At 42.4% G+C, this 284639-nt stretch overlaps 18 protein-coding genes across 22 annotated transcripts in view; 7 read left to right on the top strand and 11 right to left on the bottom strand.

Moving 5' to 3' along the window:
- Positions 1-11178, bottom strand: part of LOC139345159 (uncharacterized) — a 12022-nt gene extending 844 nt beyond the window's left edge. Inside the window, exons 1-4 of the mRNA XM_070983679.1 lie at positions 11103-11178; positions 2956-3071; positions 1280-1315; positions 1-964 (exon numbers count right to left, since the gene is read on the bottom strand). The exon at positions 1-964 is cut by the window's left edge and continues 844 nt beyond it. Coding sequence (XP_070839780.1) covers positions 103-964; positions 1280-1315; positions 2956-3071 — 1014 coding nt within the window. The 5' untranslated portion in view covers positions 11103-11178 and the 3' untranslated portion in view covers positions 1-102. The remainder of the gene's footprint in view (positions 965-1279; positions 1316-2955; positions 3072-11102) is intronic.
- A 47363-nt stretch (positions 11179-58541) lies between these two features.
- Positions 58542-106982, bottom strand: usp34 (ubiquitin specific peptidase 34). 3 transcript variants are annotated; one of them, XM_070976241.1, is made up of 78 exons: positions 106654-106982; positions 100130-100220; positions 97195-97747; positions 96257-96307; positions 93666-93815; positions 93120-93187; positions 90485-90677; positions 89251-89312; positions 89041-89122; positions 88727-88819; positions 87990-88115; positions 87722-87851; positions 87175-87305; positions 86023-86741; positions 85585-85799; positions 85324-85442; positions 84782-84909; positions 84327-84416; positions 84017-84112; positions 83726-83808; positions 82465-82619; positions 81530-81643; positions 81206-81305; positions 80842-81004; positions 80624-80750; positions 79994-80144; positions 79762-79862; positions 79397-79612; positions 79147-79272; positions 78612-78734; positions 78234-78317; positions 77913-77999; positions 77522-77722; positions 77352-77434; positions 77224-77264; positions 76889-77013; positions 76119-76271; positions 75637-75741; positions 74773-74867; positions 74293-74597; positions 73481-73644; positions 73239-73304; positions 72890-73036; positions 72252-72308; positions 71733-71810; positions 71105-71199; positions 70828-71000; positions 70506-70656; positions 70302-70380; positions 70167-70220; positions 69972-70067; positions 69815-69879; positions 69634-69709; positions 69343-69390; positions 69187-69252; positions 68973-69053; positions 68711-68796; positions 68075-68243; positions 67831-67905; positions 67456-67607; positions 67214-67367; positions 66952-66996; positions 66630-66734; positions 66085-66232; positions 65600-65904; positions 64613-64942; positions 64245-64402; positions 64001-64079; positions 63730-63856; positions 63507-63614; positions 63108-63212; positions 62325-62449; positions 61662-61785; positions 61434-61513; positions 61115-61255; positions 60551-60691; positions 60273-60429; positions 58542-60140 (listed from the first exon to the last, which is right to left on the bottom strand). In XM_070976241.1, exons 1-78 carry the CDS (start codon positions 106694-106696, stop codon positions 59392-59394), a joined length of 11037 nt encoding a protein of 3678 aa, XP_070832342.1. In that variant the 5' UTR covers positions 106697-106982; the 3' UTR covers positions 58542-59391. The 3 variants fall into 3 exon arrangements, with proteins under 3 accessions (XP_070832342.1, XP_070832351.1, XP_070832359.1); XM_070976250.1 differs by having other exon boundaries at positions 60551-60685; XM_070976258.1 differs by having other exon boundaries at positions 74773-74828.
- A 1018-nt stretch (positions 106983-108000) lies between these two features.
- Positions 108001-123327, bottom strand: xpo1a (exportin 1 (CRM1 homolog, yeast) a). The gene is made up of 25 exons (XM_070985240.1): positions 122674-123327; positions 121884-122016; positions 121547-121648; positions 120833-120905; positions 120654-120715; positions 120518-120562; positions 120242-120423; positions 119554-119602; positions 119336-119455; positions 118163-118291; positions 116237-116395; positions 114979-115161; positions 114615-114753; positions 113833-114014; positions 113409-113565; positions 113046-113209; positions 112688-112822; positions 112363-112546; positions 111745-111851; positions 111289-111483; positions 111007-111175; positions 110714-110848; positions 110297-110456; positions 109658-109754; positions 108001-108887 (listed from the first exon to the last, which is right to left on the bottom strand). Exons 2-25 carry the CDS (start codon positions 122007-122009, stop codon positions 108741-108743), a joined length of 3201 nt encoding a protein of 1066 aa, XP_070841341.1. The 5' UTR covers positions 122010-122016; positions 122674-123327; the 3' UTR covers positions 108001-108740.
- A 609-nt stretch (positions 123328-123936) lies between these two features.
- Positions 123937-131258, bottom strand: fam161a (FAM161 centrosomal protein A). The gene is made up of 7 exons (XM_070983572.1): positions 131063-131258; positions 129437-129693; positions 127197-128417; positions 126706-126873; positions 126521-126620; positions 124970-125109; positions 123937-124455 (listed from the first exon to the last, which is right to left on the bottom strand). Exons 1-7 carry the CDS (start codon positions 131216-131218, stop codon positions 124167-124169), a joined length of 2331 nt encoding a protein of 776 aa, XP_070839673.1. The 5' UTR covers positions 131219-131258; the 3' UTR covers positions 123937-124166.
- An 807-nt stretch (positions 131259-132065) lies between these two features.
- On the bottom strand, positions 132066-137314 carry cct4 (chaperonin containing TCP1, subunit 4 (delta)). Its single transcript, XM_070985549.1, has 13 exons — positions 137023-137314; positions 136376-136428; positions 136191-136280; positions 135880-135988; positions 135178-135442; positions 134838-134970; positions 134545-134684; positions 134344-134440; positions 133885-133995; positions 133530-133660; positions 132902-133136; positions 132384-132497; positions 132066-132232 (listed from the first exon to the last, which is right to left on the bottom strand). Exons 1-13 carry the CDS (start codon positions 137138-137140, stop codon positions 132218-132220), a joined length of 1611 nt encoding a protein of 536 aa, XP_070841650.1. The 5' UTR covers positions 137141-137314; the 3' UTR covers positions 132066-132217.
- Positions 137315-137539: 225 nt separating this feature from the next.
- Positions 137540-144655, top strand: pus10 (pseudouridine synthase 10). Its single transcript, XM_070990806.1, has 18 exons — positions 137540-137651; positions 138327-138461; positions 138600-138935; positions 139029-139115; positions 139277-139311; positions 139409-139523; positions 139792-139853; positions 139968-140013; positions 140659-140723; positions 140805-140890; positions 140967-141092; positions 141172-141228; positions 141333-141409; positions 142234-142289; positions 142412-142529; positions 142801-142943; positions 143300-143399; positions 143646-144655. The coding sequence occupies exons 2-18, from the start codon at positions 138336-138338 to the stop codon at positions 143682-143684; spliced, it is 1674 nt and encodes a 557-aa protein (XP_070846907.1). The 5' UTR covers positions 137540-137651; positions 138327-138335; the 3' UTR covers positions 143685-144655.
- Positions 144656-145189: 534 nt separating this feature from the next.
- akt3b (v-akt murine thymoma viral oncogene homolog 3b) lies at positions 145190-168937 on the bottom strand. Its single transcript, XM_070990818.1, has 14 exons — positions 168609-168937; positions 163085-163599; positions 157067-157192; positions 156862-156973; positions 155602-155746; positions 155344-155475; positions 154938-155003; positions 154630-154698; positions 153315-153437; positions 153099-153227; positions 152222-152436; positions 150797-150884; positions 149257-149359; positions 145190-148827 (listed from the first exon to the last, which is right to left on the bottom strand). The coding sequence occupies exons 2-14, from the start codon at positions 163128-163130 to the stop codon at positions 148742-148744; spliced, it is 1440 nt and encodes a 479-aa protein (XP_070846919.1). The 5' UTR covers positions 163131-163599; positions 168609-168937; the 3' UTR covers positions 145190-148741.
- Positions 168938-178235: 9298 nt separating this feature from the next.
- LOC139345968 (uncharacterized) lies at positions 178236-183817 on the top strand. Of its 2 annotated transcripts, none has more exons than XM_070984863.1 (5): positions 178236-178286; positions 180207-180377; positions 182366-182818; positions 182921-182981; positions 183376-183817. In XM_070984863.1, the coding sequence occupies exons 2-5, from the start codon at positions 180218-180220 to the stop codon at positions 183440-183442; spliced, it is 741 nt and encodes a 246-aa protein (XP_070840964.1). In that variant the 5' UTR covers positions 178236-178286; positions 180207-180217; the 3' UTR covers positions 183443-183817. The 2 variants fall into 2 exon arrangements, with proteins under 2 accessions (XP_070840964.1, XP_070840973.1); XM_070984872.1 differs by lacking the exon at positions 178236-178286 and adding an exon at positions 179503-179613.
- Positions 183818-184727: 910 nt separating this feature from the next.
- LOC139347022 (uncharacterized) lies at positions 184728-187153 on the top strand. The gene is made up of 5 exons (XM_070986444.1): positions 184728-185109; positions 186137-186481; positions 186679-186742; positions 186851-186895; positions 187084-187153. Exons 1-5 carry the CDS (start codon positions 184944-184946, stop codon positions 187151-187153), a joined length of 690 nt encoding a protein of 229 aa, XP_070842545.1. The 5' UTR covers positions 184728-184943.
- Positions 187154-188535: 1382 nt separating this feature from the next.
- Positions 188536-192328, bottom strand: LOC139346931 (small integral membrane protein 28). Of its 2 annotated transcripts, none has more exons than XM_070986311.1 (2): positions 192115-192328; positions 188536-189396 (listed from the first exon to the last, which is right to left on the bottom strand). In XM_070986311.1, exons 1-2 carry the CDS (start codon positions 192211-192213, stop codon positions 188974-188976), a joined length of 522 nt encoding a protein of 173 aa, XP_070842412.1. In that variant the 5' UTR covers positions 192214-192328; the 3' UTR covers positions 188536-188973. The 2 variants fall into 2 exon arrangements, with proteins under 2 accessions (XP_070842412.1, XP_070842420.1); XM_070986319.1 differs by lacking the exon at positions 192115-192328 and adding an exon at positions 191650-191813.
- Positions 192329-198598: 6270 nt separating this feature from the next.
- On the top strand, positions 198599-204881 carry ifngr1 (interferon gamma receptor 1). Its single transcript, XM_070984839.1, has 7 exons — positions 198599-198778; positions 201756-201873; positions 202220-202401; positions 202488-202630; positions 203495-203666; positions 204238-204362; positions 204453-204881. Exons 1-7 carry the CDS (start codon positions 198715-198717, stop codon positions 204864-204866), a joined length of 1218 nt encoding a protein of 405 aa, XP_070840940.1. The 5' UTR covers positions 198599-198714; the 3' UTR covers positions 204867-204881.
- A 1577-nt stretch (positions 204882-206458) lies between these two features.
- ltv1 (LTV1 ribosome biogenesis factor) lies at positions 206459-213421 on the bottom strand. Its single transcript, XM_070991299.1, has 11 exons — positions 213238-213421; positions 212219-212350; positions 211870-212073; positions 211584-211671; positions 211036-211168; positions 210582-210822; positions 209881-210008; positions 209580-209719; positions 208385-208437; positions 207687-207887; positions 206459-207260 (listed from the first exon to the last, which is right to left on the bottom strand). The coding sequence occupies exons 1-11, from the start codon at positions 213238-213240 to the stop codon at positions 207150-207152; spliced, it is 1434 nt and encodes a 477-aa protein (XP_070847400.1). The 5' UTR covers positions 213241-213421; the 3' UTR covers positions 206459-207149.
- A 1963-nt stretch (positions 213422-215384) lies between these two features.
- Positions 215385-223819, bottom strand: capn9 (calpain 9). Its single transcript, XM_070977713.1, has 20 exons — positions 223543-223819; positions 222443-222512; positions 222228-222346; positions 221595-221728; positions 220929-221097; positions 220682-220765; positions 220291-220376; positions 219832-219909; positions 218878-219038; positions 218588-218745; positions 217911-218119; positions 217670-217706; positions 217511-217591; positions 217086-217143; positions 216883-216947; positions 216636-216704; positions 216123-216201; positions 215875-215991; positions 215720-215778; positions 215385-215481 (listed from the first exon to the last, which is right to left on the bottom strand). The coding sequence occupies exons 1-20, from the start codon at positions 223747-223749 to the stop codon at positions 215455-215457; spliced, it is 2067 nt and encodes a 688-aa protein (XP_070833814.1). The 5' UTR covers positions 223750-223819; the 3' UTR covers positions 215385-215454.
- A 1393-nt stretch (positions 223820-225212) lies between these two features.
- On the bottom strand, positions 225213-231549 carry taf5l (TAF5-like RNA polymerase II, p300/CBP-associated factor (PCAF)-associated factor). Its single transcript, XM_070977726.1, has 5 exons — positions 231359-231549; positions 230688-230829; positions 230400-230504; positions 229323-230083; positions 225213-228080 (listed from the first exon to the last, which is right to left on the bottom strand). The coding sequence occupies exons 2-5, from the start codon at positions 230824-230826 to the stop codon at positions 227283-227285; spliced, it is 1803 nt and encodes a 600-aa protein (XP_070833827.1). The 5' UTR covers positions 230827-230829; positions 231359-231549; the 3' UTR covers positions 225213-227282.
- A 429-nt stretch (positions 231550-231978) lies between these two features.
- Positions 231979-246540, top strand: nup133 (nucleoporin 133). Its single transcript, XM_070990795.1, has 25 exons — positions 231979-232233; positions 232606-232721; positions 232942-233045; positions 233196-233429; positions 233543-233713; positions 234047-234202; positions 234352-234422; positions 234974-235121; positions 235246-235396; positions 235647-235801; positions 236005-236096; positions 236350-236513; positions 236629-236723; positions 237350-237574; positions 237655-237777; positions 237926-238025; positions 238497-238760; positions 239261-239394; positions 239927-240085; positions 241075-241210; positions 241334-241452; positions 241879-241959; positions 242065-242129; positions 242282-242370; positions 242770-246540. The coding sequence occupies exons 1-25, from the start codon at positions 232106-232108 to the stop codon at positions 242925-242927; spliced, it is 3438 nt and encodes a 1145-aa protein (XP_070846896.1). The 5' UTR covers positions 231979-232105; the 3' UTR covers positions 242928-246540.
- A 182-nt stretch (positions 246541-246722) lies between these two features.
- acta1a (actin alpha 1, skeletal muscle a) lies at positions 246723-251388 on the top strand. Its single transcript, XM_070972572.1, has 7 exons — positions 246723-247038; positions 248636-248775; positions 249098-249422; positions 249717-249878; positions 250042-250233; positions 250379-250560; positions 250923-251388. Exons 2-7 carry the CDS (start codon positions 248647-248649, stop codon positions 251064-251066), a joined length of 1134 nt encoding a protein of 377 aa, XP_070828673.1. The 5' UTR covers positions 246723-247038; positions 248636-248646; the 3' UTR covers positions 251067-251388.
- A 2548-nt stretch (positions 251389-253936) lies between these two features.
- ccsapa (centriole, cilia and spindle-associated protein a) lies at positions 253937-261990 on the top strand. Its single transcript, XM_070987343.1, has 4 exons — positions 253937-254069; positions 255825-256211; positions 257510-257850; positions 258225-261990. Exons 2-4 carry the CDS (start codon positions 255860-255862, stop codon positions 258402-258404), a joined length of 873 nt encoding a protein of 290 aa, XP_070843444.1. The 5' UTR covers positions 253937-254069; positions 255825-255859; the 3' UTR covers positions 258405-261990.
- A 334-nt stretch (positions 261991-262324) lies between these two features.
- On the bottom strand, positions 262325-267399 carry cdc6 (cell division cycle 6 homolog (S. cerevisiae)). The gene is made up of 12 exons (XM_070987331.1): positions 267269-267399; positions 266264-266534; positions 265807-266070; positions 265416-265615; positions 265163-265311; positions 264794-264900; positions 264425-264564; positions 264232-264332; positions 264004-264071; positions 263731-263909; positions 263239-263379; positions 262325-262712 (listed from the first exon to the last, which is right to left on the bottom strand). Exons 2-12 carry the CDS (start codon positions 266520-266522, stop codon positions 262620-262622), a joined length of 1701 nt encoding a protein of 566 aa, XP_070843432.1. The 5' UTR covers positions 266523-266534; positions 267269-267399; the 3' UTR covers positions 262325-262619.
- Between the last annotated feature and the right edge of the window lie 17240 nt (positions 267400-284639).

Below are 284639 nucleotides of genomic sequence, written 5' to 3'. Positions count from 1 at the left end.
GATATTGTTGCTTTGTTCGCCTTTGTCACCCTGACCGCTTTGTGAGGAGGGAACACCGTCACCTTGATTTGTACTTCTCTTTTTTTTGCCCTTGCCGTTCCTTCACCTTCTCTGGCCTCCTCCACTGCCATTGCCACCCTGACCTCCTTGAGTATTGCTATCAACATTTGTGGAAACCCCTGTGCTTTGATTGATATTAGTGCTTTGTTTGCCTTTGTCACCCTGACCACTTTGTGAGGGGGAATCACTTCTGCCTTGTGGAGAGGAGGGTTGCAAATCGTCTGAAAAACAATATCGGGCAACTTGATTACCAATAGAGCAGCTTGTGCACTGGACTTCATCTTGTCCATCACAACGGAATATGTTGCTCAGACCAACTGATCCAAGGGAACCCTTGTATGTCCCAAGCCGCTCAAGGGATCCACGTAGGTTCTGCTCAGGTATGGCTTTACTTCCACGGGGTTTGAACACTTTGGAAAACACAACAGCATAGTTTTTCCATTTCAGAATCTGATTTATGCTTTTGAGAATGCTCCAGCGACTTAATTCGTTTGTACATCTCTGATCACACGGGGAAGACTGAACGTAGAAAAGCAAGAAGTCGTTTGTGTTTAGATTGTTCACCAAAGTGTTGAAGTGCTGCAGGGTACGGTACTCTGCATGATCAGCTCTACCCTCACTAACTTTTTCAGGGCACTGTTCCTTAACATCCCGCCATGTCATAGACCTTTGACCACATGCCCTCAGAACGTTAGGCCATGTCACTCGTCCATTAGGACACTGATCCACAACATTGGGCCATCTTAGAACTGTGGCTGCAACCACCCTCGTTCCAGTGTACACGTTACACTTTAGAATCTCATCCCTCACGATGTCACCATTGTCAGTCACTTTACTGATATCGTACTTTTGGCTTTCACTGTTGTACGGGATACTGACTGCCAAACTGAACATCGGGTATCTTCTGTCAAAAGAAACAGACACACAAATGTAAACCAAGTTAGAGGGACCAAACCAAACTGTAGACTTCAGTATAGTGTGTGCTTACAACTGTTACTTTCACTGTCTTTGAACATCAGATAGACGTAACTGAAAGTTAAAGTTTGCCCTGAACTAGATGTTTTTTGGGGTTTTTTTGATATTGTGAAATAAGAACTGAGCATTTGGAAAATCATTGAAGGCATACATTTGTTCTGTCAGTCTTTTCTCTCTGATATAAAGCACACTGTAAGTATTGTTAAGTGCTATATGAGTAACGTTTAATCATTTACTTACTGACCTTTGACCACTGTTGCCAATGTAGCTTGGTGTGTATCTGCCATAGGAAACAGATAAAAAAAGTTACTGATATGTTTTTTATCAATTCATACAGAACATAAGTTCAGAAAGTTTGATGGATGGAAAGATACACTGATCATAGAATTGTCAAAAACATCCTGAATATTAGAGACAGTCAATGCACAAGTCCACTGTATTATGTTATAAGTGTATCAGTATAGATTAGTTGTACAAGCACAATTCAGTTTTCTCAGCGCACAAATTTGAGATTCTTCAGACTGCCAGTGATGTTTTTGAAATTATAAATGGCTTTACAAAGGCAGTTTGTCCACTGATTTAAATGTTGTATTACCATAAGCAGAATGTGTATGTGTATGTGTATGTACACAATCAAATCAATTTTAACGGCATCATTATTTTTATCGCAAGATTAACTTTTCTTTGTGACCGAGTGAACTTGTAGCTTTTTATAAGCTATGGCCACTGCTAGTAACATAAGAAAAACTACACAATCCGGTTGTAAACCGGAAACAACACAATATACGCCCCACACACGTGTTTGGTCTTGCCTGCTCGCTAGCTGTAATAGAGTAGGCTACCGGTTTGTGTGGATGTCAAACACGAAATGCTGAATTGGATGCGAACAAGATTCTGAATGGAAAGTTTAGTTTCAAAAAGTTGCCAGATGGGTTGACTGACAAGACCAAAGTTTTCTGTGTGTATTGTTGGTGTGAACTGAGTTATCACCGCAGCACATCCAGTCTGAAATACCACCTGATGGCCAAACACACGGCGAACGCGAATTCTCCGCCGCCTCCTTGTCAAAACCAGGCGACAATGGATGGCTTTCTACAGAGGCATATGGATGCTGTTATGTTCAAAGGAAACTTAAGAAAGGAAAGTTTAAGCCATGGTTTAACTGCACTATAGCCTGAGTCCTAGTTTACAATGATGTGCACTTTGTAACTTTATTTTGGATCACCCTGTTTTGATCCCTTAGAAAGGGCTGTTGAAGGGGCTTTTTGGTAACCAAGTATTTATTTTTTTTGTCATCTGTTTATTGACAGTGTTAAAATGTGTGAGATTTTGCTTCAAATGAATGACTGCTCAAAGTGAGAATGTTAGTGTGAAATATAACACGACACGTTGCTGTTTTCAATTAACAAACATTTACACAAAGCAAGCCTATCCACATTTCCATGTTGATAAGAGTATTAAAATTATCATTCAAGGGACATTTAGAATAGATAAAAATGTGTGATGAATTTGCGATTAATGGCGAGTTAACTATGACATTCATGAGATTAAACGCGATTAAATATTTACAGCATATACAGCACTTGTATATATATATATATACACACACACACACACACACACACACATATATACATATATACATATACACACACACACACACACACACACACACACACACACACACACACACATATATACACATATATATATATACACACACACACACACACACACACACACACACACACACACACACACACATATATGTATATATGTGTGTGTGTGTGTGTGTGTGTATATATATATATTTGTTATGTTTTATTTGTTAAGAGGAAAGTGAGAATGGTCAGTCTGTTCAGTATGCATTGTGAGAATGATAAGTAGAATTAGATTATATTCTAGAGAAAGTCAACCCACCTGTTCAATATCTCACTGACAATTTTTGCAAGGTGGTTCTGGTTCACACCAGCCAAACTGTTTCCCACAGACAGCAACAGGACCAGTGTTATGGCCATCCAGCACAGGCCAGCCATCTGAATGTTTTTAATAAACAGCATCGTCATGGAGGATAAAACCCAGCAATAATGATGGTAACAAGCCTACATTAAAGTCTCAAAAGAAATCTTCAGCAGGTTGTTATTAAGCACAAGCTTCACCACCTCATTCCACATGATGCATGTACCCTCATCACACTTTAGATGAAACATTAAAGATGTGTCACAAAAACCTAACCAAAAGTTAGAGTTCTTTTGGAGAGTTTGGTGAGGCTACAGTAATGTGGAAAAATCTGCCCAATCTTTTGCTGATGTTTGAAATGGCTTTTCAAGCGACCTAGCAGGCACATATATCTCAATAATGTCAGAAAAGGGAAGGCCGGGGCAAAGGCATTCAGTGACAAAGAGGTAACCAACAAACCAAAAACATATCAGTTCCACGCATTCAAATATCTATTTTTGCGCATAAAACCAATAGAGGCGTACTACTATTATTTCAACATAAACGTATTTTAAAAGATCTACATACATACTCAGTACAAAATAAACAAATAAAATAATGTTGTCTACAGTGTTGCTGAATTATGCACTGTTTCAGCTTGACCTCCATTTCATTTTCAATCAATGAAAGTAAGGTTTTGTGCGCAGTTGCGCAGGTCCACACGGCCTGAAAGACCTCAGTGTCCAGGACAAACGGGGGGAATTCCGGTCACATATTGTCTGATTATGGACACTATTCTTCCATGTTTTTGCGCCCAATGGAGACAACAGTTTTGAAGTTTTTCCCGTACTGAGCGGCAGCCACAAAACGCGTTGCAACGTAATCCCTCTGGACATTTGCGCACCGTCGTCCACTAAGTGTTTGTTTTTGCCACTGACTGGTTGTTATAATAAGTGTCTGACGACATTATGGAAATGATCCCTACAAAGATGTCTTCTTGTTAAAGGTTAAGATCCCTTTTGTTCAAACGGAAACAGCAGTTTTATCGCTCTCGCAAAAGTCACCAGACTCCATTCACAAAACAGTGACTTAATCATCGTTTGGGTGAAGTTAATTCTTTCCCAAAGTTAGTTTGTGTGTCAGACACTCTTGACTGATCGCCAAGAGGAATGTTTCATTATGCTGACTATGAATTTCTATCACTGGACAAATAATTACTTACTTAAGTACTTTTGCACAATAAATCTGATTAATGCTGTATTTCCTACAAATCAAAGTAATTTCCCCTATGACCAGCTGATTAATGAAGAATTGTTTCATGATCAAAATGTTTTTATACTAAAAAAATATACTCATTTTCTATAATAAACGACTAATGTGATGAAGAAGCCCAAGAAATCGACACACTGAATTTAGCCTGGAGACATGTTTGCTGATGCCAAAAGATGACTCATGACCACGCTGGGGAATGAAGGGAAATTCAAGGTGCCGTTATCCTGTAATTGCCACTTGCAGCCACCTTGATCTCGGTTCAGCTGAAGCTCCATATTATCTCTCTAATGTTTCTTAATCGCCTTTTCTTCAACTGAAAAGCTTTTGCAATATTTGTAAGATGTCAAGACAAATTACGCATTTCAGTAGTCCACAGTGGAAAGAAAATATGTAAGAAAGTCAGTGCTTGGAAAATATTTTGGTAATGAGAACAATACTGAAATCAGCGAGTACTGAATTGTAAAATCAAGACATGGAAACTAAATCTTCGTTACAACGCCGTCGTTTCACCGGCCTGCGTTTATTTTTCTCTCTTTTGTATTTTAAGTTATGAAATGGAGTAGATTCAGCCAGCTGAAAGTCTTTTACCTTCTTCAGGATTTCTTCTCAGTGTTAGGCGCTGTTGCAGTAAATGTAGTCAGAAGAAGTGACATTTGAGGGGAGCCTGACCATGGCCAAACCCTGAGTGGCACCGTGCCCTTATTTGAACATGTCTCTAAGAAATGATGCAGACAAAAAAACGGAGGAAAAACTTTCTGCAGTTTCATTTAGGAAGCTGAGCATAGATCGTATCATTTGTGTTGTCATGTACTCATGATTGGTAACCTTTGGCGAGACTTAAGCAAAAAATACTTTAAATAATTGGGCAAATGTTGCATTTTGTTACTTTTGATATGTACTTTTCGTTCGTATCAATAAATGACTTCAGACTCGATGTTTGTACACCCACCGGTTTCCAGCAGCAACACAAAATTCACTGAAGTGGCTCTGTGTGTGTGTGTGTGTGTGTGTGTGTGTGTGTGTGTGTGTGTGTGTGTGTGTGTGTGTGTGTGTGTGTGTGTGTGTGTGTATGTGTGTGTGTGTGTGTGTGTGTGTGTGTGTGTGTGTATACCATAGATTGTCTCTGGAGACATACTGGTGAAAAACCGCATGTACTGATTCTCTGAAGTAATCAAACATCTCTGACCTGAGTAGACTTGACAGTAAATATTAAGAAAAGCCTTAAACAACAGAAATTCCAATTTATTAATATATTTATTTTGTTTTAGTTTTTATTTATTTAGTTGTTTGTTTGTTTGTTTGTTTGTTTTCATTTTAATTAAATGTGGGAGGAAACTGGAGCACCCAGAGTAAACCCACACAGCACACCTGGCCAGTGCATAGAAAAGTGCGATCAATGAGCCACCATGCTGTCCTGTATAAAGTATTATGGGAGATGCACTTGCTGCTGGACTGAGAGCTGTCACCTCCTGGGACTTCCACTGGTTTTCTGTCAAGGTGTAAAGGGAATAAGCGCAATTCCCATAATGTAAAACTATTTCAGAGTAGAAGTCGTATGCCCTGTTTTTCCCCAGTGCCATGGTTTGAGGTTAGAAACTAATTTCTTCCACCCTTTGCGCTCCTTTTGCTTTATCTTGCCCCCAGTGAGGGTGATGTTCTCATTCCCTGTGCTTAACTTGAAGCTGACCTTTCGGTGATTCTCATCCTCACAGCATAAGAGCTTTTCTTCTAGCTCTCGTACCTTCAGGGAAAGCATTTTCTCCCTCTCACAGGCCTTCACCTCCTGCTGGATGCAGAGATCGCGTAGTTGTTTCACCTTCTTGTTTAGGGCCTGATTTTTAAAAAAAAGTTCTTCCTTAATTGCCTCCTTTTCCGCTTTTTCTGCCTTTAACTTCTCAAGCATATCAGTAAATCTCGAGGATTTTCCTTCGCAGCACAGTTTCAGATCTTCTATCTCTTCAACGAGGGTCTTCCTGTCCTTCCCCCAGGCTTGGTGTTTATTGTCCTCATCATGCTCTTTTTGCAGCGTCACTTGAGGCTCATCTATTTCCTGGCCAAGAACTGTCTCCCTTTCAGAGAACTTCAGCTTCTGCTGCGTGCACAAATCCATTTTGTTTTGGAGATTGATGTTGAGCTGCTGAAGTATATTTTGCAGGCGTTCTTTTTCTGTCTTCTCTGCCATGCACTTTGCAGACATAAGCTTATAACGCATTTTAAGTTGCTGCACCTCATTGCTCAAGACCTCGTTGTGACTCTCCAGCGATTCAAGTTTGAGCTTAAGCGTTTCCAGGCCGTTTGAACCCTCAGTTTGGAGCTTCTGTGCATCATGTTGCACAAGTGAGTCAGGCTCCTGAATTCTATCATCTTGCTGTATCACAGTGACTTTCTCTGCACTCCCAGCATCTTTGCAGCTCATTTGAAGTTGTTTTGTTTGACTAAATAAGCCCACGTTCTCCCTCCGCATGGCTTCGAGTCTCAGCTCAAATGAATCTGCACGCTCGGTACGCTCTCTCCGGAGAAGCTCTGTGAGGTCCCGGATTTCTTTGCGGAGGATCTTTTCTTTCTTTGTGTTCCTTAGCTGCTCCTCGACATGCAGACTGATTTGTTTTTGAAGCAGCAATTCAAGTTGCCGCATTTCTCTTTGCAGACCCTCGTGTCCAGGCCCTTTTGCTGCCTTCTCTGCCTTACACTCCTCACTGAGGATCCTATTGCTCATTTCCAGGGCCTGGAGTGTTTTAGTCATTCTCTCCATTTCTTCACAATGGGCACTCTCTCTCTTAGCGGCCCACAGCTGCTCTGTGACTCGCAAGTCTTTTTCCCTTTGGAGCAGATTGGAAAGCTCACAAATTGTTTGCTGTGAATCACACATACCTGTCATCTTACCTCAACTTAAGTTCTTGTACGTAATTGTATTCATCGTCCGGGGTGGTGATTTCGGCTGTTGTATAAACAAATGCCTTTCGCTTTTGTTTGTCCAATACTGTCAATACTGTGCTTGTCTTCCAAAATCAAATGTAGTTCTGAGAACCTGGCAGGTCAAATTAACATAATGTTCCTATGGAATGTGTGATGTCATTTCCTGAAAATGGCTTTGATCTGTGAATGATGTTCTGCCTATCATGATCAATCAATAGAACAGCTAATGGAGGGCTGTTTTTTTTTTTTTTTTTTTTTTTAAACCTTTGTTGTACAGCACACAAACATACATGTACTTCTATCCTTGTGAGGACCCTCAGTGACATAATGCATTCCCCAGCCTTTTACCCTAAGAACCCTAAGTTTTGTTTCTGCCCCTTCAGGGCTTGAAGCATAATAATAATAATAATAATAATAATAATAATAATAATAATAATAATAATAATAATAATAATAATAATGACATCTTTGTACCACTCAGTGTTTCTTTGTCTTTATAAAATGCTAAACATCAGTCAAAATATATATTTTTGTGCAATGAAAGAAAAGATGAAGAGTACTCAATATCTACTAGAGCTGCAATGATTTGTCGATTGATTGAATTTTGATGATTCAGCTTCTCAAATGGTCTTCAGCATAAAGAAGACATTTGTTGATTTTGTCTTGTAATGGCGGACATTCCAAGGGGCATTTTCACTTTTTCTGATGCTTTATAAACCAAAGATTCATCAATTAATTGAGAAAGTAATTGGCAGATTAATTGTTCAGCAAAATAGTCATTAGTTGAAGCCCTGTCACTCCTCATTTATTTACAACATTATATACAAAAGCCAAACCGAAATTATTAAATGCAGAATGGAGGGAGGAAAATGAAAAACTAAACTGAATGAACTGTATCTATATTTTATGGTGATTCTGGTTAATAATGATAGTTCTTAGTCAATATGGTGAACATCATCACCTCTTGAACAAAGTGGCCTGTGATGTGTGACAGTGTTGATATGGAAATACATTTTACAAACTTCAGAGGCTCAGACGCTCATTTGGACTGTGCAATGTAAAGCTGGGATTTAACCAAATGCTCAGAGTGGCACCATGTGTTTTTCTACAAATTCAAAAGCATTTAATTTCACTCCTAAAAAATGAAAGAGGGATAAAGTGACTATAAAGGCTTTATTACAGTGTGAGTTACGCTGACTCTGAAGCAGGCTTACATTTGTCCACAAACTTAAATCTGACAGAGAAAGTTAAGAATGGTCTTCACAGTTCAGTTCAGATGAAATGGAAAAAGTTTTTAGAAACTTGTTCATCAGTCAAAGTGAAAGTCTAAGAAAGTATTGATTTTGGTTATGTATTTGGTTGTTTTACAATGTGGGTTTAGATGAGAGTTGTATCTATATAAAGAGGTGCTTGAGAAATATGCGAGATTTCTGTACCAGATGTTATATTTTTACATTTTTCTTAGCTTGTTTTATTGTTTCATTTTCGCCGTGCTAGCAGTGCAGATCTGTCTCAACAACAGACTGGAAAGAAATTTTGGCCTGACATCGCTGATGTCTGTCCAATGTTTTGCTTTAGGATTAAATACCTTTAAAAGTAATCACAGTACAGTTAGCATATTGAAATGCTGACTTAAGCATTAACCTCAAAGTACTGCTGTGACTAAATGCAAGCATTGCTGTGGCTGTGCGTTCTTAGGCAAAGTAAAAAGAGTCTGTCCCAGTTTAGGTGAATTTTTTCTCAGATTGTTAGATCTGTTTCACCTGAATCACAGCTGTCCTTTAATACCCTCTGCAACCCCTTCTTCTGCCCCTGCGACCTCCTCTACATCAGCCACCTCCTCAGCATTGCCCCCCTCATCTTCATCTGCTTATTTCTTTGCATTTTCCCCCTCTGCCTTGTCATCCTCGACTATAATCAGGACCTATTTGTGATGGGGAGACCATTTCACCTGTACTAGAATTATCATTTTCATTACCATTATGAATAGCACTTTGTGAGGAGGAGAAACCTTTGCTAGCAGTACAATGAACATCTCCATAACCGTAATCAAGATCATATTTTGAAGGAGACATCGTCGCCATCATAGTGCCTTTTTTGTTTCTGCGAACCTGACCTCTGCCCACTCCCCCTCCTCTTCCCCTGCCACCCTACCTTCATTGCCTTATAGAGGTCATGTGAATAAAGTAGAGGGCCAGTTTTTGTATTTGTATCTGAAACACAAGCATGTGGGACTTTGCGATTAGGACTGGAGCAGCTGATGCACTGCATCACACCGTTTTGTCTGTCACAGCGGAATATGTTGCCTAGACCAATACTAAACCCGAGACACTGAAGGGCTGCGCTCCGTTCTTCCTCAGTATTGGGGCTACCTGTGCAGGGCTTGAATATTTTAGAAAACACAAAAGCATAACTATTCCATTTCCTAATGTCATTTATCCTTTGGAGGATGTTCTCAGGATGTTTGCTGTTTGTGCATTTTTCAACACATGGGGAGGCATAAACATAGAAAAGCAACAAATCATGATCATTCTTATTACGACTGTTGTACAAGTGGTCCAAGTAGCCAGCAACTCGTGACTCAGCATGATCAGCTCCTTTGTCCCGTTTCAGAACTCTGGCTGCCACCACCCTCCTGCCGACATACACTTCATCTTTGTTGAGCGTCTCCATCACGTTTTTAGCAGGATCGCTTTGAAAGACTTGCTCAAGGATATCTTCAATTTTCTGGTTCTGGTCGTCTGGGACCCTCACAGCCAGACTGAACATGCTGTTTGCTCTGTACCTGACAAAGAAAAAACATAAACAACATCACACCACATATAGATCTTTTGGCACAGAGGACAATACACTGTAGGTCATTTGCTATATGGCTGCGTGAGGCAGTAATGTTTGTTGACCACTAAGTGGCACCCTTACACTAACTGTAAGGGCGTACACTGTACACATTTTTCTCTGTACTGGACTCTGTGCTTCTGAAGTTTCCTCCATGTCAAATGACAGTTTATCTTAATTTCTTAAACAAACAAAGATACATACATGTTTGACTTTCTTTGTGGGGAGCACTGGTTTAGAAACATTTCTTGATTGCTGATCGCACAACTAAAAGGTAAAAGGTAGCAAAATTCTTTCAGTAAATGATTTAGACGTAAACTCACTTGCTAAAGATGCCATTTACAATGTTTGCAAGCCTTGTCTTTTCCACACCAGCCAAACTGTTTTCAGTAGACAGACAGAAGATTAGCATCACAGCCATCAGGCAAAGGCCAGCCATCTGCACACAGATCAAGTTTAAACAGACAGTTTCATCATTAAAGACAATCAAAAACAGGGAGAATAATGATAATGAGCAATTATAGAACGGAACAGTTGCAGTCATTTCATTGATGCAGCACCTTAAAGTGCTGAGAACCTAGGCAATAGTTGTCAAGGACAAAATTTCCCAAATTTTTCCTACAGAAATAGCTCTCTGGCTGTGTCAACATATTTCTGTAATGCAGAATTGTTAAGGTTTTACAAAGCCATTTCCACCAAAAATACACTCAAAATGGATTTTTTTTTCATCATTATACTAAGTGTTTTGAGTAAACTTACTTTGGCACTTTTCCAGTGTGAACACACTACATACTCAAAACCTGCCTAGAGTTAGTCTCCAGCATGGACTTGGTTCATTAACTGGACTGATAAACACCCAAACTTCCACTGTGGTTGAGTGTACATCGATAAAGCAAAGATCTCTAGATAATGAGTTTCGCAAACACAGCCACTTACAGCTTCCATGGGGCTTAATGTGGCTTTTTTTTTTTTTGGAAGGAGAGATGAGTCTCCTTTAAAGGCTGAATAATTGCATAAGTTGAGTAATAACTAGCTCTGAGGCTTGTTGCTACCCTCCTCTTTAGAATGATCCTAAATACAGCAGGTGGAAGCAAAATATGTTTTACCTTGTTTGTTGGAGAAAGGTGTCGGATGGATGCTGCCCTCTGCTTCTGTTTTCTTCTCAGTATTGGGAGTGGAGGTGCAGCTGCAGGGAATATAATCAGAGGGAAGGGTGTTTTCTTAGAGGCTGACCATGACCAGCCCTCAGAGTAGCATCATGACCTTATTTGAACATATTTTTCAAAAATTAGGAAGACGGAAGAAGAGTGAATTCTTTTGTCTTTGAAACGTGTCTTAGATTTTACATCCAGACCAAATGAGCACTCGATGATTTTCACATTTGAATGCATCTAACATCTGTGGCTTAGCTCTTAATTAGCCTGGGAATAGCCCCATTTTAGGCTAAACAGTAAATACATTTCACCAAATGAACTGATGCATAAACATCTGCATCTACAAATATATATGCCTTAAAGGAGACACTTATCATGTGTAAGATACTGTTATTGTCATATTCCCACAAAGGCACACTGAATACTGCGGATTAGATATTAATGATCAAAACTGAATGTCACGCCAGGGAGCAAAGAAACCTCAGACAGCCCTGATAGTCACACTCCTTCCACCATTGCCTTACATAGTTGGTTGTGGCTAACAAGTTACATGCAAGTGTTGCATGCTTACATAATCTGCATCTGACAGGATGCATAAGCATTCATTTACAGGCTGGCTGCTGCCAGCTCCAGGGAAAAAATATCTGTAGGAATCAAAATGTCCATTTAGCCACTTTAGCTCCACGTTCTTCACAAGCTCATCCCTAACTGTGTCTGTCTGCTGTTTGGTGCTGAGCAGATAGTTTGCAGTGGGGTTATCAGAGTGTGTTTGCTCAAAACAGCCACCTGCTGCTGGACACTGAACGCTGAGAGTGAACCATAAAGAAAATGTGGCATAAAACCAAAACTATGAGCTAGAACAGATTCAACTCCACAGTGCTGCAGAGTTGGTTATGATGCTGCAGAATAAAGCAACAGACAGTAATGATAACATCATTTCTTTGTACTTTAATGTAGTTTTTGCCTTCTGTCATATACATTGTCACTTTATTTTAGACTTCTTGCATTGTTTACTGTTTGTTATATCCTCAGAACCTAAACTCAAAAAGTCCTCTGGAGAAGTTGTACTTTGTTTATGTTTCAGATGATCAAACCAAATGTGCTTGTTCATTCAGACTTGCAGATTTAAGATGAAGAAATACAGAAGGAAGGGCAGGCCAGGTTACGCCTTCCTACACTTCTGCTGTGAGGTAAATAAAGAGGAAGGTCAGCATGAATATTTCACAGTTTTACATGTTGTAATTAATAGTGCAAAGGACAATCATCAGCAGGACTGTGTATCACACATCTCCAAAGCATCTTGTGCAAGCATGATTCCAAAAAAAACTTGGATTGATGTGTAAAACATAAATAAAACAGAATGTGACAACTCGCTCATCTTTTTTGGACATATATTCAACTGGAAACACCACAAATGCAATATATTTCATGCTTTACCTCCTCAGCTTCATTGAGTTTTGTAAATATATGCTTATTCTGAGACCCCGTTTACACTTAGGGAAAACACATATGTTTTCATGCGGTTTGGCCTCTCGTTTACACGTAAACAGAGTTTTTTCACGGAAAACGATCATTTTCAAAAACTCCGGCCAAAGTGGAGATTTCTGAAAACGCCGGCTATTTGTCGGCGTGTAAACTGGGTTAAACAACGTTTTGGGTTCCGAAACATCACAACATGCGACTGAATACTTAACGTCATGTGAGCAACCTGTGTTTACACTCGCGCCCATAGGTTTAGCATAGTTATGATGCGCTCGACGGCGTATTTATCCGGGTTCATGTAAACGACAACATTTTAACGATGTTATGTGCACGATGCTATTTTGAAAACGGAGGGGCCAAAATATCCGTTTTCCAAAATATGATAATAAACAAAATAATAATAAACATGTTTCAAACAAGTTGGGGCAGGAGCAACAACAGACTGGGAAAGAGGTGGAATGCTCCAAAAACACCTGTTTGGAACATTCCACAGGTAAACAGGTTGATTGGTAACAGGTGATAGCATCATGATTGGGTATGAAAGGGGTGTCCTCATGTAGTTTTCTATGAAACAAACCACTACATTTTGAAACCTAGATTTAAGACCTATTCTTCCTTGCTTTTGTTGGTGCATAGCTGTGCTTGATCACTGGAACTGGCAGGACTGAGTACTGTGTTACCTGTGTCTCAGACCCACTCCTACCTTTAAGTACACAATTTTCCACCGCTGGTTGCCCAATGACCTGATTTTTCTGTTCTGCAACAATGGTGATCTAGTTTGGTCTAATAATGAAATATCATACAACAACAACAACAACAACAACAACAACACCAGCAACAGGGGCAGCATACTCCCCATGTCCCTGCAGATCAATGTTACTTAAATCCCAGCAGTCCCCAGCAGGGGGCAGGGACCATGCAACTTGGCCACCAGCAGAGCAGCTGATACAGTGTGTCCAGTCAGGTGATTATCACGTCACACCTTTAAGTAATATTGTTCTAAATATTTCAGTCAAATGTACATCATGTAGTTGCACAAGGGCTCCTGTTTTTTCATTTTTATCCAGCCTATACTTGAGGAAAAAGAACATAAATAAACAACAGGTTTTACTCTACAGTTCTTTGGATATTTAATTCGTTTGCTGCTGCTAACCGTTGCCCTCAGAGAGCTCGTGTTTGATCTTTTTGTAATATAATCAGTGATATATCCTCATCCTGAAATGCAGATTGAGCATGGAGGTTTTGGTGGAAATACAGAAAGAGGGGATGAGTCAGCTGTTGGTCAGTAGATGAGAAGAGGAAGAAATGTTTAGAAGGTAACATAAACACTAAGCTTTCAAATATGTCAGCTATTTGTAAAAAATGTTTTCCAGCAACTCTTACTGGCAGCCCATCAGTCTGACGGTTTTGTTTCACTGTTTTCTGAAAATTTGGGAGAGAAATGGACAACTGACAGTAAATTGTAATGAGAATTCTTCTTATTCATCTTCTTTTTTCAATTATAGCATTCACTGCCTTAAAGCCAAATTAATAACAATGTCATATGATTAGGTGTGTGCATGTGCCACAAGACACTACGTACACACCTAATCATATCACCTGCTGAGCACAGGGTCAGGGGCCCAAGGGTCAGGGGACCACAGGGCTTTACTTCCAAAATGTCACCGAAAGAGACTCAAAACAACTAGAAAAAGATGCAAAATGGCCACAAAGAGACACACAAAATGACAACAAGTAGATGAAAAATGGACACAAAGAGACAGAAGATGAAAGAAATGCTTTGTTGGCTGTGGCTACGAAAAAACTGCTCATCTTGCTTTGTGATAAGTGCCCCAGTTTACTTTTACACTGGTTCCTTTTTATTGTATTGTGTTGTGTTAGCTCAGCCTTAGTCACAGTCACAGTACAGCAGTTAGTTTGATTGATTGTAGCCCCCACCCAGCAGTGCATCCAGTCACTACAGAGGGAAAACACAATATAAACCACATTAAGAGGAAAAAGTGTTAAAATTCTCTTCTGCACTTTTCTTCAGCAGCAGATCATGATCGTCATGATCAATAACTGCCTTTAGCCCAACCTTGACTGACATGATTCATTCATGCTGATTCAGGCTAAATGAAAATCAGACTTGGTCCTGTTTTTTCATGCAGCATTTTACAACCAGCCATAAAACACGATTGCTGGGAAGTGAGGCTGAGGTGACCTGTGGGGACTTATTTAAGCCCGGGATTCAATGATCAGCTCAGTGTCGATTTTCAAGTTTTGGGATCACACACCCGAGCCGAAATGGACACCGGTGGTTTGAGTCGGCCTTGTTTACTTCTCCTTGTCTCCGTTTGCGTGAGCGTCGTTTCTGGGAGTTCTGTAGGTGAGTGGAGCCAGAATGGATGGAGGTCAGGAATAGTCAAATGTGGTTTGATTTAAAACTGTGAACTGCAGGAAACATGAGGCTGATTATTTTCTATCTGTGTTGAACACCCAGGATTTTAATGACATTATACTTGCGTTTACACCAGTTATGACACTTTTTTTCTTTTTTGTGTCCAAATCTGTTATCAATCCTCAAAAAAATCAAACAGAAATGAATAACAAGATATAATATGTCAAACGTTGGGTCAGGATTTCTGTGGAAACCTGTTTTTCAAGTGAAATGACGTTCTGATCTGTAGCCAGTGCAGTGGGTATCAGGCTGTGCCGCCATAAATCTCTTGGTAGTCCTAACATCCACCCAAGCAACAGGCAGATACTGTGTCGCACAACACAGCTGTATTGTACAAAATCAAGTGATTGCCGAGAAAGTTGGTGCTGATATTCATGCTCGCACTCAGGATGACTTATAATAATGTTGATGATCCTCTTGACTTTTCATCAAGTGCCATGTGAGAATTAGCACTAAGCATCAAAAACATCCTCACAGAGTCATTAGCCTGTGAGTGAGAAAGTTTGTGTTTGTGTACAGTAATTTGAGTGAACTCAATCTGTCTGTTCTCTATTAACTTGCATTTTTTCTGTTCTTTAAGGTACTTCAACTATAGACTGTACTAGTTTTAATGAAAAATATGTTGGAGCAGTGCATGAAGGATATACAGGTGAGTTAGACATGATATTCATTTTAAATTTGCACATTGCAAAATGAGATTAAAGTCATCCAGCAAAATCTGAGAATAGAAAGTTATTTTTTTTAATCTTATCAAGTATCTTTTAATTATGTCAAAAATACGGCAACTAATACCAGAGCCAGATCACATTGGGCAGAGCAAAGTGTCATGATTTATGAGGTTACATCAGAGTACTTTTTTATTACCGACCTTTTGAGCATTTCTTTTCGATATGCAGTATTTCTTGCCTCATGCACAAGTTCACAATCAGTAATTTCTGAGAAACTGAAGAAGAACCAGTGAAGAAAAAAATATCTGCTGATATTGCTGCTGTGTGTCCTTGAAACGATAGATACTACATTTATCTCTTTTTTCTCACAATGATCCCATGATGCTGCAGGGGATGTGGAGGTGGTGCACGGGATCAAAGCTGGACACAACGTAGAGCTTGTGCCCTTTGTCTTCCCCAACCACCTGGAGTTCCTGGAGCTGAACTTCACGCTTGGAGAGACGGTGGCCATTATTCGCACCAAGAAACCGCTGGACGCTGACGCACTGACATCAGTGAGTTTAGGCAACCCCGTGTCCTGGAAATTCAGTTTATGTTCTGCTAATTTGCAACAGCAAATGCATTTCGCTACCTGGAGAAAACATTAATAAATGTATCTGTCAAATCACAAAATATTAATACTAAACATACCTACAAAAAACTGTCTGACAAACAGTATCCTCTCCTGACTATTAAAGTATGAAGAAGATTTTTTTCTGTTCATGCTTAGGTGTTTGTTCAGATTGTGGTCTTGGTTAAATATTGATAGTCAATACTGATTGTAAGACCAGATGTGCCACTTTATGAATATTTAACTGAACCCAAACTTCCCTCAGGATTAATGAAAGGGCTTTTCTTGAGGTTTGAAGTCTATCTTAAAACAACTCACATTGGTTTGTTTTTGGTTGCTGTAATTATTCCTCCTGTCCACCATAAAGAGATCCCTTCCCTAAAGAGATTTTAGAGCAGACTTTTTGCTGAGCTACAGCGAAGGGACAATAAAACAGAGGGAATTTTTCAGTGTAGTTCACTTTAATTTCAAGTAACACATCTTCATGTTCAGTTTTGAGCTGTGTCCTGTAAGTCGCCTCTACAGACCTAAAATCTGCTGTGTTCGTGTCCTACAGAGTGACCGCACCTTGTATTACGCTATCATGTGTGATGGCGACATTAAGGTGAGTAAAATGTAGAAGCTGCAGTATTCAATGCCATTAAAGAACAAAATATTTCAAGTTATGCTTTTACCTTTGCAGTACACCAACAGCCGGACACTGAGAGTCTATGACATCAATGACAACCACCCCATATTTCCCCAGGAGCTCTATGAGAAAACAATCTCTGAGGTAAGTCACTGAAATCTATTAGAAAGGGACTGTAGACCTCCTGTATGACACATTTCTATTGATACCTCAGTATGTTCAGCTGATGGTCTGAGCCACAGTGACAGGAAGAGATTAATCAGAAACAAATTAATTGACGTTAACCCAACCAAGAAGTCAAATCCAGTTGGCTAATAGTGTTAGCCAAATGTATTAATGTGAAGATGATCAATGAAAACACAAACTGTAAAGCAAAGGGAAGTCCATCCATTGGTTTTAGTTTCTTATGGTGTGTAAAGACTAAAATTAACTGATGAGTTAGTTGAAAACGCTGCCACCAGCTGGTTTCCAGCTCACCATTTTACCACGTGTAAGTCATTCAGCCTTTTCTTCTTTCAGGCAACAGATGTGGGCAACGAAGTTCTTCGAGTGGTAGCTGTGGATCATGACAGCAACCCAGCAAACCACCTGCTGACATACTCCATTGTAATAAGATGCATCCATTTTTGAAAAGCTATAATGGCTGTTTCCATTTACACTTTTTAAGTTTTTAAATAATGTTTGTAGTGCACATACATTCATGTTGCTTGTCACTGCACAGTGGAAGCTGAGAGTGTACGTAGTGGTTCATTTTGAGTTTTTTTAAGTCAGGCTTACAGATATTTTCTCTTACAACAGTGTGAAAATGAGCTTCTTGTACAAGCCAGTCAGATTTTGCTCGGGTATCTGTTATCCTATCTGTCAAGACAGTCCAATTGAAGAGAGCACATGCAAATGTACAAAACAAGCAAGTAAAGGGAACATATAGACAGCATATCAACAACAATGCTACAGATCGCTGAAGCCACTCTGGGCTTCAAAGAGTGTTATGATGAGTAACAGCGTTCTGAATGGAAACATGATGGTCATTTTCTTTCATAAGGAACCCCCTTCAGATGACTTTGCGGTGACCAACTCAGGGGCTTTTCTTTTGACGAAACGCTTGAACTACAATGTTGTCCAAACTTACAATTTCTCCTTGACAGCCAAAGTAAGTGAAAACCCACCACATCCACTCATACAGAAGTCTGTAGAGTCCAACAAAACAGAAATAACTAGTGCTTGTAAAACAGTGAAGGATATGCACACCTGATTGATCTGTATCACCTGTGTCGTTGTTCACTACAGGATAACGGGGGCTTAAATGACACGGTCACTGTGGTGATTCACGTGGAGGACTATGACAACTACAACCCCCATTTCAGCCACAGCGTGTACCATGCCTTCATTCCAGAGAATAATGTGAGTCTCTGAAATCAAATACAACCTTTGTCTTGACTTTCTTACGCATCTGCATTTTTAACATCTACACAGTCATTCAAAGGTGTTGTGGTTTTGGTGTAATTCTTAAGATAAGTAAGATTTTTGGTAGTTTAGTGAGTATCTCTGCTCATGAAATACTTTATGATAATTTCCGGTAGAAGTGCTGCTGTTGAATTTGATCTTAAGAATTTTAATGTTAACCCCTTCTGTATTATATATTTCAGAAAGGGTCTTTCCGGGCCATTGAGCCAGTGGCCATAAGGGCTCAGGATGGAGACACTGGGATCAACATGTCTTTACTGTACAGCATCACTTCAGGTAAACAACAAGAAATTAAAGCTCCAAATTCAGCTCAGACCTTTCAGGTAAAACACTAAAATATGTGGAAAAACATTCAATACCAAACATTGTCTTTTTTTAGTGTCTCCAGCCAAGTATACGGAAAACTTCAACATTAACCGCACCAGTGGAGAGCTGACTCTGAAGTCGCCTATTGACAGAGAGGAGATGAAAGGCAATGTGATCTCTGTCTTCATTCAGGTACTGACATTTTAAGACACAAGTCTGGTCACACAGAAGTAGTTGCTAGGTAACTTACCACCTAATATTCTCTCTCTGCAGGCGGCTCAGTTGGACAACATCTTGAAGACGGCCGATTCTGTTGTGTTTGTCACTGTTGAGGATGTGAATGATAACGTTCCAGAGTTCGACCAGTCCAACTACTCTGTACGACTTCTGGAAAATTCTCCTGTTGATGCTGTTGTGTTGAAAGCCATCGTCAGTGACCCAGACGAGGTAGGCTTCACTTAAAACCACACTCAGAAATTAAGTAATGATTATTAAGTAATCTCTTCCATGATCCTCTTTCTCAGGGAGGATTTGTGGGAAATTTGCGGATCCTTCCAGAATCTGCTCCTTTCTATATCGGCGCTGATGGGACGGTCAGAGTGAAGAACTCCACAGCTCTGGACAGAGAGACCACTGACATCTTCACATTTCAGGTAGTCTCACTTTTGGATTAAACATGAGTCCCAAGCTTTTTGGTTCTTACTGGAGATTTAAAAAAAAATATTTAAAAACAAGTCACGGATATGAAGTTTCATTTAAAAAAAAAACAGGGTGTTTGTTGGGGACTATTTTCAGCAGTGAATTAATCCACACGTGGTGTTCTATCTCCTCCTTGAACTGCCACCTTATCGTGGTGGAGGAGTTTGAGTACCCGAATGATCCTAGAGGCTATGTTGTCCGGGGCTTAATGCCCCTGGTAGGGTCTCCCAAGGCAAACAGGTTCTAGGTGACGGGTCAGACTAAGAGCAGTTCAAGAAGCCCCTGAAAGAAATTAAAGCAAGGAAGCGTACGTCGCCCGGATTGGCGTCACCAGGGCCCCGCCCTGGAGCCAGGCCTGGGGTTGGGGGTCGCAGGCGAGCGCCTGGTGGCTGGGTCTTTGCCCACGGGACCCGGCCGGGCACAGCCCGAAGGAGCGACGTGGGCCCGCCTTCCCGTAGGCCCACCACCCGCAGGAAGGATCAGAAGGGGCCGGTGCTATGTGGAATGGGTAGCAGTCGTGGGCGGGGGCCCCGACGACCCAAACCCTGGACAACGACTCTGGCTATGGGGACATGGAATGTCACCTCACTGTGGGGGAAAGAGCCTGAGCTAGTGCGGGAGGTTGAGCGGTACCGGCTAGAGATAGTCGGGCTCACCTCCATGCACAGTCTGGGCTCTGGAACCCAACTCCTTGAGAGAGGCTGGACTCTCTTCTACTCTGGAGTTGCCCGCGGTGAGAGGTGGCGAGCTGGTGTGGGCTTGCTTATAGCCCCCCAGCTCAGCCGCCATGTGTTGGAGTTCTCCCCGCTGAGCGAGAGGGTCGCCTCCCTGCGCCTTCGGGTTGGGGATAGGTCTCTCACTATTGTTTCGGCCTACGGGCCGAACAGTAGCGTAGAGTACCCGGCCTTCTTGGAGTCCCTGGGAGGGGTACTGGAAAGTGCTCCAACCGGGGACTCCATTGTTCTGCTGGGAGACTTCAATGCTCACGTGGGCAGCGACAGTGACACCTGGAGGGGAGTGATTGGGAGGAACGGCCTCCCCGATCTGAACCCGAGTGGTGTTCTGTTATTGGATTTCTGTGCTAGTCACAGTTTGTCCATAACGAACACCATGTTCAAGCATAAGGGTGTCCATCAGTGCACGTGGCACCAGGACACCCTAGGCCGGAGGTCAAGGATCGACTTTGTAGTCGTATCATCTGACCTTCGGCGGTATGTCTTGGACACTCGGGTAAAGAGAGGGGCTGAGCTGTCAACTGATCACCACCTGGTGGTGAGTTGGATTCGCTGGCAGGGGAAGAAGCGGGACAGACTTGGCAGACCCAAACGTACCGTGAGGGTCTGTTGGGAACGTCTGGCGGAACCCGCTGTCAGGGAAGTTTTCAACTCCCACCTCCGGGAGAGCTTCAACCAGATCCCGAGGGAGGTTGAAGACATTGAGTCCGAATGGACCATGTTCTCCACTTCCATTGTTGATGCAGCCGTCCATAGCTGTGGCCGTAAAGTCGGCGGTGCCTGTCGTGGCGGCAACCCCCGAACCCGGTGGTGGACACCGGAAGTAAGGGATGCCGTCAAGCTGAAGAAGGAGTCCTATCGGGCCTGGTTGGCTCATAGGACTCCTGAGGCAGCTGATGGGTACCGGCGGACCAAGCGTGCGGCAGCTCAGGCGGTTGTAGAAGCAAAAACTCGGGTCTGGGAGGAGTTCGGGGAGGCCATGGAGGAGGACTACCGGTCGGCCTCGAGGAAATTCTGGCAAACCGTTCGGCGCCTCAGGAGGGGGAAGCAGCTTTCTGTCAACACTGTTTACAGTGGAGGTGGGGAGCTGTTGACCTCGACTGGGGATATTGTCGGGTGGTGGAAGGAATACTTCGAGGATCTCCTCAATCCCTCTGTCATGTCTTCCGTAGAGGAAGCAGAGACTGGGGACTTGGAGGTCGATTCATTCATCACCGGGGCTGAAGTCACTGAGGCAGTTCGCAAGCTCCTCGGTGGCAAAGCGCCGGGGGTGGATGAGATTCGCCCTGAGTACCTCAAGTCTCTGGATGTTGTAGGACTGTCTTGGTTGACACGCCTCTGCAGCATCGCGTGGCAGACGGGGACAGTGCCTCTGGACTGGCAGACTGGGGTGGTGGTCCCTCTTTTTAAAAAGGGGGACCGGAGGGTGTGTTCCAACTATCGGGGGATCACACTCCTCAGCCTCCCTGGTAAAGTCTATTCCAGGGTACTGGAGAGGAGAATCCGGCCGATAGTCGAACCCCGGATTCAAGAGGAACAATGCGGTTTTCGTCCTGGCCGTGGAACACTGGACCAGCTCTATACCCTCCACAGGGTGCTTGAGGGTTCATGGGAGTTTGCCCAACCAGTCCACATGTGCTTCGTGGACTTGGAGAAGGCATTCGACCGTGTCCCTCGCGTCATTCTGTGGGAGGTGCTCCAGGAGTATGGGGTTGGAGGCCCTCTGTTGAGGGCTGTACAGTCCCTGTACAACCGGAGCAGGAGCTTGGTCCGCATTGCCGGCAGTAAGTCGGACCTGTTCCCGGTGCATGTTGGACTCCGGCAGGGCTGCCCTTTGTCACCGGTTCTGTTCATCATTTTTATGGACAGGATTTCTAGGCGCAGCCAGGGGCCGGAGGGGGTTTGGTTCGGGGGCCAGCAGATTTCGTCTCTGCTTTTCGCGGATGATGTTGTCTTGTTGGCTACCTCGAGCCAGGACCTTCAGCATGCGCTGGGGCGGTTCACAGCCGAGTGTGAAGCAGCTGGGATGAGAGTTAGCACCTCCAAGTCCGAGGCCATGGTTCTCGACCAGAAAAAGGTGGCTTGCTCCCTTCAGGTTGGGGGAGAGTTCCTGCCTCAAGTGGAGGAGTTTAAGTATCTTGGGATCCTGTTCACGAGTGAGGGAAGGATGGAACGTGAGATTGACAGGCGGATCGGTGCAGCGGCTGCAGTAATGCGGTCGCTGTATAGGTCTGTCGTGGTAAAGAAGGAGCTGAGCCGAAAGGCGAAGCTCTCGATTTACCGGTCAATCTACGTTCCTACCCTCACCTATGGTCATGAACTTTGGGTCATGACCGAAAGAACGAGGTCCCGGATACAAGCGGCTGAAATGAGTTTCCTCCGCAGGGTGGCGGGGCGCTCCCTTAGAGATAGGGTGAGGAGCTCTGTCACCCAGGAGGAGCTCAGAGTAGAGTCGCTGCTCCTCCGCATCGAGAGGAGTCAGCTGAGGTGGCTCGGGCATCTCTATCGGATGCCCCCTGGACGCCTCCCTAGGGAGGTGTTCCAGGCATGTCCCACCGGGAGGAGGCCCCGGGGAAGACCCAGGACACGCTGGGGTGACTACGTCACTCGGCTGGCCTGGGAACGCCTCGGGATCCCCCCGGAAGAGTTGGAGGAAGTGTCCGGGGAGAGGGAAGTCTGGGCGTCCCTGCTCAGACTGCTCCCCCCGCAACCCGGCCCCGGATAAGCGGAAGACAATGGATGGATGGATGGTGGTGTTCTATAGAGAGTATTTGTGGCAGCAGGATGGTGTATGTGGGAGTGAGTCAAAATAAACTGAGATGCTGTTCTTTTGCTAATTCAAAGATTGAAGCAAAGGAGACAAATTCACCCAACCATGTTGCTGTGGCGCAAGTCAGTGTAAATATTCTGGATGAGAATGACAACAGTCCTGTGTTCACCAGTGACAAGTACAGTGGAAGCATAACGCTTGGAAATCAAAAAGAGGGAATGCTGCTGGTCCAGGTGAGTGATTAAAACAATTCTGTTGAATATTTCTCAAGCCTGTACTGAGTCTGAATACTATGGCAATATATTCCTGATGTACAGTATGTCATCAACTTTGTCACCACATTCATGATATGATTCTGATTGAAATAGATTTATGTGAAAAGGGAATATCCCCTCACATCACACTTGGAATGACACTTGAAAATTCGTTCATCTTGTATTATTTTGACAAAACCCTCTTTAATTACGTTTAATAATTGTCATTGTTTACAGTAGAAATTTAGTGTTCAAAGTTCAATTTCAGGTCCATTTGTCTTTTTTTCCATTTGCAATACATTAGGTGGAGATGCAGCTGCCCTCCACAAATCTATGTGTAACTGACCTGAACCCTGAGTTTTACAGCTTAATCAACTTAATGACTCGTGTTGTTATGAAACGCTCCAGGTCATGTCCTTGCGGAAGGCTGGGCTGATTATTGCATAAAATCCGACCTTTGTCTCACTCTTTAATTATGTTACATCATTATTATAGTTATTGCACTGATTTTGTTTTTTCTGTTGTAATGCTATGTTAGTTTCATATGACATTTTGGGAAGTGCAATTAAGATGAAAATTTATATATTTTAACTCAAAGGTTGAGGCAATAGATCCAGACCTTGGCGCAAATGGGGTGATCAAATACTCTATTGACTTTGGGAACGATGACGGCTACTTCTCAATTGAAGAAAACACTGGAGAGATCAAGCAGGTTAAAACCATTCCCCTGGTGCATAACCAGTTTTTGAACTTCCTTCTCTACGTATCAGCCAGTGATGGTACGTCTGAACAGTATTTCTCTTAGTATCCAGCACTACCTACAGCTTGCCAGAAACTCAGTAATCACTTATCCTGATTCTGATGATTCAGCCTAAGAAGAGCCAATCAGCACTAAATCCCATCTTTTCCAGCCACAAGAATGATTAATTAGCATGTGTTAGCATTAATTCAGTCCAACAGTTTCTATCAATTTCTTTCAAATTAGGCTCTGTCTGTATCTTGGAGAAAAATATTTTTCTTAAATTGCTCTCTGTGTGCTGAAACTTTCAGTGACTCGAACACTTCACGTTTGGCAGTATCATATTCTTTGTGATCATAAAATTGTTATCACACCCCACCACACCTCGTTCCACATCTCATCACATATCAGTGATCTCAGAAACACACCTTTATTAGCTCCAGTTTGTTTCCAAAGTTGCCAAATGCCCTTTACATATCAATTTGTTAGCTGTGGGTGTCTGAAACACTGGACTACAGAGGGCCCAGGACTATCTTAGCTAACTATAATTTTCATTATTCAGGCTTCACATAAACCCAAGATTAACATCTTGTGAACACTCAGTGAGGCATTTTTTGTGATTTGATAGGAAGTTCAAGTTGTGGACACAGTTTCATGCAGCATCCATACATATTTTAAAACTAATATCTGCAATTGTGTCCATAGACATAAAATCCCTGAGCTAAGAAAACTCTAAAAAAAACATTCATCATTCTCCGTATTAAAAGTCATTATGATGTTCTTCTCCACCTCTTGTCTAGGGGGCATCAAATCCCGCTCATCCTCAGCAAAGGTGAACATTCATGCTGGGGGTACAGCAATTCCACAGTTTTTACAAAAAGTCTACAAAGGCACCATAGAAGAAGAACAGGATCCAGGGGCTGTGATTCTTACGGTGGGTTTCTCAGGCAGTTGGTAAGAACAGTCATGTCCATATCAAAATGTCAGATGTATTTATCAACAACAAGTGATCCAACATCAATGTCACTCAAAGCCACCTTGCATCATAATATGTTAGTAATAAAATCAAAACCACAAAGTAACAAGACGCCAGTAATGAAACATTAAAGAGTGAATAAATGAAACAATAAACAACAAACCACCAGCAATAAAACATCAGCACAGTTAATAAAAGAAACAATAAACAACAAACCACCAGTAATAAAACATCAGCACAGCTGATAATAGTTCACATAACAAACATCAAAGTCCCAGTAATAAACCATCAGCACAGCTGATAATAGTTCACATAACAAACATCAAAGTCCCAGTGATAAACCATCAGCACAGTTGATCAAACATAGAATAAATACCACATCACTCATGATAAAAAATAAGTACTATTAAGAGGAAGACATGCAATAAGCAAACTTGTTTTTACACCCTGCTCCTCATCCTTATTTCTTCAGGTTGACTTCAGTCCAAAAACTGCTGAGATCCCTGTGGTTCTTCAAGTTGATACAGAATCTGACAAGTTCAGCATCTCATCCAGTGGTGAATTAACCACTAATGTGAAATTTGACTGCGATGAAGGCCCACACAAATACTCTGTGAAGATCTCCATCTCTGACGGGTTCAACAACAGTGGCCATACAACTGTGGAGGTTGAAGTCACTGACATCAATGATAACAATCCTATTTTTAACTCCATCCCGATCGCATCAGTCCCAGAGAATGCAGAGGTAGGAACCAGTGTTACTGCTGTTGTAGCAACAGACAGAGACAGTGGCTACAACAAGGAGGTCAGATACTGGTTGAGTGGAGGAGAGGGGAGGTTCGCTGTTGATCCTGTGTCTGGCCTGGTGAGTGTAACTGGTGCACTTGATAGGGAGACCAAGGCAGAGTACAACCTGCAGGTAGTGGCTGAAGATCGGGGTCGTCCAGCCAGGTTGAGCACAGCCTCCCTGCTGGTCAAAGTATCTGACGTCAACGATAACGTCCCTGAGTTCTCAGACGCTGAGTATCGGGTTGATCCCCTAGAGACAACGTCAGTGGGTGCACACTTGCTCACCTTATCAGCTGTGGACCCAGATGAAGGTGTGAATGGGAATGTTACTTACAGTATTGTACAGCAACATCCCCGATCAGACACTCCTGTTTTTGAGTTGGACTCTTCCAATGGGGCTCTGCGGCTGGCTCAGCCTCTGGACTACAGCAAGGTGAAGTTGTACAGGCTGACTGTGCAGGCCTCTGATGGAGGGAGTCCCTCTCTGGTAAGGAACTGCAGTGTGGTGGTGAGGGTGAAGGACGTGAACAACAACCCACCGGAGTTTAGTCAGGAAAGTTACGACGCGGCCATCCCTGAGAACCTGGCCAGCGGTGTGTCCATCCTGACCCTGGAAGTCACTGACAGGGATGAGGTGAGTTCAATCACCTGATTCTAAGCTGGACAGTTTCCTTTGTTGTTCTACGAGATCAGATTCTTTGTGTGTAGCTGTTTCCTTTTTAACACTTCATTCACTTTTCCCCACCATAACAAATATTGTATAACTTTGAAGAACACATTTGTAATATTTTGAAACTTTTGTTTTGACATGCAGTCATTTTCTTACCTGCCTTTGGTGCATTATTACATGGCCTGGTGAGCGAGACCCAAACAGAACAGTGAGACTGTGCAGTAGTCTTGGGTAATTACCCACTCCAGCTCCGATCAGCAGTGCCAGAAACATGACACATGGGTGGACGCACTAATTTTCACCCGTTTTTCAGTGTGATGCTATGCCATGTGTTGAAGCTCCGATTGTTGGCCCGTATATAACCAAGAAACTAGGTTGGTTTGAGAAAGAAACTGAAGTAAAAGGTATAAAAAACTAAATGTCATATTGTCACTGGCCTCCCTGCTGCTTTCTACTTTTTCCTGTTCAAAAAAAGCCAACTCATCGACTAGCAATGGGAAAGGAGTCAATTGCCTTTCAATAACAGGTTTACCCACATAAGAGTGGTTTAACTGAAGTTATGGCCTTGACTAAAACTACATGGTAACCTTTAATACAAGCAAGTTACGTCATGATGATAAGTATGTAGTTAAATGAACTCAAATGTAATGCTGCTCTGAATCACAGTCATGAAGTCATCAATTTATTTAACCTCAGAGATTAAAAAGTATTGCACCTCCAATTTGTTTGATAATGTCAAGACTTGTATCAGATTAAAACACGGACCAGATAAGATTTGATGTTGCTCTGACAGTTTGTACCTTGGAACCACTGCTTTATAATCATAATAATTTACTCACTTATTTCTGATATCAAACTTTATACTGTTTTCGTCCCTGCTGTTTCAATGCTGATGATTAGCTCTGTCCATGAGGTCAGTAGAGACACTTAACACAATCTTATCTTATTCCTCAGGGTGCATTCTCCAATGGTTATTTCGTGTACACCAGCGATACCTTTGACATTAACAAACAAGGTGTGGTCTCACTGAGGAAGAATGTCGCCTTGGACAGAGAGACAATTGACAACTATGTGCTCGAGGTAAAAAGATTATTTTGTACAACATGAAGACATTTCCTGTCTCCTGTTTTTTCCCTGTTTCAATGAAAAAGTGAACATACATCCAGATCTCAGGGAGTGCAGCTCTGCAAAAAACACAAGAGCACATCTTCAAAGGGACCAGACAGAAGAAAACATTGTCTGATACATTTACACTCGTTTGGATATTGACCCCGGCTTATACTCTGTGAAGCTGAGGTCATGTTGTTCTCTGTGTCTGTGTTCAGGTGGTGGCGGTGGATCAGGCCACTGATGGCCTGAGAGCCACAGCTCAGCTCAACATCACCGTCCTGGACTACAACGACAATACCCCACAGTTCCCAGCTATCCCGGACACCATACAGATCTCTGAGAACGACTACTCGGAGAACAGTCCAGGAAAGGTTGTCACCATCACGCCCACAGATGCCGACCTCGGCCCCAACGGAGAGGTCACCCTCTCCCTCCTCTCCCCTCACCCACACTTCACATTCACAGAGGTGAGGCCAACAGAGAGGAAGTGCGAACAGTTTTCAGCCTGTGCTGTGTCAGTGCTCGGGCCTCTGAGATCGTGTGTTGTGTTGCAGGATGGGACATTGCTGGCTGTTGGTTCTCTGGATCGGGAGAGGAAGGAAACATATGACCTGGTCATGAAGGCCTCAGACAAAGGCAGCCCACAGAGAGAGGTGACGCTCACTGACACCTGAACTTTATTAGGCTTAACTGTTGCAGGTAACAGATAAGTGACAAAGTAATGTTTTAATAACATAAACACCAGATTTGATTATGCATTAACCTGAAAAAACACTGTGGAAATGATTCATAAGAAGAAGTAGATTATATGCATGTAAACCATCCATATTCAGCAATAACAAGGTTAGTAAGCTTGTAACTAGATATAATAAAATAATCCAACCTGAACCTCCTTTCTGACACCTGTGCACCAGAACTTCACCACCATCAGAGTGAGCCTCATCGACGTCAATGACAACAGACCCGAGTTCAGCTCCAGCAGCTACTTCAGCACCATCATGCTGAAAGACGCAGAGCCGGGGAAACTGCTGCTGACGCTGTCCGCCACTGACCGAGACGCCGGGGACAACGCGCTCGTCACCTACAGGTCAGCTCAGCAGCTGACACAGCCTGCATCCACCTTATAGTTCAGACTGTGTTTGAAAACGTCTTGGCTCTACATCCTGCACAAATTCTTCCTTTTTTAAGTGTTTCTGCTCACGAACAGGCACCATTCATTAGGCTGAAATGAACGAGTTTGTTGAATCTGACCTGGAACAATCGCTCAAACAAACGTCAAAGAAAAAAGAGGTTTAGAATAAAAATACAAAAATGTTCGGAGATGTGACTCGTCGTTTTTTGTAGTTTTTGAAATGTCAAAACATATTAGGAGATTAAGAGATAAGACTTGTTCTGTTCCAGTTGATTGTGTGAGCATATTTGTGTTATATCCTAGCTTGTGTTATATTACAATGTTTGTTTGCTCTCTGCTCTTGCAGTTTCTGTGAAGGAAGTTCTCAATATTTGGCCTTAGACAGTAAGACTGGCACAGTGACCTTGACCTCGGACTTTGCTAATGTCGTAGAGGACACCATATTGCAGCTGACAGCCATGGCTACAGACCACGGTCAACCTCCTCTGAACTCCACAGGTCAGTAAGGTCTGCTGTTTGGTTTCACTTCTAATGTTCTGTATTCAAAATGTTCCTTAAAGGTCCAGTGTGAAGAATTAAGGGGGCTCTACTGACAGGCATGGAGTGTGTTTCCATTAGAGTAATTACCTGAAAATAAGGATTGTGGTTTTTGCTACCTTAGAATGAGCTCTTTATATCTACAGAGGGAGCAGGTCCTCTTCCATGTTGTACTGCCATGTTTCTACTGTAGCAATGCGCAACCAATTGATCTTGCTAATCTTTGGGGTGTTGTGGGGCATCCCAGACGCCGCTCGACAGGTCGTTTAGCATGTTGCACTACATGACTACAAACGCCCAATTGTCATTCACAATCAGCCACAACGCTGGTAATTGGTCAACCACGACAAAATCTTCTCAAAAATGCTGAGAATCGCGTAGTCTGATCCCTGCATTGCGGTATAAAGCTGCAGTTCACTGGGGCTGGTTGCTCGTGTGTGTGTGTGTGTGTGTGTGTGTGTGTGTGTGTGTGTGTGTGTGTGTGTGTGTGTGTGTGTGTGTGTGTGTGTGTGTGTGTGTCCTACAGCCCGTGTGGTGGTCGAGCTGAGGGCTGTCCGGGGCGTGGCCTTCCTGAGCTCCTTCTACACCTTCAGCATACCTGAGAACAAGAAGGAGGGTACGATGGTGGGAAAGGTCACAGCCTCCTCAGAAAATAACCTTTACAACGTCACCTACAAACTGAAAACACACACTGAACAGTTCTCCATTGGCGCCGACGGAGCCATTCAGACCAGAACGCAGCTGGACAAAGAGGAGCAGGACTGGTACCTGCTGGACGTGGAGGCAATGGACACAAGGATACCCCCAACGTCAGCTACTGCAGTGGTACATTTTAGAGATAGCTCTGTCACACATAAAATTTATCTAAAAGTTACAGTGCATATAAAACAAGACAATGACATTACAATACATATAAAACAATAGAGATGCCCAAAGATGCATGTCAAAGATTGAGGCCAAGGACAAAAAAACTTTCTATGAAAAAGCACCTTCCTCTTAAGGACTTAGTTCATGGATAGGTTTTTAAAGCAGCTCGTCATCCAGCCAGAAAAAGGGTATTTGTTTGTCAGTTTTCTAGAGAACAACATGTGTTTTGTTTTTTCTGGGTTTAACAGTAATTCAGATTTTGCAGTACAGTACAAAAATCAGAAGGCAAACTGTAAACCACCTGGTCCACAGAGGATGCTGCTGTATTTAAAATGGCATCGTTTTTTAACTATTCACGTAACTCAGTTGGAAAAACAGTTCATGAAAGTGGTCCAAGATTTTCATCTGTTCTTCTACAAAACTTGCATTTACAGCTTTTTCCTATAGAAATGTTTATGAGCTGAATGCTTCAGGTAATATTGATCACTGAAGAAAAAGAAGCAACTTGAAAAGATTTACTTCATTTTATTAACAGAAAGAAACAAAACTCTTAAGCAGCATCATGACCCAGATCCTTATCAAAAGAGGCAGTGACAATAGCGGTTACTCTTTTTGAAAGAGACCAATCATGCAATCAAAGTGTGCCAGGAAGTTTTATGTGACAATGTGTGTGTGTGACAAATCATCACCATGTGAAAAGTCCTAACATTTTGTGGTGGGATCATATATTAGTTTTTTCCATCCCTTTCTCGACTGATTGGGTTATCCTCATTACACAATGTTGACCTCATTCTGCAGCCACTTTTACAAAAGACTGGCATTGAATGAGATTTTCTTCCCTTAAACAGTATGTAGAAGATTTTTTTTTAACTTTGGCTCTTTATACTAGTTCATTTTCAAGTCTGACTGTGGAGTCTGAACTGATTCACAGAAATTCTCTGCAGCATTTTGACCTGCAATATGTTTTCTCTCTCTCAGGTCATGGTTCAGGTGGAGGACGTGAATGAGCCTCCAGAGTTTCTCAATGATGAGTATGAAGTTTCCTTGCACAGCATTGCCCCGTATAAAACCCCCGTCGTCCAAGTCCAGGTAAACACGCCCAGCTGCTGCCAGTTTCCATTTGTGGGAAAATACTTTCCTCATTTCAAAAAACTGTAATAAAACAGCCGTGTTACATAAGTACAGAGGCATCTTTTAGCTCCTCTGTGGCGTGTAATGGCACTGCTACTGTAACAGTGATAAACAGTAGTGCTGTATTTTGAACTTAAGCACAGAGGAGTGGTGCGATTAATGTGTCACTGAGCAGAGACAATGTTATCTGAACAATCACTGCAACATTTACACTTTCCGTGGCATAAATCCTGACAGACAGCAGGTCAAAGGTTTGAGACTGAACAACAACTGGAGCAGAAACATCCAGAATAAATGTATGTTACTGTAAGACTTGATGTATAAACCCAATCAAAATGGATCAATGTCACTGAGGTGTTTCTGCGGTATGTGGTTGCTGTCCTGTTTCCAGGATGTTGCCAAATGCTGCTTACTGCAGGTTTTCAGACAGATAATGGCAGATAATTAGTGGTTGCCTGGCACCTCCAGCCTGTGTGATTAGGGTGTAAAGGAGGTTGTGAGGACGCACAGTGTGTTTTTAGCAGGAAGTAGTTCTGTGGCTCTACTAATACAAGGAGTCTGTCTCAATCAATTGACCATGAAATGCTTTAATTAATTAACTTGAAATTAGTATTTTTGCACAAGGTGGAAAGTTTGAAAATCTAGATTTACACATCACAAAGTGAGCAGATGCAGTACACACACTATTACAGTATGTTGCCATCAAACAAGGTAACACTTATATCTTTAGATGTAAAACAAAGGTGTTCAGAAATCTGAAACTGTGCAGCTGTGATTAATTCGTGGTTAAGTTTCCACTGAACAGAGACCATTGTGAACAGAACTTTTGCACTTGTCTGTTGTTTTCTGACACAGTTTTCATCTTTTATTAACATTATGACCACCACCGTCCCTCCCCACAGGCTTTAGACCCTGATGTCGGTCATCAGAGTAAGCTGGTCTACACTCTACTTAGCGGCCGTCCTTATTTTGACGTGGAGCCGTCCACAGGTCTGGTGTACGTGGTGTCAGCAGTGGATCTGTCTCCACCTCTGCTGGAAACAGAGGTGGAGTTGGAGGTGAAGGCCACAGATCCAAAAGGACTTTCTGCTAAAACCACAGTGGAGGTGAGTGTGGAGGACTGGGTGAAGTAGTTCACAGTGGGCATTTTTAGAAAGGGAAGCAAAAACATCCAGTGGAGTCTAAAATCAGGCAGGATGTCAAGAATAAAAAATGGTTTATTACTGATCACTTCATTGCTGATGTTGCTCTTTCATCAGTCTCAAAAATTTCACACATTAATGTAAATTCAACAAAAAAACTCTTTTCTTCAGTTTTTCATGAAGAATTTGAGCCACACGTTAAAACCATTAAATCTGATACGAGGTTAGAAAAGATTATTGCAGAGAGGAGGTTGATTTTCTTTGGATGCCCTTCACAAAATAAAGGTGTCAGCTCTCATGGTGCTGAAATAAAAATGAAAAAAAAAAAAAAAAAGAACCTCCACTGCTCCCACGAAAAAAAAATCAGACTTCACCCTGGATTAATAACTCTTAATCATTCTCTGAGGAAGCCATAAAAATGATGTAAGTAACTTGTTTGCTCAGCACACCCTGACGCTTTGATGTTCTCTGTGAATGTGATTCAGTAAAGATTAGACATCTGTACTCACCACAAAGCACTCTTCTGCCCCCAGGTGGAGATCCGGGGAGACGCGAGCAGCAGCAATGTGGTGGTCATAGTCATCAACCGGCCTGCGTACACTGTAGAGAAGAAAGTCCAACCACTGGAGAAGTGAGACCAGTTTTAGCTGCTGATTTTGAGACTTATTCTTTCTGCTTCATGTTGTTCTAATTATTTGTTGCTCTCAGGTCGTTAGGTCGAGTTCTAAAGTGGGATGTGGGCATCCTTGAGGTGTCCAGCGCGAATCGTGAAGACTCCAGAGCGCCAAAGACTTCAGCTTCATTCAGCTTCGTCTGTGTGAATAAGAAGAGGGCCATACCCTCTGAAACGGTCATAGCGTAAGTTAAAATTTTAATGTGCAGATTTTTACATACAAGCTACGACAAAGCAGCCTGAGCCAGACTGATTCATACATGAGCAGTCTGACATCTACAGTCCTTCTTTGCATAACTGAAAAGCAAAATTTAAGTAAAGTCAAAGATAAAAAAAAAAAAAAAAAAAAAAATCTATCATCAAACAAGCACACACACGTTTAAAGGTCGACGGTCTGACCAGCCTGAACTCTTGTATCTGATCCTTCAGGAGACTTGAGAGTAAATCAGACGAGGTGCAGAAGGCGCTCGGCCGATTGTTTGGGAAGGATCTTCAGTATCACGTAGGCACCAATCAGGAACGGTCCTGCCGCGCCTCAAACCACCCATGCTGTGATCATGAGTCTGACCATCGTGATGATGCTGAATGTGCCGATGTTACCTGCTGTCCTGATCATCAGGTGAGACCGGAGCCTGTGAACGTGCAGCGGTTTGAACTCTCAACAGCTTCAGACATAGGCAGCTGTTTGCTGTCGAGTTCAGATGAAGTTAAAGCATGTCAGTGTTGTGTTTACTGCTGGTTACTGTTTCACTGCAGTGCTCCAGTTTTAATTTGAGTGAAGCTTTCTAATTAACTTAAGTCATAACAAAAGAGTCTCAGACATGTAGACTATTTTAAAGTGTCAGCACATGAATCCTCTCAGGATTTCTGGTCAGAAAGTGTCTCTCAAGCTTCAGCAAGTCTCCATGTGTTTGACCCTCTCAGGAGCTTGAGGACAAAGACACGTCCGACAAAGAGAGATCTGACGTGGACGGACATGACAAAGGTTCCACGTAAGTCCTCTAAACCAGCCTGCGTGTTAAAATGTCCTCACAGTTCTTCACCTGAAGCCTGATTTTGATTATGTTTCAGGGACGAGTCCCACGATTCTGAAACATCTGAACAGGTAAAATTTTAGAAATCACTCAGTTTTCATTCAAAGCATTAAAGTGAAATGTTTAAGTTGAACTCTGCTGCATTAACAAATGATTGGTGTTACAGGGACGGATGGAGTCTCCAGAGAAAGCCACAGGTCAAATAACAGAGGAGGGAGAGAAGAAAGACGGACAGTAACCAGAGTGACAGTTCATCAAGATAATGTTGACATTCTTCTCTCTGATCTGAACACAGCAGCTTTCAGTCGGACTGTGTGGAGTCTGCAGAGCACTGCAATGATTACAGACTTTTACGCTGTCTCATTGTATCCGGTTAATCTATTTAAGTCTGGAGGAACAAGCTTTGTGCTTCCCAAATCACTTAGTTCTTCCAGCAATCTGTTCACTTCTAAGATTTCAGACACGAGTGATTTTCTAAACCCTCTAAATTCTCATGATGATGCTGATTTATTTATTAAAGTATTTAAGTATTTTTTTGAAAACATTTTACACATCTGTCATAAATTCTAGATTCCAAAAAAGTACAACACAGTAATAATAATAATAATAATAATAATAATAATGTAAAAACTGTGCAAAGATTATTATCAGCCAATAGATCGGCTGCCGATCACAAGGTGGAAATTGTGAATGTTGAAGCAGGAAACAAAGAAAGTGTGAGCTGGATTCTGATTAACACACGTTAGTGAATTGGATTGAAAGCAGAAGAAGGCAGTGAGATGCTGGTGAAAGCTCTGGGAAAGGTTAATAAATGCTTCTCATCAAATTTGGGTAATATAGGTGAAGTTAAAACTGTTTTAATCATTTCAGCTCATGTTCAGCCTGAGAGACAGAATGAGACAAAACGTTAAAAATGGCACTTCATTCTAGAAAACTCAGTTTTATTTTCAGTGAAGTGCTCCTGCTGTGCTTCAGAGCCTGATTTGATTGGAAATTACTAACATTACATTGTAATTTACTGGCTAATTTGTTTGTGAAATGAGCTCAGGTTAAGCTAAATGAATTGATATTTCATGTTTAGAATTGAACAGAAATCGAAAGTTCATTTGTCACTTAACTCAGTTTTATTTTTTTCAGACGAAGCTTTTTTTTGTTCTTCTCATTGATGCACTTTATTTGCAAATATTGCTAATGCAGCCCTGCATTAAACTGCTCCACTAAACCACAGTAAACTCCATTAAACATGCTTTTCTGTGTTCAGATCAGTCTGTAACAGCATTCTACTGAATTGTAATGAAAATAAATGTACATTCTGCTTCCAGTAAGGAGCGACCGGCTCTCAAAGTCAGTCCATTGATAAGTTTGTCCTGAAGTCAGAGGGTTTGAACTCAAGTGGCCATAAGAGCTTTTCGTGTCCAAAGTCATGTTGTGGAAGATGGATTATAGAAAGTAAATCAAACAGTTGTATCATTTAGAGATTGTTTGATTTCCTTTTATTTATTTTAATATTATGTATATTTAGTTCTTAAGCTGCTTTAGATGTTAAAATGATGCTGACTTTCTTATAGTTTAAGTATTTCTAATAGCTTGTAAGCACAAACTTTGTGTAGGAGCCAAATATGCTGTTGAAATTAGCAGAACTTGTTATTTCCTGTGAGCACGCTGGGTGTCGCTGTGCGGGTATGTTTGGGTTATGTGTACAGGTGGGAAGAAGAAGAAGAAGAAGAAGAAGAAGAAGAAGAAGAAGAAGAAGAAGAAGAAGAAGAAGAAGAAGAAGAAGAAGAAGAAGAAGAAGAAGAAGAAAAGACGAAAAAAAAAAAAAAAATCATATTGTGAGACCGGACATTCCATAGACATAATGTACGTAGACGCCTCATTGACTGACGCTTCCTATTGGAACAGACGTTCAGCGCGGCCGCCATCTTGGATGGGCTCCCCCAGTGCATTTATTTCTACAAAGGAAGGTGTATGTCCAACTACAATAATCATAACTTTTTACCCGATTTTCACACGGTTTGGTTTGTTACAAATGGCAGAGATGTAGTTATGACACAGGACGCTGTCACACATTAAAAACACGTGCTTGATGCTGAAATACTTTGTTAAAGAGCAGAATACAGACATATGGTATGGCATATGAATAAATGTATAAATTAATTAATTTTATATTTTATATTTTAATAAAGAAACATTTTGATTGTTCATTTGAATTTATTTTACTCTCTCTCTCTCTCTCTCTCTCTCACTCACTCACTCACTCTCACACACACACACACACACACACACACACACAAAATCATGACCCTTCAGTACACACCAATAACACAAGAATTTCTTCATTTTTGTTTTTGCACGCTGAGTATTTTTAATGTAAAGTTAGGCAAAGGCACATGCACGCGTGCGCGCACACACAACACGCACACAAAAACCAGACATCTCACATAACCTGTTGACATGCCTATTAAACTTTGAGTAAGTTTTTTTACTCAGTTGTGTTGGAATAAAACTTCACCAAAACAAACTGTCGAAACGAGGAAGGTTTTTGGGGGGGCCAACTCATCATGTGTGTCGGCCCACAGTCCACTGCTGCTTTCAAACACACACACGTACACAAACACACACACCTTCTGGCCTGACATGTCTAAATTTAAACAACTGTTCACAGCTTTAGGATGACAAAGATTCCACAATAGCCTGAACTGAAACTGCTGATGTTTGTGATATACTCTGATTTTAACACACACACACACACACACACACACACATACATACATACATACATACATACATACATACATACATACATACAAAGCTCCCATATATACCTGCTCCTTTTTTTTTTTTTTTTTTTTTTAAGGCCTGGAAAAGTAAGCTTTAAATTTCCAGGTCATTCCAGCGTCTTACACTACCCTGTTAAGCTTGCAACTGGGGCTGCGAAGCTAAATAAAATAAAATAAAATAAAATAAAATAAATAACTAAAATAGGGGCATAGTTCCTCTCTTTACGTTGACTTTGGTTGGCTCTGGTGCTAGCGGAGACCCACCCAATATGGCGGCGATGCTGGATTACGCTCGCGTCTACGTATATGTGGTGGAGTATCGTTTTCTCTTAACAATATTTATCTATTAACTGTTAATCCATTAGTGTGATTTGTTCGTTAAATGGCCATTTATATTGGCTGATACTGCTGTATATTAAATAAATGATCGTTCATCCGACTTTAAAAAAATCAACATCCTAAACAATCAATCAAACCACAATAGTCTAATAGTAATCATCTGATTACTGACGCTGTGCAGCCAAGGATGTGCCTCTTCCCACTCACGTCTGTACTTTTGCAAGCGTTTTCGCTGTTGAGGACGTGCTGGAGTATCGGGTGTAGTGGACATTTTTAAAAGGCGCGGGTGTTGTGAGCAGCGCCGGTGTGTGATGTCTGTCTCTAGGCAACCGTGACAGCAACACACACAGACAGCGAGGCACAGACACACGACCGGGGTCCTGCGTGGATCCCCTCACGACAATTTTGCTGGCCTTAGTATTTCCTGTGTTTTATTTTGTTCATTATTGTTAGATTTAGTGTTGATATGTGTGTGTGTGTGTGTGTGTGTGTGTGTGTGTGTGTGTGTGTGTGTGTGTGTGTGTGTGTGTGTGTGTGTGTGTGTGTGTGACAGACATGTGTATTGGACATTTGTGAAAATACGGAACAAATCGCGTCCCAACATTTAATTGTCAATTAAAGGACGATTCCGTATTTTACGGGACGGGTGGCAACCCTACCTATAATTGAGCTTGAACAGCCAATTATGTGGAGAGATTGCTGCCCCATACAAAATAAAACAAATATAGAACAGAAATATGTCAGCTAAGACGCTACATTAATGATCCGTTAATGTCAAGAAGCACCCAACAAGCCATAGCTTCGATGAGCCATAGACGAACTGAGTTCGATTCACCTGATCTAATAAGCAATTGATGAAGCACTGAAAAAATACCTTAAAAACCTTTTCATGGTCAATTTTTTTAAGCCGAATTACTCAGCAGAGCATACTGATTACTTTCCCAGATCGAAAACGCGCGGACCGACGCAGATTTTGGAGAAAAAGTGAGATAACTTTAAATTTGTGGATTTTTGACTGGGGTTCGGCGAGCCCCGCAGCGTCCCGTTTGAGTCCTCACTTCGGGACGAAAGCGACTGCCACACTGTCAAAAACAGTTATATTTCTCCGTAGATTTTACAAATAGATCAAACTATCGCTGAGTTTTAGGCATGTTATTCAAATGTGCACTTTTTGCATAGTGAGTCTTACCTGGCCAGTTTCATGCAAACGATGTCCTCGTGCGCCTGAGGTGAACGGCAGAGTCCCGTGATCTTGCTGGGCAGGTGGAGGTCTGCTATCCTGCACGTTCATATACAGCCAGATTGACTGTCCATGTACATGTGTGAAAGAAGATTCATCGACCGGTATCGAGGAACACTTTTAAGTCAAATTTCAGGTTTCTGCGTGAGCTCAGAGCGGGACACAGTGGAACTACACTGTTAAAAGGGATTTGGGCTTTTAGTCAGAAGGACTATTGCTGTCATGCTGAGAGAACTCTACCCATTACAACAAAGTAAGAAGAGTTCAAACAACTTCAACTTGAAAAAAGCGCGGAGACTCCTTAAAAACCCATGATAATCCATTCAGTTAACTTCAGAAAATACATGGTGGGCATTTCAACCAACACGCATGCGCCCGCAATGTGACGTCACGCGCAGTGTTGAACTTTAAATCGAGCCGACCGCCATCTTTTTACCTCGGAGCCGAGCCGTCCAGTAAGTACGTTTAAAATTATTTTAGCTTAGTTAGTTCATCTGTTGGTAATGTGTATTGGTCGTCTAATGTCTCTCCATCTCAAATGATCCGTCAAGATATTTAACCTGTGATGAATATTTCATGTTCGTTCTTTTTCGGAAATACTTTAGCATGTAGCGCTAGCTAGCTAGCGCCGCCAGAGTGAAACAGCAAGTTAATGTAGGGTTGAGCCTCATATTCGACTGTAACAAGTATTCGGCACCGACAGTTTACTCTTATAGCAATGAAACAGTGCGAGACTTGTCTTTATTATTACGGAAAAATGTGTCAACTGTGGGAATATTATACCTGGATCAACCCGCTAATATACGTGACGTTGCGACTTGTACAAGAGGCTTTGCTCGCACTCAAACAACCTGGCACAGGATTGACAAGGCAGCGAAATAACAGAGCAACTTATGTTCCACCAGGAAGAGGAGTGGAGAAACACTGACCACTGCCGTAGTGTATGGATATTTTTTATGTAGAGTTAGATGCTGTATAAACACGTAGTTATAGGTGATTGTTTTCAGGTGTGCCGTTACACTCTGTATCCATGGCAACGCGTGCAGTGGGGGTGAACGGCCACACAGCCCATCGGCTGCGTGTGGGTTTTTTGGCCAGTGGGAAAAGAGCCCTATGCCGTTTGAAAGCGGGTCGACCGAGTTTAAATACAATAAAAAAAACGTGTCAGCCGCTTCCACAATGAAATAAGCGGGTCGATGCGGGTTTTTTAATGCTAGTCGACCCGCTAGAGATCGGCATATAGCTCCTTTCCTATTGACCAACAAAACCCGGGTCTGATCTCCATCTGGCAGCTGCCACCATAGACATAATGTACGTAGACGCCTCATTGACTGACGCTTCCTATTCGCTCCGTGCACAATATGGCGACCGTTGACCTTCGAACTTGAGTGTGCGGGGCAGTACTTCCGGTGCGCGTCCGACAGCAAGAGACAACAGCAACCGAGAACCAGAGAAAAAGTTTTTCACAATGAGTGTTTTTAGGATTAAGGAGAGGCGATGTGCATTTCAGAGGGTGAGAACCTCCGCACTTCATTGGCCTGGAAAAGTAAGCTTTAAAATTCCAGGTCATTCCAGTGTCTTACACTACCCTGTTAAGCTTGCAACTGGGGCTGGGAAGCTAAATAAAATAAAATAAATAAATAAAATAGGGGCATAGTTGCTCTCTTTACGTTGACTTTGTGTGGCTCTGGTGCTAGCGTAGACCCACCCAATATGGCTGCGATGCTGGATTATGCTCCAGCACATAATGAGGCGTCTACATATATTATGTCTATGGCTGCCACCGCTGTGCGTTGCCATGGATACAAAATGTAACGGTACACACATCACTCATGAGAAGCTCTTTTCTCGCTGTCTTGTCAGTGCTGTGCCATGTGGCTTCTGTTTTTACAATGTAATCACTTACCATTCAGATGAGTGACATGGCCACTTTATAGTGTGTCCACTTTATAATAAAGTCGTGTTTATTTCATGTTAGGATACATTAAAATTTGGAAGCTTTAAATTGTGAACTGTGCAATTTTTCAGAGATTTGTGGCGATGCACAGTATTTTGCAAATCTAAAAATACACATACACAATAAGGAAACTGAACTTAGTGTGTTTTGTGCTGATAATGGTTGTATTTCTTTCTTTCTTTCTTTCTTTCTTTCTTTCTTTCTTTCTTTCTTTCTTTCTTTCTTTCTTTCTTCTGTACAGGTTTACTTCACTTCAGTGTAGGCTGTGCTGTTTGGGGCAACTGCCCCTCAATGAGGTGGTCCTGCAAGTGTTTCTCCTCGCCGAACCAACGCACACTAATTGTCCATTATATGTCCACCTTGTTTTCATTTTCTGACTTATTTCTATTGCTCTGTTTGGAGGAACACTAATCCATGTGATGTTATAGAGAAATTGTCAAGAGAGTGGACATTTCAGTGATGTTTGAATGTTTTCATTTTCAACATTTTGAGCAAGTTTCTCAGATACATTTTTTTGTTTGTTTTTATGAATCTTTGCAATTTGGGGGGGAGAGGAGGATGACAGCCAAGCTGTCTTCCATGACAGACAATGACTCCCACCCACTCCAACACACACTCACTGCACTGAGGAGCTCCATCAGTGATAGGATGCTACATCCAAAGTGTGTGAAGGAGCGGTATTGCAGGTCATTCCTTCCTGCAGCTGGCAGACTACACAACAAGAACTGCTGAAAGTAATTTTTTGATAATTTATCTGTAAATCATCTGTAAATTACCTGTGCAATAATCTGGGCAAAAACTGGTGCAATAATCTGTGCATTTATCTGTAAATCATTTGTAAATGATCTGTACAATAATCTGGGCAATAGCTGGTGCAATAATCTGTGCAATTCATCCTGAACCTAACAGTCCGCAAATACAATTTATAATTTGATAATGCTTATTTTTATATAATGCTTATTTTTATCACACTCTTTTGTATATACTTGATGTTTTTTACCTAATTCTATCTTTTACTGGTGCTGCTGTACATTGGAATTTCCCCTTGCGGGACAAATAAAGGTATACTGAATTGAATTTACTGCAGCAACTCTGAACATTCACTCAGAAAGGACTCTGTTGAACTTGGAGAGTTATTGTTTTTCCCCAAAGGATGGGTGCTCTTCTTTTTATGTATTATATTATTATTATTATTATTTATGTGTGGGACAGTGTAATTTCAGTTTGTGAGCAAAAGTGTGTTAGAGGGTGTAAGGGCTATTTTTTTAACATGTCCCAAGGAAGGTCTTTTTTGATGTCTTGACATCCATTGACACTTACTTTGAAGCAAAGCTGCTTGAAGTTGGACTTGTTGGGGGTTAAATAAAGGTCCTTATTGAATTGTCTGTTCAGCTATTTTTTCTTGGGTTAATATTTAGTTTGTCTAATTCTCATGGAGATTCTTTGTAGATATTATTTTGCTTAAAATTTTGAAATCTAGTAATTTCTGTAAACTCAAGTAACTTGGCAATAAAGCATGAGAAAAAATAATAATGTTGCCCTAACTTGATAAAATAAGTTCAACCAACATCTTTTTTTAGTTCTCTTAAGTAATGTTTTCCAGTCCACATTACTTGATACAGAAAGTTGAGTCAACAAATTGCAAGTTATAGCAATTATGTATTCCATGTTGAGCCAACTTGATTCACAGTTGTAGGAACTTGATAAAATAAATTCAACCAACATCTCAAAGTTATCTCAAATAATATGTTACGGGTCCCAGGATGTGGAACCACAATAACAAAGTAAAATTCTGTAAAATACAGAAAGGAGTGAGCAGCAATGAAGGCACAGAGCACTCAGTTCTTTGTCCAGATTGCGTCTGTGTTCAAATTCAAGATTCACATATAATAAACATAGCAACATTCCTTTTTTTTCTCTGAATATCAGTCTCTGTTTCAGTCTCTGCAATAACTGGTTTCAGGTAAGTGCCATAAACATCCATAAATCAAATATCTCAAACATCTCACATGACACATTTACTCTCACATTTACACACCATCACTTATGTATAAGTGCACAGAACTACTATAACAATATAGTGCAAAATAACAGTAATATTCCACTGTACTTCAAACAAGCAAACTCTTATCTGCTATGATTTTGGACATATGTATATATGCACTTAATTACCACACTGATAGACTCACAGAGAAATATAACCCATGCTAACTGTAAAATACTTTAAGGAAATATCCAAGCATAACGTTAGCTTTAACTCTGAAACATGTCACACTCTTATTCAATAAACTACTTAACCAAATACTGCCTTTTCCTGTCATCCACGGCATATATGTGTGCGGGAACCCATATAATGCAAATAGTATACTGTCGGCTGGTCTGCAAGACAACACTGAGGGCAAACATATCCCAAAATGTCCGCGAAACGGCATATCGCCGGAGACAATAGCGGTACAATGTAGTGTTTTTTAAAGTTCATAGAAACACTTAAAAGAATATCCCAACTCCTTTACAACACTTCCAAATGTATCATAAGACTTCAAAGAGTTGAAATTGTTAACTTATACCAGCTACTGACCTGTAAAATACATAAAGGAGTGAGCAGCAATGAAGGTACAGGGCACTCAGTTCTTTGACCAGACTGTCTGAGGTGTGGGCGGAAGGTCACACCTGAGACCACCCAGGGCGCAACAGCTCTCGTGACAAAGGTTCCACCTGAGACTGCTCACACTCCATGTATGTTTTTCACAATATATATGAAAATAAAAATAACGTGAATGTCATTTAACTTATTAGGGATAATATTAAACCCTACACAAGAATGCTACATTTTTTTTAGCTTACTAAATTAAATAAAACCAAAAGTGTTCACCTAATTTTTGGGTGTACCACAAATATTTTTAAGTTCAACTTACTTGATACAGGAAGTTGAGTCAACAGACTGTATGTTGCATGAACTCATGTTTTGAAGTGTAAAAAACTTGACACTATAAGTTGACTCAAATTAACTCAGTCAAAGCAACAAGATGACTTGACAGAGTTAAGTTTTGTTTGTTTTTTTTTTTTGTTTTTTTTACAGTGCATGCTTCCCGTGAAATTATTTTCTCCGCATTTATCCCATCCTCGGTCTGTCGATCCTCCGCGGCAGACCAGGATCGGTGGGCTGCCAGCTGCCAGCCGCCAGCGGACGCCGGCGCCCGGGGACCACTTCTCCTTCGGTGCTTCGGTTCTCCTTCCTTTGGTGATCTTCTTGCATGTTTTTAGTGGGAGTTATTTAAGGAGGAAACCTTAGGTTCATGCAAACTCCACACAGAACATGCAAACTCCACACAGAAAGGCCCCCTTTTTTCCTCGAGCAGCAGGCACCGAAGGCGCGGTGGAGGACACGCCACCAGCGCCCACAGCGAGATTCCGGGGGCCTTCAAGCTGTGAGGCGACAAGTGCGACCACTTGTGCAACCGTGCTACCCTACAAATAAGTGTCTGACATTATTATGGAAAGAATCCAGACAGAGATACTTCTTTGTTGATGAGTAAGATTTGTTTTGCTTAAGCAGAAACAGCTGTTGTAGCGCTGTCGCCAAAGCCACCAGACTCCATTCAAAAAAACAGTCATTTTAGCATTTTTAAAAAAACTTCTTCAAATGCATCAAAAACAAAATAAAACTCGACAAAAACCTTCTTGGATCGCCTTTTTAATGTTTCGGCAACAATTACTAACTCTGGATTGGTTGAAATAAACTTTCAATTCATGGAATGGGGAGAGGAGCGAGAGCGCTGGCTGACGTCAGAGAAGCAGCGGGGGAAACAGCACATTGAGTCGGAATGTTTAATATTTTTACACTTAGACTGACACTACTACGTAGACATAAACATGTCGGACTTGGTTAAAAATAAATAAATAAATAGTAGTAACTTACAGCACTGTGGAAACTCTGATTTTGTGGCTCCTGTCCATCATGAAGTTGTTTCAGCAGGCACCAAAACAATGCTGCTTTTTTCCCCAACAATCCACTATTCATTTACATATTCGAATGTATGGATTTTTCAACAATTTGAATATAAATTAGAATTTAGGATATTAATTGACAGCCCTACGGCTGATTTTGATGATCCCCTAGTTTTTTGTCTGGCGCCATAAGATGATTTGTAATAACTTTTATTAGCCCTTTTTATTTAGTGCCATCATCTGGTCAAAAACTTGATATATGGTGCATGTCCATATATCTCAGAAAAATATCCCCATCAGCTTTGACTTATGTTAACTGCTAAGTAGCAAGTGTTGGCACACTAACATGTTGACCATTATGCATACTATTAACATCACACTTGCTAAACATTAGCACATTAGCGTTGCCACTGTGAACATGTTAGCATGCACACTTTAGCATTTAGCTAGTGCTACTGTGCCCAAGTACAGCCTCAAAAATGTGTTAGAAGGGCTGTACACTCATGTTAGAATATAAACTGTATAATGTGTCATATACTTCAGTTATCAACAACAATGCAGCTACCAATGTTTTACGGCCTTTTCGAGTCTTAGCCTCATTAAATTATTTCTGTTATTTATTTTTATTGTTAGATAGCTCTTTTTAGGATGCCAGGTTGTTTCAAGGCTGAAATCTTACGTATCATTAATGAATTTATTAATTCATCAAAACCAAACCACCACCTGGTTGTCACCACCTGGTTGCCAGCCTCCTCATTTCTAGTCACACCAGTTTGTGTTGTTATTGACTCGAGTACCACACACATCAATACAGTATGTTCCAGCAGAGCGCTTACCTGTGTGGGGAAGTTGGATGAGGCGTGGAGATATGAAAAGAGGAATGGTAACTGTAGATTTATGGGTGGCTGTGCACTGTTCTCAAATATTTTCTATACTTTTAGTCAGGTTTTCCTGTTATTCGCCTGAATTCAAAGGAATTAAAGCTGAAGAAGTTACAAAATAGAAGAATTGGGTGGTGATGTCATTTGATAGATATGAAATTCTTAAGTACTTCAGTATTTTGAGGTTATGCGTCTTTACAGGGGCTTTATTAGCACTTAAAAATCTCCTTAATCTCACAGGTACATCTCATTTTTTGGCTGCAGACCAAGCTTTGATGCCTCATTACGGTAAAGCTTTAAGGGAGAGGCGATTTCCTCAGGATACAGTTGCTTATCATTATATTAAATGAGGACTACACAGATGCTGTGGGGAGGAAGAGGAAAGAACTGATGCCAGATCTGAGAGCTGTGAGAGAGAGGGGGACATTGCCTATCTACGGCACGACAAGCTGATTGTTCATCCTCGCAGCAGTACTCCTAAATAGCCAAGAGCTGCAAGCCTAGCAGGTATGGGTAATCTCACACACTTTTAATGACAACAAACACAACCCAAACCCATTCTGGAAATAATAATGTAACACAAAGGATTACTGAATGTGAGGATCTAGAGCCAAACCTGTTTCAATATACTGAGCATCATCCACAGGACATAGAAAATGACATTGATCCAGAAAACAACTTTTTCCATAACATCAAGAACAACTGCTACTATTACACTGAAGAACAATTCAACAACATTATAAAATCGGGAAACAAAATATCAATAATCCATTTGAACAGTAGGAGCCTGTATGCCAGTTTTGAAAACATAAAATACATCTTAAGCCAGATCAAACAGCCTTTCAGCATTATTGCTGTATCAGAAACCTGGATGAACCGTGAACAGGTTATTGACTTTGAACTGGATGGATATGAATTGGTCTATGTAAACAGAAAAAACAAGAATGGTGGTGGTGTTGCTTTGTTTGTGGACAGGAAATTTAATTTCAAGGTCGATGAAAAGCTGTCAGTAGTAGTGGATAATCTTCTTCAATGTGTTACTATAGAAATTGTACTGGAGAGAAAGAAAAATATCATTGTGAGCTGTATATACAGAACACCAGGTTCAAATATAGACTTGTTCAGGGACTGGATGGAGGAAAATTTCTCAAGAGTAAGTCAGAAAGTCATGTTTATCTGTGGTGACTTTAACATCGACTTAATAAACCAAAATAAACACAAAATGACAGAAGAATTTATCAATACTCTATACAGCTTAAGCCTATATCCAAAATCACCAGACCCAGTCGCATTACCTCTCATAGTGTCTCACTTATTGATAATATCTTCACTAATCAAATAGACAATGACACAGTGAGTAGACTGTTAGTTTGTGATATCAGTGACCACTTGCCTGTTTTTACAACTTACAGCAATAGCCACATAAACAACCAACAGGATAACAAACTACAATATAGAAGGGTTAAGACAGAAGAGTCTATGGTTAAATTAAGTAATGATTTGCTAGCACAAGACTGGGAACGAATATATAAAGAAAAAGACAGCAACAAAGCATACGACAAATTCTTGAAAATGTTTTGTGTACTTTATGATAAAAATTGTCCAATTAAACAATACAGAAAAAAACAAAATCATAAAGATAATCAGTGGATCACAAAGGGAATTCAAAACGCTTGTAAAAAGAAAAACATATTATATCGAGAATTTTTAAAACATCGAACAACAGAAGCTGAAAACAAATATAAAAAATATAAAAATAAGTTAACTAACATAATGAGAATACGTAAAAAGGAATATTATAATGAAATATTAGAAAATAACAAAAACAATATTCAAGGTATTTGGAATATTTTGAACAGTATAATAAGAAATGGCTCTAGACAGACTAATTACCCTGAATATTTTATTGATAATGATTTAAATATTGATAATATGGAGGAGGTGGTTAATAAGTTCAATCACTTCTTTGTAAGTGTTGGACCAAAATTGGTGGAAAAAATCCCCAATCCACAAATGACTGGAAGCATCAATGAGGAGGTCATAGAAAGGAATTCTTCTTCTATGTTCCTCAGAGCAGTAGAAGAAAAAGAAATTATAGAAATTGTTAATAAATGTAAAAACAAGTTGTCATCTGACTGTCATGATATAGATATGAAAACAGTAAAAAGGGTTATTGCTGGGATTTCTAAACCACTCACTCATATCTTCAATTTATCATTCCAAACTGGGCAATTTCCTCATAAAATGAAACTAGCAAAAGTAACACCGCTGTACAAAACCAGGGATCGTCACCACTTTACAGATTACAGGCCAGTTTCTCTTCTTCCTCAATTCTCAAAAATACTAGAAAAACTTTTTTACAACAGATTGGACAGTTTTATAGAAAAACACAACTCACTCAGCAACAGTCAATATGGATTCAGATCAAACCATTCAACATCGCTTGCTTTAACAGAACTCATAGAAACTATCACAGATTCCATAGATAAAAAACAATATGCAGCAGGAGTATTCGTTGACCTAAAAAAGGCATTTGACACAATTGACCACGATAGATTGATTAATAAATTGGAGCAATATGGGATTAGGGGGGTTCCCTTGAATTGGGTGAGAAGTTATTTGAGAAACAGGCAGGAATATGTAAAGATGGGAGACTGCTCGTCAGAATGTCTGGATATTGCATGTGGTGTCCCCCAGTTGTCAGTGTTGGGACCAAAACTCTTTGTCCTATATATTAATGACATGTGTAATGTGTCTAGTTTAGCTAAATGTATTTTATTTGCAGATGACACAAATATTTTTTGTTCTGGTGAGAGTTTGCAGCAACTTTTGGATGTCATCACTTCAGAGTTAAGGAAAATCAAAAAATGGTTTGACAAGAATAAACTTTCACTAAATCTGAACAAAACAAAAATCATGTTATTTGGAAATTGTAAAATACATGATCAAATACAGGTACAAATAGATGGTGTAAACATTGAAAGAGTACATCAAAATAAATTCCTGGGAGTGATAATAGATGACAAAATTTGCTGGAAACCTCACATCAAACATATTAAATCTAAACTGTCTGGCAGCATTTCAGTTCTGGTTAAAGCAAAGCATGTCCTAGGTCATAAATCACTCTATATGCTGTACAATTCACTGATTCTTCCTTATTTAGAGTACTGTATAGAGACATGGAGAAATACATACAAAACTGCACTTCAGCCACTTTTCATACTACAAAAAAGAGCAATGAGAATTATTCACAGGGTTGATTATGGGGCACACACCAATGACTTATTCTGGAAGTCTAAAACTCTAAAACTGTTTGATTTGGTGGAGCATAAAACAGCCCAAGTTTTATATAAAATAAATCTGCTACCAAGAAATATTCAGAGAATGTTTCATGAAAGAGAGCAAGGTTATGATTTAAGAGAGAAATCAAATCTAAAGGTTGGCAGAGCTCGCACAACAAAGAAAAGTTTCTGTATCATCATTTGTGGAGGAAAACTGTGGAATAATTTGAGCACTGAAATCAAAAACATTTCGAGTATAATTCTGTTTAAAAAGAGACATAAAGAAATGATTCTCCAGAGGTACATTGAATAATTTATACAAGGTGTTTGCTTGCTATTTGAATTAAAATGTGGCAGGAAATGATACATAGTGTAATGAAGGAATGAAATAAATATTCCTTTTGTTTTTATGCTATGAAATTAATTAGAACATATTAATAGTTAAGATTATAGGGGTAGGATTAGATAAGTTTATACTTCTTCCTACTCCTTTTCGCTCATGTAAACTATGTTGCTTACGAGATGTTACTGTTTTGTGTACACATTTTTTACTGTGCACTTATTTCCTTATGATTATTATTATTTATATAGGTACTGTGTATGTATATGTATGTATGTATGTATGTATACATGTGTGCTTTATTTATTTTATTATTTTTTTTTTTTGTACATTGTTTACGTGATCGAAATAAATAAGTTAAAAAAAAAAGAAGTTATCATTTCCTGAGTGTTTGGAGTTTACATATGCTGCATGCTTTTCACAGGCTGTGTGGATGCACAGGATTTCGCGGAGCCATTTTACAGCCCTTTGTTTTCTGTTCGCAGTCTGTGAACATCAGAGGGTGTTGGCTAGGAACACACTAGAGACAAGGTGATTAAAAATGTCTATACCCTATTTTTAGGATGTATGCATGTATGGTAAAATATCATCGATTTCCAATCAGTCAAATCTAATTGTTCCGCTCACAGTTCAGAAGCTAGCGGCATGGCATTCTTTCGTCTTTACCACCCAGGCCATATGATGTGAATTAGCCATTAAGCAAATGTTAGCAATGCTAGTATGTTAAACTAAGATGGAGAACATGGTAAACATTACACATGCTGAACATCAGGATGTTAACATTGTCATAGTAAGCATGTTATCATGCTAATGTTAGCATTTAGCTCAAAGCCTAAAATACCACCTCACAGAGCTGCGAGCACGCCTGTGGACTCTCAGTTGTGTTTCTGTTTCTGTTGGCCCTGTAGATACTGCTTGCTTATCCGGCTCTTTTTACTTTTTTCACTTCTACTGTTTGTTTTACTTCCCTTCAGCGACTGATATCAGCAGCAACAAACAAACCGGGACACATTTAGACAGTTTATGTTTCAAAGTTTCATTTGGTTCTTATCAGGAAGTGATAATCTGCGTGCTTACCTGTGTGCGACCTTCTTGCTGTGAGGCACGCGCACTACCTGCTGCGCCACCTTGCAGCCCAATATTTGTAAATATCACAGAAAAAAATAAAATAATTGTGTTGTCACTGAAAAGTAGTTCAAAAGTTTACTTATACTGTAAATAAGAAATGGAATAGATAATGTAATGTTTTAAGATTTTAATTTAGAACACAATATTTTTAATTAACAATTTAAATCTAACACAGAACGTAATCAAACAGAATTTAAAAAAAACAAAAAAAAACATCAGCACCTGTCAATCATTTTTTGTCAATCCCATTTTCTGCAGGATTGTTCTAAACATGAGTGAAGCATGACAAAAGGTAAACACACAAAATATTAAACATTCCGACTCAAAGTGCTGTTTCCCCCGCTGCTTCTCTGACGTCAGCCAGCTCTCTCGCCCCTCTCCCCATTCCATGAATTGAAATTTATTTCAACCAATCCAGAGTTAGTAATTGTTGCCGAAACATTAAAAAGGTGATCCAAGAAGGTTTTTGTCGAGTTTTATTTTGTTTTTGATGCATTTGAAGAAGTTTTTAAAAAAATGCTAAAATGACTGTTTTTTTGAATGGAGTCTGGTGGCTTTGGCGACAGCGCTACAACAGCTGTTTCTGCTTAAGCTAAACAGATCTTACTCATCAACAAAGAAGTATCTCTGTATGGATTCTTTCCATAATAATGTCAGACACTTATTTGTAGGGTAGCACGGTTGCACAAGTGGTCACACTTGTCGCCTCACAGCTAGAAGGCCCCCGGAATCTCGCTGTGGGCGCTGGTGGCGTGTCCTCCACCGCGCCTTCGGTGCCTGCTGCTTGAGGAATAAAGGGGGCCTTTCTGCGTGGAGTTTGCATGGACCTAAGGTTTCCTCCTTAAATAACTCCCACTAAAAACATGCAGGAAGATCACCAAAGGAAGGAGAACCGAAGCACCGAAGGAGAACTGGTCCCCGGGCGCAGGCGTCGGCTGGCGGCTGGCAGCTGGCAGCCCACCGCTCCTGGTCTGCCGCGGAGGATCGACAGACCGAGGATGGGATAAATGCGGAGAAAATAATTTCACGGGAAGCATGCACTGTAAAAAAAACAAAAAAAAAAAACAAACAAAACTTAACTCTGTCAAGTCATCTTGTTGCTTTGACTGAGTTAATTTGAGTCAACTTATAGTGTCAAGTTTTTTAAACTTCAAAACATGAGTTCATGCAACATACAGTCTGTTGACTCAACTTCCTGTATCAAGTAAGTTGAACTTAAAAATATTATTTGAGATAACTTCAAGAGATGTTGGTTGAATTTATTTTATCAAGTTCCTACAACTGTGGATCAAGTTGGCTCAACATGGAATACATAATTGATACAACTTGCGATTTGTTGTCTCAACTTTCTGTATCAAGTAATGTGGACTGGAAAACATTACTTAAGAGAACTAAAAAAGATGTCGGTTGAACTTATTTTATCAAGTTAGGGCAACATTATTATTTTTTCTCATGCTTTATTGCCAAGTTACTTGAGTTTACAGAAATTGCTAGATTTCAAAATTTTAAGCAAAATAATATCTACAAAGAATCTCCATGAGAATTAGACAAAGTAAATATTAACACAAGAAAAAATAGCTGAACAGACAATTCAATAAGGACCTTTATTTAACCCCCAACAAGTCCAACTTCAAGCAGCTTTGCTTCAAAATAAGTGTCAATGGATGTCAAGACATCAAAAAAGACCTTCCTTGGGACATGTTAAAAAAATAGCCCTTATCCCCTCAAACACACTTTTGCTCACAAACTGAAATTACACTGTCCCACACATAAATAATAATAATAATAATAATAATACATAAAAAGAAGTGCACCCATCCTTTGGGGAAAAACAATAACTCTACAAGTTCAACAGAGTCCTTTCTGAGTGAATGTTCAGAGTTGCTGTAGTAAATTCAATTCAGTATACCTTTATTTGTCCCGCAAGGGAAAATTCCAATGTACAGCAGCACCAGTAAAAGATAGAATTAGGTAAAAAACAGCAAGTGTATACAAAAGAGTGTAATAAAAATAAGCATTATATAAAAATAAGCATTATCAAATTATAAATTGTATTTGCGGACTGTTAGGTACAGGATGAATTGCACAGATTATTGCGCCAGCTATTGCCCAGATTATTGTACAGATCATTTACAAATGATTTACAGATAAATGCACAGATTATTGCACCAGTTTTTGCCCAGATTATTGCACAGGTAATTTACAAATAAATTATCAAAAAATTACTTTCAGCAGTTCTTGATGTGTAGTCTGACAGCTGCAGGAAGGAATGACCTGTGATACCGCTCCTTCACACACTTTGGATGTAGCATCCTATCACTGATGGAGCTCCTCAGTGCAGTGAGTGTGTGTTGGAGTGGGTGGGAGTCATTGTCTGTCATGGAGGACAGCTTGGCTGTCATCCTCCTCTCCCCCCCAAATTGCAAAGATTCATAAAAACAAACAAAAAAATGTATCTGAGAAACTTGCTCAAAATGTTGAAAATGAAAACATTCAAACATCACTGAAATGTCCACTCTCTTGACAATTTCTCTATAACATCACATGGATTAGTGTTCCTCCAAACAGAGCAATAGAAAAAAGTCAGAAAATGAAAACAAGGTGGACATATAATGGGCAATTAGTGTGCGTTGGTTCGGCGAGGAGAAACACTTGCAGGACCACCTCATTGAGGGGCAGTTGCCCAAAACAGCACAGCCTACACTGAAGTGAAGTAACCCTGTACAGAAAAAAGAAAGAAAGAAAGAAAGAAAGAAAGAAAGAAAGAAAGAAAGAAAGAAAGAAAGAAAGAAAGATATACAACCATTATCAGCACAAAATGTGTGTATGTGTATTTTTAGATGTGCAAAATACTGTGCATCACCACAAATCTTTGAAAAATTGCACAGTTCACAATTTAAAGCTTCCAGAATTTAATGTATCCTAACATGAAATAAACACGACTGGACACACTTGGCCATGTCACTCATCTGAATGGTAAGTGATTACATTGTAAAAACAGAAGCCACATGGCACAGCACTGACAAGACAGCGAGAAAAAAGAGCTTCTCATGAGTGATGTGTGTACCGTTACATTTTGTATCCATGGCAACGCACAGTGGTGGCAGCCATGGACATAATATACGTAGACGCCTCATTACATGAGAGCAACTATGCCCCTATTTTATCTATTTATTTTATTTTATTTAGCTTCCCAGCCCCAGTTGCAGGCTTAACAGGGTAGTGTAAGATGCTGGAATGACCTGGAATTTTAAAGCTTACTTTTCCAGGCCTTAAAAAAAAATTAAAGAAGGAAAAAAATGTACTGACCAGGTATATATGGGAGCTTTGTATGTATGTATGTGAATGTGGTAAAATCAGTGTATATCACAAACATCAGCAGCTTCAGTTCAGGCTATTGTGGAATCTTTGTCATCCTAAAGCTGTGAACAGTTGTTTAAATTTAGACATGTCAGGCCAGAAGGTGTGTGTGTTTGTGTACGTGTGTGTATTTGAAAACAGCAGTGGACTGTGTGCCGACACATGATGTGTTGGCTAAAAAGAAAAAAACCTTTCTCGTTTTGACAGTTTGTTTTGGTGAAGTTTTATTCCAACACAACTGAGTAAAAAAACTTACTCAAAGTTTAATACGCATGTCAACAGGTTATGTGAGATGTCTGGTTTGTGTGTGTGTGTGTGTGTGTGTGTGTGTGTGTGTGTGTAGTGTGTGCACACGCGTGCATGTGCCTAACTTTACATTAAATATACTCAGTGCACAAAAACAAAAATAAAGAAATTCTTGTGTTATTGGTGTGTACAGAAGGGTCATGATTTTGTGTGTGTGAGTGAGAGAGAGAAATAAATTCAAATGAACAATCAAACTGTTTCTTTATTAAAATATAAAATTTATTAATTTATACATTTATTCATATGCCATACCATATGTCTGTATTCTGCTCTTTAACAAAGTATTTCAGCATCAAGCACGTGTTTTTAATGTGTGACAGCATCCTGTGTCATAACTACATCTCTGCCATTTGTAACAAACCAAACCGTGTGAAAATCGGGTAAAAAGTTATGATTATTGTAGTTGGACATACACCTTCCTCCGTAGAAATAAATGCACTGAGGGCATGGGAGAGCCATCCAAGCTGGCGGCCGCGCTGAACGTCAGTTCCAATAGGAAGCGTCAGTCAATGAGGCGTCTACGTACATTATGTCTATGGGGGCAGCTGCCAGCTGGAGATCAGACCCGGGTTTTTTTGGTCATTAGGAAAGGAGCTATATGCCGATCGTTAGCGGGTCGACTACCATTAAAAAACCCGCATCGACCCGCTTATTTCATTGGGGAAGCGGTGGGCCGTTCACGACCACTGCTGCGCGTTGCCATGGATACAGAGTGTAACGGCACACCTGAAAACAATCACCTATTACTACGTGTTTATACAGCACCTAACGCTATATAAAAAATATCCATACACTACGGCGGTGGTCAGTGTTTTTCCAGTCCTCTTCCTGGTGGAACATATGTTGCTCTGTTATTTCGCTGCCTTGTCAATCCGGTGCCAGGTTGTTTGAGTGCGAGCAAAGCCTCTTGTACAAGTCGCAACGTCACGTATATTAGCGGGTTGATCCAGGTATAATATTCCCACAGTTGACACATTTTTCCGTAATAATAAAGACAAGTCTCGCACTGTTTCACTCCTATAAGAGTACACTGTCGGTGCCGAATACTTGTTACAGTCGAATATGTGGCTCAACCCTACATTAACTTGCTGTTTCACTCTGGCGGCGCTAGCTAGCTAGCGCTACATGCTAAAGTATTTCCGAAAAAGAACGAACATGAAATATTCATCACAGGTTTAATATCTTGACGGATCATTTGAGATGGGGAGACATTAGACGACCAATACACATTACCAACAGATGAACTAACTAAATAATTTTAGAAAAATTTTAAATGTACTTACTGGACGGCTCGGCTCCGCGGTAAAAAGATGGCGGTCGGCTCGGATTTAAAGTTCAACATTGCGGGCGCATGCGTGTTGGTTGAAATGCCCACGACGTATTTTCTGAAGTTAACTGAATGGATTATCATGGGTTTTTAATGAGTTTCCGCGCTTTTTTCAAATTTAAGTTGTTTGAACTCTTCTTACTTTGTTGTAATGGGCCGAGTTCTCTCAGCTTGACAGCAATAGTCCTTCTGACTAAAAGCCCAAATCCCTTTTAACAGTGTAGTTCCACTGTGTCCCGCTCTGAGCTCACGCAGAAACCTGAAATTTGACCTAAAAGTGTTCCTCGATACCGGTCGGTGAATCTTCTTTCACACATGTACACGGACAGTCAATCTGGTTGTATGTGAACGTGCAGGATAGCAGACCTCCACCTGCCCAGCAAGATCACGGGACTCTGCCGTTCACCTCAGGCGCACGAGGACATCGTTTGCATGAAACTGGCCAGGTAAGACTCACTATGCAAAAAGTGCACATTTGAATAACATGCCTAAAACTCAGCGATAGTTTGATCTATTTGTAAAATCTACGGAGAAATATAACTGTTTTTGACAGTGTGGCAGTCGCTTCCGTCCCGAAGTGAGGACTCTAACGGGACGCTGCGGGGCTCGCCGAACCGCAGTCAAAAATCCACAAATTTAAAGTTATCTCGCTTTTTCTCCAAAATCTGCGTCGGTCCGCGTGTTTTCGATCTGGGAGAGTAATCAGTATGCTCTGCTGAGTAATTCGGCTTAAAAAAATTGACCATGAAAAGGTTTTTAAGGTGTTTTTTCAGTGCTTCATCAGTTGCTTATTAGATCAGGTGAATCGAACTCCGTTCGTCTATGGCTCATCGAAGCTATGGCTTGTTGGGTGCTTCCTGACATTAACGGATCATTAATGTCGCGTCTTAGCTGACATATTTCTGTTCTATATTTGTTTTATTTTGTATGGGGCAGCAATCTCTCCACATAATTGGCTGTTCAAGCTCAATTATAGGTAGGGTTGCCACCCGTCCCGTAAAACACGGAATCGTCCTTTAATTGACAATTAAACGTTGCGTCCCGTATTGAACTAATACGGGACGCGATTTGTTCCGTATTTTCACAAATGTCCAATGCACATGTTTGTCACACACACATCATCCCGCCATCATCACATCATCTAAATAATAATCAAAATTGTCGTGAGGGGATCCACGCAGGACCCCGGTCGTGCGTCTGTGTCCCAATTCAGGGGCTGCATCCTTTCGTAGGACCTTTCCTACGCGGCCCACGGAGGACCCGACCCACGGAAGACGCGGAGGCTCCTCCGTCGGCCGCATCAACCATCGGTAAATGGGACCATACGTAGACGCCTCATTGACTGACGCTTCCTATCGGAGCTGACGTTCAGCGCGGCCGCCATCTTGGATGGGTCTCCCATGCGCCCCCAGTGCATTTATCTCTACGGAGGAAAGTGAATGTCCAGCTACCATAATCATCACAACTCCTCTAATTTTTACCCGATTTTCACACGGTTTGGTTTGTTACAAACGTCAGAGATGTAGTTATGATACAGGACGCTGTCACACATTAAAATGCTTCCATGCTGAAATACTTTGTCTTTGTTAAAGAGCATAATACAGACATATGGTATGGCATATGAATAAATGTATTAATGAATTAATTTTAGATTGTAATAAAGAAACAGTTTGATTGTTCATTTGATTTCTCTCTCTCTCACTCACACACACACACACGCACACACACACACACACACACACACACACACACACACACACACACACACACACACACACACAAAATCATGACCCTTCTGTACACACCAACAACACAAGAATTTCTTCATTTCTGTTTTTGTGCGCTGAGTTTATTTAATGTAAAGTTAAGCACACAACACACGCACAAAAAGCAGACATCTCGCATAACCTGTTGACATGCGTATTAAACAAACTGTCGAAACGAGGAAGGTTTTTTCTTTTTGGCCAACTCATCATGTGTGTCGGCCCACAGTCCACTGCTGCTTTCAAACACACACACACACACACACACACACACACACACACACACACACACACACACCTTCTGGCCTGACGTGTCTAAATTTAAACAACTGTTCACAGCTTTAGGATGACAAAGATTCCATAATAGCCTGGACTGAAACTGCTGATGTTTGTGATATACTCTGATTTTAACACATACATACATACAAAGCTCCCATATATACCTGGTCAGTACATTTTTTCCTTCTTTCTTTTTTTTTTTTAAGGCCTGGAAAAGTAAGCTTTAAAATTCCAGGTCATTCCAGCGTCTTACACTACCCTGTTAAGCTTGCAACTGGGGCTGGGAAGCTGAATAAAATAAAATAAATAAACAAAATAGGGGCATTGTTGCTCTCTTTACGTTGACTTCGGTTGGCTCTGGTGCTAGCAGAGACCCACCCAATATGGCGGCGACGCTGGATTACGCTCCAGCACGTAATGAGGCGTCTACGTATATTATGTCTGTGGGACATTCGGTCACTTTTTGGCCCTCCTTCAGCATCTGGATCAAACAGACACACATAAGTTTAGGTCCGTGGTGATAACAAAGGTCTGTCTCTGTGAAACTCGGTGCTTCTTGTAACCAAATAATCAAAGTGTTTGCAGTTTATAGTCTAATCAGGCCTGATAGACAATACGGTTGTTTCTGATGTTTATGTGTTTAAAGTCCTTGTAGGTCATTAATTGGAAACTCGACAATTCAACATGACTTACAGATGAGTTGTATATAAAATAAAGAAATAATCCTGATGACTTATTTCACCTGCTAGATTGTGACCAATCAAATCCCTTTTACCGGTTTTAAATATCTTTAAAACAGATGACAAGCAGTTTTGATGACCACGCCGTGGTCGCACAAACTGAGATGTTGCATATCAAACCTGCTCACAGTTTTTGCGCTTCCGCGTGATTTACGTGCAGAGATTTGTGCGGATGTTTTGCCAGGTCTAAAATCATGTCCGAGAAGTTTACAAATGCGTTTTAACTCGGACCACAGCAACTCTGGCACGCAGAGGTGTGGGACATAAACCCAATGCACTGGTTAAAGTGGGTACTTAAATGCACGGTGCAGATGCTTGCTGATAAACTGGACAGGACATTCGGTGTTAAGTTTATTTTTAAAGGATGATAAAACTTGATGGAATTGACTGGGGAAGCGATACAGTTGCATGCAGTGGAGGCGGGGACAGGAGTACCTGCTGTCGCTCCAGAAGAAAAGGGGTTTGGTTCCCTGGATGGAGCCCTGCTGGTCACTCCAGGTCTCAGTTTGTGATTCAGGGTGATCAGCTCTCTCTCTCGCTCTCTGCTTTATTCCTATTTATTTCATTTTGCTTCATGTTGTCATCTCTACTTCCTCTGTGTTCATGTTTTTGGCCTTTCTCTCATTTTATCTGCCTGATCTAGTTTTATTGTTTCTTTTCTAAAGCACTTTGTAACAAAGTTTATTATTCATCACACTTACTGTTTGAAGACTTGTGATCCATTTAGCTTCCTGTACCTCTGCTGCAGATGTGAACTGATGCTAATGTGAACATCTGCAGCTCACAGGCTGAAAACATTGACAACTATTTCTTTGGAATGAAAGAAAAAAAACCTCACAGCTTCACATGGGCTTCAGTTCATAATTCTTCATATTAAAACTGTTTTATTAATTTATTCTCTATTAAAATAAAATCAGAAGAAAATCAGAACACAGCAGAAGAAGCAAAAATAAACAATAGATTATGGAATGTGCTTAACTAAAGAAAATAAAAGCTCCAGCTGGTCCAACATGGGGGCTTTATTTCAACCACAGTCAAATAAAGCACCGCTTTTAATATATTCATATATATATAAAGATATTTATATATATATTTATATAGTTTTCATATACACCTTCAGGCAATGACTAGAGAGGATTCTTTACAGAATCAAGTTTCTTGTGGTTCTCTTAATTTACAGGTAAACTTAGTTTCTGGATAATTAAACCACAGAAAAAGTCAAGGCAACTTTCTTTTGCCTCGTTCATAAAGTACAAAACTGGCACAGAGGACGACCATTTTTATACACAGTAAAAATGCAATAAAATTAAATTACATACAGAGGAGACAAAAGTTCTGTAAACCTTTCCCCGTTACAGCAAATAAAATCACTTTCCAAAACAAATTCAAATCAGTATAAAACACACAACAAAAGAAAAACTTTTTTTGCCCTTTGAAAAAAATGTGCTGTAGCTTGTACAACTTCTTCTGTTTCTCTTCTTTATTAGTCAAACGAGGGGTCAGCTGTGCGTGGAGTCGGTGTTGACGGAGCGAAACGACACGGCGGAGCCACTGAAGCTGGAGAAACCCACCGACTGAACATCAGCAGAAGGCAACGAACAGCAGCACAAACAGCAGAGGATGAAAACAAACAAACAGGAAAACGTCTTTTCCTCTGAACAGAAGGGAGAGAGAAAAAAAAGGTTAAAGATCTCATGGCGGCGGTGAGTTGATGATGTCATGAAGAAGGCGGGCCTTTAACGGACAGTTTGGTAACTATGGCGATGGTGGCTTCCACCGTCCTGTACAGCATGTCCAGCATGTCAGGTGGGGGGCCAGTGCTCGGGAACACCTGTGAGGAGGGGGCGTGGCTGCTGCAGCCCTCAGGCCCCTCCCCCACCAACCCAAGGGCTGATGGGAAGGCAGCGTCTTCTGAGAGAGGCGGGGCCGAGCCACTGCTGGTCTTAGAGCCCGCCTCTTTCTCTTCCTTCACTTCCTCTGATGTGACAGACATCCCCTCACCCCTCCTCCCCTCCCGCTGCTCCGCCTCCTCCTCACCTGCTGCCATGTGTCGTGGTGGCTCAGGCTCCTCCCCCTGCACAAACCCCTCCCCTGCTTCCTGCAGCAGAGAGGAGGAGGAGGAGAATGAGGAGGAGGATGATGAAGAGGCCTCCATCTTCTCCTCTTTAGGGGAGGAGTCCAGATTCCCAGAGGAGGTGGGGGCGGGGTCAGGAGAGGGCGGGTCCTGCTCAGTTCCCGGGTCGATCAGCGAGGAGGAGTCCCGTGTCTCCGTGTCCGAGGTGCTGGTGGGCGTCAACGCCTCCTGTTGGTCGGGCTTCGTCTCACTGCAGGGCGGGAGGGCCGAGGAGGACGAGGAGGAGGAAGAGGAGGTGGAGGCCACGCAGAGCGGCGCCACTGCATCACCGGCTCTGTCGTCATCACTGCTTACCCTCCGCCGCTTCACCGGGGTCGCTCCTTCATCCTCAGCTGACACACACAGATAAACGCACACACATTATCATCACCTTGCTCGACTTCGGCGTCACGATCTCCAAATCTGGATGTGACGACTAAAGAGTGTGTCTGAGTGAGTGTGAGTGTCTTTTGTGTGTGTTGTACCTTTGGCCTTGTGGTCCTTGGCCTCGAGCTCCAGAGCGCTGCGCTGCTGGACACAAACACGACAGCGACCCAGCAGCTCCTGCAGGGCGGGGCAGAGGGCGGGGTCGACGGCCTGAGGAGGCTGGACGGACAGCAGCAACACCAGCGCCCTCAGGTCCTGACAGAGAGAAGGAGACACGGACAGCAATGAGAACGACTGGAAAAGGAGAGTTTTCAGAAACTGATTGTGTGTGTGTGTGTGTGTGTGTTTGTGTGTGTGTGTGTGTGTGTTTTCGTACAGCATTGAGCAGGCCACTGGTCTTGCTGAGCTCCAGGCGGTGAGCTGCTAGTTCAGGCTGCAGGCTGCTCTGTTCATTCAGCAGGTTCGTCACCAGAACACCAATCAGGTTGGAGCAGCTGGGACCGGACAGCACCTGGACCTCCACACAGACACACACACACATTTGCTATGGTGCCATCATCTAGATAATTGTTTCAACAGATACAAACTGGACGACTGCTCCCTTCCTTTAACAAATCTACCCATGAAGTCTTTAATGTGGACAATTTTTAGACGATTTGGCAAAGGCTTGGTGTGTTTTCATTCCTGAAAAGACAGTTTTCCCCAAAAGAAATGATGAAGCAAAGAGGAAAACAGATTTTGTAAATTCACCACACAATATAAGACATCCACCAGTTGCGCCCGCTATTCTTTGACGGTGAGCTGTCGTCTGGAGGATTCCAGCCGTCGCTGGGAGAGCACCAGCGACGGCCATCTTATACTTTGTGGGAGAGCTGCCCCCACAAAGTATAAGATGGAGAAAAAAGATGCCGTAAGAAAGTTCCGGTGCAGTTTTTTGTACCTTGTGCAGGAAGCAGGTGAGGAAGGAATAAGCCACGTTGTTGTTGAGAAACGTCCTCTCATCCATCAGGATGCACTTGATGTACTCGCTGAAGGCCGGATCCTCACACAGCAGCTTCACACAGGTTTTAGCAAGAACAGACTGAAAGAGCAGCGGCAGCAAAAACAACTCGATCAATTCACTGATACTGTCTTTGCAAACGGGAGCTGAGTGAGCGAGTGAGGGTAAAAACAGGGCCAGATACTTCACATGTAAATCTTCCTGCAGCTTTAATCGTTTGTCTTGTGTTGAAGCATCCAAAGTTTAAAATGTGACAAACCTGCGACTGACAGAGCTCCGTCCACAGTTTGGGGAAGAGAGCGAGGTGAAGAGGAAGTCCTTCATACGCTATCAACACACCTGAGAGAGAGTTTGTTGATGTGTCATTCCATGTGCATATATGCAGACATGTTTTTATCAATGGTATATTGTGAATACAGACACACACACACACACACACACACAAACACACACACACACACACACACACACACACACACACACGTACTGAGTTTGACGAGTGTGTCGGTGAATTTCTCGCAGTTGATGGCGACGCGACACAGCAGGTGGATGAACTGGTGGTAGGACAGGAAGTAATCCAGCAGCATCCGGTCGTACACCTCGTCTTTACCCTGAGACACAAACACACACGCACGCACACACACACGCACGCACACACACACGCACGCATGCACACACGCACGCACGCACGCACGCACACACACACGCACCCACGCACACACACACACACACACACACACACACACACACACACACACACACATTGAGCTCCTGCAGGTTTTATAGAGCAAAGCGACGATTGTTTTAAAACAGTTTTTAGTTAGAGGAGGGAAGCCTGCATTGAACAATTATTGGCCGATTATTTTCTTGATTATTATCTGATTAATAAAATGTCAGAAAAGAGTGGAAAATGTCCAAAGTGACACTCAAAAGCTTCATTTCATCCAAACAAAAAATACTTAGTTTATGATGATAGAAGACAGAGAAAAAGCAGAAAATCCTCTCACTGAACAAACTGGAAATGTCACATTTTTGGCACATTTTCCCAAAAAATCCTAAAAATAGTTCACTTTAACGGGGCTTCTCGATTTAATCACAAGTTAAAAAACAGCGTATGGTCACGTGACAGAGGTGTTACAGGTGAACGTACCTTGCTGCTCTCCACCATAGAGGGCAGCAGGCACATGTTGAGCTCCGGTCTCGGGGGTCGGATGTTGTTCTTGGCTCCCATCATCTTGATGTTCTCTCTGCAGGGCAGGTAGGGACCGAACGACACTGTGGACAGAAACACAATCACTGAAACTGCCCTTAATACTAGACATTGATTAATAAAATAAATCTTAATAAATGATCTGTGAGCTTTAAGTCTTTAAATTAAACACAAGATTTTTCAGAACTTTAAAAGCAATTATCTGAAATTATCAACAGCCCTGATCTATGATGAATATTAAAGATCTTACACACATCAGATCAAACTGCATATCATTTATACTGTGCATTGTTACAATTAGTCTTTCAATGAAGATGTTAATTTAAAACACTGTTCCTTAAGGTTTTTATCTTCTGTATGCTGCACTTGAACTCTTATACATATTAACTTAACCTGTAATCAAGTGTTGTTAATGAAAATGGACAATAATCTCCTGGAGGTGGCAGACTTAGCTCACACTAATTAGCTGAAATTAGGTCAGAAAGAAACGGGGGTATCATGGGGTGTAACTTTTTGGAACAGTTCATGCCATTATTCATGACTGTATGTCATCGCAGCAGAATCTATATTAGTTACACTTCCCTGTATTTTCAGTGCATGGCTGCATCCCCAGTATCCGTGACAAAGCATCCTCCATGTGCTTTGTCAAGTTGTTTGAAAGTGCATTCTACAATAAGATGAGGAATAAGCTTTATTTTTGACTAAAAGGAGGCAGGGACTCACTGGGGATGTTGCTGTGGTGGTAGGTGCAGTGGTTGTGCTGCAGGAAGGGGACCAGAGTGTGCAGGAAGTCATGAGGACTCAGCAGAACGAGTTCCTTCAGCACATCTGCAGGAACCAGAACAAAGAACACAGAACATTACAGACCATCTGCCTTCATCACAGTCTGAAAAAAATCAGCTGTTTTCTCTGAGTCAGAGGAGAAGAGACAGAAAAACACACAACAGGAGAGTCATCTCTGTTAACATCACACTTATCTATAAAGAGACCTGATGACACTGATTGTTGGTGTCATTCTGTACTTGCTTCCAATCAGTCAGAAAGTAAAAAAAATCTGTAAATACTTGAGTTGATTTAAAAAAATAAACATTAAACGTGTGTGTGTGTGTGTGTGTGTGTTACCCAGGCAGGCATTGCGGAGCTCAGGCGGGCTGTAGGAGTTCAGGAGTGTGAGCAGCTTGTGGGCGAAGTCGATCCTCTCCTGCCACTGGATCAGAGCCTGCTTCACATCTGGATGAGAACACACAGAAACATCTGCTCAGAACAGACACGCCTCTCCTCACATGTTGATCTTCTGTTGTCTCAGTGTAACTTGTCACATTTCTTCCTCTTCTGGCGGCCTGACCTTTGCGCTGCAGGTACGGCCGAGTGGCTTTGAGGACAGACAGGAAGATGGAGAGCAGCTCCACCAGGTCTCCAGTGACGTGACACGCCGTCGCCTCGTGGTACATCATGTGCAGAGTGTTGAAGGACTGCAGAGGACAGACGGACAGAGACCGCCAATTAGTTAGAACAACTGTACAAATTTATGCTGAGTTGAGACTGAGAGCAACCAGTTTCTAATTACACTGATGTTTCAAAGTAAAACTGATGTAAAGAGGAGATCCCGATCGTACTTCAGTCATGAGGATGAGTCCTCTGTTGAAGACCACCAGCAGTCGGTCCTCGTCGTTCTCCAGCAGAACCCTGAAGGCACTGAGAGGAACAACACAACCAGGTGTTAGATAGTATCAGCACCTGAGGACAAACACTGCGACAAAACTCAGCCTCTAAAGCTGAAATTTAGAAGCTTTATTGTGTGTGTGTGTGTGTGTGTGTGTGTGTGTGTGTGTGTGTGTGTGTGTGTGTGCATATGCGGACCTGATGAGCGTGGTCCAGCAGGAGCGACCGTCCAGGCAGCGCAGGTAGCAGCTGATGGTGGTTTTCTTGAACTGTTTGATGTCCTCCAGTTCTTCTTCTCTCATGTCTGCTCGCTGCGCCACAAACAGCTGCATCAGGTTGAACAGCTCCTCCACCGCCTGCAGGGGGCAGCACAAACACACACACAAAGCAATCTAACATGCATCACCAACAATTAAAAATCTGGACCGCTGCGCAGGAAATACAGCAGAGTAAAACTAACAGAAAGAACCAATCAAAACAGGAAGCATCATCGCTTCCATTCTTCCAGCTTTGACATAAAGAGACATTTCTGCTGAAGCTGATCTGAGCACAGACTCTCCACCCACCCCGGGGTACTGGCTGGCGTGTGGCGTCAGGTTCTTGAAGGCCCACTGGATGTTCTGGTGCGAGGCGAGCTGGCGGGTGAAGGCGGGAGACTGCTCGCAGCACATGCGCAGGATGCCGTAATAGGCGGGCAGCATGCCGCGGTTGAACAGCACCACCTCCTGGTCGTCGTGGTCGGCCAGGATGTAGTTGAAAGCGATGTTCTTGGTCACCACGGGGTTCTGCACCACCAGCCGGACGTTCTCCGGACAGTCCACGCACATGTTGTACCAGAAGGAGAGCAGCGCCTGCTTGTTGTGGTTGGTGGCGATGGCTGGCTCGGACAGTTTGGGCTGAAGACAGAAAACAACGTGACTAAAGCTCCGTGACTGGAGCACATGTTCATGTAGAGCTGCAACCAACATATTTCATATTGTTACAACTGTGTTTTACTATATTGTCATTCATCTCTTTACATGTCAGCATCTACTTATGGGTTAGGCTGAGTTACAGTTGTTCAGAAATACATTAATAAACTCTTAAAAGTGTGGTTTGATATCTGCTTGTTATAATGTGTTACACACATCTTATTAAATGTTTATGTACTTCTTCTAAAGGCACTGCAGCTGCAGTATTTTTACAATATGGTTGTACTCAAAACTGCCGATACGGATATTTTGGAATTTTGGAAGTTGACAAGTTGACACACACTGACACACACACCTCTCCTTTTGACCAGTCTCGTCTCAACAAACAAATACATTAGTGGTGAAACCACTAAGGTTTTGCTACAGATGGTGACGCAGTATCCCCAAACACTAACCCTAACCCTACCCAGCTGCAGAGGAAATATTTCAGCTTAAGGAATTGAGTTTAATTGATGCTGGGTGGGAAGATTCAGCAGCAAAGACAATATGTTGAGGAAAATAATCAAAGAAAAAGAAAATAACACACTTAAGAAGCATCGTCCTGATATGAAAAACGATGCAAAGCTAAGTGAATAAATGTACCTGGAAGAGGTTCCACAGGTCCATGAAGTATCCAGAGAACATGAGTTTCTCAGTCTTGGAGATGAGGCAGTAGGTCATGAAGCTGAAGTACTGAACCAGCTTGGTGGTGCCGTGAACGCTGGCGTCCACGTACAGCTTGGCGCGTCCCAGCAGCCCCAGCAGCAGGTTGTAGACCTGGTGGAGTACCACAGTGGTGTCGGGCGAAAGCGGCAGCTCCCGGGTCGGCAGGTGGAGGGAGCGCGTGGAGCGAAACATCTGGCGGAAGGAGTTGCTGGGGATGAGGGAGACGAGGAGGTACGCCGCCGCTGGAGGGAGGAGAGAAGGCTGCTGTTAGGATAAGGAAGAAACTGCAGCTGACAGTTAATCTAAACTTTGGGATGTAAATATCAATTTATCTTGTCTTATCTAAGATGTGGTTGTTGTTTTTTTCTAATTTTTTTGTTAAATGTCCTTTAAATGTTTTTGCAGAATATGGAGGCTCTCACATGTGCGGACTCTGGGGTAGTTGTGGGCCAGCAGAAAGCGCTCCACCCAGTTCTCCATGTTTTGGAGGACCCAGCTGTGGGCCAGTTTGTTCCTGGGAGTCTGGACAGCCAGCCAATCCAGACACTGAGACGGGTTGTACTCGATCACCTGTCAGGAAGAACACAAACATATATAAAGACAGAACAAAACAAAGACACTGAGGCTCGTCTGCGTGAGCTGAAGTCTAGACTTTTTTATGCACTCTGGAATAATCTACCAGATGTTTAAATATCACATTCACGAGATCTTTCATGATCATCTAAGAGTTAAAAGTAAGCGGAAAAGTAATGTCTCATCTGAACATTTATCTGTGTCTTTGTCAATTTATTTGCTACTTTTTTGTAGCCTTTTTCTGGAAATCACCCTAAAAATAAATCAAAGTGGAGATAACACTTTCATTTTAAATATGGTGCCACATTAAAAAACATAGAAAAAAAATCTAAAAAAAATGTTGTGAATATGATCCATAAATTGGATTTCTGCTTTGATGACACGAGTATTTTACCTCCCAGATCCTCTGGAGGATGTAGGAGGCGAAGGAGGGCATCCCCGGGGGTCCGCCTGCAAACTCCATCAACATCGTCAGCAGCTTGAAGAAAGGATTGGCAGCCTGGTGGAGTGAGAAAAGAAAACTGTTGATGACGCGCACACAGCTACTTGCTTCTTATAGACTCATATATTAAATCATCCAGCCTACGACTGCACCAGTAGTAACAGAACAAGTTCAAAACTGCATGAGGTGAAGGTTCAATGGTGCTGTGTTTTCAGTATTTTATGTTTTTTATGAAGCTGCTTTGATTAAAAAGTCTCATCTCCGTTCTGCTTACCTCAGGAGTCAGCTTAGCAATGGAGGTGAAGAGCATTGACACGATCTGTCAGGAGAGAATTATGCATTCAGTATTAGATAAATCACTTTTATCGCTGGCTGCAAATACTGCTGTTTGTCTTAGAGCCAATTCAAAGACCCCAGAAGTGACAAGAGCAACATATCAGCTGTAATATGACAGTAACAGGACAGCAGCCCCTTACTGAAACACTTAAACTCTTAACTCGTTTTCTCTGTGTGTGTGTGTGTGTGTGTAAACATACATGCTCAGCCAGGCGGTTGTTATATCGACAGAGGCTGAAGATGAGGTTGCAGGTCTGTCTGATGTTGATGCCATCTCTGATGTGCTGGAAGAGGAAGGGGAAGCCTTTCCCTCCGGTCAGCGCTGCCATGTCGCTCTGGGACAGAGTCAGATGTCTGCAGGCCAGAAAGAGACAAAGACTTGTGTGAATCTTCAAACTCCTGCATTAAACACAACATGCATTCATCAGATCCTGTATCACACCTCTCAGACCGAGACTGCTCCACCAGCAGAGCGATGAGGGCGATCATCTTCTCCAGAGCTGCAGGACGATACTTCTCCTCCGCCAGAGACAGGATGTCCTCCTCCTCATCCTCCTCCTCTCCCTCCTCCTCTGACAGCACCTCCACCTGAGGCTGAGGGAGGACACTCTTCATTTACTCTGTTTCTTCTTATAGTTACGATACTTACATGTCATTAAATACCATTGATCTATCAGAGCAGTACAGGCTCAATTATCACATGTAACGACAAGTAGAGCCAGTGAATAAAAGAAGTGAAATTCAGACCTCATAGAAAACACTGTAGTAAATAAACAAAGTGAGCTGTCAAACATAAAGCATCAGAGTGTGAACTTACATTCTCAGGGCCTTTGGTTCCCATGTAGAAATGCACCATGATGGAAATGGCTTGTAGTGACAATAAGAACTGACTCTGCAGACACACGACGAACAAGATTAACAATAACTGCTTAAAAATCACATTAAATACAGAATTTTTTTAATTAAAACAAGCAGAAAAGAAGAAAAAGAAAGAAAGAGCTTTTGGGGTAATTCACCCTTCAGACTAACAGATTAAAGCCAGGGTTAAAGTTCAGACTGACCTCCTCCTCTCCCATCTTGGCAAACTCGTAGAGAAAGGCAAAGTACTCGGTCAGGTGTTTGCTGTGGGGCTTGACGCCGTGCTCCATGATGGACAGGAGGGTCTTAACGAAGCGAGTGACACAGGATCGGCTGCCGATGTCCTCAACCGGACCGTCCATGTCATCAGAGCTGAAACACGGGGAAAGAACACAACACAGGCTTCTTCAGTTTTAGGTTTTTGCTCAGCTGCTGATGCAGTCCGACACAGTTTAACGATAAACTGCCGCCTTGAATGCATTCTGTACTCTGTCAGCTTTGTGTGTCTGCCAGTGATGTGGAGCCACAAATCTTTCTCAGAGTCCAGAGTGACACTGAGTGACACGAGGCTCCTCTTTGGATCTCTTTTGCCATCTGATACTGCAAACACAACACTGTCTGTCTGTGCTGCGCACCTCTAATGGCACAACTGAACCGACTTTGCATTCATCACTGAAATCGATGATTGAAGGGAGGGAAAGTCAAACAAGAATGTCTAATTATTCACTGAGCACAAAGAACCAGAAGTTAAAATCTAAATACAGAGCAGCTTCAGGATTAAGAACAAAAATAACAGTAGAACATTGAACTGCTACTCCGACCAATCAGGTGTGACGTACCCGTCCTCCATGCCGGGCTGCAGGTAGAGGTGAGCGTGAACTGGACGCAACCTCTGGATGACGTGAATACACAATCTCTGGAACATCTGGAAGACAGAGGCAGCATGTTTGTGAGATGAGACAATATGAAGATTGAACTTTAATCACTTTAATCATAAAAAGTTAATCATTAAATGCCTGAGAGGAAAATCTACGTCACAGGGTGGAGGACTGAAAAATGGAAACCAGGTCACAGTGAAGTTACATCAGATAAACAACTCACTTGTCTGACAATCTGGTTGGGGCACTTTATGAGGATCTGCATTGGCCACCAGTTGTCGTCAGCCATTCGATCCAAAAACCACTGAAACAGGAAAACAAAAACAAGAGTTTCAATACTGCATCCAACAGAAACACCATGTGGTCCATATGAGATGTACCAGAACAACAAAGGGCTGCAGCACTGAGGTGAAATAACTGCGAGGCTGTGATCTGACCTCGCAGGCAGCCTGACTGTTGTTGAACTGTTTGGTCAGGAGTTCAATCCACTGCAGCATGGTGGGCTGGAGGTGAGAGAGCAGGAAGGACACACATCAGTCAGACACTGAGTAACCAGAAACGAAATGTCCTGCAATAAGCTGAGTGAGCAGTACCTTCTCCTTGGAGTGAATGAAAGTCTCCAGGACAAACGAGGTGCTGAGCTGCAGAGAAAAGAACATTTACAGTAAAGAAATGAACTTTCATGTCTTTCAGGGGATCTTTGAATGTCTAAAAAAGGATTTCATGCACATCATGAGGAGATTTTTTTATTGCTAAAGAAGCATCTTTGGTTTTCTTCAATACTATAACCAAGTTTAATTGTCAAATTTAAACTTTATTTCCCCTCAATCTACTTTCAGTGTTGTAAAGATAACTAAAAATGCTTGAACGTTTCTATTTCTCACCTTAGCAGTCATGAGGGAGACGGCTTTCGGGTCTGGTAGCGTGCTAGGGATGCTGCTGCAGAGCTGCCACATGAAACTGAAAAAACAAACAAACAATCGTGGGAGGTGAGGAGTGATTATAAAGATCAGGTTTCATCAGTTCACTCAGTCAAAATAACTAAGTAATAGACTTGATACCCACCCAAAGTAGGTGTGTTCAAATATATTTTTATCCTGGAGGAACTGCATGTTGTCGTGCCAAATCCACTGAAAGAGACACAGACATGCAGATTTAAGATTTAATCATAAATATAAATGTATTTAGATCATTTAAACATGAAAAAGTAGAGCAACAGTACCTCCAGCAGATCAGGAGAGACATCAAAACTAAAGTCCTTCCCGTTCTCCTCCTCCAGCTCCACTCTCTTATAGAAGAGCATGTAGGCACTGTGTGTCTGCAAGTTCAATCAATGCTTCATTATTACCCTCTGGACCACATGTGGTGATGAAAAACTGAACCAGACAAAGAACAAACAGCCTGCAAATCATTTTACCTTCTCAAAAGAGAAATCCATGAACTTGTCTGTGACGGAGTCGTACGTTTTTGTCTGAAAGACAAACCTAAAGTCAGCGAGGTGCAGAGAGACAGATGAATTCGTGTGTTATTTTCATGTGACTGCAGCTCGTACCGTCATTTCTCCACCGAAGCACTCGGAGGCCAGCTGGGCCGAGTCGAAGGATTTCACCTCTGCATCGTTGAACAGGTACCTGCAAGAAGTGCAAGCCTTGTTTTTAAATCCAGCTAAACGTGTGAGCAACCTGGATCTGGCTTCTGGGTAATAAAGTCCATAACACTCATAATCATTTCCACTTAAACCTGCTTCTGCGCTCACCACTTGTTGTTCTTGTAGGCATGTGGGTTGACGATGTCCCTAATGAAGCTGTAGTAATGGCCGCCGTCTGCTGTGCCCGTGTGGACTGTGACTCCGATGAGGTCATACTCGTAGCTCTCTGTGACTTTTGCCTCGCCCTCTTCCCGAAAACCTGCAGCACAGACACAAACACCGCTTTGACATCAAATGATATGTACATCAGGAATTTCCTTAAAATGTTCCAGTGTATCTTCCCTCATGACGTAACTACAACGCACACTTTCAGTAACTATTTGTTCTCTAATATTTCCCGTTCTCAGTGTTTTGCGGTGTTCATACGGACCCTCTTTGCGCTCTCCTTTGCCCATGAGGAAGTCCTCGGTGTAGGGCGTCATGTCGAGGCGCAGCGGGAAGGAGAAGTGGGTGTTGACCTTTTCTTTCATCATCGTCACCATGTTGAAGGTGTATCTCATAGTGTTGAAACTCAGGATCCGTGGCAGCTTTTTGAAACAGGCTCTGTGAGAGGAGAGATGAAGGACGGAGGGAGATTAATTGGACGTGAACATGAGTCCAACTCCCGTTCGAGGGTTTCAGGATTGTTTGTTAAGATTTATTCTGACCTTTTCTCTGCGCGGACCTTCTTGCCACACTGGGAGCAGGTGTACATGTTGTCGCCCTCCAGAGTGTCCTTGATGGTCACCTCATCCAGAGATTCCTGAGCAAAGACAACAGCAGCAGAGAGGGAGACAGCAGAATGTACTTAACTATTAAATTAAAGTACTCATACAGCAGTAAAATGTTCCCTGTCAGTGTTTTACTCTGATATCTGATGTTAATATTACTGCTGCATTAATGTGTATGTTGCATTTTACTGCTGTAGATGTTCAAGGCTGAGCTCATCTGAACTTCCGCTGTCGGTGAGTTTGATCTGCAGCAATGCATCACATTCTATAAGATCAACATATGTTTGCGGCTGTCCAGTGAGAACCGCGTATCTCTAAAAAGTTTCATGAGCTCAGAAATACAGCCTGTTTTGTGACGATGCATTTCCAGCTAATCCAAGAGGCTTTTAAAGAGTTTATTTAGCTGAAGAAGGAGGAGAATTTTCTCCACACATAAAGGCTTTAATCACAAACAATCAACATCAATACATCTGGAGGAGATACATGGTTTGCCTGTGATGTAGTGGGTCAGAACTGTAAAGCTGTTCCACCACTGGCTGCTGCTGCTGTGTGTGTGTAAACTCACGTAGATGTTCTTCATATCTGCCACTTGACATCTGACGGTGTAAAACTCCTCTGCAGTCTGACTGACGTGGTCACAGTCCTGCAGGACAGACGGAAGCACAAAGCGTCAGTCAAACTGTCAGGAACTGAATTTTAAAACTCACCACTAGATCATCTTTATACCTCTTGAATTAAACTGCTATTCTTTAACCTCTGCACTGCATTCTCAAGAGATGAAGTACTTCATGTTTAGTGTGCAATCAAGCTTTTAAAAGAACATTATTATTTATGACCCTAAATTCAAGTATCAGAAATACTTTAAATGTGTAAATAAAATAAAGCAATGATGAAATTCTCTATATAAAAAGGAAAATGCACAAAATAATTAAATCATAATTCACGTAACACTGAAGAGAGAGGTGTACTTAAAACTTCTTAGTGGTCCTCAGGGTGTTCAGGATCAAAATAAACCAAATCTTTAGTTGTTTGAGTTCAATATTCCTCATTTCAGATCAAATTCATCAAAACTTGTCAAACTCACCAGAGAAACCACATTGTTGGTGATGACGCCTCCAAACAGAGTCTTCACTGTGTTTTTCTGTGAGACACAAAAATAAGACACATTCGTTAATACGCTTGGTTCACATTTATATTCAAACAGCGCTGTTAAACATGAGGAACAAACTGTCTTTTTATTACGTTGGTTTGTTCTCTGTAAAGATCTGCTGACTCTTGTCTTCTTTGCATTATGTGCTTTTATTACTTTAAGTTTAATATGAGGGTTTCTGAAGTTTTTTAAGACTCCAGTCATTATTGGGCAATTCCATAAAGAAGAAAAGTTGTTGTTGTTGTCATATGTGTGTGAGACTAATGACCGGTTAATTAGGGACAGCCTGAAGCTGATTTTTGGGTCAGCGGTTAAGGCCAGACTTACATTAGTTGTGTGTCTCTCTGTGTAGTCGAACTGAGAACGATTATGAACACAAATTTTCCAAATGTTTGCTAAATTGTTCAAGTTATAAATTAAAACTTTCCAACTTGTTGGAAACCATTCGTACATAAATAGTGGAAACTGGCTGGACAGAAATAACATTTCCTCTGAAACAGAACAATAAGCTTGTGTCTGTCAGTGAGGAGCTGTTATTGACTTGACTCGTGTCAATAACAGCGTGTGTTTACCAGCTCCTGGGACATCTCCTCGATCTTGGTGATGAGGTCTGTGAAGAACTCGGTCATGTCCTTCTGCTCCCCAGTGTTGAGAGGCTGTTTGTCCATAGTGTAGGTTTTACAGAACGGCCGAGGGTTGTACGCTTTCCTCTCACTCTCCTGGAGAGACAAAGTGTGGGACAGAGGAGGAGGAAAAGACACGTTTAGATGAGATTAGTCCTCAAACTGTCTGCAGACAAAAAAATGTTTGACATCAAGCTGCACAAATCTACAAGATGATGAAAAACCATCACCTCTGTTCTCTGTGGCGTTATGATCAAAATGCAAAGGAGAGGACGATGAGTATAATTGTAACACTCACCATCAGATATGTGAACATCTTCTGCAGTTCCAGTAGTGTAGTCTTGTGTTTGATATCCTCAGCATACTGCGCGCGCGCACACACACACACACACACACACACACACACACACACACACACACACACACACACACACACACACACACACACACACACACACACACTCGGTAAGAATCTACTCTCTTGTTTTGAAACTGTGCTACTCCTGTGCTTTGCCCTCAGTCTGTCTTGCAGGTTCTGACCTTGGCAGTGAAGACGGCCTGGCGGGCCTCAGGGATCATGTAGAGCTGCTGGATGGTGGAGGCCAGGTAACAGGTTGCTCCCAGGTTAGTCAGACCCACAAAGCGGCACTCGGCCCGAACATCATCGTGGGGCCAGTAGTCCCACTTGTACGGAGCATGAGAGGCTAAAGAAGAATGATGGATGTATTTAATGGTTTTTTTGGTACCTGTTACATACATACACATACAGCCATTTTTAGCTCACAGCTGTAAGCTTAAGGCATTTACTGTAAGGGCTGTCCCAGTCTCTCCAGCATTAATCCAGCAGAGGGACAATGCCTCACAGAAAGAGACTGGAGTCACTGTAGCAAAGCTCAAATTGAGTCAGATCATCGTCCCAGAGGACTTCTGACACAGAGTGTAGCTTGCAGATCAGTTTCCAACAAGAACAAGCAAGTGAATATCAGACCCGCATTCATCAGGTGGACAGAAAGACCACGGCAAATAAATGATAATGTGACTTTGTGTCTTTATGTGCAAACATTAAATGTTTTATCAGCAGGTGTTACGGTGTGTCAGTCAGCTTGTTTTTATGCCACCTAGTGGCCAAAATCAATCAAGGATTTTCTTCATTGAACTGAGGTGATTATCAGTAATATTATGCAGTATTTCCAGCCTTTATAACGCAAAGGTCTGGATAATGTTTTGACATTTCATTTAAATAAGAAAACATAAAAATTTGTTCAAAAAGAAATTGCTTGAATCATCTCACTTGAACTTTGTGAACTTTGACCTACATGCACACAAAACAGTGAAGCAGCCAGCGTCCTCACCCTGCAAGTGCTGTGACATGACCCAGTTGTGGAGCAGCCGGTAGTTCTCCACTGAGCCCTTCACCGTCTCCACCAGCAGGTCGTAGGCGGCGGCCCGGGCAGCGTGGGACTTGCATTTGGGCTGAGCGCGGTCTGCCAGGCTGGGCAGGAGGAAGAGGAGGTTGTGGACGTCTCGGAGGAACTCCTGACCCTCACGGGAGAACTTGAAAGGAGGCTTGTGTTTGAGGACGCTGGTGGCGAGACGCAGGAGGCCGGTCAGCCCGTCGTCCTCGATCGTCCCGTCCTGCTGGTCCAGGATCTCACGGCTGGAGGAGAGAAGAGCACTGAGGTTATGGCGGGTCAGTGTTAAACTTCCACACTGAACAACACGTTCTCCAGTTCATCAGAAGTGAGCTCATTTCTTATAGCGCTCCTTATATCAGACCCTGTTACAATTCACTGTGTATAAAATTCTTGTATTAAGTGATTTGACCGTCCGACCTCCTGATGCAGTCGGCGAGGTGTCGGGCGAGGGCGTCCAGGTCCAGCAGGGTGGTCTGCATCGAGCCGGCCAGCGACAGAGAGGGAGAGACCTTCTGTGAGTTCAAACAGACCAATACTAGCAACAGTTCAATAAAACATCACAAAACAATACTACCAACTGGGGCTGCAACGGTGTAAGTCCCTTGTACGCCATGATATATCACACAACGTACATGTTGTTATCTACAGTATTGAATTCTATTACTGTTATGAAAATGCATATAATAAAATGGTTTTCATACCATAAAAATCTCTTATCATTGCAACCGACAGTTTATCAACTGAATCTACAACCCAGATTCCTAAAAAGTTGTGATTGTGTAAAACATACATAAAACAGAAAGTGATCATTTGCTAATCTTTTTCGACATACACTCAACTAAAACAGTACAAAGACCATTTATTTAATGTTTGACCTCATCAGCTTCATTGATTTTTGTAAATATCTGCTTATTCTGCATTTGATGAGGCAACATGTTTCATTCAAGTTGGGACAGGAGCAAGTGAAGACTGGGAAAGTAGTGGAATGCTCCAAAAACACCTGGTAAACAGGTTCATTGGTAACAGGTGATCGTATCATGACTGCGTTTGAAAGGGGCCTCCTGGAAAGGCTCAGTTGTTCACAAGCAAGGATGGAGTGAGGTTCACCACTTTGTGAACACATGACTGTATAAAGGATATTAGTTTGTTTGGAAAATATCAAATTATTTTTTATTTACGTTATTGAAGTTTTACAGAGTCCAGACTTTTTTTTGGAACCGGGGTCGTTTCAGCAGCTTACAGATCGATATGATCGTCAGAGCTGTGGTGTAGGGTTCCCACCTGGCTGGCGTCTTTAACGTGGATGTTGTCAATGAGTTTGCAGAGCAGCCAGAAGTATTCCTTACAGCCCGTCCTCAACAGAGGCTCCTCTTCATAGTCCTCCACCTGCAAGTACACGTTACCATGAAATTCCCTAGTTGAAAGCAATTTTATCACATTCTACATTCAGCAGCATCGTAATAAATTCAACACAAATCATTAACGATTACTTTGAATAAAAAAACATTGTCTTTTCAGAGAACTCTGACAGGGGGTCTGTATTGTACTGTATTCAGAACGTGTCCCAGTCTCTCGAGCATTAATCCAATCAGAGGGAAAATGTCTGACAGAAACAAACTGGTTTCGCTGTAGCAAAGCTCAAATGGAGTCAGATCATTGCCCCTGAGGACTACTGACACAGAGTGTAGCTTGCACATGAGTTTTCCGTGCACATGTTCTTCCTTCTGTGGGGTTCAGCTTGAGTGTCTGTGTGTGAGACCCACCCTCAGGGGTTTGAGGGCCTGTGCATCAGGCAGGAACTTGAGGAGCGTGGAGGCAGCGAGCAGCAGGAAGGATCTGTTGATGGACTCTCCTCCCTCCAAACCTGAGAGCGAGAGCTTGTAGAGGCCGTTACACGCCTCGTGTCTCACAGCCGGCTGCAAACAACAACAACAACACATCAGAAAACAAACCGATGAAACATTTTAGTTAACTTCTACAATCGACTCCTTAAATCAGAACAACTGTTGTGAAGTCCACTCGTAACTAGTGGTTTCAAAAGGAGAGATTTTTCCTTCAATTACTGTCACTTAACTTTCCCTGTGCTCTTCTTCTGTGGTGTATATGCAAGCTAAGATCACGTGAAAGTACAGTTAAATGTCAGCTGAGCCTTCAATTAAACATTTTGCTTATTTGCTCTCTTGTGATACCACTCCTGATAAGATCGATACCACTCTCATATCTGTCTGATCTCCATGAAACTGAAGCCAGCAGCTGGTTAGCTTAGCTTAGCTTAAAGACTGGAAACAGCTAGCTACCCTGGCTCTGTCCAAAGCCACAGAAACCTACCTACCAGCACCTATGAACCTCCTTAATGCGCATGCTACATCTCATTTTTTTAACAAGATATAATCTCAACTTGTATTTTTGCTCAGATAAAACAAATGAGATGTAACATGTTACACCTATGAGCACTTTAGAGGTGCTCATAGGTGATTTTGGTTACTTCGCCTGTCAATGTGTGTGGGACCTGAAGATGTTTGGACTGGCTCACCTCGGGTACCAGCAGCGTAAGTTTCTTCAGCCAGTCGTGAAGGTGGTCGCTGTCGGCCAGACTGGACTTCACTGTGGAGGAGCAGTGAGCCCAGCTCACCAGCAGCCACATGGAGTAGTGAGTCACTTATGGAAAAAAAAAAACAGAAAACGTCACCTTCATGTCCTGACAAACATAACAGCTTGGGTAGTTTTCTTTTCTGCATTATGTCTGTTTTTGTTGTTTTTATTGACTTCTGAGGCAGGTTCTTCCTTAGATTAAAAGATATTGAGAGAATTGAAATACGCATCATGAATGCCAAATGTTAATAAGCATCGTTTTTAATAAGTTCTCACCTTCGTGTCGAGACCTGTGGTCAGACTGAGCTTTAAGAACTCTGTTGAATGAGAAGACAGCATGTAAATCATACTTGATATATTTTAAATACCAGAAGAACATGTTTTGTACCGCTGTGGTTTATCACCTGTGTGCGAGGTTGTCGTAGGTGTAGGCCACATTGATCAAACGCTGGATGAGGTTGGTACCCTGTACGAGGCTGAGGAACACCTGGAAACCAACAGACAGATAATAAGTCCCAAACTGCTGCTGCTTCAACAATCAGCAGTTTGTTCTTCCAGCTGGCGGAACATTTACCTCCGTCAGCCGAGGGATGTGCAGGCCTTTCCCGTGCTCTACCGTGGACTTGCGGGACTTCCCCGGCCAAGCCCGTTTGCGTTGGCTGTCGGCGAGACCAGACCAGGAGAAGACGTCGTGGTAGGCCAGGTCCAGGTCTGCGGGGTCCACCGCAAACTGGCAGATCAACTTGAGCAAGCAGGCCAGGCAGTCCAGCAGCCACTGCAGAGGAGACAGGTGGAGAACAAAATGAAAACCAGACACACAAAGATCCCAGAAGTGGCACTGAGGCGACACAACATGCACTTTTGTTGAGAAACAGGCAAATCAAACCATTTGTTACATTTACACTCAGATTATGAAACCGTGTCCCCACTGGAAAATTCACTCAAAGGGATCTAGTCTCTCTCACCACTGTCCAGGACTCTTGGTCTTTGGGCTCCAGGATGCCTGAGTTGAAGATCTCCAGGAGCAGCTGCAGACCTCCAGATGAAACAAACTGGAGCACAGAAAGAAAAAGACTCTCACTAAAACTGTTTGAATTTACTGTTGGTGTTTTTACTTCTTTGAAACTATCCATAAAGACACTGCCATGTTGTTGTGGGCTGTTGTGTCTTGTGCTCTTATGTACGTCTTTAACAACTGCTTAAATTTATAGGGAGTGTGTTTTGCTGTGTGAAAAACAGATGGATGTAATTTTCAGTCACAGACAATGTGATGTGCTGTGCTGTACCTTGCAGCTCCACGTGTTCTTGCTGTTTTCTATTTGATCCTCACTGGAGTCATCAGAGTCGGGATACAGATCACTGTAGCTGCCCTGGAAACACACACGCGCACACGTATACACAAGTCTAAGAAAACAGTCCATGTTTTGTTATGTCTAAGTGACAAATGATTATTAGACTACCAACATTTAATATATATCACTGATGAATCAGTGCTAATGACTGACTTGCTGAAAGCCTTTAATTTGAACTGTGTGCATGATGCTGTTCATGTACATAAAACAGATAAGTATGATTAAAGGGTCCTTATAAGAGACAATAATCTTTGTCTTTACTGCTTATTCTGTATGTGGACAGAACTCTTTAAAAATCAGTGTTTTTCTCACAGTGGACTCTCGGTGGATGCGTCTGTTGGGTTTGCCCAGAGCCTCGATGATCTCCAGAGCGTACAGCAGCTTGTGGGGACTCTTAATCCTCAGTAGCTCCTTCCAGCAAAGACCCTCCCCATTCTACACACACACACACACACACACACACACACACACACACACACACACACACACACACACACACACACACACACACACACACACACACACACACACACACACACACACACACACACACACACACACACACACACACACACACACACACACACAATCAAAAACAAGTTCAGTTACTCAGTGCTGGACAGAAAAACCACAGAACAATTTGTGGCTACAGTGTCCCTTTCCTCCTCCTGTAGGTTTAGACATTGATCTCTTGTGTTTCCTCTTTTCTGTATAAGATTATTGAATGTTAGTGCAAAATGTGAACTCTAGAAATTAAATCTGTCTCTTCGATTCTGAGGGACTGAGACCAGAATTTGTTCTTTTCTTATTCAACCATGAAGCCATCTAAGTTGTTTGAGTGGCTCACCGTGTCGTCGGAGATGTTCTGGAAGGCCTGCAGCATCTTGGGACATGTAGGAAGCAGCATCAGCAGTTCCCAAACCCGACGAGACAGATTCTCTGCATGGAGGTGAAGCTCCTCACACCGCATACTCTGCATGGACACAGACACACACACACACTTTATTTTGAAGCTCACATATTTCCATCCTGTTAAAAAAAAATGCTCTGCGTGTCAGAATACTTCCAGTGTGACATGCTGAGGCAGAGACACCCACCTCAGGGTTTTCGTGGACCTTCTCGGTGTTGGGGCTTGGCGGTTTGAAGCAGGCCAGCATCTCCAGCAGGTCGAACAGCGTGGTGAGGTGTGGCTCCTGGAGGAGCAGCAGCATGGGGATGTGCTCCTTCTGTGGAGGAGGCAGACAGGAGGCTGGCAGCTGGATGCCCTCCCCCTTCCTCTCCCTCCGCGGAGCTCCCAGAGACACAAACACCATCTGGGATCAAACAGACAATTGTGATAATTCATCTGTGTTGTACATTTCAAATGAAAGTACACGTACAACAAATTTGCAGACTTTTGGATGGACTAAAAGGAAAACTCAAACATGAAACATCTTCATCGGGAAAGAAACTGGACAATCACCTGCATGTCTTTGAAGCCCAGCTCATGCAGGGTCTTCTCATCGTAGTCTGTGGTCAGCTCGTGGCCAGAGGAGATCATCCTGACTGGTCCCATCAAACCACCTGCAGGAGACAAGACAGACTTCACACATGAGCTCACAAACAAGGACAATCTACTGACAGCGAGACAGCTGTTAAAGTGAACCAGTGATGTTTGTTTGTAAGTAAACAATAACGGGGAGGATCTGTGGGACCTGGAAAGTCTCCTGGCTGCCGTCCGCTCTGGCCGAACTCCTGCAGCTGAGCCTGCTGGTTCATCTGCTCCTTCTGCAGGTTCTCGTACCAGTGGGTCACCTCAGCTCGCAGGTCTGCTACCTGGTCGCTGGGGTACATCTCGATGGTCATCTGCAAAAAAAACCATTGTATAAATGAATCAACTCGTTTCAATTTCAATCAACTTTGGCTTGAAAGATTCACTTCTAATGAAAACACAGAGCTAGACTGATATTCTGCATTGACACTGTTTGAAGCCACAACGTGCTGAATTTGAAAGTTCTACATATAGTGGAAATAAGTTTTCATGGGACTCTGATGTACCAGAGTAATTTAAAAGATGAAATAATGACAAAAAAAGACTTAAATCACACACCCGTGACATAATTTCATAACTTGACGCTTTCTGAACTGCAGTCAAATATTTTCATCACATACAAACATGGAAGCTGACATTATTATAAGCATCGACATACCGTATAATTCTACTTCTTATGCAAGACCGATCTCGAAACCTCCTCATCTTAGCTTTGTGACAAGTCAGATGTAGCTGTACACTGTTTCTGAGTGGAGATTGGTGGTTTGTCGTGTCAAATGCGAATATCTGTCACCTTATCTGGAAGGCCGGCGGGCTGACAGACGATCCTGAGCGGCAGAGACTGTTTGTCACTCAGAGCCTTCAGGTGGCTGCTGATTCCCGTCCCCTCGATCTGCCACTGCCGCAGGTGGTACGCGAACCTGACAGGGACAAGAAACAATGTGTCGTTGATTGTTGTGTTTATACACAGTCAGTATCTTAATTAACGCTGTACATACTGACTGCATGTACCTGCGTCGAAAGGCCTCCAGGTGTGTTTTGAGCATGAGCAGGCCCCTCTCGATGCTGGTCAGGCTGGAGTGGGCGTCCTTTTCCAGGTTGGCTGAGGCCATCAGCAGACTCTCCATACACTTCCTGATAAACTCCTGCTCCTTCTCCAGGCCTGTCTTACCAGCTGGAGGAGTCAACATACATAAGACAAGATGCAGGAGAAAAACTGAAATTTAAAAAGGTCCACTGTCACACAGTAAAACTTAATCTTACTACACTCTGACATAAAAAGTAGTTTCTACGTTCAAGATATAAAACATTAAAATCCAAAGGTGAGTTTGGACAGGCACTTAATATATGACGTCAGTGATGGACGTGAACTAACCGTTGATGTAGTAGGAGTTGATGTACTGGATTGCAGCTCGGCTGATATCAGCAGACTGAGCTCTCAGGGCGATCCCCCACAGTTGGTCCATCCCACACAACTGCAGACAAACAGACACACAGACAGAGACAGGCAGGTCGGTGAGTCAACGGTCTGTCGACTGCGCTTTAACTGGCTAACATGTCAGCTAAGCTCTTGAGATTGTCTTTTTTCTACAGAAACAAATCTCAAGTTCTGAAAGGTCTGTAAGTTACATCATACACATATTTCCTTCTTAAATACTATTTCGAATTTGAAGGAATGAAGCTGAGAGGAGTTTGTTACCTCACAGCTGGAGGCGTTGTCCAGTGCGCTAGTGGCGAGGCGAGCTAAGTTACAGAGGTGTTGAAAGAGATTGAGGCCTGTCATGCTGATGGTCTCTGGCTTCAGCTGGGGCATCTGGAGACACGTTAATGCACACAAACACACTAACATCAACACTCACTCCACTGCAGCTGAGTTTAAAACATCCAGTGGGATAAATACATGACACAAACAGTTGAATATATTCTGCTGTAAACTGCTTCATATGTTAATTGGGTCATTTATCACTGCTCTCATTGTTATCTGACTTCATCTTGGATGAATTTGCTGGATTGCTGGATTAGATGACAGCTCTTTTTCTGACTTTCAGTTTGTCTAACACACCACTCACTGGGCTCTCACTAGCCTTTGTTTCTTTGAAGAAAAACATGGTTGCTATTCTGGAAATTCTGTCAAATTCCGTCTCAATTATCCCTCGACACATGCTGGGAGAGGTCCCAGTCTGACAGAGATGAACAGTTTTGGTTGGTTGGAGAGACTACCCACCAAAATCATTTCTAAATTCGCCTGAGGAAAGAAGTGAGTCATGCAGTTGCTAAATCATGATTCAGTTGTGTTCATCATGTTTTATTAACCTCTAGAGGCGGCAGTCATCACACAGTTCTCTGTTTGGTCCAACATTTACCCAAACACAATCGATCAATGCTCAGCAGAAGTTTTCCGGACAAACATCTCAGAGCAAAATGTTTGAGAGTCACTGAGTATGTTTACATACAATCTAGAAACCAGGTTTTGAGCCTTATCCTGGTTTTGACCTTAATCAAGAACCTTCATGTCCTTGTTTGCATGATTCTGATGTGCATCATTTCTGAAGTCTGACATTTTTTGCAAACCTCTAAGTCTTCTACATTGTAGAGTGTTTGTGTGCTCCCTCCTTGTCCCATCCTTGTCCCTACCTTCTCCAGGAACAGATGTTTGTAGGTCTCCATTCCCATAGCATGCTGGTCCTTGCTGCGGACCTGATTGAGGAACCAGTGCAGCGCGTCGTCGTAGCACTCAGCGTCCTCCACCAGGCAGTGCCACAGGATGTCCACCTGTTCCAAACTCAACCCTGAGAGACAGAAAAACACACACAATTACACACAGGAGCTCAATCAAATGTAAAGACAGACTCCACCCAAACACAAATACAAATACAGACTGTGAAAAACATGTCTGTCCATCTTTTTCTCTCATTTCTTTTCTTAGCATCCCTCAAGCTTAAATCAACAAACCGCTGCAGCTGCTCCCAACCTGAGGATGTGACTCCAAAGTGGGTCCCCAAGATACAATTAAACAGTATTGATGACTAAAAGAAAGACAGAAAAATCTTTCAAGTCCTTTTTTTTTTTTTAAAAAAAAGGAAGAAGGATACAAAAAAACAAGAACAACAAGGACAAAAAGAGATGGAGATGAATCAGACAAAAGAGAAAGGCAGAAAAATGCTGGTTTTCTTTAAGTGTCAGCAGCTATGAGAGGCCTTTAGCTTTCAGCCAAGGTGACAACACATCATGCTGCACAGTCACACATGTTCACTTCCAACTTTCAAGGAGAATCTATATCAAATTCCCAGATTCCTCTGATCTGGACTGAATCCTGCCGTTCTATTCACCACCTGACTTTTGGTTTCTCGCAGTCAGTGTTATAACACTTAAATGACGGCTGCGGGTGATCAAACTGCGACTAAATCTGGTAAAATACTAGAAGCAGGTCATATTTTCTCCTCATCAGTGTTGCGTCATTCTCCCTCGCACACTCACGGACAGACAGCAGCAGCATTGTTCTCGGTGGGGCAGCTCAGGTTGCATAATGAGGTCTATTTTAGCATCGTTCCCCAAAGACTGGCAAAGAAAACCGAACAGTCATTCAGAGTTCATTTCCAAACTCTCCGTCTCTCCGTCTCTGCCTCTCTTTGGAAAATGCACCCATGCTGACAGTGCCAAGCAACACAATTGTACCACGTCCACTTTAAACTGTTGATTCATATTTTTCAAGGCAAAAAACTATTTTGAGTCATCAGTGTGATTTTCATTTAATTTAATCTTCATTTTGACAGCAACATTAGTGGATTATCAAGCGAAATAACATCATTTTTTTAATAGAGTTTTCAAAGATGGACAATTGTGTGCTTAAATTGTCTATAAACCCTTTTCAAATCCAGAATCAGCTGAATCTTACTGAAGTGGTCTGGAGAGCCCAGTGTGGAGAAGACACAGGTGAGGAACTGCAGACGGACCTGGACCTCTGCACTGTGGCTGTACCTGCAACCACATATCAGAGGAGATGATGACAGTTTCTGAACAGAGAAAACACACGATTGTACTGAAATCCAGAATGTTTGAGTTTAGGTTCAACTTACTTTATGTTCAACAGTGATTTATTTTTTTGTAAAGACATCAGCAGCTCTGTTTAGCACTTTGTGGTGAACCACAACTGTGTGAGACCGAGGTGAAGGGCCGACAGACTTACAGTGCAAACTTGTGCCGGTGTTCACGGACTTCCTGGATGTAGTGCTGCAGGTTGTCAAAGAACAGCTTCATCATGTGCAGTTCCTTCTCGGCCCACCTGACAGAACCGGCAAGCACAATCAGTGCAATGCTCATGAATCTTAAGACCAGTGGAAGTTTGATACGAATGCAGGAAAAACTGTAACAGAAGTTCTAAGAAAATACTGAAGACACAGCTTGAAGTACACCTGACCTTCAGCACATTAATCTGAACTAAGGGCATATGGTTGGTAAGAGCTGCAATGATATTTAAAATATGAAACATTACTTACATGGTGATCCAGTGAGTGTCATAGCTGGAGCCAAACTGCTGAAAAGTGCCAAAAAGTTTGGGTAGTAGACGCAAGGAAACCACAACAGACCTGAGGGTAGATGAAAAGGGTCAAAAACGAGGACAAAAGGAAAAGTTATTTGGAAATATTATTGTGCTGCTCAGCAGTTTTTTTGCTCTGTTTCACTTAGGTTTTGCAGACTGGGTCATAAAAGATGTTATTTATGCTTTTTTGACTGTAAAGCCAGAACAGCAGACACAGGAATGATCCTCTTCCAACATGTTCAACACCATGAAATATTTTCCAGGTTACAAACCGACACAGTGCTCAGACATTCAATCTATGAATGTTTCAAAAAAATCTATTATTTTAACAGTTTGCTTGTGGAAATGATTAAATCCAGTGGAAACCTGACACACAGTCAGGCCAATGGTCTGGCGGGGGGTCACTCTTACCTGTGGTGGGCTAAGTTGTCAAGGCAACCCTCGATGAAGCGCATTCGGATCTGTCTGTCAGTGAACCAACAGACGAGCGAGCACAACAGCTTTTCTGCTTCATTAATCAGACCTTCAGACAGATGAATCTAAAAACACACAGAGTCAAAATGAGATCACACTGAGTCAGACTGGATGTTTCAGCATTTCTGGCCTTGACTTGTGCTTTTTCACCTCTAATGGACTGAACAGTTCCTTATCAAGGCCTGCTTCTATTCAAGTATTAGTTTGGTGCTTTTATTTTTCTCAGCTGCTGGTGCTTCCAGTTTTTGATCATGAATCTTCTAATGAGAACACTTATTATCACCTCTGGTCATCAGAGACGAAGAAACTAAGACTCTTAATATTAAAACTGTTTGGTAACGTATCAAAGGTTTTCATCTCAGTTTATTAAAGGAAGGAAACTGTGCAGACTACAGGAAGTCACTGCAGCCTGTTGTTTGTGGCTTGCTAAAGCATCATCTATCAACACGTGAAGTTGGAGAGCTGGTTTGAAGTCATACCGCGTCCTCGTCCTGCACCAGGTCCCACAGCAGAGTGTTGCCCTTCTTACAAACGTTGTCCAGGTTGATGTCAGTCACAGCGTGGCTGCTGGAGTACTGGTGCTTATGGACGGCCGGCCCTGCAGAGATTAGAGAGCTCACAACATTAGCTTCTCTGGTTCTTGGTGATTTAACACAAAAACTAAGAGAAAAAACAAGCTGTTGTTTTAGTCAAAATAATCAGATTATTCCAAACTTTTCAAGGCCTTGAGCTCGATTCACCTTGAACCAGATGCTCATGGTAGATGGAGGCCAGGTTGGGAAGGTGCTGCTGGAGGTGGGAGCTGAGCTCAGCGTGAGAGTTGATCTGGACCAGCTCCTCCTCACAGCCCGACTCCTCGCCATCAAAGTCGGCCATGTTCTTCTCCGACTTTGCGCTGACCTGGGAGCTGCTGCAGCTCACGTCGTCAGCACTCAGCATGTCCTCCACCATGGGACTGAGGGAGGGTTTTATAAAGGAGACAGAGGAGCAGATCCATTAAAGATCAATCAGACTGTATTTTCTTGATAGACATAAACCTTCTATTAAACCTTGCATTGATCATTATTTGCAGAGAGCACTGCAGCCTCTAACTGCCTCTGGGTGAGGCTTCAGTCTGTTTCCTTGTCGGTGAAAACACGAACCGAGTTGGTGACAAAGCTGCAGAACGACGGCCTTACCCTTCGTGATGGTGGTGGTGGTGATGGTGATGGTGGTGGTGCTGGGGGCCAATGAAGCGCCGGCAGTTAAAGAGTTCACTGCCCATGGCCTCTCCCAGGAAGTCGCCGGGCCTTGGCAGGCACGGAGGCTCCTGAGGCCCCTGTACCAACTGTGAGGGGCCGATGTCTGACGGCTGCTGCTGAGGCTCCGTCCCATCGGGCCGAGCGGACGAAGAGGCAGAACAGGCGTCCAACATCCTCATCCGGCCCTCCAATGATGTTGACGCCGCTGTAACCATGACAGCAGAAGTCTCTGGGTTGAAGGGGAGAACCTTGGGCTTGGCGCCAGCGCCAGAGCCGCTGGGCCCCGCCCCCTGGCTCGGCCCCTCGCCGAGTGCCTCCCCCGCTTTCCTCTTCCTCGACTCCGTCTGCTCCCTGGGCTCTTTCTGCTGCCCACCCTCAGCAGCCGACCGGTTCCCTTCATCTTCATCCTCTTCATCGTCATCATCGTCCTCCTCATCGTCTTCCTCTTCATCATCCTCCTCCTCCTCCTTTAAGGCTTCACTGTCCGCCATGTCATCAGAGTGCATCTCACTGCCAGGGCTCCCGGCTGATTGGCTGGCTCGGCTGGAGGCGGCTTCGTTGCTGGAGGCCTCGCTGCGGCCGCTGCTGCTGCCCGGCCCGCTGCTGCCCTCCTCCACACTGTTGGCTGTCTCATCAGAGCTGCCCTGCATCGACTCCTGAGGAAACAACAGAGACCCAATCAGGACTCATCGTTTCATATGTCTGCAACGTTCCCTAAAATGTAAATATTCTAGCTGTCCTGTACATCACCCCGTACACATGTCCACCCCAAATTCAGTCTGACATATTTGGTGTCTTCAGAAACTCCCACTGTTTAAATCTCACATGCTCAAAACATTTAAAGTTTCATATATGCAGCTCAAATGTTTCAAGTTCCATCAGCAGCTGTGCAAGAGAAAGTGACTCTGCATCTGCTGAATTAATGACATGAAAATTAACCAAAACAAAGACAACAAAAAAGTGTAGAGCGTAGGATCCAGTATGTATGTATGTACGTGTGTGTGTGTGTGTGTGTGTGTGTGTGTGTGTGTGTGTGTGTGTGTGTGTGTGTGTGTGTGTGTGTGTGTGTGTGTGTGTGTGTGTGTGTACCTCAGTGTCAGACAGTCTCTGCTGGCTCCTCTTGCTGCCAGTCATCATCTGGTCGTCCATCTCCATGTCGCTGCCTCCACTGTGTTGAGTGTCACTGTTGTCACTGCTGTCGGGACTGGCAGCTGGTGAACCTGAGACCAGACAAGACGACAGACTGAGAATCAGAAACCAGACTGAAAACTTCCTGTGAGACAGACATTGAAAGCTGCCACATAAACATTCACAGTTGACTCCCACAGTGGTTTAGATGCTGGCGGAGGAAGGATGCAAACAGTCTGAGGAGCCTACATTGTCTTATTTCACTGCCACTGTCAGACTTCAATCTAAAACAAAACCAAGGTGCAGTGGTGGAAAGTCACAACATTAAGTACATTTAAGTACGATAAAGAAACTTTACTTGGGTATTTCCATCAATAATTATAATACAATAATATATATTAGTCTAGTACATTTGGTGCTTTACTGTACGTATATTTCCATGCTCAAACTTTTTAATTTAAATTCAAACGAGTTAATTTGCTGGAGCCGTACATGAATCCAGACTGACCTTTCTTGTTGCCCATGGGGATGTTAGTGTTGAGCAGTGAGGCGAAGGAGCTCTGTTTGGAGAGCTGGGCTTTGGCTGCCAGGGCGTTGTTCCACAGAGCCTTGATCAGCATGGAGGCCAGGTACAATGTCTGAGGAGGGAGACGCATGAGTGGTTATCATAGAAACCCAACACCTTAAAATTCAACAGTCTGGTGAAGATTGCAAAGTCATTTTTGAGAGGCTGAGGCTGTGTGTGTGCGCGTGTGTGTGTGTGTGTGTGTGTGTACCTGCTCGGTGTGTGCGCTGGGGTGCAGGCCTGACACCAGGTTGAGGACGTGGCGGAGAGGCACTGGGTCCAGGTTTTTGATGAGTGAAGGGAAAAGGTCGTGGATGTAACGGCTGCAGTGTTTCAACTAAAACACCAAACAAAGAGCAGAGCAGAGCTAAGGATTTCATATTTGACTGACACACCAATGCTTTTGTACTTAAATATGGTCTGTATACAATATTTTGATTTTAAACTATTCAACATATAAGTACATTATTATGATTAAGTCAGTTCTATATTTCTATATTCTTTTTATTCTCCACTAATTAACAGTCCTAACATCTGCATAGTTTGCCGAAAGTTACAAATCCACCCCTTCTCACTAGTGAATACCTAAGAATGTGTTTCCACTTTCACTCTGATGGAGGACTGCATTGTTTGTTCTGATCAACAAGCTGATTCTATATAAACAAAGAAGCTATTTCAATTGAGAAGGCAAGTGTTAATATTTAGTGTAGACATCTACAACTGAAGCTGGAAAAGTTTCCCCCCCTCACACACATATATAGACACGTTCCAAACTAATAATAACTGTTAAAAAGTCAAAATATTAGAACTCCAAATAGACCAAGCCAGTCAGCATATAGTATGTGGTTGATAACCATGAAATAACTGCTATAATAATAGCTGTTCCACAGAGTAACAAACACATTCATGGTGTGGAATACAGTCAGGTGTAACTCGGTGCTTTCTTACCTGAGCTGCAGCCCAAATACAGTCCACATGCTGCGTGCTGAGTCGGCCCTCAGCAGCCAAGAAGTTCAGGATCACTTGGCACTGTTTAATGATCTGGAAAACACACAGACACACACACAAAATCAGCAGTGCTTGGAGAAAGTAACTGACCTCCACTCTCCAGTGTTGTGCTGTTTAAGTAAAAACACTTGCAGGTTTGAGAGAATGCATTGCATTTTAACACAATAAAACAAAAAATGTGTTGGATTTAGTTGAAAAAGGCAACGTTTGTGGACATTTGCGGTCAGTTCACGTCACTGTATCAAAGCTCTCACCTCAATGTGCAAATTTGGTCCAAATATGTGCTCCACCACGTTGTTGTGGATCAGCCAGTCAGCTAGTTCTTTTGCTATGGACCTGGAGGGACACAACAGAACCAGGATGAGGCGTTAAGAGACATCCAGTGAAGTCGCACGCAGGTTAACAGGAGCTCGACTTAATGGGCTCCTTTGCGCGCAGGCATTCGATGCTTTGAACTAACTTACGTTTCCGTGTCGGACACCAGTGACTCATTGTTGCAGACGTCATTGAAGGTGTGGAGTTGGTTCTGAGGAAACACAGATACACTTATTCCATGATGAGTGAAGAAACGGTGCATCATACATCTTTGTACAAGGTTATTTCCCATCAGTGCCATGCTATAACCTTCAAATTAAAAGAAAGCTGTTGGCTGACAAACGGCCTCTTGGCTGTAATTATCACTGTTTCCAGGGAAATACAGACAGAGCCAAGCTTCAAATTGTGTCTGGGGTCTTTGTTGGCCTCTATAAACTAAAACCAATTGATTAAATGAAGCACCAGCCTTTGCTGGATGAAGGTCCTATTTTTTCCATCAGGTCCACAGTCATCATATGGTGTTAACACACTTTTTAACATTAAAATTGTTGACTTCAGGATACATATTCAGATTGAATATTAATCAACAGTAGGTTTATTTATATTAGCGCTCTAACTACACTACAACTAATAAAACACAAAATATTAGTATTTTACAATATAAGATAACTGGACACACTGGAGGTTTTATAGTACAGTCACTTATTATCCGCTGGGGGGAATAAAATATTCCTCAATACTATTCATTCATATAAGCTAACATGCTAATTGCTAAACATCACATGCTCAGCATTTGAATTTTCTAATTCAAAAACTGTACACAGAAATGCTAAGCAGCTATGGCTTAAAGTGTTATATACTGAATGTTAGCGTTAACGTACCAGCTGGTAATAACTGTCATGTTCGAGTGCTGGCTGTATGCGGATGCTAAATGTTACAAGCTATAATGCTAACACACTAACTGTGAGTGTATTAACATGCAAAATGTTACACTGTAAAGATCCCAACATTGGCATGTAGCATGCCGTACATACTGTAGTTCATATACATCTCAAAGCATAGCTGCATCTTATTACAGCAACAACAACGTGGAGTTGAGCCCAACAAGCTGAGTCCTTCTATCTTTACAATACTTACTTTTTTAAGTTTAATTTAAACTCCCAAGACTACAAAGTCTTGATGAATGCAAAGTCAGTGCTGATGGTGAGAGAAAGAAGGACAGAAACAGATCTGTCTGGATGCAGAACCAGAATAAATCTTAGAAGTCTCTCATAGGACGGCTGTTTGGTGCTACTGTGGCGAGCTTCATGTAAACCCCCTAAAAATTAACCTAACTGAAGCGATGGTGTGAGTGTTTCCAGCCACGTTTGGAGTGTGACTCACTGTGATTTGGCTGAGTCCTGCCAGCCTCATGGTGAGCGTGGGGGACATGAAGTATTTGAAGGCGAGGTCCAGGCTCTCCTTGTCGAAGCACAGCGCGCTGTCCAGCGGCTCCTTCACCGTGCTCCACATCAGGTCGGCCATGTTGCGCGCTGCACTCTGCCGCAGCTCCTGGTCTGACAGCTTACAGAGATACCTGCAGACAGCGTCCAGCATTTAATGAGTTTTTAATGACAAAAGAATTGACCACTACTATTCTCAATGCTCATGTCTGGACTGGAAGAAGCCCTTTGTTAAAGTCAGATTCAGAACTTTAATTTAATCCAAAATGACAACATCTCTGTGGGAATGTGTTCATTGCTAATTATTTAAAAAACACAGAATGACATTTAGTTTTTGATTTGTGACCATTTCAGCATGACATGATTCTCAAATCCTTTGTTTTCACTACATCCACTTCGGCAGGAACACCCCCACCTTCCTCAGATCTCCAAAATTGACCACCAGCACCTCTGACAGGAAAACATCCACCAGAAGGAATCTGAGCAGCTGGTGTGCAGCACTGACCTCGCCTTCAGTTGATCTTATTTGTATCTCTATTTTGTTCTACTGTTTTTTCTACTTCTCCTTTTTTTATTTTGTTGCTGTAGCAGGTGAATTTCCCCATCTTGGGAGAAATAAAGTCTTAGTTGATCATGTAAAGATACATCACAACTGCATAACAAAGAGGACTGCTGAATTCAGCTGAAATATCAATTCAAAGGACGTCATCTGTGACAGCAGCGAGCTCGAAATTTTCTTTTTCAATCTCAGTTTCACATTTTTGTCGATGAATCCAACTTGTGAAACACCTGAAAGACTCTGTTAGTCCGCCTGAGAATCATTTTCAATTGCAGTCCTTTCCCAGGCCTGTGTAGGCGTACTTCGAGACATCTGATCAGCAGAGTGCTGCTGACTCATCCAGTCGTCAGTCCAAGCTGGGGTAGCTGGCTTTGTGGTTTCCACAAAGCTGGCACTGACTGCTTGCTCGGATTTGTACTTATCCTTTAATCAGACCATTTCTGATTTGAATTATAACTTCGGTCATTTTGTTCATTCACATTTCATTTGACCACACTTAACTAAATCATTCAGCTTCAAAGTTTGCATGGCCTATCAGGGTTTGAGTGAGGTTCACAGCCCTCTCACGGTCTAGTCTTACAGGTCCAGTGTGGAGGATTTACTGGCATCTAGCAGTGAGGCTGCACTGCAACATATCATTTATCATTAGCATAACATTTTGTGTTTTACGTCTTCTTATACAGCTTTACTCCGCTATGAATCCACATTGATATCCCTGATCCCTAATCCTATTACTTCAAGTGCCTGTACTCGTGCTTTTTGTCGCGCATCATACGCCGCTGGTGTGTACTGCCCTTTCGTTTCCTGTCAGGCCGATGGATGACGAAGAATCTTCTCCTCAGTGGAGATAAAACCGAAGCTAATCTAAGATCTTAAGAGACAAAGGCTGTTCCTGGATGATGCTGAAAAGCTGAGAAGGTGAGCTACATGGATATTTTGAGGGAACTGGGTGTTTTAATGAAATCAGGGAATGACCCTTTAATCGCTTTTATGACAGTCATCATTTTGTTCAGATGTGAGCCTCTGCTCAGAGAGACAGAAGGGTCGGCGAGGCAGCAGAGCCTCAGCCTGCCTGTGTCACGTGACCAGGCCTGCGAGCGCTCTGCCTCCTCTAGGGTCATGTGAGGAGAGGTTCACCAGAGGCCTGGCAACTGTTGCCATGGTGACGGAAGCTCTTCCTAGCAACACATGTGTGGTACTTTGGTATTTGGGGGAGAAGGCACGAATGAGCGATGTGCACTGACTGACTGAGTGAGAGAGACGGAGAGGGAAAGAGCCGCAGACTAAATCAGCCACGTCTGGCTCCATCACTTCAGCGCCAGAGAGACACACCTGGACGCTGTAGCTAACGCGGTTTTCTAAAGCATTTAAGGGTGCAATGAGTAAGATCTTAACATTTGACCACACAGAATAACACAGGCGAGGGTTGTTGGTTAATGTAGATCTTTGGTTTGCTCTGATTTGAATCAAACAGTCAACACCAATCCTCTGCAGGAGCTACATTTCTTCCCGTCTGACTCAAGCAGAGGAGCTGTGGGCCGCTGTGCTGACAGGGAAGCAAGGTGTTCAACAAAATGGCAGCTACTCAGTCATACACAAACAACAGACAGGCCTGCAGCAGAGTGCAGGCGCTCAGAGTTAAACTGGAAAACTTTTCTCCTTGGGGCCAATGACAGCAGAGGCTTCTGAATTCAATTTACTTTACCAACAAGCATCAGCAGGAAAGGTTCCTCTGCAAATCTGAATACAGACAGGCACATGGGAGATAAATATCCTACGATCCCACTGATAATTATATGGAATTTTATTGGGTAGTTCAAGAGATGAAATGACTGATGTCCAAAACGTAGCTACATTTTAGCTACGTTTGGGAAATGTTTTCCCACAGTAAACAAACTCATCAGGAACAAATGAAACTCACCAGCGCATGGCTGTGGAACATTTCCTACTTTATTCCCTTATAAAAGCAAACTGTAGCCTCTGTTCACACTGACACATCTGTTTGGAGTAAACTCACCGTATTACATAGGTGCGGAACGGTATGATGTGCTGCATGACCGCAGGAATGTGCAACCATATTCGGATCTGTGGGCAGGACCAAAAACATAACATCAAACTCACGTCAGCACACAAAAACACAGCAGATTACCATAGTCTGCAGATTATCAGGCACGCCAAGCTAAAAATATTGCAGTCTCATATGTTGTCAGTCCTGTTTTTATCAATGAGGATAGATTAAATATTAGAAACAGTGCGTCAGTATAAAGCAATATAATTCAACAGCACAACAGTTTCAAAACTGAAAATTATAACTGGGATTTTTTACAGGGTTGTTCTACTAGACTATATTAGGTTTGGCAAGGTGTATCTATTAAACTGGCAAAAGCATCACCTTCGCTTCAAATCAACCTCATAACTGGCTTTCCCAGTCTTTCTTTTATCTACGAATTCCTGACTTTAGAATGTTACTCTGAGCTGACATTTAGGGATAAATCTTGTGAAGAACGAGGCTTTTAAAATGACAGTCAGCAAGCAGCATTTGGATTCGGGTTAGTGGACTCACGTTGGAGACGATGGTGATGAAGGCGTGGGCGATGGGGAAGGGGAGGCTCTCCGGAGTGCCCGACTCGAAGCACTCCTTCATGAGGGAGAGACCGTGCTTCCCACAGAACAGACAGACGTAACGCAGCAGATGCAGAGGCACCTCCACGTCCTGGTTGATGAGGAGAGAAACATCAGATACGTCTCATAAAGAGCCTGTGTACACCTGGTGTTAAAATCTGTATCCTAACACATCAACCAGATAAAGAAAACTTGTGCGCTGTAATTAGAATTTGATCAGATCTGCCTGAACACATGTGGAGGTAGTCTGGTTCACACTGTGTTCAGATCTTAGGTCGGTGTAAACATACAATGTGCTGACATCTGTACACAATATAACACTGATACAGATATCAGATATAAGAGCAAGTGAGAAGGCTGAAGAGACACGCCTCGAATTGCTGATCAGGCGTCTGTTATGTTCCATGAAAGACGCGTTATACAACAGAACTGTGTGAAAAAGAAAGACATACTGGACTTAAATACATTCACACTTTAACAATGCGAGTGTGTTGGAAAGTGTGGTACAGAGCCAGTTTGGGTGCACTTAACAACATTATCAATTTTGACCAATACTCTAAAACACAAAGTGAAATGAGTGTATCTTAATTGGTATAAATCAATGTAAATGAGTTAGCACAGTTACAGTCGTCCAGCTCAATAGCTGTATCCCGCTTTTCACACAGCCTGTTCAAACATCCACCTTGAGCCAAAGGAAAACTTTATTACAATGAGAAGTCAAAAGCCACCGAGCTTGCAGATTATCTGGGGACACATTGTGGCCCTCTGAGGGACGGTGGATTCATCTGCAGGAAACCAAACCATATCCAATAAACACCCAGCACGGATCTTTTTCTATTTCCTCCAGTATACAAGCCCGAACCCATAACTACAAATTACAATACACACACGGCTCGTTTTACGCAGTTTAGAAGTACTACATTCCTTTCCACAACACTGTTATTAAATTGATTCCAATCTCTTAAGATTTTCATCTCAGAACACAAAGAGCAGCGTCAGGAGCTCAGACCAATGAAAGCCTGTTACCATGGACTTCATGATGCTCAGCACACTGTAATAATGTGGGCGTCGATTTGACAAAACAAGCAAAGAGGGCAGGAAATGTAGACAATACTTAGCTAAACAGAGAATTGTGCTCAATTCAAAAAGCTCAACACAGACTGACATGAAGCGAAACTATGATCCCAGGCCTTTCTGATGGAAACTTTCTGCCTCCGGGAGTCATAACTGAACACATTAGCAGCTACAACAAAGTCAGTGGCTGCCTTTGTTACTAACAGCAATCCACAAGTGACTGGCGCATCTTTTGCTTTTTATTTGTGAGCCTACACGGTTACATTTGTACTGATCTAAAGTTCATTCACACCTAAATTAAAATGCTGTCTTTCCTTTCACAGTAACATATGGAAAGAACAGAACAGCGTTCTGTCTTTTTTGTGAATCTATGTCCCATTTTAAAGGATTTTCCATCCTATTTAGTCCATTGCTATCAAAAACAAAAGCAGTCCACGAGACAGAACAAATTCAAGCTGGTCCACCCAACACAGAGCAGATCATGGCAACATGAAACCTAACATCAGACAACGTTTATATTTGGATGCTCGGCCGCCTGGGTATCAGGTTTCTGATCTGAGCTCAGGAGACCGTACAACACTGGAGCAGAAAATACTAAAGTTTGAGTCAATAATGTGAAGGTTTACAACTATACAGTCACATAATTCTTCTCACTTTTCTTACTAAGTCAAAACCATTATCATGTAAAAAATCTTTGATAGCAAAATCGTCACTGAATGCAAAACAAACAAATAAGAAAATCTAATTAAATACCCTTAAATCTAAAAATTTACACATGAATTGTAAACACTTCTGTCCAGGTGACAAAATCACGGCTGAATGCAAGAAATGTTAGTCAAATCACAGGAGGTGACTCAGTGAAAAGTGGAGTTACAGGAAGTGAACTAACACTTGGGCGATTGTCCTCCCCGTCCAGGCTGTCCGGTGATTCAGGCTGCTCTCATTCTGTGCCTTTACAAACCTAAGATTCATTTCCACACCATGTGCACTGTGACCTCAGACAGCAGCCAGACAAGATGCGACCAATAAACTTCTTCAGCAGTCACGTGATGCTGTTTGGTCCCTGATGTCCTTGTCTTTTAAAGCAATTCCCATCATGCCTCAGGCCAACATGTAGTTTTCATCATCATCCCTCCTCCCCCTGTTCCTGCTCTGGATGCGGCACAGCTGTCGGGCTTGTTCGTGCAACTTCCCAATAAAAGAGTTTCAGGACAGAATAAATGACAGAAGTCGAACTACACGAGATCAAGAGGACGGTAACTAATCTCACTTTTTCAGCATTTAGCAGACAACGGTTCTCAGAGCGGCCTACACAGAGCTGGGCTTCAGGAGCTCTTCAAAGCAGCGATATAATTGGTGTGAACTGGCCTAAAGGGATAATTTCCTGCTGCAGGTGTCAAGTGATTGACAGGAAGCAGAGTGTAACTGAATGCAATGAGGATCAGGTAGATTGCTTACGTTCATGTCGCAGAAGGAGCCGAGGATGTTGCTTTCGTGAGCAGATATGTCCTAGAGGAAGGAAACAGAAATGCCAGAGTTTTAGAGAGCACGCACAACAAGACCACCAATACATCCTACACTGGCATGATAACAAGACTTGTTTTAATGCTGAGTTCTGTTGGGTTAATGAATTTGTATTCAAAGGATGTTAAAAGGCGCTTGAACTGAGAAAAATGTGTTTTGGTATTGTTTGGCAGAAAAGCTACAATCCATCAGTGAATTTTTGTTTTGATGAGGAGCACAGTGTTATGATAAAAAAGCACATGTGAGTGTGAAGAAACAGTCTGATCTGGACTAGATTCAGACTGATTAATACATGTCTTCTCCAGCTGGTACTGATAATAAGTTGTTGTTGTTTTTTAAATCAGATAATCCACTGGCAGAATTGATTTTCTTAATGAGATGTGGATGAGAAATCTGTTGATCAAATCCAGAGCAAGAGCGACCTTAGCCTAGCTTAGCATGAAGAGCATAAGCAGGGGGACACAGCTAGCCTGGGCTGCTTCAAAGTTAAAGAACATGACCAGTGACACCTCTAAAGTTCACTGATTATTAACACAACATATCTCATTCGTTTAATCTGTAGACAAACACAAATGTAAAACATGAAGTTGTAGTTTATGACGAATCACATGTTTTCAGGTGACCAACAGCTGTCACTGCACCTGGCTGCTGTGTATGATCATGTAAAAACTGGTAACAATGTGGTTGAGATAATTAAGAGAGAGTCTTGATTACACAGTTTGTCCACCACAGAGCACCATATGTTCATTCAAAAACGTTTGTTTGATTTTACATATAGACGCCAGTATCAGACTGATAAATCGAGCATGTGTCAGGCTGATCTCTGTGGGCGTGGTGGTGTGGTAGGTGTGTGCTGGGGGACTTGTCCTCACCTCTATGGTGGGGTGTGTGTTGTGTTTGTAGGCTGTGTAGAGGGGGAACTGGATTTGGAAGATCTTAGCAGCGCACAGCAGCAGTTTCTCCCTCTCCTCTGTGCTCCAGGAGCTGAACGGGTCCTGGCTGCTGCCATTTGCTCCGACTCCACCATCACCACCCCCAGACCCGCTGCCGCTCTCCCCAGGCCCGAGTGCTTCCATTTGGGCTTCACGTGGTTGGCTGGCCACCTGACCCTGGGTCTGGGTCTTATTCTGGTTCAAATCGGGGGCGTCCGCATCCTCTTCAGCAGAGTCTCTCTCCACATTCACTGGTTCATCCTCCCCAGGTGAGGACGGCTGGGGGAGGGGCCCAGGTGCAGACTCGCCCCCGCTCCATTCAGTCCCCACCCCCTCTGTCCCAGATACGCCTGCTTTATGGGTGTGATCCTGGACGCAGCAGAGGCGGTCTCTCAGGCTGCTGATCTGAGCGATGACCAGGTTGATGAGGGCGTAGACCAGCTGATTGAAGACCTCCAGGTGCTTGTACTCCTTGAAGCAGCAGAGACATTGTCTGGAGACACAAAGCAGGAGTAACACAAAGCGTTAAAGAAGCAATCAACATGTCTACAGCTTCATTCTCAGTCACTTCAGCATCTCGCTGAGTGGTATTGTAATTATGGGGTCACAAATAATGAACTGCCTGCAGCATTTCTATTAAACACTGATGCTGTTTGTGACATTTTTGTTATCTTGCAAAGCATTACAGCGGTTTAAAGGACTCACTGAACGCCTCACATGTAAATTACTCAAATAACAGTAAAATGTGTCTCTGAAGGTTTGAGTGAGTCAAGTGCTGGAAAAGAGTGCAGTCTGTGCAGACAGACCACTATGATGTGGATGTTCTCTGCAGATTTATTTGCCTTAAACCACGCTGACCATGTGATGCCTATGCTACATAAATCAATTAATAAATAACACAAAAAAAACATTTTGAGGATTATTATTGAGGTGAAAGGTGGTTGAGTTCAGGCAGGTGGTTCGAAATGGTTTTCTGAGATTTGACTTTGTAAATACACACATATCGTGCAACTACTTATACTCCTCCTGACATCCAAATGTGAACTGTCCGCAATAATAAAACTTGTTTGAAGCTTTACGCTTCATGAGAAAAAGCATCAAAACTAACTGAAGTCTGCACTTGCAGAGTTCATATCACAGACGAGTGGACTACTGGCCTTGGTGGAGGCTTATTTCCTGGACCACATACATAAAAAAGCAGTTTTAATAGTGGACACATTATGACGTGAACGTTTGTCATGTCAATCACAGGAAAGTGACACTGTTGTATTTGTGTTGCTGCAATTAATTAGGCATGTACAGCAGGTGGCATCTATCTATGATGTCTCTCTTTGTTAAAAAGGTGTCGTACTAATCAATAGATCTGCTTTAACCATAAGGCCACATTGAGTTTAAGACATACTCACATAGAGATTACGGATCCAATTTCTGATTATTTACAGAAGCGATTAATCAAACAATTATTTCTTCGAGTGTGCTGCCTGTTCCCAGGGCCCAAGGTGTTGACTCTCAAAAAGCAGTTTAAAACCCAAAGGAGCTCAGCTGATATCAGGTGACACTAAGCTGCACGTCCTCATCCTAGAGATGACAGAGCTATATATGTTTAGCATTTTTATTTGATACATTATTTCAAATGGTGAATGTTAAAATGCTTGACATGTAAGATGATGATATGTCAACATAAAGAAGTTTAGTAAATAAGTTTGACACAGTTTATGTCTCCATTTGAGTTGGTCACATCCTGAAGAGAAACCGCAGATGTTTTTCTCAGTGTACCTCTTACCCGTCACTTAAGTCAAAGTACAGGACGGTCACCAGCAATTTCCTCTTACTTTCAACAAAGATGGAAGCATTACACACCTACAAACAAAGCACAGCAGGCCCGAGGAGGGACTGCTTCTTGGTAACATTTAAACAAATGAGTCAGCAGATTCTGAATGTTTGGGTCAGCAACTTGGAGTCTCCTTCACACACCAAACATAAAAACATTCCAGCTAGATGAATAAAAACAGACCGAAAACAAACACCAAGCTAAATGAGAGTCAAACCTTCATGTAAGAGCAGATTAGAGCCAACAAAAACTAAATGAATCTATTTTCTGGAATATCTATTTATCAAAGTTGAAGGCTTGCAGAAGACAAAAGCTCCTTTGAAGCATCGCTAAGCTTAAGAATCAGTGATTTAATGCCTTGCTCAAAGGCTGATATTGTACCATTAAGATGTTTTCACATCAAAATTCATTTTCATGAGTCATAAATTAGCTTTCCTCGGCATAATCTCTCATAAAGTGAAGCAGATGTCAGAAAGTCAGATTCTGGTCTTAACTCAGTATATTTGCTGAGGGGGGGCACAATGACTCATTAATTTCCGCTGACCGGATTATCTCGGCGGGTAAGAAGCCAGCGTGACTGGAGTTTGTCCTTATTTCCAGAATTTCTTCACATTACTTTCCAGATGTTTTTTCAGCTTGTCTAAATGAATTTGCAGTTTTCTCCCTTTTCTGATGTTTTTAAAATACACATTTCCTCTCGCCTAGACTGAGCTGAAGAAGGGAAAGAGCAGCAGACACCAGCTGCTCGTCTGTGTGATTTGGCTGTTCAACACTTCCTGCAGCTCTTTCACTGAAACGGCATTTCTGTTGTGACACTGGGTTCAAATTTGGTCAAAATCTACACTTTTTCCTCCATTTTTCTCAGCAGATCAGCATTTCATAAATGAAGTGGGGAAGCACAGAGCTGCAGGTGTTTAACAGTTTGGAATAAACACAAAGGATCAAGCAAAGTGGCGTCATAAGTTGCTTTTCTTCGAGCCTCGTTAAGTAAAAGTAAACTTTATCGGCTGACTCATAGCACATTTCAGGGGAAGCAGCGCTGACCTCTGTGTCCAGGAGCTGATGTAGCCCAGCACTCGCAGGGCATGTTCCTTCTTCAGCTGGAAGCCTCCTTCACTGCTGTCTGCATCCGATACTGAAGAGAACAAGAGCAAAAAGCTGTTAGAGAACAGCAAGAAACATCTCAGGAAGCTGACTGAAAATGTTCTGTCACAAAAACCACGACGGTATCCATGTCACAAATCTTTAATAACCAAATTTGAGAGATCATTTCCAAAAAATACTTATGACAAAGCGGTACTTCAATGGTTCAACACGGTCTGAGGACTCACAAGAGAGACATTCAAAAACAGGAATGGAAACTTCAAGAACCTTGAATATTGGATCCTACATTTCCCATAATACAGCCTGCTAAATGTGCAACCCTTTCAAACTTGCCCCAAGTTTGTAACACAGGCTTTCTACTCTACGCTTTGTAGAGACACTCAAGCAGGGATAAGTAGTGACTCACAGGCCACCAAGCCCATGAATTTGGTGGCCAGAGCACATTTTTGGTGGCCCAAATGTAAGCTTCTTATCAGCCTTCCTCCCCTCTGACACTTCAATAAACTGAAAGACATTAACAGGGTGAGCAATTGAAAACTCATGTTCTTTATGTACATATACTCTCTGACAGTCTCTTACTTCAGTCTACCCTGAAGGGAAGTCACTTGAGTTATTTTCTCAGACTTGATAAAGCTCCTGCAGAAGCACATTTCCACAGGCTGAGCAGCTCTTGCAGTGACAGCTGACCTTTCTGTGTAAAACTGGTAGACTTGTCCTTTGAGGTGTTAGCATATCTTGGAGATTGTGTGGCCACGCAACTTCCCATATTTTCTGGTCATGTGAAAAGATCTTCCATATCTTTAACATTGCACCTTGGACTAATAACTGCAGACTCTGTACTAGTTTAACTACATTCTTGGCAGTGTTGCTGTTTTCTGACTTACTTTTCAGTAGCTTCGTTCTTTTTTTGCATGAGCACAACAGTAGCGTCTATATGAGCTACATTTACACCTGCTTTTTGTGACATGTTTTGTTGTTGTTTGTCTGCAGTGAGAGCAGAGAGCACAGCTTACTGCTCAATAAACAACTGAACTTAACATTTTTCATGCCAGTCTATTAGACAGACAGCTTTATTGATCTGCACTTGAAGTTGGTTCAGTGTAAAAGATGCAGCTTTAATGTAATAAACTACTCTTGCCAAGTATTGTTACTCTCCTAGTTTGACAAACATCCTGCAGCTCTAAAATTCGACTAGTTTCTTGCAAAAAAGCGACTAAAACCAGTTAAAGAAAAGGAACAACGCGGACACAAATTCAGCAGAAATGCATGTCCTACTTGTTTGCCATGCTTTGTTGACATTCTTTCACTCTCTATTGGAAAATGTAAAATTGAGAAGATAAAAAGTGATGAAAGAAGAAGAGGAAACACCAGTGGATATTTCTCCAACAGATATTTACTCTCAAATATTGATACAGATGATCAGATGAGCTCGGATTTGGAGGCTGCCGAGTACAAAGACTTTAAATATTGGCACCAGAATTCAACAGCTTCAGTCTAAAGTTACAGTTATTGTATTGGCCTTCAAAAGATCCATATCAGTCACACCCAGTTCAGAGGAATCAAGTGTCTCCACTGAATCGCTGACCTGAATTTGGCAGCAAAGACAGACAGAACACAAAAAACAGCAACAATAGCACCCAATCAACCATCTTGGCCGTGCAAGTAAGAACTTTTCCTCGCTGAAACTGAACCAAAACCCTTTCAGCTCTACGAGCGAACAGAAGCTCCTCTGAGGCTTCAGAACCGGGGCGGACTTCCACACGGGTGTTCTGGGACATTGGCCCTGCAGACCGGTCGTTTCACTGCTTTGATGATGTTGTCTGGGAACAGGCACACGGGAGCCAACATTAAACCCAGTTTATGGCTGTAGCGCACTGTGGATATAAATACAAAGAGGAGGAGGACACCTGCACCGTGTGATCACACTCCTCAGCTCAGCAGTGACTGTAACGTTCAGCCAGACTGGAGGCGTTTAAACAGAAACATTACAGCTGTGACACTATAATAAGTGCAGTTCAACTAAACGTGTTTTTGAGAGCCAACAGCAGTTAACTGTATATTGAGATGATGATTATTTGATTTTGTGGACTGAAGGGTGCTGTCGAAGCAGCAAGATGCACTGAGAGGGTCTGAAGAGGTGAAAACTTGTCGTATAAAGAACATTATTGTCAGACCAACACATTTTGACTTGTGTAATCATTGGGGACTGGACTGGAGTCACTTTATTTTTTTTTGTATTCCAAAAATAAGGAACACACTTCAAGTCAAATGAGCTGCAAAACATATTTTCACTTTCTGGCAGAAATTTTAAAGTTCTGTAATTAAAGTCATATTTTCTGCAATAAGACAAAAGCATGATGTGAAACAACAATCAGTGTTTTTCTACATGATGAACCAGATATTTCCACTTTCTTGTACCAAGCTCTATTCTGTAAATGTGCTTGTGACAAATATTTCATGTTTGTACCTTAATGTTGTTCATTTCAGGGTTAAAAGGCCTCTGAAATAACATGTATACAGTTACACTAAAAACGTCATTTCAACTGTAGAACCAAACACCCAGTGGATACAGGACAGCCTGTCGAACCTAAGGAATAGTTTCAAATGTCCAATTTAGTCAATTATCATAGCAAATTCTCTGTGAAAAGTCAAGTTTTACTGTGGATACAGAGGAATAAAGTCAGAAACAGAAACATATTCCACATCACTGGAAATGAAGTTTGAGGCAGTAGGAGTGGAGTTTTGATGTCTCGTGTAAAAGCCTGCAGGTATTTACTGAGGAGGTGAGTACTGAGCCTCTGATAAGTGTGCACACTCACACACATTACATATATAAATATACAGCATGTAACACACGACCACCACCTGTTCTTTCCCTATTGTGAAATGTCAAAGTAACTTCAGTTCAAAAAAAGGTCTATTATTTATTAACTGGAACTCTGACACCGACTCTTCGATATTTGAGTTGCATCGTCCAGCATATTTTTTAGCAACTAAACTCACTTATGGTAATGTTTTAGTTTGTGTGTGGTTTAAGACTTTTTAAACAGGAGGAGAAAGGCTAAATTCATATGATGCACTATTGTGACATAGAATAAAGATATGACAGGACTCAGGCCAGATCTAAAGATTATTTACAGATTCATCTCTCAATCGTCAATTTATAAAATGTCAGAAAATACTATCAAATATTCTATCATAATTTCTCAGAGGCCATGGTGACATCTTCGAATCGTTTTTGTCTGACAAACAGTCCTAAACCAAAAGATATTGGATTTCCACACATGAAACAGAAAAGAAGCAAATCCTTGTATTTTTGGAAACCACGTGGATCAGGCCTGTGTTAGGAAACACTGCCTGAACACAGCTCCCTGTTGTAAAAGGGGATTCTGTCTCTTACATACACACAAACACATGCTGCTGCACCAAATCTAAGGTCACAGGTCCCCTCCAGACAGAACACATGGACCTGCCAGTCTTGTAGACAGAGCTGTCACAGCTGACAGCACCATGCTGTGGAGCCCCCATCCCAGCACCACTTTGTATCAGTGAAGCTGTAAAAGCCCCACAGGCCTCATCCTGGCCCAAAAATACAACCAGGTCTCAGTGGGTTTCACCAATTTCACTGCTGAACCGCTGAGAAAGCACATCAACAGCAGATTTCCTGGCTTGTAATCTGAGTCAGAATCAAGCCACACTACAGCGAGGTCAAGCTGTGTGTGAGGTGGTTGCTGCTTGGTGCTATGCAGTTTACCATCAAGACTACTACAGCAGGTGAAAAAGAAAAGCTACTATCTGACTTTTACCATGCAACACACTCAATGTGACGAACGCTAGACAACTAGACAACCTCGCCTGGAGTTTCTCAAAAATATACACATATTCACGCACACATCAATGTCAGAAAACAGTCCTTTGGTCACTGCAATGTGTTGTTTTCTCCACACACTGTCCTGTCCTATACACACCAAACATTTGGATGCATTTGGACACAAATTTGACTCTGAACCTGTGTGGCCCACTGTCTCATAAACAGCTTTGTGACAGACAGCCAAACATCGAATAACAGAAGGTGGATTATTTCTATAAACTACACCTGACAACTTCAACCTTCACAGACCTGGAGTGAACTCCAGCAGGCAATTCAACAGAGACAAAAGCTATTTTTGCAGTGTAATCGCTGTAAAACAGATTAACTGTTTATTCAAAACACACTATACTGCCAAAGATTGGTGGACATTAGTTGGTTTGGGGTTCCCCTCAGTTCCAATAAGAGGAAATCTTAATGCTACAGCATACAATGATATTTTCGACAATCGTGTTCTTTGTGTAAACAGTTTGTCGCTTTCCTGCTTCGACATGACAATGCCCCTGTGCACAAAGCCAGGTCCATACAGAAATGGCTTTCCCAGTTTGGTGTGGAAGAACTTGACTGGTCTCCACAGAAGCTTGACCTCAACCTCATTAACACCTTTGGGATGAACTGGGATGGCAACTTCTAGCCAAACCAACATCAGTGGGCGTTTTCATTTTTAACCTATTCAGTCCATGGCTGCTCTGCTTCAGTGAGCAGCAGCTTCTATTAAGAATGGAAAATTAATGACGCTAACCTTTAAACGTCATTAACGTCTCTCTCCCTAACAAGAGAGAGACAAAAAGAGAAGCAGCCAAACAGAAAGGGTGCACGTGTTGGGCAAAGCAGGCTTATTTGGGTTTTAATGTAATACTATGTTATTGTATGATTTCGCAATTGATTTGTATTTAACTACACTGCAAGCTGGAGTCGCTGCTAACAATGACGACCAGGTGTGGAATCTGACTACAGTTTCATATGAAAAGGTCCAACGCAGGCGTAACACATGTCAGTAGAACCATGTGTGCATCTCTTGTATGAAAGGGTTATAATGCTCTTGAGGCCCAGTGGGAGCCAAAGATTTGAAATCTTGTGGAAAGTTGTCTCAGAAAACAGGAGGCTGTTGTAACAGGAGAATAATGCCCATTGTTTCCAAATGACACGTTCAGCCTTCACATGTCTGTGATGTTTGGATGTCCACATACTGGACAAAAACAGGTGGCCAAAACTCAATCACAATTCCACTTAAATATTTGTATACACTCACTTCCAACGTGTTTATCTTCTAACTAACAACGTATCAAGCTTGTCAAAAAACCTTGATTTCTCGGTGTGTTTCTCAGTGTGTAGCATGGGCTCACTCATTCAGTCAGGTGCAAGATTGAGTAAGTGGATTCCTACAGAGCCTGCAGGAGGAAGTTTCACTTCACACACGCAAGTTCGTGACACACAATAGGCTGGCCATACACCGGGAAACAGAAAATAAATCGCTAATCACCGCATAGTAACAGCTTTAATAACGGTGACAGTAACACACACAAAAAAAGCTTTGTTCGGTGTCATACAGACAGTCCTGAAGTGTAGCAAGGCCTGGTTAGCACACCTCGGACGAACAGCTAACTTCAAGCTATAAAGGCAAGCTTATATTTACGTTTGCTGGCTTAAGTTGACGTTAGCCCTGCGTGTGAAACGGGACTTAGTGGCAAGATTATAAATAATTGTACCACCAAAACGTGCAAGGATTAAGGCTAGTATGCATAAGACATCGGACGGAAAGTGTACACAAGCTACCTAGGATTAACGATGTGCTATGTGCCAAAATATGCGCCTCGTTGCAGCCATTAATTTTCTGGGCTAGCTTAGTTGCCGCTAGCTTCGTCTAGGTTACCATTTTAACGGAGTCGACAAAACACATAACAAAGTTACATCATTATCTTTTTGTCAGCAATATTAACAGTGAGCGTATTATTGACAGTTAGCAGGCCGATTTAAACTGTGAACGTGACCATCAGCCGAACAATGGGAGACAGTGTAGTGGACAGCTAGCAGACTGACCTGACAAACACATCAAACAAAGTCAGGCTGCTCGCTAGCTAAACTAGCTAACTTAGCTAACTTCCAAATCCGTGCAAGCTGCGTTTTAACAACAGCGGCATCCTTCAAAATCGCTTGTGCGCACCGTGTTCAACTGTTTTAACGTATTTCAAGTCATGGCTGTAATGTCACATGCAAAACTGATCGAGGTTATTAAATTTAGAGGCGATTTAGGAGCTAGCTTGTGCGAGTTCTGTGAGGAATGTTTGACAGACAGGCCCAAAACTGACTGCCAATTTGGAAGGGAAAATGGCATTTGCATTCATATCAAAGCGACACAGTCTGACACGAAGACATAACTGTCACCGACTGCAGAATATGCAGAAACAATGTCATTACTTCCACTGTCCTACTGTTGCAAAGTCCGGATGGAAAAGCGGGCGAATCAAGAAAACACAAAGTTATATATAGCTAGCCTCTTAGCTAACATGCTCCCATCAAGCTTCAGTGGACAGCGATGCTAACATCATGCAGGTTCAGCATCGTCTGAGGTAAATAAAATGATTTGTTTACTTACTTTCATTTAAAACCTCCACCAGCTCGGCGCAGTTTTCACACATTGTTCATGAAGAGGAAAACTGAGTGCACCTACTCAAACCATTGCACTGGAAACTGTTGTTGGCTGGCAGTTGGTTGTTTTTGGGGTAAAAAAAGGCCCAGTGGAGGGAGTGATTGGTGAAGGTTATTCCACTAAATGAAACCAGGGGAAACAAAAAGGTGTAGAACGTGATTTGCATCCAAGCGTAGCTGATGTACACCAAAAGTTAAGAGGCACTGGAAGGTAGAAATCGAGTCAGTCTCCAATCTGAGCGTTACTTGAGAGAGCAGACACAGCAGCCATGTTGAAAAAGGAGGGGGGGGCGATACACTGTGTAGATAGTTCGGGATTTTTCGTCCTGTCTCCTACACCCGTTCGTCTTTCTTCGGTACTCTCGCGATATCTTCACGATGAAGTAATGTTTACAACCTACGATGTCAAGGACAACTGCAGTGAAAATAATCTAGTGGTGAAATTAAATAAATCAATGCAAAACACGAATGAAATCTTAATGCTAAAAACTAAATGTCAATACAAAAATTTCATTTGATTTTTTTTTTGTTGTTTGATTTCCATTTTCATTTTCGCTGGCTTCTGTTTTGCTTCTAATTCCGTTCAAATCTTAGAAAATTAAACATGGTCACGTGTATCAGCTATACATGTAACACAATGTGAAAACATGACAACTAGAAAATAATGCTGTGTACTTACTCAAGAGGAAAACTTAAATATTTTGCTTATGTCTGTTTACATTTCCCAATGTAAAAAATCCTTTATTGAACTTACTGAGCAGTTCAATTGCTCATTATCCAAATACAGCATTTTATGTCACAGGGACAGCTGACTTTAAAACATTGTCTAAACAGCCAGATGTTGTAACTTTCTCATGACCTATAATGTAGTTTTTGTTCATGTGTAGGCTTGAAAACTTCACTTGCCAATATGGAGTTTCTCTCCCTGGAACCAAACCTGGTATAGACTTAACATGCTACAAACTTCAGACCCATTCAATGTGACAACTGGCAACTCCATGTTTCTTTCAGTCTTGATTTAAAGACCAGAACATGACACAGAAAAGGAACTTGTTTGGCCAGTGTCTGTTAATGCTCATCATTCCAGTGTCTATCCCCTGAATCAGATTCAAAGAACTTTTTACAGTAGATGTTTTGTCTGTTAGCACAGGTTGAATAATAACATTAATGATGACAATTACAGTAATACAATGCAACAATTAATGATGTTATGTTAGTTATACCTATGTTTTTGTTGTGGCTTTCCATAACCTTCAGGGCTTTGGGTAAAAAAGCAGTGTCACACAGACTTTTTTGTAAAAATAGCCAACTTTATATTGTCAGAGTACTAAGACAGCTTTACAAACAGGATGATATGCACACAGCCTTCCTTATCATCCAAACGCAGAGCGGTCCAACCAAAGATCCGACTCAATCAGAGAGCCAGAATTAAAAAAACAAAACACACACTGACAAACCAAAAAAAGACACCAAAGGAAGCAAGGAAGTACATGTCTACCCCTTGAGCATCACATTCGTCCTGCACCATGCACATGGCACTTCTGAAACCAGAGCAATCCATCAACTAACCATTGCAAGTGTTTCAACATTATATATTACATATTAACAAATAGGAGAGGAGGTGACTTGAGGGGGTGAAAAGGGATTAAAAATAACCTTGAACTCTTTCATTTTCATGCAGGTACAAAAGAACCACATGGCCAAACATAAAGCTTTAATGAGCAAAGAATTAACAAAAGATGGCATGTTACACAAAAAAAATCTTTGTATAAAATAGAGTTGTGAGGGAAAAAAAGAATGAAGGGTTGAGGGGGGTCAGGGGAGCTATTCTCATTTACATATTGACATTGATTTGGTCGACGTACAACCGAGTGCTGGGGTCCTTCCTCTGGCCCCTCATTCTTTTCAAACACACACACACACACACACACACTCACACACAAACACACTTGAAAAGAAAACAATTTATCAACAGAAAGCATCCTTGCTCTCTCTTGACCTGTCCCCCTCCAGAGCTGTTTTGTACATGCTGCTTCAGTCGCACATCTCCTCCGGCAGCTCGTGAGGGTTGAGGATGCCGGGCACTGACATCTGGAGCTTGTGTTTCTCCTCCTGGGCTTGGCGCAGAGCCGTCTCTCTCTCCTCCAGGAACAGGTCCGTCGTGTCCTCGCCAGCAAACTCCTGCAGGACCACACAAGAAGGAGGCTGAGCGGCGCTCACAACAGGCTACAGGCTTTACATTCAAGCTGGCCAAACTGCCATTTTCCCACAGAGGGAGAACTGTGCAGCGCAAACTTTCCAGAGTCTCTTCACTCAGAAGTTGAAATAATCTAAGTTATGATGCAGGCTGTACCCTTAAAATGCTTCCAATCAGATTAGACTATATTGCATGTGATGCATGTGTTGATTGCCTTTTTGCTTTTCATTTACTAGTGTGGTTTATTACAACTCTATCTCACAATATTCAGTGTATAAAACGTTATACCTCCTTTCATATACTGTCTAAATTCTCTGGCTCCACTTAAAAGTGACTATCAGTATAATCAGCTGCTACAGCATTTCTAAATGAGTGTCTGAGGCTTCACTGACAACCCAAAAAAAAAAAAAAAAAAAAAAAAAAAAAAATCACTTTACGCTGCCAATTTTCCAAAAACAAGTTTAACCTTGAGTGAGCTTCATTAGGCTTGAAATTCATCAACATGCCTGTTTTAACTAATCACTGATGTAAAATAAATGAGTAATATGATTGATCACACCAGACTGCCTCCTCTTGCTGCAACGCTCTGAAAGGCTCGATACAATAGCATAGTAATGGCTTCACTGTGAACGAGAGACTGCAGAATCTTGTTTCTGGATGATGTGGAAACATTACAAACAAACTTCCTGATCAATTACATGTTCCCCGGTCTGTTTCCTGGTGCAGGTGTTAACTGTTTCCTCTGGACACTCACCTTGATCTGCACAAGGAAGTCCCTCAGGTGCTCTTTGAAGGCAGGGATGTCCTGATTCAGGCTGAACAGACCCGTTACAAACACCTTCACCTGGGCACTGAAGACAAGACATTCAATTGGCTGTTAGTCTGAACACCACATCATCCAAAATAACAACTATAACGACAGCCCTGAAACAAATATGACCTTTTTATAAACTTCTTTCCTCTCATCCAGTATACTGCTATTTCACAATTCAACGCTAGTGACTCACTGCTGGATTTCAGGACTACAAACCCTCAGGGTTGTGTGTGATCGCAGCTGCATCCTTTGCTCAAAATGTGCTTTAAGGCATTAAGTGCATTCTGGTCTACTACAGCTGCTGTGGTTGTGTTGAAAATATCTCAGTCATTTAATTTTCTCTTTAATCCCCATGTGTTTGTGCAAAACCTTTTCCACGAAAAAGCACCAAATAGCAAAATTAACCACACACACACACACACACACACACACACACACACACACACACACACACACACACACACACACACACACACACACACACACACACACACACACACACACACACACACACACACACACACACACAGCTCCTGTAATCCCACCATAGTTCACCTGGAGAGGGTGAAGCCTACTTACTCTTGCAGATGGGGGAAGGCTGTCTTCAGCAGGTTGGCGATGTACTCCTGGACGTGTGCCTGGTTGTTGGCCGGACTTGCGGCGCTCAGAGCAACACTGACCTTCCCCTCCTCCACCAGGTTGAACATGTAGGCCAAGATGGTGGCGTGCATGGTCAGACCTGTAGACAGCAAGCAGGCAGGCAAGGGGGCTCATCAGTTTTTGTCACTTTGCCTTAACTTGACTATTTATGTGTTAAAATTAGGCGTTTCACAGCCGTTTAAACTTCTGACATTTGAGAAGACAATAAATTCTATTTTATATAATACATTTTAAGATGAGAGCAAATGTGTGCAAACATAAAAAGTAAAATATTTGAGTGGAACTTTTACTTTCATTTCAACCCAGGTGCCAGCTGACAACACGTCGGTTCCTTACCTGCAGTGTGAGAGGTATCAGTGACCACAGAGAAGATGTGCTGCAGGATGTCACAGAAGTACGTCTGGTAGAAGCTCTGTGCTGCTGCCTCCTCTCCAGACACGTTCTGCAGGAGAGTGTACAGGATCTGTAGACCTGCAGGAGACGAGGAGACGCCCATTAGACCAACAGAAAAATGAAGATGGCATCAGATGTCCGTGATGTAATTCTGTGTTTCAACTAAGATTTCAGATTCAGATTCTTCAAAATCTCTCTTGTCAAACAGGCTGAGATGAGTAGACGCCACTTCAGACCTGTGTCGGCCACATTCCTCATCGTGTGTTTGAAGGCCCAAATGATGGAGTCTAGGATCAGTTTGAACTGAGCCGGGGCGATCGACAGGAAAGCTGGGAAGCACTGGGAGGTGGCGGCTTGAAGGAGGTAGAAGAAATGGGTTCTGTGTTCTGGGAATTCTTCAAAATCCTGATAACATAGGAGCAAAACAAAGAGGAGTTAAAGTCTGTAACTTCGTAACTGTATTCATATTTTCATTGTTTTCTTCTGGTACCAGGTATGATGCAATGACTCAGACAGACCTTGTTGATCATGTTCAAAGTGCACTCGAAGACCGCATCAAAGATCTTGGGGATTTCTCCTGTGATGTGGACTCCCAGCTTGTTGACAATGGTTGCCATGGTGCTGAGGACCTCAGGCTCCCGGGCAGCCGGGACATTCCTCTGGTAGTCGATGAGCACTGCCTCCAGCAGGGGGGGCACAAAGTTCTCTGCCACCTGGAACACAGAACAACAGGAGAACATGTTAAAAGACCCACCAGCATAATTCTCATGACGGTACCGTTAACTATTTTTAATCAGAACAAGTAGACATGGAGCCCAAAGAAAACAACCATTACATTACAAAAGTCCAAAATCATATCACTGCTGAATTAATTAGAGAGGAGGCTTTATGTAAAATACTGCTGAAAATAAAATTTATTATAAACACAGATGTAAATTTATTGTAAACACATTCAAAAACAAATGCTGACTCACCATCTGAGGATCATTGGAGCGACTGACCCAGCCTGAGATCAGCTTCAATGTCTCTCTCTTTACTGTCCTCATACTCCTGATCAGGGGCTGTTTGGTCACCATCTCACCTGTAAACATGATGAAAGACATGTATTTAAACCTGCATTACTGATTTTTTGAGAAAGAGTGAAACTGCAAGAGCAAGAGCCCTAAATGGCTAAAGACCTCTGTTATAGAGACATAATATGCACACTGAAGTATCAAACTCTGTGCAACTATCAAAAGACATTGACATCGGCAACAGAACACAGACACTAGTGTTTTAATTAGTAGAATGAAATATTTCTCAGCTCTACCACAGAAATATTGTTTAGTGAGCTGGAAAAGAGCACTTTCTTAAATATGCTCACAAAAGATGTGGGTCTCCAGAGATTTTATGGTGATTTAACTATGGTGACACAACAGTGACACAAACCTAGTTCTGTTTTCAGTCATGTGAATCATAAACACACAATTTGTTTTCCACTGCTGTTAGACCCAAGAGGGGTCTCTTAAATCATGTTTTCATATAGAAAAGGACTGGCATCTTGCATTTACTACCCCAACCCTAAAAACACACACGCACACACAGGAACTAACCATTGGTCTGGACAGCCGAGGAGATGTTTTCACTCAGGCACTTGTAGACGTTGAGCATGTCCAGGTAGATTCGCCCCAGCTGGACAACAAAGGGATGACCAACAGCTTTACAGGCTCTGACATTCGTCTTTAGGATGCTGCCCAGCTGACGCACTGTCTCTGCATCCTTCAGGATGTCCACATTCTGCAGCAGAGAGTCAAAATTTAACATAAGCAGCAAATTTCAACAAAAGTAGGCCACAGTAGGTTGCATTAAATGAATTGTCTGAAGGCATTAAGGCAACATCGGTGAACTATAATCAATCAGTCCTCCTGCTGCCCTCACCTTGGTGGCCTGCTGGATGATGCTGTCCCACACTTGGTTAGGTAGCAGCATGTACTTCTCTATCAGAAGCTCCTGAACTGCCTGGTCTGTCTGAGCTCCAATCATGTAGCCAACAGCCTCATAAAATGTATGAACCTACAGAGACGAGGGATACAGCTCATCTGCCTCAGACCATCACACAGCACTATCAATGTATGTTTGGCACACATAGAAACAAGAAATAAAGAAATGCAACATACAGGATGTCATTTGGAAAAAGTCTAACAAATAATGGCATTACAATAAATAAATAAAAATGAATGACATCAAAACTCAAAGTTGTGTCAATGCTGACAGGAAGTCTAGAGACAGGACTGACCTGCTGTGGCTGCAGGTCACAGATGATGGTGTTGATGTTGTTGAGGATCTCGTCGATGAAGGGCATCACCTCGCCCACCTGCACCTGGACAAAATGACGGCGGCACTTCTGGGCAATCTTGATGAAGGTGTCACATGCCATGTCCTGCACACCATCGTGTGTCTCTGTGTCACAAAGAGGAAGATGAATCCCAAAGAAACAAGTAACAGTTGCACTTTCAGTAAATGTCCAATTCTGAATATTCAGGTTTGTGTCAGGTTTCTTGTTTTGGCTGTAAACATCACAGTTTGTAACCTCATTTAATCTTTCAGAAAAGATGTGTTTAAGGCTTTAAACAGAAGTAGTACTTTTCTAGTTTCTCACCGTGCATGAACTCAAACAGCTTGTTGACGACAGTCTTGAGGAACTTCCAGTGGGCTCGGAGGAAGCGAGGATACTGGCCCACAATATACATGATGTTGGATGCTATGATGGCCTTGTTGTCCTTCCCTCTCTTCTGCTCACACAAGCCTAGCAGGTCCTGAGCGCATAAAACACACAATCAGTTAACGTTGGTCACAGTTGGGCACACACCAGAGCTGCTGTGTCAACAACTGGTCGGGTCTCGAGATACAAAGACGCAATTAGTATTAATTACACTGGACTCTGAAGTTAGCTGAATAAATGCTTTTGTCACAGCCATGTTGCCAGACACAGCAAGTCTCCGCCCACAGCTAGACTAACCAATTTCTGCTCATAGAGGGATGATGCCGGATGCTGATCTAATATAAAATCCTCTGTGTCCCACCTTGATGACAGTCACCAGGAACCTCTTCTCGTCCTCCTCATGCATCGCCCCGCTGATGGAGCCGATGGCCCAGCAGAGCATGTTCAGGTTCCTCCACGACCACTCAGTGCCATTCACCTGGTTGTGAAGCTTCTCTGTCATGATGCGTTCAGTGTCAGCGTAGTCCAGATGGGTCAGATACACTGCAAACACAGAGTGAGACGGATGAGTCTGTGGTGTGGGTCTGTGGTGGGTGGGTGTGTGTGTGTGCGTGTGTGTGCGTGCGCTGTGCTATGTTGACGTGATTCTAAGTTCTTGGTTGCCATTAATCAGCAGTGTAATAAATATGAATCCCTCCCTTTAGCTCATTGGTAGCAGTTTCCTTCTCATACAGGGTAAAAATAATTACGACCCAACATTAGGTGTTACTCTCAAACTAAAGTAGTCTGACACCAGACAATTTAATTGGTTTCTAAGCAGCTGAGCTCAAATTCAATAGACATCCCTGACCAAAACAAATTCACAGTAAACAGCCCTCAGCCAGGTTACTGAATTGAATGGAACAGAATGTAAACACGTGTGGCAGATGTGTATGAGTTAATATAGGACAGAGGAAACCAGAGTACCAAAGACAACAAGGAACAGACCTCAAATAAATAAAAAATACAGTACCTGGAAAACTAAAAAAGAAATACTTAACACTTTACATTCCAAAAACTGACATTTTTGATTAATGTGCTCACTTAAATGTGTATCTTGAAACACAACCATGTATTTATCACCACAAGCATGCTTTAACTTACCAAGAGTCTCTCTCATGTTCTTGTAAAGGTTAATGGCATCTGTGTCCTTCATGAACTCTCTGACCACCTCGCCCTGGTCGTTCTCCACCACCAGCACCTCCTCTGGTTTGGCCATGCGACTCACCATCAGCAAACGCACCTACAAGAAGAAGAGGAGGAAGATGAGGAGGAGGAATGAGTTGAATGTGAGTCTGTGACAGCCTCTGAGAGAGCCAACTAACCAACCTTCCTAATTTCTAAACTGACAGACATTTTCAATTATTTTTAAATGTTTAAAATGCATTGTAATGCAAGTATTTTGATGAATAATCCCTATTAGGACAATTAGTTATTTTAATACTGATCAAAATAATCAGTCCCCTACCTGGGAGAGCACAGGCAGGTAGAGGTGTCTGCGAGGCGGGACGTCAGACAGCAGCGGCGTGCTGGAGGTGGAGAAGGGACTCTCCCTGTAGAGCTCTGCTGCTAGGTGGTTCCAGTACTCCAGGCAGATCTTAAAGATCTCCGTCTCCTCCACCTCTGACACCAGTAGCATGTAGTGTAGGGCCTGAGGGTGGGCAAAGGGTAGTGAGGTCACATGACAGCACCAACGGTCACCAGCTTATAGCACACGTTACATCACATGTTAGGACATGAAACAACGTAAAATCACAGATGGTTGTTGGGGTCTTTATTTCTCCTGCAGTGGCAGCAACACCTAGTTTGAACTTTCACACCAGTACAAAATATCAGCTAAATTTCTGGGTTACACACATAAATGACTATGCTACTGTGAACTAATGGAATGAGACAGAAGCTTGGTTTATTTCTAAACTGACTTATTGTCAGGTACCATCTTTGTAAAGTACAGACTTAGATTATTCAGTTTAGGTTTATTATTTATGGAGTTCACTGTATTTTATTACTTTCCCACCCTATGGAGAACTGTTGTGTTTCATATTAAATACACAAGTGAATGAGCAGAGATTGTGATTGGTTCGCTCTGCCCAGTTTGTCTTCACGAACATGGGGCTGATTAAAAGTGGCTTTATGAAATAAACATTTTCTATTTTTTAATATGGTTATTTAAAAATGTCTTATTTACTTTGAACAATAGCCATCTGTAGTGTCCTCATGCTTTTTTGTGACTTTTGTGATCTCTCTGTGCTTCTCTGTGTCTACCTACAGCAAAATACCAACTTAACAGTCTTTTCTTGAATAAAATGCCACACAGACTCTTGCTGCCGTTTTCTCTTGCTGTCAACATCTCAGTGTGCTCCTGAAACAATAATTAAGTACTTATACAAGTGGACAAACAGTCACAGGAAAGGTGGTCCTTCCCACTGTAATTGGTCCCAAATGTATGTCATTGCAAAGGTGTAATCACGAAACCACATACAAGGAAAAACAGGAGAGGGGCAGGAAACACAGTCCTGGATATGAAGGGGGGTTTCTTTCTAACAACTCTGAAGCAGAGGCGGAAATGACTAAAAGCCACCAGCTGAGAGTTGTAGGTTTGTTTACTCAACCAGACCTCAACAATCAAGTTCACCTTTCTCATGTCAAACAGAATTCCATTTGATCAGTGAAAATGTCCTCTCTGTGATGAAACTCATTTAACAGGAAGGGATTCGCCCTCTTACCTCCATGAGTGTCTCCCTCAGGTTGGGTCTCTTCTCGATGAGCTGCCCGTGTTCTTTGAGGAAGGTGCAGAGGAACAGGCTGAGATTCTGGATGAAGTTCTGCTCGTCGTCCTTCCCGTTGGCGTAGGCCAGTCTGATGTTAGTGTTCAAAGGCAGCATCTGACCAGATGACAGAACAAGACTTCACAAACTGGCCTTTATTTATTTATACAAATGTTGTTTTGTCCCAATTGTTTTACCATAATTGCATCCATAGTGTGTTTTATTTGAGGAAGCTGCATTTACTGTAAATAGGTTTAGTCATAAAGCAATGTGCCATGAGACCTCCCAAGATACCATTTCATCTAAAACTACAACCCCAATTCCCAAAAGTTGGGACTCTGTAAAGCATAAATAAAGCAGAATATGATCATTTGCAAAAACTTCATCATCTGGCCGGTAACATCTGTTATCAGGGAACATCGCTTTTTAGGGCTGACAGACTCACTCAGACCTCTAGAGAAAACATTTTCTATCATCTGTCAGCATCATTTCACTCTTCCACTGTCCCAATGATGACATCTGCAGGCAGGCAGAGCTGTTAACATCCTCCTGGTAAAGCGTGTGTGTGTGTGTGTGTGTGTGTGTGTGTGTGTGTGTGTGTGTGTGTACATGCTGATGGTAAATACACTACGACCATTTAGAGTAAATCAAGATTATATGATATGACAGGTGATCCTGATCAAATTCAAGGCTTCAGGATAGTTAAAAAGTTTGATGATTCACATTTAAACAAGTTATGGTTACTGATACCTGATCTGTAAACTGATCAATAACACAACACACTAAACAGAGTCTGAAGACATTTACAGTTGGTGCCAAATCTGAATTTTTGCTGTGTCACCGCTTGGCTTTGAAACAGCCTCTTGAGTTTTCTTTGTTTTTTTCTTGATTGTATCACTTTACATTCTGGAGATATTTCTGGCTCATCTTTTATTCCCTCTTTCTCACTTTCCCTGTAAAGCACTCTGTAGCTTATGTTTTAAGATGCGCTAATAAAGTCTGCTGCTTGGTAAAGAAGGATGCGTCAGTCAACAAAATTACATGAGCATTAAATGATACTCTAGAAAACATCAGTTAATGTTACCGACTCATAGAGAGTGACTGTTATGTCTTTTTATTTAACCTTTATTTTACCAAGCAAGACATTAAGAACAATTTGTCATTTACACTGACGCCCTGGCTTCTTTGTGTTGCTCATCAGATGTAAACTCTTGGTAGGTGTGTTGAGGGTGTCAGCAACCACACCTGTGTCAGCTAACTCTATAAACACTTTCCCTCTGTGCCTGAGGGAGTTCAATGGGACCAAAACCTTGCTGTGAATCTATCAATCTCTGAACACATATAAACACACAAAATTAAAAAACACTATGCCTTCTGTTTTTGGAATATCCCCCTGCAGCTTTCAACTGCGATGTCCTATCAGAACTGTTGAAATCACACTTTCACTCCACCTACAGATGTGTTATTTGTGTCCATTTGTAATAATAGTGAACACAAAACTGCTTACACCACTGACAATGTAGTGTGTGTGTGTGTGTGTCTGTGTGTGTTTGCATGCACAAGCACTAACAGGCTGATGGCAAGTCAGAGATTGTGTTGCATGCAGACTGAATGTACTGGATTTGTGTGTGTGTTAGAGTGAGAGAGATTGGAAATTATGTGACAAGAGGAGGTTCGCACAAAGTGTGTTTTTGTGTATGTAATAACAGAGTGGGCCCATGTAAGTGTGCTTGTGCGTAATCATGCAGAGTGCAATTAACTTGAGCACCACTTAGAGTGATTGTGATTTTGTGTGTGTGTGTGTGTGTGTGTGTGTGTGTGTGTGTGTGTGTGTGTGTGTGTGTGTGTGTGTGTGTGTGTGTGTGTGTGTGTGTGTGTGTGTACCTGTTTGAGCTGGCACATGGTGAGGGTAAACAGGTTGACAAACTGCTCCTCGTACTGGTTGACGCTCACTCCGGCGATCTCCGTCAAACATTTCAGCGTCACGTTACGAAACATGGGCACGTTCAAGAACTGAAACACACATAAACAATTTATTAAAATAAAAGTCAGGTCAGTGCTGAACTGCCACTTTAACTGTCCCATCTGTATTTTAAGCATTATTTTTCTAAGAAAAATGGCACATTCAGTGTTTACATCCATCAAGGCACTTATTTTCAGGCCTGGCTGAAAACTAGTCACAAAACTGGTCAGATGTGTGACAAAATGCAGAATAAGGTAGGGTTGGAACTACAGATCTTTTTGATTAATGTGTTTTTGTTTTGCTTTTTACTGATTAACGGCTTAATGGCCATGTCTATTTCTCTGAGTTCAGGGTGACGCATACAAAATGCTCAGCTTGTCAACGCCCAAAGATAATTAGTTCACAATGACATAAAACAGAGAGAAGAAGTAAGTCCTTACATTTCGGCTTAATAAATGACAAACATTTACTCTGTTATCAAAAATCATTTTCTATCAATCAGCTCATTGAATAGTAAAATTTTCAACCAACATTTGTGGACTGTTGGTACATTCAATGCTCTGAAAACTGTCCCTTTCCGGTACTCCATGCTTTACAGACACGTGCAGTAATGTGTGTGAAAGCTCCCTGGTCAAGTTGCAGAGGCAACCAGATGTAAACCAATGGTAAGCACTTAACAGTACTGTTTCTCTGTTTGTTACGCTCCTGGAGGATAAAGCAGTGCAAGAGCACCTTTGTCAGAGGACATTCTCACTGGAGGTGATCGCACAAACAAAACATACTTCTCTGAAAAATCGGTACAGAACGACAGTTTGGTTTGTTAAGGATCAAAGCAGTTTCATAATGTTCAAAATATTCTAAAGAGTTTCATCATCTCATGTTTCAATGGTCGGGCACTCACTTGTGTCAGAGATGCTCTCAATGGTCAGCAGTGAGCATAAGTAAACTTTGCACTGCAGCACAGAAGTTTCTTCTTCTGGCAAACTTCAATCACCATTTCATGGACAATAAAAATGATTTGACTCTGTTTCAGCTGATTTTATAAATGTTTCACATAAAGTTTTGATTCACTGAATGAATCCTAGCTGGCTTACCTTGTACACCAGAGTGCTGATGAGCTTGGTCTCGAAGATGTAACCTAATGGAATCCAATTCAGGAAGCGAAGGAGAGTCTCCAGCGTGGCATGAACTAGCGGGGCATTCTGGGAGTTTTCCTACACAAAGAGGTACATATGATAAAAGATTGTGGTATCTGTTAAAAATCAGAGGCAGATGCTGAGAGCTGTTTGGTCTGAAGTCAACCTTGTCTTACCATCACAAACTGGCACAGCTGGAATATTTGGGAGAACTCATTGCACATGCTGAAAGACAAAAGAGTAGAGATCATGAGCGAAGGTGATATGTTTTAAGCTGACAGACACAGAACCTGATCTTAACCCCAAATTTTTTGCCCCAAACCAATTTGACCAAATTTCCCCTCAGATCAGCTTCCATTACACGCTCAGTTTGAGGGTGTCATGTCATCTGATGAACTGAAGTGATCAACAATCTGGCTGTCAGACAGTTTCTGGTGCGAGAAACTGAGTCTGCCATTTGCTTGGAGCAGTTCCACAATTCAATTTCCCCAACTCTTATAAACTGTAGGGAGCTTGTTTTAATACTATTGAAGTAATTTCTGCATGATGTTATTAAAACTATTGCCCTGACTGAGACTGATTGATTTGGAAACATGTCCACTAAATGGCACATACTCATTTACTGCATTTTAAGTACTTCAACCACATGGATGAACACAAAAAAGGCAATCTAGATAACACATAAAATGTATGAGAAAGAATTCTGAACTTTTTCTAGATTTTTTTTTCAGTATTTCAGTTCCCAAATTGGTGGATTTCCATTTTCTATTTTTCTGCAGAAGTGGAGGCACAGATGATTAACATGCCACAAACAAAATGTAGCAACAACTCTTCACTTTATACAAGTCACAGTTAATCATTTACCTGTCTTTCAGGTGCTTGGCCTTCACCTGGGTCATCTGGCCACTGGAGAAGTCAAAAACCTCCTCGCTGAGCAGTTTGAGGATGATCATGTTGTTCTGACAGAGGCTCTCACTGGTCCGGCTCGCACCCACAATATCACTGATGAAGGTGGGCCAGTGTTTGGGCCATTCCTGCTTCAGGATCTACACCAGCCCAGAGAGGAAGAGCTCTGTGAGCCACCAGGCTAATGACATCATGACAACCATTGTTGTGTTAAACAATCGAATCCTTATTTACCTGTACGAGGATCATGTTAAGTTTTGAAATGTAAACTCCCTCTTTCTGCAAATCAATATCAAGAGTGACATCATCAGTATTGAGCAGCACAAAGTTCATTTATGAAGTGCCACATCTTACATTAATGTAACTTCACCTCCATGTTTGCAGGATCAGAAGAGGTCTTGATGATCAATCCAACAACATACTTTTTGATGCCTGAAAATGCAGCCAAGAGCTTTTAATGGAAAATGCAAAGAGCAGTTTCCTGACAAACAAAATATCTCAGACAGAAAGCACTTTTCTAATCGGTTTATTTAACGTCATTAAACTGACCTTCACACTGATTTCTAGGGAGAATCTTCCAGCGTGTTTTGATGACGGTCTCCAGAATCTGCAGTGCATAATACTAAGAGAAAAATTGAGACATTTTAGAGCTCTGAAAGACACAGAAATGTTCTTCTCATCAAGAGCCAATTAACAACAAAGTGCCAACTACAATATAGTATTTGTACTGTTGTGCCTCCCTGGTCATGTCATACACTTACAGCTCTGTGCAGTCCAAAATTTATGACCCACCGACTGTAGCCATGAACCATACACACCAAGAACATGTACAAGCACGTTCATGCATACAGATATTAGATGTAGTATCAACAGAACTATGTGTACCATCAGCGTCAGTTTTTGGACTATTTCTAACTCAAAAACTTGGAGAAAATCAACATTTTGACAGCACTGACCACTGATGATCATATCATCACAACAACAAATGCCTCACACCAAACATTCAGCAAAAATGGAAAAACTAATAATTCTGCAGATAACCACAGATTTAAACACAGTACACTTCCATTAGCTAGAGAAAATCCAATAAGTACAGTGGAGATAAGGCAGAGTGAATGCTCAAACCTCACTGCCCTGAAAGCCTTGGCCTGATGTGGATAAACTGACAAACATCAGCTCACATTATTACACTGGCCCCGAGACTGTCAACAAGCAGCTGATGCAAGTTCATAGCTTTTCTCTGTTAAAAGATCAGGTACGTACTTTAGTTTTCATGTTCTGAGAGAACTCCAGGATTGTGTCGACCCTAGTCCAGGCGTCTGGATGGTCCTTCAGGTTGGTGAGAACTTCCTGGGCAACTCGTTGCTGCAAGAGAGCAACACAGCAAACCTTTAATTGGCCATGAATCTTTAGGTTTTAATAATCACAGGTATATTTCCCCTATGTGAATATGTGGATAAAGTAATTTTTATCATTGAAGATATACATGTTTGCCCAATGAGATTTATAATCAAATATCACAGATTTTTGTACTGATTACGCGTGGATCCCAACAAGACACTTAAAGTGGAAGCCCTCAATGGAAAGGAGGAGTCCTCACCTGGGATCCAATGTCGTGGTACATCGAGTTGACAACATTGTCCAACAGGTTGATGTCCAGTTTCTGACTGAAGTCCAGCAGCTGTCTGGCTGGGTGATCGGACAACATCGTCATTTCTGCTGGCATAGAGCTTCTGGGGGGAGGACAAACTATTTAAACGTCAAGCACAACAGCAACTGGCACACTAGTGAAACATACAAAATCTACAGATCAAGTTTACAACGACTACAGTTTGAGTTCGAGTAGAACTTACATATTTTACTAATATTCTAAATACTATACAACAAACTATGGATATCCAACATGGCATTTAATAGGTGCATTTGGAAATGTGTTCCAATACACGTGGATGAATTTAAATATTACAAGCATGGCGAGTTCTTCATTCACGTTTTTCAGCAATCAGCCTGAAACAAGTTATTCTTGTTCAGCTAAAATGTGTCAAGGCAGCCCTCTAAAGCTTCAGTCAGCCCTCGTGGTCCAATTATGACATCCATTGACACTAACCCCATGTAAAGCGTGGAATAACGCCCCCACCTGGCTAACTCGGTGCGTGGAGCAGCAAACACCACAACCCGAATGATAGACCCGTTTTACGACTGTTAAGAGCAAATAAATGAAAATAGTGGGAAACAGACCGAGGAGTAACCAGTCCCCCGGTTATAATGCGCCATGCCATGTTTGCTTAACCGTTAAATAACCCCCACCCCAAAACACATCACTTTTTAAACTGACGGATGCTAACGTTAGCCCACGATGGGTGAGTTACTGTTGATCGGGCTTAACTTACCTGGTGTGTCCTGTCCGCTCGTCGAAAACACCTACTGGTTAGCTGATATAACTTGAAGTTGAAGACCAGAATATTAATCTTCTCAGTGCGATGAAAGCAATTGTGCTATGTTATCTCATGGCACACGTTTACACTGCTCCTAACATTCGATAGCCAAAAGCTAATGTTAGCTTGCTTGGATGACACTAACTGCACTAATTTCAAAATACGTTCCGATGAATACTTATCGAGTCTTGGCGATGTACTGAGATCTTTCCGCAGTTTACAACAAACTACTGTTTCCTGTCTTCAAACAGTCTCAAACATATCTTTCATTTGCTATCAATAACTACAGCCGACTCCCACCAGGCTAATAGCAACTTAGCGTGCTAATGGAAAAGTCAATGATGATTCAAGTCTGCTAGCTAATGTAAGCTAAGCTAACAACACAGATTCACGGAGTCAGGTAGAGCGGTATTCCGGGTCATAATCACGAAGTGAAAGAGTCTCGTTTTTATTTCTGATTCTATTCGCACACACTGTTAGAAAGCAGAGATGTTTTAATGCGTGCAAGTGTGCTCTTCCTCTAAGCTCATGCTTCCAACCACGGACCGGTTGAAACCGGTTGAGACCGGGATATTCATTCTCGGTGTTTCGGCCCGCCGCGCGCCGCGTAAAATTTGGACTATGTATCCGCCCATTCAGTAGCTGAGTGGTTGTTGTGGTGCAGTCGTCATGCCTTGTCATAGGATGGGTGGGGCTGTCAATCTGACTCAACCTCCCTCCCTCTGTGTTTGCTCCAGTTTGACCTCTGGTAAGGGGCAACATGAATATCAACCCATAGGCCTTAAACAATAATAAATTACTTAAATTCATTACAAAATCAAGTTGTCATTTTTGAATAAGTGGTTTTATTGTTGATGGTCCAGTCTGACATAAACAAGGTTATGATGACTAAAAAACAAAAACAATGAAAAAGTATTTCATGTAGCAATAAATATTAGTCCATTTCTGTGAGGTCATATACGTCATTTGATAGCTCACCCAGTTTATTTCACCCAAAACGCTATCCAATAAAAGCAACAATTGTGCCCTCAAAAATTCCAACATTGGAGCCAAAAAAAAGTCTTCATCATATGTGTGGTATTTTGGGCGATATCCCACAATTCGATGCTTCACATTTGACAGATGTGTAAATTAAAATAAATAAATAAAAATGTCCAAAACCTCACTTAACTGCTCACTATGGAGTTAACTAATGAGTGTTTATTAAGTAGCAATAATAAATGGGGGAACAATAAGTGAGTGATATCAGACACAATCAACCTGATCACTTCAGATTAAAGTTATACAATTTTCCTTTGGTGCACAGTATGTAAAATAAAACACATCTTCTTATTCTAGGACTAGGATGCCTCTTCTTCTGTGTTCCACTCAATTGATGTGCTCAGTTTTCTCCATCAGAGTTTTTGGCACAGCAATGGTGCAGCCATATACTATGACATTTGATGACATCACTCGCCTGCTTCCTGCTGTCTAGTGTCAGCCTCATGCTCGCTGTCACCTGAGTAATTTTCATGATCATCAGAGTAGTGGTAACTTTCATCTGAACTGTGTTTATCATCTCCATGATAATCCTGATCTGAGCGATGACCGCTGGCGTCGTCTCCATCATGGTGGTTTAATGAAGCCTCATCACTCCCTCCACCTTTTTCATCTGGATCTACTTCCATGTCTTCATCATCCAGGAAGACCTGCCTGTAGTGAACAGGTTCATATCCCATGTCTGGCTCCTCTTGGTCACTAACACACAGAAGAACACAATCAGCCTCTGATTAGATTCAGTTGCAGCATTAGGCCTTAAATATCGGCTGTACTCTTATTCATAGTAATCAGACAAACAACTTTTTATACATAGCTCTTCTCAGATTAGTGTAAAACATGTGTTACAGACATCCAACAAATCAATAAACAAAAGAATTTGCCAGTAATTAACAAAAACTCATTAAATAAAGATGTGAGCAACCCACTCCAATTTGTCTAATTATCCAAATGTGCTCACTTCTATAAATCAGCATATTTAACTAAACATTTAAACCACCTTTTGTATGTATATAATTGGAAGGGTTTTGACCTGACATTCATTGCTGGCTTTACATTAAATTGTCACCTTATTTTTGACATTTCGTTGATCTTTCCCACACATTTCATCTGTATCACACCTCTAGTACTCTTTGCTTAAAGCTGCTGAGACTGGCTGGCTCAGTGCAGTTATGAATAATGCGTAGTTTGCACTACAATGACGTCACACTTTCACCTCTGTTTGCTGTCGCTGGACGGAGAGGCTTTGCATGCAGATCGTGATTCGGCCACCTTGCTGCTGATAAAGTCCTCAGTCAGATCACATCCACGCAGCGCTTCTGTGTAGCGCTTTTCTGCAGCCCGTTTGGCATTCCTCTGTTTTCAAAGCAGGTCAAGAAAATTAGTGGCAAACAAAGGTGGCAATCAAACCCAAAATAACACAGTCAGACACTCCTACATTGTTGGATTTCATCAGTCTGTGATATTCATGCATCCCAACACTTACAGTAATGAAATGCTGCACTCTGAGGTTTTAGCCCATTAATGTTTAACCCTCAAACTGACCCAGTTCAGTTAGCGGGTTCCAGAATTACCTGAATTCAAAACCATCTTTGTCCCAGTTACACTACGTTCAGATTCATTTGCTTATTTATTTGGGATGTAGAAACTAGTATTTGTTTGTCTTCTGTAATTGATTTCACTCTGTGTCACTGTCAGTAAAAACAGTCAGAAAGAAACCCTCTAGCCTGAGTGACTGACTCCACAGCCTGTCGTTTAACAACTCAGATGAAGTTGGTGGAAATAACAAAATATTTTACCTAACAGTATCTCATTTTCACTTAGGCTGAAAAAGCCACCCAGCTACTACATCAGCACCAAATTATGCACACATTTTTTCTTTTCTGTTACCTCTTTATCTTTACCCAAATCTCATTTGAAAACCAATTGTTTATGAATTTGTAACTGTAATTATTATTTGTTATTGACATACCATTTTAAATTTTTTGCTTTAACTAGTTATATTGTTTGTTTTCTCATCTCTGTTCAGTCTATGTCTTGTATTTGCTATTTCAAACATATTATGCAGCTTTTTATGTGTTAAGCACTCCGCAGTGATGTTATTTATGCAGTCAGAACGTCCTTATTCGCCCCTGAAACACCAGCAGTCTGGGCTTCTTCATGTTTTATGCAGGAACATCGTGTAACCTTTAGTTTGGGGTTAATTGATTGGCTAATCAATTCAGCTGTCTCCATCTAAATGTTGTACCACATTAAGGCTTGTAGATACATTTGGTAGAGAGGCTGTTTGTGAAGGAATGCAATCAGCTGTAATTAAACTGTGTTTGTGTCTTTAATTAGGGAATGTGTTCATACAGAAATCTGGTTTGGATGTTAGAACATCCTAAAACACAATCTGAGTAATCTATCTTGTATTATTCTATTTGGTCTTTTTTGTTTGTTTTTTATTTCTTTTTTGGTGCTGTGTGTTTTTGACAATTTTGCTTTTGTCTCTATTTTGGGAAACTGTTGTCTGTTGTTTCATGTGCTGTTTATTTTCTGATCTTTATGCTCAGCTCATACAGCATGTTTTGGTCTTATGATATTTTCTCTTTTTTTTTTGTTGTGTTAATGAGGACCCCTGGAAGACTAGCCCTCACTTTGTGGAAGCTGATGGAGATACATTAAAGAATAAGGAATATGGGTGTCAGCAGGCTTGTCATGTGGGTGATGACAAGTGTGCTGTTCATCACGTGTTGTTTGATTCAAGGCTCGGGCTGATGTTTACCTGTGCAACCTGCTCCAACAGCAGTGGCCTCCCCTTCACCCTCTGCTGCATCTCTTTCATCTCCTGTTGGTACTCCTTCCGGCGCTGAATCTCTTGTTTCCTGCAGAGAACGTAGAGTTATGGATTGTTTCCTTCCATTCAACGACAGTTCAGCTCATGCTGTAGTCCTGCTGTTTTGAGGTTACCTGAATTCTTTGAGTTTGGACAGGTGTGTCTGTGAGAGAGCCAGGTGGGGGTCGTTGGCCTGGGCGCGTTTCAACACCACCTTCTGCAGCTTCTTCTCCCTCTGCTTCTGCCTGTCCTTCCACCGTTCCTCCTCCTCCTCAGCCTTCTTCCTCTGCTCCAGCACCTTTCTACTCAAGAAGACAATCTGGTCACAGATGCAGGAAGGTTTGGATGGGGGAGGGGCTTTTTGGGAGCGCAGGGGCAGACATTTGAGGATATAGGTGTAGCAATCAGCTATGGGGTATAAAAATTGTTTTGGGAGGTGGGTGTGGGGTTGTTAGCACACTGCAGGGATGTTGGGAAAAGGAGTTCCACAAAAATTCAGCATTTGGGGATTTCAAACACAGAAGGAAACAGGCGATGTCTCGATGCCTAAACAGGACATCTGAGTTCTGAGGCTGCCTCTACGTCAACTAAAATGGTGGAAGCCTTTGGAGTCCTGAAATGGTACCTCACGGCCTCATGGCGCCTTTTGGTGGCATCTGTGACTTTGGTTGGGAGGAGCTCCAAACTCCCAGAGAGGGATGAACAGAGACTAGAGTTCGGCGTCTGAGACTGCCTTGGGCTGATGTACGGCCAGCGCAGCATCCGAGGGCTGCTCTGCTCCTTCTCGATGTCGGCCATGATGCGTTCACGGTGCGAAGAGATGTGCGATGTCCTTAATTCAAAGGGTTCGCATACAGTCGTGGGCTTCACCTCTTTTTGTTTCTCCAGGTGTTTCTGGAAGCGCTGGTAACTGGCGTTGAAGTCGGGCACCTCTTTGTTAATCTGGGGGGTGTGGGAGAAGTCGTCCGCTCTGGCTTCAGCAGCCCCGTCTTTAGTCTTCTTGCGTTCGCTGAGTCGTCGTGCGAGCATGCTGGGAGGCACTGAAGCACTGTGGAGCATCTCCTGAGCTCTCATCTGTATCTTGATAGACCGATACAGCTGCTCCTCTTTCATTTGCTCCCCTGATGCTGCTGCATACACTGCCTTGGGCACAGGCTTGGCCTTGAAGGGTTTGACTTTCTCCTGATCGGACAGTTGTTGGTGACGCAGCTGTTTCTGCTCCTTCTTCAGCCGCTCCCTCTCCAGGAAGCTGAAGGGCTTCTGGATGGTTCGAAGTCGCTGATCTTCTCGATTTTTCATTCTTCGCTGTCGTTCCTCGTTCTGCTCCTGCAGCTCTTCATAAAGCGGGAGGTGAACATGAGCTGGTACAGGGCTGGCACGGAACTTCCTCTGACACTCTGTCAGTTCTTCAAGCTGCCGTCTCAGATCTGCGTTCTCCAGTTCGATCTCTGAACGCGTCTTTATGCCACGCTTCTGCCTCTCAGCCTCACGCAGCATCATCTGGAAAGGTTTCGGGACGGTCACTCTGTGTTTCCAGTGCTCCTGCTCTCCATCTTTATGCCCCTGCCTCTTCTTTCCTTTTCCCTTTCGTCTCCTCTGGTCTCCTGACAGGCTGCGCAGCGAGGAGGACGACAGGCGGCGATTGTGAGGGGACAGCTTAAAGTCCCGCCACATGTTCTTGATGTGTTCTTTAGGAGAAAAAAGTAGGCCTTTCTCCACATCGTTACTGGCAGCTTCATCTCCATCCGAAAAGTCTGACTGTCCAGAGCCTCTCCTGAGTTCAACAGCAGAGTGTGACTTCCTCAAACGGCGTGATGCCACTGGGCTACTGTTTGACCACGGTAGTCTAACAAAAAAAGAAATCACAGTTAATATGACGAAGCACCAAATATTAAAGAAATAACTACCATAAATCAAACTCACCATATCAAAATGAAGTAAACAGATCATTCTGAAAAAAAAAATGAAGGAAAAAAGGTGCTATCTTTAATAAATTAACATGAAATGGAGATTTTGATTTTGATCTGGTACTCTTGTAATTCATAATCTGTCTTGTTATAAATGATCTCATGGGCAACATATACCACTCCAAAATCCAAAGCTATTCAATTTATAACAGCAGCAAATCTTCACAGTAAGGAAAAGTTAATGGTCTGAATTGTTGCCGAATAATTTTCTGTCAATTAACTAATCATGTATCATTTCAGCTCCAATTACACTTGCATAACAATTAACTTAACACAATTTAATTAATTAAAGTGACAGATCAGTTTGAAATGGTCTTTCAAAATGTTTAGTCAGACAGTCCTTCTGTTCAGCACATTTGACAAGTGTGATGATGATCTAAAAGATCAGCTCACCTAAATTACTCAAAAACAATTTCTCTCACTTACTGATGGCATAACGTTGTGTTTTACTGACGGCATGCTTTGTGGATCATCTGAATAACTGAGACATTATTTCTGACATGATACACAGCAGGCAAGTTTTCAAACGCCAGCTGCAGAAGATATCTCAAAATCCAAGGCACACAAAACAAAACTATCTGCATAGCTTAATACCGCTGGCAGTGAATGAGAACATGTGTTTTTCATGATTTGTGTAAACTGACCCTTTAAGCTGTTGTGCCATTAAATGTTGATATAGTACCCCTTTAGGTCAAAAAGAATAAGACCAAAGATTCAGATTTGCATAACTGCAATGTGTTTTTGTTGTCTTTGTTTATTTGGTGCATTTCCAGAAACTTCTCTGCGTTACTGCCAAAAAATAATTAGTGACACGAACATATAACAAAAATATAGACTCAAGAAACCCAACACAATCAACTTAAAATCTCTTACATCATCTTGAACAAAAGTCACCCACCTGTGCCCCATCTCTAGCACTGCCATGTCCAGAGGTTCCATGGACTTGAGCTGCAGTTTTTGTCGATACATGCTTTCGAGCTCAGCCATGGTACGAAGGTGGGCCTTCTTCAACTCCTCCAGCTTGCTGTAGTACTCCTCGTTGGAGAAGAAGATTTCACTCAGGTCTGCTGCTCTGTAGTCAGTCATCATGTGAGGGCCGCCCTTTCCCAGACAGTCCTCATCACAGAAATCAGAGCCTGAGTCCTCATACTCCAGCTGGAAATGTCAAAAGACTCATAAATCTCATTTACCAATCATTGGTCATTCTTTATCTAAGTCATAAGCAACCTATTGTAATGGTGAACTCAGTGGGAAACAAACAATAGCACATCATGTGATGTGAATATTACGTGGATCATTACCGTGTATGAAATGTAGTCTTGTAGTATGTGTTTTGAGGCTGTCAGACTGGTGTATTCTATCTGGGCTGCAGGACAATGTTTTTAACCAACAGGCCTCCTGGAGCAGAGCAGCCCTGCTCAGTGGTGCACATGCTCCTTCAGGTCTAAGCCCATTATCCTGCTGCAGCAGCGACGTCGGCCATATGGTGGAGCACAAAGGGCAGCTTACTACTAAGAGCTCAACTGACACACACACCAAATCAGATGTCTGGTTTGATTGCTGCTCACATCATCATGAGGTGTTTGTCAAGAATATCGCTAAAATGGGACAACTGCTGCAGGATCACGCATGCAGGACAGCAGTGTTGTTGTCCAAAGGATAATTAAGTGTTTGGGATTATAAACTGAATGTGGCATCTGGTAATCTAGTCAAGACGGAAGTCCAAAAATAGTCAGGCCAACAAATTATGCAGGTCAAATCCCTTCCACCACACGGACTGACCTGAAACTGTCAGCTGCCTGTTAACTGAGATCAGAAACTGTGTCTGTTTCATTTGAAAAACACAATAAAATGATTAAAACTGAAACATTACAATTGTATTAAGTAAGGATTGTAACATGAAAAAGAAGGAAAACACAGTCAACCCGAGATTGTGATTAAGCTAACTTAGGATGGGCAGTGACATAGTGAAGCATAAAACCACATGAAACTCTGTATTTCCATCTTGTTGAGACAAAATTGATCTTTATGATCAAAAGTCTGGTTACAATGTAACTGACAGCATCAGCAATGTGTCAAAACATTGAAATGTAAAACTAAAATGATACTTATACATGTGTCCTCTTTTGTCTACGTTGTGTTAACTTGCTGTTTTTGACAGAATAATTCATCCTTTCAGAAGCATGGAGTTAGATTTCTTGCTGTTGTTTGAGAAGACAGTAGGATTTAATTAACTGCTACATTGCTTTCATTTGGCCCTTTGCATTAGTGGTAATTCCCTTACTGTGGTGGAACACAAATTCAAATTATTATGAAAATCTACAACTTACATGTCTGCGTCCTGAAACTTATATTTGAAGTTAGCAGACTTCAGGTCGACCTTGTTAGTTAGAGCTGATTTGCGTCAGTAAAACGAGTTTTCATAGTCATTTTGAAGGTGTTCAAAACAACAGCTGATGTTGTAACGGCTGCAGTGTAGTTTCTTATCAGAATTACTCAGTAATGTGTTTTTTAGTGTCTTTACCTCCTTCTCGTAGTCCCGGTTGTCCATATGACCGGTGGCCGTGTACGGCAGCACTCTCTCCCTCTCGTAAGAAGCTAACGGGGCTTTGGTGTGAGGGTCCACCGGCGTTTTCAAACACGAAGTGACCAGAACGTTTGTCCGGTGGGCATTCGCCATGACGTTGTGCTACTTCGTCCAGTTTTATATAGATTAATGAGACAAACCCTTAAATTTTGAGATAAATGTGTGGAGCGAAGACAGAGTCGCTGCCCGCGTGCCGGAAACTGTGTGGGTATCCAGGCAGCAGATGAGCACCTTAGCAACAAGCAGCGCTTGGTTGGGAGGGAAGTGACAAACCTTGACAGGAAATGAAGGAATGGCGGCTCCATACAAATTAAAAGTATCATAACTTTTCACACATACACACACGATTAACAGTCCTCGTAATTTCAAAAGAAAAGCCAGACCACTTTCAATGCTGTTTCTAAGAAGTCCCTGAAATTTATTCAGAATCTGTTCAGATCTGTAGTATTTTTACAATTCAGTAATGCTAGACTTTGACATAAACTGAACACCACTTCTAACAATTACATTTCATCTTTACACTTTTGTTATATTGTTCGCTTATGGTGTCTAGCAAAATTTGCTAATGCCAGTGAGGCTTTCTTAAAGTTTTTCAGAAAAGAAAAAAAAAAGAATTTTGCGTTTATTTTTTTAATTATTGTACTCTTGAATGTTTAAGTTTGATCCCATGATTATGCTACCTTATTTGCAAATTCATTGTTCAGCAAAGAATTCAGAGAAATAATTTTCTCAGTGAAAGGAAAATTTATTTGGAAGCATTTTCCATATTTGCACAGCCTCTTCCATACTAATGTGTTTCTACAAAAAGAAAAAGAAAAAGAAAAGCACAATTGTAAATCCAAACTTCAAATGCACCTATTTTAATGGACTAAAAATCCTCTGAAACAGTTTTAAGATCACATCCCCCCAAAAAAGGCAAAAGAATCACACAGGCAACAGCTGGAGTGTCAGCAAAAAAACAAGCCTTTTTTTAATTAAATTATGCAACGTAACAACTGCAGGGGAAATCTGAACAGACGGACATCAACAGAGTTTCTGGTCCCTCGCAGTACGAGCAGGCTTCGTGAACAAAACACACTGGACTCAAAGCTCTTATCGCGTGTTTACCTGTAACAAGATAAAACAGATCCTCACCTCAGACTTAACATGACACATAACACACTCAGGTTTAGCAAAAACATGACCAAAGACTGGGTGCAATTAAATAGTAAATTCAGTATAAATGATTTAGCCCACGGTTTGGGGTGTTGAGTCTTACCACATCGTCGATCTTGAGGATGCTGCGGACCGTCTCTGTGGCCAGGGTCAGTGCACTGATGGACACCAGTAAAGGCTGCACCACCAGCTCCTCCAGGATGTTGGAGATTCCTCCCTGTCACACACAGAGACAATAAACCAGTCAGTCAAAGCAGTCTTGATACTGGGATACTGGGAGGCGTGCAATCTGGAGTCTTTTAATGCTGCATCATGATTGCATGGTTAATGTGATATACAATTGCACACAGTTTTAGGTTTTAAAAATCACTGTATAACAACTGCAACCAGTAACTGTATTGATTACTGATCCATCTTTTAATTATTTTTCAAATTAATAAAAAAAAAATTGTCTGTGAAACGTCAGTAATAAGAGAAAACTTGCCATCACAGACAGATCCCAAAGCAGTGTCTTAAAAACTACAATTACATCAAAACTGCACTGCAAAACAAAAACCTAGCCTACCCTCACTATGTAACTTCATGAACATCAACATGTTACAAAACAGAAGGAGAGCAGACCTTGCGGACGTTTATGCCGGCCATCTTATCTCCCTGAGCGTGCCTGTTGCGGAGCTCCGTCACAGTGGAGATGGGGTTCAGGCCGGCGTTCTCAGCCAGCGTCGAGGGGATCACCTCGAGGGCGTCACTGTACGCCCGCACGCAGTACGCCTCCATGCCGCCCAGAGTGCGTGAGTACTCTGCCAGACGCACAGCCAGCTCAATTTCTGGAGCACCGCCACCTGCTATCAGAGCTCTGAAGGGCAGGGGAGGAGAAAGAACAGTCCTCATTCCTGCAGAGGTCTATGTACAATGACACATTTCCCAGAATATTTGTGAATTCCTTCAACATTTCATGTTCTAAAAAAACAGTCAAAATTACTTCCCAGTCCTTTGGGATTTTGTAATATGTGTGTGAATGCTCCCCAGCCAAGTTGCTGAGACAACAAGGAATGAATAAAGGTGAGCTTTCCACAGTACTGTTCCTCAGTTCGTTACGCTCATGCAGGATGAAACAATGCAAGAGCGTCTTTGTCAGAGGTCATCTCTACCTGTACTCACTATGTTCAAAGCAACTGTTGAGACAGTCTCTCTATCAGAATCAGAAGGAATGTGTTTCTTTGTGAAATGAACTGCAGAAGTGACCGACCTCTTCTTGACCAGGCAGCGGATGACACACAGCGCATCATGGATGGAGCGCTCTGCCTCCTCGATCACCAGCTTGTTGGAGCCCCGAACCACGATGCTCACCGTCTTCCCGGGGCTGGTGCAGCCTGTAACCTGCCAAAGGCCGACACCAACCGTTTACGAGAAGAATCACACTGGAGATGTTTTCATATTCTGGTTCCCAGTATTTTACAACTGTCACATATTTGTTGTTCTATCAGCTTGTTAGTCTTCAGTTGTAATGTATGAAGTGTGATGTGTCACTGATTGTAAAACGGGTATAATATCAACTCTGACTCGCCCAAGATCTGAGTCCAAAGGCTCAGTCTGATGCGTACCTTGACCAGCTTGCCAGAGCCGTCCAGGTTGACCTCCTCCACCAGCTCTGCTGTGCCGAGCATCTCTGCAGTGAAGTGGTCGATGTGGGCAATGGGCTTGGTGCCAATAGTCTGGAGGGGAGGGGAGGGGAGGGGAGACTTGTTTTACTTGACTGTCAAACAACAGGTTTATTTGCACAGAAAAAACAATGTATAGATAAGAATCCTGTTCAATCAAATTCACAGAGCGATAAGAGTCAAACAGTACAAACAGTTCACTCTGCAGCTCCTTACTGAAGTTTTATTCTAACTTGGATGCAATTATGATTTTATGAAAGCCAAACATGTTTTCAAGTACCGAGACTGAGACATGAACCCATCTGAAAAAAAACTGATCAGAGCGTCAGAGAGTGATGGAAGTGTCTTTTCATCTATAGTAACTGCTGTTTGTGCAGCCTGAAACATTTCAATGAGGCTCACCTTGCAGATGAACTCGATGTCCTCTCTCTCAATGTCCTTCACCACCATGATCTTCATTTTGTTGAGGAAGTGCAGGGCGAGGTCGCTCAGAGCGTCTCTGTCACAGGACAGTTTGTTGTTAGTATGAAACATGTTCACTATCCATATGTAGAGTTTGATAAGACACGGCAACCGCTGTCTGATTCCATGTATGCTGTTTACCTGAGGATGGACTTCTGGATGAGCAGCACGTTGCAGCCGGCCTTCTTGATCTGTTTCACCATGTTGAGGATGTAAGCGCGCTCCTCCCGCAGCACGCGGTCCATCTGGGCATAGTCTGACACCACGATCTGGTTGTCCATCTGTATGTCAAAGACGCACAATAGATCAGGAAAGAAAGGACCATGACAGGAAGTTGTCATGATGTGAAATGATTTAAAGTTCATTTTAATTGTAAACTAAGAAATTAAGTTTTTAAATATTTGCTTTGGCTGTGTGTCAGTCAGGTGACTCACATCAGTTTTGGGAGGGGACAAGCAGAACTGAATGAGGCCAATCTTGGCCTTCTCCACACGTGTGACGCCACTGTTGGCCACCCTCTGGGTCAGCACCAGGCCCTCCACCAGTTCACAGTCATCAATGGTCCCTCTAAAAACCACAGCAAAAATCCAGGTTATTACTGCGAAGGTAGGCAGAGGTGGATCTAAAATCCTTCTGAAATGTCATGAACTATGAAGGAATACAAAAATGATGCTTCTCAAATGACTTTTTCACTGAACCAGGTAGAAATGTCCATTTTTGAGGCGGCTGCTGTAAATGATTTGTGATATGGACCAGCTGGATTCCAGCACTCACCCGAGCTTCTTGATGATTTTGATGTCGTGCAGGTCGACGCTGGTGGCAGTGGCCGGGTCGATGACTCGCATGACAGCATCCACGCTCATGGGCGCCAGCAGGCTGGAGTACTGAGACACCACCTTGGAGCACAGTGACGTGGTGGCGCTGTTGAGCAGCGTCTCGCGGTCGCTCAGCTGCACCGGCCGGCTCATGGCTGTCAGCACCTCCACACCCTTCTCCACGGCCTTCTGGAAAGACTCCGAGATGATGGTGGGGTGGATACCTGATTGATGGGACAACGTGTAAACATTAGCGTCATGTCAAACATCTACATCATCTATAATGCAAGGATTTTTGGATTTTTTTTTTCAGTTTTATATGATTTTAAATTAAGTATGACCAGTTTCACAGTTTGCAAATTTTACCACTCAGGTTGATTTTTTCCCCCCCAGACATGGTGATGTGCTGTTCCAATTGATTAATGGCAAAAAGGGCCCCAGCCTGAATTTGAACTTGAAAAATCTGCATGACAAAATGTGAATGCTCCCAAAAAAAATGGAATTTATTCTGCTGCAATTTGCTAATCAAACTCTCTCTCAAACCATCACCATTCTGCACTAATCCTCCATGAGAAAGCACAATTACCAAGATACAGATTTACAATAATGGTGCCAATTTATATGAATTTTGTGTTTGATTTCTGTCCTCTGCAGCTCTTACCTTTCTGCAGCAGTTTGTAGCAGGCATCCAGCAGCGCCCCAGCAATCACCACCACAGAGGTGGTGCCGTCACCAGCCTCAATGTCCTGGGCTTTGGATAGTTCTACCAACTGAAAAACACACATGCACATTTCAGTCCAGGTTTGAAAAACTGCAAACCAAGATTAGTTCACGCTAAAAACACCAATGACATGTACCACAAATTATTCACAGAAAAAGTAAACGAAACTCAAAATTCTGCTGTAAAAAGGAGCATTCATATTTTGGATGCAAAGGAATCAATACCATCAGAAAGTGTCTGTTGGAACGTACCATTTTAGCTGCAGGGTGGAGCACCTGCATCTGCTTCAGGATGGTGGCGCCGTCATTGGTAATGGTCACATCACCTTTCTCATCCTGGATCTGATACACACAGGAAAAACAGCACCCGCTTAGAAATGTGTGTATGTCCTAACAGCAAGGTGAAGTTAGCGTGAAACCAAAATCTGTTCACTGACCATCTTGTCCATGCCTTTGGGCCCCAGGCTTGTTCTGACTGCATCTGCAACAGCTGTCAAACAAGCAAGTGATCTGTCAGTATGGTGGCAATGATCAATCCAATCCACACTTCACTACTCTCTCAGTCCTTCGCATCATCTGGCCATATTCAGTATGCAGCACTTTGGGGAACTGAGCAAGCTAATGCTGAGATTATGTTGAGTCATGAGCATCTTGCAGGGAGAGAATGCAACACGAAAATCCCGATATCGTACATTTAAATTTTGGAAATAGCCACATGCTGCTTGAAACCTCAAGATACACTGGAAGAAGCTTTAATGGAAACAAAGCAAATCTGAGGTGGGATTTCAGAGCAGTGGTATCAGGTGCAGTCATATAAGTCGAAAAGTAAGGGTGATTGTTTTCTAACTATTATAAAAACCCCTCTTAACGTTTGTACCAGTCATGTACTTTTTAACACGGAGTAAGGCTGTTAAATTGGTACTTTATTAAATTGGATCTGGGATCAGGGAAAAGCTACTACTTGAATAACAATGAATAACGGTGCCCTGCCCTAACCAGCCTTCAGCTATGAAACTGAACTGAAAGGTAAAATTTGGTTCTTGGTATTAGCCATTTAAAATAACTTATAAGTCTTTCACTGTACCTTTTGCAGCCGAGATGTTACTGAACCGAATCTGGGCCGGCTTGTCACGGTCCACATACGCCCCTCCATTGTTTCTGCTCATGTTTGAGGCTTTCGGTGCTGCCTTCGCTTCCGGCATCGCAGCTTTAAAATGGATCGGAAATGTTAGGAGAAATCCTCAGAACGGGACTGATGCACCCCAAGATTGAAACACTGCGGTTCGGGCTCGGATGGACTCAGATTTAGATGTCTCCAGCCGGCCCCGGTCAGAACCTTCCAGAGCAAACGGCTGCGGCGCAGAGAGAAGGACCCGGCTGTCAAATTGTCCGGCGCTTGAAAATGACGTTTCAGACAGTCGGGGTCAATTACCGAAGTAACAGAATTGACTTGCGCTGATTTTTTACATTCTAAATGTTTTATTTTTTTTCCAGATTATACATTCATTATCGAAAATATTTTAGATGTAGTCTCTTCTTAATTGCTAAAGGCCAAGTTTTCACATTAAGTTAACGCAAATTGATCTGGGTCGATTAGCTGTGTCTGTGTAGGTTGAAACATCAGGGAAGAAGCATTGTGGATGAACATGTTAGCAGGCATCTGAATCCCCCTGTTTCATTTATATTTTCGTGGGTTCACTACCCTCGTGATCGGTAGGTTCATTGCGTTTAGCAGCAGCTCACTGGGCTGTTTGCGTTCACGTCCTCTCATTATGGCTCTTTCAAAGCTCACTGTTAGCTTAGTTAGCTTAGCCGACAGCAGAGTTGGAGACAACATAGACATGCTTAAGCGGTTGTTTTGAGCCTCTTTGACAGGCGCGTTTAAATTATTGAGTATCCAGCTATCTAGATTATCATGTTTTTCTTGCGTACTGCAAGAGTAGCTGTTTGTAAGTCCAGTTAAAAATGTCCTGTTCATTCCTTTTAGTGAACCTAGAATTTTCACAAAAAATAGCTTATGGTCAGCCCTGTTATGGATATGTACAGTGCAGATCAAGGAAGTATTTACATAGCACTTTTCTATTATAGAAAGTTGCAAATAATTGCATAATAAGATATCATTGCATTATTCTTTTTTACATTTTTGACCAGGATCTCTTTAAATGTTATCATAGCAACTCTCATAACCAAGATATGTACTGTGAAGGACAGATTGAAGTTAATTTTTCAACTGTAGAACTATGTAATGGAGACACACATAATTGACATTTATGTTTTGTAAAGTCAACAGTCATTGGTTGGACAGAGTACCTGCCCAGTGGCTGATGAAGTAATCATTTCAGCACTAATGTGGGCTGACCAGCCTGTGTGTCTCCGCACTTCCTGCAGCTGTCAGTCATGCTGCCGCTGAAGGAGAAGGATAAACCCATCGTTCAGAAGCTGCTGTCGGCCGGCTGCTGTGCTCGCTGCATCCTCAGGTTCTGCTGTGTCAGCGTTCAGGCTGCCTATCGACAACCCCAACAAGTAAGACTCATCCTGCTCTTAGGACATCTTAGCACCTTCTGTATTCATTCAGAAATGATTCGCAGTGGCTGGTGTTCATATGTAATGTCAGTTTCTTATTGATGATTCATACATGGTGTCTTTTTTCATCTTATGCAGGATACACTCAAGGAGCTTCAGGCTTTCATAAGCAATACAGAGAACACCAAATCCCAAGATTCAGCAGCAGCAGACTCCACAGAAGGAAACTACAAATCCCAAGATTCAGCAGCAGCAGACTCCACAGAAGAAAACTACAAATCCCAAGATGCAGCAGTGTCAGAACCACCCGAAGACCCACCGAGTAAAAGAGCCAAACTGGAGCCCAGTGAGACTGCTGCTCCATCAGAGGAAGACTCTGCTGCTGTGGTCAAACTGAAGGATGAAGAGTCAGGTGTGTGTGTGGTGTGTTTGGGGATCCTACAGGACCTCTGTGGCACGCCTCAGGCTGTAAAGGTGTGTGTGCTGCTTTCATACTCAACACTATCACGGCAGTGTCAGAGTGTATCATATTAGAGATGAACATGATGTTTTGTTCTGTGTTCACAGATCGGCGAGGCAGTGAAAGCAGAAAAGTACGAGTTTGACAGCCTGGTGCTGTCCGTCTCTCTGCCTGCTCAGCTGTGCGTCCGAGAGGTCAGTCTCTCTGTGTGCGATGTCATTTAATGAAGCCATTTTCAGCATCATACACACATTTGGTGCTTTAGTGAGTGTTTTGAATTCGATGAAAAGTCACATTCGAGGGACTTTGACGTGTGTTTTTTAATACTGTTGACGTGTGTTTTTTAATCCTACAGCACTCCTGTTGGCTTCACGTGAAGAAGGAACTGAGGTAAAGGAATTTGTCTTGATCATATATTTGAAACATGACTGCATCTTCAGTCAGGCATCAGGTGGGACCATACGTTTGCTTCCGTTTGCTCACTCAGAGAGAAAAGTGTTGCAGCGGACAAGGACGACGTCATCCAGGTGAAGGAGGCCTTCAAGTGGATCATGCAGGGCCCAGTCGCCAAGGAGCTGGGGGGTGTTGCTGTGGTTACCAGGGTAGGCGACCCCCTTGGAGAGGAGAAAAATTCAGTCAAGTTTATTTGAGGAACATTTTTTATACAATCATTCACAAACTTTATAAATTACAATTTCAACTGTTATTCATTGAGGGCAGGTTGAGGTTTCTTAGGGGCAAAGGGAGAACCATTAATGTTTTCTCAGGTTTCACAGCCAAGATTTGGATTTTTAAAGCATTTTATTTCTGTAGATGATAAATGTGATGGTCATCAATGGAACCGACTTCGTGTTTCTTTTGTTTTTACAGAGTTTGTTCGAGGTCGGCGTGGAGTTCACCCACCCAGAGACAGATGCCGACTGTCACTTCCTGTAAGTTTGAGAAATAGCGATCAGGTCAAAGGTCAAGACCACAGTCAATGTCATAAATATTTCTGTTGACCTTGTAGTGTGATGCTCTGCCTCCTCTTTTCTGTCCTCCCACAGTGCATCAACATGTCCCGACTGCTTCAAACCCACCAAGAACAAACAGGTCAGGTTAAGGTGTTCTGGTATTTTTCAGTAGCACCTTTCAAATCACGAGGATTTCATTTGTCACACTGAGAGCTACACGTAGTTGAGACATTAAGGGAATAGTGTGACCTTTTGTGAACTTTGCCTTCTTGCAGATAGATGAGAAAATCGATGCCAATCTCATGTCTGTGCGTTCAATATGAAGCTAAAGCCAGCCAGGAGACAGTTAGCTTAGCTTAGCATAAAGAATGGAGACAGGGAGAAACAGCTAGCCTGGCTCTGTCTGAAGACACCTCTGGAGCAAAAACTGAAGAGAAGATATGGTTTTGTGTCCACTCGACCAGTGGGACGAGTGGATTATCTGATATGACGGGCAGGAGGACAAGTGGGTTCAGTCATGTGAATACTGGTTGGAGTTACAAAGGCCTGTGAAGGAGGCGAGTCCTTTTGGCTGTTGTGGATCCTTCCCTCCTCATATCTGCTCCTCACATCTCAGCTCCTCACAGCAGGGGAACATGGTAGAAATGCAGGAAAGAGATGTGATGAATTCTGTTCACCACATGGGGTCCTCGCGCTCACTCCAGCATCAGGTTGAAGCGTCACAGCTAAAAATGCTCAGAATAAAATTGAGAAATGCTGAGTTTCTTTTTTCCTCCCTCTGCAGTCAGTGTTCACCAGGATGGCGGTGGTCAAAGCTTTGGAAAAGATAACCGACGCCAAATTTCTAAAGTAAGCTTCGCTTCTCTATCTTGGTTCAAGAAGTTTTTCTAAAATCAGCTGTTTGAGGTGATGCTCGTTGATTTATTTCAGACACTACCCTTCTCCACCAGCGCAGCCAACCAGCGGCTGCATCCCTCAGGACGTCCAGTGTCTCCACGTGTCTGTCTTTGTGGCAGGTATGGAGGGACACTTTTTATGTTCTGTGTCAAAAGTGGCTCCACTTTCTGTCCTGATGTTCTTCCTGTGGTCCAGGGAGGTACAACAAGTTCTGTCGCAGTCTGCCTCAGACTCCGTGGGTGATCGATGGAGAGAGGAGGATGGAGTCCTCAGTGGAGGAGCTGATCGCAGCACCCATCCTCACTTCCTTCAGAGCCACCGGTGAGTCCATGCTCTGATGACTAGTCAATAAACCGATGCTGAACGTGTCCTGATAATCTCCCCTCATGTTTCATCACAGGATTTAATTTCTCTTCATCCGGCAGGGAGGACGTGGACGTCCGAACTCTTGGAAATGGTGAGACACTTTTTTTCTTTTTCTAAGCTGCACTTGCAGAGGATATTGTCACCTGAAGTGTGAGAATGAAATATTTTTCTTCTCTGCTGTGGTTTAATTGGCAGGTCGTCCGTTTGCGATGGAGCTGCTGAACCCTCACAGATCCAGACTGAGCAAAGTGGAGATGAAGCAGCTGCAGGAGGTCGTCCCATCAGCTCAAACACCATCATTCGCCTCATGGGCGTCACACAAAACACTTCATTCAGTGAACCTGCAACTGTTTTTCTGAACATTTTCAATTTGCACATAAGTAGAAAAAGGTTTTGCACTCAGAGGAGGCGGAAAATATCTATAAAATGAAAATGTGAATGGAAACAGATTCAGTGAATTAATCATGACATACATGAAGTGTGTGACTTAAAGGTCCACTGAAGCTTCACCTGAAGAGCTGAAATCATCAGATATGTGCAGAGGATGAGGAGACTGGAACCTTCCTCACATTAATAATGAAACACAAGTATTTCCATCATGTTTTTACATTTTTTTTCCACTGTTTGAGGTTTGACTGGAGCTCTTCTAACTACATGGTGTCATTGCTCCCTCCTCTTCTGCAGTGGTTTAATGGCACCTGATTGCAGCATTAGCGCCACCTGCTGTTCATCTTTTGTTGGACCAATTCCTAATGTTTGCACAACAGTAGTGGATGGAAAAGCACCTAAATTTGTGTCTTCTTTGGCTCATTTTCTGATAATTCAGTTAACATTTGGTTGGAAACTGGCAACTAACTAATTTTACACAAACCTTTGGTCATATCTTCAAAATTCAGAGAGAGAAACAAAACAATCAAAGCAGAAGAAGTTTAGGCCTGATGTTTGAAGAGTCTCAGTAGTTTCTGAAATATTAAACTTTGGACCAAAGACTGAGCAATGAGCATTTTGTAGTGCTGATGTTAACTCTTAATCAGGCAACGTTCAGGTCCTCACATGTTCTTTACCACCACTGACCTCGTTTTTGTTCTGTTTTTAGACCATCAACAAGTCCTCCGACAAAATCCGGGTGAGAGACCTGCAGATTGTTAGCAGGTGACTAACCCTGAACATGGATCCAAGCTGCACCTGCATCATTAAATCTCTAACAGTCAATGAATGTAAAAGGCCGTCGATGAGACTTTGCCGTGTTTCATTGTTTGTGTGTTAAACTGCAGAGAGGCCATGAGTCGGATGAAGGAGGGAGAGGAGGAGAAAACCAAGTCGTACTCAGCGCTCATCTGGACCCAGAAACCCATTCAGAGGGAAGACATCACCTTCATCGATGACATCAAGGTCATTACAGCACACGCGCACGCAAACACACACACAGGCTGATATTTGTGCCTCCAGGTACTGAATCTATATTTGATGAACGTTGTGTAATCATTAGTTTTACATCAAGTCTGGATACTGGACAGTGGTGTTTTCAAACTGGGTTGATTTTGAAACTGAATTTCATTCACAGTTTATTTAATTTTAAACTGTGAAGCTCCAGGAATAGACTGTCTGTCTCAGTGAAGGGATAAAGATTTGCATCTAAAAGAAACTGATGTTCACCCATCAGGAACTGACTCTGGACCAGAAGACTCCTCTGAGGGTTCTGCACCGGCGGGCGCTGGCTGTTCGTCAGAGAGTCATCCACAGCATGAACACCCGCTTCCTGGACTCCCATCACTTCTACCTGGGGCTGAAGACGCAAGCCGGGACGTATCCTCACATGGAGTTTGCTGTTTGTCCAGCTCAGACGCTCAGTGAGATATGCTACATGGAAAGGTCATGTGACTCCACCTGGTGTAACAGCATGGAGTTTTTATTCTAATGTCTTGAATATTAGCATGCTAACCTGATACATTCATGATGCTAACATTACAAGCTAACACAAATGGCAGCCTGTTAGCATGGGCACCTTTTTTTTGGCCAGCTGTTTTCATCCATGGAAAATCTGTGTTAGTTTTTTAATCACTGTAAAACTAACTTTCAAGTGGCATTGAAATGTTTGAAATGTGGCTCTCTGAGACCTGCGCTGCTCTGATCACAAAGCGCTCCTGAACGTCAGCCAACAGTTACATCAAAGAGTTTGTCCACGGAGACTTCGGTCGCACCAAACCCAACCTGTGCCAGCTGCTGAAGACGGATACAGACATCCTGGAGTTGGACGTGGAGGTGGGATGAAGGAACCAAACCACAATCTTAGTTGATCATCCATTCAGAAATTTAAAATCTGACGTTTGTAGATGAGAAATACCAGAGCGAACAGCAGGAGAAGGTTTTAGAGGCATTCATCTGAATTGATCTTCTGCTGCTCTGGAATAGATAATTTCCTCAGATCTTTAAACATCAATATGGAAAATACTTTTGTACAATAGGCTTTGTTGATCCTGAGCTTTCTGCCTGTGTCTCCTCTCTCAGTCTGTGGACGTGGACTGGCCTCCGTCCATACCAGAGTGAACGCTGCCCCCATCCTTTACCCACGAGGCTTCGATCTCACTGAGACTGAACTGGTTCTGGCAGCAGCCGAGGATCCAGTTTGGGAGGAGCTCTACACCCAACCATCGACCAGGTTCAGAGAGTGAAAACAGGAGGAAACCATCGGTCACACGGTGCTACTGCTGCTTTGTGAAGCTTGTTCTCTTTGTGTGTTGGTTCTGGATGTGCCTTTTTGACTGGATCTTCACTGGTTTCACTAGAAAACAGGTTCTGGTAGTCTTGTTCTTTGAAGGCAAATCATTTGTGTAACAAGGCTGTGAGCGATGCAGCCGAATGAAGGAGTGATGCTCGTTACACCGGAACTGTTTTCTTAAGTTTTTTAATCAGATGTGAGTGAACCGTAGAGATGACTTTTTTATTGTTAGATCTTTACCACCAGTGTCTCGAGGCTGCCACCACAGTTGTGGTCATGTTACCTGAATCTCAAATGTCAGCCTGCAAATTAAATTAACTGCAAATTATTTTTCAGAGCAAAATGTTTCCAGATACAAATGATTTTAGTTATTTTAAGTTCCTGTGAGGTAGATTTTGATGATACAACCTTAAACATTTGAGAACTTTCATCGACAACGAAACATAGTGATATTCTTCACAGTAACTTATTTAAAAAAAAGTATTTTTTTGGTGTTAAACTTATTTTTGTCCCGTTGGATTCAAAGTTGAGGATTTCAGTCTTAGTTTTCTTTGAATCTGTAGAGACAAACAGCAGTGACTCTTTTCTGTAAATATATCAGGTTGAATTTCTCTCTGAGCTGATGCTCCTCGCCTCCCAAATAAAGAGTCACGACAACAGAAGCCCTGAAATGTATTTCTTTTAATTTAATTCAAAATAAATACTACCACGGCAATGCAAGTCCACTACTGGGTTCTTGCCCTAATGTTTTGGTAAGAAAACAAACGAGCAAACGATCAAAAAAAAAAAAAAAAAAGAATAAAAAGAGACTTCAGTTAATGCATCCATCATCATCATCATCATCATCATCATCATCATCATCCTTCAGCGACTTTCAAGAGGTGCCTTTTTTAACGACATACAAGGTAACACTGCCTAGAATGACAAACATAAATAAAACAAATACTGTGGTACAAAAAAATGGGCAGAAGGAGGAGCAAGGGATGGTGGGATTGGAACAACCTGATGAAACCAGCACTGCAAAAATAAAAAATGAAATGAAATTAAAAAATGTCAGCCGTGGTCCCGCCTTTTTCTTTTCAAAGAGGGTGAAGGAAAACAGAAATGACAGTGCAGACTCCACGGTTACAGTCATGTCCTCTCACAGAAATTCAGGAGTCGACCATTTTCAGGGACCACGGCGACACGAGGAAGGCGGGGCGGGGTTTGTCTCCATGGAAACATCCTCCGTGGTCTACGAGTCGAGTCGGAGTATCAACCCGAGAGAAAAAAAAAATAAATCAATGGAGGGTCCAGTCTTTGACACGTTTTTTTTTTTTTTTTTCCTTCTTTTCAAACATTTTTCTGAAATGCAGGTTTTGAGTCGTTTATGGTGGTGGCTGTATTTTTTCTGTCACTATTCTCATCAGCAAGCTTGAAGTACAGTCACACAGAAAACAATGTTTATGTCTCACCTGTCGAGATGCCGCTAAAGACCCTAAAAAAAAGGCATTGCATATTTACATCAAGAAGTTTGGGGTGACTCGACTTTTTTCTGGCAGTCCTCACAGTCTTCATACATGAGTGTCTCACGGCTCAGTTTTCTTGTGATCTGTGACATGATTAGTGATTTATTGATACCCTCTGTGTGTGTATAGAAATGTATTTTTCCCACAATACTGACAAGAGAGACAGGGGCAGAAGCCCTGCGTCTGGAGCTGGAAGCCTCGTTTCTGTTAGTGTCCGTGTGACTCTGATTTATCGTCTAAAAACAGTCTTTGTGTGTCTGTGTCTGTGTGTGTGCGTGTGTGAAGATGAAATGAAAACGTGTGTTTCAGCTGTCAGCGTTCCTACAAAGATCCACGCTACACTTAATGTTTCACTCGCTGTTTCGATATGTTTTACAGTCATATTTCTCTGACCTATTTCATCACTTTTGCACATAAACTTCAATGACAAGGCATCAGAACATAATTCTTCAAAAGCTTTCGCAATTGCAAATAGGTTTTAAGACCTGGAACACCAAATTCTTCCGCTGAACCTTTCCAGATGTGTGCAGGAACCCTGAAGAGTGTGAACAGATTTCCACAGAACAGATGAAGGCAGCAGTGTTCTCCAGAAACAACTGAAGTTCGTCACCTTTAGCCTTAAACTACGCAGTGCATTCATGGTGACGGGATGTCTGAATCTTCTGAAACTGAGTCAGTTCCTCTAAATCAACTGAAGTCTAGTCCATCATGAAGTGTTCAGAGAGCAGGACTCAAAGTTTGCACCTGTACATTAGTTGTACAGTCCGGTCTGGTTTAGAGGTTCACCATCAAACTTAAACTTATTTTCATCCAAAATGCAGCAAACCTAACTGCTCTGACTGGACTAAACACACTGTGGACCCACCTCACTGCGGTTCCAGGTCAGGTTTTGGATACCAGAAACCAAGTGGACCCCTGAAGACCTCTGCTTGTTGTATTTAGTGTTTACTTCCTGTTTTGAGGAAATCCAAACATCAAAGGTAACACTTGAGCTCTGCATAAACCTTACTGCACATACGCAACCATCGGCCCATTACACACCAACTCTGATTCTGTTCCAAAGACAAAAGCAATATTTTTAACAGCTACACGACAGTTTCATTTTGGTTTAGTTTCAAATATGAAACTAATGCTAACCACCCAGCTTCAGAGAAGTTAGTCGGTGTGTTCACTTTGGACAGTGCCAGGTTAGCCGTTTCCCCCGCTTTCAGTTTGTCTGCTAAGCTAAGCTAAGCTAATCACCTCCAGGCTCCAGCACACATACATGAGTGTTATCCATCTTGTCATCTCACCCTCCACAAGCAAATAAGTGCATTTCCCAAAATGTCACACTGCACCTTTAACATGCTCGTTGTCATCAAGCTAGCATGATGACATTCAGTCTGTAGATTCAAGCTACGAGATAAACAACCTCACAAACTCTTCCTGTCCAGAAATATCAGGGAAACTGTTGCTCTGTTGGAGGCACAACAGCTGCAGATATGCAACAGGAAAATGGAGGGTTATGAATGAATAGTGTGGATTTAGTTCCCAATTAAAGTTACGACAAGTAACTTTGATTTTGTGTTGCTTTTGGCGGCCCCTGTGGACAAAAGCGGTAATGTTTCCCAGAAAGAAGACACCGCCGCCTCATGATGTAAAGATCTTCATCTGCTAGCGTGTGCCTTTGTTTTGTCTTCGCTGATCCTGCCCTGCTGATCCAGTATCAGCCACAACCACAAAATCTAAAATCGGCTAACATACAGCTCACTCCTCGTCTGGGAAAATGCGAACAGGCTCTTCAGTGCTGTAAATCGTTTGGTCTGATTTTGGGGAATCCAGTGACAGACGTTAAGAACAATTTCAGAAACAGCCAATCCTCTCCCAGATGGTCTTGTTTGCTCATAAAGAGGCTTCAGTATTAAATCGAGACAGTTTCATAACCAGTTCAAAAGTCCCTGTCGCTGCTTTAAGTAGCAGACTTGTGCTTTTGACGGCCTCTCTGTTGGGTTTATGCTTTACTAGACAGGCAGAATGTGTTTGTGCACACGTTCAGAGTTCAGTTCTGAGGTTCCAGCCTCACCTGCTGCTGCTCGACACATCTGGAGCAGCAGTGAGAATTCATATTATTGAAGAAAACACCAAATTAGAGTTTGCTTGGAGAAAACTGCCGACTTCAGTCTGATCAGCATGCAGAACTCACAGCTGTCCTGTTTCTGGGTGTGTGTGTGTGTGTGTGTGTGTGTGTGTGTGTGTGTGCGTGTGTGTGTGTGTGTGAGTGTGAGTGTGTGTGCTATGACAGCATAAAGTTGACCCCCCCCATGTCCCACATACATACAGTACATACATACATACATTAAGCCACATTTCCCTGTGTAAACACCCATTCCACTAGTCCTACAGCTACGATGAGGAAACAGAAGAGAGGAGGTGAAGAGGAGGAGCAGGAGGAGGAGAAGCGGTGAGAAAGCAGAGAAAGGCCTCGTTCCCCTGCCGGCTGTGGAAAGCTGGAGCGGTTAGCTGAGTTTGAACGCGGTTGTGCTCTGTGGCGCCTGAGTGAACTGTGCAGTTTCTGGCAGTTTAGTGTTTCCTGTTTCAAAATAAAAGAACAACTTAGAAGTAAAGCGCGAGAAAAAACACATGGGTTGAAAAAATACAAGAGCAAGTAGTAATACTGATGAGAGGAATGATAGACTCGTCCATTCTGCTTTTCTGTCTCTCTTTTGTTTTTTTTAACTGTTTTTTTCTTATTTCGTTGACCTGTAGACAGTGATTTTCATCGCCATGGGATTGGGGAATGTGCGCTGCCATGGCAAATGTATGAGAAAGAAAATTTTTTTTTGTAGTTTTCTTTTTTGAGTGAACCACGAGCCATGCACTTATTCTCAACTAAGAATGACCCCTCACAACCCCGAAACCCGCCCGCCCTCTCCCAAAAAAAACACCCTGTCGGTATGATACGAAACATCTGCACACGTAAGGCAACATTTTTGGTTTTTTGTTCCCTAAAACGGCTCTTCCAAACCAAGTGCAAAAAGTCAAAAGAAGAAGAAGAAAAAGGGCAGAAACAACAAACAAACAAAAAAAGATGAACGCAACCCGGGTCGACAACTTAATACTGACGGAGAGAAAAAATAAATAACAAAAACATTGCCTTCTGCAGTAAATAGAGCTGAAAATGTAGGAGACTTATTTTTTTAGTGTGGGGAGACCGGCTGGAGTCTATCCCACTGTGCAAAAACCTCTTTTAAAGTCCCTAAAAAGACTTCTCCCCGTCTGTGAGGAGGCAGAGAAGGAGAAAAAGAGGGGAGACTGGTATTTTTTTTCCTAAAATGGCTACGTGTTTTCCTCAAAATGGCCACGAATGGGGACAATACTGGCTGGCCGGGCTGGAGCGCTCACTCCCGCCCACTGGCTGAGTAGGAGAACTGTGGGAAATGAGGCCTTCGCTCGTTGTCCGCTGCGTCCATCCCGTCCTCGTCATCTGTGGACAGAGACACAGACGCATTGGAGGCAAACATCACTGACTTTCCGTCTATCACCACCTGCAGGTAAAAGATTCCTCTTGTCTCAGTTAAATGAGAAAAACCTTCGAACTAATCGCCATCACATCGACCTCAGCTGCACTGTGAGATTAATAACACGGTGTGACAGGAAGAGTTGACTGATGTTTAGGACTGAAGTTGCTGACGAGGTCAAATGTCCTGACTTTTTAAATATGGCTCAAGCTGAGAAAATGTGAAGGTGTTAGACATTGTACAGATGTTTGCTAACCACGATGAAAACACTGATCTTCATGTGTAAAGCTGGCAGAGTTCCCCTTCAAGTCAAGAGGAGGCAGATTCACTTCAGCCTCCATCACATCAGCAGTAAGCTAACACACATCTGGGCTGTCGGTGGAGGTCGTCCTTACATTTCTCCGGTGGAGTGATGGTGATGGTCTGTGCTGTGAACTCCTCGTCAAAGTAGCGTGTGTCCGTCTCTGAGGAGACCTGCGGCTGGAAAGGTGGGACCAGCTGGAACAGACAGGAAGTGAATACGGTGAGTTTTTGCCTCCCACAGGACAGAGACAGATGTTGATCATGTGAGAGTAGGGTCAGTTTATTCAGTACAGTCTTTAAGTTAGCACCAGTCTTGTAGTTGAGCACTTTGTTGAATACCAATGATCATTTCGAGGTTTTGTACTCTAAACGCAGAGACGTGGCTCAACATCAACAGACTTTTACTAGAGTACTTTTACTTTGAATACTTAGTATTCAAAGTAAGTATGTTTTCATGATTATAACTACATACTTTTACTAAAGCAATATTTACAATGCAGGACTTTTACTTTACTTTAAGTGTGGTATTAGTACTTTTACCAGTGGCGGCTCCTGACAAATTTCTCAGGGGGGCAACTGCTGCGATGATGGCTAAGATGACCTGTTCAATGAAATGATGGAGTTGCAGTTGCTAGCCATGTCGATCTTGCAGTCTCCCGAGTCCCGACATGTGTGCGCACTGTGAATATCTTTTTCTTTTCTTTTTTTTCGCACGCTGTGCGTATCCTCTGGGCACGCATCAGTGCGTATGAAGAAATCACTTTGGGGCAAACCTTCCCGGAGCCCATAGAAATGAATTGTAGGGTCCGAAATTTGAAAAAAAAAAATCTCAACATGTAAGTCTATGAGAGCGCCTGGGGCGACTTTCAATCCGACTGAAATCACCAAAAAGGGGCGGGGCTTCTGGTTGGAAAGTGATATTCAGGCTGCTGAGTGTCACAGCAATATTCAGGCTGCTGATTGGACAATAATATTAAGACTTAGACCGGCAAAATGAACTCTTTTCTCTCTCTTTTTTTCGTGTGGCTTAAGGAGGGCGGTGCACTATCGCCCACTATGGGCCAACCACCCCTGACTTTTACTGAAGATATGAATACTTCCTCCACTACCCTTTAGTGCCAAGTCAGACATATTGGAGCCTTCAGAAAAACTCAGTCATAATTATGATTTTGACTTGAAAGTTTATGGGAACAGTATCAATAAAGGGAGTATTTACCATTAGTATTTTACTTTTTAAAGAAAAGAAAAATAACCGATGAAAGCCAAACTACAAGTAATTCAATCAGATGAAACTTGTCATAAACCTGCATACAAGCAGCGAACGACTGAAACACATTATTTTCTAAATATCTAATGTGCACGTTGTTGGAAGCTCAAGTCAAGCTAACAACAAGAAAAAGCAGAAAATGTGTCTGTCGAGAGGAGCTGGTGGTGTTTGGGCGGCATTAAGGAGTTGAAATGAAACAGAGATGAGGTAATTTTTTCTTTTCCGTTCTATTTTGGAGTTTACATCCCAGCCAGACTTCTTCTGAAAAATTAGGTAACCCTGCTACCAGAATATCTCAGGTACACTCTTTGAATAAATTACCACTGAAGATCGGATGACGTCTCGCAGCTAAATCCTGCTCTCACCTTCTTGTCGTAGACGTCCTGCCAGTCGACTGTGCCAAAGAAACTGTGTCGCATGATCTCCTTAGCGTCATCCGGTCCGCCGCCCAGCCTGTCAGAGGAAAGAAGAAGAGAAGAAGAAGACGTCAAAGTCAGACATCAAACGCTGCTCTTACAAAGTCTCCATCAATGGAACCAGAATATCCACCTGCTACTGATCCCAAAATAACTCATGGAGGTGAACGAGTTCGCTCTCTGAAGCTGCAGTAGCCTCTTTTCACCAGTTTCTTCATTAGAGGCAGAAAGTGCCTCAGGGATAATTAGAGTGGGAAATTAACAGCAGCAACCAGCCAGTTTTGTCCAACAGTACTTTTGCTGAATACCAATAATCAGGAGAACATTTTGTTCTCCTCTCAACATCCAGCTGCTTAAACAGAGACGTGAACTGGTGCATCTGGACACTGCAGGACAAGGATTCTTCATCCCCTTTTCTGCGAGTAAGAACCAGGATCCTACATCGCCAACAGGCCATAATGGATGGTGGATTTTCCTAAACCCTTCAATTGATACATGACTGTATCTGTTCATATCTGCGTATGAGTACATGTATCTACATATACGTCTCTGCGTTTCATGAAAAGTGAGGAGCTCAGATTTTTTAATCTGGATGGATTATGGGTTATATATCCCATCAGGCAAGGGAACGACATGGGATCCCACAGGAGAGGAAGTAAGTAGCGGAGGAGAGGGGTGACGCCCAGATTCCAGGAAATGATGGACAGATGGATGATGGATGAATGTCTGTAACCGGTCGTTCAGAGACATTAAATCTTTGATGGTTTGGTTGAAGTACAGAAGGTACCAAGACCAAAGAAGTGAGATATTCTCCTTCTTTGCTTTGTTCGGATCAGAAATGTACAAACACTTTCTGTCTACAGACAATAAAGAGATGACAGCAAAGCAGGTGAGAGAGGTGGGGAAGGACATGGTCAGGTCTTTAAAACCCCTCGGCCACCATGCGACCCCTCACCAAGGGGAGTTTGGAACTCCAACGTGCAAAAATTGAAGTTTAGGTTCACCGTCTCTCACCTCACTCACTTTAAGTGCGTCCTAACAAATGTGTTCAATGCATCTTGTCTACATCTTGGCCTGTTCTCGGTCTATCACGGGAACAGCATGAAACCCTCGTCATGTTGTCCGTGTGCATGTGTGTCTGCACAACATACAAACAAAACGGGGCACGCCTAAAAACACTGCTTCTACTACTTCTCATCAAAAATTTTTCCTGCACAAATTTAGACTTCTGTCAAAGACAGAAATCCACAGACTGAACCTCAGATGGGTCACAGAGTGTTCTGCTCAAAGCTGCTGAAGTGGTGCAGGTCTGCCTGCAGTTTCCACAGGAGAGAGACGCATCTGGAGAAAGAATTTATTTGTTAGCGCGTGTACCGTTTGTTGGGGTCCTTGATGAGCAGCCCCGACAGCAGCGACTTGGCATCAGCCGACAGGGTTCGTGGGAACTTGATCTCCTCCATGAGGATGAGCTCGAACAGCTTCTCGTGGTCCTGGTTGTAGAACGGCAGGCGGCCGCACATCATCTCATATGTCACCACGCCCAAACCCCACCAGTCCACCGCCCGCCCATAGTCGTTGTCCTCCAGCACCTGATAACATACAACATAATTTTACCATTTTACCATGTCGGTATTTACATTACATTTCCTTTTAAGAAGCTTAGAAAACAGGAAAGAAAATGCTGCTGCACAGTGTGAAACCCAATATTTTCTGTATATGCCAGGTCCAGCTGTTGAGTGATGAAGTGTATTGTGTGAGAAGCCATTTTAACCATTGTTACATCAAATAAAAAAAAAATCAACCATCCAACCCACATCGCTCTTCTTTCTGAGCTAATTATATTTGACTCGGACATATCTGATATCCTCTTTCATATCCTCTTAATGGCAAAATAACTTCCAAAATGTCCGCGATGAACAACATTAGAAGAAGTGAGATTATTTACTGACACTCTGCTTTGTTGTTGAGGAAGCACTGAGCTGCCATTAGAGGAACTACTTCTCTGGGCACTTCCACATTAACTACAACGTTAAGCCCCGGTGGTTGGGGCTTGGTGACAAACAGAATCCTAAACATGGTCTCTTTCTTGATTTCATCATACAGGACAAAAACAGATGACCGCAAAGGCTCAGTTTGAGTTTAGACAGACAGTTTTAGGATTCAGATTAGTTTTTTTCTGTCGTTTCCATCAACTCTGAAACCCAAATGCTCTATTTTTTCTTCCAACTGTCTTTTTAGTGTGACCTCTGACCTCAGGAGCCAAGTACTCTGGTGTTCCACAGAAGGTCTTCATGGTGGCAGTGTCGGTGATGCCTTCTTTGCAGAGGCCAAAGTCAGTGATCTTGATGTGGCCGTCTTTGTCCAACATGAGGTTCTCCAGCTGATGAGAAATATAGAACCGTGTTTTTTCCATCTAAGCACAGTCGAATAATGGATTTTTGTCAGACCCGAAACAACTTTAGTTTACCTTCAGATCACGATAGACGATCTTGGCAGAATGTAGGTAGTCTAGAGCAGAGACGATCTCAGCGCCGTAGAAGCGAGTGCGGTCTTCCGAAAAAACTCTTTCTCTTGACAAATGGAAAAACAGCTGTGAAGAAAAAAAAAAAATCACACACCTCAGACATGTCTGCTGTATTGGATTGTATTCATGTTTCTATATGTCTCTACTTCTGACAGTGTTTTTAGCTTTTCTAACTTTGTTGTAAAACACTGGACATGTACAGCATTGGATATGCAATACAAAGGTGGAGCTGAGTGTTAAAAGGAGAAAAGTGCGAAGGAAAGTGATGCTAAATGCTGCAGATTTACAAAAATGTACACAAGCAGTGTTTAAAAAACAACCATGCTAGCAGAGCCGCCCTCAGCCTGACATAATAACACATACTATGATATTTATTCTTGTAGCTTTAATTATGGAAGTTCAATTGACTACCTCTTGGAAATGAAGGCCAAGGAGCTCAGGCTTACAGAAGTTTAAGACACCAAATTTAAATATGATATCTTTCAGTGTATCCCTCAGAGAGAACATAACGCAGAAGGACTTCTTTAATACAGTATATTTATCTCTAAATAGACTCTTTCTCAGGATAAAATGGAGCACAGCATTACTTCAGGCAGAGTACTGCAGTGCGTGCTTGCATTGGCTGACTGACATTAGTTGCTTTATTCATGCTTCATAATCACTGGCTCATTCACAGCTGAGTGGCTGTCAGCTGACTGGTAACATCCAATCTCTCCTCATCTCTTCTCTGTATTACTGCGTTCATGGCCTCCACCTTATCAGCCAAGGTATTGTTGATTTAAAGATTTGTTTTTTGGCATTTCTGCTTGCTGCAGAGAGACAGGGAAAGCAGGGAGAGAGACAAGACTCAGCCTTGATACGTGAGTTACCAGGGCACCAAACTATTGATTTAACTGAGAATTAATGTGAATCGGCGTGTTTATTAAGGAGGATTAGCTCTCCGGTCGTCATTTATTTTTCTCCTTCTCCTTCAAAAAGTACAACCATTTGTTATAAATGGTCAGTCCCTTGATGAACTGTCTGACTGAAGTCACATAAAAAGAAATGAATAATGAGATATTCAGTCCTACAACTCTCCAAGTGACACTGAGACCACAATAAGAGGAGTGACTGATTTCTGTTGAGGCTCTTTGAATCACACTTCGTTGTTAATCAACATTCTTCAAGTATTCTTGAAATAACTTCCATGTTGAAATAAGACAGAACATCTGCCAGCATCAAAAACATTTTTTTAAAAAGCAATTCACTGATCTCTCACCTCTCCTCCGTTGACGTACTCCATTACAAAGCACAGCCGATCCTTAGTCTGGAACGAGTACTTCAGAGACTGCAAAACAATATATACATATTTTTTAATCTCTGCAGTTTGTTTCAAATGCAATATTTTTGAAGAACAGAGGCTTTGTGCCCTGAATTCAGTGCATCTTTCCTTCTTTGCATGACACTCATAAAAAGCCTCCGAACTGAAGTTGGTGGCCACTGCTTCTCTTTTTAAAACTCAGTGAAAAGTAGGAGGTGGATTCACTCTGACACAGTAATGTTTTGTGTCTGCACACTGATACTCACAGTTAGGAATGGATGCCGAGTGTTTTTTAATACCCTACTTTCTGTGAGTGTGTGAGCAACTTCATCCTGTGATAAAGAAAGAGGAAGAGGCAGAATGATTAATCAGGAGACAGAAGGAGCTCGCCTGCAGACGATCTCTGGATTTAGTCGAAACGATGAGGATGTAATGTGCAGGGAGGAATGTGAACATCAGGCTAATGCAAGTCCAAATAAATGTTTCTAAATATGAACATCTCAAACATTTACAGGCCAAATATTTCACACAGAAGGTAATGCATTTAGATTTTTAGCCATTTTCTCAGGCTAGAGTAGAGTCACAGATCTTTAATCAAGATTAGAGATAATATTTAGAATGTAAACTTTTCAAAACTGAGCTAAAAGGTGCTTTACAGACAAGTAAAAGGACCTTGGCTATGATGACTTCTTTCTTCAGGATCTTCATGGCGTAGTAGGTGCCACTCGCCTTCTCCCTCACCAGAATGACTTTCCCGAAAGTGCCTTTGCCCAGAAGCTTCAGATAGTCAAAGTCATTCATTGTCTGGAAACAGAGGTATGATGTCAAGAGACCACTTCTCCATCATTCAATGCACTTACATCCTCTTTTCAAAGCTGTTGCTTTACAAGCAGGAGCGATATTTTTTACCGCACTCAGATCAACCGTCACCTTTCGTTTGTAGTGGCTGATGGAGGTGTCCATCTCCTCCTCGTTGACGTTCTCGATCTGGGAGGTGGGGCTGCACAGGATGCCCTCCTCCTCCTGTTTAGCCAAAGACTCGGCAACCATTTGGATGGCCTCGGCCCACTCATCCCTACAGGACACAACAGGTTAAAGTGGTGGCGCTCTTCTTTAGGCTAACTGTTTGGAACTGTGGCTTCACCTTTAGACTGACTAGCTTCAGAGCTTTAGAGAAGGTTTTTCTCAAAAGTTCAATTATATTTTCTTGATCTGCTGTAGGAAAACCCTCTGCATCCTGAAACTTAGGATGGGTTAATCCCTCCTAACCTCCTGGTATGAGTATGGGTTAAGAGGTTAAACCATTTCACTTATCCTTAGTATTGGGATCCTAAGTATTTGGATGGCTAGAATGCAGAGCCACTATGTAGCGCCCGACTCCACCTCTAAACCAACTGGATTGGACAAACTGTCTGAGAACATATGAACATACGTGTTGGGTCCAATCCAGCACACTCTCCTAACAACCTGCAGACCTAATCTGAAAAGTGACTGCTGGTCATCTGCATGCAAGCGGTCGTCGAAGGATGTTGTTACCAGAGCCTTGTACAAAACAACCCACTGAGCGTCAGGTCATCATGTATACATTATGTTGGGTATTGGAATGAAACCCTTTGAAACTTGGCATCCAGCCTCAGCCCCACACCCCTGTTTCCTGTCTTTCTTCTCACTGTGTCGACAGACTGCTGTTGTGTGAGGAGAATTTAAGACAAAAACCCTCCAGTCTGGTTCAGGACTGAGAACTGCCAGGCCTTTCATATCGGGTATCTGTTGACAGTGAGTCCTCTCCCATATCTTTTTATTACATTTGACTTTTCCAGTTCACAAGCAGCATTTAAGATGTGTTTTACCAGTTTCCTTTGACGGTTTCTATAACATTTTCTACAGCTTTCTATATTTTTTTCTTTATCACTTGTGAAACGAACACATATTATTCATTCTGTTAAATTCTGAATTTGACTGTTAATGGGGTTTTGGGTAAGGATTTTTTCCCAGTAACGCTATTTACAGACTCTCTTTTCTTTAGAATATTTATATTTAGAAAACAATTGACCCACTGACCCAAAAACTAAATAATGCAACTTAAAAACAGAGGTAATTATCAATGGGTGGTCAGAAATAAGTAGTCAGTATTATCCTAGTCAGTGTTGAAAACTGCTGAGGAGTAGGAGGAGGAGGCTGAGCGCTCACCTCTCATCAGGAGTGTCAACGTGAAAAGTCCTCTCGATGACAGTGGTCCACTGCAGACAGCGAATGATGAAGGTGTTTGGCTTGGGCCGCTCTGTCTTCATCAGCTGACATTCTGGAAGTCACACAGAGATCGATGTCCAGTGTTACACAGATATTTGTTCTCAGTGAGTAAAATATGCGATGAAGGCCTCTGTTCATGTCTCACTTGCTACAGAGAAGTTGTTGAGTGGGTAGGCCAGGTCAGAGTCCTGTGGTTTGTCCTTGTAGCCGATGAAAGAGCCGTCTGTCTTCAGCAGAAAGTAGCGTGGTCGCCAGTTCTTGATGTACTCACCTGCAGGGAGGAAAAAAGTGACACTGACGGGTTACATCCTGCTCCACTCACATGTGTTTAGACTGAGCTGGGAGCAGCAGAGCCTGGACTTTAAGCATTACAATCGCTTTCATTCTGTAATGAACGTGGAGGAATGTGACTCTATAATATTGGTATGAGGCTGCTAATGAGACTGAACTGTCATTTTGCTTCACTACATTATTCAGTCTGAAATCATGTTCATGACAGCAGTTTTCTGTTTGGTGGAGGGAGGTGTTTTGCTGTAACTGATAAGCAGAGATGGACAAGTCTGTCCCGCTGACGTCATTTTCAATTCACATATGTTGTGATGGCTGATGTTTAGCAGGAAACTTGAACAGTCACTTGAAAAGTCCTCTCTGGTTGAAAGTTTCAAGCCTTCAAGTGGTCAGGAATGTGCTCTGTTGCACCTGTAACCACACCCAAGAGTGATGTCATCTGGTCCTGGAGCACACCTGTACGTCACTGCAGGCAGGTGAGAATTTCAACCACTGGAGGTCAGCAAAGACTAATTTTTCAGGGGGTGTTAAGTTTGACTTTGGTGGTTTATGGCGACAAAATAAGGCTAAATATGGTGATATAACCTATTTTTTTGTCTTCCTCTCCGGATCCGTTTTGGCCAGAAGTTAGTTAGGATCTTCTTCATATTAACATTCAGTCTTCGAAAATCTGCTGAAACAATGTTATATGTAACCCAGACGTGTAAAAGACACCAACTTTCAACCACACTTACTCACCATGACATCCTCTTACCTGCAAATCAGTTAGTGCTTTCTGGGAACTTTGTGAAAACTTTGTAAATGAAATGAAACAGACTCAAACAGTAATAGTATCCGGTGTCGTGTCAGGAAAGTAACCTCACAGCAACAAAATCCCACCTGCTCTCAAGGAACGACTCATCACTTTGAACTAGTTAATTTTGGTTTTCTGCTGCATAGTGTGAAACAAAATAAGTTTAGAAGTGCGGAGCATTACAAGTGGGAAAAGTTTAAAGTAAGCCAATATGTCTTATTCTTTATTATCACCAGCCTTTTTGTTTCTCTAAATTTAGCTTTACGGAAACATCAGCTGACACATTCATTTAAACATCTGTACCAGTTCTAGCTGAGGAAAAACATCGTTTGATTAGAGATACTGCATGAACAGAGTTTATTCTTACTCAGCGGCCATGAAGCATTGATTTCCAGCTGTTCTGACTCATCAGTTTGTGACACAATTACAGCAAATGTTGGAATACATGAATATGTCGCGGTGACATGTTGACATCATAGTCATATCAGCATCAGAGCTTATGAAGAACAAGGCACTGGAGCCACAGTGTGTCTGCAGTGATCAACAACTGAACTGAACCGCCTCAGAGTCCATCCAACAAATCAAACTCACACATCTGATGATTCACAAGGCTTCAGAACAACAGTGTGATGAGGATGACAAAGGCAGAAATCGGATGAAGTCAAAAAGCTCAGTCAGTTCCACTTAAAAGCTGGTGAAAAGCAGAGAGAGTCAACACCACAGGATAACCTGCAGGCACATCTAGGTTGCTGAGTCATTGGAGATGCAAGTTAAATTAGAAATAAGGGTTGCTGATAATGAGTTTTTTCTACATCAATACATCTATCAAAAGTTACTTGATTAATTATTTAGTCTATAACATGCAAAAAAAGCAAAACACGCCTGTTTAAAAATCCCCAGAGACCAAGACAAACATCCAAAATCCAAAGATTCAAATTACAATGATGTAAAGCAAAGAATAGCACCAAATCCTTCCAATAAAAAGCTCAAATGAGCAACCAGAAATAGCTGTTTTTCTGATTAATTATTTTAACCTTTAATCAATCATCAAAATTGTTATGAATCATGTCTGGCCAGAGGTGGCCTACAAGATGAAGTTGTAACCAGAAAGTTTCTGGTTCAATCCCAAAACCCGTAGGATAAATATAGATGGAGAAAGTGAAGAAGCAATGACCAAATAAGGATTCATCAGTTGCGAAAACTGTTTCAAACTTAGAGAATAACTGACTGGCTGGTTTGGCACTAACAGAAACGGTGCATTTATCAGAGCTCTGGTGTCCTGCACTTACAGAGAAATACATTTAAATAACGATTTCAAGGTTTGACAGTCTGAATCTGTCAAAAGTTTACTTCTTGACTAGTGGCAGGGCCCGAGGATCACACTGATAGCTGGTCCAAGGGCTGGGCAACTGGACCAACACCACACACACACCTCCATGAATATACTGTGAACTGCTGGATGCTGGGCTGACATTTTAACTATTGCCCAATCTCATTGGTCGTTCGGTGAGTTATGCCAGATTGCCATTGAATTTGGACATTTATTCATTCATACTCCCCAGAAGATTAACCCTTTCGATTGCTAGGCTGCTCTTCATTACGAATGTGACATGGTGCTGCGAGCGACATCCACGCAAGAGCCAAATACACTCGCTCTGATTCCCACAGAAACGCAAGCTCAGATTCGTTTATTTCTGCACTCTGCTCGTGGAGTCGGGATTGCTCCCAGTGAAGATGCAGGACTGCAATGCAGATTAGTCTTGATTAGCTCAGAAAGCAGGCGTTGTTGGAACTGCTGTATTGCAAAAAAACTGTCAAGGCTTACCACAAGGCAAAAAAAAAGACTAAAAACAAAACTAGTCTGTGTTCAGGAAACAAACTGTGGAGCAGGAAATTTATCATGTTTGGAATGGTGGCTATGAAAACGAGTATGCAAATGACCTGTTCAATGCAACAAATCCACAGGGATACACACACAATGTGTACCGTTAAATGGTGACCTCATGGTGCCTGACCAAAGACTCAAGAATACCACCTGTAGCTCAGCCGGTGGATCAGGTCGGCCATTAAACATGGTGGTTCGAGGCCAACCTCCTCCTGTCCACGTGTCCTTCATAAAGACGCTGAACCCCAAATTGCTCCCAATGTGTGTTTGGAAGGAAAAACCTCACTAAGTTGCTTTAAAAAAAACTGCAAAAAAGGTGGAAAAAAGAAGTCCTGCCCATTTTGTTCTCCTGTCAACTCAATGACCTTTCACTTTGACTGATTTCCCATTGGTTTACAGTTTAAATTAATTCCTCACTGTGCTGTGTCCAGCCCAACTTCCTGTTCAACAGGAAAAACATATCAAACATGTAAAGACGCAATTTAAAGAGGTCTTTCATGATCCTCCTGGTCTTGCTCCATAGTTCAAAACTTGAGTCATTTTGCTGAAACAGATCCTTCAGTTTGTGAATACAATCAATCAAACAAGTTAGACAATTGAGCCCCACCAACATAAACTCTGCAGCCAAGAACAATAATGTTGCTCCACATTCAAATTTTATAACTTTCTTGGATTTCTCAAAGTTCTCAAAGATTCAGTTTCAACACCCCAGTTTCTAAACCATCCTGAATGTGTGAACTCTGAATTTTGATCTTTAACAGCCCACAGAGCTGCTTGGGGCAGTTTCTCGAAGAGGGCTGTTAGGGCTGAATTATAAGAGCGCACAGAGGTGCAATAAACAATTCAGGGACTTCTGGGGGCCGGAGAGGAAGGAACCAGAGTGTTAGGTCATCCTCATGCTCATAGTGCCACAGAGAAACTTCCCCCTGCCTGCCAGCCAACAGCCCTGAGCTCAGACCAGACAAACACACCTCCAGCACACACACATACACACACACGAAAATCACTGTGGGAAATAACACAGCAGCCAAGTGCAGCTCAGACCGGGCTGCAGCGCTGCAAAGCCTGCCTTCTCTGCTCGCCGTCTGGCAGGTAAACAACCATTGTTTGGAGGTGCTGTTCTTCAAACTGGCAGGGTGGCTTAGGCCATGTCCACACTGAGCTGCATAAACACATCTTTTCTGACTGAGGCAACAACCAAAACTGGGTTTTTCCTAAGCACCTTTAGCAGTGAATTCATCTGAAAACACCAGTCTTGTTTTCTAGTGTGGACCAGGAAAAAAAGCTGAACCAAAATAAGTACACCAGCCTTGTCGCACACCGTCACACACAAAAGGCAGCAGCTGTTCTTCACTTCCACACTACATACACATTTAATAACTTTTCAAAATGAAGTATATTTACTATTATTATTACTATTGGTCCATAATGCAATGCACAAATAAAATGTTCCAAGGTGGAAAAGATGAAAATCTGGGATCATCGCAAGAAACTAAAAGTATTCAATATTTGGGAAACATTTTTCCTTTCTTATTATTAGTTTAACAGGCAGTGGCATTCTGGAGTCACATGTCATGTTTTTAGGTACCTCATTTCATCTGTCTTTTGGGCGAAACCAGGATATCAAGTGCTTGGTGCTGCATCTGACAGACATCAACTGAAGTCTGGAAAAACTTATTTGATGACATGTAAACTGCCTTTTAGTACAGTAGTGTAACAGTCTCAGGTTCGATTCCCTCAACAGCTGCTGAGTTAATCTGGTTTCAGATGTCCTGGAGCAAGACACACATCTCCACCTGAACACTAAATGAATGAGTCAGCTAAATGATTAAAACTAAAAATGAAAACCAGGAGAGCAAAAGAAGAGCAGCCATCTGTGCCTGAAAATGTTTCATTTTCCACCCTGCGTGAAAACAAACCTAAAGCCACAGCAGACACAGATACACACAGAGATAAATGAATTCATTCAAACAAGCACAAACACAGCCAGGACCGGAACACATCAGCCATGTTTCAATCCAACTGGCAGGTTTGCCTCCTCTCTTAAAAAATACAGAAAGGAGAGGCGACTTCCAAGAACTGGTTAGCATCGTTGTTCCTGTTCTGTCAGAGAACATTCACCCCTTCATCTGACAAAACGTACAGAAAAATACTTTGTTGCAGGACTGTTCAACCCCAGTCAAGATTATTAAACCTGTTTATTGATGTTTATCATTTTCTCTACTATTTGAAGGTGAACACTGATCTTTTACATATGTCTTAAGCATTGTGACCACTGTCAACACAGCAAGTTTAAATTAACTGAGAGTGACTCGTTGATTTGCTGGTTTACTCGGTTTTCATATGTTCAGGCTTTGGTCTGGTCACTTTGGGCTCTGGAACTAATAATTAGCATTTTTCACTATTTCATAAAATTTTATAGACTAAAATGATTGAATAATAAAATCACTGTTAGTTGTGGCGCTTGTTGTCTCAATCATGGCAACCAGTCTCATCTTTTTGACCAAGTTTTTTTTCCCTACCCAGCATCACTGGCTGCTAGAGGAGCTGCTCTGCTTTTGGTCAGCTGTCAGTTCCACAAGACAGGAGATTCTTTAATACCAGACTGTTTGTCTCCGAAAGCGGAGGGAGCTGATGCTCATTTTCCATAATGCGTCTTTGCGATGAAACAACGATGCATCCGAATTTTCGACTTTATATCTATGCACAACCTCTGCGTGATGTTTTAAAGCGCTTTTCTCTGGACAGTCTTGACTGATATCCCGGTTAATAATCAGTTTACTGTCCAGTGACAGTCTAATTCTGGAAAGCAAATCCATCATTTACAATCTGATCTTTCAGTCAGCTCCACAGAAATTCTAAAGCCACTTAAAAAGTGAAACAACCATCAGGCTGTTTGCACCACTCCTACAGCATTATTCATGCATGACATGCTATGTTTACATCAATACATACAATATCTATTGTTCAGAATAAGGCTAACCTTATTCTGTATTTTTCCTACTATCAACAAATCAAATGAAACTCGACAATGTGCTACTCTGTCTCTGAATACGTGAGAATTTCCTAACCTGTAGTGGGTTAATTGACATTTACTGACGATAAGTAAAATGTAGAACCTCACAAGCTAATTTACAAAACAATGACAGCTAGATGCAACTGGAAGTGTTACAGATGGAAACATGAAACCTCCTCACCTCTTTTCTGGACCCAGCCTTCCTTGACGACGTTCTGGTCGCTCATGGTGGCTTCTCCTCGTCACCGGTTCTCCCAGTTCTCCCAGTGTGGTGACGGTGAAGGGACAGTTGTTGGGGGGGGGGGGGGAGCGGGGCAGTTTGTTTGGCTGAAGCTCAGTCAGCCTTCCGTCTGACCGCTTGACCTCTGACCTCCAACCTACCTGCACCCACTCTGGCCTGACCTCAGATCTGTTCCGCACTGGGCTGTATGAGTCTGTAGTGTTTCTCTATCTGTGTCTCTCTCTGTCCCACAGTCACTTTCTCTTCCCTCCTCTCGCCCTGCCGACCCAACCTGACTTTCTCTTGCTGTCTTCTGTTTCTCTCCCCTCCTTGTCTTCCTCACTTTCTAAAATGTTTTACTCCCTTCTTTCAATCCCTCCCTCCGTCTCTCTCTGTTTCACAGCTGCCCTCACTCCCTCGTTCCCCCAAGCTCCTTCTTCTTCTTCTATGTTCAGGCGCTCCAGCGGTGAGTCAGCCTGGAAGGAAACGGAGGCAGAGAAAGGAGAGAAGGGAGAAAAAACACACAGAGCAGGTCAGTGGATAGTTTCCCTCGTATAGCAAACACAACAGGCTGCCACTTATTGTTCAGAGCCTTAACACACTTCCTGCCTCCTTACCTCCTTCTCTCCTTTCTCATTTTCCTTGCCTCCTCACACTTTCTCCTTCTCCTCTACTTCACAAACTTGATCTTTTCCTCCCAGTTCCTTCCATCTCTCATCAGTCTAACCCTGACTACTTCTCCCCGTTTTTTTTACCTCCTCTTCTCCCTCCTTCCTTCTTTACCTCCATCCTTCACCAGGCTTTTCTTTCCTTCCCTCACCAGCTTCTCTCCTTCCTCATTTTCTTTGCCTCCTCATATCATTCACTCCCTCACATCATCTCCTCCTCCTCCTCCTCCCTTTCCTTTGTTCCTTCCTCTCCTTCGCTCCCTCCTTCTTCCTTCCTCCTCTCATCAGTCTTTCCCAAACTACTTCCTCCTGAACGTTTTACCTCATCTTCTCCTTCCTTCCATTTCCTTCCCTCGTTCTCTCATTCCTTCCTTCTTCTCCGTCTCATCAGTCCTTAACTACTTCTCCCACAACTTTTTTACCCCATCTTCGTTCTCCCCGTTCCTCACTAACTCCTCTTCCTCCCTCTTATATCCTGTCTTTCCTTCCCTCTCTCATCATTCTTTCACTATTTTTACCTCAACTTTTAATCTCCTCTTTTAATTGCTTCCTTCCCCCGTTCTCTGCTTCCTCATAGAATTCCGGTATCTCCGTCTCTCACCTCCATCACTGGCTCCTGTACTCTCTTTCATTTCCCTCCATCTCTTCCCAATTTTCTCTAACTCCTCAAATTATTCACCCCCTCCCACATCTCCTCCTTCCTTCGTTCTCTGCCTTCTTCCACTAACTCCTCTCCATCAGTCCTTCCCTACTAATCTCCAAACTTTTTGTATCTCCTCTTCTCCTCAGTTTCTTCCTCCACACCCTCACTGACTAGATCAAAGTTCTTCTTGCTATACTTCCATCTATCTTTTTCTCTTTTCCTTGGCTACCTTTCTCCTTTCCTCATTTTCTCCTTCCTAAAAAAAGCCTGGTACCTCCCTCTCTCTCCTCATTCGTTCCTTTCCTCTCACCTTGACTAGCCCTTAGTCTGCTTCTACGTCTTCATTTTCTCCTTCAACATTTTCCTTGCCCCTCACATCATTCACCTCTTAGTACATCTACTTCCTTTGTTCCCTCTCTTTCTAACTCCTCATCTCCCTCCCTTGATGCCTCCCTGTGTTGCCCCGTGCCCCTCCATCAGTTCTCCCTTAGTTGTGATGGGCATTTTTAACTACTTTTTAACATTTCATAGATCAAACAATTAATCAATTAACTGAATTGGAAAGTAATTGTTAGCTGCAGCGTTACAAATTTTACATTGCATATATTGTCCTATCCTCCAGCCATATCAGTCATATCTCATTTATTAGCGTTGACCATCACTTCCTCCTCTGAGCGTGTCTGACCACATCTCTGCCCACCAGACAAAAAACACATCAAGAGAAACAAAGTGAGGTTAAAGTTGCATCATTTCAAACATTCTCAAGCTAGCAGAACTGTTATAGAGGCAAGTTTCATCATTTCTCCTTACGTTCAGTTTCATTCATGAAAACAAATGCCTGCATGAACATTCAAAAGCCCTGTAAGATTTACAAATGAACCTGCAATTTGTCACTGATGATCATTTGTGAAACATCATACTGCCACAATTTCAACCTGCATGAAAACAGTGCTATCAAAATAGCTTTTGTGAAAGAAAAACCCAGAATAAATACTAAATTAGAAATGGCTCCCGTTAAGAACCACAGTCATGGGAGAAACCCTTCCTGGTCCCCTTCCTCACCGTTTTCACACCTTCAATTGTTCTCTCCTCCACTGCCCTCATCCTGCTTTCTTGCTTCTTTCATTACTTCACTCCCAAACTTTGTCTTCACCCTCACTTCATCCTTCTTCCAAATCTCTTCATCAGTCTCTCACGCCATTTCTCTCTTTCATATTTCTTTTATCTTGGTCTAACACCTAAGTCAAACACTTAACACATTTATTTTACAACAGTTGTGTTTCTTATGAGTTTGTCCACAAAGTACAGTTCGCCTAAAACTCAGTTATTAAAAATCACCTCTTACAACCAATGACTCTGGAGTTTGTGTAAAGACACCAGTGCTGTTTGATATAAAGCCTCAAGCCTCAAAGACCAGCAGGTTGTTATTGTGAAGCGGCGGCAGGTACACGTGAGATACATATCCAAGACTGTAGTGCTGACCCTAAAAGTCGATGATTCAAATCATCAGTCAAGAAGTTCCCAGTCAACTCCCATTTTATTAGTCAAATCTCTGCACTTTGTTTTTTTAGCTGCGTCATCTTACAGAGAGCAATGCAGGAGCGACGGCATGACAGGCTGTAAACTTTACAAACCGAGTCTCAAAATGACCCCAAACCACAAATCTTACTGTGATGGCAGCGGAGAGGGGTGATAGAAGCAGCGTGACGCAGGACAGTGACTCCAGTCTGTTGGCTGCTCCGGTGATGCCTGTCACTCAAGATGGTTAAATCACTTTGTAACCAGACAGCGGTACAACCTCCTCTACTGCTGTCCACTGTGATTGACTTTTGGCTGACGGTGCTGTCAGCAGACCAACAGGAGAGACGCTCTACAGTACGCTGGGATTTTATATCTGAACTATGAGCAGGACACACACTTATAGTTTGTCTGTGTGGAAATCTGAGATTTTGACACCACAGATGGCAAAAGTCTTAAAACGTGAGCCCTGGAGGTAAAGCACAAGCCTTATGTAGGCTAGGCTGACATGGAGTTTAATGTGAAGTTGGCAGCAAGTTGGGTACAGCCCCACTGCTTATTCAACATTTGTCTACATCTAGAAGCAAATATGAAATCAATACTATTGTTTTAATGGAAACCTAGGACCACTGTCACAAAAATCAACAGAAAATTTCAAAATTTATAATCATATTATTCACAAATGTATCCCTGTGCATGTGGCAGAAACGTAACTTTTTTACAGGAACAGTGCTGGAGGTAAACTTACTGAGAAATTACTTGTTGGCTTTGTACCAAATCAATGAGCTACAAGACGAATGACATACATGCTATCTTGTATACACATGTTTCACATTTATCGAATATAATAATTTGTAATCTTTTCTGTTCCAGCTACGAAGCCAAAGACTTCAGAACACTTCATCTCCATGTCAATGAAACTTGCTTTAGGGTTGTGGGCTAGTATGCGTGACATGCACAAAGATAGAGACTTTCGATATTGATATATATCACAATAATGTAAGAGGTTCAAAACAAGTAAATAAATTCTGTTATGCATTACATGAAACCAAACTCTTCATATGCTTAAACCAAAAAAGTAATATCTAGCTTTGACAGATTTTATAAACAGCTTTTCTCAATCATTCATTTGGATCGTACTGTCAGATGGGTACTGCAAAAAGTCGATAAACAACCTCATATTATTGCCCTGCCCTACCTCCTGCTGAAGTGAAAATAATACAGCAAGAAACCATCACAATACATGGTGTTTTTAAATGGTCTATCTATTTCTTGTATAAATCAGCTTGAAGTACCTGTGTTTGCAGGGTGCCATGTAAATGGCTTGTCTTTTGAGACAAATGTTTTCCGATTCAGTGTCACCAATACCACAATGACTCATAAAGTATATTCTTGCAATTTATCACACATCACAGAATCGCCAATACAATGTTACCCATTGTGCGATAACCTAAAGAGATAAAATCCTATTTTGCAAGAATTTAATAATAATGAAAGAGTAATAATGTAAGAACATAAGATGCTGAACATGTTTTGGCACATTGGCCATGTTCCTTCGATGCACAGTGCACACACACCATCAATGGGACGATCCAAGGCTGGAAAACAAATGTGAGCCCTCCAATGACAACAAAAACAATGGCTGACAGGAGCAGCCGTTGTATATTTCAGAAGCCGGTTCAGAGCTGCGGCCCTCGGTCCCACAAACACCCCCCTGTCTCTGATTTATTGGCCATGATTGGGTCCTGCACCGCACACAAACAAATACTGAAACAACAGCTTTTGTTTCAAGGGCGTGTGGTGTCATTATCTGTTACATAACAACATCCGCTTGGCGTGCTCCATTATATTTTAATGGGCGAGACACGAATAAATGTCTGGCAGTGACTCTTGTACCGACTAGTTACTGTTAGTGGCGATAAAATAGCTGGCTCTCGGTGTGAAATGGCAGGGTCAGGGAAGCAGTTGTGTAAACCAGGCTGGCCTGTGATGGCTCGGCTGGAGGATGCGAACTAGCCAGGGATGCTAGCGTGGGGGGTGATGCTACTGCTAATGTTAGCCGGCGAGCTAGCTGGATGCCTGGCTTGGAGGCTGGCTAGCATAGCAAGCTGGCTAACAACTGACAGTCAGTGGCAGGCGGGGGAGCCGTTTGACGTGATGGTATTTTCATCTCTGGGATGAAACTACTCCGCGGTTTATCGGTCGATTTATTTAATTCATCTCGAACAGAGACGCGACGCTGTGTTTTTGAAGAGATGGGAGACCGGGAGGGAGGAGGAGGAGGAGGAGGAGGGGGTAGGAGGAGAGGGGGGAGAAACGGGGAGGTTGGGGGTGTCGTTCACCACGGAGATGGGCCGAGGCCAGACGGACGGTACCGTTATCATTACTAGCCCTCCCCTCCCTTCTGCAGCAGCAGCATCCCGGCGCCGCATCCCTCCCAGACTGGCGAATGACGAAGCAGCCCGCTAACAGCAGCTAGCTAGCATGCTAACCTCCGCTCCCACCCGCTCCGGGCTCGAGACAAACCCGCTCCCCGTGCCCCCAAAACGACGACCCCAACCCCCGCTTCCTCCCTCCCTCCTCCTCTCCCTATCCCTACAAACAATTCCCACGTCCAACCACAACACGTTATGGCATATTGTAACAATTATTTCACCTGGTAGTCGAAGAATGATAGGGATGCCCCCCACCTCCTCCCCCTCCTCTATGGGCACTGGAGCATCCAACGAAGTAACGTCCCTCAGTGGTGAAAACAGGAGGAGGACAGCGATGGATCCATAGCCGCTGATGCTGTGTCCAGACCGTGGAAGCCGAAAAGAGGAGGGTTTTTGTGTCCCAGACAGACAGAGACTGCGGCGGCAGACAGACACGCGGACAGACAGACAGACCCGTTCGGCTCCTGCTCCCTCCGCAGCTCCGCCAGGAAACCTCGCTCGGCTCCGAGTCGGCACGTCACGTTCAGCCAGATCTGACTGGGAGGACTCCTGCCACGTTCATGGGCTGTCGGAAATATGGGGAGTTACTGACCCAGCCAGCCCTAAAATGTGACTAAACCTGGTATTTTAGGACTCTTACATTAAGGGCAAAAAGTGAGGACACTGAGGGGCCACAGCTAAAATTTTAAAATAATGAGGTTACAAGTCTACATCACACAACCCACCACATTTAAATAACTTTGACCAGAAACCAAAAAGGTCACTATTAACAATTAATTGATGGATTGTTTAGTGTATGGTAACTGATATTCACTAATTCTCAGAACCAATGAAATTTGCTTGTCTTCTCTGACCAACAGTCCAAAGAGAGATTTAGTTGACTTTCATATAGGACAAAGAACGACAACAGATATTTGATAAGATGGAACCAGTAAATGATTGACCTTTTTGTTTGAAAATGACCACAGGCATGATCACTTGTAAAAACATTTGCAGTAAAAAAAAAAAGAAGCAAAACTCTTGAAAAATGTAAATTAATTAATTTTAAAAATGACCATCACAATATCTCAGAGCCAAAGGTAATTTGCTTTGTTAGAAGTTCAAAAACCAAAAATATTCAGTTCAAAATGATATAAAAGAGTGAACCAACAATTCCTCACGTTTGAGAAGGTTTAAGCTTTTGCCTGAAAACTGACCCAAACAATCAGTTAATTATTCAAATAATTGTAAGTTATTTTGTTATTTTTGATCTAATACATTAAATGACCAATCATTGGAGCGCTACATTTTAATCACGTGTCTTGAGGGACTAATTATTGCATGACAAGATTTACTGTACGTCTCTTACCACATTTCATCTGAGTTGGCTATGTTCCCCTTTACTGGTAAGTGGACTTTCCGGGGAGTCTCTGAATGCAGCACCGCTCTCCTCATGGCATCCAGGGCTTTTGTTGGTCCCCAGCTTTTGTTGTCTCTCTCTCTCTCTCTCTCTCTCTCTCTGTGTGTGCGTGTGTGTGCGTGTGTGTGTGTGCTGGATTTACGTGTCCACATTCAGTTCAGTTATAATTCACTCCCCTCTGATCCACAGCAGATATCAGCTGTTCTTATTTATCCACTGGAGTAACTCTCAAACCAATCATGTGGATATTTTGCACATTGGCAATAATTTTTTTTCAGACTTTGATACTGTTATTAATTTACTCAGGCTTACCAAAACATATAGCACCCCTGCCCCCCCTCTCCCCAGCCTCCCTGTGAATGGATGCTTTGTTTGAAGATCCTGGTCCCAGTCTGGCTGCAGGCCTACATCGATGGGACCGCTGCTGCTGCTGCTGCTGCTGCTGCTGATTTGCATTAATCAATTACAGCCTGTGAAATAACAACTCAGTCCCACTAAACATGTTATGAAATGGGACTGTTTGAGGATATTGTTCAGAGGTGTCTGCTTACTGTCAACACATGCTGCCCCAACACAAGAAATCGCACATTAAGCCAAAGAGTGTAATTCATTAATCAGGAATACAATATCATTAATGTGAAAAAAATGTATTATTAAAAACATTATGATCTATTAACAAATATGAATTCCAATTCTGCTGATTAATCGCTTAGGCAATTTCTCAAATAACTTGCTTGTTACAGCTGTAAAAAATTGTTAATTTGTTTTGTGTTTTATATATTTTTATTGTGGGTTTTCCTGTGCTGGTCAGACAAAATAAGCAGTTTAAAGACATCACTTCAGACACTGAACATGATGGACAATTCAGATTAAGTCATACGATTAAAAAAAGTATATTGATTTTGTTTTTTGGATGTGGAGATTGAACTATTGTGGGTGTCCACATTTTTTCACTGTTGAGGAGGCAAATTTAAGCAGGGTTGACTCTCTAATCTCTAGTGTAATATCTGATTCATTCATTGTAACCAAATCACTCTTAAAAAAAATTGTTTTACAGTGTAAAACAGCCTGAAAGTTCTGTTATTCTCACAGCTTCATCTGTAGTGACGCTAGAAATGTGAAAACTCTTCTGAGGGTCTTACTGTAACCAGAGTAGCTATCTGTGTGTGTGTGTGTGTGTGTGTGTGTGTGTGTGTGTGTGTGTGTGTGTGTGTGTGTGTGTGTGTGTGTGTGTGTGTGTGTGTGTGTGTGACAGAGAGGTAGATCATGGTTACTGGTCTCAGGTTGCTGTGTTGTCAGAGCAGTGTTGGGTTTCTCTTCCTGGGTTCGAGAGACGATCAAAAGAAGAGAGGAGAATATCCACTGATACAGAAAAGGAAGGAAGGGGACCAGCGATGAAATAATGTGGAGCAAGTTCGAGTGTAGCTGAGTGATCCAGTCTCTCAGCTTTGCTTCTAAATAAGTCTTAAACTGACTCCAGGTCAGTAGTTAGGAGGGACGTCTCTCAGGTGAGACTGCTGGTGGTCCTTTAACTGTGGCGGTGTGGACTGAGGCTTGAACGTTGTGTTTCAGTGTTGTGAAGTGGAGCAGTGGAGGAAGTATTACAGTGTGTTTTAAGTTTGTTGGGACAGGGACTTGTCTTTCTCTTACCTGCTGCTGGACTTTATATCGTTTTTTCTGCATGTCAAGTGTAACATGATTACAAATGTAAAATGTCACTAGCAGCCTCTAGAGGCCACAATGCTCATTACACACCAGGATATGAACAAGTGGGACAACAAAATAACAACAAAAACAGCTTCAGTTATTAGTCACTTGATAAATTACGATTTCTGCGTAGAAAACATGCCAAGATCTTAAAACATATGAGGTTTTCTTCAAAATCAAATTACCCAACAGTTTATACAAGTTCAGCTGAAACAATTTGTCAATCAATCAACTGACCTAAACATAATAGGCAACTATTTTGATCATCGTTAACCAACTACAACAGTGTTACTCTGCTTTTACATTAATTCATGTGTAATAATTTAATATATAATAGCAGCCTATAACAATCACAGGGGACCTTTTTCCTTTTACTTTCAATACTTTAAGTACATTTTCCTGATTGGACTTGTATACTTTTACTTAATATTTTCAATTCAGGAGTGTGGTATTAATACATTTACTGATGTAAAGGAACACTTCCTCCATCACTGTGAATATTAGTTTGGCTAAAAACTTTGCTGATGATGGAAATAGTTCCTTTATTTAATAGTAACGTCATGTAGCAATAAATCAGCACCAATTTTGAAAATATTGCAGTTACAGTTTTATGTGTTGATCTGAAAGATTTTAAAGGTTTAATCCAGAGCTCCTACAGATGGATCTAAATCTGCGTTCATCCACAGGAAACTCACCCTTGAGCTGCTGTGATTTCAACCTTCAACCCTCTTTGGACCTGGTCTTGATCTTGACTGAGCCTCGCCTCATACGTGATGGCAGGATCTGGTGTTGCTCTGCGGCTCCATGAGTTCAGAGAGTCTCGGGACTCCAGAGAGCCTGATGGACCACCCAAGTTCACACGGAAGTGAGTGAGCAGCATCAGCAGCAAATTAAACCTTCAGGGCTGTAGTCCAAAAGTATATTTCATCATTTGAAAAACTGCTGATACCATTTTCGAAACTGGTGCTGATTTATTGATGATAATGATTTATTTTGCTGTATTCCTGAGTTTGATTTTCACCCCAAGCATTTATTTTGACTTAATTTAAAAATGGTGGTTGTCTTATTATGAAATTAAAAGTGCCATCACACATCACAGTGACCTTTATCAATATAAAATAATTAATATATTATACATGTTGTTATCTGTAGGCAAAGTGTGTAACATTCAACCGATTAACTGATTCTTCTAAGATCAGATCTAAACTGTTATGACTGTCATGCTATTATTAATTATATCATTACGTTGTTATTTTTTGTAAAAGCAGGATATTAAAGTTGAAGATGGTTGAAGTGGAGCTAATCTTTTAGCTGTTTGATTTAAGTGTGCAACTAATGATTATTTTCAATATGGAATAATCTGCTGATAATTTTGTCCATTAATTGATTGATTGGTTTGTCAAATTTCTCAAAATAGCAAAAGCCCAAAGTAGTAGAAGAAAGCATCTTATTAAAAATGTTAATATGTCACTTAAGCTGCCAAATAATCATAGTTATTATTCCAGACCATCACGTCTGGGAAGAGATGTACATGGATTATATCCAGGACAGCTGGCCAGAGTCCATACTGTCCACTCAAAGGATTGTGGGTAAGGTTATGGTTGGGCACTGTGTGTTTTGAAGTGATGCTCTGAATTGTATTATATCATAAAGACTTCTTTCTTGCACCTGACCAACAATTTTTATAGCGTGAAAATTGCAGAATGTAGTTAGTAATCTGAGATGATCGGTACAGAAGAACTTGAATGTTTCAAAAAGGTGAACTGCAGGCTGAACATACGTTGTAAATGTGGCAGTCCTCTGATTAGATTATACGATTTCTTATGTACTAAAGTTAACATTTTGGCCTGACTGTGGCACTGCAAGATGGACAGCACAGACTAAAAGGTGCTGATCCTCTGAGGAGCCTGAATCTGCTCTGAGCATTTCAACAGCAATCCAACCATTAGAGAATAGCTTGTGGACCAAGTTTTACTCAAAGGGAAAATTGACAAAGCTAGTTTAATTGTGCAAGAAATAAGTTTAAATTTACAACATTTAGATGGTGGTTAAAGGCTAAAGTTGCTCTGAGGGTGGAGCTGGAAGAAAAGTCACATAGTCTCCAAAATCAAAAGGGTTCAGCCTTTGGGGATGTCGATTTATCGTTTTCTTAAGTTGAAAATGAGCCTTGCAGTAGACCCATGAATGTATTGTACATCTCATCTGGCTTGGGAAAACCTTGGGATCCTCCAGGAGGAGAAGAGCGCCGTCTGGACCGCTTTGCTGAGCCTACACAGTAGAAAAGATGAATGATTGGAAGTTGGAAATTTGCTTTGATGATGATACAAGAGGAAGGTCACAGAGTAATCACAATCATGATGATGAATTATGATTCATCCTCTGGCGACCAGGAGGAGCCTAGTGGTCTAACTCTCTGTGTACAGTCATCAGGCCAGTGGTTGTTTAAATCCTCCATCTTGTTCAGGACCACACTGCTGTATATAATTCTAATAACAACCGCAAAATCCTTCAGTAAAATACATCACTCTGTTGCAGCTATGATCTTCACAGTCGAAGGTCTCAGTCCCTCCGTGAGTCTCTTCAGTGTCCAAACCCTCCGTGTGAAGACTACCAACAGAGTTTTGACATCCGCACCCTGAGAGCGCTCACTGTCCATCACAGTCCTGCTGTCCTGGGACAGCGTCCCCCTCAGACAGCTTACCAGGAGCACTTTGGCCTTCAGTCTCCTCTCTTTCCTCAGTAGTCAGGTGTGGTCAGAAATAATTGAGCATTAACTACATATTATTATCTTTGCACATTAACACGACACACAAGCATAAGGACCAATCAGATTTTGTGCAGTAAAAATGAAATAATTTTAAATAAAATTTGTGCACAAACTACAGTGAGTGCAGTCACAAGCTCATAATGTCAGTGACTCTTTTTTGGGCCCACAGAATGGCTCTTTACATGGCATGAACAAAAGATTAATCAATGAGATAAGAAAACCACTCAGTCTTAGTTTGAGTTTTGCCCGATTGAGCAGAGTTTGGACACGCCTCCTGACAATCCTGAGGCCCAATCACCTGAAATAAGCCAAACACCTGCGTGGGTGTAAGAACTTTGGGCGTCTCTGCATAAGAAGAGACAGTCAACATGCAGAGAAACCATAATCATGTATTCATTTATGACATGCGAATGTTTCTTAGAACACCTGTGCAGGTACAGTTACCTACTGAGGCCCGTTTGCCTCTAACTGAGGTCATCGGTCACACAGTGAATGAACAAAGAGTTCAGGGCTGAAAGTCATGAACAGGAAGAGACAGTAAACTGGTCTGACAGGCTCAAGTATTCAGATCCTTGACTGAACTAAAAGCAGGATTTTACTGTTGGAGTTGGTTGAGGTGGAGCTCATTTTGAACTATTTTGTAAAGGACTGCAACTAATGATTCTTCTCATTCTGGATTCTGATCATTTTCTCCATGAATCGACTGATTGTTTGGTTTTAAACATTCTGAAAATAGTGAAAAATGTGGCGACAATGAGACACCTTCACAATGTTTGTGACAGTCCAAAACGGTCCAAACCTCAACATTATTACAAATACATTCAAATGAGCCAAAGGGAAAGCAGCAAATCTTCATATTTGAGAAGCTGGAACCATCAATTGTTTTTCCAGGAAAAAACACTTATCCATTATGAAAATAGTGTGTGGTTAACTTACTGTTAATAGATCATTTCAGCTGTACTTGAATAAACTGCTGGGTTGTTCATTCTGTAACATTTTATATGTATGTATATATTTATATAAGAACCACCCAGAGATGTGTTCTGAAGTGAGTGATTTAAGAGAACGTGTGGCATTCACCAATTCACCTCAATATGTTCCTGAAATCAACAATTACATATAGAATCAAATAAACACAATGCAAAATAATACTTTACTTTTACTGTGCATTATATTACCGTATTTAGGCATGGTAATTTATACAAGCAGCAGTGAAAGAAGGATTCTGATTGGCTGCAGCCACAGAGGTTAATGACAGAAGTGTTTGATCAGAAGATCTTTGATTACCACCGTTTGGGTGCGTGGCTGAGGTCAAAATGGATTTTTCTTAAGAGTCATCCTTAAAAAGCAAAGACATCTGTTATTTCCTGAAACACACACGCACACACACACAAAAAAATATGTAAAGTCGGTCTCTGTTTGTGCCTGTTGAAAATCTGCTGCGTTCATAGTTCAGCAGAGTTCAACAGGCTTTAGACTGATGAAGGGAAAAACCAGATCATCATCCCACAAGACTATTTGTAATTAAATGACAAACCACAGTCGCGTTGTTTGTCACATGCCCAAGTCTTATTTAACATGGACTTCGCGTCTCACTGCACTTGCTGCTTGTCTCTGGTGGACCACAGACCTCTGTCAAATAAAGCTGGTGGTGGACTTTCGCAGGATCAAACACCTTCCAGTCACACCAGTAAACATCCAGGGACACATTCAGTCATAGACACCTCTGAGGACACTAAAGTCTGGGAGTTTTAGGAAGCTGATGGGACGTTACACTTACTGAAAGGTGTTTCTATCATTTTGTTCACCCAAGGTATATCAACCAGTGTGGGTCAAATAGTAGAAACAGCTCTGAGGATGTTTTAAAGAACTGGCACTCACATGGTAATTCTGCTCTATCATGCAGTACAATTCAGTACTTGTACTGGATATAAATACACAGATGTGTAAAAAGTAATTTTAGTTCATGTCAAAATAAAAGTAGAGCACATGTGATATTAAGTGCACTATATATTAAATGTGTATCGGATATAAAGATATGATATAAGATTTTAATTTTTAAAAAAGTGAAAGTACACATCAAACTTTGAAAGTTCAGGAAAGAAATAAAATGTAATTAGGCACAAAAAAGTGTTTTATAACGAGCAGTCTGAATCTTAAAAGAATAAAAGTGTAAAGTTTGCGTAATAAACGGAATAGTTCTGCATGCCAAGGTTATGCAGTCTAAACAGGTGTTTTGAAACGAGAGCATTTTGCTCTTCAAACTTCCTGGAATAAACAGAATGCTCATGTGCAGATTAGTGTGGTTGACAGTGACACTGCAAAATAACGTGGAGAGACTTGTTTGTCTTATCCTGTCTGCCATCTGGCTCAGTGTTGGGCGACATGGACGCCATGAGACCCGGTCAGTCTGCATGTTTTCACGCAGAGCTGAATCAAAGCAGAGTGTGTTTAGCAGGTGTTTGAGGCTGCAGCTAGTTTTTCATAATAATCAGAACACATACAGTATGACCGTGAAAGCTGATGTAAATACACACAACGCAGCCACAAAAGCCACAGCTGTTTGATTTCACGATGTTCCTGTCTCCAGCCACGTCTCGACTCTCCTGTCCAGAGTCTGCAGACTGCTCCATCCATCCTCCAGATCCCCTCAGACTTTAGTCCCAGTCACCTGACATCTACCTGCTCACCTGCTCCTCATTCCCCATTTACCCCCTACAGTATTCAGACCAGCCCGGGTCAAAGAGAGAAATACTTTACTGTGATAGAAATATAATTTAAGTATAGAAAAGCCATCACAAGTATACTCTGTTATACGCTATTGGGATGCTCAATTAAAGTATTCTTTCATTGGAACTTGTTTTAAATATATTTCCAACACACTGGTGATATAATACAGTTGTACTGCAGTGTGTTCTGAATGTTGATGATTCATGATTTTCACTGGCGTACTTCAGTACACTTAAAGTTTGTAAAAAGTTTGGCTAATTTCGCAAAGTTACACTTCCTGTACTCTCAAGTATGACTCAACTGCTACTCAAGGACTGCTGTATACTTGAAGGCAACAATAATAGCACAAAGTGTATTTAGTACACAAAAAGTATAATGGTTGACTGGCAGACTGTCAGTGACGCTTTGTGCCTTTGATTTCCAGCCGCCTGAACCTGTCTGCACTGTTGTCCTGCCCTGCGTTTGTTCACCTGTGGAATCTCAGTTCCTTCTGTTTGGACTTGCTACTGAAGCCAGTAAGCTTATGTATCATCTCCTTAAATTAAACAAAATCACTGATGTGTTCTTATCAGCCTGGTTGTCAGCTTTTGTTTCCTCTCCTTTCTTGCTTTGTGCAAACCCGCCTGTCACACACTGCACATACACACAACACAAACCTTAACACTAAAACGTGCCCCAAACTCAGACAAACTCAGGCACTGTGATCAACACAACGTGTCAAATACAACACATTTTCTTCATTTGCTTGTGTTTTGCCAGTTTACTTGTGTTTTCTTCGGATGGGTTGACTGAACCAGACCGTAAATGTGACGTGAATCCAAACGAGCTAAAGAGGCTAAAAGGCTGCAGAGCTGAGTGAAGGCTCTCTGAGGTTTCCAGTGACGACTATGGAGTCAAATGATTGAATACCAAAACCAGAAACAGCGATTCATGCTGATTCACACTACACAGTACAAACTTTATGAATATAACACTAAGAGACGGTCAGTTGAATCGTGACTGCGTTGCTTTATTGTTGCTGTTATTCAATATGGAAATCTATCAAAGCTGTAAACGCCACGTTCAGGTTTAATCCATGTTTCTACAACAATGATCACAGTAATCTTAGCAACGTTTGCGTGTTGCTTTGTGGTCATCCTGTTCCCTCAAGGAAATGATGTCAAAAATGATGACAAGTAAAACAGGTTGGTGCACAGGTTCGGGTCTGTATATAAACTTGCTGAGATTTCGTCTGCAGACACAGACGCAAACTTCCATCAGCAAACTCAGGGAGAAGACTCTGTTCTGCAGAAGGAGGTGAGGAGGATCCTTTTCTTCTCATTTTTACTGCCATGTTGTCGGTGCTGTTTTTGTTATATTTTGCATTTATATTTAATTTCCTCATTTGTTTCATTAGCCTTTTGTTTTTAACCACTTAGTTTGAAGCTGGAAAAATAGAGACATAACAAAATAAATACACTGAAGTAATAAAAATAAATTAAAACACTGAACAAATATTCATTAATATCAACCTATTTTGTGTTTGTGCATTAATATTGGATATAATCAAAGGGCAGATGTTGTCTTTTATGAACTGTTCCTGATGAATAAGTACATTTTTTTAATCTGATTTTCTTGAACAAAGACATAAAATGAGACACCTTAGCACATGATCAACTACAACAACAAAACCCAAGGTATTCAAAATATTAAAGTGCTTGTTTAAACTTTAACTTTTAAGGACATAAACACAGATCTCTGCGAATATATTTTCTTCCAAAGGCAACTGGACTTGCTTGTGGTTGTAGAAGACGCTTCCCCTCTCATCCAAAAGGCTTCTTCTGTTCTAACTGGAGTCCCAGGCATTCGCCCTCCTGTATGTTCACAGCTCCACGCAGCTATCATGCGAGTCGTTCGGGTGATTGAAGGGTGAGGCGAGGGTGATGAATGTCCCTTGTCCTTGAGATGTAGTTTTTAGTAGTTTTAGTAGTCAGATACTCCTGCAGTGTGAGGCATGACAGTGTTGTTCCATCTATGGTCCCTTTCTTCTTTTCTCTTCTTTGTCTTTTTGCAGTCTTGATGAAGCCTCAGTTTGAGTAGCCACACGTTCTGAGCGCTTCTCTGGCGTGTTTCTTCTTGTGTGCATGTTCTGAGCTCTGTGTTGTTGGGTTCTGATGAACCCCAGCTTGTGCTCCAGGGGGTGGTGGGAATCAAAGAGCAAATGTTGATCTGTGTGCGTGGGTTTTCTGTATTCTTCAATGTTGAGGCTCCTGTCATCTTCAGTGTGCATGGTTTCATCTGAGTCCAGTTTTTAAATTTCCTATTGAGTCGCATGATGGGCAGGTAGGTCAACGACTCACCCATTCTCACCCACCTCAACACCTATTGAGCCATCAACACCTTGACTCACATGACCCTAACGACTCGCATCATAGCTGAGGGAGCTGTGATCATGGAAGAGGACATATGCCTGGGACTTCCCACCGGTCAGTTAGAACCGAAGAAGCCTTTTGGATTACAGGTGAAACATCTTCAGGAACCACAAGCAAGTGCAGTTGCCTTTGGAAGCAGTAAGAGGAACCATGAACTGGATGAATGAGAATCATCACAGACACTCTGCGCATATACTTTTAAACTGCAAAAGGTAAACCCTTAACAAGTTATTTCAACTTCAGTTCAGTCCTACGACTGATTTGGTAAAGAAAATGTTTTGCTTCTGCAGTGAGATAAATCTCCTTGTTCTCTGTGTTCTTTGTGCATTTCCCTTGTAATATACATATATATGGATACAGATAGACAGATGGATAGATGCATGTCTAAGCACGATAGAAGTAAACAAGATAGAAAATCCTATATTTTTTTTACTTGACTTATACTGAAATCATGTAAAATAATCTAATGCCACTGACAGATATTTCACTTGTTTCAATAAATATGCACATATATGAATTTCTACTAATAATGCCTCTTGTTATTGGAGATATTTTCAATATTGATTAATGATTCTGTAAATAAAATTTGTTTGTTTTTCAGCATGTCGTTCTGCAATGATAAAAATCTGAAGCATAAACTGAAGTTCCTTTGCTCTTGACTATTCATGAACAGAAGCATGATTTAAGCTCTTCTCACCACTAGAGGGGGCTGTTCACTGAACACTGAAGATCAGTTTTGCACTGGTTGAGGTACCCCATCCTCCCTTTCCACAGTAATGTTTGAATCTTCCCATTTTCAGCACAGACGGTGTTGTCATGAAGCTGGGGCTGCTGGTGGTGCTGGCTGTGGCGGCTGTGGTGCCCAGCCTGTCTGAGGGCCGGATCGTCTCCAGATGCGAGCTGAGAGAAAAGCTCGGGGAGGCGATAGTCCTTCCGAAAAGGTTACAAAAACACAAGGAAACAGTCCTGGCAAAAGGTGAGGTGAATGAATGATGGGTACAGTGTAAGAGAAGTCAGCTAGTGACCTCCAGCAGCACAAATCACTCCAGAGGAACAGAGTTTGTTTCAGGAAAAGGACAAAAGACATGTCTAAAAGCAAAAATAGACACAGATTGACAAGGGACATGCAGAAAGTAAGAGGTTTAAAAAGTGTTTAGTTTTCCCATCATCAGTGAGCAAAACTGGTTCTAACCTTTGTTATTAGATACAGATACAGATACAGATACAGATACAGATACAGATACAGATATCTTTATTTATCCCCGAAGGGAAATTCAGTTTCTACAGTCCACCGACTTCATATATTCATTCATACTGCACAGTCATCTCTACAGTCATCATCAGTGACAGAGGTAATGATAAATGGCACATGGGGAAGACTTAAAAAAAAAAAAAAAACAAGAATAAAAATATTTGTCTGAATTTTACTGTTATGATTTCATTAAAGGGCTGCACGGTGGCGCAGCAGGTAGTGCACGTGCCTCACAGCAACAAGGTTGCCTGTTCGATTGCCGGGTCGGGCCTTTTTTGCATGTTCTTCCCGTGCATGCGTGGACTTTCTCTGGGTACTCCGGCTTCCTCCCACAGACCAAAAACATGCTCATCTGGTTAATTGGTGACTGTAAAATTGCCCCTAGGTGTGAGTGTGAGTGTGAATGGTTGTTTGTGTGTTGCCCTGCGATCGACTTGGTGACTGGTCCAGGGTGTACCCCGCCTCTCGCCCGTTGACGGCTGGGATAGGCTCCAGCACCCCCCGCAATAGGCGGTATAGAAAATGGATGGATGGATTTCATTAAATGAGGAGACTCAATGATACAGAGGCAAAAAAGAGATGTTTGCTCAGATTTATCTCATACTTGTGGGAAAAAGAAGAATGTACTTTTTATTATCACAACATTACATATACATGCACCACACACATTACATGCACACGCCATGCTTTTTGTGAAATTAATTCTCCGCGTTTGACCCATCCTAGCTCTGTCGATCCTCCGCAGCATTAATTCTGATACTTCAGCTTTGTGTAGATAATGTTTATTATTATTATTTGACCTTCAGTCATAGCTGTCTGACTATTAAGCCAATTCTGAACCTCACAAACTACTTCCACTGCCAACATTCAGTGTCCACAGGAAGCAGTGTGCTCTACACTAGTGAGGTGCAAAATCAGTGTGGATGTTGGGGTGGTGATGGGTGCAGACACATGCAGCCTTTCCTGCAGGCTCGCTTCCTATCGCAGATCTGCTAATATTAGTTATGTTTTTATTAACCGTATCCATGATATTTCTGTTGCCTTAACCAAAGCCATGTATCTTAATAATAGAGATGTCAAAATACAAGAAAACATTGTTTTTGTTTCTTTGGTGAGTGTAATCAGGACATGGATGGATTACTGATCAGGTCTACTGGGCTCAGGTCCAGGGCCCACAGTGATACGGGGCTCCTGGCCAGAATCTCTTTTTGAAGTGGCTGTTGACATTTCTTGTTGGACATTTTGTCCAACACAGAGACAAAAAATGACTACATTGTGAGGCAAAACAACTACAAACTGTCAAAAAAGACCAGAGAGAGACACAAAGAGATGAAAACGACCACAAAGAGATGACAGTGTCTACAAAGAGAAGCAAAAGTACCAGAAAGTGTTGCAAAATAGACACAAAATGACACAAAAGAGATGCAAAACTATCACAAAGACATTAAGAGAATCCTCAAACATCAACTACAGCAGAGACATCTCCTTCAATTCTAGTGTGTTGTTGCTATAAAGGAGGGTGAGGAACCTTAAAACGTCTGTGTCCAGGGGCCCATTGTCTCATAATCTGTCCATGAATCAGGAGTCCAGCGTGTATCCCAAAGAAAATTAAAAGTACAAACATCAGGATGTTAAAGGAAGAACATTTCACTTGTTGATTGTCATCCTTTCTTTCCTCTCTTCTTTTCCCTGGTTTGTCTGGTTCGCTGCAGTCATCTGTGTAGTGGAGGAGAGATCCCATCTGAACACCAGCCTGGTCAGAGTGTTCGGCAAACCCAAAACAACTGCCACACCAGTGATCACTGAACCAACCGACACAGAAGTAGAAGATGGAGCGGGCAGAAAAAGGCGGGAAGCTGACGACGGCAGCGAGGAGGCTGACGGGATGGACATGGACAGCGTCCTAGAAGAACTGGAAGAAGCCCTGTCTGAAGAGGAGGACATGGATGAGGATGGCAACATGAAGGGCGACGATGTTGAGCAGGAGCTGGAGGAAGGTGGGAAACGCAAGAAGCGAGCCACGCATCGCCGGAGACACAGACGGCGCCGGAGACACAGACGGCGCCCAAAAGCCCACACTTTGTATGGACTCTTCCAGCTGCCTGACAAACACTGTGACTCACCGTCTCGTCTGTCCAAAAACACGTGTGAAACTACCTGTGAAGGTGAGTCCTTGACTCAGAGAAAAGAGTGCTCACTGCTAATGATTTTAATCACATATCATGCATAATAATAATAATAATAACTGTTTGTTTTTTCCCCTGAAGCTTTCACTGATGATGACATAAAGAATGACATCGGCTGCTTTGTGAAGACTAAATACTGGAGGTGAGCGCAGAGTGTAAATACTGCGTGTGTGTGTCAAATTGTGATAAGTTCACGTATAGTATATAGTAAGTTTTAGCCAGGTGTGCTTAATAAACTGGCAGCTGTGTGCATTTTCAGAACATGTCACCTGGTTTTTATTGTTTTACTTGTTTACCTGATGTTTTATTGGACTGTATTAACTTTCTGACCTCCATCATATGCAGTGATCAAACTACAAGATCAGTCTATGGGATCGTACTACTAGCGATCATGTAGTCTCACCCCGGCATAAATAAAGGCTAAAAAGTCGACAATAACAATATAATAGAATATAAGTGTGAGGCAGTCTGCTGTGCACTGATAAGACTAATAACAACTGTTTTACCAGACTGCTTCACTTTCTCTCACCAAACAGCCACATCCTTCGAAGAGCACGTTGCCAGTGTCGTGAAATCAAAGACTTCTTTGACGAATGTAACTGAGCGGCATCAGAGGACAGTTTCTGCCTGCGGGACGTCACAGCAGCAGTGATTTCTTCTTCTTAATCAGTGTGACCTTTGTGCTCTGAACTTATTTCCCAAACATTGTGAAGTTAACATTTTAACTCATCAGTGAGGGTTCTTTACTAAAGGCATTTTATTGCAGTTGGTTTGTGGGTGGATTTGCCCCCAAAATCAAATTTTTGAAATCAAAGTTTGAAATCAAATGGACAATAAATTACAGTAATTAAAATAATCTCAATGATATTGATTACTACTTTAATCAGCGATTGTTTCCTATCGAGAAAAACGAAGGAAACACCTTCTGTGTCATCTGCTTTCTGCAATCTTTCAATAAACATGTTTTGCTTGAGTGTTTGAGATGTTTGAGTAACTGACTGATCTGAGCAAGATTGTTTCTGATCAGACTAGTAATTCTGATAATTTGCCATAATAATCAAAAATGGTTTAAAGTAACCCCATTGCATCACTCGTAAAAAACTTTGACATCCTTTTTAAAGAAAAACAGCGGTTGTTTTAATGCTCGTCAGAATGCTAACATGCTAACAGTCAGGTGTGATGTTTCCATCCTAAGCTCTTTGCTTTATAAGGACGTCACACTCTCTGAACTAGAAAAGCTCTTTAAAGGTGCCCGCAGATCTGAAGTCCAACAGAAGAGAGTTCCACACTTTAGCTTGAACCCTGCAGCAAGAGACGACCAACGAGGCCGATCAGAGGACCTCAGGGAGCAGCTGGAGTGGATCTATAATGTAGACTTTGATGACCTGGTCAAAGCTCTGTAAACACTTTTAATTAAACCAGCAGATATGTCTCACTAAGACAGGAGAAAAAGGGGTGAGAGAAGTGTAACAGGGCGAAATCAAATCGAATCAGGGACACAACAGATGTAAGTTCAACAATATTTGAAAGTCGTCCAGTTTCAGTATTAAAAGTTAAACAAGAGCCTTCATGGAAAACACGTTCACTGAAACTGTAACTGTGTTGTGCTCATCTTCCACGCTGCTGTTTTGCTGCTCTTCATATTGTTCCTTCCTTTGTTGGACATAACTTGATAGCTGTGCTCGGGAAGCTGATGGCCTCATATTGAACACACACTCTGTATTCACAGCTGACACCCGATCCTCTGAAATTATAAATGTCTTGTGATGACATGAGAGGAGAAGCTGTTTCACCTTATCTGGGTTTTAGTCTCATGGTCGGGTCTTTTCAACGGGACGAAGGCGTAACCTAACCTATAAATGAGAAAAGATGTTTTCAGGCGGATGGATCATTTTTCCTCTGCCGACCTCTTTAGAGCTCAGAAACCCAAAGCTAAGCGTGAGATTTGGCGCAAGTTTGTGCATTTCCAGACCCTGTTTGCAGGCGCCAGGGGAGCGGCCTTTATCTGAGGAGAACAAAAGATGTTGTCTGTGATTTGCCACCGCTGGCTCTGCCGACAGTATATATATCATGTCACATATGTTTCCAGAGTGTTGAAGTCAAGATGAGGGTACTTGCGGTGTTTCTCTTGCTGGGGCTGTGCTGCAGTCAGGCTGAAGGCCGACTTGTGTCCAAATGTGAACTGAGGGACGTTCTGGCGAAGGCCATTGGTGACCTGCCAGAGAGGGTGAAGCAGAGAGGACTGTCTGAGCAGGACCTGGTGGCCAGGAGTAAGTCCCAGCTTTAACTTTTACCTTAAAAACACTTTTTCAGCTATTTTTACCAGTTTGGAAAAATATGTTTAATCAGCTAATTGCAAGTAAAAAAAATGGCTGAAAATTTTCACAGGGCCGCACATTTGTTAAATGTAATTCATGATGTTTTTTGATAGAGAAATTAAGAATTGAACAATTTAGATGTGATTTTATGTAAACTAATATGAATTCCCATTGAATGCTCAGCAATCAAGCATTCTTAGCTGTAGCGCTTACCCTAACCCTAACTCTAACCCTAACCCAAGACAACCCACATGCCTGCCCTGAGCCAGCTGGTAGTGCATGTTTCTGCAAACCATTTCTGTTAAATTTATACATTTCATGTGTATCATATCAGTGTTTCTACAGTAGGAACCAGTCACATAGTTCAGATTACTGGTATATGTATATGAGTTGAAGACGACGGTCAAGCAGCACATTGCCATTGCAGCCATGTTTGTGGTGCCTAAACCTGGTATTTTAAAACAGAACACGATCTTTTCTAACCTTAACCAAGTACTTCTTTAGCCTTAACCTAACTGCAGTGTTGTTACAGCATAAAATTGAACATCAAAATATAAAGAAACAAAGTTTGAACATGAAGAACATAAAGTTTGGACATATCTGTGGTAAAGAAACTCAAAGCCCCTCACTTTTGACTTCAATTCATTCTCTTTACATCATATTTTATACACATATGTATCTATATGTATGGATGTATATCAATTTGTATATACATGTAGAGATACGTGGCGGGAAGTGCGGCTGCATGTAGGCTACGGTACATACGTGTATGTGTACTAATACATGTTACACACATTTCTGCTGGTGGCACCAGAGGACAGATCAGGTGATCATAAAATCACCAGGAATCATCTGCTGGGGGGCCATGAACATTCACAGCAAACTAAACAGCAGTCTGCCCACTAGTTTGTGAGAGTGTGGGTTAAGCAGTGTGACATTTGGAGATGATTTGTCAGATTGTTTCTCTCCCTGCCTCCAGTTGTCTGTCATGTGGAGCTTGCGTCAGGTTTTAACACCAGTGCGATCAGTGAGCTGACCCCCGGGATGGATGAATATCACAGCAGGGGGAAAAGGGGTTTGAGCTATGGGGGAATGTTCAGCCTGGCCATGCTTGAGGACCCTTCAGTCACGATCCCCCCTCACATCCGGGGCCGACGGCACGCCATGCAACCTCCACCGAACACCCGGCCTCCACCACCCACCAAGCCTCCACGCCTGGACGACGAGGTCTGGACTCTCTATGGCCTCTTCCAGCTCAGCAATCACCTGGTCTGCAGCGACGGCACGAATGCAACCCCCAACATCTGCATGACAGACTGCAGCAGTGAGTTTCAGACATTAGCTGTAGCTTGTTAGCCAGCTTCAGTGTGCACCAATCGTGTGTGTGTGTGTGTGCGTGGAGTGTGTTTATGTGACAGTTCAGACATCAGGAGCTACAGTTCACCCTCTTTTCTTCCAGAAGTGTAAAATTTTCACTCAGGTTAAACCATTTTCAACTTGCACCTTCGCCTTTCTTTCCAGACTTGACTGATGAATTCATACACGATGACATCAGCTGCCTGATCCATATCTTCACCTATCTTCTGTGAGTTCATTCAAAATTTATTGTGTGCTGACATCATGGACAGACAATTTTCGATCACTCAGTTTAGATATTTATTTAAATGTGTTTCTTTTGTGAATATTTTCACAGAGAAAATGGCTTCGGAGCGGCTCACCTGAACGAGTTAAGAAGAATGTGAGTTATTATCTTCAGCTGTTTTTGACTAAGTAGTTTTCAAATTGAATGTCCTGCATTTGGTAATCTGCATTTTGCGCAAATGCAATAAAACAAATTACCATTTATTTATGAAATCAATCATTTATTTACCAAAAACAAACATTTGAATACCTCAGCTGATGTTGATCCCCTCTGTTTATTTGCAGGATCAGGCTCATCTACCAGAGAGAGTGCAGAGCCGTACAAGCCTCTGAGTACTTCAGCGAATGCTCATAACCTAAATTCACTTAGTGCGTAACCATCACTGGAAGGATTAACCTTCTCTCAAATGAGTGGCCAGTGATTTCTGACAGTAATAAAGTGAAGCATGTTGCGCTTGTTGTTGGTTTTTTTTTGTCTATAATCTGAAATCTGATCTGATCTTTAAGCATTTATGTTTAATGATTGAGTGTGTTGTTGAGTCACCAGCATCTCATTATAAATGTAAGGAGTCTTGTATTTAAAGCTGTAGATATAAAGGAACATATGAAAGTTAATGGGGTGAGGAGGGGGCTTAATCTTGTCATTTACTTTATTAAAGAAGAAAGACTCTCTTAAGTGTTTTCATATTTTCTTTGGCTCTTACTGACTTAAAAAAAAAACTGCAGCACTACCCCTCAGCCAGCATCTGAAACTGAATAAAGAGCTGTTTATCAAATAGTTATTACAGCCATTAAATGAGAAGAACAAGCTGGTGGTTTGATGAAAAAAAAAAACCCTGTCTCCTCCTACATGATAGATGTTCAATATACATAATGATTTTCTCTCTTTTTTTCTTTTTTTTTGGACAAGTAAAGCCCCCAAAATATACAGTATAGTGATTTAAATGTGTCAAAGACCATAAATAATGCTACTAGAGACCTTTATGTTGTTGTTCCCACTTATCACCACTAGAGGTCATGCTTATTTTCATTGATTACACTTTGACAGACAGTCCGTGCTCCATCCATACAGTTTATATATACATACATTAATCACACTGTCTCGTGAAAATGGACTTTCATGGAAATTTGTACAGATATTCAGGGTTTCCAGAGGATGAATCCGACTGACTTTAATGATCACCTGGATTTTTAGTCCACCTGCAGGTTGACGTTTGGGGTTCTTAATGAAATAGATGATTTGGGTGATTCTTTAACTCTTCCTCTGTCTTCCATGTATCCTGTGAAATATCTCATCTCATTAAGGTGTTGGCATATTGGAAAATTTGGTGCCAACATTCAAGGTTTTACAGACGGGGCATAGGACTTGGGGGAGCCCTCATGTAAGTGGAGCCTGTTAAGCTGCTGTTAGCGTCTTGACATTCACTACTCTAATATGATCATGCCTCACTTTGGGCACTAATCTGGTTTCAGAAATGTCACTGTGTACAGGAAATCTGAATAATACTCTTCATCATCACCATCAGCTCAAAATTTCTATTTTTTCAATACTACCCAAGACTTTTTTGGACTGGCTGTTAAGCTAATGACATTTCCATGAGCCTCAGCTGCACCTTCTCAAACCATGCAAAGCTAATCAGGGCTAGCTATGGTGAATGTTATTTAAAGTAATTCTTCTATTGTCTCAAAAGTTACTTATCGTTTATTAAATGATGCTAAAATGCTACACATGACTCCTTTGAAAGTGTATTTATTGATGTTTGGACAGTAAAGGGCAGAAGAACTCCGAAACAAGCCAACACACACACATTTGTGAGCAGACGCAGACAAACATCATGAAGTCTGAGAGTCTGAGTCCACCTGATGAACGTGAGTCCAACATTCACCCTCCTTCAGCTCTGGTTTGGCTCTTTAGCTGCTAAACGTTCGACCCTCCTCACCAGCTGGTCTCAGGAGGTGGTTTATCAGAGCTGCTTGATGAAAACAGCTGCCTGCTGCTTGAAACGAAGTTGATGAGAGCGCTGACACTGAACCAGACAGTAGATGTGTCGTAAAACCAAAACTATGAGCTAAAAGGGGCTAAGAGGCTCTGTGGAGCTGCAGAGATGAGTGGTAAATGACAACAAAGTTAGAAAAACACCAAATATTGGAGTTGTAATGTCTTTTTAATGCCTATCACACATATCTGCCGCTGGACTTGAGCTCTGGACACAGCTTGGCCTCCAGATCTTCAATCTTTATCGACTCCACGTCTTTGGAGCTGGAGAGGCTGGCGGCCCGGGTGATCTTGGTGAGGGTTTCCTCATAGGGCGGAGGTAGGTAGACCATAACGAAGACCCCGTCCGACCCGTCGGAGCTGGTGCTGGTGTGGCGTTCTGCGTTCCTGGTCAGGGAGGAGAGGAACTCTGCGCTGCTCTCTGCATCCTGGAGGTCCAGAGCGATGATGTCGGCCAGGCTCAGTTTGCTTCGGGAGCACCGGCGGTAAATCAAACCCACCAGGAGAGCCAGCAGAAGGACGGAGACGACTGGGAGGACAATGTAGACCACCAGCTCTGTCTTTCTGTCCTCTCCCATGTCCAGCTCATTCCAGTCATAGCCCTGGAGGTTTAAAGAAATGTTTGTCTGTGTGGGAGTTTTATGAAGAAGAGCTCGTTTGTAGTTTTGATGATAATAGTTTTAACCCATCAAATTGTGTGGTGGTATGAACAAGACTGGATTATCAGCCAGATCTCTAGAGGTCCCAGAAGACCCAGTTTCGCTATGGTAACAGTATTAAGATCTTTTACTTCAGTAAAAGTACTAAGATGATGCTGAAAATACTCCACTGGAAGGACAAGTCTTGCATTCAGCACTTTACTTCAGTGATACAAGAGGATTTTAAAGAGTTTATTAATTAACTGACTGTACATGCAAAAAAAAAATTCTCGCATTTAATTTTGTGATAAACAACTGCTTTCAATCAGCAGCAGGTTTATTACAGATCTTTGGTTTTCAGTCGAATGAATGTGTTACAGACTCAGACAAATCCTGTAAATCTGCAGTGCTGCTCATGGTGCATTACAAGTCTGTGTTTGATCCAGACAAGAAGGGTGATCCTGCACCCCTCCAGCTGTGAGAGAACAACATGTGGCCATGCTGTTTACATCCGCTCACGCTGTCCCAAATTCCCCCTGCCTCAGTTTTTCTAGCAATTAGTTAATGCTGCCTGGATGACCCAGCACCCCGCAGACTCTGCTCCTCTGCACGACTGGACAGCTTTTAATGCTCAATCCATCTGAGTGTGGCTCACTGCAAAGTGCTGTTAGAGTCTGAGACTTAATATGAGGCTTAAAGGACTCTGACGCAAAGAAAGAAAGAAAGAAAGAAAGAAAGAAAGAAAGAAAGAAAGAAAGAAAGAAAGAAAGAAAGAAAGAAAGAAAGAAAGAAAGAAAGAAAGAAGGTATCCAGTTCTTAAACCTGCTACACTTTCCCGCATCTCCTCTTTTGGTTTTACATTCAGCAGCTTTGGTTTCTGTTTCCACAATAGACAGTCAGCACTTTTCCTTTGTGCTGTCACCAACAGGCAGAAATCAGGATCACAATACTTTACTGATCCTAGAGGGGAAATTGCATCAACTGCAGTTGCTCCCATTGTTCAACACTAATAAAAAAGAACAAGGATTTAAAAAAAAAAAAAATCTTTGAAAATATGTAAAAATATGTCAGAAATGTGGAAAAAAAATGCACACTATACAGCAATTTAAATCAACCATAAATAGTTAGTAATATGTAAATATACATATGTAAACTGTGTGTGTTATGCTACAATAAACAGCATAGAAATATATCTGTGGTGCAACATTCTACATCAGTAACAAGAATACTAGAATACTACTACTGCTAATACTAACACTATAATAACAATAATAAAAATAACAGTAATAATATAGTAATTGTAAAATAACACAGTAGAAATACACAGTAAAAATAGTATACATATACACCATGGTAAATATGGGTTATACTGCACAGTGTGTAAGTGATGGTCAATTTTAAACTTTTAGGGAAAAAAGGTCACTTTAGCAGCTTTAGAAATCTCCTTCAGGCACACAAAGGGTCCAAAGCCACATGTTGAGACACATGTTTACTTATTTCATGTTCATTTCACAGGGGTTCATGCATATCATATGTCCATCGCTCAGTACTGGACGAAGTACTCAGATCCTTTGCTTCAGTAAAACTGCCAGTACAGTATAACAGGGTAAAAAAAACTTGATTACATATAGAAGTCCTGCACTGAAAGTTTCCTTAAGTAAAAGTTTTACCAGCAACATGTATCAGATCTAATTAAGTCATCATATATGACTTAATTAGATCGTTAATACTGAAGCATCGATGTTAGAGCAGCATGTTACTGTCGGAGCTGCTCCAGGTGGAGCTTCTTTAGTTTAGGTTAGTCCAGCAGTGCCCAACCTAGGGGTCACCAGATAAATCTGAGGGGTTGTCAGATGATTAATGGAAAGGAAGAAAAAATAAAGTTCTGATACATTAATGTGCTTTTTATGAAATGATTTGGTTTCAAACTGTTATTTCAATGAAACCATCTGAGAGGCTTAGAGGGGAACACCTCACACACACGACAGCTGAAACCTCGAAGTATACACTGCTTTTTGTAAGGGATTTTGTATTTCCTAAACTTATCATATATATTTCCAATAAAATCTTAATCTGAAAAATAACTAGTTACCAAAGATGACAAATACAGTAAAGTAAAAAATGCAATGTTTCTCTCTGATGTGGTAGAAGTAGCATAAAAGAGTTCAAAAATCAGACTAAAGTACATTACTTGACGAAATAAACTCAGTTACTTACCACCACTGTGATCTCAAGATGGGACTTTATACAACACATAAAAAGTGCAAAGAAGTAACATTGAGAAAATAAGCTTGCATAAAACTCAAACTTGAGGTTGACGTGATCCAGTCAGAAGCCACTCTGAATGTGAAAGTTAGATTAAAGTACAGTTATAAGTGCAGCTGGCTGGTTCTTAAACCTCTTCAACACTCATGGCCAGACATCATTCACACATCATTATTCTGGTTGTTGTGCAGACACAGAAATCTCCAGATAGATTTCAGGATAAATTTTGGCAAAATGTGTATAAACTGATTTCGTGTGATATGAGGGTGCAGCTGTGGAAATGAGTGTGTCTTATGATTAAACGCTTCCCTTCAAATCAGCATCATGTAGCTTGAATGAAGCGCTGAAGCCCATCCACATAATTTTAGGAGGATGAGACGTGTCAGATTATCGCTGCTGAACTTGAGCTCTACACACCTGCTTCTCCTGTGTGGAAGGTGATCCTGTCACCCAGTCGTACGACCCCCTGCCTGCTGGTCCAAACCTCATCCAGCTGCTCTCCAGTAGCGCCCGCATGATGCTCTGAAACTGGTGGTGCTGGTGGATGGAGAAATGTGTGTTTGTAGAGTAAATAGATGGTGATCAGCTAAAGTATCCAGTTGTTGTTGTCCAGTGGAGTAAACAGAGCAGACAGCAGGAAGGGGATGGCTGTTCAGCGGGGAGGGAGGTGTTGGTAGTAGAGGGTGAGATGGGTGGATGGTGCCCAGTGGAGGGTCTGATGGGAGGGGCTGCGAGCTAAGCAGCTGCTCACATGCCGACACATGCAGCAAAGCAACTGGATTCAGGCCAATGATGGGATTTAGAGCCGTACAGCTGCCCTATATCATAGTGTGTGTGTGTGTGTGTGTGTGTGTGTGTGTGTGTGTGTGTGTGTGTGTGTGTGTGTGTGTGTGCGTGCGCGCGTGTATATGTGTGTGTGTCCAGTTTGTGTGAGTAAAGGTCGGCGACAGAAAAAGGTGGGGCTTCTCTTCAGATCAAATCCCTGGCACGTGGAACGAACTTGAGGAAGAAACACAGCTGATATGTGTGTGTGTGTGTGTGTGTGTGTGTGTGTGTGTGTGTGTGTGTGTGCGCGCGCGCAGAGAAGGTACAAAAGACATCAGAACAGAAAATAATGATGATGATGAAGAAGAAATATCACAATTGCAAAGGTTTTCTTTGGCCAAATGCCGTCTAAAACTGATTCAATTCTCCAACAAACATTCTCCAAAACATGTTCAGTTTATGATGACGATGAAAAACAAAACCAAATCTTAATATTAGAGAAGTCTGATCCACAGAATGTTTGGTATTCTCATTTGATAAAATGAATTAATGCATATTTCTGTTGATCGTCAGCAGCTGTTAAAGCTTTCAGCCCCCACCTCTAAGAAACTAAAGATCTCATACTCACTTTGCTCCTCTTTAAATATGAAGACTTGAATGACGTTGATTTCACGAAAACAGTCACTTTTGATCAATTCTGATTCTTTTTCAGTCATTTGTACAGAGACCACAGTGTAAAAATTCTTTGTAAAGTAAAGTAAAAGTCCTGCATTGAAAATGTTAAGTAAGTAATTTAAGTACAATCAGGAAAATGTACTTAAAGTATTAAAAGTACTCAATACAGAAAAATGTCCCCTGTGACTGCTCTACTACTAGATATGACATCATTAGATTGTTTTGACCCACACATTCATGTAAAAGCATCATTTTACTGTAGTTGGTTGAGGTGGAGCTCATTTTTATAAGACTGCAACCTGAGTGGAGTAAAAGTAGAAAGCGGCATGAAAACAGAAAGACTCAAGTAAAGTGTAAGTCTGCACAGTACTTGAGTAAATGTACTTAGTTACTTTCCACCAGTGGTGTTGACCCTGAATGTTTGAGAGTGTTTGTTCTCTGTACTGTGAAGGTAAGGTTTGGATTTTAGAGATGAATATGAGCCTGTGAGGTCTGCACAGCTGCACAAGAACAACCTGATGGTGTCAAACATCTGCTGAGCTGAGTGTGTGCGTGTGTGTTTGTGTGGGACAGCGTTAATAAAATCAGCTCAGGAGGACAAACACACGAGTCGGCCCCACAGCCGCTGGCGTGCAGCCTCCTTACATTAATCCTCACTGAAATATTGCATGAGAGAAAATACCTGAGAACGGTTTTGATTAAATATCTATACGATGGATTAGGCGAGAGATTTATGTGCACGGTTGACTGTATGGAAGGTCGGGTCATTACCATCAGCAAGGGCGTGACCTGTTTCTGCAGAAGGTGCTCAGTTTTATCTGTGTTGCATTTTCTTATTCGATGTACGTTTAATCTTTGTATTATTTTTGCTTTTGCTAATTTGTTTCAATGAGTGATATATAAATTGTCTTCCAAGACAAACTGACAAGTCCAGTTGCAAACGATTGAATGCCCCGAAACCTCTCCTCATAATCTACAACACAACATAAAACTGGACAGGAGGCCTTTGCGGGGATATTTATTTTATATGTGAATTCAGCATATGGAAAAATTCAAAAGTCAAGAGTCAAAAAGTTTAACCACTCAGCCACCTGTCTAAAAATACTACTCCTATGTTTTTGTTCTTTCACTGCATTTCTCTATGTATCGTTCACTTTTTCTTTTCTTTTCATCAAATTAAACCAGCTTTCTTTAATGACCTATTTCCCTCCGGGGTCAATAATATCATTTCAGATCTCCTCCAGACTTCACACAGAAGCTCAAGAGACCTGATGAAGTCTGTCACTGTCGCGAAATAAAGCTGAGGCTTGATTTTCCACCCAGATTTACAAAAATCTTTCCTCACTCTGGTTTAAATCCTCAACACGCCTTCAATCAAGGGATTTAAAGAAGCCATCATGCGCTCACTGCTGATGATGGGATGACATCTCCTCCTGTCAGAGTGCATGCACACAAACAGCAATCTAAAGCTGGTGCAGAAGCAGAACTGCGTTAGACATCTTGTTTGTGAATGTACACTGGTTGATTGACAGCAACCTTTAACGTTTCAACCACAGGAATATAAACACATACATCGTCAGCCGAGAACAGGCTGTCACTGGATAGCTGATTGAACAGGATTTCAGTCAACAAGTGCTGCACCCATCAAGTGTTGTAGATGAGAGAAACATGATTCATTCAGCTCTTCCTTTAGGCCAAAAGGCTCCAGCGCTCAGAATGTGAGTCCAGTCTGCCTCTGCAGAGCGATGAGTTCATGATGTCTCAAATGAAATGAAAATTTCCCCTGAACTTTGAAGGCACCGCTGAGAAGACGGACTTTTCACGAAACTGGACTGTCTACATAATAGAAAGATGCAAATGTGTTTCAGATTGCTGCTCCATGACCCAGAGAAAACAAAGAAAAGGGGCTGTGGTATTCAGTTCGCTCAAAGGGAAGAAAGCCTACAACAAACAGAATGCACTGTGACACACTGCTGCTGCCGCTGTGGGTGACACACTGGCCAGTGTTTGGTTTTTGCTTGTCAAAGTAAGAACAGCCTGGTCATAAACTTTCTCATATTACCGCTAAAGTTTCATGTAGTGATTTAGCAGTGTCTTCTTTTTCTGTTTAAGCAGAAACGTCTGGTCTGAGCTCCTACTGTCAACAGATGGAATAACTGGGCAGAAGGATTATTGTTAGAGATAGTTTTCTGTCTGAGTGATCAAAAAAAACAAAAAAACATGTTAGACTCGATTACAGTGAGGTCAGAAATAAACTCCCTGCCACGACACTGCAGACGGCCACAGCAGTGATTAGCCTGTCTGGGTTGAGCTCTTTGCTTTCTGACCTACAATATACCGAATAATCAAAATATGGTGTTTTTCACAACCATAACATCAAAAAAATCGTGACCTCGTCCGAGGGGGTTATGTTTTCTGTCCAGTTTATTGGTTTGTTTGTCTGTCAGCAGGATTACTGAATGACTGCTGGCCTGATTTTCATGGCACTTGGTGGAAAGGTGTAACATGGACCAAAGAAGGATGTGTGACCCAAACCCTCACCTCACCACAAAGGCTCAGCAACTGTGTACCACTAATTTTATCAGACAAATTTCTAATTATGGGGTTGCATCTGTGGGAATATGTCACTTTTCCCTTTAGTAAGAGAATGCTTATGTTTCTCTAAAACTCATTTAGCCAAAAATCACTCATTTCTTCAAATATATGCTTTGTACTAAGAGACTTCAAATGTTTTTGATTATCCACACTTAACAGTGACACGTTTTATCAGCATTCCATTTGCAGTAATCTTTCACCCTAACCCTCATAGATTTATATATATATATGTAGTGACTGTAATTGTATGCACATCATGTAATGTGGGTGCAATGTTGTTTAAGAAGCTGTATCAATGAAAGGAGTGATATCTGCACACTGACTTCAAGCCACAAAACGTGTTGAAATGCACAACGTTTTGATCTTTCATCAGGTCAAAATGGATCTGACTGCAGCATTTATTTGGGATCAACATTTATACTGAAGTACTGAAGTACCAGTGCCACATATTTCTACCACAGTAAATGTACAGTGAACCTTGGGTCAATGTCATTGTTCTGTTAATTAAACAAATAGCATCCAGTGCATCAGCTGTTCTGCTGTGGAAGTCCAGATGTGTTTCATGACAATGCTGATACCACCGCCGATCAAAGACATGTCTACAGTCCAGCTGTGAGGTCCAACATCTGCCTGGAATCGACCCAGCGGGATGCTCGGGGGCAGCGGGGGGGATTTGTCCCTGCAGGATTACTGCCCCGGGCGTGCAGACAGCAGCCGTAATTACTCCTCACGTGGCGAGCTGAGTGGACAGAAATATGAGGACCAGGTCCGAGCATGCAAAGGTTGAGAGGAGGATCATGGGTAAAGTCAGACCTGTCGTGACACCACTGGTGATGCCCTGAGTAATCGCACTGGCCCACCTGACATAACATTTCTCTTTCATTCTGTACATCAAGCAACTGTTAACACTCCAGCAGAGCTGAAGGAAATGCACAATGCTTTACTTAAATAAATGCACCAGTGTAAAAGTATTCCTACAGGTAAAGCAGTAGTACTTCAGTGAAAGCACAGAGGTATTGTCATCAAAATGTACTTGAAGTATCAAAAGTAAGAGTACTTGTTCTGCAGTAAAATATCCCCTGATGCTGATCTATTATTATATCTAACATTATGAGATTGTTACTGATGTCAAAGCAGCATTTTACTGATGCAGCTGCTCGAAGTGGAGCAGGATGGGGTCCTCCAAAGTGACACCACATAAATCTGAGGGATGCTGAGATGATTCACAGGAGAGGAAAGAGGAAAACAACGAAGCTCTGATAAAGAGATTTACATGTTTTTTTTTTACTTTTCTCTAAAGAGAGATTTACCTCCTCAGGCCTTGAACAGGTATTTCAGTTAAACCATGTGAGAAGTTTACAGTAGAAATGTGTTTACGTGTACTGACCATTACTTGCAATAGTTTAATGTGTTGTAATGTCCTGCAGAGTACTTCTTAGCAGTTTGGAGTATTTCTCAGGGCTGTGTTGAGGATTTTCCTGGGAGAACATTGTTTATGTGAGTGGTCGTCGCTCCTCTCCTCTGTGTCTGACTCAGTAAAAGACTGAGGCTGTAATCCCTTAAGAGGCTTTGCTTTTCACTCTGCTGAAGTTGGGTGCTGTTGGCACGGTGCGATAAACATGCTTTGTCACAGCAGCTCCGGCTAAAATGGCAACATCTGGACAACAGACGCATAATATGAAGCAAGATTGTTCTTTGAAATAAGATGGAATTACAGTGATAAATAAAATGTATAATACATAGGACATTTTTAAAATCACAGGAACTATTATTGTGCTTTATTGTTTCCTCAGCTGGAAAAAGAACTGTCTGTTAGCCTGGTGATTACACTGAATTCACATTTATATTTCATATTCATGTTTGAATCAGAACAAGATTATACATATGACGGGATTCATAAAATATAAAACAAAACAGAATATAAAAATAAGCTCAAGTTAAATAAAACAGAAGAGTCTTGCATTTATTTATTTATTTATTTATTTATTTATTTATTTATTTATTTATTTATTTATCCACATGGCGCTAAAGATGCCAAGATAAAGGAAATGTCCTGTCAGGGTACGAACAGCAGGTGGCGACAAACACCAGATTTCATGGTGATGAGTTGACCTGCTTCACCTGCGCGAACGACGTCAACAAAACCGGTAAACAAAACGTTGACTTCATAATAAGAGCTTGAATTCACTTGTCAGTCGTGAATTCATTGAATAACTGAAAACAGTCTGGTTTCTAGAGCAGTATGACAAATAAAACGGCATCAAAAACACCATGATTGATGGGTGATGATTTATTTTTGAATATATATTTTTGAAATTGTGCATATATTCTTTTTCTTATGAACTCAGGTCTCCATGAGTAGACATGAGGTTTCATTCTAAATGGAGCTGAAATATTACATTTATTCATGTCTTTCTTTCACCTTTGCAGTCTCTCTTTTGATTATTTATTTACATGTTGTTGTTTTTTTAATCACAGCATGTTTTATTGCATCTATTTGTTTATCATACATTATATCACATACTTACATGTAGGTAAGGTAAGTTCATTGCATGTAGTGTTCAAATTCCTTGCATGTGCACACACAAAAAAAGGGATTCTAATTTGGATTCTGGTCCAGTTTTCTGTTAATTTGCTCCTGAAATATCTAAAACCTTTATTTTGAAATAATGCAGCGGTCTCTACCGTGTCCGTTGACGTCATCAAGGTGTTGCTACAGGTTGCGCAGGTGAGTTCGGTTGTTACTGTCTGTGCTTAACTTGTTGAAACACACCAGAAGACGACCGAGACGTGAGTTGTTGTTTTTTTTGTTTTTTTTTTGTTTTGTTTTTTTTTCTGTGAAGACGAAGACGAAAAAGAAAACTGGTTTCTAACTGGTTTCTAATGAAGGCTGGCTCTGGTTTTATACACTTTAATTGGATCCTCCGAGCTGAGAAGGAAGCCGCATTTTTATGGTTGTTGGACAGTCTATAGACCTGAACCATGCTGCTGGATGGTGCGTTCACTGCCCTACTTCTTCTGATCTGTGGAGCTTCTGCCGTGATTGGTAAGTGGTTGGACTCGGATATAAAACGATACATATTGATCACTACAGTATTCTCTGTGCCACATTGTGAGCTTAAAGTCAAATAATTACGACCTCTTACTAGAATACCACGAAAAAATTAAGAGTTTATATTAAATGAAGAATATGAAATAAAAGTCAAATTCACGCCTGGATGTTTTACAGAATGATCAGTCAGACATGACTTCGGCCTCCTGTCATTGTTAATGTTCTCTGTTACACTAAAATAATACTAGTTCAAATTCCAATAAAAGAAAGAAATGTGTGTAGATCACTAGAAGTCAAAGAAGAATAAAGTGCACAGTGTAATAATTGTACCACAGTTTCAACAACTAATCTGTGAAGTCATTTATCAAGAAGGCCAAAAATGAACAGAATACTTTGATTTTACTTCCTGTAGGAAGAAAAAGACTCTTTGGACTCTTGGAACTTGAGATGGACATTTGCCATAATTTTTGACAATTTATGTATGTTAGAAACTCCATTTTTTATTTGTCTCATCTGATAACAATTAGTATATTAATCAACAGTGAAAATAATTTTTCACTAGTTTTTTTTTTTTTTTTTTTTTTTGTTTAAAGCTCTAAACATGAGAAGGCCAGTGCAGAAAATAATGCTGTAAATCTGAGTGACTCATTACAGATGTGTTCAAGGTCCAGGCTATATCTATCAGTGATGGTTGTGGTTGTTTTCATAAGGAAGTGAATGAGTGTTCATGTTATAATCAGCTGAACAAGTAGCCAGACAGACTTTCTGCATCCTTAAATCATGTGATGTTTGTCTGGACCTTAGAGAGCAGGTGTTAGGTGTTTCTGCTTCGATTCATCATTTTAAAATGAGTTTCTGAATGAGGCAAACGTCGTCTCGCTTGTCATTTCACCGCCTGCAGCCTATTTGTACTAACAAAACTAACCTCCTTTGAGAGTTACGTTCACGCTGAGCGACGCACCCTGAAACTTTCCACGTCATTTCTTGATTTGGAGTTCCTCAGGTGTCACCTGAACAACTGGGAAGTCATGAGCCACCTGCGTCGCCTAAGTCGAGGCATGAAATATGTGGTTGTAAACTCTGCTGTTGAAGGAAGGGCAGGTCTTAATTTGCCTGTTTTGCGTCAGATCAAACTGATCATTATTCCAGATAAGAACACATGGGGCATAGCTGACAGCTCTCCTTTAATCAAATGCCTCAGGAGATGCCTATCTCTAGAAATTAAATATACAGTAAATGCACCGGCGCAGCACATGGCTAAAAGTACGTGGACATACATTTGTGTACTTTAGGTCTAGGGCTGTTTTTCCCTGGTTTGCTCTCAGCCACTTGGTTCATTGAAGGGAACTCATAATGACAGCACACAATGACAGACGGTCACGCTCTCCCACCTCTGTCAACAGTTTGTGTCAGCCTTTCCCTCCTCCTCCTCCTCCTCCTCCTCCTCCTCCTCCTCCTCCTCCTCCTCCTCCTCCATCATCAGTATGCATCCCATATGAAGTGAGTGCAGCATGGTTGCTCAGCATCAGTGCGGGATCTCGCTGATGCTGTTGTGACTGAATGGGAGCAAATCTCTGCAGACTGCGTCAAACAATGGAGGCTGTGATGGCAAACACATTATGGACACGGCTTTGGACAAACATGTTCAACTGTCTTACATGGGTGTAATGTTCAGGCGTCCACACACTTCTGATCAAATGTATTAACATACTATTAACTTAATGCAAATATTTAAGGGTTTTTTTTAATTAAAAAAAAAGTTCTTGTTGTGTATAACATCATTGATATAAAAAACAAGGTGATGTCTGCCTCCTCAGGATATTAAAAACAAGTGACAAAACAACACCGTTCACCATTTGTTGTACATCACCAAACCACCATAACTGGAATTAGTTGGCTGAACATGTACCACACCCCTTCCTGGATTATGAGCAGATAAATATGTGTTTATTAGTGCGTAGCTGATGTGTAGCTGGGTGGCGGTTGTAACTGTGTAGGAGTGTCAAATCTGCTTAGATATGCTTTGATCTGCTCAGATATGTGATGGCCTCATCTCACTCAGGTATTACATACCTGTGTGACTGAACGCTCACAGCGATACTGCAGAATTTGGGGGCAGGCACCTGCTAACGTAGCCTGACTGCAGCAAAGATGCCATCCAACAGCTCTGACACGTACTTTTACATGTTGGATTATTTCATGTGCAGAAATACAAAATGACACGCTGGAGAAAACAAGCCTCCCAGGCCAACATTTGACAAAGTCTGGGGCCCTTCTTCATGTACATCAAGGAGACAAGAATACTAAGTTTAATGTGCTTTTTGTTGTTTTCCAGTTTGCTTGTTTCCCTTCTGATATGTGCATGTTTGTTATTGTTCTGGGTCGAACAGGTTCACTTCCTACATCTTTGTTTCTTTATGGAGCATATATATGTGTGTGTATATGTATGTATGTATGTACGTACGTACGTATGTGTATGTGTGTGTGTGCATGTGTGTGTGTGTGTGTGTGTGTATAGATAGATAGATAGATAGATAGATAGATAGATAGATAGATAGATAGATAGATAGATAGATAGATAGATAGATAGATAGATAGATATAAGGCAACTGTATATGCATTTGATATGAATGTTGTACTGGCTGCAGTTTGTGTTGCTGTTGAATTGTATTGCTTTACTGACAGATCTGCTGGGAAACATGACGGTCCTCTTTACTCTGGACATCATGGCAACAGATGATTACATGATGGTTTGTAGGAAACCCTTGTGGTCTGGGGGTTCAGATGCTGACCATGAACCACAATTTCCGTGGCTCGAGTCTGGATGGAGACCATCTCGTACATCTCTTTCCAATCAGTATTTAAGTACAAAAATGCCCTAAAAGTACTTACATGTGTACGTAGTATACTGACCCATATGGTTTGTATAGGTACGTTTATTTATGGCTCTTTACTCTTTTCTTACTTGCAGTTCTGCCTCCAACAAACGTGACTGTGAACTGCCAGAATCTCAACGTCACAGTCAGCTGGGAACACGGCGAACAGCAACCAAACACCAGGTTCAGGGTGATCATCAGAGGTGCAGCTGGGTAAGTGCTGATGCTGCCATCCTTCAGGGTAGGAAAACCTATTTCACAGAGGAATAATCACACGTGTCCATCATTGGTGTTTGCATGAACCACAGACAGACCTCAGTGAAAGAACACACCCACAACAGCATCTTAGCCAATGAGCTAACAGTGAGACTATTCTAAGACTGAAAGCAGAAGATGAAGTTAGTTAGTTTTTAATGACGAGATCAATGCAATGTTTGCTGACTCAGCGGCAGCAGATATTGTGGGTTGTTGTTGGTGGAAGTCTCCACTCTCTTTCTGGTTGTTGATCAGATGAAGTAAGATGAAGGATTAATCTGCTGTATTGTTGCTCATATTTTAGAAGCTCTGAGAGCGTGACCACAGACCATCAGTATGATCTGACCCCCTTCATCTGGTCGTCTGAAGAGCATTACATGGACAACTTTGGTGTCACCGTGACAGCCATACGGGGAGGCAACCAGTCTAAACCGGCGCAATCTGAAACATTCAGCTTTAACTCTTTAAAGTCGACTGTTCGAAAATGTAAGTAATATGCAGCTGTAAGAACGTGTTCATTTCCCAAGTTCAGGTTTCTCTTGCAGATATAAAACGTACATTTCTCTACACAGGTGAATTAGATTTCCCTCCTGTGGAAATGAAATGGAAGGAGGACACGGTGACTTTCAGAAATCCACTCCACTATTACAGCGAACTGAAGCAGGCTAACAAGCCGGATACTGCGACCTTTAAATTCTATGTGGTTTCAAATCTTGTAAGTACAAATAAGGCTTAAATATTTTACTACTGGATGCATTTGGATGGAGGATGGATGCATTTAACGTCACACGTCCGTATTTGTCTGAAGGTTACAGGGGTCGTTTAAATCATTGCCATCTGCTTGTTAGACTCTAAGCATCCAAAATGTCAACGGTTCATCACCAGGGGAACAAAATGTAAGGACGAATTTAAATGTCTGGGCTTCATCTCACTGACGACTAGAGAACTTATCAAGCTTGCTCCCTGGAAAGACTGCAAGCCCTGTGGACCATGGCTGTCCACAGCAGAGGCCGGTACCTTAGTAGCGCTAAGGTTGTGTTTCTATATTCCTTGAGACCCTGTCCCACACAGAAATGTTGGATGCTAGGGCTGGATATCGAGAACTAGTTCTCCAGATCAAGTACAGTGGGAGGTCAAATGTTTTTATTGTAATAAAACAATAATGGGCTGCATGGTGGCGCAGCAGGTAGTGCGCGTGCCTCGCAGCAAGAAGGTCACCGGTTCGATTCCCAGGTCAGGCCTTTCTGTGTGAAGTTTGCATGTTCTTCCCGTACACAGACCAAACAGCATAGACAGCACAGCACAGCATAGAACAAACACAGACCAAAAACATGCTCATTAGGTTGATTGGTGACTCTAAAATTGCCCCGAGGTGTGAGTGTGAGTGTGAATGGTTGTGTGCTTGTGCCCTGCGATCGGCTGGCGACCGGTCCAGGGTGTACCTCGCCTCCCGCCCGCTGACAGCCGAGATAGGCTCCGGCCCCCCGTGACCCCGAAAGGGATAAGCGGCATAGAAAATGGATGGATGGATGGATGGATGGATAAAACAATAATGTTGTCTCTGCTCTGTGACTTTCAGGGAGAAACAAACTGTGATTGCACAGCGAAAGACGAAAACTGCCGCTGTGCCATCTCTCTTCTTGAAGGTGTGGAACCGTGCGTCACGCTGAAGGGAACGTTGTTTGACGGGATCGGCGTTGGCCAAATGATGTTCAGACAGACTGACCGCTTCTGTGACAGTAACACAGCTGGTAAGTCTGAAGTGGAAGGACTTCTTTAAAGACAGGCAATGCATCAAAGTGTGTCTGCACATCTCTGTTTGATCAATAGATTTTATTGAGGTGTTTCTGCTATTTTGTCCTTCCCATTTACTATACACAAGGAGGATAGAATATCAGGAAGACTCACTTTTATGTCCCTGCTGAAACATTGTTGAATCAACACCTCTATAACAGTGGAGCAGTTGTATTGGTTTACTGCATTAGATTGTACAGGTGTACCTAATAAAGTGGACACTGAGTGAACGAGAGTTCAGCTGAAACTGATATGAAGCCGTCCGATATCTCCCAAATTTGTATTTGTAAAATATCGCTTTCTGTCCAACTCAAAGTTTTTACCCAGAACAAGGAGTTTATTTTGTCCCCCATCTCTTCTGTTATCAGTCAACGTCCAGGACGATTGATTCCAGCAAGCAAAACCTTATCCAACGTGCAACTATGCACGAAGCCCTTAAAATACTGATGGTCTTTGCTTTAATCCGTCACGCCAAATCGGAAAGTGTCCCAAACAATGAAACTAAATGTGATATTTTTTGGATTGCAGAGCCCCAAGTGATCACACTTGTTGTACTGCTGTCCATCACTGGCCTCATAATCATCGTCATCACAATCATCATCTGTAAGGTGAAGGCCTGGACAATGAAGACACCCAGTCTACCCACGTCTCTGGTAAGGTGTCCGATTGGATCAAACGTTATGTGGCTTTAGTTGTTTTTAACTGTTGTATAAAACCTTCTGTCCCACCTGTCCTCTTGACAGCGGTCAGACTTCAATGAACGGGACTTGAGGAATGATATGGTGTCAACAGACATCAGCACTGTTGGAGTGACAATCGACACGACACCTTTGGTCAGCTCTGAGGAAGAGAACAATCCCACCAAGAACCTCCAGCACCGCAGCACCACCTCTGATTTCCAGCCTCCTTTCAGCTCCAACATGTGCGGAGGACTTTCAGAGAGCAGAAACAAGGAGCTGGAAGCTGCGGGGTTGACATCAGACGGACAGAAGACAGACGAGGACTCCGCAGACGACTCGGAGAAAACAGAGTGCATCTCCATTGATTTGGAGGAGGAGGAAGAGGAGGAAGAGGAAAGGTCCCCCTATGACTGCCCACATGTCCTGCAAGTGGACATGGGTGACGGAGACATGGTCACAGGTTACACCGGCCCTTAGAACGACGGTCAGAGGACGTTTAACTTAACGATGGCCGTCACACATTCGCACCTCCAGGCCAACTCAGCACAAGAAAGCCTGAACGAGCGCACTCAGGGAGTTGGTGCTTTACCTTAGATCCATATCACCCATATGAAAGCTCATATGCATTTCTACCACTTTTAATTTTTTTAATCAGGAACACTCCAGTGGTCGTCCAGTCACCTTCCGTCCGGTTTCAGCTGGATCTCTGAGCCCCAGCCGGCCTCCTGTGGCATTTTATTATATGCAGCTTATTGTCCGAGAATGGCGACGTGGAGTCACAACAGTAGGATTTTTATCTCAAGGGAACCAGAAGGTCAAAGCTCATGAAACGAATGCTCTGTGTCTTGTTTTAATCTTAGCCAGCTTTTATGGTTTCTTAAAGGAACAGTTCACAGAAGAAAAAAAAAACTTTTCTCACTATCAAGTGGTATCTAATGATTGAATAGTTCTGGTTTTATTTGCCCAGGTTTGCAGATTTCTGCTGCTATCTTACTGCAATGATTAACTGAATTTTAGTTGGGATGTTCACAGAATTTACTTACAATATCTGAACAACTTCATCTCTTTTCAGAAATAATGTTCCACAATTAATAATCCACAGAACACGCTGTCACCAGGAGACTATTTCATCGGTAGAAAGTAGTTCCAGTGAAAACTGGTCTGTGGCCTGATCTGGAGCCAATGTCATGCAGAGGGACGAGCTAATAAAACTAGCCTTTCGACATGACAGAGTACCACTCATTTAAATGAAAGATGTTCTTCTGCGTGAACTGAGCCCTTCACACTCTTCCAGGTTGTTCTGTGGTTTCTTTGAGAGTTTAACTGAGCACCTCATACAGTCTGGACTTTGCGCTCCAGGTAGCAGATAACCTTATAAATACTTTTGAACAACGGTAAAAGTTCCACGCCTCATCAAGGCACTTCACAGCTTCCTCGTTCCATCTGCTGGACAACCTGCTCAACCGGCTCGGAGGGCTGTGCACCTGACTGTTTTTCTTTTGCTCGCACTGGCACCATAACGCTTGTTTACATTACTTCAGGGCTGCTCATGGTTTTAAAAAGTGACATTTGTTTAATCTCTTGTTGTGTGTCTCATACATCAGGCTTATGTACAGGTTCTAATATTAATGCAATAAATGCTTATTTTACAATAACTGTTGTTTGTTTTAGGGTTAAACACCAAAGCCAAATAGATTTTTATTTTCATTACTTTACCTTACTGACCACGACTTCTAAGTCTAATACAAACATGAGATGAAGGCATGTCAAGTCATTTTCTGATCTGGCGTCAGTCGTTGCTAAATAAATAGCGGTCTTAGTGATGATTATCAGCTCACCTGTGAATTAAAGGACTGACTGATGAGGAGAAATACTGATATTTAATTAACTCCAAATATATTAAAAAAGAAAAAACAGGAAGTGTTGCAGTGAGTCGATTTTCAGATGCTGATGCTGATATGATTTTCAGTATCAAACAGCACACTGTCGTTTCTTTCAGATCCAGGAAATAGTCCCGCACACACTTCTGTGTTTGAACTGATTAAACAAGTAAGATAGAACACATAAATCAGTGAGCTTAAGAGGTGCTGGCAGGTGGATTTTATTTTTACCTTTGGACAGAGCCAGGCTAACTCTTTCCATCTGTTTCCAGTCTTTGTGCTAAGCTAAGTTAGCCAGTTGGTAGCGTACAGACATGAATGGCAACGATCTGACTCTCTGCCAGAAAGACAACAGGCATGTTTCCCAAAGAGTCAGAACTTCTCCTCTGAATGTGGTTTGATATGAGCAGCAATATAAGAAAATAAGTTGTCTGAAAGTGCCAAAACTTTACATTTAAAACCAGGATCTGAACAGAGAGCGAGTTCATAAGGTGAGGCATTCAAAGTCAACTTTTGGGTACAGTAACTTTTCAACACCCGGTGCTATGAGAACATTTTGGCTGCTGCCCAGAAAGAAAGAAAAAAAAAAGACTTAAGTTTATTTCCCTGGATTTCACACCATTATAAGATGATGGCCTGAGCTGCTTTACTGTAGATAAAGTTCATTCTTGCTCTGTATATTTTGAGTTAAATGACCTTTACTTCATAATGATTTGGGGAAAGTCTGGTCTAAAACCTCTCAGAGCCTCTCAGCACCCAGTCAGTCCTCTTGTTTGGGGCTGTTGGCCGTCCTGTCAGCTCCACTGACGTGAAGAGCAGCGTGTCCTCTGACGATCAGCGGGCGTAGAGTCTGTGCGGGCAGAGCGCCGGCGGTTGGCTGCTAAAGCTTCAGGCCTTGAACGTTCATTCTCAGGCTCAACATCTGCTTCTCCTGTCGGACCTTCTCTTCCTTGAACGCCATCTTGTTGGCTTTCTTCTCTACTCTCCTCTCCTGTTCAAACACAGAAAGAGAATTTAACAGATTGTGCCGCGTAAACATTTTCACCTCTTATTATTTGTGGGCATCATTTCCTTCATGGTTGGCGTCGTTTTCAGTGCGGAGAAAACACAGTATGACCAGGCTCTGGTTTATTCAGCACTTGGACAAGAACAAAATCAACCAAATCACTGACAGAAAACATCTGATTGAGCTGATTGATGTTTTGTTTGTTATGGGATAGCACACAGACCTATTGCTGGCATGAAAACGCTAAAACCAACAATGTGTTACTCTGTCTCTCTCTCAGGTCTAAGCCCATTGGTTCCTACTGAAGATCTTAAACATCTCACACGTATAATTTGTTTTTTAAGGGAGGATCAGTCATTTAGATCCTAGAGTGACCCTTACACATTGTTATTATCTATCTTTCTTTGTCACCTTGCGTTCTTCCTTGATGGCCTGTTTCCTTGCTTTCCTCTCCTCTTTGCTCTCCTCCTTGGAGCGGGGCTGGTTGGAGACTCGCGGCAGGTCCGAGTCGTTGATCCTCGACATGCGCTCTGCCTGCTTGGCGGTCAGGCCTCTGTTAGGAAGGACGTCCAGGGGGATGCCCGTCTTACTGGACACACGGATCGGCTTTGGCTGAGGACAGAAGGAAACAAACAAAACAAAGTGTCTTTTTGAGATACTTGATCATTGAGAACAGCGTTGTTCGCAAAGGCAGTGACAGTATCAGTAAAATCATAAAATCTGGATCTGTAGCATTCTCAGGACTCTGCCTTAATGTTGTCTTCAACATCTTGACTTTTTACAACTAAGTTTCAACTCATCTGCACCCTTTTAATCTGTCACCTTTCTGGCTTGGTGACATTTTCTAAAATCAGCTTGACTTCTACTCTGTGCTGAAGCACAAGTAAATTGTTGAATGTGTGCCACCAGCTGATCGTATACCCGTCTTACAGGAAGTGGCAGGACGGGAACTTGCTGTGTTGACTAGCAGAATTTTCAGGACCAGACTCCAGGTGTGGGACAGTTAACCCTTTCACCCTGTTCTATGCGTTTAGCATGTGGATCTTATTCTCCACATGTACTGTGTCTAACAGCAGGTAAAAATAATACAAAACAAGGTGTTTTCATACCTTTGGTGGGTCTTCAATGACTTTGGGTCTGTTATATATGTTGGAGTATGTGCCTGGAGAAGACGAGAAACATCATGCAAAGTAAAACATACAGATACAATAGGAGGATATAGATAAATGAAGGTGTTAGTGTCATAACCACATACTTCAAGCCTCTCACCATTACAAACTGTACATTAAACTAACATAACTGAGTCTCAACAGCTGAAATACTTTGGTTTTCTTAATAATCTCAGCCAGCCATGAAAAACATTGACACTGAAAATTTGTGATGCCAATTCAAACAGGAAACTAATTTCATAACTTGAAGTTTAAATTTGAAAATGAAAGCAGTGTCAGAAGAGAGACTGTGAAACTATTTTACTGTGCTTTAAATGTAATACGTACAAGAGACAACATCACGTATGACACTGTCAGAGTTTTTGGTGGAGTGGTGGAGTCAAACTTTGACCAAATAAGCTTTATTGCACTGATAAGGAATAGATAAGATTTTAACCTTTGGCCCCCAGTGAAACACTTCATGGTGTCAGGCGACACAGGGGCCTGATATTAAATTCACTCTGAAAGATAAAAGTTAAACTACAACAGTTTGAATGCTGACATTGAATGAAATTCACTTGGTTCAATAAACCCGACAATCCTCGTTTCAGATCAGAGCGTTTTCACTGGCTGTTCTGGGATCATGTCTTCATCAAAGTGTCACGACGGCCACCCAGCTGTTATCTGCAGAAACGACAGCTCTTCAAACGGCTGTTAGAGTGTGTATCACTGTAATCAGCCCAGTCGCCTTCAGAACATTTGCATGCAAACATTACCTCACATTAGCACAGACGGATTTTTGTTTAACATTTTGTTTGGCCTCAGGCTGTGTTTAGCTCAGCTTAGCACAGACATTGGAAGCAGAGGGAAACAGTGCATCAAGCAGCATCAACGTTGCCTTCTTACATCTGAAAATCTGTCCTTTGTATGTGCGTAAATAATCGAAACTCCCGGAAAGACGGCAAATAAAGTGCATTTCTAAATATGTCTGAGAAGTCTAACTTTAAGGTGTTTGTCAGGGTTGTTTAGGCTGCTGAGATGTCAGTAAAGGAGGACTGAATGAAAAGTCTGACAAGGAAGCTCAGACTCCTGCAGCAGTTATCTAATAAATACACAACTTTCCTGCAAAGTGAAGCTAAGTGGAAATTAAACTCACTGATGATAGTTTCACAGTCCCACTTCTCTTCTGGAGCTGCAATAACAACAGTTTCCATCTCTTCCTCCTCCTCCTCCTCCTCTTCCTCCTCCTTCAAGACAGGAAGTTCTTTGGGACCCAAGTCATCCGGCCTCAAATATCTGAACCACAAATGAGATTTAAAATTGGTCAGCTGGGTCATTTTTTCCTTCTGAAAAAAAAAAAAAAAAAGTTCATGCATCCATCGTCCCATATTTTAATAAAAACACCCATCAGTAAAATCATTTTTGAATCAAATCAAAGTCAAATAAAATGCACTCACTCCTTCTCTTTTTGTACGAAGTAGTCTTTGATAATTTCCTCCAGACGAGCGCTGTCCGGTTCGATGAAGCCCTCTAGCTCTGTGTTGTCCAGGGCGCCGATCTCATCATCATCAAACTGTTCATAAAACTGAAACAATGCAAAAGACGCAGTTTTGTTTGCAGCTCACATCTACAGACGAGGTACGAAACAGATTTAAGACCCTGTGCAGAAACACCACGAGTGGATGGCAGCGATGAATGGGTGGAGGTGTATCTTCAAAAGTAAAGCCAGAGGGTTTCTGTCCATTGACGTCAAACTTTTTCTATTTTTACGCAGGATTTGACAGCGTTATCACAACTGCGACTGCAGTTTGGTTGTCCTATTATTTTATTACATTTCATTCAGGAAACTGCACCAAAAAACACCTGATTCACTGATGCAACTGCACTCGTTACCAAGCTTTGATCATGACGTGACAGATTCACCCTGAATACAGATGGTTTGTGAGTTCCACACAGTGAGGCATCCAGATGTTATCGTTATTCGAAGTCAGCGAGGTCGTTCACTCGGCTCGTTCCGACACTGGTCAGCCTGATTTATCGCACACCGTGGTCACATGACCAACAACATTTTGAAGTGTACTTTTCTGTAAAAATTGGGGAGTGTACCTGATCTCAGAGGAAGTTAACAGACAGCACTAAAAAAAGAGTAAGCGTTCACCTTTTCGAAGCGGTCGTCCAGCAGGGTGAGCTGCTCGTTCCTCCTCATCACGGACGATGTCATTGAGTACTCTGTGAATCGACTCTTCGTCTCCTCGTCCATGAACAGAAACTCTCGCCCGTGGCCGCCCTCTTCCATGTCCTCATCACCCGAAAGCCCGCCCTCAGAGTCGAAGTCGTCTTCCTCGTCTGTATCCTCCCACTCGTCATCATCATCATCATCATCATCTTCGTCGTCACCTCTATCGCAGGTTATACAGAAACAAAGAATCACAATTAAATATGTGTGGCACGCAGAGTAATCACATTACTGCGTGGTATTCCTAATTTAAAAAATGCACTGCGTCTGCACCGCAGACGTCAAACATATTTTGAAATTCCTCAAATGATGGAAGCCTTCAAGCAGAAAATGAAGGTGAGAGAAGACATCAGATAAATTGCCTCACGCTTCTTACTCAGCATTCACAGCTCCGCTCGCACAGTTTGCTTTCATGATGAAGTCGTCGTCCAGGATGTTGTCAGGGTCACCGTAGTCAAAGTCGTCGTCGAGAGCAGCCACGATGTCAGGGTCCATGTCCAGCCGCGGTCCTGAATGAAAACACAAAACGATGAGGAGGAACTAACCAGATGCTCACACCTGATCCTGAGGGCATAGCTGTGGACAATGAACAGCAGCAGAGGATAAACGTCCAGTTTTACCATGAAAACAAGCTAATGCGTAAAGGGAGATGCAGGACTATTCTCCAGAAATTAAACATAAATAAATCCATATTAGCCATGGGAGTATTTGTCTCTGGAGAGATGTTCCTGCTGATGAATTGTTTTCTGTTTCAATCCAAAAATCTGCTGATAACACAACTGGATTATGAAATTTAAATCAGAGGAAAGTGACCACATTTCAGCTTCAGCGGGGAACTGCTGTTGCAGTTCTTTCTGGTCAACAAAAGAGGCCCATGAAGGTCATAAACGACTTCATGCCATTTGAAGCAGATGAGCTTCTTACCTGTGATCGGAGCAGCTTTGTTCAGAAGTCCCACATCCTCTTCAAACTCTGAGGCGAACACTGAAGACGGCAGGTTGATGGTAGCCATCTGTACAGACAACGAGACAACAACCATTTCAGAGCGTCATTTACCACAATTCCTCACAAAGTGTTCAACTTTGGAATTTCAAAACAAAACAAAACATTGGAATTTCCCCTCGTGGGACTAATAAAGGAATATTGAATTGGACTTCAGAAAAATGCCAACCCTTTCCAGTATACCTGACTAAAGGTAAACTCAACTTACAGGAACGGCCTCATCTGTGTCACCCTCTTCCTCGTTCTCATCATCTTCATCACGGAGGTGAATATGTTGCCTGTCACTGTGTGAGGGACCGGCTGCCACCAGCTCAGCCGAGCCCGACTCCTTCAGGTGCTGCAGGTAGTCGTAGTCATCATCAAAGAAGACGCCAAATTTCCTCTGCTCCTCACGCCTCTTCTCTAACTCCACCTGAGAAATATCAAAATCATGGAATCAGACTAGACATTGCTATGGTGACTAATTGGCTCTTTAACGAGCACACAGCCAGAGTCTTGGACAATTATGAACACAGAGTAACATGACATTCATTAATAGACAACACAGTTATCTGTACCTTGGTGGCGGGCAGGAGGACATGCTGTGGGGCTTTCTCATCTGCAGCCAACGGGTCCCTCTGACTTCTGTGGACGAGGTGAAAGGTCACGGCCTTCTTCTTTTCAATGAAGGATTTCTTCTTTCGATGAGGCTGGAAGAGACAAACAAAGCAATGAATAGTAACGATCACTGACGATGATTTAACAGTGACGTCTGTGGATGTTTGGTTCCAGGGTAAACCTGGGTGGCACAACAGCTTTATTTCCCCTCTTCCTTGTTACTCTGACTGAGGTGCTCTTGAGCAAAGCACTAACTACAACAGTGGTGCACCTCAGCAGCTGTGTATGGCAGCTTTCCACCAAACTTCATGTAAATTAGGTAGTTTTTAACATATATTGTTACCAAACTCACCATTTCCCTTAAGATGAGAGAGAGACAGATTTAAATGGACAAACAAAACCTACACGATTCATCACTTTAAGTTTTAACTTTAATTTAATTATGATTACATTTAGAATTCAGTTTTTTAAGAGCAGAGGATTTTAAATATACGTCAACATCAAGAGCATCCTGACACTGACCTCCTCCAGTTAAAAGTTACAAGCTTGTCAGGCTGTTTGTTGTTGTAAGTTTCCCTCATGCGCTTCTGTGTGTCCCCAAATCTCAGCCAGACAACAGCGGGTAAAACAAGACACTTGTCAAACAATGGTGTATGTCAACTAACTTGAGGAGGACCAGAATACGTGTCAGGCTCTTCTGAATCTCTGGTGTTAAAGACATCAAACTCGAAGTTTTACCAAATGTCTGTCAGTGGTGGGCAGGAAACAGCTGAGTTAGCTAACGTTTAGCTACAAGAGCAAGAGGGAAAAGGGGATAATGATTATTTTGGCTACAACTGTGTTTACATTCACTTACGTAATAACAATCCGTAATTTGGTTGTCGTCGTTATTTTTACCAATAACGTTACAGCTTTTTGATGGATACCCATCAATGACGTTAGCCTCTGTTAGTTAACAAAATTAGCTTACTTTACTTACCATTTTGTAACGGCTATCTGACGGCTTTCTTCGACTGGTCGGGGCTAAATATCCTCAAACCGCAAACTACAGAAAGCTGTTACAACAAATAACCGGTTAAATTTAAAAACTGTCGTTCTTGTTTTTGGTCCACGTTGAATCCTTCTTCACCATGCTGCAGCTGCCATTACTGGAAAAAACTATTGAGCAGAACCATAGGGGGGTAAACACGAAAATAATATGCTTTACAGTGGACAACACACCAGGAATTTTTTTATTCTTGTCAAAAAAGATTTTGTAGCTCATGAATGATCTAACATGAATACATGTTTTTATTAATGATTAAATTTGTGCTATTGGGGATCGTGATTTGTTCCCTCCACATTATGTACTGTTGGTATAGTCCAAACAGGGTAGGTTTCGTTTCTTTTCTTTGCAATTGGCAAACCGGTTTATAGGCGTAGTACCGCCACCTGCTGGATGGAAAGTTTCGCACTGGGTTAAAAATAATACTTCATCTGCTTAACCGTTTTCCTTAATGTCTATATATTCCATATATCCCATGGTACATTCCCAAAACGATTTTTTAGCGTAACATCACTTTTTGCTTCCTTCAGAGTTAACAGCTGTCTCTTCACTCCTCATCACAGACACTACAAAGGATAAGTGTTTGATTGGATCCTGTGTGTCTTAACTCAAATGGGTAATGATGATCTCTCCTGTTTCATTGCCATCACAGTATTCTAGTCACACACATATCAGGAGAGCTGCAGGGTAATGCAGCCATTATTCTACATTTTTCTCATTGTCATTAAATTCCATGAAAAGACTAAAACCGACAATGTGTGAGTCTGTCGCTGAAGAATTTCTGTTACCCCGTAGACCTGAACCCGTTGATTCCTGCTGAAGATGTACATCCTTATAAGTAGGTCACAAATCTATTATTTAATTTTTTAAAGAGGCTCAATGGTATCCTTAAATAACATACATTACTCAGAAAGGGGGAAATAGAGCATTTGTTGGGGACTATTTTCAGCGGTGGATTAATCTACAGTGAGTATAAAAGAAACATCCTTTATTGTCACAATGAACACAACATGCAGAGTTAGGGGGGGAAACTGCACACACCATGCATATGTGAAATTCTTTCTCCGCATTTGACCAGGAGCGGTGGGCTGCCAGCCATTTCCTTTGTTGTCACCATTGGTCAGGTGGTCTTCTTGCATGTTTTTAGTGGGGGCATTTTTATGGAGGATACCCCGGGTGAGCACAGGGAAAACATGCAAACTCCACACAGAAAGGCCCTTTTTACCTCGAGCAGCAGGCACCGAAGGCATGGTGGAGGACACGCCACCAGCGCCCACAGCGGGATTCAAACCGGGGACCTTTTATCTGTGAGGTTACCACTTGTTCCACCGTGCCACCTAAAGAATTCCTCCTTCAAGCCGGATTAGTATAGAGTATATACTTGTGTACAGTGTATAGTATAGAGTATAGAGAATACTTGTGGCCCAAGGATGGTGTATGTCAGGTTGAGTCAAAATAAACCACAGCCTGTGTGTTCATGGCAATGAAGGAACATGTCAGCCAGTGTGACAGTGGCTCAGTGATGTGTTTTTAATAGTTTCTGGACAGAAATGAAGCTGTATGGCACAGAGGAAGAAGATCTATCAGGCTGTGATACACACAATATCTGTCAATTAATGTTATTGGTAACATCTCTTGGTTGCAAGAAAGTTGTACTGAGAAAAGGGTTTTCCAGCCAACATCAGTGTGTTCACTCTTTTCCAGATTTCACTTTAAATATTTGTGTAATATAAAGTCATTAAAATGAGTTCCACACTGACCAGCTGCCACTGTAAAGTGATGGAAACATTCATGTATCAATAATTATGACCCAATTACATCCAAATTTAATAAAAGTGACTGATAGCTGTTTAACACAGTAGCATTTCCTCACATCAAAGCCAAAAGTTTTATTCAAAACGTATTTCCATTCATGCAGAGCAGAGAAAAAAAAAAACAAAAACATTTGTCCAAAAGCAAAAGTCAGTAAATTTTAACATCTGATCCCCCCGTGTCAATACTTCAACTCTTACATTATTTGCTCATAAAACAGATAGATGTCGAGACTCTGAAACATGAAAAATAAAGCTTGTTTTAATATTCAACATTCTGCTCTCCAACGCTGACCCCTGTGCTTTGTTCTTCTGGTGGCTCTTCCCTCTCAGCGTCTCCTCAGACATTCATCGCCATCAACAGGAACTGTGCGGTAAACAGAGGGTAAAGTGTACTTCAACAAAACAAACCGCAGTTAAATCCCAGAATATTTAAAGATCATTTTAGGATTAAGAGAAAAAAGAAGCAAAACTAATCTTGTGACCACAAAAGCAATCAGATGACTTAAATAAATCCCCTCATCTGGAGTAGATGTGGTGAAACAAACACCTGGGAGTTATTTGCAGAGATTACAGGACGTGGTGCTGCATGGCTATGGTTTTACCTGCATGATGTTCATGTTCACACGTCCCCTCTTGTATTTATCCATAGCTTGGAAAACTCCTGGTTATGAGAGAGAGATTCAGTCAGCACAAAGTGGCCAATAACTTTCTGAAAGCTGATTTTAACACCAAGGAACATTATCATTTTTTCACGTACTGAACATGTTCTCCAGACGGACGATGCAGGTGAGGTAGTCGTCGAAGTCGATATCGTAGTTGGCGTCAGCAAACCTCAGGCCGACCAGCTGCAGGAGCTTGTTGTTCAGCTGCATGCCTGCATGGGAACAAAGCAGCACCATTAGCCTTCAGAAATGTCAGGAAATCTAATGAGACCATTTCAAAGGAAATTAAAACAGTGTGTTAATAGTTCTGCACAAGTGCAAACAGCATTCAGTCGACTGTCACCTGCAGCTTTGAGAGCGGTGCGAAGCTCGTAGGACGACATCTTCCCTGAGCGGTCGGTGTCGAAGGACAAGAAGAGCATCTGCAATGACAGAGGTTCACCTTCAACAGCCTGAAGAACCCACAAAGGTCCACCACTGCAGCTGATTAACAGCAGGCGATGGAGGAAAGTAACATGTGCATTTACTCAAGTAATGTATTTAAATGCAAGTTACTTCCGTTTTCTGTTATTTTATACTTCTTCTCTACTACATTTTGGGGCAAATATTCAACTTTTTACTCCACTAGATATATTTGATAGCTTGAGTTACTTTACACATTCAAATTGATAATCTAAAATATAATCAACAAATACAATATGATATTTTTACCCCACAGTATATAAAGTAACATACATAAAATACATTCTGAAACAGCTTAGATTTTAACTTAAATCCTAAATAAGTAAATAATGATAAATTTGAATAAATTCTTCCACCGCTGATTTGCAGTTTCATCACATAAATCAACACGTACGATCCACTTCTTCATCTTTTCCCAGAAGACCTTGAACTCTTGGAACTCCAGCTTGCCTGTGTTATCCACCTGTTTTACTGTCAAGGACAAAACTACGCACTGTGGCAATTAGTTGATCTGTTATTAAAATCATTCGGTTCTCCTCCCTCCAATCTACAATGTGAGATGTTTTGGAAAGTCTTATTTTAAGATTAAGTCAAGTCGAGCGAGCTTCACTTGCAGGCTCTGAAATGAGTCAGAAGGATACGTCCATCAGGTTGATGATACTGTGGCAGGTGCTGAGAGTCAGGCCGTCAAATTTGATCTCTTTTCCTGAAGATCAAATAGATAAAACACAAATCAACAATATTAAAAAAATAATTCAACAATATTTAATGACCTGGCTCCTGTCCAGGAATGAGTTAATGAATAAGTGACCAAAAAAATAGTTTAATCTCGTCGTTCACTTACTTCTGCTGAGAACACCGTTCAGCATCTGCTGGAGCTCTCTGACAGAGATGGCCTGGTCCTGCAGACACACCACTTTAACATCATACGCTGCAGAATACAGTAATTATCTACTGAACTAGGAATATCTACAATATGTCATTAGTTATTAGTTAAGCTGCATTCCTAAAGTCTTGGGCAACTTGGGGGCAAATAGCTCAACAAAAAGCTGAAAGGCAAACATCCCTGACATAAAGTAACACCTCAGCAAAAAAGCTGCTTCTCAATTATCGTTAATTCAGACTTCGCAATTTCGCAGTATTGACTGAAGAGAGATAATTACTTTGTTTGACTGCACTTTGTGCTACAGTGCAGCAATAAGGAAAACCAGCTTATTCCTTTAAAGTGTGTTAAATGCGGCTGATCTCATGAAGCTGCTGTTGTCTTACCGGCCCAGCCAGCTGCTCAAACAGCCTCCTCAGGCCTTTCTCCTCGTCCGATTCCTCCTGTGGAAGGCTGGGTGGGGGCGGCTGGTGGAAACAACACAGCATCAGTACAAGCAGACAAGACTGGATGACTGATTCTCATCTCATCTCTCATCTACTTACGTCTGGGAGGTCAGCATCAACTTTGCTCCCCATCTCCCTGTGGAAGAGAACCACACACTGTGATAAAAATGCTCTGTGCTGACATTTCGTGTCTTTTCATTTTCAGCAATTTTTCAGTGTTACCCCGAGGATTTTATTCACGTGTGTTCTGTTGCTTAAATGTTAAATTCTATTTGACTTTTTGTTTGCTGTCTGACTTTTGTCCCTCACGTTCAAACTGGACCCAGAGATGAACACTCACAGAGTTTTGGCCGCCTTCTCAGAGAAGATCCTGATGAGGAAGTCGGCCTCGTGGTGGGGCTGAAAGGTGGTGGGGACCAGCAGGTATTTCCCAGGAGGAAGCGTGAAGCGCTCCGACACCTCCCGCATGTTGATGTAGGTCTTGCTGCGAGCTTTGGACGGATGGTAACGGAAGAAATCTTTCCCCAGTTGGTCCTCGTCATCTGGAGCCTGAACAGAGGGACAGAGAAATAAAAGGGACTTAATTTAGCTTGTTGGAAGATAGAGGACTGACGGAAGTATAAAGCTGACAGATGCAGGTTTTCAGATTATATGAACAGTTGGCAGATTATTCACTGACAAAACAATGTGGCCAAAAGGTCCATTCCTGAGGCTTTGGATCGCATCAAATGATCTTCATCCAGTGGGCTTTGCTCAGTCATCATTTCCATTTTTCTGAGCGTTTTAAGAACTTTTTGTTGTCTTCTGCTGATGAAGATCAAGTGATAGGATCAAAAGCTCCAGAACAGCTACTAAATCGACCTTGAGGTGAGGCTGTTTTGTCAGCTGCTGTTTTCAGCATCAAGAGTTAACTTTGAACCTCAGGCACATGAAATGGTGAGAAGTAAATTCTAAATTGTTGACCCTGTGTGATAGAAAAAAGTGGGACCATTTAAAGGAAACCACTTCACTTTATACCTCGTATACTGCGAAGCCGATGGTCTCTAAGTCCAAGCCTTCCTTCCTCAGCTTTCGTCTGTTCTTCTGCATCAGAGCGACCACCACGCTGCACACGTCGTCATCATCATCAGCGTCCTCCAGCTGCAGCTTGAACTGCGGGTTGGTCCAAAATGTGTCTGCGGATTAAAGATGCAGAGCTTTAGAGGCCAGTTTGGGATACAAACACCAACTGAAATAAGCTGACATTTGGACAGTTTGATGACACCATGTCGAGACAAATGTTTCAGTCTCAGCTCTGGTGGTCTCACCGATGTAGTTCCTGCAGCCTCCAGCGGTGGAGCCGCGGATCCAGCTTCCCTCAAACAGGTTGACCTCCCAGTGGCGCTTTGTGCTGTCGGTCAGATCGTCGGGGGTCATGTTGCAGATCTCCACCTTGTCGTAGTTCCTCTTGAAGTCCTCGAACTCCATCCTGGAGTCACAAACACAAAACACAATCACTGTCATCTCCAAATCCGGTGACTTCACAAGCTCAGCGTCGTCACATTTGTGCATAACAGCACAATGTTCAAAAGGCCACAGAATAAAGCAGATCTGACTGTAGTCATGAGGTCACTTTTTAGATTTGATTTGTCTTTATTGAACAGTGACAGTGAAACAGAGGAGGGTGACGGCTGCAGCTTTGTTGCATCCACTGTAACCATTGAGCTACGGAGGCGCTCCCACGTGGTCGTATTTGACATACTTAGATAATTCATGGCCTCTTAAAACGTGAATGTAATACACACACGGCATTCGTACATTATTTCGTTTTCTACTTTCAGGAACACTGCATGGGGCTCCTAATGGATTATATATGAGTAATGGTTGATATATTTACATTCTCTTTCAATAAGCATTTAATATATCAGTGAGTTGCTTTTAAATAAATCTTGTGACCCTGTGTGTGTGTCAATCAACCTCACACAGGGTCCTGACCTATAGTCTGAGAAACTCTGCTGCGCAGGCTCTTTGATTGAATTAGCTAATCTAGCATATGTAGCATTAACCAAAACTTCTCTCACCTTTTTCACATTGTAAACATTTTCATTAACAAGAGCAGATTGAGATCCAAGATGCCTGACAGTAATCTCTACTATCAACAGCACATCTTCAGTTCAAAGCCCAGCATTTACTGCATACATGATACATATCTGGTGTGCAATCCTGCAACTAAGGAGATTTTTAAACCCTTTGTTTGGACCAAATTGATCACATGGACTCACCAGAATTCACCGTCATCTGTTGAATTCTGCAGGATCCGATTTTTTTCCGCTCTGTCAATGTAACCCCACTCTCTGGAGCTGAAACAGATGGAGACAAAACAATCTGTTGCAACCTGATCATGCAAGAATCAGAGACAAGCAATCGTGCCGATGTTTCTCAAGAAAGGCAGGCAAAAAGACACTCACGACAAAAAAGATGCAAAACCCAGACAGAGATGCAAAACAACACAAAGAGCCGAAAAAGGGCGACAGAGGGATGAAGACTACAAAGAGACGCAGCCACGTCATTTGAGTTGTTTTGTGTCTCTATCAGTTTTAGCGTCTGCTCCAACAGAGGAGGGATCTGTTGCATGTCTGTCCCAGGAGCTCATTGTCTCACAATTTGTCCATGAGTGTACCATTTCACATGTGTTCTGTATTTGAAAATCAGGGTATAGCGGCATCATCCCGAATGCTTACTTGTCACTCCAAGGGCCGTTCCACTCGACCTGACCCCAGGGGTTTCTGACCCGGATCAGCTGGACCGTGTTACCTCTATAATTCACCTGAAAATCAGACAATCCATTAGTTTTTAAACATGCTTACGTTATCGTTTAAAAAACGTACAATCTTGATTTGTTCACACATTAAAATCTATGTTTGACTGCCTCAATATGCAACTTAGCTGTAACTGGCATGTGCGTCTAAGTTCATGTTGAAAAACATGATCAACAATGATCTCTACAGCAGCATGTTAAGTGCATTTTTGAGTGTCATTGTATGTTTTCCACATGGAAGCAACAATTGAGATTAACTTAGTTCCTTGTGTGTTCTTTCCAAGCATCAGTTACGTCAGGGATGGGAGTCTTACCTGCTCCAGGCCTGTGATGGAGTATGCATGTCCCTTCACCAGGCCGGTGGTCGTCTTGGCCTCAGACTCTGCAGAGCTGGTGATCTGGAGAAAACCAAAACACCCAGAGAGGTTTAGAACAGAAGAGCTGCGCTGAAGTACTGACTGCTGGAAGTAATTGTTAGAAATAGTTAAAAGCTTGAAATATATACTGTATGTACAGTCAGTGGCTTTGAACAAGAGCATTTCTTTGGGTTTCGGTCTTTACATCAATAGAGCATCCCATCATGGAGCCTCTGTCCAGAGCCTTCTTCATGATCGAGAACAGGTTGTCTGGCGCTTTCTTGGTTTCGTATACTTCCCCGACACCGCCAGTAAAATCCTCCATGGCCTCCATTGTGCTGCCGCCCTTCAGGGACTCGTAGCTGCCGTGCAGTCTGAAATAAACAGAAAAGCTCATCACTGAGGTTAACATGGATTTAAAATGCCAAACTTAAATATTTTGTTGCATTTTAACAATTAAAGTTTTGTAAAGCAGTCTCGTTTTAAGTGTTTAACGATGTGGTTTGAGCTAAATGCTAACATCAGCATGCTAATGCTATAATATTTAACATGTTGACCATCTTACTTTTGTGCGTTAGTATGCAAACATTTGCTCATTAACGCTAAGCACAAAGTGCAGCAGAGGCTGATGAGAATGTCATGAGTTTTGCCAGCAGGCATGCAGATATAATCAAAGGCATTGGACAAATTAATTTTTTTTAGCTGATGGCACAAACTAAATGATGGCCATTCATCCTGAGGGGGACATGAACGCCTGTCTGCCATTTTCACAGCAGGCCATCCAACAGTTGTTGAGACGTTTCACTCAAAACCACAAATGTCAAATGTTTATCATCTGTCACTCAGCAGGTATAAAATGAAGTGTCATTACTTGGCGTAGGCTTTCTCCAGCAGGGCGCTCCAGAACTCGTTGTTGGACGCAGAGTGGAGCATGATCAGCTGATTTCTCACTGATGGCAACCTGTCGTCCACCACGATGTCCAGCCATTTGTTGTGCTGCCAGAACTGAGGGAGAGACAGGAAATGTGTCACAAAAGAGTTTGTTTCTACAATGCTGTTCATCCACTGCCTACAGCTCATTATCATCTGTAACACACAGAAGTTCCAAAAATCAGGTGGGTTAATGTGATTAACCCACTTCAGGGTTAATGTAACTCAGCAGCAGCAGGGAAAAGGCTCCAGGCCCTGCAAAAGATAACTAGATAGAGCTAATGGATGGAAGGGTGGAGGGTTAATTTACTTTATTAAAAGGGTTTTGGCCATTAAATGTACACTATGACTCAAGCACTACATAGTTATTCTCATCCATTCTGCTTTAATCTATGTAGCTTAGTTGCGCCTTTTTCAAGGCAGAGTTTTGTTTCCTTCTTCTTGAAACAGACTCAAGACTGCAATATCCAAAAAGGACCAGCAGGAGAACATGATACTCAGCCACATGACAGCCAATAAACTGTCTCCACTCCAGACGCCTCATTAGCCTGCAGCCAATCAACCGGTGGTGTACCTGGAAGTGAAAGATGCCGGCGTATCTGTGGTCAAAGTCCTGGTCATGGGGGACCACTCGTGCCAGGGTGTCTTTTTTGAGGGTCAAGGATGCAATGGCGGCTAGAAGCCAGCAGTCCCCTGTGGTGACAAACAGGTGCATCATGGGTAAATGACTGAAATGTGTGCATATGAAACACATAAACTGACTCGTGCCGAAAATGTAAATATACCAACCAAGCTGTCCTTGGCAAATGTCTGTCCTGTCTGCACTGCCTACGATGAACTTCGGGTTGCTGCAGAGCTCCTGTTGAACAGGTGAGAGGTTGAACAGTACAAGAACAGGCAGGTTTATTAAAAAAAGAAAAAATGACAGTTGAGAGGTGACACAGGTGCCTTTGATAGGTGTGTTCACATTCCAGGTATAACAATCAGCCTCACATCCCAGTCACTGGAGCACAAAAAACACACCACACACCAAATACAAGCAGCTGAAGCATTTACTCTGAAGAAACGCCCATGATAGAAATGTGGACTCATTGAATGAGTGATGAGTTTTCTCCAGCTCACTCAAGACTCTTCTGAAGGCACGTTAACAAGAACAGATGCTGGAAATGAGCTAAAATAAATACTATACTGAAGGCAATGAGAGCTAAAAAAGATCCCATAGCTGTAATGATCTGATGGTAAAAATCAATAAAGCTTAAACAAATGTCTTATTTTAAGGCCGATCAGCGAGAGGCAGCTAGCTGCAGACAGTTTTACTGCAGATAACACTGAGGTGTGTGGGGATAAAGTCTGCGTATGGAGCTCAGAGTGAGGAAGCTGCCCCTGCACTTGACTCTATTTATACTGCTTTCTAGCAGAACTGGTTTTGTGGCTTTGGCTGGATAAATACTTAATTGCTGTTTTTGTATTTAAACCAATAAAACCAACTTGCACTTCATTCATTCAGTGGAGTAATAGCAGTAATTGCTGATTCTCTGTCTTTTGTGCAGCGGTTTCTTGGTTTTCATGTATTCAGACTGCACTGAAGCAGAGTTTTGTTCAGTGCTTATTAGAATAGTATAACCAGCTTCAATCACTGACTAAAAACAGCTAGAATGTTCAAGAGTGTTGACACATAAAAAACAAGCTCTCATCATGTCACCAGTCCACTAGAAACCACATTTCATTCATTCAACATTTCAAAAACTGGATTTAATTGCTACATTTAACACATTTCAAGACCCCTTGGCCTGAAGGAGACACAGCTTGAAACATTTGGAAACTTTTCTAGAACAACAGAACGTTAAAACTTAAAATCTGAAATCTTACAGTGTTATGTGCCTACATACCTTAGGTCTCTTCCATTCAAACTGCACAGGAACACTCTGGCTGAAGAAGAGCGAGGAGTCAGCGGCGGGGAAGTCTGGATCCTCAAACAGGACCCCCTTCTGCAGACATTCCTGCCTCAGCTGCTCAAACGACTTCCCATCCGACTGCGTGTCCAAGGCCTTGGAGGAGCCGGAGCCCCGGCCTTGCAAGGTGGACTGGAGAGGCATCTTCTTCTTCGGGAAGAACCTCAGTGAGCGCAGGAGAAGGAGACGTGAGGTGGTGTGTGATGGAGAGAGTCGCCTGCTGTGTGTTTGATGCAGAGACAAGCCTGTCAGGTCGGTACAGCTTGGAAAGGTACACACCCTCCAGACAGAAACTGGTTTATCCTCTCGTGGTGGTGAACCTCGCCCCTGCTGACTCTCTCTCTCTCTCTGGCCTGCAGGAAGTCTAAGAATTAATCTCTGATTGTCTGCAAGCAAACAAATTAAATAGCTCCAGGTTCAGAAAGTCGTGAAAGCCCAGTGAAAATCATATATGTTTAGATGTGGGGTGATAAACTGGAAGATGTGTTCATTTCTTCAGCTAAAAAAAGGCAAAGGCAAACGATCACGAGATGCAAAATGTGACTACAGAGAGATGAACGTCTGCAAACATCACATCCGACTCGGATGAGAGAGGGGCCATTCACATGTGGTCAGGGGCCCATGGTCTCATCATCCATCCACAGTTACAGATCTTTCGGGGTGTGCCCTGCTGCACCCTGCCACCCACAGCAGCGAGACATTTCTGTCTCTCCTGTCCACATTCCTGCTGCACAGAATGTGGATTCCTTACATATCTTAATGAGAGTGTATGTACACAGTTACGTGTTGTGAGATTAACATCTGTGACGGTTTGCTTGCAGCTCAGGTGTTTTGCATATAAGCACCTACATCACATGTACGCCATGTAAACTTAAATTAGAAACTGAGCGATCATGGGCAAAGGAGGTGAGCAGCACCCTCTGCCTGCTCTACGCAGCCGATGGCTGCGGTTGAAGAAATACTTAGTGTCCCCAAAACATACTTAAAGTCCCAAAAGCAAAAGTACTCATCATGCAGAATGACCCATTCTGAATAATGCAAATTTTATTTGAATTACAATGATCAATGCATTAATGTGTTCATCACATTCATTTTGCAGCTGGTAAAGGTGGTATTTTTTAATTACTTCATATACTGCTGGGTAACATGAATCCCAACATCTGCAGCTGGCTGGGAAGCCAAGGATTGCTGCACTGACTTCATGGCAGTCGTTACTTGTTCTTCTTGTTCAAAAACCTGCACTCTCATCATCTTTCCACCAGGTGATGAGAAGTATTTATTTAAAGGATAACAGTCTTTTGACCTGATCGTGTCAATGAGGAATCTACTCTGTCAAAAAAAACCCAGCAGATATCTGTCAGTGTGTTCCTAGACTCTGAAAATAAGGGTTAGAGGACTCGTATGACCAGCTAACCCAGGTTTAAAGGTCTGCTGATGTGCGTCCTGTCTAACCAGTCTGATACACCAGGTTTAGCGTGTACCAGGACGTTTCATATGCAGTGAAACAGAATCACAATAAACAAGATGAGGCCTAGCATGAAAAAGAGGCTCAAACCATCATGTTGCAAGTGACTAAATAAAGAAGAAACGGGCTGAAGCATGAGTTCAAATAAATTCTGTTATTTATTTCTTTGTTTTGGGCCTACAGGAGGGAACAGACGTTGACTGGCAGACATAAAGACAGACTTCCTGGCTGAACTTATGAACAAAATATGCAAAAATTCAAAAAAAAGAAATCACACTGACTGTATGAAAACCATCCAGAAATATTCAATCAGTTTCTACATCAGCATTTTTAGCCCTCATTAAGCAGAACCTGGGGGGCAACTCTTGGCAGCCAAAATATTACAAAAATACAGTATATTTACACTTTTTAAGCATTGCACAGTTCATGCCATCCGCAGAATAGTGTGAAAAATACAGCCTTTAATTCTGAGAAATTTCCTCAACAAGGCTATTTACACTTTGTCCAGGCTGACTCAGAGACAAAGCAACAGCACCGACTGCTGCTGAGACGAGACGACCACTTCCTGTTGTGGTGTTTTTAAGTTCACAGGGTCACTTGTTAGCTTCTGTATTCCACCTCTGAGACTCTTTAACATCTCCTAATACGGTCTCTAAGCTCCATGGGCATCAATGCAAACATATTTTCTTCCTTTCTGTAACCTTGACTTTAGCCAACAACAGCTTTTTGTTGTTTTATGTCATAAAACAACAAAACACTTTTGGGAATAGGCTTCTCTGCTGTCTTACCCAAAGTCAGATCAGAAGATTCAGTTTCATCCAGTACATGGAAAAAGTCCAGAGCTGGGACTGATTATCAGCCAGAGTGAAAGCAGAAGCTCCTGGTTCTGTTCCAGAAGAGGGAAAGCACATTGAAAATCCTGCTGATAGATGCAACTACGCTAATAACTAAAAATACAGCCTCTCCCAAAAGCATGTTGTTTCATATGTTCAAATAAAGATGGTACTTTTTGGAAACATAATCTAATGTTATTGTTTATTCAAAATGTATGTTGTTAGCAGCCTTTAAGGAACACCAGAAGTCTGAGACATTTGAGGGCAAAACATGACGAAAGTTCTTGTATGTCGGTTTGTTTTCGACGACATTTAACATTTTAAAACTTTGGTTTCTTTGTAGTAAAGCATTTATATTCCCCAAAGTAAGGTATCGAAATGAAGATTAATATTTTTACCGAAACTCAGGTATCGAATGAGCAATAGAAGTGAAGAACTTCAAACGCCATGTTATCTTAGCTTGGTGCAAACATTGAAAGCCGACGGGACTGCTAGCCTAGCTCCTGTAGGGAGAGATAAACACACCTTCAAAAGAGCCCAAAGCTTATTAGCATGTACCTGTTAGCCTACAAAATACAAAATGTAAATACATTTCCCCCTGCTTTTAGTATCTGTGCTAAGCTAGGCTAAACACATCATGGCTGCAGCTCTGTACTGGATGCACGGAGACTAAACTCACTTTGGGTAAGGCAGCTAACAAGTGTGTTTCTCCAAATGTCAGGCTTTTACACATGAATTGTGGGAAAGGAAGTGCAACTCAGTACACTGTTTGCTGCAGAGGGTCCTTCTATTCTGCACACCAGGGAATAGTCCGTCATACAACACAATTCTGCATCAAACAAACAGGAAGAAACAGATTATGAACATTTTTTATCTCCATTTGGGTCAAACTGATCGTTGCAGATTCAGTTTTTGTTTTTAATCCCACAGGAGCAATATTTTATATGCTGCTTTTATAGATCAGAAATCTTGTGCATGACAGCAGAGTCAACAGTTTTCCATCATCAAGGCTCAACCCAATTTTACACTTTTAAGTCATCTGGTGCACGAGAAACTGAGGAATTCTTTAATACTGACATCTAGTGAAGACGCTTTGGTAATGAGAAAATACGACCAGGAACGAATGATCTATAAACAAATATCTAACCCAGTTTAAGGAGAATGAGACTTACGGATTACCTAAATAAAATATATCCTTGAATCTTTTCTGTGCCAAGAACTAATGGGGAAAACAATGTGTGATGGTGACACTGAACCTCTCCGTGTTTGGCTCAGGGACGAGAACACAGCAGTCTGCTGGTGACAGCATCTTCCAACAAACATCTGGAGATATTCCAGCTTTCCTCCCAAACATAAACGCAAAAACCAGTCAGCTGTAGCTACTGCTCTGCTTTCTCTTGTGCAGTCCCTGTCACCAGCAGCAGGTTGCAGGCCATGAACTGGACATTCAGCACGTTGCTGGTGTTTCCAGTGTACAGTCCCACCAGTTCGCTGGATGAACCGTCAGCTGGCGTCCCGCCGTGGGAGTTCCTGATGTCCCACACCCGAACTGAGTTGTCCATAGACGATGATGCCACCAGGCTGCTGTCCGGGCTGAAAGACAGGCTGGTGACGCTGTCTGTGTGTCCCCGCAGGTCTTTGAATAACGTCCCTGAAGCTAAGTCCCACAGCTTCACCCTCTGGTCTTCTCCAGCGGATGCCAAATACTTCCCATTAGGTGAGAAAGCGAGTGAGAGCACTGGGCCACGGTGGCCAGTGAAGAGGCGAACAGACGCCCCCTGCTGGGTGCTCCACAGTCGGACAGTCTTGTCTGTGGAGCCGGTGGCCATGTAGTTGGAGTTTGGGTGAAATTTAACACAGTCGACATCGGCGAGATGCCCAGCGTACAGCCGCAGCGGGTAGGTGCGGGAGAACGTCCAGAGACGGGCTGTGCGGTCGTGGGAGCCGCTGGCGAAGTAAAGGCTGCAGGGGCTGACGTCCACGTCCCACACCGGGTAGGCATGGCCCTGGTAGAGCGCCGTGTTGGTGAAGCTACCCAGGTCCCAGTAGCGGATGGTGGTGTCCTCAGAGCAGGAGAGCAGGCCGGAGCTGTCTGTCAGGAAGGCGGTACGAAACACCGGGCCGCTGTGACCTCGCAGCATCTTTATCTCGCTGCCGCAGCTGTCCTCTTCATCAACCTGAGGGGAAACGATGGCAAAATGTGACACCCGACAGTCCACTGAAAATTTAAAAAAGACCTGGGACTTGATCTGGAGTAGTTTTAACAAATGACCAATGGAACTCTGTCTTAAGCTTGATAATCATGGCTGAAAGCATCTGAAAGTGCTGCACAGAGTTCATTTTACTAAAACTAGATTGGCAAAGAATTATCCCAACATGGAGCTGTTATGTCTTCGATGTAGAGGTCAGCCAGCAGACTTAATGCACAAGCTCTGGCCGTGTCTGAACTTCTCTACCTTCTGGATAAGCTTTTAGTGAGATGTTTGAAATCCACTTTGACCCTGACCCAGTCTGTGCCCCCTTTGGTTTAACATGAAAGGAATCACACGTTCTTTTAGCAATGAAGCCTCTGTGGTCACAGATTTCACTACACTCCTTGTGTGATGTTTGATCCTTTTAAAATCCCCTAAAATCTTTTCTCATTTGGTCAAAGTTGTTATGCATCTCTTAAAGCTAGAACAAAATAAATATCAGTTAACTCATTTATCAAATCAAAATATGTTTTCACTCAATGGAAACTGCTGCTGTCAAATTAAATAGCAATATTATGATATTACTTGAGTGCATTATTGTTAATAATTAGTCACTTAATTTACTCCAATTAAGTGACTCCACTGTTACTGTGATTGCATGTCTGTCTCTCTGTCTCTCTCTCTGACTGCATTTCTGTCTGTCTGTCTGTCTGTCTGTCTCACCCAACCGGTCGAGGCAGATGGCCGCCCACCCAGAGCCTGGTTCTGCTCGAGGTTTCTGCCTGTTAAAAGGAACTTTTTCCTTGCCACTGTCGCCAAGTGCTTGCTCATGGGGGAATTGTTGGTTTCTTTGTAGATAAAAGAGCTTGGTCTGTACCAGCTCTATATGGAAAGTGTCCTGAGACAACTTCTGTTGTGATTTGGCGCTATACAAATAAAATTGAATTGAATTGAATTAATTTATTAATGTAATCTACCATTGACTGATAATTGGTCATTTACACCAGCAAGCCAAATATGGTGTGGGTCAGGCTTCTCAAATATGAGGATTTTATATCACTGTAAATTGAATGTCTTTGGGTTTTGAGATGATTTTTTTCTACATTTTATGACATTTTACAAACAAAAAGATAATGTGGCTTATTGAAAAATGGACAGGTAAAGAAATAATAATATAATACTCTAGCTGTGTCATCAGACAGATATTTATCTCTTCAGTTAACTCACTTCCTCCTCCAGGACGTCACAGGCCAGGTGGATGAGCGACACGTCAGCCTGGTGGGGTTTGGCCTTCAGCTTTCTGGCTCGGAGGCTCCACAGCTTCACTGTGGAGCTGTCAAAGCCGGCGGCCAGCAGCCGGCTGTCGGATGAGACCTCGGCAGTGTTCAACATCTGCTCCGTGTGGTGGAAGGCATAAAAACACACAGTGGTGAGTGTGGGGGGCCCCTCACGGACTTTCTTGATGCAGTCCTGCAGAGCCTCCAGGGCTGCCTCACTCTGTGGGATCCCTGCAGGGACCTCGACCCCCTCCCCTCCCTCGGCTCCGTCCACTCCTGCCCAGGAGGAGGTGGAGTTTGGGGTGGTGGTCGCCCCGCTGGCACCTCCATAAAGCTGGTAGTCTGTGCGTCTTGAGGCAGTGACCTCCACCTGCAGGTGGGTGCTGAGGGCCCTGCAGAGGGCACTGTTGTCTTCGCTCTGCAGGTAACGCAGCAGGTAGCTGTAGGCTGGCTCCGTCAGGTGAACCACGTACTTGTGTTCCAGGAAAGCACTCAGCTTGGAGTTGGCTGCAACATCCTGAGCAGTGAGAACGTGGCGGAGCTGCTCCACAATGGTGCGCTGTTCACTGTCTTGAAGAAAGGCACTGTGGAAACGACTGTAAAAACCATCTACTGCTCCCTTCAGGCCACAGTGCACCATGTCCAGGTGGAGGTAGACGAAGAGCGGGTAGAGGATGCAGTTCACTTCCTTCGCCCAGGATATTTCTGTTTCTGATTTAGGGGGAATAAAAAGTAGGCTAAGGGTTTAGTAATTAAAAACAAGGTCACAAAGCATCCAAAAACTTAACTTAGAAATCCGATTTGGTGGATGCTACTTTCCAAAACAACAGAGTAGACATTTCAAATGGTAAACCATTGACAGTGTAAGTATTCAATTCAATTCAATTCAATTCAATTCAATTCAATTCAATTCAATTCAATTCAATTCAATTCAATACAACAAGTATACAACTTAGTTGTGTGAAATACACACTCCTCTTCAGCTAAGGATTTCAGTGACAGTGCAGCAGGACTGTGAAGGTGATACCTGACAGAAAGGAGCGCAGCCTGGAGTACTGAGTCTCATACTGCTGTGGGTCAGACTGGCAGGGCGCAGCAGTGACGATGTTGGCGCACCCCGACTCTGTCTGCACTGCTCAGAGAACCACAGAGAGGGGCAGAGAAAAGGGAAAGTAGATATACAATCATGTAAGTTAAATAAATGTAGAGTAAGCAATAAGAAGCACAATATTTCTGCTATATATATATGGCAGAGGTGTTGTTCCTCGGATGTGTCTGTGTTGAAACACCATCTTCATCTTTGCAGTGTGCTCACCTGTGAGGCTGGCAGCCATCTCCTCGGCTGACTGGAAGAGCTTGGCCCCTTTCAGGGAGCTATCGGTGTCCACATACTGCCTCCGCTTCAAGTACTGAGCCACAGCATACTGAATCTGCTCAGTTCGAACCCGCTTCATGACCTGAAAACAGAAAAAAAAAGACAGCGTCACACACCTGCGACGTTTCAGAGAAGACAATTCACCTGCACATCACTTTCTCTCTCATTCTGTCGCACAAATATCATCAAGCACACCAAACGGACAAGAGCAGAGTGTTTTCAAGTGCAAAAAATACACGATTCATATATTTCAAGGTGCTTTAAATCCGATTCATTACGCCCATGACAACATTAACGCTCTCAAATATTCCAGAGTCTTCACAGTAGCTAATTAGCTAGCACAGAACCGAGCTAATGAGTTTACTACCGCAGAAAACACTGAATAGACAGTCTAAATGTGTGTGTTAGTCTGAAACTAATGTGGAAGCCTCGGACACCTGGAGCCTTGTATTAATCCAGTCTAAACGCTGGCAGGTTCCCACTTTAGACGTGGATGCCTGACCTGTGCTAACCGGCTAACTTAGCAGTAGTGACAGTGGGCCTGGTGGCTCCAAACTTTTAGCGGGATTGATCCGGTTCCTTAACACCACCGGTAGAAAATCGATACTCACTGCATATCGGGCTGGTCTCCGTCCTCAGTTACTATATGCAAGCTGATGAGGTTTTAATGCAACTCAGTTTCCAGTTAAAGCTAAGCCGCTGCCAGTCGCTGCCGCTCCATCGTGGTTTTCCGCCCCCTGCTCAGCCTCCATCTAATCATGCTAGGTTAGTGAGCTCGCTGCTTTCAGCTCTGATGGGTAACGGCTATCGTTATTCTGCTCGTCCTCCTGGCTTTCCCCTATAATCGCAACGGCAAAGCTATCGAGGATCTATTACCCATGTCTGGAATGGTCTTTTCGTACACAGCAAATTTTGAGCAATAATAATAAATAATAATACATTTTGAGCAATAATTATTTTAATAACAATAATAATAATGAGAAAAAGAAGATGATCATATCCATCCAGATATTTTTTAAGTGTCTTTGAAGACTAATTTTTTTTAAAAATGAGACCGCTACTGTGGCGAAGGTATGACCCGCCCTAGTCTGTCTCTGATTGGCTAGTATTGAATACCTTAGTTGGTTGGTTGGATAGATCTAGGATTAATGTTGATGCATGAGGAGTGACGATTGGTTAGAATTGTGGTAAGTGGGCGAAACTTTCCGTTGACCCACTGATGACGTATATCAGAAGCGACTGTACCGCGCGCTGTTTGGAGAACGGTTCACGGTGCGGTAAGGTGGTGATTGTAGGGTTTCACGGTTAAATTTGACGTATTTCTCGACTGTCGGCCAGCACGGGGTATCACAGCAGGCATGTTTAGCCCCCGAACCGCCCCGAACTCCGGCCGCAGACAGCAGGGCAGGACCACCGGGAGGAAAAGCGTCTCCGGTGCGGCCACCAGTCTGCTGTTCTCCCCGAGAAGGACTTCTCTGTCGACGAGGTGAGTGAAAACACTGTACGCTGTTTTTATATCTACACTCAGCTGTCATTTTCTTAAGTCCACCTAGTTAAAACTAATACAGTCTAATACAACAGTCCTGCAATGAATCCTAAATTCATGAACATTATGATATTTTGTTGTTTTAGAGAGGTGTTGATTCAACTGCGTGGTCGTATTAGAGGATGTAGTTTGTGGTGCTCTTTACCTGTACTGTATACTTAGAAGTGTTTCTGTTTCTGCTAAATAATAGAACCGTCTCTCAATGCAATGCATTACAATTCAACAGCACAACAAAGTAGCTGTAGCTCGATATTCAGCTAATAATCCTGAGAATTTGTCCATTCTGTCTTACTCCAAATATCTGTCCACTAGGTCGACACCCACCAGAGTGCAGAGCCATGCAGCTGCAGAATCAATCAACTATGATGTGCAAACCTTCGGCTCGTCACTGCCTGTCAAAGTGATGGAGGCACTGACAATGGCTGATGGTAAAGGAAACTTAATTTCTGTTGGGGGAAATTAAGCCTTTTTTGTGTGATTTCAGGGTTTTGGTTTTTTTGGGGGGGATCAGTACCTCTTACTTTCTGTGATGTGTTCCAGGTTTCTGCTCCCGTTGATGTCCTTTTCTGTCTGTCAGTGTTTGTTTAAAGTGCTGTATCCTGTTCCAGCATTGCCACTGAACAGTTCTGTCTGTGTTGGTCCTTACAGCTGATGACCAGATCTCAGTGAAGGTGAATGAGAGCGGCTGGGCCTGGATGGTTTGTGGAGAGAGACTGATCATCTGGAAGATCTGCCAAACTGCTGTGGCCAAGGTAGAATTTTCAATATTTTCAGGTCAGCTGAAAAGTAATTTACAGCCTAATTAGTTGAAAATTGTTGTTGATTGCAGCCCTAGAAGAAACACTCACTGATTCCTAATTTAAGTCTTAAAATCCACCAACTCTCTGTATGTTTTTCCACAGCTGTCAGTGTGTAAAGAGCTACAGCTGCCCAGCAGTGAGTACAACTACACAGCTGACCTTGTGGCCGTGACATCCGCTGCTCCCCTGGAGACGGCCAGCGTTCAGTCCATCTCTGTCCTGGCGGTGGCTGCGGAGGGAACGGCTCGCTTGTGGCCCAGTCTGGCCCAGGAGGGCAACTACACAGAGACAGACATGGACTTGGGAGATCTCTGCAACTTTGCTGTTGCTGTCAGAGTAAGTAAATCTTCAATAAACTACATTTATGTAGATGCCTGTGCAGGACACAGCAAAATGTCCCTGCTGTTATTTTCACTGTCTTGATTGTGGACTTTTCTCTCCACTCTCAGGGTGGAAGCTTCATCTTGTCCTCGGCGAAGAGTCGGCTGTTGAGAGCGAGTGCAGATGCTTCGGGAAAGCTGCAGTACCGAGCCCTGCAGCAGGGTCAGGGAATGCTCTCTGGCATCGGACGCCGTGTATCCAGCCTGTTTGGCATCCTCTCCCCACCAGCCAACGACACAGTGAGTCATGCATTCGACTGTGAAGAACCTGTTCGCAGAATCTTTTGAAAAGTGAAAGTTATATATCACCGTTTGGTGTACAGTTTTGCAGCTGAGAGAAATGGTTAGACAGGTAGCTGAAGCACAGATGGGTGACATCTACAGTTTATGTAATTGTTTTCTTAACTTTTGCCAGCAAACTCCATACATATATGTATTTTTACATATTCCCTTGATAGTGAAAATGTGAAGAGCTTGAGATGAATCCTCAGCTGTAGCTTCAGTTGAAGTATTTTCAGCACAGTTGACTTTGCTGCTGGTTTACTGTGAACCTGACCCTGTTTTCTGCTGCAGCTTCACAGTGTGCTGTGGGTGGGTGGAGCCAGCTGCCTGTACACACTAACTAGCTCCAGTCTGAGTAAATGGGTGGTGGATGACAGCTATGAGCACCAGATCCTCAGCTGGGACACCCAGAGAGCCCTGACAGAAAGCATTGCCGACTCCATCTGGGTCAGTACAAAGATAAGCGTGAATATATGCTGTGTATCAGTTTGAGTCTGATTCAGTGTCACAGTGGCCCGTCACACTGAGAAACAGTGTTGGTGACAGTAATATATAAAATATGCAAATGCCTATCGTGGACATTTCTCTCCCACCAGGGCTCAGAGAGCAACTATGAGGAGATCAAGGAGGGAGTGAATGTATCCTATCTGGATATGAAGCTCAGCCAGTGAGTGTGTTCGTTGATGTGATAGCCTGTTTGTTTTACACTTCAGAATAAAAGATCTTTTAAGGTATTTTAATCTTAGGTGCAATTTTTAGGTGAAATGTTGCATTCTAAATGAAAAAAAATTACCTACCTGAAGTATGTCTTTCTTCCTCCTCCTCCACCTCTGTTTCTTCTTCTCTTCTTCTCTAACTGAACGTATTGACTATTAAATCAAGGTTGGTAAATGGAAGATAGGGGGTTTTTACTTTTGAGCAAATAAATCCTTCCAGCAAGGAGACAAATGGAGGTTTGAGACTTGAAATTCAAATTTATAATAATTGTCAACCTGTCACTACAAAGTACAAAGAGTGTCATGGTACTCAAGTGCAGAGGGGTTTAAGGAGTATTTCAGAGAGGTAGAATTAACATACTGCTCTATGCAATACAAACAGTACTTATTATAAATAAACAATACGGGTACATCTTATCAGCACACATTGCTCTACACCACTGGGGGATACAGAGTACAGTTCAGGCAGAACTGAGCTGGAGTCTGCACTGTGTGTTTTCAGAGCCGGCTTGGTGGTTTTGGCTGCAGCCTGGCACCCGTCAGACACTCCCTGCCTGGCTTACTTCTGCCTGGTCACCCTGCAGGACAGTGGAGCCGCCATCTCCGACCAGTTCAATGTGGAAGTCACCAAGTACAACCCACCGTTCCAGGTCAGTCCTGATCCTGCAGAGGTGGATTCAAATTCAGTTCAGTGTGTCAAAGGTTTCAAGGTTTCAGAGTTTTTTCACTGGATCAATTAAAAGATGAACGCTTAATTTTTGTCTTTTTCCTCAGAGTGAGGAATCCCTACAGGCTACACGGCTGGTGCTGCCACGCTCACCTGGCTCCACTGCCTTCCTGTATAATGAGGAAATGGTGTTTGCTTGTTCAACGGGCACCAGCAGGGGTGGACTACCTGATGAAAAAATCAGTTTTAACTCACCTGGTGAGAAAAGAAAATCTGATCTTCTAAGAAAAACTCTCTGGTTTTATCCTCAGCTGCAGATGAATGAGTATTTTCAAACATTTAGATAAGACTGATAATACATTTAGAAGAGATTTAATAGAATGGAGAGTGATGGAATTACAGTTTATAAGAATTAATGCAGGGAACAAACATTACATTACATTATTCATTACATACTTGGCCTTTCTCATGCTTGATGAGCAAATATTAAATGTCTCTGTCTGTCCAGGTGATGGTGTACGTGGAGGAGGCTGCTGCGCCAACCTGCCAGTGTTTTTCTCCCAGAATAGCGGCCTGGTGGCGGTGGTGGCCCGGGAAAGCACCTCCATCCTGCCGGAGACCATGGAGGACTCGCTGTGCTCCTCGCTGGCTGCAGCTCCAGAGGTGAAACTGAAAGAATAAAAAAGAGGAAGAAGAATGTTAATCTATGCAATGTCTGCATGCAGCTTATGGTTCATTTTACCAGTCTTGTAAGACTTCAGCTTTTATCAGGAAGAAAAAAGGAAACTTAAGAGAAGCAAAGAAAATGGCACTGAACCGTGTGATTTATGCTCATGATTGTGACTGATTTTGACTCTGTGTTAAAGGTTTCAGCCATGGAGACTCCAACCAGAGCAGAGCCCGTCGCTCAGGAGGACAAAACCAAACTCCTGAAGGCGGCCTTCCTTCAGTTTTGTCGGTACATCAATAAACGGCTCCCAAATTGTCTTTTATCGAGTAAAATCATTACACATGCTGGTCACAAATACAAAGAGTTTCTTTCCTCTGAGCATTTGATATTTTTGAAAATAATATAATAAAGTTTTTGAAGGTGGATATCAGTAGTTTTAGACTGACACTACATTATTTAAGTTTGGAGTTTAGTATTTAGACTATGAGGATTTAGTCCCTGTAATTCCGTAAATATGAAATAGCCATCTTTCCTCTGTCAGTAACGATCTGGTGGGAGCTCAGACAGTCACAGACGAGCTCTTCCCCACTGACGGTGATGGGGAGGAGGGAGCCGAGCTGGATGGCGTGGTGACTCAAATCAACCTGGATCTGGTGGATGATTACCCGGCTTCAGACCCCCGCTGGGCCGAGTCTGTTCCTGATGGTGAGGAGGAAAAATTACATTTATGTCACCTAACATGGAGTTTATGGAAGTGCCTGTAGAGCAGCTCATTCAAGCTGTGTATTTCATAGAAACATCTCTGTTGCTGTTCTTCCAGAGAGTGCTGGCTTTCCTCTCACCTCCCTCATCATCCTCCACCAACTGGAGGACAAGATGAAGGCTCACGGCTGCTTCATGGACTTCCTGCTGCAGGTACACATATTACACAAATATTAATAGTAAAGTAATGCTGCACAGAACTTGTGTAGTGACCTTACAACAAATGCAGCCCATTATTTCAAAGAATCTAATCATATTTTAGAGGTGTGCAGATCTGTTTAAAGATTCAAAATTTTGAAAAATTGAATATGGAATTTGGAAAAATTGAATATCTATCATATTATGCATGTATATATATTGATTTGTGTTGAACCAAGGAATCCAGGTGGTAAACAATATTGCTTGTCCCCCTTAGAGTCTAGGAAGGTTGCACTATAATTGTCCACATGGTGGTGGTGTTGCACCAAAAACAGCTCTGTTTATATCCATGGTCCCAGCTTTCAAATGTTACTTCAATCTGTTAAGAGTACTCCTATTTAACATTGTACTCTTCTTCCCTAGTACTAACGTTACTCACAATATAATTCAACCATGGATAGCTCGGTCAGAGATTCAGGTGTTAATTTAGGTGCTGATAGCGGATAGCGTAGCAGGTGCTGGTGCACAGGGAGACACATCCCGCTGGACTTCAGACAAAAAAGGCAGAAAATAGAAGGTCTTTGGTGACCAAAGACGCAATCTGGATCCATGACTTGATCATCAGTATCTTCCCCTGACAGGTGGGTCTGCTGGACCGGCTCGGCCAGGTCACGGTACGCTCGTCTCCCATGGCAACACGCCTGCTGCTGTGCGAACATGCAGAGAAGCTTCAGGCAGCCATGGTGCTGAAAAACCACCACACCAAACACCCCGAGCTGGTCAACCGGGCCATCAGCATCGCACTGCAGAGGAACAACACCGCCGTGCCGCCCAGCCTCACTGCTGCTGATGTCTTCTTCAGAGAGGTGTGTGTCTCACTGTGCTCTGCCGTGATAATCCAGGCGGTGTGGAAGGTGGATTAAAGCTTTGTTTCTGGTGCACTCAGGTGTCTCAGATCTCCTCAGTGTTTGATTGTCTGCTGGAGGAGGAGGAGCGCAGCCTGAAGGAGAACCCGGTCGACTCGGTGCAGTGGGCCGAAGTTGTTCTCACTGTCAACAACATCATCAAGGTACAGCACATTCATTTTTTCTTGAATCTTGGTGATGTGTTCCACCAAAGAGGGAAGGCAAACGTCACTGACGTTAACTTAAAAAAACACCTCTATTAATTTAGCAAAGCAACATAATAGAACCATTTTGTTCTCTGTGTGTGTGTAGGACATTCTTCAGGCTGCTGGTCAGTACAGGGAGACCAAAGCCTCCATGTACAGAGCTTCTGAAAACGCTGCTGCAGAGCCTGAGTATATCCCTTGGACAGGTAAAACAAACCCACCAAAGTGTCTTTAACTCTTAATTAAAGCGCCAGGTCACTGTAGGCCGACAGCTGGTTGGTTACTGTGAGAACTGCCCAGAGACTCGTACCTTACTTAATCTCTGTATTTATTTGGGCCATAATAATCAGAAAAAAATGAAATTGAAAGTGTAATTTAGTGTGTTTGTGTGCAGCTGTAAGAGCGCCTTTTCTTGAAGAGTTAGCAATGTGCTGTTTTCAGGCTGTCCGTGTTGGATGGTGGAGCTTAGACCAACCACAAATCCATTTTTCATTCAATTTTTCCACTAAAATGAATTAAAGGTGTTCCGTGTTTTCTTGTTGGTAAACAAAAGTTGTTTTACATTCAGTGTTTGTCTGAGTCCTTGAGCTCTTTCAAATGTGTTGAATCCATTTAGTTTCATTTTGGAGTAGAATGAGTTTTTAACCCCTTAATCCACCCACTCCTCTCTCCTCCAGCGTCAGGAGGTGTCGGCGGCGTTCGAACCGTCATCTCCCGCCAGCATGAGATCATCCTGCGCTCAGTGTACCCACATGTTGACTCGGAGCTGCGCAGCGTCCTTTGCGAGCAGCTGGTGGCGTTGTTGGACGTCTACTTGAGCGGCTACGTGGCCCAGCTGACCTCCCTGCAGCAGCAGAGGCCCCCAGGGGCCCAACAGGAGCGCTACAACAGCCTGGAGATGGAGTACAGCCAGCGCCGCTCCGAGCTGCTGGCCCCGCTGTGTAAGTGGGGGACTAAACAGAACTGAGGGGCTGACTGAACAATAGAATGAGATTGGAATCATAGACGTCACAAACTAGACGACCCCTTCTGGATTTGTTTGTTTCTGGTTTGAGATATTTAAAAGTTTAAAATATCTAGTAACAGTTCATTCTGATGGCTGACATGGATGGAAGACGTATGCTGTGTAGCCACAGTGATCCTGGTTCAGTTTCAACCAGGAACCTTTGCTGCGTGTCATACCACTTGTTTCCTTTCTGTCAATAAACTCTTAGGAGTCAGATGGCATAAATATAATAATAATAATTCAATTCCATTTCTCTAAAATATCCCATAAAGTTTCATTCCACAGGTATAATTAGCAGGATATTGAACTCAACTTAGGTCAACATTCCTGTCAACATCATGAGTTGGAGCCTAAAGATGCCACACAGAACACAGTTTAGTAGGTTTGTGAGTGCAGGTTTGTGTCCCGTTACTGTGAAGCTGTTCTGTGTTGCAGTGGATCTGGGTCAGTACCAATGGGTGGCAGCACTGGCTGAGAAGTACTGTGACTTCGACATCCTGGTTCAGATGTGTGAGCAGACTGACAACCAGAGCCGCCTGCAGCACTACATGACCAAGTTTGCAGACCAGGTACAGAGAACCAGGAGCACAGAGGGGCTGTTTTCAGGAAGAGTCGTGCTGTGTTCGCATGTTAAAGAACGCTGTAGAGTTTTTGACCACTAGCAGTGCTGTGGAGAAATGTTTTAATGCACCAGGCCCTGTTTAGTTTGTATATCACACTGTAACACAAACTGCTTAAATGCACCAACAAAAGGCTGGAACCAAGAATGGTAGCTCATGTAAAAAATGCAGCTTTAAACATATATATAACATTTTATTTTAACCAAGCAGCAACCTCTGGAGCTGAGAAAGGAAGCCAATGCACTCCACTAACTACAGTTCCTCAAATGGCCACTTGAGTCAATCCCCATTAAATTATATAAAGCTGCTCTGGAGCTATGCCATAACCCCTTAATGCACATCTATAAATGAAGTCTCTGAGGCATGTGACTGAATTGAGGCAGTGGACAAGGGAAACCTCTTTCTAAGGTCTAAGGTCTGTGATTGAAATGTTGAAATATTCAACATATATATATGTATATAATATCACTTCCTGCTGCAGAACTTCGCTGACTTCCTGTTCCGCTGGTACATGGAGAAGGGGAAGAGGGGGAAGCTGCTGTCCCAGCCGGCCGCTCAGCACCAGCAGCTGGCCAGCTTCCTGCAGTCTCACCAACACCTGAGCTGGCTCCACCACATCCACATCCACAATTACCGCAACGTATGAGAGACGCACGCGCACACACACACAGAGTTGTGTTTCCATCATTTTTGGTGACATTACATAGACTTACATTACTCTAACCATAGCCATAACCACCACTTACCTAACCCTAACCTTAACCCAAGTTTTCACTCTAAAATTTAATGATTTACTGAAGGAAGTGAGTCCCCACAATGTGACAGTGTAAACAGATTTATGTCCCCACAGCATGTGTAATACATGACTACTCACACACAGACACATACAGCTTGTTTTATGCCTCAGTGCAAAACCACAACCACATCCTCTGTGAGATCAGCAGAGTTTAAAAATCACACCCAACCACACAGTCTCACAGAAGGCTTCCTTCCTTCCTTCCCTCCATCTTTCCTCGCACTTCCTCTATGAGGAAGGCTTCAAATGGCTTCAAGTCACTCTTTACTTCCATTTACGTTGATTCCTTATTTGAGCTTATTTGTGTCTTTCCTTGCCCTGCGATTGACTGGCGACCAGTCCAGGGTGTACCCCGCCTCCCGCCCCTTGACAGCCGAGATAGGCTCCGGCCCCCCCGCGACCCCGAAAGGGATAAGCGGCATAGAAAATGGATGGATGGATGGATGTTTCTTTCCTCCATGTGCTCCTTCCTTTCAACCTATATTCTCTCTATCTTCCCATTTACCCTTCCTTCATTCCTTCCTTGCTTCCGTCTTTCTCTCCCCACCTCCCTCCCATATCTGTTCTGCCTTCCTTACCCCTCTTTAAATCCTTCCTTCCTTCCATCCTGTCTTCCCTTTAAAACAAACACAGACCTGTGAAGAGTTGATTCTTTTCTATCTTTCATGTCAGTGTAAATTAATCTTGGCGGTGCTGGTCAGACCTAATAAACAGTTAAAAGATACTTTAAAGTAACATCAGTCTTTCCTTTTTTCCATTCAAAGACTGCACAGCTGTTTCATGCAGGTTTTAGTTTGACGCCGTCACTGAAGCGCAGTCTCGTGTATCTGCAGGCTCACAGGACGCTCTACAACCAGGCTAACATGGAGACACGTTACTTTGCAAAGAAGAAGACGCTGTTGGCCCTCAGTAAGCTGACGGTGCTGGCGTCCGACCTGCCGGAGGACGAGCTCAACAAACAAGTCGACGGTAAAAACTTAAGCATCTTTTCCACTTTCCTTGCTGATGAAAATAGACCTGGTAGACGTGCAGGGGGCAGTCTTTGCAGAGTGGTGTGCAGTGTTGAACGCTGTCATTTATCTGTCCAATCAGACATCGTGGAGCAGGAGCGCTTCCTGCTGCATCAGGAGACTCTGCCACGACAGCTGCTGGAGGAGAAGCAGCAGAACCCCGACACCATGCCTCTGCTCAGCGCTCACAACCTCATACAGGTGAATCACACACACACACACACACACACACACACACACACACACACACACACACACACACACACACAAACATCCTCTGCTTGCAACAGCTGGGTATCTATTCAAATGTATCTCAAATTTTCACAGAATTTAAAGGAAATTGACTAAAGCAAATGTGAATTATTGCTTGTTTCTGTTCCACTGTTGTTATACAATTATTAGGAGTTGATTCATCAAGATAAACAGTAGGTGGCGCCAATTCCACAGTTGGAAAACCATTATACCATTGCAGTAGAAGAGAGCACACTGTGATTTAATTGAAGAGTGTCAGTCTAACCTGAAACGGTGAAGAACGATGTAGAAGTGGAGCAGACGTGAACGTCATCATGCTAACAGTAGCTCGACAGCCTCTGCTCACTCCAGTGTTTCCTCCTCTGCTCTCCACAGTTGTACATCTGCGATGACAACAGACGAGCAAACGAGTACGACTTCAAAAAGGCTCTGGATCTACTGGAGTACACCGACGAGGTAACTTCCTGGTTTATCGAGCTCTGGTCTGTTTGAGGTTCGACTAGTTGGGCCTGGCGGCAGTTAAAGGGCGGCTTGTGTGGATTTTCTGTGTTTGTGATCCAGGAGGATGCCATGGAAACGGACTCGCTGAAATGTGAGATCTTCGGCAAAGCGCTCAGCAGAGACGAGTAAGATCCGTCTGTCTTGCCTTTGTTTATTTCGCCATTCGATTTGGAAACTCAAGTTTTAGATCTGTGTACATCACAGTCCCTGGCTGCTGTGAAATTCATTATTGATTAGTTTTAAATGTTGTTTGACTCTGATGCTTCGTGTCTCCCAGCTGGTCCTGGGCTGATGGGACTGACGACCCTGTGGAAGCCGCCAAGGACAGCATCTTCGTCAAGATCCTCCTCAAACTCATACAGGAAGGTGAGAAGCTTAAGTACAGGCAGGAGGATTCAAGCATGTGAATGATGTTACTGAACCTTGTAACTGTGTGCATGTAGTTATGTATTATTTACAGAAATAGGTTTATTTGAAATCAGGAAATAAGATAAACTTGTGCTATTATGGAAACAAATAACAAGCTACAAGAGGGTGCGTGTAAAGACTGAGTTGGGCAGGGTGTTGGGCTTATCCAAAGAACTTCTGCAGCTGCGGGATCAAAAAACAAACTGATGGCAAAGGATGTCAGTGCAGGGTGCAGATCTTTTGTCAGACGTTCACCTTCAGATTGGCAATCGGGCAAGACGCTGTCGTGCATTCAAAAACACACGTGACTCCATACTTCCCTTGAACAAGCAAATGAAACGAATGTGTGTTTTTCAGGAGTTCCTCTGCAGACGTACCTGCCTGACGTCAGAGAGCTGCTGGATCTGGACGAGCTGAGCAGTTTGAAGTCAAAACCCTATTTTGAGTTCGTCCTTCGAGCCAATTATGAACATTACCTGCAAGCTCAGATGGGACGGCTGCTCCCCTCCCAGTAACCCCTGCAGCACTTCAGCTTTCCTCTTCACTCGACTCAGCTTTGTTTGAAATATTTTCTAAATAAATGTTTTGTTATTTCTGTACCTAGACTGCAGCGTATTTACAAAAACAAAAGGCGCAAGGTTGGCATTGTTTAATGAGGACGTCCTCAGAAAAAAAAAATCTGCATTTCAGCTTCACTTCAGTGGAATTTATTGTCATTTATTTATCCTAAAGAATGTGCAAAGCTGGTAAAGGAGAATTAAGCAGTTCACAACTAAGAGAAGATGTTACTGGCAATAGATCCAGTATATGTCTGTTATAGAAGACATTATTTGGTTTGCAGTAAAGTTGACAGAACTGTGAGAAAACAAGATAAGCAGAAAAAGTCTTGAAATTCTGTTTACTTTTTACACTCAGTGGCTTCTTAGCGTCTGATGTCACAGCCATCAGACCTAGAAAGCGACAGAAACCTGATCCTGTTGACTCCAGAATCTGGCCTGCATTCGTCAGGACTTCCTCCTGTTTGGTGACGAGGGGCAGATGTTGGTTATAAATAGATTTGGACTTCTCGGCTGACAGATTGCCACCCTGACAGGGATCCTCCATGATGATCCACTTTCACAGCTACAGCGGCTACAGATGGCTTCCAGGGTCCAGCTCATCTAAAAATAGTGAAAAGTAGGTTAGATTTGGGACATCAGCTCCACTTAACTGTTCTGCTTTTAAAAGGACTGTTAAACCTGTAACAGCTGGAAAAGCTCTGATTCTCATCTAAGCAGGACAGTTGACAAAAACACTTCAGTTACATCATGTAGAGGGTACACAGGGTCTTATTTAACTCAGCAAATGTCAGTGGTGGAAGAAGTATTCAAACCATATAACTAAGCAAAAATAGCAGTGCCACATAGTGAAAATACTCCATTATAAGTAAAAGTGCTGCATTCAAAATTTCAACTGAGTAGAAGTACTCCCAATGGCAGGAGGCTACTCTTAGTTATACCGCTCTGTTATTGATCATTTTTGAAGTATTAACATTTAAGTGGTACTTTAGTGTTGTTGGTCAAAGTGCAGCTAATTGTTGCAGTTTCATCTGTAACCATGGATCATTTTTCATAAACTGATCACATTTAATTTTGAAAAGCAGCTTTAGCTCTTAAATAAATGTGAGGTGAAAAATCCAATATTTCTCTCTGAAATGTAGTGACGTAGAAGTATAAAGTAGCTTAAAATAGAAATACTCAAGTACAGCTATCTCAAAATTGTACTTAAATGCAGTACTTGAATAAATGTACTTAGTTACTTCCCACCACTGTCAAATATGGGTAAACGGTTATAAAATGAACACTGAACGTACAAATACACAAGTTTATTTTCAATAAGTCTGGATGCCAAAATTTCCTGTCTGGTTGAATTTTGGGTAAATGTGTAAATAAATAACACAGATAAAAGGAGACTGTCCTCCAGAGAAGAACAACAGCGTCAGTCCTTCCAGCAAAGTGTCCCAAAGCGACATGTGTTCAGTCATAGATCGGCTGTTTGCGTCAGTGTGTCGTTCTGAAGGCAGAGACAAACAACATGCAAGGACTTGTTGGATAACAGACATCAGAGAGACTTCAGTCTGATGGCTCAGAAAATACAGAACATTGAGTCATGGTTTGGGATGTTTCTCTCAGCTTTAAGGAAGCACACGTGATGACAAATTATTAGAATTTTGAAGTGGCTTAATGGGAACAACAGGGATCAAAGGGTTAAATAATTAAAGCTGCACTAAAGATCTGATATCACAGCGCACAGAGGGAGGTAGCAACAAAGAAGAAAGACTTGAAGTACAATTTTGAGGTACTTGTACTTATTCCATTTTATGCTGCTTTATACATCTACTCCACCTTTACCAGCTGCAACATAAAGGTGATACTTACACATTAATTCAGTATAATCCAATGATATACTATAGCTTATTCAGAAATGTACCATTTTGCATGAGGAGTACTTTTCCTTTTGGTGCTTTGAGTATATTTTAATGTAAATACTTTTACATTAAAATAGTACAGTACAGCCTCTTACAGACAATGAAAGGTTTGTTTCAAAGCGTCAAAAGACAGAAAATAACTTCCCCTGAAGGATCTATACAACAACATATTTAATTGTGTTGAATATTAGGATGTTTTTCTGGATAGTTGTGTCTGTAAAACAAAAGCCAGTTTTGTAACCATATGTTTAAGTTGCATCATCTTTCCCCTTTGGATTTATGACTTCAGCCTCCTTCCATAGTTTCAGGTCATCTTCCCTTTAAAACTCGCTCAGCCTCTCTGAGGTGCAGCTCTGTGAATCCTGACACCTCAGTGGAGCTCAGGGAACAGTTGGATAAACACAGCCGGGTCTGTTGGCTCAGTTTTTGTCTCTCAGAGGAATCCTGTCTCAGTCCTCCGCCTGCAGCTGTCTGATGGGTTGGAGGTCCTGACCCTCTTGTTTTAGAAACTGAAGCGTGAGCGTCGCTCAGCTGCCGTGTGGATGTTGTTGTTCAAGCTTCCAGTCGAGCAGCACAACCTGCATGCAAACCTGAAAAAATCTCAGGGTGTTAGACAGAAATCCTCCTGAAGCCCAGGAGGATTTCTGGCTCAGGATAAGAGAACAATATTCATTTATAGTCCTAAATCAAAGATAGTTTAGTTACTGAGTGGACATAATGATGCGTCTCTGATTGGCTGACAACAGCAGCTTAAAGCCCTTTCAGTACTTTCACTTCATGTGATATCTCCACCGCTCCTTTCATTGCTTACCCTTCAAATAACTTTTTACTGACAAATGGAGTTTATTATTATAATTTGCTTTCATGTATTACACTCCTTGTAGGACTTGATTTCAAATGACATTTCAACTTTTCAGTTCTTATGCTTCCACTTCAACTCCTCTCTGTTCTCTCACTTAAACTGACTCTTTTCACTTCAACTGATAGTTCAGATACAACTCAGCACCTCATACATAAACTATCACTTCACTACATCTTCATTTGGCTTTTCACTTCAACTCCTTTCAGCATTTCCTTTTGTAAACCTACTTTTTTTCACTAATTCTCTTTAAACTGTCACTTCCATTTCATTTCATATTTCTCTGTCCTTAAACTTCTTTAGACTTAGCTATTATCACCATATAAAGACAATCCAATACCTCCAAAGGCATTTCATTTACACTCCTTTCAGGGTTTCATGCTTGGCTTGAAGTTTTGAATGAGACTGTTTGCTTTTTGTGAAATGTATGTGGAACAACTAATGACTAAATGTATGAAAAACTATGCAAACTGTAAAAATGTATCTGCCCACACTGTCTGACACTTAAACTCCTTTCACTGCTTACACTTCAAAGGATACTTCTGACATCTGAGTTTAGCCTTTCCACTCTTTGTAGGTGCCACCTTGGTAAAATTACAAGTCATTTATGCAGTTTATCTTTTATTGTAAACTTGGAATAATTTTATTGCTGATGATAAACAGTAGCTGAATTAGTGGATTAATTGCTATCTTTAGAGAAAGGATGACTAAATCCTGTCATCCGTGAAATTTTGTGTGCGGTGTGATTATCTCTGAACTCGGGAAAAATATTGAAAATTTTAAAATAAACTTTAAAGTTTTGAATGGGCGTGTATGCTTTCTGTAGACTCTGTGTGTGTGTGTGTGTGTGTGTGTGTGTGTGTGTGTGTGTGTGTGCGTGCGTGCGTGCGTGCGTGCGTGTGTGTGTGTGTGTGTGTGAGTGATAGTAGTAGTAGTACTCTCCACGCGCCGGTAAAGGTCGCTGCGTCGGCTTGGTCTAGCTCCATACACGGGCTCGAGCGCTCCGAGGCAGCTTCGCGGGGGCTTCCTTTCCATATATGGCCGCTAGGCGCGCGAGCCTCTGTGTGCATACATGCGGCCGCCCTCCCGCGCGACCAAATATGGACGAAGGGCCGGTTGAATTCCTGTCGAATACTCGGACATTCCTAACGGCTGTCTGGACAGAAGAAAAAAAAAACTGTCCGGGTGGTATGGAGGAGAAGGTATATATACGGACCCCGGTGGTCGCTCGGCGTCACCCCTTCAGCTGGAACCAGGAGCGGTTAAACTTTCTTCACTGACTGTCCGGAGACAAGCCAAGGTAAGCGGCTTGGAGGAGCGGGGCGCCGGGATGGGTTGGATGGATGGAGGGAGTGAGAGAGTTGGCACTGGTTGGAGTTAATTGAGTCTTTTTGTTAGTTTAAGTGAGTGAAACAGATGGAGAGTTTTCCAGCGGTTAACTGACGGGAGTTGGCAGTGAACCACAGCCGGCTTCTGGTCATCCTCAGCGGTCATAAGAAACAGCTTTTGTTGTGACAGGCAGCGGGAAAACTTCCTGTCAGAGAGCCAGACGTGCTGCAGTCAGGCGCTGTCGGAAATTCTGAGTTTACGACAGAATTTATATATATAAACGAAAAGTACCTAAATTTTGTATATTTTATTTTGTATAAAGTATATATAAAATGTTTTGTATGTATTTATATATAATATGTATAGGTTGTAGGCTATAGCAAAAGTTAACCTAACATTAGAGTGATTTTTTTTTTCATTGAATGTTCTTTTTACACATTTAGGCCTTAATTGGCTGTTCAATATACTTGCATATAGCCATCATTTTGAAAGCAGTAAGACATGAGTCATCCTTCAAAATATTTTCTCCTAAAACTTCTCATCAATCAAAATGTGTTTCCATTTTCCATTTATCATAACAAGTGTTGAACAATGTAAATGGAAAGTAGCCATATACATTTACTTGAGTAGATAGGAAGGAAGGAGGAAAATTATGATACCAAACAGTCTTTTGGAAGATAGGAAAATTGTAAATAAACTCTGTCCACAAATAAAATGTAAATATCTAGTTACAAACTCATAACATCTGACACGCCCTTGGAAGTGGACCCAGTCCAACATATGTTTTTTTTATGCTTAGTATTGTTCATGAGTGACTGAAAACATCCACCTAAAATTTAAATGCATATTATTACTAAAAGTTTTAAAATATGATTCCTGACAAAGACCAAAGGTTCACAGGTGGGACTTTATGAGGAGTACTTGAAGGCATCATTACTCTAATGATGGTTAATGAGGGTTTTTATGTTTGCTGCTTAATGACAACATGTCATTACATGCTGAGTAAACTGTGCTCAGCTGATTAAACTACCCTCTGGTTTAATGATAAACAGGACTCTGCAGGGCTGAGGGAGGGTATTTAACAAGACTGAGTTACATGTATTAGCCTTTGATTATTCATACAGTTTTAAATATAACATGGATTGTTGTGGAGGAAAAAATCTAAATGATTAAAACATACTTGTTGACCAACTATTGATCATAATACTCCACTAATGAATGAATAACTGCGGAGTTACAGTGCAATTAAAAACATACTGTACATAAGTGACATGGTATGTCAGATATCATATAGCTGAGGCTATGGGATGAATTATGGAATTCTTACATGGTCTGTGCACCCAAGCAACATGTACCCACAGCTCAGGTCGTAGAGAATACACAGATTCACCACTTTATTGGATTGTTCGTAAGCATTCATGTGCTAATTTGGGGATTTCTGACAGCACCTGAAAGCAGCTGCAGACTAAACTAAACCACAGTAGCAGTATTTTTAAATTAGATGTTAAAACTTTGTGACAGTGTATCTGCTGTAGAGAAACTAACCATCTCTAACCTTCCTCCTCCAGAACCCGCAGACATGTGTGACGATGATGAGACCACCGCCCTCGTGTGCGACAACGGCTCCGGCCTGGTGAAGGCTGGCTTTGCCGGAGACGACGCCCCCAGGGCTGTATTCCCCTCCATCGTTGGCCGCCCCCGTCACCAGGTACACAAGAGCTGTTGCCACATGTTTATTCCCATCACTTACTTGATCACTCACATAGAATCTGACCCTTGACCTCCTGAGCTTTTGGCTGCCTTTAATTGCTGACTATATGCACTTTTTCACTGTTTCTGACTCGAATAGCTCCAGTAATTGGCCAGCTTTTTTGTAGCTTTTGCAAAGAAATGATGAAGGCTCGCTGTAAACGTTACAGGAGTAAAGCGCTGAACTGGAGTAGAGCTGTGCTGCACATTTAATTTTGATGGACTTACAGAGAGTTATAAAACCGTCATAACTTCTCACCTGTTTTTCCTCCTCCCTCCAGGGTGTGATGGTCGGTATGGGTCAGAAGGACTCCTACGTAGGTGACGAGGCCCAGAGCAAGAGGGGTATCCTGACCCTGAAGTACCCCATCGAGCACGGCATCATCACCAACTGGGACGACATGGAGAAGATCTGGCACCATACCTTCTACAATGAGCTGCGCGTGGCCCCCGAGGAGCACCCCACCCTGCTGACAGAGGCCCCGCTCAACCCCAAAGCCAACAGGGAGAAGATGACTCAGATCATGTTTGAGACCTTCAACGTACCCGCCATGTACGTGGCCATCCAGGCCGTGCTGTCCCTCTACGCCTCCGGTCGTACCACTGGTGAGTCTGACAAACGAAGACACCTGAAGACTAAACGATGCATCAAGAAATTAATTGATAGATTATTTGCAATCCTTGCTAACTATAGATGTTTGTCAGTTTCCTCTGAAATATATAAATGGTGACACCTGGTGTAGACATCAGGGCAATGATTTATTGCAATGCAATAAAGAATAGAGTATTGAAGAGGAAGTTATAATTGATCCTATTGTGAACCTTTGCTTGTGGCTCATCACAGACTGAGCAAATATAAAATCCTCTGTCTGCCTGATTTAACTGTGTTTCTACTCTCAGGTATTGTGCTGGACTCTGGTGATGGTGTGACCCACAATGTGCCCATCTATGAGGGCTACGCCCTGCCTCACGCCATCATGCGTCTGGACCTGGCTGGTCGTGATCTGACCGACTACCTCATGAAGATCCTCACTGAGCGTGGCTACTCCTTCGTCACAACCGGTAAACACTTCCCGTCTTCACAAAACACAGCGGTCCAGTTTTATTCTAAGACCTTAAACCCACGAGCATGTTAGCTGTTCTGAGCCACAGGACTTTTGCGTCTGTTAGTTTAACAACAATACAACATTATGCACAAAGTCTGATCTTTACTTTCTGTTTCCAGCTGAGCGTGAGATCGTGCGTGACATCAAGGAGAAGCTTTGCTACGTGGCTCTGGACTTTGAGAACGAGATGGCCACCGCTGCCTCCTCCTCCTCCCTGGAGAAGAGCTACGAACTGCCCGACGGTCAGGTCATCACCATCGGCAACGAGCGTTTCCGCTGCCCCGAGACCCTGTTCCAGCCCTCCTTCATCGGTGTGTAGCATGAGCTGTGCTTATTTTGTGGAGAGAAGAGCTGATTCGGTCTCCAGATGTAAAATTGAAGCGATGAAATTGTGTGAATACAGGGTAGCAGCATTACCTTGTGTGTGACCTGAATCTCTGCTGTGCACCTGAACAGGTATGGAGTCCGCTGGTATCCATGAAACCGCCTACAACAGCATCATGAAGTGTGACATCGACATCCGCAAGGACCTGTACGCCAACAACGTGCTGTCCGGCGGCACCACCATGTACCCGGGTATCGCTGACCGCATGCAGAAGGAGATCACCGCTCTGGCTCCCAGCACCATGAAAATCAAGGTAGGACAAACACTCAGCAGACTATGCATCACCTGTCGTTAGATTTGAACAGTTTTTGATGATTACAGAGTTTACAAAACTGTACATACAGTGTATGGCCAAAAGTATTTGGACACCTGAAAATTATACCCATACGTGATAGTTGAACATACGATTTTGGTACCTGGCTGCAGGGATTTGCTCCCATACTCCATCTAAAACATCCAATGGATGTATCTTTAAATCACAAAAAAAAGGTTTTAAACACTCATCATCTGTCTGAATAATCTGTCAGTCGTACCATCATTCTTCCTGTTATGATAAAGTTATTACATGTGTCGTCAGGCAATAAGAAACCAACCTGATTTCCTTCTCTTCTGCAGATCATCGCCCCTCCTGAGCGTAAATACTCCGTCTGGATCGGCGGCTCCATCCTGGCCTCCCTCTCCACCTTCCAGCAGATGTGGATCAGCAAGCAGGAGTACGACGAGGCCGGTCCCAGCATCGTCCACCGCAAGTGCTTCTAAACACGACGTCTCCACGAGTACCTCAGGTTCAGCTTCCAGAGCAAAAAGACGCTGATGCCCCAGGACTCTGAAACAACATCCTCTCTCTGAAGTTTGCATCAGAAAGCGGCGTCTAACCTGTACATATGTTATTTATTCCTTCTGTTATGTATGTGATGTTTTGAATGTGAATGATGTTTGGTGTGTATGTGAAAGCAAAGCGAGTGTTGGCTTTCGAGGTACGACACACTGCAACTCGGACCAACTGAGAAAAAGGAGAAGAAAAAACACAGAAAAGACCAAAAAAAAAAGAAACAAGACAAATAAAATCCATTTATTTTCACGTATGGCTGCTGCCTCTTATTTCTGATTCTGAAAACTGAGTAAAGAAATTCTCTGTGAAGTGGAGAGGCCTGCATTCAAACTTTTAATTAAGTAAAAGTATACAAGTATTGGTATCATAATGTCCTTAAAGGACCAAAGTAAAAGTATCCAGAATGGATAATTATCCATTTCAGATTAATACTTTATTATTGGATTATAATTATTGATGCATTGGTGCGATCATCACTAATCTGACATTCATTGACAGGCCCGGAGGTTTGAAACCCAGCCTGACCTCTGATATAATGCACATTCTGTCTTCAGTACTTTGACGTGAATCAGTTTAATGAATCTAATCTGTCCATTGAACAGGTGCGATGGGTGACTTTCCTGCTGAGTTACGAAAAGTAAAATGATTGTCAGATCTGGGCTGAAAAGGATAGCAGACACCAAACAGTCTGTGAGCCATTAAAGATCCTAATCGACTGCTCTGAATCCAAACGCATGAGTGAAACCAGATTCATAATAAACTTTATGAGTCTCTTAAAGCTTCAAGACAAACAAAGAGCTCATGTTCAAGCGCTGAAATAAGTCCAGCAGCGTCCATCTGCCAAACCAAACAATGTCGTGATTTAATAGCAGTGTTGTTAATATCCTCTATGTGCTGCTGGCTTACTGCTTACTGCAAACACTTCTCACATTATTCTTTTGAAAATGAATATTTTGGCTGTCGGGAGAAATATTGAAGCCTGTCTGTGCCAAAAAAAAACTGCATCTAGAACCTTGATAAAAACCATGCATGTGTGTTTCCTGCATAAATTTGAGAGTTGATAAATGTCTGTCTCCATTAATGCTGAGTGAAATGTGATATATGTTATAATATATGTTTTTAAATAAAAGAGCTGGACAGTGTTTAAAGTGATGAGGATGGAACATGCAAGAAATTGACCAAAGAAAGTTCAGCTTAAAATTAGATAAAGGGTCGAAGACAAACTATTGGAGCTCCTCTTTTGGAAATCTTAACCTCGTTCAGTTAAAATTACATCTTCTATCAATTTCCCACAACTTTGAAAGACTTTTCTTGCATAATAGTATTTTATGTTATGAATCACAACATATTTTAAACTGTGTGAACTAATTTTGTATTATCCTCACTGCACTTTGCTTTTCATTGTTGGCTGAATGTCAAAGTCTGAGAGAATATGCAAATATAAGAGAAAAAAAAGTAATGTAAAGAGTGTTGAAGGGTTACTTCAGCACTAAAGCAGTGCACTTCATAAAGTTGGGGACTTGTGAGGGACAGGTTAATAAAAATAAAAGAAAAAGAAGAAGGATTGAAGCTGCAGACTTTTAGTTCCTTCTTGTGAGGGCCAAGCTCCAAAAACAGTGCTACATCTACATTTCCCATAATGCAACTTTATAGTGTGTCTTCCGTCAGACCCCGGAAAGATCTTCTGTCAACAATCCTGTTGTCAGTTTGTATCAAAGTCTGGAAATGTGTTGTCCCCACACTCAAGTTTAGCTGACCCTGATAACATCACTATGACATCATTGGGGTTATCTTTTTTTTGTCAAACTTGTTAGAGCTCCTCCAGAGACACAGAACAGCTCATTTTGTAAAAGTCAGTGGATGAAAGTGTGATGTCCTGAGCATGTTGTCTATTCTCACCTGTTGTCTCACTGCACGGGTGGAGGCAGAGCACGCATGCGCAGTCCTGACTCTGCATCTTCACGGGAAATCATATTTCATTCTTCATTACCACGTTTGTGCTCCACCAAGTGTCGGGAGTTAATCAAGACTATATCGGAAGTGATGGGTTTCACTTTCAAAATAAAGGTTATAATATAATTCCATCTATATGTTTTTGATGAACATGCTAATCAAAAACAGTGACCATCAGAGGACAGGCCAAACTTTTACTTTTTCAAATTTGTTCCACAACACTCATATACAGTGGTGCAAAGTGGTTAAATATAAGTAAGGAATGTGCCTAGGTGCAAGATGCCACTTGTACTTTCACTGCGCTACAGTTTGTCTTTTATTTGACTGTCGTTGATGTTTCCTTTTCAGATTCAGATTACTGATACAGAATATAAATGACAAATGCATTATGATCCATTATAGATTAAGCAACATGGCAATATATGACTCTGCACCTTTATCAGATGCAACATTAAAGTGACACATACACATAAATGCATGATTGATTTTAATCCAACAATAGAAAATATAACTGATTTAAAATGGGCCATTCAGCATTTCTTTGGCTCCAATGCTAAGATAGTCAATACCTACACCAGTCTGTGCAGCTGGTGAATTTAGCCTGGGGTGAGGCATCACACCATTGGTCATGTTACATTTAAATTTAAATTTGTGTAGGATTAAAAAATGTGATAATCAGTTCATTTTTAATTTTGAGATGAAACATTGTGTGACTAATTTAGATGTTGTAAAATGTGCCATATTCTGCTGCGCAAACTTTGCGCTGCAAAGGTCACGGGTTGGAAATTTCCTCCCAATTTTATTTTGAAAGTGTCAGCCGGAAGCGGTGTATTGTGTTTTAGCTAGCTTTGTTGCTCAGGTCTCGGCGCTCGCTGACAGTCAGAAGGAAACGGAGCGATGCTGGTCGTCTGGCCGCGGGACTGAAGGGGATAGCCAGGATTTCAAATCAGACCGGACCCCTCTGGAATGAGGTCTGGGTGAGTACAATTACACCTGACTTTAATATTAAATCGTACGCCTAAATTTTTAAACCTCACCGTCTGAGCAAACGGGGCTTAGTGGAGCAGGCAGGTGAGGGTAACGGCTGTGAATATGGCTGTAACCTGTTTACACACGATAACTGCAATTTAAAAACTCAATTTTTCACAATTAACGGAATTTTTTCACCCTCGACAGACAAATAAACGGCAGTATGTTTTTTTCTCTGCGGTGTTTTAGGGTGTAATGCTGAAAAGACGATGTTTTGGGGTGTGACTGAGAAAATTAAAGCCTTCAAAACAAGAGACCCACATCTCTGTTTCAGTTAAAGGAAAAACACACACCAACACATTTGCCGTAATCAGCTGTTTGACAGTAAATCGCTGTCAGATATTGTGTCGTCCTTGGATCAGATGTAGGCCAGCTCAGATAACTGAATATTTAATGCAGTTTCTTTCCACTGAAGATAACAGGTATTTATGTAAGAAATCAAAGCAGATTTGTGTGTAGGCGGCAGGACTCCTCACACAAACACCCCGCCAGTCTTTGGTGGTGAAGGGTGAGTTTCAGCAGGAGTAGTACAGTCAGGAGAAAGGCTATAATAAGCCTCAATCCTCCTCTGCTCCCAGTGTAATCTGTTGAGGAGGGGGTGGGCGGGGCTTACAGGTAGACCACACCTGTCAGAGTGATGTCACCAGGGGGCCGTAGGTGGATCCCCTCAGACACACACCAGATTCATTCATGTGGTAGAATAGTATGAGCAGTGGTGTAACTGAGTACAGTGTGTTTTAGTACTCATAAGTGATTCTTATTTTAATACCACTTTGTACTTCAGTACATTTCACAGGGAAATACACTTTTTACTTCACTTGACAGGTTAGTTTTGTTTCGTTTGCATGTAAAATATATGAAGAATTTATAAAATATGATGTTTTGTTCGAAATTAAACGATTAGCTGATTGATTAAGCTTAAAATTGATAGAAAATTACTCGGTGGAGGACTTACACTTGTAAGACAGTATCTTTACAGTGTGGTATTAGTACTGAAGTAAAGGATTTGAATACTTCCTCCACCTCTGATTGTCAGGTTTGGTTGCCATCTGCAGAACTTCTAAATTTGTGTCATGTCTGAAATGCAGCCATAGAAATATTAAAGGAGTGTGGACAGGAAGACGAATGACAAGAAAAATATTCCAGTGATCATGTGAGCATTTGAGAAATTGTTTTAAGACACTTTAATTTAACTTTGAGGGAATCGGCGTTCTATTCAGGCCAGGTTTGAAGAATGACAGAGGACAGATAATATTGATTGACAGGTGATCAACAGGCCTCAGCCTATCGCAGTCAGTCGTGGCTCCACTGTCCTTATTTCCTGAATTTTTCTTAATCGGTTTTTCTGGCTGCTGCTTTTGACTTTTTTCGTGAATCTTTCATAATGAACTGTCGGTCAGAAAGAAACTGATTTTGTCAGTTACATGAACTGTGTCTGCCTTTAATTACTGTCATAAATGTTCACAATTTATCATGTTTTTTTATGGTCAGATTGACAGACTTTACAATGCTAATGATAAACTGTAGGCATTAATTTGGTGGACATTCTTGTGGCTGATTACAGAATTATTTTAAAGGCATAATACGTTGAGATTTGATGGAAGTACAGCCATTTGTTCCTCTCTCACCTCGTGTTAATAAGCAGACATCATCACCGTCGTGTCTGTTTTTATTTCATTATTTCATTTCCTGCTTTTTCTCAGTGTTTCCAGACCAGACACGAGCAAGAGCAAGAGCCATGGTGACCAAGAAAATCCGGACAGAGTATATGAAGAAGTTCAAGGATCCCAAATGGGAGACGTTTTCCAAATGCTACGAGGACTCTCTGAAGTATCGTCTGACCCGGCGGGTGATGGAGCACTCCCACAAGCCCTGGTTCTGGGAGGGCTGGGACAGCGGCTCTGACTCCAGCGGCTGGTCCACACCGAGGCTGACCAGGAACAAGATCGCCCCTCTGTCCCTCCCCCCGCCGTCGTCCTTGGAGAGGAAGCAGAGGCTGTCCAGCCCTGGACCGAAACAGCCTCCTGAGGACGGAGAGACCGAGGTGGGAGCGGGGGAAGCGGCGGTCGTAGACGCTGCACCACCTGGAGGTGAGGACACAGTCTTTTGAATAACTCATTAATCATTCAGATCATTTATTGGGCAACAATGCCAAACAGTCTGTGGTTCCAGCTTCTCCGGCATGAGAATTTACTGCTTTTCTTCACTGTAACCAGAATATTTTGGGGTTTTGGACTGTTGCTTAGACTTAAAAAGCAATTTGAAGACTTGACATGACATCTTCAAAATGTCTTTTAACCGATCAACAGTCCAAAACCCAAAGAGCTTCAGCATGTTAACACTGTCACTGTGAGCATGCTAGCATGCTGATGTTAGCATTTAGCTCAAAACCCCACTGTGCCTGCGTGCAGCCTCACAGAGCTGACTGTTATTCTGGCAGTTTATAGACCCAAATGACGAATTAGAAAAGCGATCAACAGATCAGCTGCAGCCTCATTAACTTTATCATTCTGAATTCAAGTGTTCTGAAACCGTTGAATGTGAATGTGCATTAAGCCAAAAGCTTGCGGTTCATCTGGTCGCACTGTAAGCGTTAATCTCAGCTGTTTGATATGAGAAAACAGAGATTTAAATGTCTGTGTGGACTTTAGTTAAAGAGATGGTTACGACTGTCCTGGTTCCTCTGTTTCCTGTCTTGCTTCCAGGAATATTTTGGGATAATCTAACAGACCCCCGAGAGCAGTTTCTTTGTGTTCCTGTGTGACAGTACGAGGTCCAGAGGCTGGTTTACCTCAGGAGACACTGCTGCTAAAAATATTTGTGGACTGAAGGTTCAGTGATCAGATGGGACGCTTACCTCCTGTTCAGACTATAAAGGACCTTTTGTGTCTCTTCTAAGATTTCCATGGCTGCGTTTCAGGCAGGAGAGTGCTGGGACCAGCTCTGAGTTTCACCAACACACACGCTTAGAAGGTCTGAGTGCAGCATGTTTAACAATATGACAAAGTGAAAACCAGGATACTATAATTAAAAGCCACCATGACACAAACATCCTGTTCCAAACCACCAGTTATGATGTTGTACATGTGTGTGTGCGGTCGGTTCAGGGTGTCATCTCTGCTGCGGAATCAAACACAGCACACTGAGCTGCACGTACATCCCAGGAGTTCAAGGGATTTCAACCTGAACTGAGCAAAATTAATAATTATTTAATTAGTATTATCTTGATGGTCACAGTCATCAGACTATTCTCTGGTTATAATCAAATCATCAGCCTGCGTGAAAACACCTAAAATAATGAAAACAGAGCAGCTGCTGGAAAACACAAAGAAAATCAATCAAGTTTTTGCGTCTGTGTCTCTGACCTGCTCTGTTTTTTGTGTCTCAGTTGTGGAAAACGGTGTGAATGAAGCCAGCGGTGGTTCAATGACGGCGGCTCCAAACAGCAGCGGACCCTCTGATGACACGGAGACTGACAACGGTCCTGCTGACTCGCCATCTTCTGACGGGGAGCCTGTAAACCCGGCACCGAAGCAGCGCCACCGCCGCCGAACCCCTCGCTCCGAGCCTGGACACCGGGACAGTTCCCACGACGACAAACCGATCGTCATCCGTAAACCGCCGAGAGCGAAGAGCCAACCACCGATCAGCACCAAGGAGAACCAACGGCCGTCCAGTCGACTGGACTGGACTGAGAGGCAGACAGAGGTCAGGAGGACGCCCAATGACGTGAGTGTTTGTGTTACTGAAAACACTTTGAAATACACAATGAGTAAAAACCTTCATCAGGCAAAGACAGTGAATTAACGGTCCGCATTATCGGTTTTAGTCTATTACCTCAAATAAATCCAACGGACTTGCTGACCATTTGTAACTCCTGCAGTGTTTGTGATGTTCTCAATGTCAATTACAAAGCATTTTAAAAAGAATTAGGATGTAAAACAAAGAATCCAGAAGAGTCTTTGAGAGCAGCTCGATCACAGGACACCAGAGAAGTGAAGCCGTGTCACCGAACACTCGGCGAACATTAATAATGAAACACCGCTGTGCTTTTTGGAAACGACTCCTCTCTCTCTCTCCACCTCTCTGGTTTCTCCTCTCAGAGCAACACGTCCGACATCGGCGCTCAGACCCGGCGGGAGTCCGACAAACGGAGCTCCAACCTGGACCGTCGGCGGGCTCGGTCAGCTGACCTGGAGAAGATAAGGCGGTCGCAGCTGACGGTGGTGGACGACCGCTGGATGACCGAGTACATGCGCTGTTTCTCCGCCCGGCTGAGGTAGAGACGGGATCCACGCCGACCCCTGACAGCCATGTTTCCTTACTGAAGGGCACACACCAAACAGTGGAACGGGGGTCGTTAGTTTGTTCAGCTGAAGCAACAAGAACCACGTTGTCTCGTTACAGTCCATCAAACCCAAACCGCACTCGCCGTCCTGCCTCCTGGTCGGACAGAGTAGCATGAAGCGGAGAAGTGGGCAGAGCTGCTGATTGGATTTGATTTCTCCTCAAAGTGGATTCAGTTTAACCACAGAAACACAGGACACGTTATGGTCAACAGATACAGACATTTCACCATCCCTCAAAACAAACAAATCAGATCTTATTCCCCTTAGTTTGAATGGCTCTAAATACTACAGTACCCATGAGCCTCAGCAGCTCTTCCCATGGAAACCTGAGCGAAACTGAATTTTGTTTCAGCCGATGTTAAAAACATGATGGAAATAAGTGTTTGTTTCATATATTAATGTGAGGAAGGTTCCATCAGATCTGCGGGTGTTGAACTAGAAACGGCTGGTTAGTCATGTGAGTCAAACGTTCGCCGCATCAGAACTTATTTGAACACGCGCAACACGTTAAATTGAATTGAATTGGCGGAGAGAGAGCTGACAGAGCGTGAACATCGGACGTGCGTCCAACACGAGCACAGATGAAGGACTGTGTTGCTTTGCAGCCGCTGGATGTGGAAACAAGCAACTGTTCCCTAACGAGTTCACCATATCGACTGAACACGCGATCATATGTCAGTGCTGCGTTCACTGGGGCGACCTGACGCCCTCCTGCCCACTTCTTCACTTCACGTTACTTTTCACGTGATGTCCTTGATGAAGACGTAGCGAGATGATGGCTTTCTTGTTGCTTCAGGGTCTTTTGAGAGTGGATCGCTGCCGTTCAGGTAACAGAAAACACCCACTGTCGGTTGAATTTGATTTCATATGGTCACTTCTGTGCAGACTGTGTCACTTAATTTAAATTTCTCCAGATATTATTTTACTGTCATCATCAACACACTGGCCGACCTGCCGGCTGACAGCGCTCAAACCTCATCCCTCTCATAAAACTCGTGTTTTAACATTCTGCATGATCAAAAACCTCATTTTAAACTACATGTCTTTTATTTTCAAGTTCTTATTGCCTCTTAAAATACAGTCACCTACCCTTTAAATGCTATACAGTTATGTCTACTTTAAAGGCCTCGCAGGACTACGCTTCCCTACGTGTGAACAGACCTCAGGTTGAATGAAACTTGGGTCGAAATCTGACTGTTACCACAAAAAAATGATTCATTTATGAGTCATTTTCTGTACTTTTCAAATGTGTTTTTCACCCGACAGCAGCGATACAGTCTGCGGGAGCAGCTTCCGATGTGACGGACTGAAATATTTTTCTGTGGTTCTGTTTGATGAACAAACGTCAGAGAGAATTAAGTCTCTCTGAGCTTTTCTAAAACAATCACATCCAGATCACCATTTGAATGTATTTTATTTCTGAGCATGAAAGTCTCTCAGATGCACTGCTGGGCTTTATTTTAGCTGTTCATCAGACACTTTTAGTCATTTTCAGTTCTCTTTCTAAAGGCAGCTGTGCATTTTTAACTCAGTGTTTGAATCAGAGGCAGCAGAAAGGACCAAAACGGAGTATTTTTGATATCTGAGTATTTTGGATCTACAGACGTCCACTGTAGATTAGAATAAACTACGTAGAAAACACAAGATTTATCAAATAAAATGAGTATTTAAGGTATTTTGTGAGTAAAAACTATATTTAAGGCATGCTACCTTTCTACTAATCTCAGATTTAAGTTGGTCTCTCTTCAGGTTTTGGCACATTGAGATGCAGCTTGTGGTTTACATTGTTTTAATGAGGAATAATCAGCTATCGTCGCGCTACATGTCAGACAGCTCACCAGTAGGACCAATGAATTGCTACAGATTAAATAACGAGGATTTGAGCTTAACTTCTAGAGGCTGATTATGCAAACGTAAACACCTTATAGTTTTAAATTTAAAGACGTTTTAAATGATAACTGCAACGCTTCATCAGAAATCCTGCAGTTTTCTTCAGCAAACAATAATGAAATTGACATGAGAGTAACATTCAGGGGGAGCAGTGGCATCAGCTAAAGCATAGCCTGATGCATTTACTCCCAGCGTGGCGCCTCAGTAACGCTTTGAATTTACATGTTCAGTAGTTTGTTCCAGTTTAACAAAACATTTACGAAGAAATGAATGTGCTTCAACATCAGCGTCTGTGGTTTCTAATGATTTACCACAAAGAACCATATCATTTGTAAAACAGTTCATAGATAACGAATGAATATTTAATTGGGTTTAAAAGGAGCTTTATTGATAATTACTCCAAAGGACAGTTTGTTACAGGACCTGTAACATAAATCTTTTTCGCATTTTTCTGCTCAAAACCCTGAAATCAGATTTTTATCCGCAGTGAAGGGATGAGACGCGTTCCAGACGGCACAGTGTGAACTGACTGTTTGATGTAACCTCAGATTGTAAATACATGCTGCTGTCGTCGCCGCCTCCCAAACTGAGGGCTGATTTTCATGATGCAAACTGAAAGCATCTTCACACCGACTGAACCTCGTCACTCTGAATGTGCTCAACTCTTTGTTTACTGTCATTTGTCTTGTTTCACTCGGCTGCGAGACAAAGCGTCCAGTGTGATGTTCATGTTTCTACTGGGGACAGAAATCAAGATCCAACACTGGGAATGTGACATGGGGGGGGGGTCAATAAATTAAATCATATTTTGGGATTTAAAATGGAGGAAAAGTAATTGTTGAAAGAAAGTAACAGTTGAATATTTTCTCTTGAAAATGTTTAAAATAAACAAGCCAGTTTTCGTCTTCTGGTCCACTTCAGCAGCTTTCAGGTTATTAAAATACCTGTATGTTCAACGCTGGCTGGTTCCAACCCCTCAAAAGAAAAAAATTATTATTTTTTTGGCTGCATCATTCCACCAAATGAAAACATTTGAGATGACATGCTTCATTTCACGCGTTATGCCTTTTATTCATTGGCATCTTCAGCTGTGATGTAAAGTCCTGTGACATTGAAATGTTTGGTGGAAGAGGTTAAAGGTCGCTGCGATCGCTTATGGTTAGAAATTACATTTGGTCTCACTCTGAAGATTTCTAAATTTGGAAGCAGCTGTGAGACAGAAGCCAGTAAATCCTCATTATGTACAGCAGAGTGACCGAATTCCTAAATGTAAACAGATGAACTATTTCTTATGGATCACATGGTAATGATTGTTAGGTGTCTCAGGTGGAAGGAAGCTGAAGCAACAAATCTGAACTGCCGCCGAGCAGAAACTCTCATGTTTAAGCTCCAAACGGACGATAAGAACAGAAGCTACTGGACGTGAGGAGTTTGTGAAACGTGACTCGTTTGCTTGCTGTTTCTCTGAAGCTGACTGTGTGGTTTATTTGCAGAACATGACACGTTTTAATATTTTATCATTTTATCTCCAACCTTGTTTACATTTTTGGTCACTGTATTTGTATTTGAAAACGTGCACAACAAACTCTATTTTCATCCACTTTGCTGTGAATAAATCATATTTGAAGTTAATGTTTTTCTTGCTGGCCCAATGTTTGAATCCTTAGTTTTATGAGCAGCTGTCAGAGGAGTCATCTGCTGTTATGTTGGCATTTTTTATTTTCTTTTTGTGGACCAGCCTCCAGCAACCCACAGAAGACAAAGCAGCAGTGAAGTCGTGGTCAGAAAGCAGATGGTTGAAGCTCTACAGAACAGAAAATCAGCCTGACCTGCGCCGCAGTGACGCCGTTAACCCTTTAATCCAATCAGAGGCTGTTCAGGTGGACAGAGCAGCTCACGCTGGGCCTTCATGCACCAGGCGTCAGTTTGCTTTATCTGCACAGAAATAACTGGGAAAGTCCATTAAAACATCTGCATGTTTGTTTATTTACAGCATAAAAAATGGAAATGTTTCAAATCCAAACTGAAACAAATGCTGTCGTCTCATAAATGATTTGAGTTCAACGTTAGTCAACAACTCAGAAATGAGCATCCACATGAGTATGAGAGAAAAAAGTAAAAAAAAACAAAAAACTTTTTTTCATTTATAAAAAGCTGTACAAATTCTCAGCAAAAATGAGAATAAAAAATAAAATATTTCATTGAAAAATTTTCATTTGTTCAACTTGAAAATAAGCTAAAAAAAAAAATAAAATGTGGTCATGAGGGGAGCCCTGCAGCCAGGATGCTGCCCAGCAGGGTTCGATCCTTCAGAGCGTTTTCCACGTCCTTCTCCTCGATCTTCAGAAACACCTGCAGGAAGAAACAAATATTCACATTTCAGACGAAGGCCTCCAATCTTCAACAGACCACAACCATGAAATCTCTCCATCACATTCACTGCGGAGCTGCTTAACGCCCGACTTTAGCTCGGATCAAATAATCGCTCATTTGAACTGATCTACACCTAAAGCCGCAACGATCGACTGGATATTAATCTTAAACATGACCAAAGAAAGGAAGGTTACGGCTTTTTTAGCAAGAAGTTTAAAAGAAAACGACATCTGATGAAAAATTCAGTTTCCTTGACCTTGCTCGGGGTAACCTTTAGGCGTTTAGAGAACAAAAAGTTTCTGCTCTGGTCTCGTTTACTTTTATTCTCTCATTCTCAGAGTAATGAGAGTTATCTTTCAGTGTCTTTTTACCCTCTGAAACACCCCGTCTCTCCCCCATCAGACAGGCTGAAATGGCCGTCAATGTAAAAACATCTCAGGAGCCGCTGACGGTGATGTGGGGTGATGTAATGTTGTGACAGAGGGACGCCGACTGATGTTTGTACCTTAGTGAGACGAGCCTCTTTGGCCTTCTTCAGGGCGAAGATCCCTCGACTCTCCAGCAGACCGCAGAGGGACAAACACTCGCCCTGACCCACCGCGGACACCTGCCGCTGGGCACACAGACGACTGTACACCTCGTGGAGCTGAAACACAAGTTTCCCACCATGTTAGCGTGTTTAAAACAGCAGTCAGCCTGGGCTTCAGCGCCACCTGCTGGACGCTCAAAATAGCATCAGCTTCAACTGCTTCAGGTCACCTCTAAAGATTGTGGTCTGTCGTACAGTAGTTTGGCTTTCATTTGCTGCAGGTTTGGTTACAGTCAATACAGATTTAAATCCACTTTGCTACCATGATTAACTTTCATATGCCAGCAGGAATAACAAAGCTCTTAAGACCACACAGCGACCTCCCTGGACTCCTGCTCAGGATCACGCAAAGTCACATCTGCTTTTTGTTGTGTCCTCTATATAAACACAACAGGGCCTGCGCCTCACCTTGCCGAGGGCGACCTCTTTGCTCTTTCCGTTGCGTATGAGCAGCAGCAGGCAGCAGACCAGCAGCTTCTGCTGCAGGGGGAAACTCTCTCCATCAGAGCCGCTGCACTGAGACGCCATCCGGTCACCGTACACCTCTGACAGCACCCGTGCTACTTGAGGAAGGCTGACCCGCGACGCTGCATGCACCAAAGGATGAGAAGAGTTAGTTCACGTGTGTCGAATCAGCCGACTCTTGTTCAGACCAGAGGCATTCGATCACTGAGCGCTCACCTTTAGTTTCAGCTTGTTGGTCTGATGCCTTCTTCCTCTCATCAGACTCCACAACCTCAACAGCTCTCCTGAAAACAAACGAAAATTAGTCCGATGAACAAATTCAGCTGCTGGTCTGATGCGGTTTAACAGCAGAGATGAACTCGTGGAGAATCAATCACAAGACGGAGAAAGGAAAAATTGTCATTGATGAGTTTAACCAGCAGAAACATGGACAGAAACTCTTACCTGCAGATGTCCAGGGCTTTCCTGGCGTCTCCTGACACTGCTGACACTTTCCTGGCACAGAACTGAACCGCTGAGGCGTCCATGATCCCTTCTGCTGATGCCTGACAGGAGAGACAGTGAAACACATCAACACAAGTCCCGTAAAAAAAAGTCTGAATGCAACATGTGACAGTCATCCCGCTCGGCTGCTTACCTGAACGAGTCTGTCCTGCACGATGGCGGTGAGCTCCTGCCTGCTGTAGGGAGGGAAGTGTAACAGCAGGGGGCGACAGTGAGGCCGGGCCTGCAGGCGGGGAAGGATGCGGTCAGTCAGGTCCAGAGCGTTGGCGATCCCTGCAAAACCAACAAGGCTCAGACATCTTGACAGGACAAACACAAACACGGTGCATCTGTCCACCAGATGTAAGAAGACGCCGTGGACACAAACTGATTCTGTTTCAAGTCTCACATACGATCGTTCGTTTTCTGCACAACAGAGACAATAGATGTAGAGAAAGAGCTGAAAATGAGTGTTAGTTAAAATGTTGTTCCTGTCCAGGAGGCTCTAGCAGCTGTGTCTTACCGACGAGACAGAGGCGAGACTTCGGCAAGTACGGCCATTCAAAGATAGTGTAGAGGACGTCCTGAGCTTTACTGTCCAGCTGGTCCATCTCGTCCAGAACAAGAAGCCTGAGGAGGGAAGACGGACAGTGAGCCTCATTTATCACTGGATGCTCTGGTTCTGTCGTGAATGAATCAGGTCTCTCTGGCCCGAGAGAGACGTCAAGCGGTCAGTTCGAAATAAAATCAAACAAACAAACGTGTGTTAATTTAGCACTTCCGAAGTGTGACAGAGTAACTCTTTCATTATCTCAATTTATGATCAATAGTTCACACAATTATATGCTGAAATTACTGGAAGTAAGCCTGGGATCTATGCCGGGTTACTCACACAGTGGGCCCCGGGGCCGCCAGGAACCTCCGCAGCCCAGTCTGTCCGCCAGGTGCTCTCAGCTTGTCAGCCAGCAGCGGGAAGATGGCGTGGGAGCTCCGCAGAGTCATACAGTTCACCACCACCGTCTGCACTGACGACAGCTCGTTCTGACGGGACAGAAGACACGTTTTAAACAAAGAACACACGACAACAACAATAACAAACAGTCGAGTGTCTGTTATTGTCACTTCTACTAGCACTGTTAAAGCACCTTCATGTCCTGCAGCACACAGTTGAGGCAGGCCGTCTTTCCGGTCCCCGGGGCTCCGGAGATGTAGAGGCTGCCGGGGAGGCCCTGTAGGACCTTCTCCTCCAGGAAAGATCGAATGGACGCCCGCTCTGCCTCCCGGGACAGGAGCCGCTCGGGGAAGGCGGTGTGGAGCGCCTGCTTCACGCCCTGGAACCTCGACTCTGGGGGAGAAACGTGGAAACCAAAGGATGAATGATGCTGAACAGCAGAAGGACTGAAGTCAAATCTAAGATCAGTGTGCTGGACAGACGTGAGACAGAGACAGCTACGGCTGGTCAAATGACTGAGGGACCACACATTGGCAGAAATGATGGTTGCCTCGCTCGACCAGCAACTGTCATGAAGCTCTTACTTTCTCCAAAGAGGCGAACGACTGGCAGCTTCTTCTCTGAGCTGTGGCGGGCCGGGCTTCTGGCGGGCGTTTCCTGTCGCCTCGGGGACGATCTGGCGGTCGGAGAGAGCGGCTGACGTGGCGATGATGGGATCAGCTGTCGCCGGGCTAACACCGGTGAGTTCTCATCGAAGCCCGGTTTTCGTGGTGAAGCTGCAGACGGTTTGGTCAGCTTCGGCGGTGAACCCAGCAGGCCGGCGCCAAGGTTACAGCCGTTGTCGTCACCTTGACAGATGAGATACAGCATTGATTAATTTCCGAGGTGAAATCAGTGTGGAGTAACTCGAATCAGGCAGATAACTGAGGGTGAGATGCTGCTTACACAACCTACGCAGCCATTAAGGTGTGTAATCCCCACACAGTCTGGTGAAGAGAGAAAATACTGGACATGGGGTCCACTTCCTGTACGGAGCCTCACCTGTACGCTTTCTGGGGCTGAGTGGAAACCGCTGCTGAAGACCAGCAGGTGAGGGCGGTGTGGGTTGGGCCTCGGGGCGTCTTGGAGAAAGCGGTCCGATCCGGGTCAGGGCGAGGCGTTGGGGTTCAGGTTTGGTCGGCGATGGAGCTGGAGGCTGCTCCAGCTGTGGCGTCTTTGAGCGAGAGGAAACTCTGCAGGATTTGCGGCGAGGGAACGGCAGCGTGGGCTGAGCCTGGCCCCGGGAGCGTGTGCTGGGCATTTTGTGTTTAACCTGGAACATAAAGAACGGTGATCCATCAGTACCGACCACCAGATACTTCCTACTTCCTGAATATAAATTACAGCATGGTTTGATTTTTCTCCAGACTGAGACAAAGGTGTGGCTGCTAACGAGGATTTAAAGTTTTTCTAGGTTGCTTACAGTGGCTGTTGTTGTCCAGTTATACTCTTAATTATAAAAACTCCTCTAAACGTGTTTCATCTCATGTGACTAACCCTGGTTTTCCACGTGTGGCTGCTCTCACATGTAAATGACAGATTACAATAAAGTTTCACCGAATTTGGTTCCTATAAATCAAAATGACTCAATGTTAAACATCAGATTACCCGAAACATGTAAGATGCTACTTAGAGTAACATGTTTTAACGTTTGTTAAAGTTAAGAAATCCTTCTCTTAGGTTTATCTTTATGTTTAAAGGCCCGAAGAACAAACAATACAGTGAGCTTGTTAAATGGCGCCAACACAGCTGAGGTCCAAAGGCGGCGCCTTCATTACAAAAACCTCAATTTCAGCATGAGCATGACTGAGCTTAAACCTAAACCACATCGTGTTAACATGAAAATCACTCTGAGGGAAAAGTTTGTCGATACATAACGTGAAAAAGAGGCTAATCAAGACAAACTAATGACTCAACTCCGCTGCAGAGCCGGACTCTCTTCCGGCTACGATGAACAAAATATTTCACGTCTTCACACTTAAATGAACGTGTTGCTGGTGAGTTTACCTTTCCAACGAGTTCAAAGAAGTCTTCCCAGCTCGATGTTACGTGTTTTTGCTTGTCTTGAAGTCCTCTCTGCGTCTGCTTCTGTCTGTCTTCTTCTGACCTCAGCCTTGCGCCAAATGTCTTCTACCTCCGCCTCGATCAGCTGAGTTTCCCGCCGCTGCTCTCTGATTGGTCCGCTTCCTGGCCATGGCAACAGCCTCCGTGGTGATCATTGGCTCAGAGTACAGGCGGACGTTACGTCAGAGATGACAAGCCGGCAGGCCTGTGGCGGGAGTTTGAGTTGAACGCTATTTTGGCGGAATCTAATTTTCCCGGGAACTCAGTGTTGTTTTGTTGCATCAGTAACGCGGCGAGGTTTTCGGACCAGAGTCCTGTTAAAATGTTACAATATTACTTTTACTTTAAAAGATCTGAATACTTCTTGCTCCACTGCTGCTTCATAATAGTTTAAACTACAGTAATTTATTGGGTAATAAGATACGTTTTATATTAAAAGTGTATTTCAAAGTTCACATATGTGTATCTGGGAAAATTAAACTGTGGGTGGATAATAAAAGTAAAGTGTCAGGAAATCCAAGTACAAGTACCTCAAAATCGTGTACAAGTACAGAACTTCAGTACAGTTACATTCAACCTCCTGGAAGTATTTGCTACTTCCCACTTCAACTTGATAACATTTGACAGTTGTTGATTACGGTTATGCAAAAAAGACATGCAACATAATGGGATTATCTACAATATGACAATGATGCTTAAACAGACGTGGGTGACTGACAATATTCCCATAATATAACACTGACAAGAGCTAATCTGTTGTATAACACGTACTTTTAATGTACTTGAAGCACATTTACGTGCTTACTTGTTACTTGTAATTAACTTCTTTTACATATGGTATTACTTCTTTTACTTTAAAGGATTTTAATACTTCCACAGTATAGGATAATATAAAGTTACAATATAGAGCAACAAACATTATTAGTAAATGCACTTGCTTATACTTGTCTGTTAGCTCTGTATATGCTGACATTAATTAGACATGGATATTAAAATTTCATTAACCTTCATTGTTTTGACGTGGAGGAAGATATCTTAAAAACCTGGGCCCATAAATTATCTGCAGGGATAGATACCACAAACATGACAATGGCAGTATGATGCTGTATAAATAACATTTATTTCATTATGACATTTTGAAAGCGCAAAAAGTGATGAATGAAAGAAAAAACACATTCAAGAAAGTTCAAAAGACATCAACACTGATATCCACTTCACAAATGACTGGATGTTGTCGATGTAAACCATTTTTTTCAAGTCAGTGCAAAAAAGTCCCACATCATCATACAGCAGCCCTGCTCAACGATGTGAAACAGTCTCACAACGTTCTGACACAAACACAGATATGAACAGTTTTATGAATGAGGACGGAGGCCAGCAGAGAGTTTTACAGTAGTCTGACCAGTCTGAGATGAATGCATGAACCATTTCCTCAGAGCTGCCTGCAGATTCAAGTCTTCTTACTCTTGATGTAATGTTATTCAAGTGATGGAAAGCTGCCCTCCTTTTGTTGCAATGTAACTTTAAAAGTTCAGAGCTGAGTCCAGCCTCACAGTGAGGTTAAGGCACACTGTTACTGACAATATCAATGAAAAGTGTTGTGGGTTTGTTCACTATTACTGCTACAGAGAAACGCGGTCCCTGTCTGGTTTCTACACTCAGGTGAAATATGCAATGTGAGCAGATTTTGCAGAGTACGTCTACAGCTGCCAGCAGCTGTATGAAGGCACACTGATGTGAATGTTATTAGTCATGGAAGTCTTTAGTCATAAACCAACCATAAACCAGATGAGGGCGCTACAGGAAAGGTTAGAGGAATGAAAACTTTTTAGACTTCATCCTAAGGTGAACTTGAACGTCTGTAGTAAGTTTTTTTGCTACAGACGTTCAGACGTACTTATTTGCATTCTTTATAGATAATACAAGTTGCATATTTGTATTTTTAGGAATGTGAAAAATATTTTGCATATTTGGGCCCAGAGGTCAGAAGTGGGGGTGAGTGACAGGCCTTCCTCCTATTTTACTGATGCATAGAAAATGGTTGGTCCCACTTTGATTCAATTGTGAATATTTTTAGTGGCATTTTGTTGACTGGCTCAGAAGAAAAGTTCCTTTTCTAACGCTGTGAATCTAGACCAAATGGGGTCATATTGCTGGTGTGTCTGTGGTGTGCAGCACCTTCACTGGTCCATTCAGAGGTTTAGCCGTTGTTTGTGCATTAAATACTTTGGTCAAACTTTTGATTGTTGAGGGGATGAACAGCAGCTGGAGCGCTGACCATCACTTGAAGCAGAAAATGCTTCTCAAGCCATTTTCTGCAGGTCTCTCCAGGTCCTCACCCCCCTCTGCTGCTTGAGTGTTCAGCTGTTGCATCTCAAGCCCGTTTTCTGCCGTCTCTGGTTTTTGGTCCTCCCTCCCTTTGAGTCTCTTCGAACGACTCTCTGAGAGAAAGACAAGAAGTTTGTGACACTTATTAAAGGACACTGGTGTTAACTGCCCGATATCTGCTCTGGTTTTCCTAAAAGCAAAGGAGAGGAGTGTTTCATAAATGTGCCATGAATTCACGTAACAAACTGAACCAGGATCAGTCTGTTTCACAAAGCTGGTTTCAAGCCAATGTGAGTCATGTCGTGGGTTGCGGTTGAATAGCCTTTTTAGCTGAGGAAGGTTCCTAGTTGAGTGAAATGACCCAGAAAGTACCTTAGTGGCAGCCATGATAAGAGCTGGTCACTGTGGAAAGAAGTCTCATTGCTTCCTTTCTTGTCTCCTTTAGCATAGGCTATGCTGGACCATTCTTTATGAAAGAGGATGTCGCACAAGCAAGCCCTGCAGACCCATCCACCATCACATAATTACATAGCCTATTGTACATACACCTGTCCCGGACCTCATAATGTTTTCCATCAAGGTCGAGGAAAAGTGTTTATGAGAAGACACAGGAAGTCATTTTTTTGATTATTAGTTTTACTTTGAAACAGATGTGAGACATCAAGCACTGATCGCATCTGAGAGAAAGTGAAAGAACATTTGACAGCATGTTGGAGACCAGCGGCGAGCTCAGTGTCAGAGCAGCTGTTTTTTTTCCTCATTTGTTGCTGCAATCTGTTTATAATTATGACATTATGGACATTATGGACTTTATTTGTATAACTGGCACTGACAATGGACGTGTAGATGAAACATACTATTCAACAACAAAGATAACTATCAGACCCTTCAGCTCTCTACCTGTTAAATTGTTACTTGGCTTTACATGTGAACAAAACTACATTTCTCCTTTTGAGGTTGCAGCCACGGGTCATTTTTCTAGCTGTATTTTGATCGGAGCGCATTTAAAAACAGCATAGACAGCAAAAAGTTACACTAAAGAGGAACTCTCAGTCTGTCAGAGTCATTGTAACACTGATTCAACATGAGCTAAAGCTAAGCCTGAAGACTAAACTGTCAGGTCGGACTTATTTAAGTCCCCTAACATGAAACGATTTCCTGAAAACAAGCCTGGCTCACTGATCTCAGCCTGGGTTCACTGGTAATCCTGCTTCATTTAACACCCCTCAGGACGTTAACGGTTGCTAATAAAAAGCTGTGGAGCAGAAGTTTGTGTTTTAACTTACGTATGATTCCAGTCATCAGCAGACCCACAACAAGGACAAAGAAGACAACAGAGGAAATGGCTCCAGCATGGACAGGCTTCCTGCTTTCACCGTCTGAACGAGGGTTGTCCGTCCCAGCTGCTTCTACCAGCAGAGGTCTTGCTGTACTGGATGTGTCACTCTCCGTCTTTTCTTGGTTTCTTTTTGCTGTTTCACGTGACAACAATGTTGCAGTTAGACAAAAGTGACATGGCTGTGCCCACAGGGGTCGCTGAGACAGAAGACTCCTGAGACAAATAGAGAGGATCAGTACCACTCTCATGTCTGTACTTAAAGTATGAAACTACAGCCAGCAGCTGGTTAGCTTAGCTTAGGACAGAGACTGGAAACGGGGAATGGGAAACTTTTGGATCAAAGCTTTGGCTGCGGCTAATGATAATGTCATTACTAAGACATTAACAGGCAGGAAAAGCAGCTGCTGTACTTTTTAATTTTTGCGTCTGAGTTCTACAGAATTAGCTTCACGGTGCTCACCAACAACGAGGACAATGGTACAACCGGCTCTCCATGCCGGGACAAAGCATCTGTAAGGTCCGCTGTCAGACGGCTGGACTGAGGACAGCCGCACGCGCAGGATTCCTGAGCTCAGCTCTTTATGGCTGAAAGTTGTCCTGCCTCTGTACTGAGCCATCTGTGGATTGTAATGATCTTGTTTATGTCGATAGGAGTGGACCACCTTGTTGAGGTCAGCTCTTTTCCAATCCACTGTATAATTCACCACGTTGACCGGGGGGTCCAGATCACACTGAAGCGTCACGTCATCGCCTTCTGTTGCCTCGATTGGCTCAGTAGGACAAACTATTCGACGCTGTCCTGGAGAAACAAACACAGCATGTAAATACAATTCTGCCAGCCGCTGAGGCGCGCGCTGTACAGTACAGCGCTGTACAGTACAGCGCGCGCCTTCCACAGCCTGTACAACAACCTACACGCGCTGTCCATCTATGGCAAGCCGTCAGAAATACACCACATTCAGTCACGTTTCAACTTCATTACGGCGTAGGAGACGCCATTTTTTCACATTTTACGGCGTTTTTTAAGCCGTAATGCACAAGAAGAACGCCACTTCCCTGTCAGAAAAACGCCACCCGGAATGAAGTTGAAACGTGACAGAATGTGGATGGCTGGCCACCTGTCAGAAAAAGAGAGGTGAGAACTCCTGTTTGAGTAGTAGAACGCGAAGTGTTGTGGTTTTTCATTGTGGTGTGAACTACCCCTGGGAAACGTATCTCCCATTTCTCTGGATATACTATATCAAAAAAGAAAAAAAAATGTGTTGAATGAAACAGGTTGCCTTTTGCAAACCTATTTCTTGGTTTAAACTGAGCAGTTGCAGTCACTGGTATTCACTTGCTGTGCAAGTTTATGTGATTATCTTATCGTTAGGATGTGAGTAAAGGCGACCATAGACAGACGAGAAAAATATTCATGCATATAATCTGACTCTGGTTTAAGTTGTTCTCAGTGTTACACACATCGAAACAGTCATAGCTGAGCAAAAAGAGGTAAAATACACAGAAAACTATCTACATAAGCCACAGGCAGGGTAACAAAACGCGCAAGTCTGTATACACAGTTATATATAAAACCACCAACAATACACGATGTTAAATCAAAAACCATATTTCCCTGCAAGTAAAAAAAAGAAGAAAAAAAGAACATGGATAAAACGCGAATTCTGACAGTGAAGATGAATCATGATGATAATGAAGAATAAACTTACCCGTGATAAGTTTAATAAATGGTAAAAGACTGAGAAAAGTCACAAAAATCCTCATAGTTAAGCCGGTAGATGTTCCCTGCTGCTCCTCAGTGCGCGCACTCTGCGGAGTGCAGCGCTGAGCAGTAACACTTATAACGCGAAGGAGGCGGAGTGACTGGGTCAGGACGGAATGGGGGATTCCACATAAAAGCAACACTCATCTTCAGCAAACAGGACAGCAGTCTGCATTTGATACACGCCCGGAAGACTAGATGTCAAAAAGTAAAACAACATGTTTTGTGTTTGGACATTCAGAAGGAAATGGAATTTAGGTCGATTTGGCTTGTTGCACGTGAATTCTGATTAGTGAATATAATGGTCATGTTGGTCAAGCAAAGTTTCAAGCCATCTCGAGCAAGGACAGAGGGGAACAAATGTTTACAGCAGCAACCACTATACACTTACTAAGTCTGATGACCCACAAGAAGCTGTGAGCACCTGCAATGAAACTCCATGAATATTAAGGTGGAGGTGTATGTGTGAATGTGAGAATATGTTTTCATCATTTCAGTGAAAATGTAGAAACATTAAGACAATCTGATGAGTCTTTTATTTGCTTGCGCGCACATCACTCAGGTCAGTTTTCAGTGCGGTGTGTTTTATTGGCATGAATATCAAGTGAACAACACTCAGCAGCAGTATGTGAGCTGTGAAGAGAGTCATGTGTCATTGTTTCTTTGGCTGTGACTGAATTAAATGGCACCTTTCACTGTATCATCATTTTCTCCCTGCGATGACCCATACTTCCTCCTTGAGGTTTGGGTACTGACCAATTCCTCCTGGAGTTACTGATGAATTCAAGTATTTGTCACATGCTGGATTCCCCATGTTGCCAGTTATCTCAGATGAAGCAGCAGCTTGTAAATATGATGTCAGATTACAGTCAGCGCAAAACTATTATTACATGAAACTGTCAGTTGGATTAACAAAAGTTCTTTTACTCAAGTGTTTTCACAACATTGACTTGATTTATTGAGACGTTTTGACACAGAAAAAGAGTAGTGGTGTATTTAAAAAAAGCAACTTTCATTTGAAAACAAACCCAATACAGAAGCCAAGTGTTCAGATGTGATTACTCATTTTTACAACACAACTTTTATTTATCATAACTATTTCTAACACCAGTCACCAGTTTTGTTACAAATCTGTGATCTGCTGTTAGTTATGATGATGAAGGACGGACAGAATTAAAGCATGGATCGGAATTTATATATATATATATACACCTTTGATTAAAGTCATCATAGTGCTGAGAAAAATAAGACACAAATAATGGACAAAAATAAGTTCCAGCTTACATCCACATCTGTCAAGACTTATGTGTACTGAAGACTAAGGATTAAATAATAATAATTAAAGAAAGGGTATTCAGTGTATTTTTTGGTGAAATGGAAATCATCAGTATATTGACTTGTATGATTCCAGTGAATAATTTCCAGTGAGAAACATGCTGTCTTCACTTAGAGACTATTTATACAGAGGAGTCCAGAGGACTGACAGCTTCCTCACATAGTGCAACAACCTCACCTGAAGCTCAACATCAGCAGAACCATTGAGCTTGTGGTGGGTTACAACACTTCAAATATGGATGCTGCTGCGAAGAATCTACAAATTGTAAAATGTGGGTGCTTCACACACATCGTCAACCAGGCAGCACAGAAGATCTAAAGATCCACAGTTTGAAGGTGGACAGCCAAGATTAGTGTCACCAATTCAGTATCTGACCAAATGTGAAATATGATCAGTCTCCTGTTCTGTTCCTGAGTTATACTGTTAAAAAATGAGTAGAAAAGTGTTTCTGCAGAACATTATGATGTCACAGAAGCTGACCTTTGACCTTTTCGATACAAAATCTCATCACATTTTATCCTGAGATACCTGTGTGATTTGTCATAATTAGTGTGTGAATTCTTGAGTGACAGCTACAGACCTGCTTTGTGTGGTTATAGTGACCTTTGGCAACCACATTCTATTTGAATTTGCGCTAAATTTGAAGAAACTCCCTGAAGGCGTTCCTGAGATATCACAATCATGATATTCAGGCACATAGTCGCTGGTGAGCACACAGTAGAAATACATATACATACATACATGTACGGCCCATCCATGTGAACTCACTGTATCAAACCCAGAGCTACTCATCCAGCTCCAGGTCAGCCTTCCTGAAAAGTTCAAAGCCACTTAACAGCTCTGCTTTTTGCTCACTGCTGCCTGAGTCTCCCCACACTCAATGACAACATGGAAAGCAGCTTGCAATTATTTTTAAAGGAAGTTGATGTGCACCGCAAGTGCAAACGCTCATCTAAAAATATTTCCGTGACATTCAAATCCATAACATTTGAGCTCAGCTCAACGAGGTGTACTACAAAGCAGGTTGGACACAGGCAGGCTTTCTTTGTGTGAGCTCAACAAATCCTAAAACCCCAACCAGAGGTAACAAGGATCTGGATGGTCAACTTTCTCAGTCAGACGGGGGGAGAAGGGGGGGGATCACACACCAGGGCTTTACACGAAGTTCTCATCAGAACCAGAACACAGACGATGATGATGACAGCAGCATTGGAGGCAAGAACAGCAATGACGGGCGTCAAGTTTCCACCATCTGAGAGAATGAAAGTCAGAGAGGATAATGAGTAACCAATTTAACATACTGCTCAGGATTTAGAGGGCCAGTTCACCCAAATTACAAAACCTGCAATTTGACTAACTTATCCTTCCTGATATCAACCTCTCAGACCATTTTATCTGTCCGGGTTTTAAGCTATCAGCACCTACGATCTCTGCCTCCACCCTAATACAGTGGAGGGGATGGAACTGAGATTGTGGTTTGCACAGGAATGAAACACAAACAGTTCAACTAGTAATAATGGTGACAGACCTCGCACATACGCCACCCTCTTATGGACTTCAAAAGGCAGACAAAGCCACCAGAAATTAAGAAGATGGGGCTGTCTTCTTCCTCTAATCTGCTAACATTTCTGCTGTGCAAAGAGCAAATAACTGTCAGCAGTCCAATGCTCTCTGATGAACTGTATTACACTTATCACGTTACATGAGAAGCAAGTTATCAGATGTGATTTAATGCTGTCTAAACATGTGCTGCTGGACTTGAGAACTGTGACTGTGAGTGCGACGCCCCATAGAGAGGAGAGACCTTTATGAGAGGCAACGTCAGGCAGACCTTTGGGTAGCACTTATTGAAAGTGAAATTACTGCGCTGTATGCAAAGACATCTATTTGTTCTCTGGCCTGTTGTCTGACACCGTTCTCCCAAGGTCAGTCCGTCAATATCTGGCTTTACGTCTTGTGCTGTAGCGATCCGCAAAACAGTGTGGAGGTTGTCATCGGTGATGCGAGATCTGTGCAACAGCTTTCCTTTACATTGCATGAAAACAGCAATTTCTATAACCCTAACCCTAGCCTTACTTCTTTATGGTACGGCACATCTCCATGCTGCCAGCCAAGCCACACGCCCGAATGAAGTTCACTGTATTCATGACCGTGGTCATTATATCATCCAGTTCCAGAACCTTTCCACACAGAGCTTCTTGGTGGATAATGCGATGATAAGTCATGGGAGGTGTGTGGCCATTTTCGCTTTTTCTCCTTCACTAGTCCTGTTTTTCTCCACACATTGCAGGTGCCCCAACGGCTGTTAGCCGCACCAACTTACCCAGGCTAATTTAGTTTTACCTACAGACTTTTCCACTGCATCAAAGCATATAGCCCTTTATCTTAAGACAATCATATGCCTTTTATGCTCTCATGTGTCACATAAAATGACAGGGCAGACCATATTCAGATTAGTGATAAGGCACCGTTTGCTGATCTCTCCCTCTCTGCCAACAGCTCATAAAACATGCCGCTGTGTTTCCTTGTGACAGTTTGTTTCCTCTCTGCCTCTAGATGGGCTTCTCTGCTTTGTGTGTGTGTGTGTGTGTGTGTGTGTATGTGTGTGTGTGTGTGCGTGTGTGTGTCTGTGTGTCAGAGAGATTGAAGCTGCACCCTTAGCAGTATGCCCCTCTCAACTCTCTCTGGAGTTGGGTGTGTGTGTATGTGTGTGTTTGCATGGAAGGCAGCACAGTGTAGACAGTCAGTGTAGGAACATGGATGCTTTGCTGTCTTTACGCTGCTTCTCCTCCACGGGACGACCTTTTTCTTTTGCTGTCTGTGTTTGCACGTTGCTGCATTTCACCCAGTCGATATGGAAGTTGCAAGTCATTGGTTAAGTGTTTTTGGGTGGCTGTGGAATGTGCATGTCTCGAATGTTTCAGTTGGCAGGAAGCTGAAAAGTGCAGCCCCTCTTATTTTTGAGGCCATCTTTGTCTATAGCGACCGCTCCTCATGGCCAGGCTGTGCTCACTGAGTCTGTACCGAGTTAGGGAATTCCTCAGTTTTGTGGTCAGCCATGAGATATTCTGCCCCTGTGTGTTCTCAGCATTCGAGTTTGTTGTTTTTGCCTGATTCTTTCCAAAGTCAAACAGTTTTCTTGTTGTATTCTAATAATTGGATTCAGTCCAATGGGTTTCCTCTCTGTGGGCTCTGTAGGTGTTTGAGAGCAGAGTCCCTGAACCAGCTAGCTGAGGGGACACCTTTCTAGATGGCTTTGCTATGGAGTATGTGAGGATGACTTTCTATTACGTTATTACTAAACTTAAATGCTCTCTTTTGAATTTTGATGATTAGTGGGAATCATTATTTGGCGTCTTTGGAGAAAGGATTTATATGGTGCTTGCCCTATTTTGGAAACTCTTGTGTACACCAGATCTCACAACCTTAAAAAGGGAAATAGGTTCTATGAACAACAGTTCCAGCCAGAGTGTGATTAGGATGTCCAATTTGATGTTCCTTTTCATGGAGTGAAAAGTCCTCGGCTTGTCTCTCAGGTCATTCACAGTCTTGTTGAAGTTTTGTGTGAGGTTAATACTACATACTAATACAGGTAGGTACACTTTTCGGGTACTCGATAAACTGTGTCTACAAAGAGCTGCCATGCGTGGTGTTGGAGGCTAGGTCTTTTTGGCTTCTGTGTCTGCTAACATGACATCAGCTGCTGCAGCCTGCTTAAATATCATGAACAGTTCATTGATGTTGTTGTAAGCTGGACTGAGGCTGGACTCCTGCCAAACCACAGGCTTGAGGGAAAGGAGTAAGTAGACGAGTGACTCAATTAAACGAGTCTAGACCCCCAACTTTTCACTCAACCCCTCTACCTCAGCCTCTCTCTCACAGCAAAGTTCAAATGTGTGAATAATTTTCCTCCGGCTATCAGGACATTGAAGATATGAGTTTTCAACCATCCAGCTTATTTATGAACAAGAAACCTGAAACACTAATGCTGCACTTACACACAAAACTCTAACGGAAATCTTCTTGTACTCAAAGACAAAGAAATAACCACTGAAATACTACTGAACTTCAGTTTTCTGGAGAACAGCTCAGAGTCATTTACCTGGATCGTTCAGCTCATTCAGTGCAGGTCTGGTTGTGCTGGAATCACGTCTCTTTGTCCCGTTCTGCTGGTCTTTGGTTACTGTCAAAAAAAGATAAAAATGTTTTCAGTGAACATGCCACACACACTCTTTCAGGATGAATCAAATATAATCATCAGATCTGACTCCTAATATTAAGGGCATAAATGAGGATCTGGGTCAAAAGCTTGATTAGGATAGCCCCAATTCTGACAAATGTTTTTAGTACCTGAAATAGACTGTATTAAATTCATGGTACTTACCAACATTGAGGGTAACATTACAACTGGTGAACAGTTTTGAGACAAAGCATCTGTATGGTCCACTGTCAGCCAGCTGAACTGAGGAGAGCTGCAGTGTCAGGATTCCTCCTCTCAGGTCTTCATGGTTGACAGTTGCCCTGCCTCTGTATTGATCCATCTGTAATTTACGATCTTCCTGCTTATTTCGATAGGAGTAGACCACCTTGTTGCGGTCCCCCACCTCTCTTTTCCAATCCATTGCATAATCCACCACGCTGACCCGGGGATCCAGATAGCACAGAAGATCGACATTCTCACCTTCCACTGCCTTGATTGTTGGATTCGGGCAAATGGCCCGAGGCTCTCCTGAAGAAACAAATATCACATTTACACAACCTGACACCTCTGAAGGACAGACAACTTTCCAGTCATTTTAACACACAGGTTTGATGTTGATGAGCTCTTCTTTGCTGAATAAATGGATCACCTGTCATGGTTTGATAAACCCAACAAGCGTGTTGTACATCTGCAATTCTCCACACTGAACAGAACTCTTTTACATCTCCAAAATGTCAAACGATGATCTTTTTGATACAGCTTTGATTACAGCCAATGATGAGCAACATAATTCTTTCAGTTATTTGTAAAGTGACAGTGTACCAGCACCATACAGACTGATGCATAATGTTTGTACAAGAGAATAAGATGTGAAGTCAGTCAACAGGAGGGTAATAATGGAGGGACTAAAGGGACTATTACAGAGGACAGAGGAACTGTGGCTCAGGAGGTAGAGCAATAGTCCATTTATCAGAAGGATGGTGGTTCAATGCCTCTCCTTGATACAGAAACACAAAATTGTCCCCGATGCCATGCCATCGGTGTGTGAGTGTGTGAATGGATAACACTTGGAATGAGCAGATGGCTTTGCCGCCGTGCGAATGAGTTAATGCAAACTTGTGTTGTAAAAGCGCTTTGAGTGGTCGTCAGACTAAAAAAGCACTATATAGATACAGTCCATTTACCATGCAGGAACTTAAAGGAGGTTCCTAGGAGGAACTTAAAGTGAACTCAAACTTAGTATCTTTAATAACCTTGCACGTGACATCCTTGAGAACCACACACCGGTCACAAACTAACGTCCACCACTGACATTAAAGAGAGATGTTTGCCTGTGGTTTGGACATTAGGTCTGCTCACTTTTGGATGCGAGTTGTTTTGTGTTAGTCAACACCTGGAATAGATGTGCCGATTCTTGAAGTGAGAAATCATCCATTGCCTTTTGTGTCATTTTAATTTTCATATTGTGCAATATGATACAGTTATTGTACTAGCATGTACCCTCACAACCATTCAGATCCTGGAATGAATCCTTGCTGGTTCCTCCCAGGTCACACTTTGTGATTAAAAAGGTGATCAGGCTTTTATTAGAGCCCTATGGATCTGTACTCAACTGTCTACTCAACTCAGACATACAAAGTCTCTGGCTTCTTTCAAATCTCTTTATAAACTTATATTCATGAAAGCTGTTGGAAATGTTTGATATGTTTTATTCCAATGAATTTGATCTTATTCACTTCATTCTATTGTCTTCATTATGTGAAATTCTCTCGGCACTTTATTTATTCACTTATTTATTCTCGTACCTTTTCCTGTTTTTATTCCTGTGTTTTTTATTCTTGTATTTATTCTGTTTTATTCAAATATTTTTATTCTTGTATTTTTATTTTTTTTTAAGTACTTCCCCATGTGTCATTTATCGTTACCTCTGTCACTGATGATGACTGTAGAGATGAATGAATGAATATATGTGGTCGGTGGACTGTAGAAACTGAATTGCCCTTCGGGGATAAATAAAGATATCTGTATCTGTATTTCCTCTGTGCTCATGCCCTTGCCTTTTTATCATATCATCTGCCTTTGGAACATTATTTTGTCTTAAAATGTCTATAGCCAATATTATTATCATTCCATTGCTGCAGTGTCTGCATCCTTTAATGTTCAGGACATTTATACTGTGACCAGACATAAAATCCATCATCTTCTACAACTGCCTAGGCTGCTAAATGAACACTAGTTTTCACTTGTCAAGTCACTGCTGTACCCTGTAAGATATGTAGGACTATTTTACCATAAGTCCACTGGAAGTACTGTGTGTTCATTTTGAAATAAATCAGGGCAGATTCATACATGCACACAACTCATTACCCCATCCTTACCCAAACTTCTAGCTTTGTTGCTCAGTAATGATCAAACTGCACTATTTAACTAATATTACAATACGAAGAGAGCCAATACCTGCAGTATAAATCATTCTTTGTTTCCAGATTGTTATCTCCTTATTGCTTAACTTCACAGATTTTTCCACACACGTACATGCATGCGTGAAAAAAGATACTGGACAGATCAATTGTTAAAAAAAAATCTGCACTGGGTAGAAAGACGCTGTACTCGCGGGCCATAATCTGAAGTGTTACCATGTTATTTAAAGTATTTTTATGCAGTTTCTTCAGGAGCGTATCTGCACCGCCAAAGTAGCCACAACCTGAAGGACTCCATCACGTCAGTAATATACGTCGCTCCAAAACACAAACACATCGAAACGCAGTTTCCCCAAAAGTCCTGAATCTGCTCCTGATCCTCACTGAAATACCGTCACAGTCGGATTAAACAACATGTTATAGCAGTTTCCGCAGCTACTTTATAACCGGCAGCCTGTCACATCTGGCGCTAATATGACAGCGCTATGGGAACACTGCCCGTGCAGCTACAGCTAACGTTAGCAACGCTATTGCCCGCTAAAGTTGTTAGTATTGGTCAAAAGGTTTTCAGCAATGCTGTAAACTTGTCAGCATTCGCCAACAACTTCACATCGAATTTAGAAACCCTGAAAAATGCTTATGCTGACAAGTTTGAGCTATAAAACAGCTTTAAATCAGCCCGATGAGATTTAACGTTAATGCAGCTTGACTGATGGCTACCAACTTACCAACGGTTTCAGCAACCCGTGCCGACATAAGACAGGCGAACGTTGTCAATAAACCCTTTATCATCATCATCATCGTCGCAGAGCAAGGGATACCAGCCAGTGTCAATGTTTTCAATGGCTGTCACACGCTGAGTGTCGAGCCGCCGGGTCCAGAACAATGCTGCTCAAACAGGAGGAGCCATTGAAGGGACACACCCACAACACAGGCGACCCTGACTGACTATGGCAAAACTGTCTGAACACGTGTGTAAAAGCTAAGTCATATTCTCATGGCTCTCTAAGTCTCCACCCAGGCAATAGACGATACTTATTTTACCGACCCCCTTTTCTAAACTCCCCTCTCTCACATAAAAGCGCAATATATAACATGTCGTAAAACATGAGGACTTAACCCTCACAATCCAGCCAAATAATACACACAAGTCAAGTTGAAGTTTCACACTTGAGCTGCATTTACATACAAAACTCTGACGGAAATGTTCTTGTTCTCAAATATAAAGAAATAACCACTGAAATACTACTGAATTTCAGTTTTCTGGAGAACAGCTCAAAGTTATTAACCTGGATTGTTCAGCTTATCCAAGTGAACACTGCTGTGTGTGTTACAATCTATACCACAGACACACACTTTCTCTTTAAAAACAGCCTATAAATGTATTTTTACCTGCTTCTTGAAATTGCGTGGAAAACCCACAGGCTCATTGCTGATGCTGCTGATGGCCGTCTCCTCCGTCACTGTTAGCGACCGGACGTGGCTGCTACTCCGCCCCCTTTTTGCTGAATTTCCCGCGTTCTGAAAATCCGTACTCTCATTGGCTGAACCAGCTGATGTGATTCTGAAAATCCGTATTCTCATTGGCTGAACGAGCTGATGTGACCCCCCCCCCCCCCCCCATTCTGTGTCTGCCTCCTTCTTAACAGCAATCAGAAACTTTAAAGAGGGGGAGGGGACTGCAGCTGACTCACTCCTCATTCTGGCCTGGCCTGGCCTGGCCTGGCAGCAGCAGGAAGTGCTGCCGAAGTAGCTGAGGATCTTGGTAGTGGCTGTGTGTGACCTTGTGCAGGCATTTTGGTTTTCTTCCTCTTTAGTTCCTGGTGGGTCCAGTGGTCTAGTTTTCGTGGCTTTATTTTTCATGGTTTTGGCTGTAGTTGTTTTATGTAAAGGTAGAGGGGAGAACCCTGTTCCGCTGGCCCCATGTGGACTGGACAGTGGTGGCTCCCTTTCTTTTGTTCTTTTTGGCTGGCCCACCAGTATTTAGTTAGTTTGGGAGTGGGCTTTTATTTAGCTAGGGTTTTTTTTGTTTTGTTTTTTTGTTTTTTTTTTGTATGTTTCAGCTCCTAGGTTGGTCACATGGTTTGTCTACCGTTTTTTTTTGTTTGTTTTTTTTTTTCAATGAATTGAACATGTGTTTTTGCAGCTCTTGACCTGTTTGTGTTCAGTCTCATTGGCTACGAGCTAAGTTAGGGGAGGGGGATTGTAACAGACATGATGATTTAAATACTGAAGTTTCACTGTGAAATATAAAGCTATGCACGCTTTTGGACTAAATATACATTTATATACTTAACCAACTTCTGTATGTATATAAAGTAACCGATTACATTTTGGGTGTATTGCATACAACAGGACAGCAGGTGTTTAAAAACAAAACAGGTACAAAACTACTGAAGAGTACAAAGACATACAAAAGGTGTCAGGATAAATAACTACCATATATACGTGTGTGTGTGTGTGTGTGTGTGTGTGTGTGTGTGTGTGTGTGTGTGTGTGTGTGTGTGTGTGTGTGTGTGTGTGTGTGTGTGTGAGAGAGAGAGAGAGAGAGTGTGAGGAGAGGTGTGTGGGGGGGATTTTGGTGAGGTGGGAGAGAGTGGAGAGAGCTCAACGTCCCGTGACAGCCATGACTCAGCAGTGTCTGGTGGAGCTCAAATGGAGACCAGATGGCAGGAGGGTGAAGAGGCTGTGTGATGGGGGGTTGAGTTGTCCACAATCTTGATCACTTTGCTGGTAAGATGGGTGTTGTAGATGGCCTGGAGGGAGGGAAGTTAGGCAGCAATGATTTTTCCAGCTGTATTAACAACTGGCTGCAGACTTGCGGCTGGAGCCAGTGCAGTTCCCATAGCGCACAGTGATGCAGCTGGTCAGGGTACTTTCAATGGTGGCTTTGTAGAAAGAGCACATAATGGGTGCTGTTCTCTTCAATTTGCAGAGGAAGCAGAGGTGCTGCTGGGCTTTTTTTGGCCAGTGCTATGATGTCGTTTAACCAGAGTAGTGTGATGCGATGCACAAACCCTGAAATTTGGTGCTGCTTGCCCTCCCTCTCCAAAACAGAACCATTTCTGGTCAGTGGCCAGTGTTGGGTGTGGATTCTCTGGAAGTCAATAACAATCTCTTTGTGTTTCCCACATTCAGGGTGGCATTATTATTTTTGGACCACATGGCCAATTGGTCCACCTTGTTCCTGTAGTCTCATCATGGTTGCTCATGGGACCAAAAAATTGTTATGAGGTGACTGGCACTGCAATTTGGTGCACAGTCACGGGTCAGCAGGGTGAAGAACAGGGGGCTGAGCACACATCTTTGGAGGGCCCCCAGGCTCAGTGGGGTGGAGCTTGATGTGTTACTGCCGACCCATACTGCTTATGATCTCTCTGTGAGAAAGTCCAATGACCAGTTACCAAGAGTGCTCAGGCCCAGCAGGTCCAGGTTCGTTATTAACTGCTGAGGGATGATGGTGTTAAATGCTGAACTGAAGTCAATGAACAACATTCTCACAAAAGAGTCTCTTGTGTCCAGGTGGGTGAGGGTTGGGTGGAGAACAGAGGAGACTGGAGGACCAGTTGGCCTGATACACAAACTGAAATGGGTCCAGGGAGGGAGGGTGGATCATATTTGCCGCATGAATAGCCTTTCAAAGCACTTCATGATGGTGGAGGTCAGTGCAACAGGGCGATCGTCATTGAATCAGGATGGAGATGTCTTCTTTTGCATAGTTTTGCAGAGGCTTTAAAGCATGTGGGGACAACAGCCTGGCTCAGACAGGTGTTGAAGATTTCCATAAGGACATCTATGAGTATGGTCTTTCAACACATGGACAAGTATGTTGTCTGGACCAGCAGCCCTGTGGGCATTGATCTTGGAGAGTGAGCTCTGCAGGCCGGCTGGGGGCAGCCTGGTCATCAGGGGGAGGTGGGTGTAGTCT

This window comes from Chaetodon trifascialis, chromosome 2, assembly GCF_039877785.1.
Source record: "Chaetodon trifascialis isolate fChaTrf1 chromosome 2, fChaTrf1.hap1, whole genome shotgun sequence".
NCBI lineage: Eukaryota > Metazoa > Chordata > Actinopteri > Chaetodontiformes > Chaetodontidae > Chaetodon > Chaetodon trifascialis.
This window is presented reverse-complemented; position numbering and strand designations above follow the sequence as displayed.

Excerpts from the sequence above, each read along its gene's own strand:
- usp34 (XM_070976241.1), bottom strand. The coding sequence starts at position 106,696 with ATGTGTGAAAACTGCGCCGAGCTGGTGGAGGTTTTAAATGAAA. Across the intron at positions 73,037-73,238 it reads AGATGTTCACATATCTGATG|GAGAGTGAGAGGAAAGCGTA; the intron begins GTGAGTGTTACA and ends TTGTCTCTCCAG. Across the intron at positions 69,253-69,342 it reads TCATTCACTCCAAGGAGAAG|CCCACCATGCTGCAGTGGAT; the intron begins GTACTGCTCACT and ends TCTCACCTCCAG.
- xpo1a (XM_070985240.1), bottom strand. The coding sequence starts at position 122,009 with ATGCCAGCAGAAATGACGATGTTGTCCGATCACCCAGCCAGACAGCTG. Across the intron at positions 115,162-116,236 it reads TGAGGGAGACACTCATGGAG|GCCCTACACTACATGCTACT; the intron begins GTAAGAGGGCGA and ends GCCCACCCTCAG. Across the intron at positions 114,754-114,978 it reads ACCTGCCTGTGCTCTCCCAG|GTGCGTTTGCTGATGGTGAG; the intron begins GTAGGGGACTGA and ends TTCTTCTTGTAG.
- fam161a (XM_070983572.1), bottom strand. The coding sequence starts at position 131,218 with ATGGCGAATGCCCACCGGACAAACGTTCTGGTCACTTCGTGTTTGAAA. Across the intron at positions 128,418-129,436 it reads GTGCTAGAGATGGGGCACAG|ACTACCGTGGTCAAACAGTA; the intron begins GTGGGTGACTTT and ends TTTTTTTGTTAG. Across the intron at positions 124,456-124,969 it reads TCCAGCGACAGCAAACAGAG|TGACCAAGAGGAGCCAGACA; the intron begins GTGAAAGTGTGA and ends TCTGTGTGTTAG.
- cct4 (XM_070985549.1), bottom strand. The coding sequence starts at position 137,140 with ATGCCGGAAGCGAAGGCAGCACCGAAAGCCTCAAACATGAGCAGAAAC. Across the intron at positions 135,443-135,879 it reads CTACAAACTGCTGCAGAAAG|GTATCCACCCCACCATCATC; the intron begins GTAAGAGCTGCA and ends CCCATCAATCAG. Across the intron at positions 134,685-134,837 it reads TGTCCCCTCCCAAAACTGAT|ATGGACAACCAGATCGTGGT; the intron begins GTGAGTCACCTG and ends TTTGACATACAG.
- pus10 (XM_070990806.1), top strand. The coding sequence starts at position 138,336 with ATGCTGCCGCTGAAGGAGAAGGATAAACCCATCGTTCAGAAGCTGCTG. Across the intron at positions 139,312-139,408 it reads CACGTGAAGAAGGAACTGAG|AGAGAAAAGTGTTGCAGCGG; the intron begins GTAAAGGAATTT and ends TTGCTCACTCAG. Across the intron at positions 143,400-143,645 it reads TCCTGGAGTTGGACGTGGAG|TCTGTGGACGTGGACTGGCC; the intron begins GTGGGATGAAGG and ends CTCCTCTCTCAG.
- akt3b (XM_070990818.1), bottom strand. The coding sequence starts at position 163,130 with ATGAGCGACCAGAACGTCGTCAAGGAAGGCTGGGTCCAGAAAAGAG. Across the intron at positions 157,193-163,084 it reads AGGCTGGGTCCAGAAAAGAG|GTGAGTACATCAAGAACTGG; the intron begins GTGAGGAGGTTT and ends TCCTCCCTGCAG. Across the intron at positions 156,974-157,066 it reads CAACAACTTCTCTGTAGCAA|AATGTCAGCTGATGAAGACA; the intron begins GTGAGACATGAA and ends TGTGACTTCCAG.
- LOC139345968 (XM_070984863.1), top strand. The coding sequence starts at position 180,218 with ATGAAGCTGGGGCTGCTGGTGGTGCTGGCTGTGGCGGCTGTGGTGCCC. Across the intron at positions 180,378-182,365 it reads GGAAACAGTCCTGGCAAAAG|TCATCTGTGTAGTGGAGGAG; the intron begins GTGAGGTGAATG and ends GGTTCGCTGCAG. Across the intron at positions 182,819-182,920 it reads GTGTGAAACTACCTGTGAAG|CTTTCACTGATGATGACATA; the intron begins GTGAGTCCTTGA and ends TTTCCCCTGAAG.
- LOC139347022 (XM_070986444.1), top strand. The coding sequence starts at position 184,944 with ATGAGGGTACTTGCGGTGTTTCTCTTGCTGGGGCTGTGCTGCAGTCAG. Across the intron at positions 185,110-186,136 it reads GCAGGACCTGGTGGCCAGGA|TTGTCTGTCATGTGGAGCTT; the intron begins GTAAGTCCCAGC and ends CCCTGCCTCCAG. Across the intron at positions 186,743-186,850 it reads CATATCTTCACCTATCTTCT|AGAAAATGGCTTCGGAGCGG; the intron begins GTGAGTTCATTC and ends ATATTTTCACAG.
- LOC139346931 (XM_070986311.1), bottom strand. The coding sequence starts at position 192,213 with ATGCGGGCGCTACTGGAGAGCAGCTGGATGAGGTTTGGACCAGCAGGC. Across the intron at positions 189,397-192,114 it reads CTTCCACACAGGAGAAGCAG|GGCTATGACTGGAATGAGCT; the intron begins GTGTGTAGAGCT and ends TTAAACCTCCAG.
- ifngr1 (XM_070984839.1), top strand. The coding sequence starts at position 198,715 with ATGCTGCTGGATGGTGCGTTCACTGCCCTACTTCTTCTGATCTGTGGA. Across the intron at positions 198,779-201,755 it reads TGGAGCTTCTGCCGTGATTG|TTCTGCCTCCAACAAACGTG; the intron begins GTAAGTGGTTGG and ends TCTTACTTGCAG. Across the intron at positions 201,874-202,219 it reads ATCATCAGAGGTGCAGCTGG|AAGCTCTGAGAGCGTGACCA; the intron begins GTAAGTGCTGAT and ends CTCATATTTTAG.
- ltv1 (XM_070991299.1), bottom strand. Across the intron at positions 210,823-211,035 it reads AGCGGAGCTGTGAATGCTGA|AGGTGACGACGAAGATGATG; the intron begins GTAAGAAGCGTG and ends AACCTGCGATAG. Across the intron at positions 207,261-207,686 it reads CCATCAAGGAAGAACGCAAG|GAGAGGAGAGTAGAGAAGAA; the intron begins GTGACAAAGAAA and ends GTGTTTGAACAG.
- capn9 (XM_070977713.1), bottom strand. The coding sequence starts at position 223,749 with ATGCCTCTCCAGTCCACCTTGCAAGGCCGGGGCTCCGGCTCCTCCAAG. Across the intron at positions 220,377-220,681 it reads CCATCACAGGCCTGGAGCAG|GTGAATTATAGAGGTAACAC; the intron begins GTAAGACTCCCA and ends TCTGATTTTCAG. Across the intron at positions 217,707-217,910 it reads GAGAAGGCGGCCAAAACTCT|GGAGATGGGGAGCAAAGTTG; the intron begins GTGAGTGTTCAT and ends TCTCTTCCACAG.
- taf5l (XM_070977726.1), bottom strand. The coding sequence starts at position 230,826 with ATGAAGCGGGTTCGAACTGAGCAGATTCAGTATGCTGTGGCTCAGTAC. Across the intron at positions 230,505-230,687 it reads GATGGCTGCCAGCCTCACAG|TGCAGACAGAGTCGGGGTGC; the intron begins GTGAGCACACTG and ends TTCTCTGAGCAG. Across the intron at positions 230,084-230,399 it reads GCTGCGCTCCTTTCTGTCAG|AAACAGAAATATCCTGGGCG; the intron begins GTATCACCTTCA and ends CCCCTAAATCAG.
- nup133 (XM_070990795.1), top strand. The coding sequence starts at position 232,106 with ATGTTTAGCCCCCGAACCGCCCCGAACTCCGGCCGCAGACAGCAGGGC. Across the intron at positions 232,722-232,941 it reads GGCACTGACAATGGCTGATG|CTGATGACCAGATCTCAGTG; the intron begins GTAAAGGAAACT and ends TGGTCCTTACAG. Across the intron at positions 242,130-242,281 it reads AAAGCGCTCAGCAGAGACGA|CTGGTCCTGGGCTGATGGGA; the intron begins GTAAGATCCGTC and ends CGTGTCTCCCAG.
- acta1a (XM_070972572.1), top strand. The coding sequence starts at position 248,647 with ATGTGTGACGATGATGAGACCACCGCCCTCGTGTGCGACAACGGCTCC. Across the intron at positions 249,879-250,041 it reads CTACTCCTTCGTCACAACCG|CTGAGCGTGAGATCGTGCGT; the intron begins GTAAACACTTCC and ends TTCTGTTTCCAG. Across the intron at positions 250,234-250,378 it reads GTTCCAGCCCTCCTTCATCG|GTATGGAGTCCGCTGGTATC; the intron begins GTGTGTAGCATG and ends GCACCTGAACAG.
- ccsapa (XM_070987343.1), top strand. The coding sequence starts at position 255,860 with ATGGTGACCAAGAAAATCCGGACAGAGTATATGAAGAAGTTCAAGGAT. Across the intron at positions 256,212-257,509 it reads AGACGCTGCACCACCTGGAG|TTGTGGAAAACGGTGTGAAT; the intron begins GTGAGGACACAG and ends TTTGTGTCTCAG. Across the intron at positions 257,851-258,224 it reads TCAGGAGGACGCCCAATGAC|AGCAACACGTCCGACATCGG; the intron begins GTGAGTGTTTGT and ends TTCTCCTCTCAG.
- cdc6 (XM_070987331.1), bottom strand. The coding sequence starts at position 266,522 with ATGCCCAGCACACGCTCCCGGGGCCAGGCTCAGCCCACGCTGCCGTTC. Across the intron at positions 263,380-263,730 it reads AAGAGGTCGCCCTCGGCAAG|CTCCACGAGGTGTACAGTCG; the intron begins GTGAGGCGCAGG and ends CTTGTGTTTCAG. Across the intron at positions 262,713-263,238 it reads AAGAGGCTCGTCTCACTAAG|GTGTTTCTGAAGATCGAGGA; the intron begins GTACAAACATCA and ends TTCTTCCTGCAG.